The sequence below is a fragment of the Lepidochelys olivacea genome (assembly GCF_965140295.1).
Source record: "Lepidochelys olivacea isolate rLepOli2 genome assembly, chromosome: 15".
NCBI lineage: Eukaryota > Metazoa > Chordata > Testudines > Cheloniidae > Lepidochelys > Lepidochelys olivacea.
The window spans coordinates 8488374-8776731 of NC_140425.1; the positions used below are offsets into that span (position 1 = coordinate 8488374).

General features: G+C 47.3%; 1 protein-coding gene across 3 annotated transcripts; it reads right to left on the reverse strand.

Annotated features, from left to right (window-relative positions):
• Positions 1 to 50579: 50579 nt before the first annotated feature.
• Positions 50580 to 193949, reverse strand: RBM19 (RNA binding motif protein 19). 3 transcript variants are annotated; one of them, XR_014714219.1, is made up of 26 exons: positions 193341 to 193949; positions 181661 to 181843; positions 180468 to 180599; positions 180188 to 180226; positions 179350 to 179572; positions 175066 to 175352; positions 173019 to 173099; positions 172578 to 172656; positions 171618 to 171689; positions 169791 to 169991; positions 166947 to 167077; positions 166309 to 166430; positions 165648 to 165744; positions 163640 to 163750; positions 162010 to 162210; positions 161332 to 161449; positions 154184 to 154329; positions 151997 to 152057; positions 149773 to 149852; positions 149095 to 149150; positions 147044 to 147160; positions 111026 to 111131; positions 102241 to 102361; positions 84955 to 85075; positions 52623 to 52717; positions 50580 to 51113 (listed from the first exon to the last, which is right to left on the reverse strand). XR_014714219.1 is itself a non-coding variant. In XM_084648802.1 (25 exons), the coding sequence occupies exons 1-24, from the start codon at positions 193374 to 193376 to the stop codon at positions 84987 to 84989; spliced, it is 2889 nt and encodes a 962-aa protein (XP_084504928.1). In that variant the 5' UTR covers positions 193377 to 193949; the 3' UTR covers positions 52586 to 52717; positions 84955 to 84986. The 3 variants fall into 3 exon arrangements, 2 of the variants coding, with proteins under 2 accessions (XP_084504928.1, XP_084504927.1); XM_084648802.1 differs by lacking the exon at positions 50580 to 51113 and having other exon boundaries at positions 52586 to 52717; XM_084648801.1 differs by lacking the exons at positions 50580 to 51113; positions 52623 to 52717 and adding an exon at positions 65933 to 66410 and having other exon boundaries at positions 193341 to 193948.
• Positions 193950 to 288358: the final 94409 nt, after the last annotated feature.

A 288358-nucleotide genomic window follows, 5' to 3' on the forward strand; every position in this document is an offset into this window, starting at 1 on the left:
TAATGAATGGATCAAACCACAGCAATATCAGAGACCAAATTTCAGTCTATGAACCCCTATGACAGCTGCGTTACTCTAGGGCTACCCTACACAGCAGCATTTACAGCTGTGTCTCTGTAGCACTTGCAATGGAGATGTTCTAAGCTGACGGGGAAGAGGTCTCCTCAGTTTAATGACTCCTGTCTCAGTAAGAGGCAATTGTCAGGAGTATTCCTGGCAACATAGCATGGTCTATACTGACGTTCAGGTCTGTGTAATTTACAGATTATTCACACCTGAGTGACATAAATTATACTGAAATAACCTGTAGTGTAGACAAGGTCTAGGACAACGCAACTCACAAAGCCCAAAGCACATGAGATTTGGGCGAAAAGCAGTCTCTGGCAAGGGGACCTGAAAGGGGGTTCCAAAGAGGATGGATCTAGACTGTTCTCAGTGGTAGCTGATGACAGAACAAGGAGTAATGGTCTCAAGTTACAGTGGGGAAGGTTTAGGTTGGATATGAGGAAAAACTTTTTCACTAGGAGGGTGGTGAAGCACTGGAATGCATTACCTAGGGAGGTGATGGAATCTCCTTCCTTTGAGGTTTTTAAGGTCAGGCTTGACAAAGCCCTGGCTGGGATGATTTAGTTGGGGATTGGTCCTGCTTTGAGCAGGGGGTTGGACTAGAGGACCTCCTGAGGTCCCTTCCAACCCTGATATTCTACGATTCTATGATCCACAGGTGGATCAATATTCTGGAGGAGATCAGACAAATCCAGATCTGACCATCTTTAGGAAATGTTGCAAAACCATCCTCCTTGAGAAAGTCTGTCCACCATAAGTGATGCTCACAATACCAACATCCCCTTCTATCCCCACTCCCAATGCCTTATTCCAATCAGAGTTTTGATCCCCAAACAGAAAAGTACTAGAGATTCCATGAAGTCTGATAGGGTCTTCACTATTGCTTTTTTATGTGGAAGGTGCTCAGATCCTGTGGTGATGGGTAGCAGGATAAAATCCTAAAATTGTTAGTCTGGGGGAGATCAGGGAATTGAACCCAGGTCCCAGGGTATCTCTAACCATTGGACAACCCTGCCTCTCTTCTAGGGATAAGGATTAGATGCTTCTTGTTCCTTCTCACCCACAGGTAAAGGAGGAGAAACCTTATTTTGTTATTCCCTTCTGTCCTTGCCCTGAGGGCATTTATGATGACCAAACAGGCTGTTTGGATGAACACGCTGATTAGATTTGAGTGACCCAGAGATTGAAGCCTGAGTCAAGTTTAAGGTTCAGGTTTGGATCCAATGACACCAGAATCTCGTTAGCTGGAAATCTGGGATCAACCATTCCAAGGAGATTTCAGCTGTATTTAAACCAGAACTGGGCAAGAGGTGCTTTCTAGGGTTGGCTCTCACCTGAAACCAACCTGGCAGAGATGAGTCAGGCACAGAGACTGAAATCTGACCTGCCACTGCCATCTCAAAAAATCAAAGGGTGAGATCCTCAGCTGGTGCAAATCAGCATTGCTCCAATGAAGGCAATAGAGCTAGGCCAGCTTACAGCAGCTAAGGATCTGGGCCCATGGGGATTTGGATTCATGGTCAGTTTTTGGCTTGTCCTCTGCAATGAGCCCCCAAAATGAACAATTTTAGGGAAGGTGGGTGGGGCTTAGACAAGGTTTATGCAGCCTCCCTCCTTTTGGTGTAAAGGAGATAAAGGGAAAGCAGGAGAGGGGAGCTATAGGAAAACCCCATAAAAAGAAAGGGCTGGCATTATACGTCACAGAGAGTGAAATTGTGGCCCCGGCCAGGATTTCACGCAGGGTCTATATGTTCAGAAAGGATCTGAATGGAAATGCTACTTAAGGTCAGATTCAACTCCTGTGAAAGTCCATGGAAAGTTGTCCATTGACTTTAATGGGCATTGGATCAGGGCCCCAGTGAGTACAGCATTTGCAGCAGAAAGACCAAGCAGGATTAAAATTAGCTCCACATTCCCTTGCAATACAAGACATTCTTCCCAACACTGGAATAAAACTAGACCCAAATCTGTTTTATTTGGGGGGCTCAGCTGCCGAAGAGCCAACGGCTAACCCTGAACGCAGCTCCTGGCATGGCCGAGGAATGGACTTGCATAGTTAGCTATTGTGCTTGTCACTTATTATTTTTGGAATGCTGGAGGTGTGCATGGCATGGTACGGCACAGACAGATCCTATGGGGTGACTGGTAATACACACCAGTGCCCAGATACCTCAGTGATGGACAACCTTATTAAAAGTCTAGATCGACAGGCAAGTGGGCATTTAGGAAGCCTGGGTTTCAGAATTAGACACAAATGATGTACCTGAATCCTATATACAATTGCCCGGAAACGGTAGCCCAAGTTTTCAAACCTGAATGTATAAAGTTAGTTATGGAATGGCCCAAGTTAGGCATGTAGGTGTCTAAATCAGCACTTCGATTCACAGATTTTTAAAGCCAAAAGGGAACACTAGATAACCTAGCCAGATCTATAGCACAGAGCATTCATTTTCACCCAGTTATCCCTGAACTGAGCCCAATAACTTGGATCTGACTAAACCATTTCAGTCTTCTTACTGAAGGTGCTTAAAATGTCTAAATATGGAGGTAGATGCCCAACATTAGGCATCCCTGTTTGAAAATTTGGCTTTTCACCAATTAAAATAGATACTTGTTCCCTAAAGTGTCCACTTGACTCCAAATTCAGCTGCCTGGTTCTGAAAATTGGACCCCCTGACACTGCTCTGGGCCATAAGCAGCTACAGTTCTCAATGATTAGAGATGGGCATCATTCTGTTTCCGTAGACAAAGGGCAACTTTCCTTTTGGAATAAGGGGCGGGGGAACAAACCCAGTGAGAGAGCATGGTGTGCGTGACTGCTCTCTAATAGGCTGCAGGGACTCTGAGACCAAAATGGCCACAACAGAGGGTGCCCAAAGTTTTGGAGTTTTAAAGGCACAGTTGGAGTGTTGTCTAGTGCAGTGCTACTCAAAGTGGCGGTCCACGGACCGGTGCCGGTCTGCGAGCCATCGGCTGCCAGTCTGTGCTTACATTGGAAAAAAAAATTTCTGGTCCACCACATCAGATAGCTTGAGAAGCACTGGTCTAGTGGACAGGGAGTCAGGAAACCTGGTTTATAAACTCAGCCACTGATCTGCTATAGGACCTAGGGCAAGTCATTCCACAATCTATGCTTCAATTTATCTCACCGACAGTCTTGTGTAGATTGTGAGCTATTCAGGGCAGAGACTGTCTCTCACTATGTGTTTATGCAGCCCCTTGCATAATGGGGCCCTGATCTTGGGTGGGGCCTGCAGGAGCGACAGTAACAAATAACAGAGAAGGAAAGCTTTGCAAGTGGGTCAGGCATTACATTTTCCAGCTCAGACCTCTCTGTTAGTACTTACAGATGCTGCCGCTCATTCAGCGAAGACTCCCTGAGAACAGAGGTCATTCCTACATTTGCTGTCATTGCCTGACAGTTAATTATAGTGAAACCTGGAACATTGTGGACGTGGGGATAGGATAAACCTGCAAAAAGTCGGGGGGGTGGGGAGAATTCTGAACTACTCAGGCCTCCTGAGGCAGCAAGGAGAGGCTGGAAATCTCAAGGGAACAGACTCTCGGAGGAGATTTTTGCTGCTTCCAGGCGGGTTGCAGAAAAATGTGACATCTCAGCGTGTCTTTTCCGATACGTGGTATTATGAAAATGAAAAGCAACAAAATAGCTACCTGCATTTAATTGAACTTCAAAACCAGCTTGGCTTGAATTCTGGATGAAGGGGATTCTTATTTTTTTATTATTAATGCAGCACCTAGTTGTCCCATAGACTGTCTGTGCAGTGCCTAGTACTGAATAGACAAGGAAGGGTGGGGGACAGATGGAGGTCACCTAGTAAGAGTGTGGCAGAGTAAGGATGGAACCTATGTCTCTGGCTAGCATGGCGGATGCACTAGGCCACACACCAGCCCTAGAGGGAGGGTCAGTGTTTTTGTTATACCCAAATGGGTTTGCTCATTGCTGTGGCATGGAGATGCTGCAGTGAATGGTGCCCCATAAACATCTTAAGTTAGATCAGAGGTAGGCAGAGGATACAGAACTGCTGCAGGTCCTCAGGACTTCAGTAAAAGCTGATGGAGCTGAGCACCTCCCATGATACATACAAATAAAGCCTAGCCTACAGGTGTCCAGACTGTCTGGTGATGGCCATAGATTCCAAGGCCAGAAGGCACCATTGTGACCATCTACTCTGACCTCCTGTGTAACAGACCAGAGAACTTCCACCATAATTCCTAAAGCAGATCTTTTAGAAAGGGATCCAGTCTTGATTTAAAAAATGGTCAAAGGTGGAGAATCTGCCACAACAGAGATGACCGAACCCTACTTGATTGGAGGGCTAGCTCTGTGACTGAACCCATATCCATGGGCTAGAGCTTGTCTGGCACAAGGAGAAGTTTTGCTGTGCAATTGGTACTCACATTAAAAGGTTTGAGAGCACATGCTGTCTCTCCACCCCACAATCTCCTGAAAGAAGGCAGTTTAGACTCAGACTTGATCCCTCCGCCTGGGGTATTATCCTTCCAATTTCTTCCTCAAAAATATCAGTGCCTCAGCTTGCACACCAGAGAGTTCACACCTATAGAACACAGCCTTATCTCCCAGGTTCTGTGCAAGACAAGCCTGTTTCACTCCTTCCTCCCTAACCCTCTTAGACATAATCCCGTCTTTAATGCCTCTTGGAACGTAGCTTTGAACGACTGTGCAACCTAACTGGCTGACCTCTCTGGCTACTCTCTCATGCCCATTTGGAGAGCTCCGACTTGCAGAGAGATAACAGAAGCCTGGTAAATCCTCGCTGGGAAGCTAAAGCGATTGTCACACTTAGAGAAGTTTACTCAGGAAGCAAACTTATAGCAGCTTCCTGGCTGTGGCTAAACTCTAGCAGGGGAATGGGAGAACAGCTGGGTTTTGTGACTCGGACCTGCATCAAGTTCTCCTAGCGGCTTTCAGCGCTTACGGTTTCTGCTTTGGAAAATGAAGAGTGGTTTTAGGTTGGTGAATCTGGATTTAGTACAAAACGCTTATAGGAATAATATTAGTCGCTCAGGCCGCTCAGTTACTGAACCTTCCAGCTCCTCTTAAGCTGTATGCATGTAACAATCAGATCAGATTGGTCCACCAGGAGTGGTGTGTGTAGCATCTGACAGACTGGTCCAAAGGGAATGCCAATGACTGAATTTCATGGAGTGTACAGCCAGGACGGATCATTAGATAATCTAGTCTGACCTGTATATAACAGCCCATTACATTTCACCAGGATATCTTTACCTTGAGCCCAATGACTTTAGTCTAGCAAAAGCACTTCGATCCCTTCCATTATTGTGTGGGGGGTAGCTGTAGTCGCATCGGTCCCAGCTTGGTCCAATAACAGATATTACCTCACCCACCTTGCCTCCTTAAGGCATTTCAGTCCTCGGGAGACTCAACTGTTGTGTGCCACAGGTGGAGAACAGGAAGGACTGATGCCACCACTGTCTGAGGGAACTCATTGGGTGGGACAGCCCCAAATAATCCCAGGTGGTGATCCCTGCCCCATACTGCAGAGAAAGCTGAACCGCCACCCCATCTGACCTGGGGGGAAATTCCTTCCCAATGCTAGTTCTGGTGATCAGCGTGATCCCGAGCATGTGAACAAGACACACCAGCCCAGCATCTAGAAAAAGGATTCTCTGGACCTCCTCACGGCACTGAGCCAGCCCATCTCCAGCTATGGCTGGTCTCTGAATACATCTTGACAATGGTGGGGGAGCTTCTTTAGTTTGAGAGCAAGATAAATGACATTTTTAATGCTGGGTGCTTAGCAATCACAGTTGCTATTAGGCAGAATTCTGAAGCCCCTACTCACTTCTGTCTCAGCTAGAGGTTAGCACTAACATCAGTGGAAGTCACCTCCCCACCGCCAGAGTAGAAAGCAGCAGGTATTTCAGGATTTGGCTCAGAGAAAACTGGAATAAGTATGGAAAAACCTCAATAATTTAAACATCACCCCTTCCCCTTATCCCACTACTGGGTCTTTTCTCAAGCTTAGTATTCAGCCTGGCTCAAAGAAGAACCATTGGACTCTGCCTATCAGCCCTGTCCTCCTTATTGCCGATGGGGGGAGTGGGGAAGTCAGCCTCCAGTATAAAGGCAGAGCACACATCTGCACCAGAATCAGTATGGCCCAGCATGTAAGGCAGTGGCCTGAGAGTCAGGAGATGGGGGTTCTAGTCCTTGCTGGGCCCTCTTTGGAGTGTTGTTTCCTCTCGGTATGTCCCTGCTCATTTCAATGAGAACTTGGCACCTATTGGTTCCTTAGACCATCTGCTCTTTAATTGTAAACTCTTTGAGGCAGGGGTTCTCTGGCTAGGTGTACAATGCCTCACACAATTGGAGCTTGGAGCTCCAACTGTGACCATAATACCAGCAATCAATTTGGAGTCAGCACAGGGCTACATGGAAAAATAATTAAGGGAGTTCACTGATTAACCCTATGGCTTCAGACTCTGAATCATCCTGTCCCATGATCTGTTCACACTAAGCTGAGTACACAATGAGCTTGGTGATATATTTGGTAAATCTCAGAAACAAAGAAGACTTGAGCAGTTTACCATTAGGGCCTCAGAGGGTTAACCTGCATTGTTGCACATGGCTACCAGCAAGCTTCCCACTTCTCCAGGCCCATTCCTCTGCCCAGGGAAATAGCATGAGAGCTATAGACACCTGAAAGTTCCCAGACAGTCCCCTTAATTGGCACCTTTCCGTTCTGCTTTAAATTAATCAAACCCAGAGTCCCTATATTAATAGTGTAGTGGGAATTAAAATCATGCAATGCATTAAAGATGTAATTTAAAATTAATAACTCATAATTATTTATCATGGTGTATCAGCAGAGCTATGAATTTCCCCTCCTCACCTAACATTCATTTCCTTTCCTTCTTCCCTTTTTGCTTCTAATAGCATCTTAGACCATTCTGAAGATCTGCAAGCAATTCCTGGAAATGCCAAGCCTACGATGTAATACATTTAATTTAATTTTTTTTTGGGCGGGGGGACTTAATTGTGGTAAATCAGTACTTAAGAAAAGACATCCATTTAAAAAAGGACAAATTGAGATAATTTAATCAGAGTGCTGCCCAACTGAGGGAGAGCAATAGGAGCCGGAGTCTAGCCCCAGGGGGCACTGTTGCTGTCTCCCTGTTGCCACAGAAAGGACAGAAAACATAACATCCACCTAATGCCCCTGCCTTCCAGGAACACCCCCCACCCACCCATCATGCTCAAATGTAAATAGTGCCTTTTCTTTCTTGCTATATGGGTTAGTCCTGAGTGAGGTCTCAGCCATCCAAGATGGAAATGCATCTATCCTAAGTACTTCTATGACCCCAGTACTGTAGTATCTGAGGCACTTCACAATTGGTAACGCGCTTCGCCTCACAACACCCCTGAGAGATATGGCTAATAGGGAAGGGCTATTTTACAGATGGGGAACTGAGGCACAGAGGAACTTGCCTGTGGTCCCACAAGAGGTGTGCAACAGAGCAGGGACTCACACCCTGGTCTCCCGAGTCCCAGGCTAGCACCTCCGGCACTGGACTGCCCTTCCTCTCACACATGGAACTTTAAACATTAGCAACCACGGTGAGTTCCATAAACAGGTTTCAGGGCCTCAAATAGGACATCAGTTCCAGGAAGGAAGCAGGTAAGTGACTGAGGAGGCTCAGAGACAGGGCTCCTTTCTTATTCCTGGAGATGATCCCTCAAAACCAAAAAATGAAGCACATTAGTGGAGCAAAGTCGGGATGCTTGTGGTGCTGTCCCTCTTCTGGGAATGACTGACCAGCTGTTAGAATGCCATCATAGAAGATTAGGGTTGGAAGAGACCTCATCCTTTCACCGGCATGAGATTCACAGAGAGACTTCAGCAAAGCAAACTTATTCCACAGCTACAAAGGATCAGATCCTCAAAATATTTCGGGACTGAGCTGCCATTTAAATCAATGAGAGGTAGGCACCGAAATACCTTTGAGGATCTGGACCCGAATCAAAAACCTAACCTTCTATGCTGTTCACAACGACAGACAGATCCTAGAAATCAGGCCGTTCTTGCCAGCTCTGAATTCAGCTAGAGGGTTTTATTCCAATCCTCCAAACAAGCAAAGATGGGTCTGAGCTGTTTGGGGTGTAAGGTTTTGCTTCTCTGGGAGAGCGCTAGGGAGGAGTTTGGGATTTTAACACAGAGCAGGGGCTGTGAATGTTAGCTAAGATTCACTTGGACATGCCAAAAAAAGTCACTGAAATTGAGAGAGAAAAATATGGAAATTATGTTTGTGAACATGGCCCTGATAGTGGGTCCATTTTAATTTGGCTGTGTGTGTTTTGCCTTAACAGCAGTGTCATTTTTAAGGAGCATCATGTAAAGAGAACTTTTCTCTGTGGGTAGCCATCCTACAGTCTGGCTCTTCCGCATTGGATTCTATGTTTGTATTAGCTGAGGCTCACTTTTTCTTTAACCCCCCCCCCTCATCTTTGCATTGATTTCCTGTCCTGAATCTCAACCCCCCCCCGCCCCCTTCCACATCAATAAATACACCACAGAGTCTAAACATGCTAGTTTTGTTTAGTAACTCAGTCCTCAATAGGGGCTCAACCAGATGCAGCACCAGTTGTTGATGTAAGAGGGAAGCTATTTTAGGGGAGAGGCATTTACATTGACTCCAGCATTACTAAGGCTGGATAGGACGTGCTCAGACCGCCAGCTCTATGGCTTTTGTTTTCCAAGCAAGGAGGAATTTAACAAAGTAACTGATTTTTTCTGCCAAAGACAACCTTGTCATCAAGGTTTTAACAACAACAAAGATGCAGTGAAAAGGGCCTCAGAATGACACATGTTAAGAAATAAGCTTTTTGTACATGGATAATTCCAGCCATTCTGGAAAACAAAAAAACCTTGCACCGCATTTCTAATGAGCTTGGTGTCTCCTGGAAACCCGCACCCCATTATTTTGCTCTCCCATAGTCATCAGAACTGTGGTGGGCTCCTCTGGTCCAGGAAAGAGAAGCACAGGAGTTTTGTGCTAGCTGGTTGAGCCTGTCACGCTTCTTTGTACAGGGCCCGAATAAAGTAATTTCCAGAGATTCTGTAGTTACCCTGCAATCCCTGATCATGTCAGTGTCACATTACAATGGACGCCCCAGAGAAATAAAAGGGAAGTGTCCCATTGTTTTGCAAGCAGCTGCCACCATGTGCACCATCTTTCTGAAACGAGCAGGAGTCCAATCTAAATTAACACCTGCAATGTCTCAGGGGAATTTCTTGCATCAAGGCACTGAGACCCCATAATGAGGTGCACAACTTTACTGACCATGCCCCTACTGAACAGGTACAGGTAGTCACCAGACCTCCTGAAGTCCTGCACCAGCATGCCCTTGGCTTCATGGAAAGCCTGGGATGGATTCTCAGGGCAGTCTCTTGGGTTATTCTTAAATCCTGGTCAGAAATCTAGTGGGGATACCCCCAGGATCTAAGTCACGCCGCTACTCGACCTGTCCACTCATACCTGCCCTGCTCCCAGCACAGCTAACAGGGACCCAGGCAAGAAAGCTGGGGTATGAAGTTTACACATGAAGAGCTATAGCTAAAAGCATCTCTCTAGAGCAGTGGTTTCCTTCCATGGGGATAGATTCTGTCTCCTGTCTTGGTGCCCCTTTACACACTACTCCAGGGGCACATGGAGCCAGAAGTGTGACTTAAAAGACCCGGGGGAAATCCCCCTGTGCAGGCAGTGTCAGCCGACCATAAATGGCCCTATGCTGCCAGCCCTGCAAGCATCAATTCACGGGGTGTTCTGGGGAGAGAGGAGGCTGAGGACAGACCCGGGAGGGGAAACATGGTGGGACCTGTCAGGGAACCTCTGTTGCACACACTGCCACAAAGTTTCTGGGCTGCTCGACACCACAGAGAAGCCAAACCACAGCCCTCAGGAGGGCTGGCATAAATCAGAGCAAACCCGAGGCACCTCCACCAAGGTGGGGAAGCCAACAAATGGTCCCGATTCCCAGCATGTCTGAACATAAACAGGTACAAAATAAAGGGAGAAACTGTACAATTTAAAGTGAAAGCAATTCCCACTTCTGGGGAAGTAGGCAGATCCATTCAGGCCAGATTTTTCCAAGATAAATTCAAGCTTCATTCTCAAAGTCCTTCTCTGCACCACCCCTCTCTAATTAGCTGCTCTCATTGCACTGACCCGGCTTCCTCCATGCACTCACTGATACCAGCCTGATCACCCATGTGCCTGCCCCCAGTCTTTGCACTTTCTTCCCCATCCTTCTTGACCTTTACACTCAATTTCTCAGCTTCCCTTGTCTGGAAGATGATAGACACTGAGCACTGCAGCTGATCAATCCCAGCATTTCAGGGTATGTTCTAGGCATTAATGGGCAGAACTTTTATTTGGTGAAAAGTCAGAACACTGGAAGGGGGGCATGGAGGGCACCCAGAGTCCCTAGCCTCTGGCTAGCAGCGTCACAGCTCCAGGTGCCTCTGTAATGGTCTATAGATCAAAGATTTGGATGATGTCAGATACTGACACCTCCCAGCATAACGCCACCCAATCTCAGCTCTGCCCAGACTGTTTAAAATATTGCCACCCTGAAGGCCTTGGCTCACAGGCAGAAAGAAATCACAGGCAGGGAGGGGGAAATGGGGAAGCACAAAGACACCTGACAAGGGAGAAAGTGGGGTGGGGGGGCACACACAGAGCCCCTGGCATGGGGTGAGGGAGAATGTAGGACACAGAGCCCCCAGCGTGGGTGGGAGGGGTAATGTGGAACACAGAGCCCCTGGCAATAGGGAGGGGTGGGGGGGGGGGGACTTGCAGCCTCCTTCCCCCCACTTTCAAGGACTCACTGCAAGGAGGCCTGGTGTGTGTGCTGCGCTCTGCCTACAGGAGCTACGAAGTGTGTGATCCCCCTACTTATTTATTTTTCAGGACTGCCTAGCAGCCTCTACTGAGATCAGGGCCCCATTGGGCTAGGTGCTGTAGATACCCAGAGAGAGAGACAGTCCTTGCCCCAGAGACCTTCCAGCTCAGGATGAAAATGCCATATTCTCACTTTGAGTAGTACCATAGTCCCCATGTTGTCTCCTTGTAACAACCTTTTATGTACTTGAAAACTGTTATTGTGTCCCCTCTCAGTCGTCTCTTCTCCAGCCTTGACAAATCCCATTTTATCCCCATCGTCCCTCATAGGTCATGTTTTCTAGACCTTGAATCATTTTTGTTGCTCTTCTTTGGACATTCTCCAATTTGCCCCCATCTTTCCTGAAATGTGACACCCAGAACTGGACACAATACTCCAGTTGAGGCCGTATCAGCGTGGAATAGAGCGGAAGAATTACTTCTCGTGTCTTGCTTACAACACTCCTGCGAATGCAGCCCAGAATAATGTTCTCTTTTTTTGCAACAGTGTTACACTGTTGACTTACATTTAGCTTGTGGTCCACCATGACCCCGATCCCTTTCCCCAGTTCTTCTTCCTAGGCAGTCATTTCCCATTGTGTATGTGTGCAACAGATTGGTCTTTCCTAAATGGAGTACTTTGCATTTGTCCTTATTGAATTTCATCCTATTTACTTCAGACTATTTCTTCAGTTTGGCCAGATCATTTTGAATGTTAATCCTATCCTCCAGAGCACTTGCAACCTCTCCCTGCTTGGTATCGTCCACAAAGTGTACTCGCTATGCCATTATCTAAATTATTGATGAAGATGTTGAACAGAAGTGGACCCAGAACTGATCCCTGTGGGACCCCACTCATTATGCCCTTCCAGCTTGACTGTGAACCATGGATAACTACTCTCTGGGAACGATTTTCCAACCAGTTATGCACCCACCTTAGAGTAGCTCCATCTAGGTTGTTTTTCCCTAGTTTGTTTGAGAAGGTCATGCAAGACAGTACCAAAACCCTTACTAAAGTCAATATATACCATGTCTACTGTTTCCTGCCCCCATCCACAAGGCTTGTTACCCTGGCAAGGAAAGCTATTAGGTTGGTTTGACACAATTTGCTCTTGACAAATCCATGCTGAGTGAATGAAACCTTTTGCTTCAGGTTGGATCAATGTTCAATTTTGCATCTGCCTGAGCTACCACGGTGTCTCATGGCAGTAGTTCTGGGTCCCCCATGTGCCCATTCCCTCCTATGGATCCTATGCTCTGGCCCGACTACACCTCCCATGATGCACTGCAGAGTCTCACTGTGGCTGAGTCACCACGGGAGCTTCTCCAGAGTAAAATCAAAGACTCTCTGTACATTAGCGATCTTGAACTACCACCCCCAAACTTTCAAAACCATGTCTGCCACCCTCCCCCAGTATCATGAGACTAGCTTAAATCAGGATTTTTTTTAAAGAAGTTATTGGTTTTATTCCCCCCTTTGCCTTTGGTTTCTGAGCTTTTAGAGCGCACTCAGGTAACACGTTCAAGCATTTCTCTGCAGCCCTGGGGGCTAGAAACTTACTTTTTCAAAAGTGAAAGTGGAGATTTTTCTCATATTCACATGACTCCAGAAGCTGGGGTTTTCTAGAACAGTGGTTCTCAACCCGGAGTCTAGGGCCCCCTTGGGGGCCACAAGCAAGTTTCGGGGGGCTGCCAAGCAGGGCCGGCATTAGACTTTTTGGGGCCCAGGGCAGAAAGCCAAAGCCCCACCACCTGGGGCTGAAGCCGAAACCTGAGCAGCTTAGCTTCACGGGGCCCCCTGTGGCATGGGGCCCAGGCAGTTGCACTATTTGCTAACCCCCAATGCTGGCCCTGGCTTTTATATGCAGAAAAAAACCAGTTCTTCTGGCACAAGTGGGCCATGTAATTTTTAAAGCATGCCTCAGAAAGAAAAAGGGTGAGAACCCCTGTTCTAGAAAACACTAGTATTCTCAAGAGTCCTGCTAAAACCAGAAGAGTTTGCAACACTATAAATTCTTTCATCATTAATGGTCTTATTGGCTCTATGGTATTTGTGCACACTCACCTCAACACAATCAAGGTGAAATACACAGGAAGAAAAAGTGAAACTGGGGGAAAATCAGGAAAAGAAGCTAACAAACATTCCCTTCCGTGCTCCACACATAACAAATGAAGGAGGGGGAAAACAACAAAGAAAGGCCCCAGGAAGAAGGCTTTTAACTACAAGCTGGAGGAAAATAATGAGACCCTGTCTCTTTAAAAAATAGATAAAGACTAAAATAAATGCAATAAGCGTATGCAAATGTGTTGAGCTGAACATCACTGTCTGTAAAACAGATGAGGGAGAAAGTGCTTGAAGCTAGAGAGAGGAATGAGGCAGGCAGAGCTGACCCTGGGGTTAATAATTTTTACTTCTCCATCTCATTCCCTCCATAAAAAAAAAAAAAAAAAAAGAGGGAGGGGGCAGGGAGAGAGGAGACAGGAATGTGTGTTTGGTTTGGAAGTAGCCATAGCAGCTCTGCTGAAGGTTATTTAACAGCATTGAAAGACGGGTCTGCAAAACACCTATTGTTTTATTCCACAGCTGTCTCTGTGTCAGCATCCCTACCCCTGCCTGGTACGTTCAGCCATTTGCCTCTCAGCTGAGAGATTGAGGACAGGTGCAACCTGCTAACCCTCAGGACCAGGTTGTGCAGGGAGTCCCAAAGGGCAGAAGTCAGGAGGATGCAAACCACAAAGGCGGAGGGGATGAAGGAAGGCAAAGGAGTCCCCTGCAGCCCAGGCACCACCTCACCACACAATTGACTTTCTCTGCAATGAAGAAAGGGCCCAGGCCTGTGCGGGGCTGCATCTCCTCTGCTGGCTTTGGTAGGGTGCTCAGGACCTCTGCAGGATGGAGAGCACCAAGAGGAAGCTGCCCCACAGCGGAGTCTGGCACTGGGACAGGATTGGGTTTGCATCATGGAGAAGCTTGTGTGCCGTAGCCCCTCCATGGAAGGGGCACACAGGCAAGGACTCAAACAGGAAAACCCTCCTTGCTCATCTAACCTCTTGAGAGCACAATGGGAACAGACCCCCCCTACCAGCCTCCACTCCCTTAAAGAGACCTGACACAGCGGAGAGTGTCCTGAAGACTAAATAGTAGGGGAGTCCAGAGCTTGCTGTCTATTGGATATCTGGATGAAGGGATGCATCTGGCCCCAGGCCAGGGGCTTAATCATAGTCCCTGAGGAATAGACGCCCAGGAGCAAGCAATATCTTGTTTTAAATATACCACAGCAGTATTTTTAATAGGGAGATTTTGGGGGCGGGGGGGAAAGGGTGTTAAGTTGTTAGGCAACTTTGTTGTAGGCAGTTAAACAGCTTTTCTGCTCCACCTCAGAAATAGCTGCACTTCACTGGCAGAATAAGAGAAGGGGTCTCCCTCTATATTGCATAGGCAGTGAGCAGAGACTGGAAATGCTGCGGGAATTCTTGGATAAAAGAAACCAAGATCACCTATTGTTTTGGACAGTGATTCTGAGACCAGACACGGGGCATCATAAAAGAGTGTGTTTAGTGCCCAACCTACACTGTTGTGTCATGTTGCTGTTCAGTGACTGCTGTGTTTCACCTCAGAGTGGGCTGCATTTCAGTGGTGGGTGGGGTAGTATCCATAAATCCTTTTCTACAACACAGGGATCTTTTAGGGTTTAAAATTAACTAATGTCATACAGCAATTTGTGATCCTGATTTGAAGGTTTCTCTGTCAAATACTAAATATCTCCACTATCCATAATAACATACAAGTGATCAATCCCGCTTTCTTTGGGAGATCCCTGAAGAAGAGTTGACTCAGCACTGGTGCGCCTCCTCATGGCAGGGCGTGACATAGCAGGTCTTTAGCAGCCCCTGCAGGTGGTCATGCCAATCCCATGGTGATCTGCTCCGGCAAGGTCATATCTTAGTTCTACCCCTTCCATGTGGACAGGGTCCAACAGAGAATCTGCAGTTCTTCCACCTAGCCTCAGCCCTTCCACCCTGCTCTCAGGGTTTTAAATCAACCCTGTCCCCTGATGTCAAGGGGCTTCGTGATGTCTGCCCAGTGGCTGCCAGGAAATCCAGGCCCTCCTTCTACACCAGGCTAGAGACCACAGGATGAGCATCCAGGGCTGTTCCAGCAGATACTTCACTGCTGCCTCCCTAGACTCCTTCCTACCATTAACCTTTCTTCAGGCCTTATCCCCAGGCCTTTCCTCAGCACCCCCAAGGGCTCCTCCCCAGAGGCATGGGTCCTTCTCTTGTGTCAAGGTTCACCACAGGGCTTGCCCCTATCTTCCTGCCCCCCCACAGGCTTCCCCCTCACCCCACTAGAGTCTTCCTGCTCCCCACAGGTCTCTTCACTCTCTACCACCCAGGGAACCATTGCAGAGTTCATCCCTTTCTCCCTGCAACCACTCACAGTTGTTCAGTCCAAACACCCCTTCGGCTTTGCCACCACTGCTTGTGGCTCCCTCCTGCCCAGGACAACTCACCTCTGGCCCCAGGCTTCCCTGCCTGTAGGCTTCCTTCTGTCTTAGGATCCTCTGGTCCTGGCTTTAGCCCAAGAGAAAAAACTCCCAGCTACCCCTCTCCTGGGTGTCCTCCCTAGCCTTCTTCCCACTGCCCTGTGCTTCTTCCTTTACAAAGACCCAGCTCCTCCCAAGCTGGAGTGAACATCAATTATGCCTAACACCCTTCCAGCCAGTGCCCTAATTGGACTCAGGGTCCTGTTAACCCATGGTTAACCAGTGTGAAATTTCGACACCCCAGCATACCCCCCCAAACCTATTTTTTGCAGCAACCACTTTCCCTAGGGGCTGCTCTTTGTGGGCCAGCACATAGGGTACTGCACAAGGCACTGGAAAAGTGGAGTTCTAGTCCTGGCTCTGTTACTAACTTGGTATGTGAGTTTGGGCAAACCACTTTGTTTTGCTCTCACCCTTTGTCTATTTACACTGCAAGCTTTCTGTGGCAGGGACTGTAGCTTCCAGCACCTTGCATTGTGGGGTCTGACCTCAGCTGGGACATGTAGGGCTGTGATTTAATTCCTCACAGTCATCTTGCAAGAACATACTGTAGTTGCTGAAAAGGCCATTTGCCTTCTCTCCCCAGCCTCACCCCACCTCTGCTCTAAGGAATCAGTGAGCCTGATCTTTCTCTGAACTCCTGAAGAACTGATTCCTTTTCTGGGGTGGGGTGGCGTGGCATGGGGGGAGGAGTTGAGAGCCATTCGTACTGAGTAGAGTCAGTCGAAATTTGGAATTCCCCTCCTGCAGAAAATTCTGAGATTGCAAAATTTGATTTCAGCCGCATCGGGACAAAATGTTACCATCTCAGAATTTTTTGTGAAAGAACATATTCCCAAAATGTTTCATTTGGACCTTATTGAAATGGTTTGTTTTGTCTGGATCATTTAAACTTTTATATATTCTGTTATACACATTAAAGTCAAAACGAAATGTTTCAATCATTTTCTGCAAAAATTTTGATGAAATTGATACATTCCTGCGAAACTTTTCAGTGTTGTGGAATCAACGTTTTCCAGTGGAAATCTGTTGCTTTGGAAAACATATGATCTGCTCGAGTACTGCGTCTACTCTTATGCCACATTTTATGCAGTCTGGCAGGGTATTTTAGTTGTCAGCTGGGTCCTTTGACCATAATATTTTTAAAGTTTTGTCTCTGTTTGTATGTTGCATTCAGACACATGACAATAGGTGCCTTCTGAATAGATTACATGAATGAAATTGGGGCTTCTGGGTCCTTTTCCCAGCTCTGCCAGACTAATTCGCTGTAAGACTCCTTCACCTCCTTGTGTTCCGGTTTCCCAAACTGTACAATAGGGTGATAACGACACTGACCTATTTCACGCGGTGGTTGTGAGGTTTAATGATTGTACGTTCTTAAAGCAGTTAGCGATGGTCAGATAGTTGGGACTATACACGGGGAAAGTAAAATAACCAATGTCTGGGGATTCCCCAAATTACCCTTTTTTATAATTTCAGCCATTTTTGAGCTAGAGACGAGCAAACAAAGCATCTTCAAGTGGTATTGCAATAGGAAGGGGATACTGATTTGTTTTTCTCACTCTTGCATAGCTCAAAAATGGCTGAAGGAATCTTAATAATACTTTCACTGCCCCCTTCCCTCAAATTCCGCCTTCAGGCAAAGCCTGAGCAGGGGAAATTTCAGCAGCAGAGGAGAATTTTTCAGAACATTATAAAAAAGGGAAAAGCAAAGGATGAGTTTGTGGTTAAGAAGGCCTCAGTGTGAGATCCAGGAGATCAGGGCACAATGCCTGGCTCTGCCACAGAATTACTGCATAGCTTTAGGCAAGTCACTTAACCTCTATGCGCTTCAGTTTCCCACCTGTTCAAACATCTGTCTGTCATCTATTTAAAGTGGAAGCTCTTTGGGGCTGGACTCAAAGGTGCTTAACACCCATTGGAATGACTGGGAGTTAGGCTCTGAAGAACCTTTGAGGATCTGGGCCTAACATTTCTTCAGTGCCTGGCACAATAGGTCATTATTGTGGCATATAACAAAGTTTGGCTTGATGTCCGATTCCCCTCATTTTTAATGGGAATCGGGCACCCAAAATCTTAGCCATAGTAACAACTGTAATAATAAAAGGGGGGTCTGTTTATAATGAAAGTCCTAATGCAACCTTGATTATACCAGGTGCTACCAGGGATAAAGGGATAACACGGATAAAGGACTGGGAACACCACAAGGACTGGGAAATCTGCAGTTCGTTGGAGATAGATTCCCCACAGCTCCCTGAGTGATGACCTCACCCCCCACCTGCTAGGCACATCTGGGGAGGATTCTCCTGCCAGTTGGACCCTGAAGGAAGGGTGTCATATTGTTGATGCAAACCAAGGCAGAACAGGGAGGCTTGCGGAGGTGTAGCTGAAAGGCTATTGTGCTGGGAGGATGCTAGCAATAGAGCTTGTTATTTCTTCCAAGTGGCAAAGACTCTCCCTGTTGTCCTATTAATTCCCCCGGGGTCGGTTCTTTGCCAAGGCTCCTCTGACCCCCAGGTTGCCGCTCCCTGTGTGGTTCGGGTCCCGGAGCAGAGGATTAAGGGAGCAGAGGGAAGTGCTTTGCAGAACATAATGGCTGCCCCTTCAGCGTGCCCTTGGCAGGCGCCAGCAGGAGGGCAACCGGGGGCAGCGTTCCGCCCTCCCTGCCTGTGCAATTCCACACACTGCTGCGTGGGGAAATTGTAGGCCATCGCTGAGCCAGCTGCACTGTCTGGATTGTTCTCTTGGCAGCAGAGAGGCCGGTTGCAGGCAGCAGGCACCAGAGAAAACCAGCTCGTCACTTAACTCTTTCACAGCCTGTCCTGTGCCGAAGGCCCTGGCCCTGGCCTTTCACCAACAGAGCCACCAGCATCCGAAGTGACCACTCAGAGCCAGGGCAAGGAGGAACCCGGAGCTCCTGGCCACCTAAACTGCTCAGCAGGCCCCCGCATGTGCAAGGAGAGGCCTGGAAGACCGGACAGGGAGACAGCTAGAAAAAGTGGAGACTAGAACTTGCCCTCAGCGCCGTCTGCCCCATGCCCCACCCTGCTGGCATGCTTCGCTCCCACATACTGCCATCTTTCTCCCCACCACCTTACATGCTGTGCTTTCTGACCCCCCACATCCCATGGAGTTTGACCCCATCTTCCCTATACACAAGGCATTTCCCTGCCCCTGCACCTCAGGGGCTGTTCCCCTTCTCCTCCGAGCCCCACATGCTGCAATAACCCCATTTCCTCTCCCTTCAGCCCACACGCTGTGACCTCCCCTCCCATGTCCACTCCCCATTCCAATCTCACGCTACTCCCCCATTCCACCCCAACCCCCTGGGCCTCTGACTTCCCCGGCCTGGGAACTCACCCTGAGCGGCTGTGGGAGGGAGATGACCGTGCTGCTCCCCCCTCACCATGCATGTCCAGCCTCGGCTAGTTTATGACCCCCTCCAAATGATATAAAAGTGTCATGTCAGCGAAGCCCGGGGCTGGTGCTGTGGAAAAGCTGCCCCCCCCCCCCCACACATACTGGCTTCAGATGGAGCCAGCAGATCGATACCGAGTGTGCTAAGCTGACACTGAGTCTCATTAGAGGTTTAGTTTTCATCTTCCTGCTCCCTGGCAGCCTTCACATTATCCCATAAAATTTATTTACTATTTCATGAATACATAAGCAGCAGGCAAACGCCAGCTTTTTATATATTTACACTGTATATATTTCACGGGAGAGTTATGTATGTCTCTGAGGCAGAGCAGAGGGAGAGCGCGGGACGCGGGAGCAGAAGGAGAGCGCAGCTGCGAGGAAAGAAGGAACGAGAGGGAGAGAAAGAGAGAGAGAGAGGATGAGGAGATGGATAGATCACAGTGCCACGGTACCAGTTCAGTAGCTGTCTAGAGAGCTGCACCCACTGAAATGACACCCTGTGGACGGAACTCGGGGTAGGAAAGTCACAAGAAGAAAGCAAGGCAAGCCTTGTGTGTCTGGCAGATGTTGAGGCAAGTTACCGTATAGGTCAGAGGGTTATTCCAGGCAAATAAAAAGCTAGTCCTGAATCTGAGCTCCTCCAGCCACAGCATTCTGGCCTGGATTTTGAAGCTTCCTCCAAAGTTTGAGGATGGTCGGATCCAGATTAAAAAAATGTAAGGCCAGAAGCGATAACCATTTGATCACCCAGTCTGACTGCCTGTGTAGCACAAGCCAGTGCTTCTCACCAGTTACTCCTAGCCTGAGCCCAATAACTGGGAGTAGATAAAGCATTTCAGCGCTCAGGAGATTAATGTGGGAGAGGCTGAGGTGCCACCAATGCCTGAGGCCTCTGCAGTGGCAGGCAACTGATTAGATGAAATATTCCCCAATGACCCATGCACAGGAAGGCAGAAACCTCATGGTCCCTGCCAATCTGAGTTGGGGGGAAATTCCTTCCTGACCCCACGCCTGGTGATCAGGGTGACTCTGAGCATGGAGGCAAGATACATGAGCCAAGCGAGCTGGCTAGAACCTTTCAAGGGAATTTGGGCCCAGCTGCAAGCTGACTTGAGACCAGTTCATGGCTTCACATAGACACCAGACAAAGCCCCCAGTAGCAGAAGGTCTAACCACCAGAGAACAGGTATCGCTCTGTGGTTTGGACAGAGCTCCGGGTTTAATTTGAATTGGAAATGATTCTCTAGAGGTGTGTGAACTCATGCTCAGTGAACCCAATGGACATGTTTGCAGTGAACCCCATGCAGCAGAAGCATCAGGTTGCATGCAGCTCTGGCTAATCCAAAATGAAGGCTAGACTGTAACTCACCCACGCCAGGAAATCTCCAGTTGTGCTTCTTGAAGCAGCTGCAATGACCCCATTGGATGTGTAGATTGTAATAAATCCATGGCCACTTAGGAATCCATAGTTACCAAAGTGCTGCTCACCATAGCCACTGGGAACTTCACGCCAAGATGGGACTGGATCCCACCTGGGACTCTCACTGGGCTAGATCCGCCCGCTCCAAAACCACAAGCCCTACCTCTTGAACTATGGAAAAACCTCTGTTCGCAGTCTAGAGTTGATGACACGCAATAGAGGAGCTCCAATCCTGTCCAGCAGAGGGCAATGATGTGCATACACATCAGCCAAAAGAAAAGGAGTGCTTGTGGCACGTTAGAGACTAACCAATTTATTTGAGCATGAGCTTTCATGAGCTACAGCTCACTTCATCGGATGCATACTGTGGAAACTGCAGAAGACATTATATACACAGAGACCATGAAACAATATCTCCTCCCACCCCACTCTCCTGCTGGTAATAGCTTATCCAAAGTGACCACTCTCCCTACAATGTGTATGATAATCAAGGTGGGCCATTTCCAGCACAAATCCAGGTTTTCTCACCCCCCCCCAAACACACACACACAAACTCACTCTCCTGCTGGTAATAGCTTATCCAAAGTGACCACTCTCCCTACAATGTGCATGATAATTAAGGTGGGCCATTTCCAGCACAAATCTCACAAATCTTGGGAGACAGGCCAGTCCTTGCCTACAGACAGCCCCCCAACCTGAAGCAAATACTCACCAACAACCACATACCACACAACAAAACCACTAACCCAGGAACCTGTCCTTGCAACAAAGCCCGTTGCCAACTGTGACCACATATCTATTCAGGGGACACCATCACAGGGCCTAATAACATCAGCCACACTATCAGAGGCTCGTTCACCTGCACATCCACCAATGTGATATATACCATCATGTGTCAGCAATGCCCCTCTGCCATGTACATTGGTCAAACTGGACAGTCTCTACGTAAAAGAATAAATGGACACAAATCAGATGTCAAGAATTATAACATTCATAAACCACTCGGAGAACACTTCAATCTCTCTGGTCACGCAATTACAGACATGAAGGTCGCTATCTTAAAACAAAAAAACTTCAAATCCAGACTCCAGCGAGAAACTGCTGAATTGGAATTCATTTGCAAATTGGATGCTATTATTTTAGGCTTAAATAGAGACTGGGAGTGGCTAAGTCATTATGCAAGGTAGCCTATTTCCCCTTGTTTTTTCCTACACCCCCCCCCCCCCCCCCGATGTTCTGGTTAAACTTGGATTTGTGCTGGAAATGGCCCACCTTGATTATCATGCACATTGTAGGGAGAGTGGTCACTTTGGATGGGCTATTACCAGCAGGAGAGTGAGTTTGTGTGTGTGGGGGCGGAGGGTGAGAAAACTTGGATTTGTGCTGGAAATGGCCCAACTTGATTATCACACACATTGTAAAGAGAGTGATCACTTTAGATAAGCAAATACCAGCAGGAGAGTGGGGTGGGAGGAGGTATTGTTTCATGGTCTCTATGTATATAATGTCTTCTGCAGTTTCCACAGTATGCATCCGATGAAGTGAGCTGTAGCTCACGAAAGCTTATGCTCAGATAAATTGGTTAGTCTCTAAGGTGCCACAAGTACTCCTTTTCTTTTTGCGAATACAGACTAACACGGCTGTTACTCTGAAACCATACACATCAGCCAGTTTGTCACTACAGTAGCTAATCCCACAGACCATGAGATGTGTTGCTGACATAGCCACAGACCTTGGCAGAGGCAGGAAAGATGCCACTCTTGTTCAGCTCCATCATTTAGTCTTCAAGAGGACTCGGCGGGTAATGTGTTGGGTGACTGCCCCTCTGCCTGTGTCTGTGTGGGGTTTGCAGGGTTCTGCAGGGTTCTCCTCCTCTTCATCCTATAAATGAGGCCAATATGGGAAAGAGAGAGAGTTGGTACGTGGTCTGTGGTCCCTCCACTATGGAGAAGGCAGGGTGGCCTGGTGGTTAGCAAGTTAACCTAGGAATTTTGAGACCTGGGTTCAACTCCCTACAGTTCCACAGACTTCCTGTGCAATCTTGGGTAAGGCACTTAGGCCCAATTCCTGAAAAGTATTTGAGCACCATTGAATCAGTGGGAATTAAGAACCTACATACCTTTGAGGAGCTGCACTTTCACCTCTCTGGGGCACTGTTCCACCCCTGATGTCAAGTGGCACAATTCTGAAATCCTTGTCATGCTGGCAGACCAGATGTCAGCTCATGCCAGAGCCAATTCACCTCCATGTTAGTATAGATCAAAGTGATTGTTATAAGTATTTGGTGTTTGAACTTCCTGAAAACTAGTGGGATGTTACTGGCATTGTTTTCACTTAGCTGAATCCCGTTATAGTGGAGGAGCAAACATTTTAATTGTGTATGACCCTGTAACTAAATAACCCATCAAAGGAGAAAGAAGCCTTGTGGAATGCAAATGAATAACTTCAACAGAAAAGAGCTAATTCCAAAACACATGGTCATTGCGTGTGATGCTCAGAGGTTGAAGGCCCAAAATGCGTTCCTCACTCTCCGCCATCAAAGGAAAAGTGCTCATGATAGTGGCCCTGTCAGCTTCTTTTCTGGGAGAAGATGCTGTAAGTGTGGATTCAAGGAAGTGCCACCACACTGGAAATATTGGGTGGCCCCCATCCTTTACGTAAGCCTGAGTGCGCACAGGGGAGCAGAGACCAGAGAGGGACACATAGGGGCTGAAGCAACCGCTGCGGCATCCAGGATCTGGGCTCCCCCTTCCCAGCCTGGAGTTGGCTGCCTCCCCACCCTTGAATCTAAGTACCCCCCCATACCTCCATGCTCCCATTCACAGCAATCTTCCTGTCCCCCCTTCCTCCACTTGACACAAAGTTCTAAATAAGGAGTAGATCATAGGCACCGACTCCGTGGGTGCTCTGGGGCTGGAGCACGCACGGGCAAAAAATGGTGGGTGCTAAGAACCCACCAGCAGCCTCCCTATCAGCCCCTCCTCCCTCCCTCAGTGTTTCCTGTCTGCCAGTGGGCCACACCGATCAGTGCCTCCCCCTCTCTGCCACGATCAGCTGTTTCACGAAGTGCAGGAAGCTCTGGAGGGGAGGGGAGAGGAATGAGGATGCGGCGCTCAGGGGAGGGGACAGAATGGGGCGGGAAGTCAGCACCTGTGGAGTAGGTAAGGGCTGAAGCGCTAATGCCATAAATTCTGTCATGATATTTGGTGAGGCCCCAGCTCCTGGAGTTATGTGACCATGTGAAAATCTCAGCTTTCATTTTAAGAGTTTCTACCCCTTGTGGTTGTGGAGGAAAAGCTTGAAAACATGACCCAAATGCTCTGTAAAGACCCAGAAACAATGAGACTAATAAAACGTATATCAAATGGGTTATTTTTTAAAACTCCTGTGGTTTTTAAGCCAATCTGATGATTTTGGGGGCGTAACTCATTATTTTTGAATCACCGCAGCCTGGAGTTGGCAATACTTAAAAAAAATTCTTCTCTGTGCTATTATTGCTAACCAACAAATTATTAAAACAGGGAGAATTGTAATAATCTAATTTATTGTTTCCGTTTTTGGTACTTCATTGGGGTTGGTGAGCAGAAATGGATTGGTCCCTTTGCCTGTTTGTGAAGAGTCAAGTTCACACTGCGATTCTCACCTACTATTGTGTTTGGATTGCCAGCACAGCAGGAAAATAGTTGAACCCAGAGAAATAATCCAGTTTGTTTTCAAATGATATTTTTAAAAAATGGTACATTTCAAACCCTAGGTGCTGTAAAAAGCCGGGGGGGGGGGAGCATTATATAAATTTAAACTTCTGTAAAGGGACTGTTCAGTGTGTCAAAAATAAGTCTAGTCATAAGATTGCAGGCTGGGAACTTGCTGCTTTTCCTAAAAGCTCATGCTTCAGGGTTTCAACCAGCCATCTGCTGGGGTCAGGAAGGGTTTCCCAACCGCCTTGCAATGTATTCTGAGATTTTTTTTTAGGGGGGAAGAGTTTATCTCCTTCCTCTGAAGCATCAGGAATGGCCATGGCTGGAGATGAGAAAGTGAATGTGGGGGGCCAGAGCTCTGAGGTGACACTGAGTGTTTTCTCTCTCTCAGGTCCTTGGCTGTCTGGGTCTTACTCACATACTCAGGGTCTAACTGATTGCCCTGTTTGGGGCCAAGAAGGACTTTTCCTCCAGGTCAGATTGGCAGGAAGTTTGGGGTTTTTTTGCCTTTCACTGAAGCACATGGTTGCAGGTCACTTGCCAGGGTACATCTCACTTAATTTGTTTCCTGTCATTGCAGGGGCCTCGGGCACTGGTGCTCCTCAGTCCCTCCTGTTCTCTGCCTGTGGCACATATTAGTCTCGTCTCCTGTGGGCTGTGATACTTTGATGTCCTTTCGGTTGCTGGGCTTAGTGTGAGGGTGCTGGGTGGAGATGGTGGCCTGTGAGGTACAGGAGGTCAGACCTCTGCCTTAACATCTCTGACTCTATGCTTCACTTCATTGCCTCATAACAAAGTGGGGAGGAAGACTCCCACTGACTAAAATATGAGGTCCATGAGGTGTGGAGTGGGTCCAACCCATAATACTCTGAGCAACCCAGTTAACCCCTTGGTGACCACTTTACTAGATAAATATTGGCCCCATGTGAGTTGGTAACATGTCTTTGCACTGTCAGGCAAAATTAACTGGCCCAGCTTGTTTTCGTCCCCAGCACCCACCACCACTAGACTAATCAGGAGGGTACATTGTGTCATGCATAGGGGCTGGACTGACTGTGTTAGCCTAAGTCCCAAGGGAGGTCTAACTCAGAGGATTTTAAATCCAGTATGTTTTTCCCTCTAGTCTCAGGGTGCACCACACGCTAATGCCTAGAATGCCCTCTTGGAGTACTAAACACTAGTAGCCAAAACGGTTTGCCTAGACGCCTCTCCGGGCGCGTTCAGGCCCTGATTCAGCAGTCCATCCCTGTTCAGCAATGTGCTGAACTCGAGGCAAGTGCTCAAGTTCCATTGACTTCAATTGGCTTAAGAAGGGCTCCAGAGGTGATCCTGTCAATTACAGGCCGGTAATTCTAATGTCAGTACCGGGCAAATTAGTTGAAACAATAGTAAAGAATAAAATTGTCAGACACATAGAAGAACATAAATTGTTGCACAAAAGTCAACATGGTTTCTGTAAAGGGAGATCATGTCTTACTAATCTATTAGAGTTCTTTGAGGGGGTCAACAAACATGTGGACAAGGGGGATCCAGTGGACATAGTGTACTTAGATTTCCAGAAAGCCTTTGACAAGGTCCCTCCCCAAAAGCTCTTATGTAAATTAAGTTGTCATGGGATAAGAGGGAAGATCTTTTCATGGATTGAGAACTGGTTAAAAGACAGGGAACAAAGGGTAGGAATAAATGGTATATTTTCAGAATGGAGAGGGGTAACTAGTGGTGTTCCCCAAGGGTCAGTCCTAGGACCAATCCTATTCAACTTATTCATAAGTGATCTGGAGAAAGGGGTAAACAGTGAGGTGGCAAAGTTTGCAGATGATACTAAACTGCTCAAGATAGTTAAGACCAAAGCAGACTGTGAAGAACTTCAAAAAGATCTCACAAAACTAAGTGATTGGGCCACAAAATGGCAAATGAAATTTAATGTGGATAAATGTAAAGTAATGCACATTGGAAAAAATAACCCCAACTATACATAAAATATGACAAGGGCTAATTTAGCTACAACTAATCAGGAGAAAGATCTTGGCATCATCGTGGATAGTTCTCTGAAGACATCCACGCAGTGTGCAGCAGCAGTCAAAAAAGCAAACGGGATGTTAGGAATCATTAAAAAAGGGATAGAGAATAAGATGGAGAATATCTTATTGCCCTTATATAAATCTATGGTACGCCCACATTTTGAATACTGCGTACAGATGTGGTCCCCTCATCTCAAAAAAGATATACTGGCATTAGAAAAGGTTCAGAAAAGGGCAACTAAAATTATTAGGGGTTTGGAACGGGTCCCATATGAGGAGAGATTAAAGAGGCTAGGACTTTTCAGTTTGGAAAATAGGAGACTAAGGGGGGATATGATAGAGGTATATAAAATCATGAGTGATGTGGAGAAAGTGAATAAGGAAAAGTTATTTACTTGTTCCCATAATATAAGAACTAGGGGGCCACCAAATGAAATTAATGGGTAGCAGGTTTAAAACAAATAAAAGGAAGTTCTTCACTCAGCGCACAGTCAACCTGTGGAACTCCTTGCCTGAGGAGGTTGTGAAGGCTAGGACTATAACAGGGTTAAAAAGAGAGCTGGATAAATTCATGGAAATTAAGTCCATTAATGGCTATTAGCCAGGATGGGTAAGGAATGGTGTCCCTAGCCTCTGTTTGTCAGAGGGTGGAGATGGATGGCAGGAGAGAGATCACTAGATCATTACCTGTTAGGTTCACTCCCTCTGGGGCACCTGGCATTGGCACTGTCAGAAGACCAGATACTGGGTTGGATGGACCTCTGGTCTGACCCAGTCTGGCTGTTCTTATGTTCTTAATGCAACTACACTCGTGCTTAAGTTAAGCATGGGCATAAGCGCTTTGCTCATAGGTGCCACTTCTACTTTTCCCCGGGAGTGCTCCACCCCCACTCTGCCCCCAGACTCCGCCCCCACTCCACTCCTTCCCCCAAGGCCTTGCCTTTGCTCCGCCTCTTCCTGCACCTGCTCCACCCCCTCCCCTGAGGTCCCGCCTTCACACCACCTCTTCCCGCCTCTGCTCTGCCCCCTCCCCGAGCCCCTGGTCGCTGGTCTCCGCTCTCCCCAAGCCTCTCCCCGAGCTGCCAAACAGCTGATTTGCATGGCCGCTGAACAGCTGGGGCTGATGGGTGCTGAGCACCCACTATTTTTTCCCGCGGGTGCTCCAGCGATGGAGCACCCACAGGGTCGGCACCCATGACTTTGCTAGAGTGGGGCCTCAGGGCAGTTGGATACCGCAGCAAGCACTAAGTCACGTGTTGCTGGTGTTGCTCTGCACACTTTGGCATTCTGGGAGAGGTGCTCGGATTTTCCCAGGATGCACTGATACAAACACGGCTAGGCAGTGCAGTAAGTGGGGATGTACAAACAGGGCTGATGCATAACGGTGACAAACACTGCTGTGTGGATGCAACTCAGCTGTGTCTGTTCAAACTGGGCCACATGAGTATCACAAATTGGTTACAACAGCAGAGTTATAAGGTGAGTAGGGATTTAGGCAGTGAAATAGATTCCTAAGGGAGATAAGTAAGAGCCCTGCATGCTTGCATTATTTAAAACTGAACTGAACAAAGCACCGGTGACCATATTGTAGACAATGTAGTCCCTGATTCCACACACATGGAATTCACCCCTTGCTGTAATTTCATTTTGAAAAATGTTCCTCGCCTTCCTGGCTGTGAACCCTGAAAACCTAGTGTCACAAATGCAGCATGTTGACTTCCAGAGTATGCAGAGAGGCTGAAACAAGAGCTCTAAGCAGCACAAACTGCCCTGCCCATTTCAATGGCCGCTGTTGACTCTGAAACATAATGATTACCTTGAAGACATTGCCGATGCAAAAGTGTGGAGCATACTGAAAATGCAGTAACAGCATAAATTAAATTGAATTTAGTATCTCAAGGAATGATCTGAGGGCTACTGTGCTGAATGCGTTAGTCATTTGCAGATTTAATTCAATAAAACCCTTCAATACTTCAAATGTACGTAAAGCTGGTTGCAAAATTTTCACCAGAGTGCCACAGAATTGGCACCAGAGTGCATAATTTAGGGTTTGCTCGCCACAGAGCCTGGACTATAGGGACCAGTCCTGCAGTGACAGAGAGAAAAAAATGCATGGTTTCTTCTTCCAATCTCTGATTTAATGGAAGAAAAAAGCATGAGGATTTTCATTTTGACTGCTCACCAACCACTTGTAAGCCTGATGCCATTAAATGAAATAAGCACATAAAAGCCACTTAGGGTGTATAATGTAAAGAGGCAGCAGGGAAAAAGACAAGGTGAGTGCTGTGACAGCAGAAAGAAGCACTACAGCTTTAAAAAACTATATAAATTTTTAGCCTTGCCACTTTTCCCTCTTCTGCCCTTTAGCATCTGTTCTGCTCCCCACCCCTGCCCTTTTCCTGTCTTTTTTCCCCGTGCAGGTGTGAGTTATCTGCAGCATAGGTAGCAGCCACTATACCATCTTTTTAAAAGGCTGTGTGTAATAAAACATCCCTTGTGGACATTAATAGCTCACCGTAAAGCAAAACCAACATATTAACTAGGGGGAAAATAATCAAATAATGCTTGGCAGAACCTAGCTAAGTAGCCTTCTGTCTATTGTAGGCACTTCCATGACCCTCATCATCATATCTGAGTGCCTCACAGTGCATAAGGTATTTATCCTTACAACGCCACAGGGAGGTAGGGCAGTGCGGTTGTCCCCATTTTATAGATGGGGACCTGCGGCCCAGTCAGGCTAAGTGACTTGCTCAAGGTCACACAGGAAGTCTCTGGCAGAACATGGAATTGAACCCAGGTTTCCCGAGTATTAGGATATTGGAGAACCCTTCCTTTGCATCCTTCCATATTGTATACTTGGCCCATTGGACACTATCATTCAAGACTCCTAGTCTCTGGACTTATCTTCCTCACCCAATCAAAAGCTAGAAAATAAAATTGTATGTAATGTACCTCCTATTAAAGACTGACCATAATCAAAAGCCCAGATCTGAACTCCAGCAGCCACCGGTAGATACAAAGTTTATGCCTGGTTTCTCCCTGCATAACAGGCCCAACCAAAAATCTCAGCACAGATTCAACTTGAACTTCAGAGGAGCTGGGATCCAAACTCTTGGGCCAATCCTGTTAGGGGTTGAGCACCCTCAGCTGCCACTGACTTCAGGGAGAGTGCTCAGCAGCACCCTGGGATCAGGCCCTTGAGGGATCAAGCCCATCTTTACCCAGTGTAAGCCATTACCTGGTGTAACATCAGGGATGACTTTTTGTAATCTCCAGTTTTCATTGTAACACGGCCAGGTGGCACTTTGTTATAAAGCATGATGTCCATGGTGACCTAACAAGAGCATCCCATTCTCTAGTATGGTAAGTGCACCCATCACATTGTCTTCATCAGGTATGAGAGCCTCAGGTCGGACTTTTCATCCATCAGTTTCAGACCTTCTCTATCACTATATTGCAATTTCTGAGAATTGCAGGGAGAGAGGAAGAGACGTCGGATTCACCCTGGGAAGCGTAGTCCACAAACAAGTCGATAGTGCAGGGAACGTAAAGGCTGCTGAACAAAGAACAGAGTTTAGGTACTTTGATTTTTCTTGAAGAAGTCAATGACAGCATGTCTCAGGAGTTGCTGAGACAGATTGAGGCATCCTTCCGCCTCTAGAAAACACCACTGCATGAATGTAACATTCAGCACCAAACAGTGCTTCTGTTTTAGGATCACCAGTCCTGGAGACTGACAACAAAGAGCACACATGGTATCGAGGCAACACATACAGTACACCAGCTGCCCCGGCCAAGATTTGAACCAGTGGCCAACAGGCAGTACATCCAATAGCCCATTACCAATCCCCTAAGCCAGTCAGTCTGTGTTTGTTACCTAGCTTCGGTTTGGCCTAATCCTGGCAATACCACTTCCGGCACAGTAATTGTGGGAATGGTGATGCAAAGAAAACCAGGTTTGCTACAGCAGAGGCAGTATCCACCTGCTCCCCCAGCAGGCTCACCAACCCTCTCCAGCGTCTCTCCACTGCCTGCCTCTCAGAGCCAGCCAGCTTCCCGCTGGCAGGGGTATGCTCTTCATTCTGTGCAGGTGGACGCGCTGCCCCAAAGTCTATACAGAAAATGACTAGTATTGGTTGGGGGAGGGGAATAGTTCTCCTACCCACCAGCACAGTTCTGTTGCCTACATCTACCCTTCTCTTCACAGTTCTATGTATTTCAGGGGGTCAGATTCTGATCTCAGCCACACCAGAGTCCATTGACTACAGCAGTTACTCCGGATGTGCAGCTATGTAACGGAGACTGCAGTCCAGTCCTGTAGCAGCAGCTCTGTCCAGCCCGCCCTACCAAGCCTATTTGTCCTCTTGTCCCTATCCTAGCACCTGCTTCTAGCTCTCCATACCATTTATCTACAGTAACTAGCAGCCAGTTCTCCTGTCAGTCTATGGAGCTACCCATACATCACTGCTGTCTCTCCATGTTCTCCATGTGTATGTCCACCTGGGCTTGTGGTTATCTGTCTTTGACTCATCCAGATCATATCTATCACAACTACTATCTACTGTACTTAACTATAGGTGTCTGTCTCAGCCTACCTGCCTATCCGTATCTTATCTATCAGACTTAAATATTTACCAGCCCTTCTTTTGTTGATCCCTCTTGAAGAGTTCAACAGTGGGGCACATCAGCAGCAGAGGTTACTGGCTTCAGTGGCTATTTTGCTTCAGATTGTAAGAACATGAATCCATACTATGGTACAGAAACAGCTGTGGGCCAAAACCAAGATCACAGGCCCATTGTGCCTGGTGCTGTACATACTTATAGAGACAGAGACAGCTGCTTCCACAAAGAGCTTAATGGACGAGACAGGGAGGGAAACAACTTGGCCGAGATCACTTGGCAAAGCCAGGACTAGAACTCTCCAGTCATTAGACATTGCTGGCTCACCACATGCTGCCTGTAGCAATCCTTGTGTAAGTCCGCAGGAACTCCATGGTCTGAACTGGACTTATTCCCACTTTACACCCATGTGACCGAGTGCAATTTCCATAAGCATGTGAACGACGCAGGCAGACACATGGTTGTACCAGCAAGGCGGAGGACCATTTGATTTAGAAGAGGAGGCCGGCCACCTGACTGACAAACCCGGCTTCTCTCCCTCTCCACGCAGCCCTGGTGAGGCCAGGTACCCCTGGCAGCATGATGAACGGGAGAGCACTGATACAGCCAGCACTGTCTCTCTACAAACACCGCTCGATACTTTGTAGAGCGCAGCCATTTATACACCGTGATATATAAGGCTATCAAGTCACAGCAGTAACGGCTCCTGCGAGGCTCCCATTGGCTTCCACTCCCCTCCCTTCCTTCAGTCAGAAGAACAGGCATAAATTTGGCAAAACAGCTTCACTAACCTTTGGCTGTCTATTACGCCCAGGCTTTCTGGGTCTGTCTGCAAATTCACCGGCGGTTGAACCTTCATACTGTGTCACACCACATTCAGCTTCACAGGGCCTGAAGTGGGGAAGCCTTGTTCTGAAAGGATTTGGTCATTAATATTTGCATATAAGAGAGAGCTGTGAGGGGTTTAGAGCAATGGCAAACTCACAGGACTATCTGAACCACCAGCCAGCCGTCATAAGCGGTATGCCCAGGGCTGCTGTCCTGTTGTGCCTGTCTGTGTCACAGGGCGTGAGCATGGAGTGGGCAGTTTAGTATCCCTGTGCCGTACGCAAGTTTTCTAATTTATGGTAAGAACAGTCATTGCTGACATATGAGGCCTGTTCCCTTGACAATTCCCCTTCCTCTCACACATCCTCAAGTTCCACCAGAACAGATTCCCTTTAATACAGCCCAAATGACAATTTTTCTGGGTGGCTCCTTAAACAGATTTGACTCCAAAACATGAGCCTGATCTGGATTCTGGATGCTTAAAATGGCCACCACTATGTGGCGGCCATTTTAAGATTGGCATGGCTCCCGGCTGCAGCCATCCAGGCATTCGCAGAGTTCCTCTTCCCTGACGCATCCCCCTTGGCTGTTCCTGATCCATGAGCCCCCTCACCTCCTGTGGTAGGCACTGTACAAACACAGAATAGACAGTCCCTCCCCCGCAGACGTAAGTAGGCAAGACGGATGCAGGGGAGGGAAAGGGGTGGAATGAACAAGCAGAGGGAACAACGTGACGGGGGCAAACACCATGTTAGTGCCTTGCTTTGATGTATCTGTTTGTTAAAGGTGACAAGGGCAGGTGTGGAGTGAGCCTGAGGCGAAAAGCCTGTAAGGGAGAGGGTGAGTTGGAGCAAACACCCAACCAGCACAAAGCAGAGAAAGTCAAGTCAAAATTAGCTAAGGGCTTGTCTACGCTTGAAAGCTATTTCAGAGTAAGGAACAGTGTGAATACAAAGCGCAGTAGTTATTCAGACACAGCTACTGGGCTTTAAATTCATACCCTGCCTTCACCGGTGTAAACTTTCAAGCATAGACAAGCCCTAGACAGCATGATCCTTGTTTTACTGGTGGGGAAGGTGATGCAGGGACAGGTTAAGTGGCTTGTAAAAGGTCACCCAGCAAGGCGGAAGCAATGTCACAGTGTGGGATGGCCCTTTAATGGAATTTGCCTTAGCTCCATCTGTGACTAATTAGCCACATCCCAGGTAATGGGTCTAAGACCAGGGACCAGGTGAGAGCCTTCCAGTCACCTGGCCTTTAGATGAAAGGCCACCAAGCAGATCAAGCTCTGCAGAAAAACTTGGGTCAGGATGCAGGGGCCTGGTTTATCTGATTAATTTACGCTGGACCCTTTTGGGTTTGAGACACAAATCCATCCCTGAAGAAAGTGATTGAAATTCTGCTGCTATTGGGAGCTTTATATGATGCCCTGGCTAGTGATTTGTCCCCACTGATTTACCCAGAGCTGAGATTAAAGCTCCAGAGCTTGTCTCTCGTCTCCTGTGCTCACACAACACTTTAGAGAGTGAAATTCAAGCTCTTTGACCATCTCTTCAACGTGCTGAATGCTCTGAGCGCAGGATATTGAGAAGACTGCAGCCTAAAGCTCCAGGATGAGTGTCCAAAATAGCTTTTCTCCTCAGGCACAATGGAGTCATCTAACTGCAAAGGCATAGCTGGTCTGTGCAGAAGACAGCCTTCTTGGGAGCCAGTCTAGGACCACGAAACAAACACCGTGTGATCAAAGAACCACCACGGATCTCGTCACTAGGGCAGGTCGGAACATGAGCGTTGCACTTCATGAAAAATGTTGAAATTTGTTTTTGTTCTGTACTGGAACAAAAATGTGACCAGTCAAACTTCTTTGTGGAGAGAGAGAGAGAGAGAGAGAGACCCCAGAATAACCCAGTGGTAAGGGCATTCATCTATGAGTCTCTGCCCTGCATTGGGCAGATCAGGGATTAAGCATGAGTCTCCCACATCCCAGGTAAGTGCCCTAGCACAGGGCTACTGGTTATAATAGGGTGGACAGTTCACACTTTGTCTCGTATTTTGTCCTGCACCTGAGGCACCTCCTCAATGAAATTCCTAACAAGTTCTACTTAGAGCTTCCATTCCAGGTGCCAGGCACACGCCTTCCACCTGTCTTCACGAATACCAACAGAGCACAGCAGAGACACTATCACAATAAAATAAACAAACTCTTAGATCATTTCCTCACCCCAGGAGACAGAGGGTGTGGAGATGGTCAACAAAGTTCAAACACTTTTGATGAAAAGAGGGCCACATTTTTCAAGAAACTTTGTGTGAAACGTGTCCCTTTTTGGACCACCTGCAGAAAAGGAGACAGACCCACCTATAACAAATGCTCATTGCATTACTTAAAGCACATCTGGAAGGTGCTCAGATGCCATGGTGATGGGCATAGTATAGAATAACCAGTTCAGGGCTCTCCATCACCGTAGAGGTTTGTTTTGTCCACATTCCCTATAAGCTGGTTTCATGGTAATCAACTCTCTTTTAGGAAGGAAGGGGTGCAGAAGAGAGAGCGAGAGAGATGCGGCAGGTGGGTTACTGATCTCCCTTCTCCAGAAGAGCGTCCCCCTGGTTTGGGTGCTGACCTTGAAATTAGGACGCCGAGTTCCAGCCCTGGATCAACCTCAAATGTCCCGTGTAACCTTGGGCTAGTCACTTAAGCCCAGCTCTTCACTTCCATGGATTGATTTACCTTTGAGGACCCGTGCCCTAGTCTTGCGTCAGTTCTCCATCTGTAAAATGGAGCTAACATCACTGCTTTACTTCACAGGGCTGTCACCTGGACAAAATCCTTGTATGGCTGTGAAGCACTCAGATACTCCAGTGGTGCAGGCTGTGGCTAGAGAGAGCTGCTGCTTGTCATTAGCTGGCAAGCCTTCGTGTTCAGCTACCTTTCCCCTTCATGGCAGAGCTGAGTCTGCTGCTCTCAATACGGACTCCGTGCCTAGGAGTTTAGAGAGCAACATTTTAGAGATGCAGCTTTTGAAAGTGGCTGTTTTTGGAGGTAGCCTGTAGGCCAGCCGAGCAGTGAGAGGATGTGTTAATTCTCCTCTGCTTACCCATCTCTCCTGCAACATTGCTCTGTGATAGCTGCTGCATAGAGGGTATCATCTTTTATCTTCCTTGACTGATGGCAGCCCCTCTGGGGCTAAGGGGTAGTCTGCTTATGCTCCCCTGGTATGGGGTAAGGCGGTTTTCCTTTGGATCCCAAGGGAAATGTAAGAATCAAAACTGCAGATTGTATTACTCACCAAGGGGGAAAAAAACCCCCACACAGGCAGCCACAAAAGAAAATCACCATAATGAGCAGCGCACATGGCAATGATTAAAATATTCCGATTAACTTTGGTCCCATCAGCTGCAGGGCAAGCTGCATGTGATTAACCCGTATTCACTAAGGAGGGAAATTGTTTGATTTGGGGGTGGGAAATCAAGGGGTTGTTTTCAAACACCATCCAGGGGAATCTTTACATCTTAGTGTCAAGCAAGTTCTCTGGGCGAATTGATCGGTGGCATTTCCCCGTACGCCACAGGAACAGAGTGGCTTTTAGTTCTACGTGCACATGCTGCCTTTGGGGCAGGTGCCAGCCGTGCAAGGCGCAGGAGCTGGCTGAGAGAGGAGGCTGGGATCTCCTGAGGCCCAGCTCGGTATTCCACCTGCTGGACCCTGCTGCCTCACCCTTAGCACTGATGTGTAAATCCACGGTAACGCCGTCCCATTGTTACAGCCGGTCTCTGGGCTAGGAGCGCTAACGCAGAACGCATCAGGAAACGGGGGGGTTAAAAAGTTACCAAAGGCTACAGTAAGAGAGAATGGGAGAGGTATGAGCTGAAAGAGTGGGTTGTGTATCGGTTGAGAGAGCAGGATGAGTACCATGCCAACAAAGCATTGGATGAGTACCAGCTGAGAGAATGGGACAGGACCATAATGATGGAGAGTGGGATGGGTACAGGCAATGTGAATTGTGTGGATGTCTTTCTAACAGAGAATGGGATGGATATCTTATTGGCTGAGAGTGCACTGGATGTTGGCAGAGTAGGTTGGTTAGTGGGTGGCAGAGAGAGGACATGGGAGTAACTTTTATTGTCCCTATAACCATGTGAATAAGAATCAAGCTGCAAGCAGGCATTAGATCATGGCTATGTGCACTAGCTTTTCCTCTTTGATGGATGAACTTGCTTTTACAACCCATTGCTGAAAGATTCAACCAGCATCACGTGTGTAGCAATGGATGGACTGGAAGGGCTCAGGGTTTGGTTTCAGATATGCACCCACCCAAAAGTTCAGATGCTTCTTTCCCAACACACTGAACCCCTAGGGCCCATAGAATGAGGCTGGAGATTGAGTGACAGTTTCTGGCCAAGTCTTGCTCCCAGTAACATGTGGGCAACATTCCCACCCTGGGCAGCTGAAACTGGGCAGTGCAGAGACTGCATGGAAATGAAAGAGAGAGGTAACTTAAATGCTTCTGAAACCATCAAGTTTCTGCTCAGTTCTGGATAAAAGTCTGGGGTAGGGTGAGGGCTCATTGTATCTGAAGTAGTGATAGGTCCAACTCATAAATCTACAGCTGCTCTGCACCCAGTTTAGAGAAAGGTCTGATCTGCTTCCAAATTTGGCAGCCTACCTTTTTGTCTCTCAGGGGCTAAACCAGAACGCTGGATTCAAGTATCGCCAAGCTTTGGGAAAGTTGGCTCTACAGGGAATAGTTTGGTCCCCTCTCTCATGTGAATGCTTTTTGTCTGTGGCAGGGTCACTATTCAGTGGCAAAGGCTGATTTACAAAGCCATTTAAGGATATTTGGATGTGTGAATCCCCATCAATTGAAACTGGACCTTTGAGTCCCAATGCCTTTGTAAATCTGAGCCTACCATTTTGCAAAACAAACAAACAAAATCAATTCAGTGTTAATTTAAAAAAAACACACGTGTAGGTCAGTTTCCTCCAAATTGCAACTTGTGAGACAAATTTACCTTGTTTGGCTAATCTAAGAGGCCGATTAACTGGCCAGGCCAACCAGCTATTAGAGCGGCAGGTTCAAACCAGGTGAGGGCTTAAGCACAACGCATTTGGGGCAATCTCGGCTCAGTCTTCCTACATCACATGTACCGGTAACTCACCTTTGCATTTACAACGTCCTATTATTACAGCAGATCTCTCCTGCTGGCAGGATTAGGAGAGCTAATGCAGAACACATCAGGAAACGCGGGTGTCAAAAAGTTACCAAAGGCCTTCCCTGGGCAACCCAGCAGGCACGTGGCTTGAACAGCAAGTCCATTCCTGTGACAGGTTTACACTTTCATCGAGTGCCCAGTTAGACAGATCTCACTCTGTCAACATTGCTGCATAATGCAGCTGTGTCCCCCGTGCTTAGAGAGTGCTGGGCAGTGCTTGGCCCCTCATGCTCTCCCCTCTCTGGGGCACCATCCCACCTCTCTGGGATTCATTGTTCGGCTGGAAGTTTTCCCCTCCTGGACCTTGCTTTGCCCCACAGGCAGCATTTTACTTTGCATACGGCCAGGAAAGATGGGGCTGTCGCCTCTATGCAGGCCGGTGGGCATTCAGTGCTTGGTCTAGGAGGATAGACTGGAGCATAAAATCCAACCCAGACCCAAATGTTACAGTGCGTTACCATCTCTTCTCACTGCAGATAATTCTCCAGGCATCTGGATAGCTCTCTGCTGCCATCCTCCCTGGTACGTTTCATTCTAGAAGTACAGGATAGTCACCTCAGGGAAAACACACAGAGAAACTGAAGAAGCTTTTTTAATTAAAATAATGCTTTAACCCTGTTCCGAGACTGATCTTTCAGAGCACTGGAGGGGAGACTGCAGTAGGAGACGGCTGGGGAAAAAGTCAGATCTCTGATAACAAAGGTACTTCCCACCCCATACATCATTCATATGCAATAACAGCAGAGCCTTCCGAAATCCAGATCTCACCCTGGTCGAAGGAAAGTGACCTCTTCAATTGGTGCAACAAAAGAATTTGCACCTGTTGCTCAGGTTTTCCACTAGACAATTTGGATTTGAATCTCTTGCTATATTCAGCCCTGTATTCGTTATGTTGGATCTGCAGAATACGTAATGTGGCATCAGGGATCCAACCCCAAAAAGTCCCTGAAGTTCACAGCCTACAAGCATGTGCATTTGATGAATGACTAACACTTTATTACATAGGCCACAAGTCCATGTTATAAATACTCTGTACTTCTGACATACAGTAACGGCAAAGCCTTTCCTAACTAACTATCTCCATGCAATGAGGCAGTGGTGACTTTATATATTACCTTGTAGTTCCTTAATAGGCTACTCAATGGAATGCTTAGTAGATTTACTTGGTAGTTACAATTAATCTTGTTTCTATGCATCAATGGAACCTCTATTCTTCTTGCATCCCTCCACCCAAATCCCCATTGACTTTAAGAAATACAGAATGAAGGCCTGACAAGTATGATGCTAAGTATGTTTGTCAACATGTACGTTATCTGTGCTTGTATACATATATGTGCTGTATATGTGAACGCATAAAATACAGTATTTATGTATGTTGCTTATGCAAATATATGCATGCATATATACAGTATATGCATAAATAAGGCATCTATATAGTAGCGTTTGCTACATATTCAAATGCAAAGAATACAATATTTATGTGCACGCCCCATATGTGAATGTAAAAAATAAACTATTTCAGTATGTGAAGGATAAGTGAATGTAAAGATTTCTGCATTTAGGGATCTGCTGCATAGACCACAATATTTACCAAAGAATCTGATGACCAAAAAGGATTCAGTTTGCTTCAGGTATCTCATAATAGCCACGTATCAGGAGCCATCTGCTACATTAGTCTCCACTTGCAGGCAGCCGCCTGTATGTTTTCTCTGTTTAAAAACAGTGAGATGCTAGTTTCACTCTGGTGACATGCCATTGACTTCAGTGGAGTCATTCTTGATTTATCAGTGAAATCAGTCAGTGAAATCAGAATCAGGCCTATCAAACTGGAATATGAAACTTCAAGAACATGATAGCATGACCTAGTTAGAGTCAGCAGCTCCACTCAGAGGCCTCAGCTTGAATACAGCCCCTGTAATGCATCTTTGAAAGCACTGACTGAACTGGACATTGACATGCTGGGTTTGGAGATTTGAAGTCTGTCTTATTTAATAAATGGATTCACTTCAGTTGCATTCATCTTCTCTCCATGTTCATTTTCTGGGCATATTCAGGGGGCTGAGTTTTGCTGGACAACACATTAGCAGAAAATGAACTTCAAAGTCATGTACATGAAGAATTTTAAATTTGCATGTATGAGTACTGGCCTCAGCAGTGATTGCATGCTTATCCAGTCAGGAGGCTGAGCTGTACCATGTGACTTACTGCCCAAATCACTATGAAGAAACACAATGTGGAATGCTAATATTCCTGTAGAGTATTAATATTCATCATCAAGCTATGTGGTTGAAAACAGTTTGGAAAGATCATTGTTGAATACATTCAAATTATGAATACTTTTGAGGACATTGTGAATCATTCATGGACATGCCACAAACCAGAAAGGAGGCTAAATTCATTAGATCACTATTTGTTGAGACTTATTAGTTTAGCTCTAATTTCATGATCAAGTTGCATTTTCAGTGGAATGAAAAGCAAGCTCTAAAAATCCACTGAACCTAAAAATGTTACATTAAAGACCCAAAGATTCTAAGAGACAGAAAATTCACAATTAAGGTTGGCACTTCACCTTTAATAACACCCTAGTTCTTGGGTGTCAAAAGGGGAGTGATCTTACATGTACAGCTCAGACCCTGCTTGGGAAACAGGCTATTTGTTATTACAGATTTTTGACATTTTTAAATGAAAGGTTGATCAGTTTAAATATTAACTCAAGACTGGGGGACGTGATGGCAATGGGGAATTGGAAAATGGTCCATATTCTGTTACCATCAGTCATGGATTTGGCCCAATGACCAAACATTGTTGCCATCTGATGGTTAAGATTGGTGGCCTGTATGAAACAAGTTGGGGCATGTGGTTCAGTACTCAGCAGACATCTGTCTACATCAAAGGTAGCACCATTGTTAGTAGCGTCAGCAGAGAGAGACCAAAGACTGAACAGGACAAGAGAATAAACTCTCAGCACCCTTCAGCTCTGGTCCCAGCACATCAGGGTTAGGCACACTGGCAGAAGAAGGTGTAGACAAAAGTCTCCAGGGGTCTCAATCTACCATGAAACTCACATTAAAAAGAGCATGTGAACCTAAGAAGTCATACGGACAAATTCTCCCCTCCTCATGGATCCTCACGGGAGCCAATGAGGTGACATGGGGCCTAAAGTCAGGACAGATGATTGGCCACAGAAATAAGCTGTCTTAATTTGGGTTGTGATCTGCCAATTTTCACAAGACAACCCAGGTTTGAGAGCACCATTTGCAGGTCATTGCGGGAGGCTCAGGTTGTCCCCATGGCTAAAGTGATGCCGTCACATTCTGATGTTGGGTAACCCACTGGTGAGTGCCTACTTGGGAACCAGCATGAGCTGCTACAGCTTGAGCTAAAGAGGCAAGACTCCCCAGCTGGGGCTGCAGCAGACTTCTCCTCTGTGGACTGGCACAGAAAGGGACCCATAACACACCTTTACCTGGGGGTTACAGTTGTACAAGGATGTTGTATCGGGTGGAGTCTGCAAAATCCCAACATCGCAGAGCGAAGATTTTATCCAATGGGTCAAAAGACACAGCAAATGGCAACTCTGTTCCCTAGCTTATTAGTTGCTCAAGTGGGTTCCCGAGACCTGAAGGTGTCTGACTTTGTGTCCTCCAAGTTCCTGCAGCCTTAAAGCATTACACTGCAAAGAAAAGTTCCCTTGGTAGTTCCATAGGAGCTGGGCTCTTTCAAGCTGTTAAGCTATAAGCCTGCAGCCAGGATGGGAGGGATCCCGGCCAAAGGATAGGCCTCCTACCGACCCCACCCCATTCCTATAAAACAGGATAGAAGTCTCATACAAACAGGATTCCTTGCAACATTTCTAATTTTTCCTGCTTTATTTCAGGCTACAGATCCTGCCAGAACAGCCTCCTGACCTCAGCACTTCTCTCTCTGGTTTCAGCCCGGGCCCCAAAACGGAGCAGGGAGCAGAAATAAAATAATATTTTTAAAGCAATTACACCACTTGTTTCAACCCTGCAAGATCGGGGGATGGAATACAGTTCCATTTTGGTTTTAGTTCAGGGCAAGAGTTCAGATGGTTTCTTATGTCATCTGCCTTGTGTTGCCCATCTCATTTCTCACATTCTCAGAGAATCTTCTGCCCGAGGGGCTGTATCGGAGATGGTAGGCGTTCCTGCTAAAATGATCAACAGTGCAATAGTAAGCAATGTTGGTGGGTAGGTTCATTAGATTTCAAGAGTTAATACCACATTGCCATGCACAGGGCCATTCACATCTCTGTTGGATGTACTGTTTGCGTCGGCCTGCACACTTAAGCAGACAGCACTGCGTCGGATCACATTCAGAAGTTGGTTGGTTTTTAAATGAAAGCTTAAAGTTTCCAGAAACTAGCAGGGCCACCAGGTCCATCTGCTCATCTACTGGTCCACCCCACTTTGTCTTCTGCTGATCACATAGTACTAAAAGATGCACCTGGGATCAGAGGAGTGCAAGCCCGCGAAGCAATCACAAATCCAGCCACTCCTTCTGTGACAAGGCCAGGACTCAGCAGCACAGGCTGAGAGCTGGAAAGGCAGAGAGAACCCCAGGTGCTTCTCTATGTCCAGTAACCTTAATGAAGAACCATCCACTTTATATCCAAAACAACCCCACCCTGTTTCTTCTCCTCCAGAAAGAACACTACACGTTTCAAGACAACACAGCAGGCTTTTGGCCAGGAAAACTTTAAAGAGGGAGACCGTTGACTTTTGAAATGTCCCTGTTCTCTTACACAAGAGGCACGATTGCAATCCTACACCAATGGAAGTAAAATAATGGGCCCAATCCTCAACCGATGAAAACTGGTGTGAAAATGGATCTTTGATTTATGGCAGCTGGAGCTCTGGCCCGATCTCTCCAAGTACATTGAGTTTGAGAAGCCAGTTACATTACCAAAGTGTGACTGCCCCCACACCCCCACTCTCTGCACAGTGTTTGCTTTGGCCTCCAGATCCAACTTTGGCCGGCTGGAAAGGTTACTGTAAACTCACAGGAAGGAGAGGGCAAAAGTAATCAACCCCCCGACTGACCTTTCACCCCAGCCCTGGCGAAACACGCGGCCAGGGCTAATACACTCGAGCCCAGCTGCTCGGCAGCTGACCCCCCAGAGGTCCCCTTCCTGACAAAAGGCCTATCTTCTCTCCTCCTAAATGATTTAAATTCTAATCAAACATCATTTATAGTACATCTCGGAGCCGTCTCCCGGGAACTGCTCCCACGTGAGCTGTTGCCAGGGCAACCAGGGGGGCTCATTTCAGAAATGTCAGATTGCATTATTGTCTTCACACTTCTCTGATAACCTAGTGTCTCTCTCTCTCTTTCTCCACCAGCCCCGCAGTTTTCGCTCACTCTCGCCTTCTCCCCCCATCCCAGTGCCATCCCCACTCCTGCCTCCCAAGAGAAAATGACTAGCTCTGTTTCATTACTTGCCCCCCACCCCCCCGGTCCCTGTTGGGGCTCGGCTGTGTGGTCTGGTGTCATTTTGGTGTGCTAGATATGAAAATGAGACATAGATTTCTGCCCGCGATGGGCTGGTACGGGAGGCTGCTTTTGCACACCCTCCTTTCGCCCCAGTGGGGCCATGTCAGACAACATCCCTGAGCAGCACAGGGCGGGGGGCTGCGGGATGCTGTCAAGCAAAGTGACATTTGGATCCTGACTCATGGGGCCCCTTGTACGACAAGGGGGAGCAATGAGAGTTCAGAAGCAGGTCCCCCTTTCTGGGTGGGGGAATGGCAACAGCAGCTATTGTGTGTGTCCACCACATAGCCACCCCCTTCTCATTCACACAGGGCACGTGGTCTGTCCTGGGGGCAATTTTAGGGTGTGCTTAGGCCTGGCACTCGAGGCCTCTGGCTCCTAGAATCTCTGTCCCTCTCCACATCCCTTTGCCTGGCTCTGGCTGTTAATTTAATGTAAATGTTGGTGCTTCAGAGTGACCAGGGAGCTGGAGACAGCCAATGAGCAATTAGCCCCTGGGTCTTTGGGGGAATAGGGAGCACGTGGAGTAGGGCAACAGCATCTAAAGGCTGCAGTCAGGGATCCCCCATTGTGGTAGGTGCCATACACGCACATAACAAAAGATGGCCGCTGCCCCAACAGGTTAAGTATAAATAGTCATGGGCCTAGTTGCTGACTGCACTGCAGGGACCACCCCTCTGTGTGCATGGATGCTGGAGGGCAAAGCTGATTACTGAAGGCACCTTCAGAGGTTCCAAGGACAGAAGGGACCATTGCGATTATCTAGTCTGACCTGTACAACACAGACCATTGGACTTCCCTGAATTAAAACTTGTTAGAACTAGAGTGTAAAAACAAATCTAGTAGAAGAACATAAGATTGGCCATACTGGGTCAGACCAATAGTCCATCTAGCCTAGTATCCTGTCTTCTGACAGTAACCTGTGACAGATGCCTCTGCGGGAATGAAGAGAACAGGGAAATTATTGAGTGATCCATCCCTGGTAGTCCAATCCCAGCTTCTGGAAGTCAGAGGGACACCCACAGCATGGGCAGCATCCTTGACCATCTTGGCTAATAGTCATTAATGGACCTCTCCTCCATGAACTTATCTAATTCTTTTATGAATTACGTTTCTGGTCTTCACAACATCCTCTGGCAATGAGCTCCACAGGTTGACTGTGCATCGTGTGAAGTTCTTCCTTGTGTTAGTTTTAAATCTGCTGCCTATTAATTTCATTGGGTGACTCCAGGTTCCTGTGTTATGTGAAAGGGTAAATAACACTGCCTTATTCATTTTCTCCACGCCAGTCATGATTTTATAGACTTCTACCATATCCCCCTCTTAGTCGTCTCTTTTCTACGTTGAACGCTCCCAGTCTTTGTAATCTCACCTCATATGACCCCAAATCATTTTTGTCACCAAAAAAATTGCTCATGATGGAGAATCCCCAACCCATGGTAAATTGCTCCAATGGTTAATGACGCTCACTGTTAAAAATGTACACCTTATTTCCAGTCTGAATTTGTCCAGTTTCAGCTTCCAGCCACTGGATCATGTTACACCTTTGTCTGCTAGCTGGAAGAGCCCATTATCAAATCTTTGTTCCACATGCAGATATTTATAGACTGGGATCAAGTCAAACCTTAACCTTGCTGCTGGGCTGCTTGTGACTACAAAAACTGCCTTGCAGCAAAGAGTACGAGGCCTAGTTAATCATAATCCACTGGGCATTTACATTTGGGGCCAAGGAACCATTGGAGTTAGCCAATAAGGAGCACGGGAAAAGCAGAACACTTATGACCATTGCTTCCCCCTCACTAGAAAAGCTGAAGCCTGTTGGTATGAATTAGGCAAAAGGCATTTACTAGCTTTGCCAGAATCAAGGCATTTTCCACAAAGGTCCTGTCTACACTGACCTTTGAACCACGTTTGAAAAATGACTTGGAATTTGGGTTTAAAGTACTTCCAGCTAACTCTGTTTCAGAATTTGTCTGGCTCTCAGTGCTGACTGGCTCTAACTCTATTTACCATGCAGGATCCTAAGTCCCTGCCTCTGTCAGAATATAAGACATGGACCCTGCAGCGTAGTCAGCAGCCAAGCACACAACTGTTTACACTTGGCCTGTAAGCTCTTGACAGCAAGGACCATCTTTTCATTATGTATGTGCAGCACCTTGCACAACAGAGCCCTGATGAGACAGAGCTCCTAGATGCTACTGCAATACCAATACAGTATGACAGTATTTAGTCCAAGCCAGGACTCGGGGAGACCCTGTGTGGGTGAAATGAGACAGCACAGACCAACATTAGTCTTTCAAGGACAACCACAGGCTCTGATAAAGAACCCCCTTTATTCTCATGACAGTTGAGTCCTGTCTCTTCTCAACTAGGAGAAATGTTACAGGCTAGAACCCAAATATCCATCCCAGAACACCCCCACACTTGGATCCAGGTGTTGGGCTTTCTCCACTGAATTCAAAATCGGTTTAACTGGAATTGTGCTTAAATTGAATTCAAACTTATTGTTAATTACAACGTGCAGTGTGCTAGCACCTAGAGGCCCCAACCAAACACAAGCCCCCCCCATGTACAAACACACCGAAAGAGACAGTCGTGGTCCTGAAGAGCTCAGGATCAAATAGCTAAGACAGACAAATGGTGTGAGAGAGAACAGAGAAGTGACTCACGCAAGAACTCACAGCAGATTAGTAGCAGAGACCGTGCTAGAACAAAGATCTCCTGATCAGAGCTGGACAGGAAATGGGAAAAACACCACCTCCCTTCCCCACCCCCCGCCCCCCCAAAAAACCCAAAAAAACTGTGTGGGTCCATCTAAATGGTTTGATAATTTTGAAACATTTCATTTCAATTTTGACTTTTATTACTATTATTATTTTTAACTATACATTAAATTTTGAAGCAAAAAGTCATTTCAAATCGAAACGCTGCACTTTTCATTTTGACACAGGCAAACCGGGCTATTTTGACAATTTTGGTTCCCGCCCCCCCCCTCACACTTTTTTTTTTTTTTTTTTTTGAAATGGGAAAGAACTGATGCTTTCCTGCCCCCCCCCCAAAAAAAAGTTTTTCATTTTTTATGAATTGGCATTTTTTGATGGAGAAATGCTTTGTTAAAAAAAATTCCAACCTGCTCTATGCCTGCGTTTTAGTTGAGTGCCCAACACACAAGACCGCTCTGTCTCTGGTTGTTTTTCAAACATGGTTCAACAGTATAGACAGGGGCCTGTTGCTTACCTTCATCTCACAGGTATGGAACGTGGCATGAGCCCACTGCTGATCACCTTTGTACAGATCTGGGCCTTCTTCCATGGAGTTTTAGAAACTCAGACATGGCCAGTTTTTCACATGCAAGGAACACTGGGGTGGGCATCTGAATTTGATCCTGGGCATGTACTCTTTTTGCCAACAAATGCAAGGTGTAGGGGTTGGCAAAAACGATGATTAAGTTTCAAAACCATCTGTGGCAATACTGAGACATTCATGAATTTCCCTCTCCCGGGTGAAAATTCTTTCTTTGTTTAGTGAAAAAGTCAGTGTCCTTGTTGCTGAAGTTGCAGAAAAAGGTGGTAGGGTAAAAAGAAAAAAAAGGGGGGGTTTTCTCCCATCACCCCAGACTTTGGAGCAGTGGCTTAAGAAAAATGACTATGGCCTAGAGCTCCTAACTAGACTAAAATTCCCTTAGTTCTAATCCCACTTTTACCACAGATTTGGTGTATGACCTTCAGCACATGGCTGAGAGGAATTGGTTTGGATTCAGGCCTTGTCTACACTAGAAAGGCTTTTCTGGTGCAGTTCTATGGGGAAATCCTCCTAGCAGTGATGCAGCTAGTCCATTGGAAGAGTCCTTTTGCCAGTGCAGTTCATACCAGTTCCCCAAATGAAATAAACCATTCTGGCAAAAGGACTGTTTTGCCGATATAGCTGCAGCTACACTAGGACTTTTGCCAGCACCACTATGCCTGTCAGGGGATGATTTTTTCGCTCCTAACTAACAAAACATTTAAGTGGGCCAGGCCTCAGCTTGGGACTTTGCTCCTGGTTCCATAGACCTCTTCCCTTCAAGCTTTGTTTGTCTCAGCCTTAGGTGGCCTGACCTGATGAAGCTGTGGGGACTGAACCCATAGCTTGGAGAGAAGGTTATTACAGTGACCCACCAGAGCATTGGTGGAGCAACCTGTAAGCTAAGCAGTGTCCTTCCTCAGCGCCATCCGGCACCGACTCAGTCCCATCACCCTCTCGTGGAATAGGCCCTTCACCCCAATGAGAGAGAAGCGCCCTGACGCCAAATGCAGGAGGCGGCAGCTGTCAAGCCACGGTGACAGGTTTAACCTCGGACCCATGGCTGAGGCCCGGGAAGCAACCAGAGCATGGTCAGCTCTGTGCTTTGAGCTAGTAGCCAGCTGGGATGGGTGTAGGCTGGTCACAATGGCCATGAGAGCCTGCGACATCATCCCTGGGGGCAATGTGTCACCCAGAGCAAACGAATGGCTGAGGGAGACAGCTGAGCTGCCGGTTCTGGCCTCCAGCACAGAGACCTGGACACCAGCTCCAACCCCATCCTGGGACTCTCACGTTAGGTGGTCAGGCCTCAGCCTGGGAGGCTTCCTGAATTTGAGGTCACAGGGAACCAGCTCAGCTGCCCCGACTGGAGACGTCTAGGCAAATAGCAGTTTGCTGACGAGGTCTCGAAGGGGTGCAGCTTCCGCAGGTAGGTATGGGACCGAAGCTCCCTCCAGGGCAGGGGGTCTGTGCTGTCTGTGTCGGGCTATCCACAGCCCAGTACGAAAACTCCCTTCCCAATACAATCCCCTGGGCCACCCCAAAGCATCGCGTTTCCACCCTCCATCATGACATGAAGTGAGACTGCACATCTCCTCCTCCCCCAGGGTTACAAGCCGGGGTCTAGGACCACCTTAGACCAACCTATTCCTGCTACTTCCTCCTTCCACGGGTCCCTCACCTCCCCTGCACATGGGATTGGGCAAACACCAGCTTTCCCCTTCCTCCTGCTCCTGTCTTCTTACCACACCCCAGGACCTGCGACCAACCCTCCCATGCCCCCCTGAAGCCCACCCAGCTCTTAAGAGCCGAGCTCTCTGCCCACCCCCTCCCCTCCTGCCTCGGCCTGCCCAGCAGTGTCGGCGTGTTTGTGGCGAGCACGGTTCCTCATTGATCCAGCTGTCTGGCAGCGAGGCTATCTGATAAATCCAGGCAGCAGTAATGAACCTCCCAACACGTCTCTTCCCAGAGAATAAACCAGCCCTGGCCCAGGCGGTTAATATTTAACTGAATAAGGGCCATAAATATGGAAAATGGGACTTTTAATTAAATAAGCAGCTTTTAAAAGGCCCCTTGGGCTAGAGAGGCTTTTGTTTAAATATGATTGATTTGACACGTCCTTTTCCTCACGCTATCTCGCTCTCGCCCACTCCTCGGAGTCGAACAAGCAGGGACACTCGGTCCCTGGGCTTGTTCCCAGGGGCTAGAGCCAGCCCCGGGAGGGGAGGAAGGGGAGCAGCCCCACAACTGGCTGGCTGCCTCAGGGCTTTCCCATTGGGGTTATCACCTTTTCACAGCACCCTGACGGGCATGATGGGGAGCTGAGTGTAAAAGACGCAAGAAACCAGCCGAGGAAATCTTTGGGTTTGGGACAGTGGGGAAGGTGATAGGGAATGGGCGGCAGGGCTGTGCACACTGCCCTCATGCCCCTGGCCTCAGTCTCGATCCTGCCACATCCCCTGCTATTTCAGTGCTGATATTTCTGCTGATGCACCCCAGTGCCACTCCATAGCCCCCTGCTACTCCTGTTCTGGCCTCCCACACACGACTCTGCCAGAGGACCTCAGGCCGGACCTCGCAGCACCGCTCTGACTCCAGGCCAGGGAGCTTTACCAATGCCCTGCCGCTCCCCATGCCATTCCAGCCCCAGTCTCCTGCTCTGCACTTCCCACTTGACTCCTGGCCTGAGACACTCTTGCAGTCCTGCTTTCCTTAGCAAACTCTGCCAATGTACGTTTGGCCTGCAGCCCGTCTTCCTGCTCCAGGACTGTTCCCATGCACTGTGCTGCGAGCGCTGGAGGAGAACACTTGCTTTTCCCATTTGCACTCCTCCAGGAGAAGGGAGTTTTGCAGTAAAGATAGAGGCTCCATTTCCAGTTAGATTCACTTACTGCTCAGGCATGTACTGTGTGGCAAAGCTTGGTTGCCCCAACCCTGCAGCACTCAGCCCTGGGTGGCACAAGTGGGCAACCATTTGCAGAGGTTCACAGGGAAAGGCCAGATACAGAGCCCATCAGATCCCTGGTGGAAGGGGCTATCATTCAGTGGTCTGACTGGGGAATCTTCCCTTTATTATCCATCAACTCCACACCCTTCAGGCTGGATTTCCCCACCCTCCTGCCCTCTCCTCCCTGGGTTGCCCAGCTACTGCAGGGACTTGGGTGCGCTAGGAACTGGACAGAAAGATACTTCCACCCCCTTTGCCTAATTGCTCTGAACTTTCCCGTACTTCACAACAGCATCTTGCTTCAGCCGCAAACGTGGAGGGGGCAAAAGGCTAAGGCTTAGGTCCACTGAGATATTTAGGAACCTAACTCCCATGGATCGCAGTGGGAATCAGGCTCCTAAATACCTTGGGGCATCTGGATCCATGTGTCTAGGAAGGTCTTTGCCATCAGGTCGTCCCCGTTGTCCATCAGAGCCCAGAGGTGCAATGTCAGCAATGACAGTTGCTTCTTCACCCTTTCCCCAGGAGGGAGGATTGAGCTGGTGAATTCGCTACAGACCACCAAGGCCTAGCACATGCTGCATCCACAGATCCACTCCTATGAGCTGCTGTATCAGTGTTATATTGCAGTAGAGTCCAGAGGCCCAGCTGAGATTGGGGTCCCATTGTGCTAGGTGCTAGAGACAGGCCGTGCCCTAACCAGCTCACAGTATAAATGGACAGGACACCGGGTGCATGAGCAAACTGAGCCATAGAGGGGAAATGACTTGCCCAAGGTCATTTCCTGACCCCCAGGCGAGTGCTCTAGCCACTAGACTACACTGCCAGATACAAAATTGCCCTGGGAAGGGATATTGGACCGAAACCATGGATTCCCTGCATTCCAGCAGCTCTCAGATCATTGCATCAAAGAAAGGAGGGAGGGCAGCCTTTCCTCTTCCCTGCATCCTCCCCAGAGCTTTTGTGTTGTGGCGACACCCCAGCAAACCTGGAGACAACTTCATATCCCAGACTATTCTGCAGCAATGGGCTAAACCATTCAAGACAACCATGACCACAAGACAGCAGCCAGGATGCCTCAGAGCCTTGCTCAAGTCATCAGAGAAGCAATAGGAACAGTGTACGCAAGCCAAGCTGAAACTGCACCTATCCTGGCTCCTTGGGGAGTGAGAGGCAAGGTCAAGACTTGAGCACTGCTCCCTCTAGTGGTAGGACATTTCCCACAGCGCCGTGGTTATGTTAAAATACATTAAACCACAGTTTCTTTAAAGTTGTTTAACATGGAGGCTCATTTAGGCTTCAGGGTGTTTTTATTTTAAAGCTATTTTGTAGATTCTAGGTTATTTCCTATTCTCCCAGTGCAACTGGATCAAATTTTGTGTATGAAACTTTTTTCGTTGAAAACTGCAGATGTGGCAGCACGGAAACCTTTCACAAGGTCAAGTCTGGTTCCCAGACCTGTGTCAGCTGGAAACCCTAAAAGTAGTTCTAAAAAAATCAAAGTGTTTCATTTGGATGTTTTCAAAACAAAATGTTTGATTTCTTAGAATAAAATGGTTTCATTTTAAAACTCTGTTAAATTTTTTAATAAAAACCATCAAACCTGGTTACAAATGCTCAACACCGAACTCACATGTTTTGTTTGACTTCAAGCAATTTTTCTTCCAGACTGTTTGATTCTCCAAAACTTTTGAAAAAAATAGTTTTTGGTTTAACCACAAATGATTTTTCTCTTCTGATTTTTCGGAATTGCCAGTGAATTGAGAATCTGTTATATGCGTCTTGTTCTATGTCACAGATACAGGGCTAGCTGCCCCTTGAACCCCTGCTTCCAATCTCACTGAACACACCCCACTCAGCTGTTAGGCCCTTTGCCTGTAACTATACAAGGGGCAAAACCATGATTACCCCATTCTCAGACCAGTCTCTGCTGTAATTCCCTGGGCATCAGCTGTGATTGCTCAGCAGGATCAACTGGGTCTAGTGACCTGCAGGCTTTCCCTTCAGGAGCTGGAGTGAGCACGGGGACCTCAAAGCAAACTTTTCAGAATAAAGTATTTTTAATTTCAAAAAGTAGGAACAAAGCATCAACAGAGCACAGGGTTCTTAACACAATGGAAGGTCTAAGCACATCTGTATCTTACCGAGATGCTTAGGGAGGCCTAGCTTATCCCAAACACCCCCACCTCCAGGGACTGGGGCTCAGACTGCTTCCCTGCAAGTATGTCTGCACTGCAAAACAAGGTGTGTTCCTAATTTGGGTTAAAACAGCAATGAAGACACAGCAACTTGGCTTGTAAATACATTAGGGCTCAACTCAACTCCTCCCATCCCCATTTTTCACTCTTCCTATCTGGTCATCCTAGTTTAAACCCAAATTGCTGTGTCTTGACTGCTATTTTAACCCAAACCAAGAACACATCTTCGGTTTTTTTTGCAGTGAAGACAGAACTTCAGTTGTTACCAACTCTCATGACCCTGTCATGGGTCTCAGGATAATCATTGTTTTCCTTAAAGCCCCAGCTCCTGGAGTCACGTGGAGATGTGATGATTTCAGCCTTGATTCTTAGAGAAACAGTAAGCTTCTGGCCCTCGGAGCTGTGGAGAAAGCATCAAAATGTGACCTCAGTGCACCCTAGAGGCTCAAAAAGCAGAAAGCAAATTAAAAAAAACCAACAAATCTAGTATTTTTACCTACTCTCACAATTTTAAAGCCAATCTTGTGATTGGTGGTGAGCCTGACTCATGATTTTGGAACATTTGGGGTTGGCAGTCCTGTAACTTGCCTGTCTCCCCCTGTGCTTCTCTTCCTTTCCAAAGTTCTGCAGTTGCCTGCCTGGAAGCCCCCCGAGATTACACCCCTGCTTGCCAGCCAGGTGGCCTCAGCATGGACCAAGGTAAACTCTAAGGGGAAAGACCCTTGCACTGTCCTTTAAGTATTGGTAAGCAGGGCACCGTGAAGCTAACTGTCTCCTGGACAGGAGGGCATTAACCCTTCGTAACCCTACGGCAAGTACTACCATAACAGTCAATCAGACAGATAGAACATATAAAATTCATGAAATATTACAGGCATCTCCCATGTCCATAGGTGCCAAGTCTGTGGGTGCTGCAGGGCTGGAGCACCCGTGGGGGAAAAAAGGTGGGTGCTCAACACCCACCAGCCACAACTGTTTGGCAGCACCCCCAATCAGCTGTTTGGCGGGGCCCCTGATTAGCTGATGGGAGATGCTGCCCAACAGCTGTGGGGGCTTGGGGGAGGGCAGAGAGCAGTGAGTGGGCAGGGGCCTCAAGGAGGAAGCGGAGCAGGAGTGGGAAGAGGTGGAGCACGGGCAGGGCCTTGACGGAGGGGGAGGAATGAGGGGGAATCTTGGGGAACAGGGTGGAGTGGGGATGGGGCCTAGGGGCATTTCTGCCTATAAGGTGCTCCCCCTATGCCCAGGCACGGGGGGGGGGGGGGAGAGGCGTGCAGCAGAATGAAAGCACAGATTTGGCAAATGATCACGTTTTTATATGCCATCCTACTGTGCTCCAACAGGGCTGAGGGAAGGCAATGCCCCCGTTAGGCCCTGATTCAGCAAAGCTCTTAAGTGCCTGCTTAACTCGACACACGTATTTAAGGCCTGCTGAAATCAACAGGATTTAGGCATACAGGCCGGAGATTTTCCAAGGGCCCGGAGGGAGTTTAGCTGCCCAAATCCCATTCAAAGCCAGTCAGAGTTGGGTGCCGAATGTGCACAGGCACCTTTGAAAATGCCATCCCCCTTAAAGATAAGCACATTTTCAAATGCTTTGCTGCACTGGGGCACAGTGGGGTGGGGCAAAGAGCTGAAGCTGCAGGACTATTCCTGAGCTGGCAAGTGCAGCAAGAGTTACGCAAGTGGGGACAAAACCTCTAGGGGTGTTTGTGCTCCCCCCCATGAACACCCTTTGTTTTAGGGGTTTGGATCTGCTAGAAGTCCTTAGGGTGCCTCCCCCTCTTTTTAAAGTTTTTAAAATGTGTGGAGTGGGGGAAGAAGAAAAATGATTTAAAAATATAATGGCTGCTACGCAGAAAGCCTCATTGAAGTGCCCGAGTGCCGTCCAACTGCACCAGCCAGAACGCACCTGCTGTATAGCAGGACAGCCCAGGCAGGAACAAGCATTGCAGGAACTTGGATTTACCGAGGGTCTTTCAGCCCCTGGAGCTCAGCAGACGGTTCCTGGAGAGGGAGCAGAAGAACAGAAATTAGGGCGCACTAAAGCTCATACAAGGAAGGAGTGGAGCCAACATGGCATGCCCGTGCCCCTGTCAGTTTTCTGGGTTGGGGGCCACAGCTGCTTTGGTCATTTGGGGCAATGCTTGGGGCACAGTAGACTGGAATGATGGGCCTAGTGATTCTACCCCAGGCCTTCTGGGTGACCGGAGGCAAGTCACTTACAGTCTTTTGGCCTCCACTCTGAACCTGTGAAATAGGGAGAATGATTCTTTCCTTTCTGCCCCTCTTTGGCTTGTCTCTTTAAACTGTCAGCTCTTTGGGGCAGGGCCTTAGTCTGGATGTTGCTGGGCTGACCACCGTGAAACTCTGAAGAATCTAGCCTGGGCCTTTGAAGTCAATGGGAGTCCCACTCCCTGACCCCAATGAAGCCACACTCCATCTTGCCAGTAACACTGTCTGGGTTCTATCAACCCTTCTCCCGCCTGTCACTCAGCCCCGGAGATCTTATACCACTGCTGGTGACCCACTTGATTCTACTCCTGCCGCTTTGCACTCACTTGGAGACCTGGGAGGGAGGGAGGGAGGGAGACATCTCCCTTGAGTCTGGGGACCAGTACGAGGGTGAGGCAAGAAATCAGAACCGAGAATGAAGCGTTGACTCAAAGAGCCTATGCATCAGGGAACTAATTGCCTTTTATGGCTACAGTCCGTTTCCAGCGTGCACTGAACAAAGGCCCGTTTCTGAATCATAAAGCATTTGACAGTAGTTCCACTTTGTTTAAACCTAGATGCATTCAGAAGGGTCCCTCTCAAGATCAAAATCCTTGATTTTGAGAAGTAATGTCCCTAGCTGAGGCCCTGACAACACTTGCCATTATTACAGTCCATATAATTTTTAAAATCTAAATTAGTGTGAAACTCTTCCATCAGCTACACACCAGTGTAGTTCAGAGTAACCCTGCTGCCTTCAATGGAGTTACACCAGCTTTCCACCAACATCCCCAAGGACAGAATTTGGTTGTTCACTTAACACATACATTTACTTTGTGCACTGAACTCAGCTTGAGCATTTAAACTGGCTGGTTTGGGTGCTGCTCATAAGGCACAGCACTCGATTCCTTCTCCTGTGTGCACTGATGTGAATCAGGAGCGGCGTCACTGAAATCAGGGGAGAAGTGCTGGCCTGAGAGGGGTGTAAGGGAGAAAAAAATCAGGCTCAGTGTCTAATCCAGCTTCTGACATGCAATCCGCACACCACAGGCTTTGGGGGGATGGAGGTGTGTGGTTCACTACCTTGTATCAGCCCACATCCGCCTCCCCTTTCAAAGACGTTAAAAATCCTGAAGGCACATTTTCATAACAGAGACTAGCACGGTTTATTTTATATACTTACAATAAAGCCTATTATTTGTATGTATTTATATTACAGTAGCATCTAGAAGCCTTATCTGAGATAGGGGCCCCATTGAAATAGGTGCTGTACAGACACAGAGTGCTATGAAAAGCACACAATCTAAGCAGACAAGACAAAGGGTGGTTGGGGAAACTGAGGCACAGAGAGGGGAAATGACTTGCCCAAGATCACCCAGAAAATCTGTGGCAGGGCTGGGCATAGAACCCAGTTCTCCTCCAACCCAGCCTAGCTGCCAAATGAAACTGCCTCTAAAAAACAACCTTCAAGCTGAAACTCCAGTCAACGAGCAGTGTCCCTTTGAGAGACAAAGCGTTTGTGGTTTATAGTCTGGAGACATTGAAAAACAAACAAAAGAGCCCAACAGAAGTGCATAAAATCCCCCCGAACAAAGAGACCAGATTTTGGCTTTGGAGAAGAGAAGGTTCCTAGAGCAACGCTCCAGGCAGATAAATGACTTTCTGTTACTCCTACAAGTTCGGCGGGAAGGGAGAGAGCCGGAGAAAAGCAGCGCGAGGGAAGGAGGGGAAACCGGAGAGCGGGTAAGCGTGGATAAAGGAGAGCAGCAGGGAATGCTGTGCAGCAGGCAGGCGCAGGTCCAAGGTCAGCGCTCCCGCTCTGCTCAGTATGCCGCGCTACCTGCCGACTCCACATGAGCACACCCAGGCAGCCTGAGGCTATGCAGAGCCGTGGCCTCTGTCAAGCACATGCCACTGGCAACACAGCCCCCCTCCTCCCCCAGCCGAGAGGCCAGAGCTGTGCTTCATCTCCGTGTGCCAGCTCCAAGGGCGATTTACGGCTGCCCTCGCTGCCCCGCTCCCGGATCCCATTTCACTGCAGGCCGGGCTTTACACAGAAAGCCTTGGGGCATATGCTGCTGCAGTAATTCATGCCGCCTGTGACACGCCACAGCCGCTGCCTTGGCAACGGACGAGGGTGTTACAAGGCACCGTCGCCTCCCTTCTGTGTACAGATGGGGGTGGGTTTGTCTCTGGAACGGGGGAACCGTGGCTCAGCTGCCCACTTAGATGGACCAGCCTGAGATGTGCTAGGCAGGGCCGCATTTGGCTCTTGTCCGGCTACGGTCATGTCAACAAAACAGAACATGACCAAGCCAGCCTATTCAAGCAGAGAGCTGCAATGTCTGAGCTGGATCCCAAGGATCTATAAGATCCCTGTCAGGATCCAGGAGGTCAAGGCACTCACTAGCCTTTTAGCCAAAGTCAAAACATTTTGCTGCAGGTCCCAGTGAAATTACCTGAGCTGAAATTTCATCCCTGTCACGCGTTTGTCCGTTTCACGAAAGCATGGAGTGATGGGACAGTTTGGCATCGCTGGGACTGCAGGCCCAAGGAGAGCACTAGCCCAGGACTGGAAAAGCAAGGGGGGTATTGTAGGCCAGGACTGAGCGACATTGGCAGACCTGGGCTAAGGGGGCAGGACTGGAATAGCAGGGGTGCTACAGGTCAGGATTGAGGGGCAGCTGCAGAGCTGATGTGAGAGAGCAGGGCTGGGGGTACTCTATAGTGCTCAGGACCAGGCTCCTCCCTTGCTCCAACCAGAGATCACAACCCCTGCGTTATACAATGTCTGGCTCTAGCCAGCATTATCAGCTACTTCCCTGAGTACTTACATTCACGTACACCCCCAAATAATTCAAAACTAGAGTCCGAATTAGAGGATAAGGTGCAGAGCTACAGTAATAGCTTGATAGGTGTCCCTTAAAGACTTGAGAGGTGCTGTGTCCTAATGATCAGTACCTGTGCCTGGGAGTCGGGACTTCCATGTCTGAACTTGGTAACTTTCACCCAGCATCATCAGGAGAGGGAAAGTGTCTTGGAGGCTATGGTCACAATTCCCATGTGGAAAGAACTGTTTCATGGCAGCCCCCTAGCCCCAATAATCCAACCAGTGCACTGCCAGGGCCCGGACTGCACGATCTCAGATGTTTTCTATCTCTAACTTCTATGATTCTCTGAGGTGTCAAGTTCAAGGTCTCAGTCCTTAGTTTCAAGACGCTCAGCGGCCTGGGCCCTGGACACCTCAAAAATAATCTAAAGCTCCGGGATGAAGATGGTGATCAGCAACTCCACTCCCCAGACACAATAGAACCTTCTACCACCAGGGTAAAGCTCGTTTTTAGACTGTTCAATGAACACAAGCACTGAGGACCATCTCAAACCTCCCCACCTTCTGATTCATGGTGGACTTCTCTGACCTGCCTTCTCTACATGCGGAGCAATGCGTCCATTTAAAAAATCAAAACCAAATGATCCACTGCACATCCGATTCTCCCCTCAGAAAAGGGCAAGAGAATGAATGTACCACAGGAAGTACTCAGAGACTGCTGTGATGGGGGTGTGTGATGGGGCGTTTGTCCCACACTAGCCCATAAAGGGTTAATAGGACCTTAGGGAGGCTGTGCAGGAGACAGCCAATTGGAGAGGGGCTGTGAGGAGCAGCCAATTATGTCTGGACGGGCCCATATAAGAAGAGCTGCAGGGCAGAGCAGGTCAGTCACTCCCTGGAGCTCAGGGAGGGAGGGAGAGAGAGAGAGAAAGAAAGAAAGAAAGAAAGAAAGAAAGAAAGAAAGAAAGAAAGAAAGAAAGACGACTGGCTGCCTTGCAGGCAGAGGTCAGCTAGCACCTTGGACAGAGCAGTGCTGGGCAGGATCAGGGGAGCAAGAGTGAGCTCCTAGCGGACTGCTGACAAGCTGGGGCCCTGAGACAGGAGCGGAGAAGGTGCTGGGGCTGCGGGGAAGTGGCCCAGGGAAGTAGGCTAAGGGGTTGGCGGGGACATCGCATGTGGCTGCCATCTACAGGGTCCCTGGGATGGGACCTGAAGTAGTGGCTGGGCCTGGGTCCCCGCCTTTCCCCTAACTGCTACCAAGGAAGTGGCTGGACAGTGGACAGCCGTTCCCCTGGAAGGGGGAAGAACTGAGTGTGACACAGCTGGAGGGCTATGTCTTGAAGAGGATGCCACAGTCCTTGGGGTGACACGGGTCCAGGAGTGGAGGTGATGGCAGGCGAGACACCGCCAGAAGAGGGCGCACTGACTAGCAGAGCTGATCCCTGGGACATCCAGCAGGAGGTGCCGCAGTGGTGAGCCGAGGCCCATCACAGGGTGGATAAGAACCTACGCAGAAGAACACAATAGAAGGGTGACCCTTTGCTGAGTAGGCCGATATAAGAAAGGACAGGGACGTTTCTGGTGAGCTGGGTGAAGTTACAATCCCAAAGCCATGGAGCAGCTGCTGCCTGGCCTTTGGGTGTTGGCAGAGCCCCACCAAAGAGTGTAAGCCACAGGATGATGCAAGTGCCAGTTGACTGGGCTTTGCTGAAGAAGCCACGGGGGAAAAAGCACCTCCTTAAGAATCTGCATTGGAATCTAGGCTGGGCCGAAGCACAAACCCAGCCAGCACCTCCTGTGCTTTGGGGGCGCATAGAGCTATGTCCCATGAAAGATCTGCGGCTCACAGGATGGCCCTGTCTCTGATGCCAGCAGGGTGAATAGAGGGGGAGGAAACACGACTGCCAGACCTTCATGTGCCCCCATTCAGCTATGGGATAGGGCGGCAAACTCATCTGATTTCCCCTTCACAATAACTTGAGATCCCACAGACCATGGGGCGGGGTCAAGTCAGAATCCAAGAGAGGGTTTTACCAAGGCAAGTTGCACGCAGACACTGATGCACACATGGGACACACGCAGATGGAGATGAACCATTGTATTGTGACTAGGGCTGGTTGACAATTTTCCAGAAAAACAGTTTTCCATCAGAAAACGCAGAGGCATCCAAACTGGAACCGTTCATGGAAAAGGGCTGGTTCTGACAATCTGTTCGACTCCAGATATTTTTGACACCAGTTTCTAAGTCGTCAGAATGTTTCATGTAGACATTTTCTCAACAAAAAATGCCCGTTCTCTGGTTCCAACAGACTTCGCACTTAAATTTCTAAGTGAAGAATTGTTACAAAAATTAAAAGTCTACTTGGAAACAAAAGGTTCTGATTGACCTGGACCAAAATTCTTCATGACTTTCAGTTTGCAAAACTTTTCAAGATTTTGACTTTTCAGCTGGGAAAATTTTTAGATCCCAAATTTTCGAGGGACAGGAAAACCAACCTCAAACAGAGAGGGACCAACAGGAGCTGTGTTCTGCCAAGAGAGAGACAAAGTGCCCTGTGTGGCGAGAGGACAGATGTCCCCTCTTAAGGAGGGTGAACTCTGTGTGTGATTAACATGGATCTGTACTGCTCAGTCACTTTAAAATCATGGACTCTTCCTGCAAATGAATCTAGCCAAAGGGAACGCCATTGCTCTGGCAGAAAGGAGACACACACACAGAGCCCGGCTTCAAATATGCAGTAAAAACGTGACTTAATAGCTTTGTTATTGTTTGACATTTGGGTTTTACTCGCTATAGAAAGTGGCACTAATTACTTCTTAGTTACACAGGAGCTGCAGTGTAACTGGAGCGCAGGGTTTTATGGAGTGCTGCCAACTGTAATTGCAAAGCCGTTTTGTGGGTGAGCCGCACAGTTCCCAGTTCTGCAATGCACTGCCCACCCCCAAAGTCAATGCAGTCCTAAGGGTAGCAGAGGCCTCACGGGGGCTGCATGTCTGGCATTCGCAGTGACCAGTGGACACAGGCGACCACACTCCATACAAAGTGCAATACTCTCTCCGGGCTACAGCTGCCTCTTACAAATATGAAAGTACTAAGGTGAACAGAGGAGGGAGACGGCTCACACCATCCCTCAAGCTCTCTCTGCGTGGCAGGCTGTTAGCTCATGTCCATGGCTGGCTTTGGCATTTTGCTGGGAAGCCACGGGAGTGAAATACAGGTGCGAGCCTGAACTGCTGAGCAAATCTGCCCAGCTCCTGAGATGTACCAATGCAGGGATGTCTGCTGTCTGGCCTGACCAGAGCTCTTCGGTGTTTGTTAGGCTGGAGGTCTAGGTTGGATATGAGGAAACACTATTTCACTAGGAGGGTGGTGAAGCACTGGAATGGGTTACCTAGGGAGGTGGTGGAATCTCCATCCTTAGAAGTTTTTAAGGCCCGGCTTGACAAAGACTTAGCTGGGATGATTTAGTTGGAATTGGTCCTGCTTTGAGCAGGGGGTTGGACTAGATGACCTCCCGAGGTCTCTTCCAATCCTGTGATTCTAAGATTCTATGAATTCTCCCATCGTCCTTTTATGACACCATTTACTTCCTGGGTACCCTGGTGATGGGGCATTAGAAATCTGTAGATAGCCCACAGGCAATTCACCTGAGCCTGTCAAACTCAATCATCCACCACCTTCCCAAGCACATGATCCTCCAGAAGGTCCCTCACCCACGAAGGAGCGAGGTGGCTCTTGACTTTTGCTCTTATTGTTACATTTCACACTAGATTGCTCCACCTCTCTCTCTCCCCGCTACTCCCACCTCCTCCAGCAGACAGATGACAAGTGAGAATGCATTGTCCCATAGAAATGATCTTCCCAGCATAACTCCCTGCCCTTGCATTGTCTGGACAAGCTTGGGTGATTTCTAGTGGCAAAAAAATTGGGGGAAAAGGGGGGAATGGTCATTCAGAAAAGCAGAAAGGAGGGGGAAAAAACCCATCTTCCCATACACTCCCCCTTCGACAGCCTGTCTGCTGGGTGAGAATGAGACACGCCTACCTTGTGAGATCCAGGGGGATTTTGAAAATTTCACACTCACTCCCAGTCTAATTCCACACACTCAGAAACTCTGCACAAAGGTCTCTCGACACTCCCAGCAGCACAATCTGAATTTTTCCCTATGAAAAGCCACCTTCTTGCTCGCCCACCCCGCTTTGCATTTGCTGCCCAGTCACTAGCATGCAGAGCAGGGCACGTTTATTCCGGGTCTGTTTGCCTTTTTGTTTTGCGGGGCTCTGCTCCTGCTCCTGGATGTAATAAACTGTGCTCCAGCTCTGCCTGCATGAAGGAGGTGCAATGGGCTGGCCAGAGGGCGCTTGGCAATGCCACATTCCCAAGGGAGTTGGAACCTCTTGCTCAATGGTTGGGCAGAAGATGGGAGCATCAAGGAGGACAACACACAAGGAGGGTGGCTGAGGTACTCACCTTGTGCTGGGCCAAGCAGACTCCACAAGCTAAGTGGGATCAGGTCTGCTCAGTGCAGCATTGGGAGACCTCCAAAGAACACAAAGGAGCTCAGGACGTGGAGCTGGTGGTTTTACAGACAGCACTATTTTCTTAGGTGATTTAAATACGATGGGACCCACTTAATCCAGTCCGTGGTTGCAGAAGTACTTTATCCTGCTGTTGGCAATGTAGTAAGAAAGATGGCCTAGTAAAGACAGCCCCCAGCTGGGACTCAAGAAACACAGGTTCAGTTCCTAGCTAGGCCACAGATTTCCCGTGTGTGACCTTGGGCAAATCACTTAATCTACATTGTGCATCCCGGGGAACAATACTGATGTACCTCACAGTAGGGTGATAAATCTGCTCAGATATTATGGTAACAAGGGCTGTAAAAGTACCTAGGATAGACCACAGCTGAAGGGGAGGCGGCCTTGTAGACTCCGCCAGTCACGATGGCACAGGCTCCTCTGCTCTATATGTCATGGTTACCTCCTGTCCCACTCTCTGTGGCAGCCCGTGGCAGCAGGTGGCAGGTCTCGGTAAACAAAGTAGGTCCAGCTGCTCCCTTTTGGCCAATTCTGAGGGAGGGGCAGCACCTGTCGCTAAAAAGGGCTAGGCCTTCCCCATGGCAAAGTTGTCAGTAACATTCACCATATTAATGGTGATTCCGTTTAATTTCCACCTTTTCACTACATTTCCTCCACCTATTTACATTTAAGGAGTCCTCGTAGAGGGAGCGTGCACATAACTATCTGCATGAACAAAGCGACACTAACTATCCCCCGGACCGTGACCTGTTCCCGAATGGAATTGTGTGTGTAAAGTTCCGAAGAAATGAGCGAGCACTAACTTGTTAACAGAGCAGGTTAGACTTAAGTTCCAAGCATTCTGTAGTTCAAAGCCTGGAATGGCGATCCTCTAACTACACTTCCCACAATGCCCCAGGAAGCTTGAGCACACCCTTAAAACCATTTATGAGCTTTTCATTGTGATGGCAGATTGTTACATTAATTTTTCTTTTTTTACTGTAGAAGTGAGGCCATGTGCTATTTTTATTAAATAAGGTGAGACGCATTAAAAAATCAACGTTTAAAAGTTACTGTTCCAGTAACTCCATACACACATAGTATCGGCTCCACTTCCCGGAAGTCCAGTCAGATGATGCCGCTGACACACAACAAACATAGCCCAGCATGAGGAAAAAGCCGGATATTATAAGAGCTTTACTTTTTTTTGACAAATGTCTGGTTAAATTAAACTGCTATAAAAGCATCAGGAGGCCTTACCTTACAATTTTTAATGTCACCCACCTCTCATTAATTCAAATGCTGTCTCAAATGACATCATCAGATAGCACTTCCTGCAGGGAGGATGGCTTCCTCTTGACTGTTTTTTTTTTTGTTTTGGGGTCTCTGAAGCTGTTTTTAGTGACATACTCTTTAAAATTCCTAAAATATATTGATAAAATGTATATTTCATACCACATTGAAGTTTTCCTTTAAATAGGGGTTGAAACCACCTATGCACATGTACATGCAATGACCAGTGCTTATATGCCATATACTCTCTACTGAATATAGAGTGGCCTAAATTTTCTAAACGGACTTTGGCTGCCACAATATTGGGGGGTGCAGATTGAGATCTGAACACCCGCACTCTGAAAACTAGGCCTCTTTAACACATCTCAAGTTGGGCACTTAATAGTGGAGACAACCCAAGTCTCCAGTTGCTTTTGAAAGTTGAAACCAATGTATGCCGTTGTAATTCCCAACGATTTCAACAAGCTCCTCAGACCAGTTGAAAAGCTCTGCTCCAGGATAGGATTATGAAGAGGTCACTGCAGAATCAAGTTCTTATCTGATTATGTATACGTTAGTAAGGACAGGCTGTGAAATGGGTATCATCTTTATGTACAACTGTCTATGACCCAAGGACCGCTTTCACTGACATACTAGTTCACCGAAGTGTGTCACGGAAGGTCTGTACTGAAAGCCTGTTTCACTCTGATCAGCATAATCATTGCAAAATATAAGTACAGAGAATACGTAAAGAGCTATGTTTTTATACACACACTGAAAACTGTTCTTAAGGTACGTAAAACAGGTCAGCAGAAGGCAGTAAACAGGTTCCATTCACACAATGGACAGGAGACACTTCTCTTCCTGGCTGACCATTGTGTAACGGGTAACAGGTATAACGGGTAAGCTGGGGTGTACCATTCCTTTGGGAACAGCAGGTCCGGTAATTCTGAGAATGTCCAGTGGAACAGGGGCTGAACACAGCGGAAGGATGCTCAGAGGGTTCGGGGGCCGTCGGGATCTGTCACTAACCTGCAGAGGGACAGCAGAGGCTGTGTAGGCTGGTGGGGGAGTGCTTGTGAGGTCTGTGGCTAGGGGTGTCGTAGAGCTGACAGGCACAGACAAGGCTTCTTCACGCTAAGCGCAGGTGGTAGCGAGGTGCCTTACAAGAGTGGGTATCCCTAGGAACCATAACGCTGCCCCTCACTGGGCTCCAGAGAGGGTTCATTAATGCTTTGAGATCACAGAACAGAGAGTAACAAGAAAGGTTTCTTCAGGTATGTTAGCAACAAGAAGAAAGTCAAGGAAAGTGTGGGCCCCTTACTGAATGAGGGAAGCAGCCTAGTGACAGAGGATGTGGAAAAAGCTAACATACTCAATGCTTTTTTTTTTTTCTCTGTGGAGAAAGAAGTGGTTCGGGACTATTTAGAAAAGCTGGATGAGCACAAGTCCATGGGGCCGGATGTGCTGCATCCGAGAGTGCTAAAGGAGTTGGCGGATGTGATTGCCGAGCCATTGGCCATTATCTTTGAAAACTCATGGCGATATGGGGAGGTCCCGGATGACTGGAAAAAGGCTAATGTAGTGCCCATCTTTAAAAAAGGGAAGGAGGAGGATCCTGGGAACTACAGGCCAGTCAGCCTCACCTCAGTCCCTGGAAAAATCATGAAGCAGGTCCTCAAGGAATCGATTCTGAAGCACTAAGAGGAAAGGAAAGTGATCAGGAACAGTCAGAATGGATTCACCAAGGGCAAGTCAGGCCTGACTAATCTAATTGCCTTCTATGATGAGATAACTGGCTCTGTGGATGAGGGGAAAGCAGCGGACATGTTGTTCCTTGACTTTAGCAAAGCTTTTGACACGGTTTCCCACACTTGCCAGCAAGTTAAAGAAGTATGGGATGGATGAATGGACTATAAGGTGAATAGTAAGTTGGCTAGATTGTCGGGCTCAACGGGCAGTGATCAATGGCTCCATGTCTAGTTGGCAGCCGGTATCAAGTGGAGTGCCCCAAGGGTCAGTCCTCGGGCCGGTTTTGTTCAATATCTTCATAAATGATCTGGAGGATGGTGTGGATTGCACCCTCAGCAAGTTTGCAGAGGACACTAAACTGGGAGGAGAGGTAGATACGCTGGAGGGTAGGGATAGGATACAGAGGGCCCTAGACAAATTAGAGGATTGGGCCAAAAGAAATCTGATGAGGTTCAACAGGGACAAGTGCAGAGTCCTGCACTTAGGAAGGAAGAATCCCATGCACTGCTACAGACTAGGGACCGAATGGCTCGGCAGCAGTTCTGTAGAAAAGGATCTAGGGGTTACAGTAGACGAGAAGCTGGATGTGAGTCAACAGTGTGCCCTTGTTGCCAAGAAGACCAATGGCATTTTGGGATGTAGAAGTAGGGGCATTGCCAGCAGATCGAGGGACGTGATCTTCCCCTCTATTCGACATTGGTGAGGCCTCATCTGGAGTACTGTGTCCAGTTTTGGGCCCCACACTACAAGAAGGATGTGGAAAAATTGGAAAACGTCCAGCGGAGGGCAACAAAAATGATTAGGGGACTGGAACACATGACTTATGAGGAGAGGCTGAGGGAAGTGGGATTGTTTAGTCTGCAGAAGAGAAGAATGAGGGGGGATTTGATAGCTGCTTTCAACTACCCGAAAGGGGGTTCCAAAGAGGATGGATCTAGACTGTTCTCAGTGGTAGCAGATGACAGAACAAGGAGTAATGGTCTCAAGTTGCAGTGGGAGAGGTTTAGGTTTGATATTAGGAAAAACTTTTTCACTCGGAGGGTGGTGAAACACTGGAATGCGTTACCGAGGGAGGTGGTGGAATCTCCTTCCTTAGAAGTTTTTAAGGTCAGGCTTGACAAAGCCCTGGCTGGGATGATTTAACTGGGGATCGGTCCTGCTTTGAGCAGGGGGTTAGACTAGATGACCTCCTGAGGTCCCTTCCAACCCTGATATTCTATGATTCTATGACGCTGGCGAAAAGCAAAGTAATTACCGGTACTATGGGAGAGATTATTACCCACGAGGCTTCAGAATTTGAGTGCTTTTGGTGCCTCTTTCTCTTGGACTCTATTGAAAAATCTCTGCCTACATTTATATCCGCCAAGTCTTCACCACCTCTAGATTTCCTGGGTGTGCATCTTTTAGACTGTGAGCTCTTTGGGGCTCGCACTGGGACTAGTTTTGTGCACTGGGCAGTGCCACACACATTGCCAATGGTAACCACACCACTATGCCCATCTCTAGTTTAACCATTTCATGCCAAGAGTAAATGACCTCTACAAAACGATGACTGATCCGCCAAGTCCAAGGAGTTACCTCTGAGATGACATGGTTCTTTCTCAGACGCCCAGTACCTCTGAGTAGAGACTTGGGGTAGGATTTTCAAAAAGCACTTGCTCAGCATTGGCCCAACTCATACCACTGATTTCAAAGTGAGCAAACCGCCATTTAAAATTCTCCTTTTAAAACCTGAGCCACCAGCTATAAGAGTCACTGACATCTCCCCAGTGCATCCCCATCTAAGAGGGCAGAAAACCACGCGTCCTGCGTTTGAGAAAGGGGCAGTGGTGGGACTCCCATCTCCTGAACTAGAGTCTGCCCCACTTGGCCCAGGTTTGCCCCTGTTCAAGGCTGGGCCATGCCTGGCATCCTGCAACCACTTCCCACTTGATGCTCAGAGCGGGATTTTCAAAAGCACCATGCATCCGCCTAATGCTGCTTCCCAGTGATCTCAATGACAAAACGCCCACAGCCTTCAATGGGAGCAGAGTTAGGCCAACGCTCAGTACATCTGAAACCCCTTCTTTACAGGTGGGAACGAATAGAGACCGCATCCCAAACTCCAGAATCATTTTAGGCAGCCGCAAGATGTAACCTTCCAGGGAAGCCTTAAGACACCTTCCCAGGGAGCAAGCTGACACTGTGACTGAAGGCAGTACTGGGCTCACATCCACTCCCTTGGGAAACCAGGCAAATCAGGCCAAGAGCAGAAAGAAGGGTTTTTTTTAAAGCTATGCAGTGATAAAACATATATATAAATAAATAGAAAATTTGCAGCAAACATGTGTGATCTGTTGCATCCTCTGTTAGCCAGAGCAGTTTTGATGTAAGACAGCAAATCCCAGGGGGAAGGGGGTGAAGTGAAATACTTTATCAGCTGGGTACATATGTAAACCAGTACCCCCGGCTGAAAAGCAAAAGCTTCTTTTCCTTTGAAACCGGGGAAGTGAAAGGCCACTGCTGGCTGCGAGCGTGGACAGAAATGACAGGCACAGAGATGAACACTAACATTTTCACCTTCCTCGTGGGCTCGGATAAACAACCAGTTGTGGTTAACAGAAATAAAAAGGAATTCACCTATTTTTAGTAACAGTTTTGAATTTTTTTTTTTAATGTACACGGATGTTTTTTAAATTATTCAAGCAATAGGAACAATCGGTTACGAAAACAAACGACTGATGTTCCCTTGGGGAGTAGCTTTCTCAGTCTGAAGGGCCAACTCCCCAGATTGCAATGCTGGTGGGTGTGCACCTCGCTGAGGTGAAGGAGTTAACGTTCTAGCCTGAAATCCTTCTCTGGTTTAACAGGGCCTTCCCCAGGCGCACGCTGACGGGCATGTGTTGCTTGCAGATGGAAAAGGCTCGTCTTCCACCTGTGGATTCAAGGGGCATTTCCCTTTTGGCTTTAAAGGGCCTGGCTACCAGATCTGTGTCTGAAGCAAGAATTGGTCCTCCGGTTTAAAGGCCTGGCATAGCAGGTTCAGATGGCAACAAATGTGCTTCATCTTCTTGGTTGCAGAATACAGAGGTGGATGGATGCCACTCACTCTCTCTGGGTCCATCAGCAGATGACCTGAAGGAACAGAAAAACCAAAAACAAAACACCATGTAGCATTGTTACCTTTCATCACTGTTTAGAAAGCAGGACAGAATCTTCTGCTACCAAATGTACACAGCAGAGGCCAATGTAGCAATAGCATGCAGCAGTGTGGAGGTGGGGGGAGGCTGAAAGTGACCAGACCAACGCACTTGAAAGCAGCCAGTCCTTGTGGTGGGGGTAAAGAAACACAGACCCCTAAGTGAAGTCCCCTAAGCCACAGCCCAAGTGAAATGCCCATTAAAAATGAACAGTGCTGCTCCCCAATTCCAGGGAAAAGTTTTAATGCACACAAAATAAAGGTAAGCAAAATGGATGGAGATGAAGGAGGAGGAGAAGAGAGAGAGAGAGAAAAAAGGAGAGAATGAGTAGAGGGACAGGGAGAGAGGGAGAATGAGAAAGAAGGGGGAGGGAGTGAAAGAGCACACACGCGCGTACCCATCTGGGCAATGCATCACATTGAAATTGCCCCGCATTAAAAATTCACCAGCCAGTGAATTTTCAAGGGATTTGTAGTAATTAGATGACAAAATGCTGGCAAATCTCAGGCTTGCCGAAGATGTTACTCAGGGGTCAAAGACTCGACACTTTTGGCTGGGTAATTTGTAAGTGTCAATCACACTCAGCCATCAGAGAGAAAGGAAAGATCTAACGGCTGAATTCTAACTAAGTCCACTGTTCTTGCCTTCAGCCACCCTGTCTGCTATCATCCCCCCTCGCTCCCGCCTTTATGTAATGCAAACGCAGCCGCTGCCTCTCGAGAGGGACTCAAGACTCGGCAGTTTAAACACAGATTTCTTTTTTTAAACTTCCTGTTTTTATTTTTAAAACCCAGATGCATGGAGAGAGTGAAACCTGTGTGGTTATTTTCACGTGGCTAGAAAGTCGACTGCATGGCAGTCCCTGTCACTACAGGTCTTTCCCTGGTCTCCCCAAATCCCAGTGCCATTTCACCTACTGGTGGAAGAATGCATTGGTCCACATCAAGGCTTTCTCTAGCTGACCCTCAGTGTGCCCTAGGCCCCGTCTCAGTGGCTGGCAAATCGGGATTTTCTCATTTAGTCCCTTGCTACGTTCTTAGAATCACTTTTAGACAATGGCCTCTTATCCCATCCCTCGTCATCCACCTGGCTCCCGGGAGAAAAGAACAAACCAAAATAAAGCATTTGCAGTTTCATTTGCCTCACATGATACAAAACCAAGATCTACTCAGGCTGTCACAGAAGACCCAGGCCCCGATCCTGCGATGCACTCCACATCGGAGTCCCTTATGCTTATATGCAGCCCCACTGCATCTGAAGGGGATGAGCATGGGTGCAGGGGTTTAGCTGCATAGAGCCCAAGGGGTCTCAGTGAGCAAACCCAGTAATAAATCACGAGTGCGGTAATCCAGGGAAAACGGCTGCATAAATGACACTGACCTGACCAAGCGAGTAGGAAAGAGAGGAGAGGATTTACTCCTTTTCTTTACTCATGAACCAGGATGCCCTCCACTGACACACTCCCTTGCAGGAGGCTTAGACAGAGGTCAGAAGTTTGGGAGTGCAACAGATATGGCAGTTCAGTGGCAAGCAAGATGAGACTTGTAATGCAGTCTTATGAAAGGGTCACCAACTTTCAGTCACCAAGTTACAGACCCGCAGCCAGAGGAAGGGTAAAGCACAGAACTGGGAACGAGGTTTACTGGGCTCAGTTCTTGGCTCTGTTATGACTTCCTGAGCCAAACTCTGCTCTCACTCACACCTGGCTCAATCCAAAGTAACTCCACTTCGTAGTGGCTTCCACTTTAGGGTCTTAACTCAAACTTTGACTAACTGGTGCTCTCCTGCAAGATGCAGCGAAGCACTTAAGCACGTGCTTATCCCCTTTGAAGTCGGTGGGATTCCTCATGTGCTTACATTTATGCACATGCTTTGGAGCTTGGCTGGATCTGGGCCAGACCTCAGCACCTTGCAGCCTTTGAGCCACACAACATTTCTGAGAGGAATAAGTTCCATTTTACGGATGGGGAAATGGAGACGCAGAAAGGTTTGAACATTTGACTTTAATGTGGATGCCTGAAGTTAAGCACCTAAATCTTTATTTTGGTGCCAAAATTAAGTGTCTTGATTGTCCACAGCACCCAGCGGCTTTGATGGGACCCGTGGAAGCTCAGCAGGCTCAACAATCAAGCTAAACTTATTCAGGTGCCTATCGTCAGGCATTCAGTTTTGAAAGTGTTGATTTAAGCGGCTTGGTCAAGGTCCCATCATCATCATCACCATGGCAAAGCCCTAAGGGGCATAGCTCCTTGCAGAATGAACACCACTTGGTCGATCTCTAGCTAGGTCCTTAAAGTGGTCTGGCTGGATATTCAACTTATGTCCATCACTGGCGATCTTAGTGCATCACTGAAGCTTTCAGCCAAGGTCCCCCATGGAGTCACATTCTATTCTCATCTACTACTAGTATAACCCCAGAAGCTGCCACTCTCGCCTTGGGAATCACTCCAGGCTCACACACGTTTAAGAGCAAAATTTGACCCAAGAAACCTGTAGCACAGCTGGGCATAGGACCCAGGACTCCTAACTGAAACATCATCCTCTCTCTACGGGTACCCTGGGATCAATGCGTTTCAGATCAGGGCTCTGCTGAACCAAACTTCACTCAAGTTTATGGCAATCACCCAATTCCCTTTGATGGCATAACAACCCTATAATTCATAGCTGCTTATTCAGGCCACGTTCGAGATACAACAAAAAACTAATTGATTCACAAGCGTCTGTGCAAGTTATTTTAGGTCACCAAAAATCACAGGGGCGTGTGTCTAGCTGCATTCACTTTACCTATGTTTTATGTGTTTAAACAATGTCATTGCCCACTCTCTAAACCCTGTGGCTCACATCTGTTTCTGGACTGCCAGCAAGGAAGAAGGAAAAGTGGGAGGAGAGGTAACGACTGAGGTAGTGAAGGTGTAGGACTGTCATGAAAAGCCAATGGCAAGTGGCTAAATCTATCCTTTTCATATAGCAGAGATTGGGCACTGCGGCAATGACGACACAATCTAGGGCAACTGGGATTATATAGAGGGGACAATTTGGGCATCAAAACACCAAGAATTTTAGTGTGGGTGCGGCTGACCCATCAGACAGATCCCAGGGCAAAGTAGTCCTACCGTATGTGATAAAGAATTCCCAAAATACTAAAAAATGTAAGTCTCAGAAAAACAGCCCTCTTCCTCAATTCCTCCTGTGGGCTAAATTTTGTAAGATTCTGTTTTATAGAAACACGGGAACAGAAGAAAATTACATTTGAAAAGAAGAAATACACTTTTGTGTAGCAATCTTGTCAAATCTCGCCATAGGGTGGTGTGACCGTTATATCAGTGGTAACTCAACCAAACAGCATTCTGTTGATCTTGACCCATAGAAATGCCCTATGTAAATCAGCTAAGGGGACTGTTAATGTTACTGTAGTTTCGCCTTAATTTAAAAAGTAATTTAACAGCTGTGAAATGCTGCCCAACAACAGAGCAGATTTGAGTTGGGGCTATTTTTGCTAGCCAACAGCAGGATTTTAGTTCTATTATAAACATTTAAATAGCATTAATTTTGTGTTATGGCACCTAGAACTTTACAAAGGTGTCTTTTTTATTGTTATTTACATTGAAAGACATATAACCAAACATGCAAAGTACACATGCTGGCAGGTAGATGCGGGCAGAGCTAAGGTTGTGTGGGGTATTTTATCTCTTCATTTTCCACAGTTCCCTCCTTTTTTTAGTGGAACTTTAACTTTGAACTTCTTGGCTTTCATCCATTTGTGTTTTTAAACTACAACATTCCACTAAAATTTTTTTTTTCCTCCCTGTAAGTTATTGATACATATTTACAACTTTAACTCAATGAATTTCTCCCTTGGGAATAGATAAACTATGGATCTGACCACATATACACACCCACATGTGCACAGCGAGTGAAAGAACCAAGCCACTGCTGTGATATCCCATTGATGATCTATTAGGTCAGACCCTGGTCCCAGGGAGATGCTCTCCAGAATTGCAAAGGAGCCAGCCAATGGAATATACTCTGCATTTAAAGTCTTTTAGGCTTCAGTTGAGCAAAACACTCAGGATAAAGTTTTCAAAAGGATGTAGGTGATTTAGCAGCTTAAGCTCTACTGAAAGATTCTTGGAATCTGAATAAGGCTCAGGTCTGGTCTACACTACAATGTTGCTCCCACCAATGTAAGCCCCTCACTAAACTGACTTAATTGCATGAGAGGCGTAACACTTAGGTCACTTGCAGCCAACAGAAGGAGCTAGTATGGCCATGCAAACAATTTTGTAGTGTAGACTTGCCCATTGGCTCGTAAGTACCTGCGTCACTTTTAAAAATAGGTCTTAAGCTCCTAAGTCACTTAGGTAGTGGCAGTGTGACTTGCAGCCACGGAATACGGGCTCAGGATGCGTGTTTAGGTGTGACTAAACAGGACTGATCCTCCGGCCTCTTCCTGCAATTCCAGGAACATACCGATTGCCAAATGGGATCAGCCCAGTGCAGTCTCCTGCCTGACAGTGGCCAGGACCAGCTCCTTCAGAGCACAGTCCCAGAAACCTTGCAGTAGACAACTGCAGAACATCCTGCCTATGGAGGAAGTTCTGCCCTAGTCCCTGCCAGTTAGAGGTCGTTGTATGTCCTGGAACAGGCTGATATCATAAAACCCATTGTTTTTTCAAGGACTCTGTTTAGTCATATTGTACATCATCCACTCCCCCCATCTTACAACCCTCCTCAAACGCTTCACTGCCTGCACCCTTTGGTTCTTGCCATCATGGCTTGACAAAAGATAATGCAGCAGAGCGTCAATCTAACATTGTGGTCCATCTAATCCAGGAGCCTGTCTCCAACAGCAGCCAATGCAAAATGCATCAGAGAAATTCCCCAACACCTCCTATAAATACACTCCTATGTGCCACAATGTACCAAGGGAGGAAGTTTCTTCCCAAGCTCAATCTGTTGATGGTTTTATAGTCTGGGATGAGGATGAAAGCTCATCTAATTGCTTTCCCCGGGGAAAGCCATATGCTAGTCTTAGTGACAGGTCTAACCGTTTATTAAAAATGTCACCAAGATGTTTGACTCAGCCATATCCTGCCTCAGTGAGTTCCACAAGTTAAAAAGGGAAATAGTTTGATATGCAATTATTAGTGTTATATTTATTGCCATTAAGTGCCCTCCTTTATTATAACAGAGTACACAGGCAACAAACAAGCCTTTCTGGGCACAATTCCCTGTATATATATAACTCAGCTCCTCTTGCTCATCTTTCCAATGACACATTTATGTTTATAAGCAGTGCTGTGTGCAATCATTGACACAGTACCTTTGTTCAACCTTGTGCCCCGGCCTTAGAGCATTATAACAATCCGATGGGGACTGCTCCATCACTTGCAACACATGCAGTATACCTGCAGAACAACAGGAGGGTACTGAGGGGCAGCCATACGCGCTCTCATTCTGCTGCTGCTACGCACCATCGGCTCAAGCTGCACGGCCAGGGTTTGACATGCTCACAGCCTCTCATGTGAATTATAGCCTTGTGCTCCCAACTCCTTTATTCTCTCTCTGGCTGGTGAAGGTAATGGCAAGAAGAAAGGAGAATTCACAGCTTAGGGGAAAGTGGAGGTCAAAGGTTCTGGAGTTCCAATATTTCTTTATCTTCTCGAGTGACATGGGAAGATGCTCAATCCCACAGACAGTCAAAGAATTACAGCTCTGTATGTCTCTCTTCAGTTTAAACACACAAGGAAACCAGTGTGGAGGAGTTAACCAATTAGTTTGGGGGCCTTTCCAACCTTTTACTCCACAGTTCATAGTTCAGATCATTCTGGCCTAGCCTAGAAGGACTGTAAAGTGGTTTGAGGCGAGACGGAGGTTCCTAGATTACTGGACATCTTCTGTACCTACTCGGAGGTCCGCAGGCCCAACAGATCAGTGTTTCTCTGGGCGCTAGACAACTCAAGGCGAATTGTAACAACTGTACCACACAGGGATAAGAGTCTGGTCGCCATTCCTTCCCTCTGGATCAACTGGGTGTGTACAGGGCCTCAACTCTAGCTGGAGAGTGAGCATCACTACCAAGGGCAACCCAGCGCAGAGTACAGGATGTGTATGCTACTCCCTGAACAGATTGCTGAGACACTCACCCTGAAGTTGGGCTTTTTAAAGTGCCTGGCAGATTCTACTGGTCAGGCTAGAACACCTTCCTCCCTTCCCCAAAAACACATGCTCACTGAAGTCAGCAAAAACATCACTTCATAGATGTTAAGGCCAGAAGGGACCATTCTGATCTTTTAGCCTGACCTCCCACATAATGCTGGATCATTTAAAGACCTAGAGAACTCTTGCTCCATTTTGTTTGGGGTATTCATTAGAATCATAGAATATCAGGGTTGGAAGGGACCTCAGGAAGTCATCTAGTCCAACCCCCTGCTCAAAGCAGGACCAATCCCCAATTTTTGCCCCAGATCCCTAAATGGCCCCCTCAAGGATTGAACTCACAACCCTGGGTTTAGCAGGCCAATGCTCAAACCACTGAGCTATCCCTCCCCCCATTCATCCCTGATGAACAACACTGGCTGGCTCAAATACACTGAGAGCGCCACAGGTCCATTTCCTACTTCTCCTGCCCCTCCACCGAGGCTCCTAACCTCACCACAGAGAACGGCAACCCAAGTCTAGATCTCACTCTAGCACGCAAAGGGCCATTACATGGAGCTACTGCACCAGCTATAGTGCCGATGCTGAAGTCAAATATGGAAGGCACTTGTTGCCAATGCCCTCAGAGGGGATGTCAAGATGTCTGCCTTCCAAACTCGCCCCTTCCGTTGCCATGCCTTGCGGACAGATTTTTATGCTATTTCGTCCACGTACGGCACTGGTTTGCATATTTCACCGATTCCGGTCACATCGTGTACGCATATGCCTGAGCCAACGTTTGTTGATATTCTCTCTCCTAGTTCCAGTTTGGGGTGAAAGCCTTCCATATTAGCCAATTTGGATACCCATTTACTGTGAATTACTGAGCCTGATTATTATTCATGAATGGATAAATCTGAAATCTCAGTCTCTGCCATGCGATTTTTCTCCCTCTTGAATGCATATATTTAGGGAAAATAGGAGGCAGTGTGTATCACACAGTCTCTCTCTCTCTCACTCACACACACCATAGAAGGAAAATCTGGACAGTGGCTTTTCACAGCCCTAGTTTACTTTTTAACCAGTGTACATGGATCTGCCACAATCAGCACTGATGTTCACTGAGATGGGACACAGTAATGCAGGTGGATGCTAGCACTGTGTTACCTGAGGTGAGGGACGCTTTAAACTGGAGCAGGAATGGAAACTGGAAGTTACGGGACAGAGAGCCAACACCAGCCAGGAGCTCAGAAAATTGGAGCATTTTGACTGCTGGGTGCAGGAGGCTTAAGAACACATTCCAGCCCAATGCACACAACACTGGCTTACGACGCTGAGAGTTAAAGTCTGACGAGGCAGGAGTAGTTTCGGGCTGCCATGCAATCTTCTATAATTGATTCCAGGTTCTCCAGCAGGGTAGGCAGAGGGTTTTTAAAATTTAAAGGGCATAAATAACGATGAAAGAACGTAATTACTAGCTAAGGAAAGAGTCCAAAAGGCTACATTAAAAAAACAAAACCAAAAAACCCCCAAAGAAATCACAGCGCACCTGCACAAACAGCGGGGACTTGTACTGTGGACTCCACAATAATAATCACTGGCACTTATTGCATGCAGCCGTTTCCAGCCGGAGAGATACAAGGTATTTTACAGATGGGGAAACTGAGACAACGAGGTTAAGCAACGTGACTACCATATTTCCTATCTGCCCTTGCAGTCAAAGGGAATGAGGGAGGCAGTGTGGCCTAATGGAGAGAGCACTGGACTAGACTTAGGAGACCTGCGCTCTAGTCCTAGCTCTTCCACCAGCCTGCCGAGTGACCCTGGGCAAGTCACTTCACTTCCCTGTGCCTCAGTTTCCTCATCTGTAAAAATGGGGATGACAATCCAGACCTCGTCTGTAAAGTGCTTTGAGATCTACTGGTGAAGGCAGGCATTATTAGTATTATTCTAAACTAGAGCTCGCTCATGGGTGGGGAATACTGCAGGCTCTTCCATAGCTGACCTTTGAGAGACTTTGGTAACTTCAGCCGAAACGCCAAGTTGCCTGCTTCAACCTGCAATTATTGTGCAGCTACAGGGAACCTGACAGGCTGGGGACCTGGGCTGAACCCCTACATCTTCACACACAGATTGGAGTATTCGCACACACTCCAACTGGAGGCATCCTCTGCGGAAAATCTGGAGCATGGTTTGCAATTGCTTTGATAATCCAGTGATACCCAAAATGGAACAGAGAGTGCATTGGATGTGCATGCCGCTCAGAGAAGTGCAAAAGGGGCTAAGCCACAGGGAGTGACGCGACCACCTTTTCCTTTGTTGGTCGAGGAGAGCAGGCAAGGTTACAGAGGAGAATGACCATCGGCACAAAACCACAGGAATACAGAGTTTACACACACCCTTGCAAGGATCCAGCAGCTGGCTGGAGCTCAGATGTGGAAAGGATTGAGTATGCCGCAACAACCTGGCAAGATGTGAGTTCTTCTTTCATCTCCACCAAAGGGCTGGGAAACAACGTTCACCATGCTGGTTTCTTCTTTGAATTCAGCCTCGAGATGTAGGTAGGGTCTTGTGACAGAATCTTTGTACAAGGTATGTCTTGTAAGGTTTCATTTGAAAACTCATAATTTGCTGCTCAGTATTGTCCTGATCAAATATGTGTGGCAACACTATGTGAAGTTATAAGATTCCCCAGTATGATGCTAAGAGTGCGTGTTCAAGCTCCACATAGCACCAAACTGGTCCAAAAGGCCTGTCTTGAACAAAAGAGTGCACGTTTGCCTTAATTTGCATTTAAGCAGTAAACAGAGTCATCAAGCAGGAAGGCAAAACAAAGGAAGCTCAGACAGGGGAAAAAAAAAACCAGCAGGGAACATCCTTCCACTAAGACTCTGTCTCCTAGTTCCCAGATGGAAATGTTTTTCAAAAGGGGGATGGAAACTATAAAAAGAAGAGGCAAACACACCAAGCCACCCCTCTTTCTCTCCCTGCCCACCTCATTCTCTGCATCTAAGACGACAAAAGGAAATGGCCCCGGGACTCTGGGAGAGGAGTCCTGACCTGTAAATTTGGTCAGTAATCTGCTGGAGCCTGCAGTGAGACAGTTTGCTTTGGAAATGAGATAGTTTTTTAAGTAGATACTAAAAAGCCTTTTATCTTTATTTTTCTTGTAACCATTTCTGACTTTTATGCCTCATGACTTGTACTCACTTAAAATCTTTGTGTGTAGTTAATAAACTTCTTTTGCTGTTTTATCTAATCCCGTGGTTTTAAGTTGAACTGTCTGGGTAACTCTCTTTAAGATAATAAGCTGGTATATGATTGTCTTAAAGGAAAAACAGACTTAAAATATTTGCACTGTCCAGGAGAGGACTGGGTAGTCCAGGGCATACATTTCTGGGAGAAGATCCGGGACTAGGGTTGTGCTGGTATAACCAAGGCTGGTAAGAGGCAGGGTATAACTGGCAAAGCTGCAATTACACATAGACACTCAGGGGGTGGCTTGCATGCTGGAAGGCTGTTTGTAAGCGGCCCAGGTGGGAGTTACTACAGCAAGGCAGGGATGAGACAGTCCTCCACTGGTGTGGATTTTGCCCCGGTAGGTCAAAGGCCTTTATTCAATTAGCCAAACAGATGCTGGGTTATCAGGTTCTCCCTTCTGTAACGGTACAGCTGGAATAGAGCCCAGAGCAGCCAAAACCCACAATGTATTCACCAGCCAGGGCAAATCCAGTAGAGACAGGAAGAAATCACCTGGACCTAGGTACCAGAGTGATGCAAAGGGACACAAACACACACAGAGATCATCAAGCTTTCCTGAGTAGGCAGCAATACAAGGTGTCACAGAGTCACCGGGTGAAGCTCTGGAACTACTCCATATGAAGTCAGTCAGGACTCTGGGGGAGCCTCCTCTCTCTGAGCAGACTGTCGCCAGGGCAAGAAGCTTACACAGCTTTGACCCTTCCTGGGTCTGACCTCGGAGCATTCAGCATCCCCTTCCTCACTGTGTGTTTCCCGCAGCGAGTCCGCCTGGGCAGGGCTCCTGGGGAAGCCAAAGGGCCATGCACCCCAACTCTGCAGTGACGCTCAGCCAGCCAGTGAAACAGGTTTATAAGCTGACAGGAACACAGTGTAGAACAGAACTAGTTAGCACAGAAATCAATTACTTTCAGCCAAGTCCAACTTGGGGAGTCCTGTGCCCTGGACTCCCCCTCTTCCCGTCCCCCCCAAGCAGACTGCTCCGTTTCCAGCCACCCGACCTCTGACATGCCCATTGCCCCCCCTCCTTGTCTTTGTCCTGCTTCCCGGGCAAAAGGTGTCACCTGGTCGCATCCCCCTCCCTGGTCTCAGGTTATGAAGGGCACTGGCATAGCCTATGTGCAGACAGCTGGACAGCCTCACCTGCCCCGAGGGCCTCAGCAAAAATCACACACCCAGTTCCCACCACCAAAATATTGGTGCAATACATAGGGAAACTGAGGTACCCACAGGATTAGTATAGGACAGTAAGACTCGCTTGCAACATAACAAGATGAATAAAACCCCACTTCGGCACACAAGGATGCAATGTGTGAAACAACACCACAGCAGGCCTGGATGCTGGTTTAACATCTGCAAGCAGATTGGAGGCTATACCCTGTGGTTTCATTTCTGTCTGGGGTATGGGATGGATCAGAGAAACGCCACAGACCCCGGCCAAGATTTTCCAAAAGTGGCTAGTGATTTTGGATGCCCAATGTATGTTGATTTTCAGGAAGTGCTGAGCACCTGCCCTCTAAAATTCCTAATCCTTTAAGATGTCCCAAAAATAGGGGCACTCAAAATCACTGTTGAACATTTCGCCTGATATGTTTATTACTGTCTGTATTACACTGGTATTGTTGTTGTCCCTTAGTAGGTACTGCTGCCACTGAGGCCTTTGGCAATGGACAGCTATGCGTTAAAGTTACGCTAAACCATATTACTTTATCTAACCCAGTAAAAAGGCTACATTCTAATACAGCCCTGTCCCTGTTCTCTCCGCCCTCCCTGTGGTCTTTGGTCTATAGTTCTCTTCTTCCCAACACACAACTGAGCTGGATTCTTAGCTGGTGTAAATCAGCAGAATTCAATGGACCTATGGCAACTGACACCAATGGAGCATCTCATAGACAACGCTTCATTTAAATATATATTTATTTGTTTTGTGATCCATGACGGGGGCTACTAGTTACTACCATAAAACAAAGAATAAATAATACTAATAATTCCCAGCCAAAATAAACACATTAAGATGGAGGTCATGTTGAGAATGCATGTAAGGCTAAAAATCGATATTGGGTGAATTAACTATAAGGAAAGTGAAGAGTTTGTATTATTCCATCATTAGGTTCATCTGAGACCAAAAGAGGTCTTACGATGGGTGCTACATTTCTTAAAGGACCCATTTACAATTTCATTTCAATTCAAACTAATTAATGGATATACTTGTATGTTGTCAGAAAATCCCTTTTGAGTAAGTGCTGTAATTTCAGGGACAGGCTTCATGGTGTTCTTTGTACATAACAAAGAAGTTGAATCCTTGCTCGAAGAGTAAAAATCAACTCAAATTGTACCATGGAGCTGTGATTAGCTCATATATATTCTCATAATATTCTCTCTCACACACACACACACACAAAACTGTGTAGCTGTGATCAGCACCTCCATAACAATGCACACATACATATATTATATATGTACATACATGTAAAAGCTTCCCCCACCAACATTAAAGAGATTTATTTGAAACTAAATTGTCTGAAAAATTGGCCAATGCCAACTGCTGAATGAGATAAGTATCATTAAGGGAAAAGAAAGTCTTCATTACTTTCAAAGAGGAAAAGCCTGTACACCAATGGGGAATAACATGTTTTAAAACATATCAAAGGGTTAAATTAATTTTCATTAAAATTTAAATGCGGGAAGGCTCCCTTCCCCCCGTCCCCTGCGCCTTTGAATGTTTGACTGGCAACCATTTCATATTTCAATCTCGGCAGAACAAATTGAATTAGATGTTGAAACCAAACTCTGCTCTGTTCTCTAAAGCCTACATGCTCTGCTTGCGCTAATCCTTTTCGTTGCTGCTACAGAGCACAGAGACGCTCAGTAAGAAATCTGCCCTGCCATAAAAGACAATAAGAAAAGAAGGGGGGGAAGGAAACCCAACAAACCCACAACCCCATCAAGCCTTGCTTAAGTTGTCTTCCACATGTGCTTTAAAAAGACTGGAGTCAGAATCCCCATTCTGACCCCTCACCAGTTGTCATCAGGGTAGAATGGATATCAAGTATTTGTCGTCTTTCCACTCCTCTACTCGCTCCCTCATCATTTTCTACATACCTTTTAAAAATAGTTTAAAATGAACCAGAATTTCGACTTATCTTTTACATGATTTCCACCCACCCACACCCAGCCTTCTGGTTCTCAATTCCAAATATGCAAATTCCATCCACACAAGCCAACTGGAAACTTCCCCATCAAAAGATGCATCTCTACCCAGCCTGTCTTCTCAATTTCATGCCATGAAATCATCATAATCTCAATGACCTCACAGCTACTGGAGATCAATAATAGGCCTTACTGTTTGGTTTTCCCTCCCCAAAGCATAGTTGATAAAGGTACCACAGACTGAGCACAAGACAGGAATGCCACAATGATATCTTTGTAGCTCTTAGGAGTCCTGTCATGGTCCAGATCCCATTGTGCCAGGAGCCTGTACAAATCCAGAGCAAGAAAACGGTGCCCCTGCCTCAAAGAGCTTCCGATCAGTCTAACCCCATCCCTTTTACTGACAAGCTGACACACCACTTTAACCTTTCTGTGCCTCAGTTTACCAACCTGCAACATGAGGACAATGTCCATCCTGCCTCTTAAGAGGGTTGGGAGAATCCATGTTTGCACAGTGCAAAACACCATAAGGGCTGAAGTGCCATTTAGTGGACTAGTCTTTCTCCACTGCAGAGACGAACCTAAATCTTGGGCTTGGGTGTCAAGCAAACGTGAGTTTGCCTGTTACCAAATGGTGAAGTAACAAAACTACCAATGCAGTTAAGAGATTCATAGATTCCAAGGCCAGAAGGGACCACTGTGATCATCTAGTCTGACTTCCTTTGTAACACTGGCCAGAGAACTGCCCCATGATAATTCCTAGAGTAGAGCTTTTAGAAGAACATCCCATCTTGATTGTAAAAATTGCCAGTGATGGAGAATCCACCACGACCCTTGGTAAAATTACTCCAGTGGTTAATTACCCTCATCGTTAAAAGTTGACCCCTTATTTCCAGTCTGAATTTGTCAAGCTTCCATTTCCAACCCCTGGATCATATTTGACTTTTCGCTGCTATTTGAAGAGCCCATTATTAAATACTTGTTCCCCATGTAGGTACTTCAAGGTCCAGTTCAGCATGACTGGAACAGCAGGGAGCTGCAGACAACATTAAAGGGATGATGGTAGAACCTTTGTTCCCTGTGCCCACAAAGGACTGGAACGGCAGAATGCTATGGATCAGGCCAGAGGTACATGGGGAGAGCTCTGTGTCTATTGTTGTCAGGCTCTATTCCCAGCTGTAACCAATGCTCACCATCCTTTCCCCTCACGCTGCTCCCTCCCCACCCCCACGTCTCTCCTCTTGCTCCCTTCTCAAGAGGGAGGTGTTAACAACAGATGCATCTGGAGGCATCCTTATATTAGAGCCATTCCAAAAGGACAAATGGTATCTCAAGGCCCTGTACTTATTCCAGACGCACGGCATGGAGCAGACAGTTATTTAACCCAGCTTGGATTATTCCTGTGGTCATGTAGCCACCTTTCCTTTCATCAGCAGAGCCCTGATGCTGTGTGTGCTTCCGTCACAAACGGGAGCCTGGGAAGGCAGATATATTAGAAAGGTTATTGGTCAGCTGTAGGCCCAGATGTGTTTTGAGTCACTATTCAGGAGGCCACCGGTGTTGTGGGTTTAACAAAAGTCCAATAATAAGTAAGGTTATGAGCATCCCACTGCTAGGCGTATTGGTAAACGTCTCGCAACAATAGACAGCTATCACAGAGAAAAACAGCCTCTTGCACACTAATATACATCGCACACAAAACACATGCCACTGAGAGCTGGCTGACTATCTGCGCACACAAGGGCCTAGTTCTGAGGACACAGCTAAGACTGAAAGAGGGTATGTGTGTGTGTGTGTGGGGGGGGACGGGACGATGACCCTTTCCTTAGACATACTAAAACTAGACAAGGAAAAGCAACTGAAAACTAGGGAGCATCCCAGGATTGGCAAGGAGAGTAGATGCCCTAATTGGCCTTCGTCATCCCGTGACCCCTGGGTAACCTCAAGAAGTTTATGAGCAGATGCCTTTCCTGACCTGTTCTACACACACAGTAAACAGGGCAGGTAACATTTTCAAAAGCACACAGATGACTTAGGAGCCTAATTTTCAACTTAAGTTAATGGAACTTCAGCCATTTTGAAAATTGTACCCAGTCCGAGCTCACTTCTTTGTTGGGTTTTGCTTTACCATCAGAGAAAACAACTCAGGGTCATGGCTTTGCCTCTTTTGATTCTGGAAGTCACTCTGGGAATCAGGGGAATTGGAAGACAGACACTCTTGGTTCCACTGCAGGAGGAAGAAATTCGGAATAACTCAGGCCTCTTTCGGAGCCAAAGTTCAGACAATGTGTGTTGCTCTTGGTGGCGAACAAGTCTGTCTCAGGGGGTCTCCACTGTTGGAAGTCAATTTGTGATGGATCTGTGCAATGACAATGTGCAATATGTGTTGGTCACTAACTGCCTGCTCACAAGTCTGATTCCTGGGAGGTGATGGGCCACTGGTGTTACCCTGTTCTGATGGCACCTGTTCCACAAATAGATGGCTTTGAGGCAGAGGGATGAGGAGTGGGCACCCCCTTGCTTGTTTATCTAGCACATGGTCATCAGGCTGTTTGCGAAGATCACCACGACGGAGTTCTGGAGAAGAGGCAGGAACGGCACACGGGCCACTCTGATGGCTGGGTTCTGGGACGTACACATGCAGCCCCCTGTTGCTTGGGAACCAAGCGACTCAGAGCTACAGGTGATGCAAGTGAGCTCTCCATCCTGTCCCTGACACATCTGTGATCAAGATCCTTGCTGGGGAGAGGACTGAGAAGGGGAACCCTTTTCAAGCGTTTGAGGGTGTCAGGCAGCTCCAAGTGACATGATACACTACTATTGCCTTCTCGTCTATCAGGTGTTTCACCGGAGAATAGACTGCCCTGAACCAGTGCTGGAGGGCATGTAGGTAAAGCCTGGCAAGTGGCATCATGTACATGCTGAGGTGGCTGCCGGACTCAGCTGCATCGATGGCCCCAGTGCCGGGTGATCAGCGTCGATGTCATCAGTGCTGATTTTGATGGGGTTTTCTTCCTGCCCTTCTCACTGCTAGACCCCAGGATGCGGTGTCTGCTCAGAGAAGAACTTGCCGAGCGTCACCCCATGGGTTCCTCGGAGGCGGATGTCTCCTCCGGGGTGAGGTGACATGCATCAACTGCTTGAGCAGGTGAAGTCTGAGCCATGTGTCCCTGGGCACACGAATCCTTTACAAGAATGATTTGCACACCAAGCACCTACCAAGGATCTGACCCTCCCCCAGACAGACAGGGGCATCAGCTGTGCCCATTGACGAGAGGGATGAGTCCATTGTAGGTCGGGTAGGGCCCAAACCCTGAAGGCTTGGAGTCCATCATGGCAGTTAGCATGAAGCACCCTGCCCTGCTGTGCACGAGTAGCTGTCTCCTGATCTTTTTAGTTTTGGAACGTCCCGTTTCAAAGAATTAACAACAGAGGAAAGTGATGAAAGACTCTTCACAAAACTAATGAGTTTGAAGCTCACGAAAGAGCAGTGGGTCGGACAGTCGCCAGGATCCATGTCGCTGTCGAGGGCAGTCAGAGAACAGAGGGACCATGAGCTCTCAGCTCTTCACGCCCTCACATGGGAGCATGAGGTGGCATAGGGCACGTGTGCAGCCCTGATGGACGCTGCTCCTCCACAACATCCGATCAAGTGCCTGAGGGGCCAGTGCACCTACAGTGGGAGCCCTGCTGACACATCATTAAGGAAGAAATGAAAGTTATTGCATTAAATACACACACAAATTTCTGATTGGTGCAACAATTTAAAACGCTGCCTCGCGCATGTCTGCACACGTAGGTGGTGAAAATGCAGCCACGTCTAGCCACCTGTCCTGAAGAGGAGTTTACGAGAAATCCACCCAATTAAAAAAATATCCAAAAATACATTTACTCCTGGAAACTCAGTAACCAAAAAAACAACTCTGTGTATAGAATATTAAGTTAAACCCGAAGATGTGCAGGGGAAGGCTGGAATTCACCCTAAGGGTGAAATGTGCCAGCTGAAGCTGTCCCCCACACCACAAGCAAATGCACTAAAAAATCTGTATCAGCCACTCTCCTGCAGCCACTCTCCTTGCACGAGAGCCACTGGTTGCGGGCACTAGCGCTGGGTGAGCAGGATTCGCTGCGGGGGCTCAGGAATGAGGTGGAAAGGGAGCTATAACCTGCGATCACAGGCACAGAAGGGTGCAGCAGGCCTGGCTTCTTATTTATTCGCCTGCAACAGTTTCCACAGAAGCTGTTCCATCCTCCCTAGAGCCTTCGAGACTGTGTCCCCTCCTGGCGCCCCACGCCATGGAACTGTAAGGAGAAGACATGAGCTGCACAGCACAAGAGGGAGCAGTGCCAATTACCACTCAAGGCAGCATGAACAAGACACTCTAAGTAGCTTACCAGTCAAAGGAAGAAGGCAGTGCAAAATCTTGAATCCTATTACATGCCACTTTGGGGCTAGGTGGCTTTTGTTTTGTGTCACAGCATTTCACTTCCATCATATTTTGCCAGCAAATTTAGCCCTGTTGAGAAGCATCAGACTGACAAGACCACAGAGCAGGCCTATCTGGGCATGGTACCCACACACTGGCCCACCAACATAGACAGCGTGCTCAGACCTCTGGGTCAGAGGAGCTCACTATGTCCCACTCCATCTCTGGCCTCTCCACTGAGATGGCTAGAGGTCCCAATTGGATTTCACTGCAACAGTTCTGTGGCTACCTGCCCCACTGGAAATGGGACTAAGATCTCAGTCTCATTTCATACCTGCCGGCTAACGGCGATGCCTTTGCTCACTGCAAACCCGAGACTCTGGAGTGGACTGGCTGCATGCGGCAAGGCCTGAGCTAGCCAATCCCCTCCAATACGACAGCTGTCTCCATCAGTTTGTAGCAGGTGACTATAGAATGTCACAGCGGTGTCTGAACAGCACAGCTGTCATCCAGCCCCATGGTAGCATCTCCGTGACCTTGAGGTGCCTGGTCCCTACAGATGGAGCGAGGCAACACAAGTCAGCAGTGGTGGCAGGAGAAAGGAGATTGCCAAGCTACCCATTTTGCGGCAACAGCTGCTGGCTGCTCTCTAGACAGGCTCTTTGGCAGCCCATCTGTTTCCTCGAATGGAGCAGGGGCAGGTGAGGAACAATTCGGTATTCTCCAGCTCCACTGCCTTTCCTCTCAAAGCCCCATGAAAGTGTATAAAGCGAGCAGGCTGCTGACTGATTTCACCCCAAAGCCCAAACGTGGCACCAGTACTGGACCCAGTTCTGATCCGCCACCCCAGTATTGTGACAAAAAAACTGGTGAGGGGGTGACAGATTGCACACAGGGACATTGCAAACCGGTTGAGAACTGCTTCCAGCTAATGGAATAACCAGCCTTTGAGGCAGTGCCACCTGGTAAGTGGGAGTTGGGACTGCTAGGGTCTTCTCTGAGCTCTGCAACTGACCTGCGGTGAGACCTCAGTCATGACACTTAATACCTGCTGTGGGACTTAATGTTTCTAAAGTGCTTTGGGAAGTTTGGATGAGAGGGGCTAGATAACCAGGGAAGAGCAGGGGCTGTTTCCACACTGAAAGGAAACCTGCCCTTTGCTTCTGTAAGAGCCGCGACCCGCTGCAGCAAAAAGGCACATGCACCTCACAAAAGACCAGGCAAGCGGTGGGCTGCGACCTCTGAGTCTCTGCTAAGCTGCTTATTTTACGATTACCCTGCCTCCTCCCCTGCCTCCACCCCCATTTGTCTTTTTGGACCAGCTGTTGCATCCAGTCCGACACAAGGACTGTAACTCTGAGGCAGGGTCTGTCTTCTTTGTACAGCACCTAGCGCAATGGGACCCTGATCCTTGACTGGAGCTCCTAGGCGCTACCATAATTGAAACAATAATAAAACAACTGAAAGTTGAGAGGACTTGCCCCCGCCCCTGCATGGAACACATACCCTCAGACACCAAACAGCAGCTGATGAGTCTGCTAGTCGCCCGCATCGTCATCCCTGTCCTCCTCCAGCTGCTCGAGGATTTCGTCCAAAGCCACAGTACGCTGCTTCTTCTTCGGGGAATCTGTGCAGGCCCAGATGGCAGAGGAGCGGGCGGGGTGAGAGAACACAGACAATTAAAAGACATGCATCTGTACCTCACTGCAGCCAGCTTCTGAGGAGCTTTCCCAACCCCTGCCCATGCTGAGCGGTGCACGGGGCTGGCAACAACCGCATTCAAACGCTTCAGAGCCCGGTGCTGTCACAGCTGGGATTAGAAGCCAGGCATTCCTGGCTCCCAGGCCTGAGCTCTGATCACGTCTCTCCACCCCAGACAAGCCGAAAGGGCCTCCTCACCTTTAGAGAAGCAGAAGGCCAAGTGAGCCTGCATCCCGGTATCTGCGCCACAGGGCCTGGGGCAGGTTGTGGGGAGGAAGAGGATGGGCTGTGGAAGCTTCCACAATGCTCTGACTCTTGTGGGCTTGTCTTTGTAACAGTGGGGAGGGCAGGACAGGAGAGGGCTCCTGGGGAGTCTCTCTCCTTCCACTTGCTGTTCTGCAGGATGAGTATGTGTGATGGGGGGGATGGGACGGGATTGCAGATCATCCCCCTTTCTCACCTCTGACCAGGGAGGACACTTGCACCCTATGGGGGGCAGCCAGATGTCACGTGTGTGTGCGGCGCCTATCAGAGGGGCTAATCACAGGAAGCAAAGGGGTGAAGAGCAGGAGAGAGAGGCAGCACACCTGGTCTCAGCGAGATGAGAGCACATGGATGGGGATACTGACTATGAGGTTGGGGGGGGCGGGGGGGGAGGAGAGCAAGGCAACTGGCAGCTTCCCCACCAGGATCATGTCCCCTGGACGGTGTGCACAGGAGGGAAGCTGGCTGCCCCAATCCCCCCTGCAGCAACCCCGGGCTGCATACGCCATCCTCGTTAGCTTCCTCTCCCCCACTCTAGCTCTCCTGAGCAGCTCGTCTTTAAAGCCCTCAACTATCATTTGCTTCTTCGTAATAATCAGGCTCTGGCAGTGCACAATGGCCTCTGGAAATTGAATTTGCAGGGAGGTAATGGGAGCTGTGGCAGCGGCGGCAGCCGAAAACAGAAGGGCAGGTGCGGCAAAGCATGAACTAAATGCCTGTCACTCTCTTGGCTGATGTTAACAATGCTGGGGCTGTGCCATGCAGACTCAGCCTGATGTAGACCCGCTCCCCAATAAGGGGCACTCCCTGGGGCCGGGTGTTCCGGGGGGTGGCGAGCGACAGCTACGACTCACTGCCTCCAAAGCTGGCGGGAGATTTAACCCCTCTCCTGCTGCAGCTCCTGCGGTGACAGGGCTTTGTTTGGAGGCAAACCCGCACATTGCTTTAAAGAAATATGCAGTGGGATTCCTTGCAGTGCCCACTCCTTTGATGTACCCTGATCTATTGAATCCATTTATACAGGAGCACATCTCATGGTCATCTAAGCCCCCGTGAGGCATTCAAGTCAGGACTGAAGGTCCCACTGCTATTTGTCAGGGAGGAGGTGGATGATCCACCCAGGACAGGGCTACATGCTACATCTGGGGTACGATCCCGCGTCTCCATGGGCCAGTAATGTCCACTCTGGATTGATTGATAGGGGTTATAGTGGACGAGAAGTGGATATGAGTCAACAGTGTGCTCTTGTAGCCAAGAAGGCCAATGGCATTTTGGGATGTATAAGTAGGGGCATTGCCAGCAGATCGAGGGACGTGATCTTCCCCTCTATTCGACATTGGTGAGGCTTCATCTGGAGTACTGTGTCCAGTTTTGGGCCCCACACTACAAGAAGGATGTGGAAAAATTGGAGAGAGTCCAGCGGAGGGCAACAAAAATGATTAGGGGACTGGAACACATGACTTTCGAGGAGAGGCTGAGGGAAGTGGGATTGTTTAGTCTGCAGAAGAGAAGAATGAGGGGGGATTTGATAGCTGCTTTCAACTACCTGAAAGGTGGTTCCAAAGAGGATGGATCTAGACTATTCTCAGTGGTAGCGGATGACAGGACAAGGAGTAATGGTCTCAAGTTGCAGTGGGGGAGATTTAGGTTGGATATTAGGAAGAACTTTTTCACTAGGAGGGTGGTGAAACACTGGAATGCGTTACCTAGGGAAGTGGTGGAATCTCCTTCCTTAGAAGTTTTTAAGGTCAGGCTTGACAAAGCCCTGGCTGGGATGATTTAGTTGGGGATTGGTCCTGCTTTGAGCAGTGGGTTGGACTAGATGACCTCCTGAGGTCCCTTCCAACCCTGATAGTCTATGATTCTATGATCACGAACATTACACGTGGTTCAAGCTGTACTGGTTAGAAGCGATTTGACATGTAAATCACATGGGGCCTTTCTGTCCCCATGTTGGATTACAGCACCAGCACGTGATGTGAGCCCTCATGTACACCTTTGACGGTGGCTTTCTGAGAAGGTGCGACATTAGGGATAACCTGCCTGGGTGAACACTTGCCAAGAGTGAACCCAGAGGAGAGCAAGCGTGGCCAGAGTGAATTCATTTCAAGCTCCAGGCGAGCATCCATGGAAAAATTATCACCCAGCTTAGCGACACCAGTCAAGGGAGACCTTTAGCTCTGCTTGCTGAGGATGGCGTCTCTAGGAAAGACAGACAAGCTACCCCCACATTCTCCTCCCATGAGGAAGCACACCTCCACATGGAGAACAGCTGTTTAAATCCTGCTCTCAGACATCAAAAGCCTCACTGGGTTTCTCAAACAAACAAACATACCGTAGGACTGAAGAAAGGTGTAAAATAAATAAATGGAACAAGCTGTGCATTTTCTTTTAGTATTACAGCTGCTGCCGAAGATAAACAACAAGGAAATGTCACAAAGCATCAATACAGAAGAAATTAACCTGACAAAAGCGCACACCCCCTCTTTCCCCCTTAAACAATTTTGCATTTCTGGAGTTCCCATCTAATGATTTTATTTTTCAATTAATTCCTTGACAGAATGCCAGAATTGGTCTCCCTTGACTTCTAGACTTTAGGAATGCTGTGGGAGACAGGCGAGGGGCAAGGGAGATTGGGGGGGTGGGGGGGAGAGAATATTGTCCTGCCATGGCTTCCGCTCAGTGTCAGACCCCCAGAGACAGGAGGAAGGCTAGAATGATCTATTCAGAGAGCAACCCTCCCATTGTTAAAGTGAGACATAAGGCTGCAGGTGTCTCTTGCTTAAACATGACAAGGAAAATTGGGACAAACTGAAACAGTTGAAAGTCTGGAACCTCACAGCCACCAGTAACCTTAACTCTGCCCTAGGATCCTTACCCGATCGCCATCTACAGCCCCTGTAATGTTACCCAATACCCCAGTCATCTTTGACTCAACCCAGATCACCTTTCTCCTAACTTTCAGGGACGTCAGAATTAGCCCAGCCTCCTTCCTGGATGTTTCCCCAATCTCCCTCCCCTGCACACACAAAACCCTCTCACTCAAGTGTGGTGGTGGTTTCAACCTAGGCTAGCTGGGGCAGCAGGGCTTTCACTGGGGCTGTAACCCACCTGTTTTTCAATGAGGACACAGGCTAAGCCACTCAAGTGCTGAAAGTCCTCTAATGCCTTCCCTCAATTCACCCTGCTCAGAAGGACAGACAAGTTCTCTTACAATTCACTGGGGGGAAAAAGCCATACAGCGGCTCAGCTCACTGAAGTGCGAAGCACCCTGGGATGTGCCCCCAGAAGTCCTAGTGACACACATGCAGCACCAGTGAGGACACTAACTCGACGTCACACTTCACTCTGTTATTGAGAAACAGGGATAACATACTCCCCATATACGTGCACCAAGTCCAAGTGGTACTTTGCGCTACACACTGCACGAAGTGGGAACAGGTACGGTTACTGTCCGACCATAATCATCAACGTTAACTCACATGTGATAGTGTGCACACAGGGCTGGGTTCAGATTTCAGGGGTGACTCAGGAGTAGCTTTGCTGATGGCAGTGGAGTTATACCAGTGTAAAGGAGATCAGAAGCAAGTGGCATCTGTCTAGGGGAACCAAGAACTGGAGACAGACGCCATCAATCAGAAGGCTGCTGATGGAACCTTAACTATAAACATTAACTCCAAATTTTCAAAATTTAGAGAAGCCCTAATCATCCTTGTGTTGCTTTTTGGTGTCTAAATGGGTTATACCTTATATGACGGTTACATTCATAGCTGTAAAGGGTTAGCAATTGATAGGCAGCTGTTTTAATAAACAGTAAATTGTCAAAAATTAAACATGTCATTAGGTTGCTTATAACCACGGCTCGTCAATTACACCTTCCACCGATACACTTATCTAATACTTACCAGCCTTATCTGCATATCACTATCACTTATTAACCCTTTATAAGCTACTTATTACAGACAAAAAATGTGTTCAAAGAACATTGCAAAGTCAAACGCTCAAAAAATAGGAGCTGTCGGAATTAAGGTTCCACGGGTCAACCCTAATGTGGCCTTGGGCATGTTATAATAGCATAGGGAGCCTGAGGGTCTCATCTTGCTCTCCCTCAAAAGATCAATATCAACGCGTACCCCTCAAAAACGACAGCCCAGATTGGGGGTTATTGCTTAGCTTGAATAGTTCCGCAGGAGCACAGGATGTTGACAGAGGGCACCGCATCAGGCAGCGTTCAAGTATTTGCCTAGGCACTTCACAGTCACCCCGGGTCACTCCTCAGCTTCCAATGCTCTGCAGTGTGCCTGTACGCTCACCAAACCTGGGACCTGACGCCCCACGCGGGAGAAGGTAGTTCCACCACTTCATGGTAATACCACGCCAGTTGCTTGCCTACCTAGGCTTGTGCGAGAGGTGCGTACTTCTCACTGTAATGGTGGCGGTATAAAAGAGGGAGACAGGCAGTCCTCAGCCTTCCATTTGTCTGAGGAATTTACATGACCTTCAGCCCTATGGCATCTGAGCACCTCACAGTCTTTACACACACCCCTGTGCGGTAGGGCAGGGCTAATGTCCCCATTGTACAGAGGGGAAACTGAGGTACAGACACACTATAACCTGCTCAAGGTTACACAAGAAGTGTGTGGGGGAGCAAGGAATTGAATCTGGGTCTCCCAAGTCCCACTGGACCTTCCACCCTTCTGCACTGTCATCCTAACCTGCTAAGGTGCCTATAAACAGCGGCTGAAACACCCCGGGTCTCAGTGGCAAGCCTGTGGGCTTTGTAAAATCTGTCCTTCAAAATCCAAAGTTACTGCCAATGCTTTGCATCCTTTCTGCTGCCTAGACTTGCATGGCTTCTGACAGTTTGAATTTTAATTCTGAATAATTAAAATCACAGCTGAAAGCAGAAACTCACTGAAACGCCACTCTGCACGAACGCCCAGCATAGAAACTGTCCGATCCTTTGCTGTTTTGCAGACAGAACTGGGATTTGGCCAACATCACATGGGAAGCTGGTGGCAGAGTCAGGAATAGAACCCAAGAGTCCTGACTCCCCTGTGGTAGAGACTGCTGCTATGGCTCCCCAGAAACGAGTACGTCCCAAGATGCACATAGCTGTAGCAGGGAGATTTCAGCAGCTGGGCATAGTCAGCTGAAGGGTCTTGAGAGGGGCGGCACAGAGCACTGTGAATGGGACCCTATCTGGGAGAAAGCTTCTCCACCTCCTGGCAGGGGGACTGGCCAGCTAAGGGGATGAGGGATGGAAATGCAGAGCCTTCCACCTCTAGGTCGTCAGCTGCAATCTAGCTCAGATCACTGTGAATGAGCATTACCATTGCCCGACGGCGATGTGGTGGCCTCTGACAAATCAGTTGCCACAGCCCATGCCCTAGTAGGCGAGTGTGTATGTCATCATGTCCCCTGCAACTGGTCACAGCAGGCGACGTCTGGAGACATGACCAGGAACAAAAGGGCCACAGGGAGTCAGCGGCCGTCAAACCATCGGCAAGCTCTACTGTACTGTGCAGGGTGGAGACATCACACCTTGATGGGGCTGCAGGTGGGGAGGTGGGTGTGGGAAGCTTTCTTTCCCAGGCCATACTGCTCTGGGGGTGGAGGAGTTCAATCTGCAGCGCTGCCAAGACAGCACCTTGGATCAGCATCAAATGAAAATAACAATATAAAATACAAGCTGCCAGTGAGGATATGCCTCCCCCTCCCCGCCACTTGCCAATGCAGAAGAGATCTGGGTTCGAGGCCTGGCTCTGCCACAGACTTCCTGAGTGACTGTGGGCGAGTGTCAACCTGTCAGTGCCCAGAATTGTCAGGCTTGCCTATTTAGAATGTAAGCTCTACAGGGCAGGGACTGCTTCTTCCTCTGTGTTTGTACAGCACCAAGCACAATGGGGCTCTGATCTCAGTGCGGTTGCATACATTAGAGGTGGGCGCTCACTCTCCACATAAGCAGGCCCTTGCTCTCCAGACTAGGAACTCCCAGAGACGACACAGGCAGGCAGCTGCTGGGAATGCACATAACCGTTTGCGCACCTTCTAAAAAAGGGAAGCAAATTGGTTTGACTTTGGTGCATGCATTGTGGTTCTGCTGCTCCAAGCTGGTTAAGGTTTGCCTGCTAACTATGCTATTTGCTTTCTTTAGACAATAGCAAAAGCCAATGAGGGCGGGGGCTAACGGGGAATTACCATGGGATTATCACATGGCAGGGTTGTGGCTGTCACACTAATCCGGCAGGGTTTTACTCTCTGGCTACGGCATGTGTTTGCATTAGTTACAGATGCTCTGAAAAACAAAACAAAAACAGAGGCACAAAGCAGAGGGGAAGGGAGATACATACTGGTGAAAGGAGCGCGTCTCAAATGAAAACAAACACGGGCTCTGAGGAGCTCTTCAAACACGATTACAGGTGGGGTCTCTACAATGCACCTAGCAAAAGTGGCCACCAAAAAGCCTCTAAAAAACTTTCCAAAGGACTCAAGGATAGCAACACTGGGTTTGATAGTGATAGGAAGTATTACTGGGCCAGATCCTTAGCTGGTGTAAATTGGTGCAGCTCCATCAATGCAGACTGTAAATAGTGGGCCAGATCCTCAGCATCAGTGGAGCTACACTGATTTACACCATCTCAGAATCTGACCCATTATTTACAAACGCAGTGCATGCACCAAAGTCAAACCAATTTGCTTCCCACAGCCTTCTGCAGAGCATCTGGCTGGTCATGTCTGTTCACCACACAGCCTCCTGGAGAACGAGAGGAACTGGTTATAAAATGTTGCTGCCTTGTTTTTTCTGTGCCTCTTTAGCACTGAAACATGAAACAAGTCCCTTGTCATGCCACCCCCCTGCCCCACATGCTTTCCATTTGGAAGCACCCCTATGCACACCCACACTTGCCGCCCCCATCTTGCCCATGAAAAGTCACTTTCCCCCTCCTAAGCCTAGTGCGAAATTCCCCCTCTGTCAGTTTAATTCTTTGATCGATGGGGAAGAGAAGGAAAAACGGCCCTGCTCAGCTGGCCTCCCAAGTTACCCCTGGCAGGAGATCGCCGGCCCCGCTGGTGACGGCTGAGTGAAATGTTTGCGGAGCACAGAGAACACAAGTCAATAGTAATTTAACTGGATTGGGAGCAAGTACCTTCCCTGCACGGATTGCAGCTCCCGGGAGAGAGGGAGTGTGTGCAGGATATTACTGGCTCGCTCGGAAATAGTTCCAAAACACCACTTGCCAGAGTGAGGGAGGCAGAGGGAGGCTTGCAGGCTGACACTGCTGTCTGGAATTGCAAGGGCTAGAGAAAGCAAGAGGGGGTTGTGTCTGTTCATAGAGGTGTGCCCCTCTCTGAGGCATCACCTCCCCTGGGAACTGACTGGACAGACCAGACTCCAGGTTGGAAAGCATCCACAACCTCCATTTTCCAAAGGCCACAGGAGGATTGGAGTGGTGACAGCGGGGTGCATCCCAAAACGAGCAGGGCTCAGCCCCCAGTTTAATCGTGCACTGGTTTGTGTGCAAAGCAGCCTCAATTGTAAAAGTAACTCCCCCACACTGGAAAAGTATTCTAGGAAAATTCTTCCCATCACCCAACTCCTTCCCTGCAGGAATCCAGAGCCCTACGTAAGTTCTCGGAGCAGGGTCCGATGGAGCCTCGAGTGGCTGAATGCAGATCAGCTGCCATACAGGCTCATAGGAAAGGCCATAAGAGAGAACCCCAGTGGGCCGCCCAGCCCAGAATGTGTCTGACAGTGGACAGCACGAGATGCCTTAGAGGAAAATGGAAGGAACCCCATTAATAACCTACCTACAGGGGAAAGCTTCTTCCCGACACCCCCCCAGTTAGGGCTTGTCTATACAGTGACACTCAGGAGAGCTAATCCAAATGAATTTTTCAAGGGGATTAATTAAGCCACATTAAATCCCTGTGTGGATGCACTTAGTCAGAATTAAAGTGGCCTTAATTCAGTCTAGTTTAATTCACTTCAGAAATGAATTAAGTGTTCACGCAGGGGTTTAATGTGGTTTAACTAATCCACTTTACATACATCTTTAGAACATTCGAATTAACTCTCCTATCTCTCCGTAGATAAGCCCTTAGTGTTTGCTTTATAGCCCTGCAATCTAACCCAAACCCAATGGGGACTCAAGTACAAGTTCCTGGGTGGGATAGCTCAGTGGTTTCAGCATTGGCCTGTTAAACCCAGGGTTGTGAGTTCAATCCTTGAGGGGGCCATTTAGGGATCTGGGGCAAAAATTGGGGATTGGTCCTGGTTTGAGCAGGGGGTTGGACTAGATGACCTCCTGAGGTTCCTTCCAACCCGGATAGTCTATGATTCCTCTTGGGCCGTGGCTGGGTCAGCTCAACTCCTGCCCTGTGATCAGGCCGGTGGCAGCTGCGTGTCCCACTCCTGCAAGCTGACACCTCCCTGCACCGTGCGCTCTGTGGAGCGAACGTGCTGAGGAATTGCAGCATCTCTCACTGCATGGTGCACACAGCGCAGCAGGGGGCGGTGGACAGCAGGAGCAGGGCACGCAGCTGCCGGCGCCAGCTCCATGGGTAGGAGGCATCAGTGTCACTGAATCGGGTTCCGGGGGAAGGGTTGGGAAAGGTGAGCTTGGGTTTGGTTCCAGCTTAAAAATCAGACCTGAGCAGAGCTCTAGCTCGTTTTATGTCCTTAAGCAGAAGAGTTTCTATCCGTTACATTTGTTTTTTCTTCCCAATGTTACAGTGGATGTTCTCTTTGAACATAAAAGCATCTAATATTTTCTGGAATTCTGCTAAGCTCCTGCCTCAATATCATCTCATAGCACTGAGTTCCACGGACTAACGGTGTGGTGTATAAAAAAAGTATTTAAAATCTTGGGTTGTGTAATGCATAATGTATACAAACCGAGAGCACTAAAAAGAGGCTATACTAATATATGATAAGAGGGCAAACAAACTCCTTGGATGCATATGCAGGGGAATATCAGTTAGGAGTAGGGAGGTGTTACTGCCACTCTAGAATGCCGTAGGGAGACCATTCTGGAATACTGCGTCCAGTTCTGGTACCCACATTTCAAAAAGGAAGTTGGAAAAAACATGGAAAGGTTTCAAAAGAAGCTACAAGATGATCCGAGGTCTGAAAAACAAGCGAGAGTCTGAAGACACTATCTATTTAGTTTGCTGAAGAGAAGGCTAAGGGGTGACTTGATGACAATTGCAAAAACCTACATGGGGAAGAGATTTCTGACAGCTGATGGCTCTTTAGTCGAGCAAAAAACAAAAACCAAGATCCAATGATTGGAAGATGAACCTAGACGAATGCAGATTAGAAATAAGTTGCATACTTTTAACAGTGAGAGAAATTAATTCTCTAGCTGGGCCAAATTCTCTAGCAATGGTGGATCCTCCATCACTTGCAGTCTAGAAGTCAAAACTGTATATCTTTCTAAAAGGTACCTACAGAAGTCATAGGCTAGATGCAGGAATCAGTTGGTGAGATTCTCTGGCCTGTGCTATTTGGTAGGTCAGACTAGATGAGGATTATGATCCCTTCTTTCCTTAAAATCTATTACTCTATACTTTGATGTATAGAAATGCTAAAAAGGGCACCCATCCATATGGTCTAAGACAGTAGTTCTCAACCTTTTTGATACCAGAGACCGGCTTGCTGCGTCCTAAACTGTGTCAGGGAGATCACAGGTCTAGAGACTGCTCGTGGAGAACCACTGTCTAAGAGAATCACTATGAAGAGGATGGAGTTTATTGTTGGTGCAAGTCAAACATTTAGTGAAAGTGTGGCCGCAGTAGTCTTGGAGCGTGCACCGTGTCATCCAATGTTAAAAAAAAATGGATAAGTTGTTACAAACCCATCTCCCTCCTTGTTGGCACTGTGAAGCCTGTCCTACACGTGGACACATGAGGCCACATAATGTTGGCAACACCTGTACAACCCTGTTGCGGCCACAAAGAAGAAGAAACTGAAAAAGGGCTTTTTTAATAACAACCCCCCTCCCCCAAGTGTTTCAAAATACTTTTTAAGTTTTACTATCAATTAGCATGAAACATGGAATGACACGACTACAAAAGGGGTACATTCTGAAACCTACGAGGGATATGGAATATTCATCACATTTGTCCTGCCCAGACATTTGCCTTATTCTAGTATGTGCAGAAACTTCCATGACACTTTAATTGTTTGCTCACATTTCTGTGCAAGTTTTACTAATAACTAGGAAGAGAGCCAGGTGTACTGTAGTCCAGGCTTATGTTCTGCAGCTCTGCCAGCATAACACCACCAGTGCAGCGTGATATAAACGGGCACCACCTCATTATACAAGTCCTGAGCCTGACGTGACCAGAGTCTACAGATTTATTCAGTGAATACAAATCACTTGCATTTCTGGGGCACTTTTGATTCTAAAGGACCCCAAAGCGCTTTGTAAACTATACAGGCATCACTTCACTGCCCACAGAACAGCAGCCCCTCTGGTGTGGCAGGACGCAGCTGTTGAACAATGCACAGTAACACCGCACAGTTTAGGGCAGGAAGCAAAGAATGCTCCATCAGCCCAAGGAAGGGACTGCTGTGCCGTCAGTACGCTGAGGACACCGAGCTCCGATTGTCCTTCTCAGCTGGGATAGTAGAGCAGAAGTGGGGACCGGCATGAAAAGTCGTTCACTCCTGGCAATACAGAAGTGGGAGCTTTTTGGTGGAAGGGAGCACTTGGAAGAACTGGTAACAATAGTGACCTCACCCTTAATGTAGGATGTCTGCTCTCCATGTCTCAGGGTCCTGCTGGGCTCATCTCTGCTCCTGGGCACTCAGAGCCTGGGTGGGCAGAAATGCCTTTTCCTCCTCCTCCTCCCTTTCCTCTTGGATGCTGCCCTGGTCATGGTACATGCCTTGGTGCCCTCAAGGCTAGGTTACTGCCACAGGAGGACTCTGAAAGCCACCTGGAAACCACAGCCAGTTAGGCAGATAGCAGCCCTCCTCATAAGCAGTGCTCATGTTGGTCCACCCAGGGCTGCACGTGCTAGACGAGTAGTTTTCAAACTGTGGGTCGTGACCCAGAACTGGGTTGCGGAATGTCAGGCACTGGGTGGCGGCGGCTCCGATCAGCACTGCTGACCAGGCTGTTAAAAGTCCTGTCGGCGGTGCTGCCCAGCTAAGGCAGGCTAGTTCCTACCTGTTCTGACACTGCGCTGCGCCCCGGAAGTGACCAGCAGCAGGTTCAGCTCCTAGGCAGGGGGGCCACAGGGCTCCACACGCTGTTTCTGCCCTGAGCACCGGCTCCACACACCCATTGGCTGGGAACCAGCCAATGGGAGCTGGAGGGGTGGTGCCTTTGGGTGAGAGCCGCGTGGAGACGCTTGCGCACCTCCACCTAGGAGCTGGACCTGCTGCTGGCTGCTTCCGGGGCGCAACGTGGTCTGCAGTGTCAGGACAGGCAGGAAGCCTGCCTTAGCACCCGCGCTGCAACGCTGTCCGGGAGCCGCCCGAGGTAAGCTCGCACCCCAATCCCCTGCCCCAGCCTTGAGAGCCCCCAAACCCGGAGCCCCTTCCTGCATCCCATACCCCTCATCCCCAGCTCCACCCCAGAGCCTGCACCCTCAGCCCAGAACCCTGACTCCCTCCTGCACCCCCAACCCCCTCCCACACCCTGAACGCCTCATTCCCGGCCCCACCCCACAGCCCTCACCCTGCACCCCAACCCTGAGACCCTCCCACACACCAAACCCCTCATCCCCAGCTCCGTTGGGTCATGGGCATCAACAATTTTCTTCAACTGGGTCGCCAGAAAATAAGTTTGAAAACCACTGTGCTAGACTGTCTGCCAGTCTAACTCTGGGTCCGTTTCAAGAACACAGCCTCCATTCTTTAAATCCCCAAACTTGGATTTGAATCTGGCTCTCCTTAAGATCATCTCTCACCTGCACCCTGCCCATGCCTACCCTATACCTCTGAGGCTGGCAGAGCCCGCTTTCAAACTAAGAGCCAGGAAGCAGAATGCTACCTGGGAGAAGGCACCAGGTAAGATCTCTCCTGCTGGATTTCCCCTACCAGGTAAATGAGGCGCAATCATGGCTGTGCACATTGGATACCACACCCGGATTCCTTCTGGTCAGTGAGCAGCTTTGTTACAGGGACATGTAATCTGCTGAGGGATGTAATCAGTTCAGGTCCTGTTGCCTAGGTACTACGGGGAAGGGACCTTAGAAATCCATGCAGTGGAATAACATTGGGAAGACCGAATGACTGCTACTGGAGACTGGCCAGGGTAACACAGCTGTCACCCCTCTTCTTGTGCCGTGGGATCTCCAGTGACCACACATGGTCAGGACCTTACTTGGACGTGAAACCACCAGTACAGCACCCCCAGTACATTAGGCGTTATGTCAGTGTCTACTCAAAGCACCAATTACTGTCTCACCAGCACCACGTCCTGCAGCAACTTTGAATCTTTGGCGGGGTCTCTCAATCCAAGCAACCACCAGCTCTGACCCTATTTTGCTTAAGACTGGACAAGCTCACAGCCCGAGTGAGCCTGGGGAGAAGTGGTGGTGGGGTGCTGGCATGGCTACTGGCTGCTAGTGATGCAAGTCGTATTTGAACCCAGTTCTCCAGGCAAGAGCATTAACCCACAGCACTGCCCTACCTGCTATTAACAAAAGAACAGGAAGGGGGGCATTTTTAAAAAAAAAACAACAACCTGAGAGTGTAGCCAAACAAAGCCATTTCCCTTCTGCCTGAGAGGCCAGCAAACAAAGACTTCTGCATCAGATTCTTTTGGCACTATTATATGCGCTCTGCTGAATTCACAGGCACTGCGGCCTGCAAAAGGACTGAAAGCTTCTCTCAGCCACGAGCCTGCTGTTTGAACCGCACTCTGGATGAATGAGACACAGCCGGCAGCTTACTTACTTTCCTCTGCTGTGTTCACTTCTCTTCCTCTCCCGAGCTCCCTCCCACGCACATGTCTGCCAGAGCATCCCCCTCTTTGCTTGCTATGTGGGTTCGCTTTCAAAATCCAATTCAGGGGAGGGGGAGGGACAGAAGATGCTGTACCCAGACAAGCAGAGCTTTCCGCCTTCCCTGCTGACGCTTTCTGCCCTCTAAGGCTGCTGATCTTTTGAGCGACTTATGCTCCTCTTTGAAACGTCTACTGCATTGTAAGACGCCATGTTCTCTGTCTCTTGGGAGACACAGGAGAAAGAAAACAAGGCTGTGTCCTACATGGCCAAGGGCCCAACCCCCGTGGCTAAAAGCACGATATAAGCTACCCTCAAATTCAAGGTAAAGCGTACACACTGGGTTGCACATAAAAAACCTGGCTGTCCCATGCATGATCTGGAAGAACCCGAGGTGCACTAAATGCAGGGGAAACCATGTGCTTCAATGGAAATGGCTTGCTGGGAAGCAGAAAGAAGAGAGAAAAATGGAGCGTGCTCTCCGCAAAGGAGGCAGCGCGGGGCCTCAGCAGAGCGGAGCGGGTTCAGGTGGTGTTTGTATGTTCACAGTACGTGTGCCCCCAGCAGGAATGCTCATGGCTGGCAACAAATGAAGAACGTTCTGCTCCATGACTCACTCTCACTCTGCTAATCTAAACTGCGGCATTGCTCGATGGGTGCTTGTGGTCTGAACAGCTCCCTTATCAGCCGGCGCGGAGCAGGAAGCACGGCTGGAGAGACGAGCACATGGGTGGTTATAACAATCTGTGCCATAGTAACAACTAGCTGCGTGGCAAGATGGGATGGAGGAGGTCAGGGGAGTAAATGGTGAAGCAGCTTTTGATTACAATCACCAATGACAAGAGTTTGGGGCTCTCAGACCCAGACATGTAGACTTTTTATTCCAACAATCACTCAGAGGACAGTATTAGAGAGTCCCAGTACTGGGCTAGACGGGAAGGGTCAAAGAGGTTTCAGAGCAGAACCGCAGTGCATTGGCACAAAGCTGGGTATTGCACAGCGCATTGGCACAAAACTGGGTATTGTACAGCGTAGACCCACAATATGCCTGGCTCCACCAACGGAAAAAATCAGCCTCTCCCCACCCCCAGCTAAGGTGCTATACTGACCAAAACAATGGTGAAGGTGTATCAGAGAGGCTGCTGATGGAAGGGAGAGATGCAGCTGCAGTTTACCTATGCTTATTTCTAGCCCTTCCATTTTCTGCAATATTACAGCAATGGTATGTGTCTCCCACACGTTCCAACATGGCAAACCGAAGCCACACAGAGCCTGGTGGAACACATTTCCCGTTCAGCTCCCTGTAACGCTGTCAGGTTCCTTTTGGGGGTGGCTTTGAAGGACCATATGCTGGAATAGAACGCTCCAGGCAACTAGGAGATGAGCTAAGTCCTAGATATAGTCACACTGGGCTCTCAGGCAACCACTGAACCCAGGGTCCAGAAGGGGCATTGCTATTAAATACGTATATTTCAGAAGCGCCTCTAGGGCTGAATTTGGATCAGGGCATTGTACAAACGCAAGAGGCTTACAATCCAAGTAAAGAAACAAAATCAGCATCACTGGAGGGACTGAATCCACCAACCTTTCAGTTAACAGCTGCATGCACTTGCTCACTGTCCCACAGAGATGTTTGGTCAAGAACATTCCTTTTAAGTAGATGCCCTCACAGTGGACTCCAGGTTCAAGCCCTGAGTCCAGTCCATTAGGTCTGGCCTCTTATGTATTTCCCTGAAAACAGGGCTAAGCACAAAGTAACTGAATGCCAACTAGAAGTAACAATTAGTGAGGGGCAGTTGCCAGTGCGCATGTAGGGAGGGCAGGGGTTGAAGTCCAATCGGTCTGTTTCCCTATCTCCCAGCACTCTCAAACCAAGAACAATTCAAAGCGAGAGACTGCTCTTATTTTCAGTTCCAAACAGATGTGGCTTACTGAACTGTCTCTTGGTCCACAGCTAAGATCCTGGGGACATGGTGCCAGTTTGGCTTCCAACTTCTATCCAGAGCAGATAATACAAATGCTAGGACATTAAGATCCCAAGGACTCAGGGAAAACAAAACCAGACAGAGAACAAGCGCAGAGAAATCAGTGCACCTGTTTGAGCCCAGTGTGACCTGTTGGCAGAGCTGGCTGATGGGGAGGTTGACAAAGCAGGGGGAGCAGTCTGCATTTTTATTAGATCTGCAGTCACCAGGGAAAGTCAAGATCCGTTTTTTAAATGACTCCTCGAGGTGGCACAGGGGCTCTGGAGACTATGAAAACAGAGGGGGAGGCAATTCTAAGTATATTAGGGACAAATAAATCACCTTCCTTGCAGCTCCCTTCTCCTCTAGGGTCACCTTGAGGAAACCTCTTTCCCCACCTTACATCTCCAACTCCACGTGCCGTGTCTGGAGCTATTTACGTGCACAATTCCTCCCCCTCGGTGCACTGACGCCCCCTGATGGTTCAATTTTATTGGCAGACATTTGCACATGCCAGGCCTCCCTTGTGGTATCTAGGTCACACCAGTGGCTCGCCTATTATTTCCAGTGCTCACTTGCTTTTCTGCCTTTCACCAACAGCTGACTGTCACCCCTTCACGTTCAACAGCTGGTCTATCTGGTGGGATCCAGCCACACCCCTTTCACTGGAGACTGTCTTCCTAACCTGAATGTCTGTCAAGAACCACTGCCCATGCAGTCCTCTATTCCAGGGTGGGGGAGACGTGAGGTTTGCTTCTCATCGCCATGTACATAAACTGATGCTTTCAATGCTTCCCTGGAATTACCTATCTCAACCCTTTTTTCTGGAGGAAGCTGGCGTGTGTATGATGGGGGCAGATTGCGTTGAAAGGCTGAAGGAGGAGCATTGATCTCCACTATAGTCCTGGAACCCAGGGGAGAACTTCTTACACAAATATTTGCCAATCAACGCATTGGCCCTTGTCAATGGCTGTCAATAGAAGTCTGCAGTAGGGTTATCCATGGAAATGTCGGCTTCTGGAATCTGATCCAAACAACACTGTTCAACTCTCAACTTCTTATCTGTTCCATTTTTACCTGGACTTCATTCTCCTCCTTCTGGAGGCCTGTATTTCTTGTAAATTAGCCATTCCAGGCACTAAACATGCTACCTTAACACACAGCATATGGGGATGTAGCATTTCAGTGTGCCAAAGCACATAATATCATGCTCTAATGTAGAACTCTTCATCAGTAGATCTCAACGTGCTTTACAAAGGTGGTCAGTAGCACTACCCCCATTTTACAGATGGGGAAACTGAGGCTCATCAGACCACTGGCTGGGCCAGGAATAGAACACAGTGTCTCCTAAGTTCCAGCCCAATGCTCTACTCACTAGGCCATACTGCACAGTTCCACTGCCTTATTATTCAGAGCCATGGGTATCAAAACAGCTTCCTGACCATTACCATCTCACCTCCTATTTGGGATGCCTGAATATTTGGAATTACCCACAGCACTGCCAGACTAGTGAACCCATATGGACTGCAGAAAATCATTTCATGGATTGACTGCTCCAGCGAGCGCATAAAGGGTCAACATACAGATGCATACAGGCAGGCATGAGCAAAGGAGTAGTCAGGATGTTTCATGACCCCTTTCCTTGGCACAACCTTCATTACCAGGGTATGGCTTCCCGCCAGTGCTCCTCGGTGCGGTTTACTCTAAAAGCACAGGAGACATCCTTGGTTTCCACATCCACCATGCAATACACCTTGCAGTTATGTTCTCGGGTTCCACCATCCATTTGCCAACCCATGAGAACAGACAGCTCCTGGGAAAGAACTGGTCTGACCCATGCCAGATAGGGACTCACTTATCTCAGTTGTATTCACCATCTGGTTGGATGCTACTACATTACCGTGAAAATGCTCGGCTGTTTTCCGTCTCAGGGCCTCCACTGTTTCCTCCGTGTCAGCCCACTCCAAGACCAGCCTTCTGCCGTACAAGTGTGTGCTGTGGCACAGGGCGCTGAAGGCTTTCTGAAGGTTTAAAGGGGGGTGGGGAAAAAGAAATCACATGTAAGGAAACAAACTTAATATCTGTACGGGTTAAGTAATAGACATTGCCCTCCCTCTACCTCAAAAAAACCCAAAACCAAATCTATACGGACTCCTGGAACCCCAAGGCATCCAATTGTGGGGGGAGGGGGCATTACATAAGAATGGACATCCTAGGTCAGACCAAAGGTCCATCTAGGCCAGTATCCTGTCTTCCAACAATGGCCATTGCCAGGTGCTTCAGAGGGAGTGAACAGAACAGGTAATCATCAAGTGATCCATCTCCTGTTGTCCATTCCCACCTCTTGATCCAGACAGGGTGCTGATGTTCTTAAACACCTGCATTATGGAGTCTTCCCCTTGAAATCCAGCTACTCAAGGGGTACATCTACTCTGGAATAAAAGACCTGCGGCACAGCCACAACTGGCCTGGGTCAGCTGACTCGGGTTAACCGGGCTCAGGCTGCGGGGCTAAAAATTGCAGTGTGGACATTTGGGCTCGGGCTGCAGCCTGACCTTTGCAGGGTCCTCAACCTCAGGCTCCAGGACAAGTGTGAACATCTACACAGCAATTTTACAGCCCCTCAGCCAGAGCCCCACAAGCCTGAGCCAGCTGACCGGGTCAGCCACAGGTGTTTAATTGCTGTGTACACATACCCTAGAAGACAGCTCTCTCTGGGGAAGAGCAGTCTTCTGCAGCACGGTATCTTACAAATGCATTTGGTAGGGGCGATGGGAGGAGACATAAAACCAGGTGCAGCTGAGAAACACTGGCACAGGTTGGATGTGCCATTCCGCACTGCCTCCAGGCATACGTTTAGTGCAACACAACAGCTGTACAACCTGGAGTGTGGTCTTCTGCTTAGAATGGGAGCAGTCATCTAAGTCTCTCACACCAGGAAAGGTCAGACTAGATAACCACAGTGGTCCGTTCTGGCCGTGGAATCTGACAACACCGCAGACCATGTCACTCTCCTGTACGTCACAGTGAGTGTGTGAAACACAAGCATGATTCCAGAGCTCAGCTTTATGATTAAGTAGGTCCACTGAGGCAATGCATTTTGAGAACTCCAGCTACTGGGGGTAAGAAGTTTTCCCTTCCATTAAATTCTGGTGATAGCATAAGTCACGGGAGCAAATCCAGATGCATCAGAACCCCAAAATGGAATTGCCTCCTATTTCATTGTTGTGGTTTTGTTTCTCATATAGTAAAAAGGTTCGAATGTTTCCCTATTTGCTATTGCTAAAGAACGTGAGGAAGGACATGACCTCACACTGACACTGAAGGCACAAGTGCTGGCAGTACCATTAACACAACAGACTTTCTAGATCCTCAGCTGATCAATGGGAATGCTCAGGAAACACTGGCTTTTTCCTTGGAGCTCTGCTCGGGACATTGCAGGAGTGCGCCCCGTTATGCAAACACACAGTCAGCATTTCTATAGCTCCATTCATTCCAAGGGACTGCAAAGTGCTTCAGAACAAGCCCAGACACATTTAGGAAGACTAAAATGTTCTCATAAATGTGTCAGATAAGACTGAAATAAAACATGTTTATAAGGTTTGTAAACTGACTTCTATGGGACACCTACAGTGACTTAAATGTATGTAGAGTGAGAAACTAATCAATTCACCAGGAAGTGAAATTGCAGCCATGTCTGGGGTGGAACACAAGAGCTTTTTAACAGCATACAGTAACACTACACAACTACTCAGGACAGGATTTGAACAGCATATGCAATTAAAACAGGGACAATTTAGACAGACAGTATTGTAGGTAGTTACTCAGACTGGCACTGGGTCAGGATACCAGAATTAACCTAGTCTGACTCCTGTCTCCTACAGTGACCAGTCTTAGAAACTTTAGAAGAAGTTGCAAGAATCTTCATAATGTCTCACGTTTGAACCCAAGCCCCTTTCCACCCTCTCATAAATCAGCCTGACTCGGCTCAGCAAACACTCAGGAACCAGATCTTAAGACCCTGCTGAGGGATGGGTCACAGCCTGAGTCTCACTAGGACTCAGGTCCAAGTCCTGTCATTTTGCAGTAGAGATAAAAGGTCTGCATAGTGCAGTGTGAATGTGTGAGCATGGCTGCGGGACCTGGGTCCAGCAATCGTAAATCCAGGTTTATCATGTAGCTTGGACGTTCAAGCGCAGGTATGGAAATACCGAGTCCGCAAGTCCGGGTCCCGCAGATGCGGGTTTACAATGCAGTGTAGACATACCCTTAGGGACTAACCTGCCAAACGGGGGAGGAAAGTGGGAGTATTATTTTTCTTATTGGCCCTACTCTGTTGATGGCTGGTTCCTACTTTGAAGCAGGCAATTTTATAACCAGCATATATGTTTATCCAGACATAACCATGCATGTTCTTATCCATATAAATGTCTAATCCTTTTATGTGACTCCTACAAAGCTCCTGAAGCAATGAATTCCACGGGTTAATTATCTGTTGCATAAAAAAAAATTGCCATTTCAATATATTGCCTGTTTCAGTGAATGTCTCCCGCATTTTAACATTAAAAAAAAAAGTGTGAACAGGAGCTCCTGATTTGCCTGCCCTCCCCCATTCATTATTTTATTGACCTCTCATCTCTCTCTTCTTCTTCTCCTCTGTAAACTATATGATCCTAAACTGGAAAAGGACGGATACATTAATTTTCGGTTGGGTGTATTTTCTCCTCCCAGTACTTTTGCAGCTACAGCTGTTTTTATTTGCCACCGCTGTTGTTTTAAAGGCCTATTTTCACATGGAATGTTAGCCAATTAGCAGAGCAATGTGTTGGCTTAAACAAATAGTCGAGGGGTAGGAGGAGGCCTCGGGAGCAGAGAATTGTGATGGCTGTTTACTTTGGCACAAAGAACAATTCCACCCCTGGCAAACAACTGCAGCTCTAATCACTAGGCCTCATTTGTTAATTTATACTTTTTAATTTCTCACTTCCCACAACCCGAAGAAGAGAAAGGCTGTATTGAGAACAGTCAGGAATGAGCACGTATTGCCAGGGCAGCCATATTTTGCCCTACTGGGGGGTCCAGCTGGTAACCTGCCAGGCAACTGGGCACCTCATCTATATCAAATGAAGCTGCTGCAGCCACCTGTATTGTTAACGCAGGGTGCTGCCCGTGGAGACCACAGGTCCCAGCATGCTGGGATGTTCCATCCAGTCTGCTTGAATATGTTAACCCAATTAGTGTTCTTTATTTCTGTGCTCAAATATATTGACTTAATTTGTATTGCCAGTTTACAGGTTTGTTAATAAATCTGAGCATTATTGATCCTTTGGAAAAAAAACAAAAAACATTGCATGCTGGGAACTATAGTGTCTGTGGGACCACCTTCAAGATGACCTCCAAAAGAAGGTGCAGGGGAAAGGAAGATATGTTTGTGCCATTTTTTTATTTCTTTAGGAGATATGAAGAAGGCCTACAAGGATTTTTTTCTTCTTTATTTTTAATCCTCCCCCTTCCTTTTTTTTAAACATTAGAAATTCAGGTCATGTCTGCATTGGAAGAATCTATGGACAACCAGTGAACAAGAAAGATATTGCGAAGTCACCAGAGAAACTATACGTGTTATAGACGGACAGTGATTTTTTTCTATTCAAACTGTTTACATCTCAAGGACTGAGAAGGCTCCTCCCAAGCCCTCACCTCTGGAATTTCTCCAAAAGAAAACAGGCAAGATGAGACTTGACATTCATGTTATCATTAATATAATATAATGAGAAAAAAATTCTGATGTTCTTTATACATCATAAAGGAAATGAGCAGAAACCTAACTCTCTCTCTCTCCCCGTTTCAGGTCACCTTTTAAGAGGAGGTTGGGTGAATTCAATCCTCAGGATCACACTTTATCCCCATCCGACCTACTGGCTGATAACCAGAGCTGTAGCCAGCTGTTCATCCAAGACTGACACTCATTGGAAGAGACTTCTAACCCTCCACTTACGAGTATCTCTTTACATCGATGTAAAGGAGGGTGGTGAAACACTGGAATGTGTTACCTAGGGACGTGGTGGAATCTCCTTCCTTTGACCTTTTTAAGGTCAGGCTTGACAAAGCCCTGGCTGGGATGATTTAGTTGAGGACTGGTCCTGCTTTGAGCAGGGGGTTGGACTAGATGACCTCCTGAGGTCCCTTCCAACCCTGATATTCTATGATTCTATGATTTAAAAGCTCTAGGTGCCCTTGATTGTTGAAAAATGCAAATCAAAAAGGAACTCCACCACAACCAAGCAGCAGCAACCTCTGCTAGTACAACCCAAGCTAGGTAAATGAAAATACAAAGCATCCTTCCCCCTCCAACTCTCCACCACCCTTACGATTCTCCCTGGCTTTCAAAATGCCTCAGGGCTTGAATGAAAACTACAGGCCTAGTGTTTAAGGAAAAAAGGACATGCTCATGTTTAAAACCTTGCTTCTGAACCCTTGTGGATCTGATTTTACATTGTTTGGTTTAGCTTAATGTAACAGCTCGCTATGGCAGGAATTCTTTGCTAGCTAAGTGCCACTTACAGAGTCCTAAAATTACAATATGGCTTTGGGAGAGTCAGCCAGCTGAGTTAGAGTTGGCTGCTCCATGTGCTGTGAATAGACTAAATCAGCCTAATGCAGTTTTCATTTGCAAATTTAAACAAACTGCACCCCAAAATGCTTTGTAAAGTTCAGTAATAAATTAAATGTTGCTTATTTGTAATCCACTTCCAGGGTGCTGATTAAAAGGCATCTAGAGCCCATGCAGATGTGAACCAACAGCATACAAAACATTTCCAAAAAAGCCTAAAGAAAACCAGCTAGCTAAATCCAGAACATAGCCAGGAAGCATCACACACATGCCCAAAATGTGTTTTCTGATGAGCTATTGAACTGTGGTGCTGCTGGAAGTACTGGTAGCCAGGTCCTGGAAAGGGTTAGAGAGGAGGTAGGTGTTGGGTAAGCCAAAATGAACAGGGAAAGATAGAGAGAGGAAAAGGTGGCCAAGAAGGTGGGGTGGAACAAGCTGATGGAAGGTGTTTTGAAAGCCAGAAGGGCAATTCTGCGATGGATTCCAAAGCCAAGGGGCAGCTAGTCAAGCTGTTTGGGGACTGGGCTGTGCAGATGGAAGAGACAGTCTGCTTGTAATGGTGTCTGATGGCCTGGGGATTTGGAAAGTCATAGATCAAGAGACTGGACCGCTCAGTTAATCTCCCTTGGGTGCTATTCCTCACCATCTCTAAACACTGTTTTAATTTTGGGGACACTGCTTCTTTGCCTCTTCATTCCCCATTGCCCTATTAAACACTCAAGCGTAAGAGCCTTAGGGCCAGAATCATTAGAGGGACAAAGGGTTGATAACATTAGACTGCTGATAAATTTTCTTTCCTTCCTAAAAAGGAAACAGTCCCAGTTAAGGACATTCCCTACAATGCCAGCTGAGCTCAAGTTTGTTTTGAAGGGTTGAACATCTTTCCTGAATGGGCAATTTCTATTTGGAGACCAGATGTATTTTTATATCAGCAGGGGGGAAGGAAAGCAGAAACTCTGCCTGCAGTATTAGCTAAAAACAACCCAACTCTCTGCAGTGAGTACTCCAGGAAACATACAAATAAGCCAGTGCTGCTTTAATCAGAATCAATGTGCTTAGCAACACTGATCTGTGCAAAACAAATTCCTCCATGCAGCCACAAAACTAGATACCTTTAAACTTGACATCCATCTTTCAGAAGAGATGTAAACCAATGACCTGGCCTGCGGTTGTTAAAAATCCCAGGGTGCTTTTTAACCAGAGTTAGGATGTTAAAAACGGCTGCCCTGGCTACATTCCAATTCTGATCATTCCTCACTTTCAGTTATTAGAGGTGATAGCCTTCAGTTCCTGTTCTAACGTGTCTAGGGCTGCTGTGTTCTGCCATACACCAGAGGTGGTTGCATTTCAATAGTGGATTGTTAATCTTACTATAGGAGCATCTTGAGGTGATCATGGCCCCATTGGACCAGGAGCCGTATTAACAAAGTGAGAGACAGTCCCTGCTTTGAAGACTTTACAATTTAAAAGTCAGATGGGAGGTTCAGCTTCAGTAACTCAATTAGAATAGCACCTTACAACAAGAGCTGGCTATCACAGGCTACTTGTGGAATAACAAACATCCTACTCATCATGAGCAAGGGGATCAGAATCTGGTTCTAAAAGACCCATTTGAAACACAATGGATTCTGAGAGAGAGTTAGGTGCCCAGTTCCTTTAGGCTGTTATGAAAATTCCAGTTCACTCACTCAGAGTCATTGTAATTGCCTTGCGAAACAGGTGGACAAGGCAGTTCACAGGAACTAAGAGCACTTTTATCACACAACAAACATTTTAAGTTTGCAATAGGTTCTTCTTTCACAGTCCGCAACAGTTCAGCTCAGAGGTCTCTCAGCCTGCCTCCCCCCTCTCTCGTTCACATAGCATTGAACCAGGAGCCAGTTATGCAAGGGTTTACAAAATTCAGAATCCTACTCATCGATACATGGTTCATTCTTTTCTTGACGGCCAACAGAATGAACCTGCTGTGCACTTTCTTAACACAATTAAATCCCCCAAAGAAACAGAAAACAAAGCTACTTTCCTCAAAAGGAAGAAAAGCACAAAGCTCTCTCTCGATGCAGGGCAATGCCCCAGCACAACAGGATCTGTGCCCTCGAGAGTTACTGCTAGGTCGGTGTCTAGGGACGAAATGAAATCACACACTGGACTACAGATCTGAGGGATGTTGCCCAGGTGAAACCTGTAACAGGGAAGTCTGCCCCTTTAGGGGCAGGGGGTCTGGGGACAGCCAGCCCTGTTTTGAGCCAGGGCCTCTTTAAGAGCAGATGCTCGGGCCTGGGAGAGGAAGTAGGGTGGTTCTGGTGGCAGGCCGTGGAAAAGAGGGACTCCCAAGCGGACAGTCTGTGGGAAGACTGGGGATGAACTGCCAGGGACAGGGAGTTGGATTTACATTGAACTGTTTTCATGTTAAGTATCATAGGGGTAGCCGTGTTAGTCTGGATCTGTAAAAGCGGCAAGGAGTCTGGTGGCACCTTATAGACTAACAAACGTATTGGAGCATACGCTTTCGTGGGTGAATACCCGCTTCGTCAGATGCGTGTAGTGAAAATTTCCAGAGGCAGGTATAAATATGCAAGCAACAATCAGGGTACGGATAACAAGGTTAGTTCAATCAGGAAGGATGAGGCCCTCTTCTAGCAGTTGAGGTGTGAACACCAAGGGAGGAGAAACTGCTTTTGTAGTTGACGAGTCATTCACAGTCTTTGTTTAATCCTAAAACGATGGTGTCAAATTTGCAAATGAACTGAAGCTCAGCAGTTTCTCTTTGAAGTCTGGTCCTGAAGTTTTTTTGCTGCAGGATGGCTACCTTTAAATCTGCTATTATGTGTCCAGGGAGGTTGAAGTGTTCTCCTACAGGTTTTTGAATATTGCCATTCCTAATATCTCATTTGTGTCCATGTTTTCATGGTGGGGCTTACTAAAGATTGTAGTGCAGCCAGTAAATGGTGCCAGGGCGAAAGGGCCTGAACAGACTCTGGGGGTGGCATTTACTCTTTCCTGGGCCATGGAGACAAGCTGACAGCTTAGGAAGCCTCTCTGATGCATCTGTCCCCCTTACAGGCACAGGTGGCAGGAAGAGGAGCAGCATAGCATGAAAAGCCAAAACCTTCATTTTGAGGCTTGCTGCTTTTTTTTCCTGCCACGAGTCCCAGCCCCTCTGCCTCAGGGTATGGGATACAGCAACTCATTCGAGACAAGGTATAAACACATACAACAGCCAGTAGAGGGTGCTGAGGTGGACAGGCTCAGCACATCAATCTCCAGCCCCAATCAGGACCCCTTTGATTGGAGCCAGGCTGACATCTGCCATCTACCTGACAATTGGGATCCAGGAACTCCTTGGATTATTCTTATATGTATAAGAATAGTATCTGCTGAGATTGGGGCTCCATTGTGCTAGCCACTGTACATACACATAGCGGGAAACAATCCCTGACCTAAAGAACTTAAATTAAATAGACCAGACAGACAAAGGGTAGGACTAGGGAAGTATCTTTAGACCCATTTTACGAATGGGAAACGGAGGCTCAAAGATGGGAATAACTTGTCCAGCCAGAGTCAACCAGTGACAAAACCAGGACTTGGCCGAGGAATCTTCCTAACTTCCAAACCTGTGTTCGTTCCTCCTGTGATGCTATTCAACGGTGAGCCACACAATACCATTTGGTGGACTTTTACATGACAGCAGAGCTGTCATGACAGCTTCTCTGGCCAGTCAAAAACTCTACTAGATTCATAGATTCCAAGGCCAAAAGGAATTGAGATCATCCAATCGGATCCCCCTGTATCTGAAGGCCTCAGATGGTAACTCCATAGTTTAGGCCTTGCCTACATTGGGAATTAGCAAACATTCCAACCATTGCTGGCCAAGCACCGAGGAAGATGCACCACTGCAAAATCCAAGTGCAGACAAGGAAAGCCACAATAAAGTAAGCTACTGATTGCTGAAATCTGGCCTGAATCCTACCCTAGACAAGGCCATTGTTCTTTAAGTGAAAGGCCAGAAAGCAGACATAATTTGAGGGCTGGAAGGAGGAGGGATAGGGAGAGAGGACTGTGCCACTAAGCTCACCTTGGCATCCTGTTTGGTGAGGAAATCCACAAATCCAAAGCCACGGTGAGATCCTGTCCCGGCCATTTTCTTTGGCAGGCGGACGGTCTTCAGCTCTCCAAAGGTGCTGTGAATAAGAGACAGGGAAACAATACTTAGATAAAAACCCACCTCATTTATGAGCCAAGGCAGTGCCATTACAGAGATGTCCCCTTTCATGTAAGCCTTGCAGGCATTACAGCTACAAAATGATCACTGCAGGCAAATGCTGTACCATTTCTCTAGGCCACATTTAGTGACAGATCTTGGCTACTAAAGGTCTTCCAATTGGATACTCCCCAACACAGCAGAAGACATCTTTGCAGTATTTGGCATGTTTCTTCTCTCCTGGGAAGAAAGTGAGGATTTGTGCTGTACCGCCGTACACAGTGTTGAACACACAAGTACATCTCCTCCTCGTTAACAGTTTAATATTAGGCAGCAGCACACTCGGCCTCAATTTATGGTGAACTCCCCATTCCTTTCAGGTGGTATTTAAAATCAGCCGCTGTACACAGGGCACTGATGTGAACCAGGAAAGGACAGGAGCCCATGGGGATAGAAAGCCATGCCAGGCAGGCTCACAGTGCTAGCATGGTCTTTCCAGGAACAGCTCCCCTATCTCCCACAGGTTCCACTCCTCACTCCCTGCGGACGTGAGTATCCTCTGAGCAGCGTCATAACTTGTAAAGCATTAAAGAATCAGGCAGCTGACTCTAGTTACCTCCCAATCCTGTCCGATGGGCTTCTCTTTTCAAGCTATTCTCTTACTTCAGACCCCTTGATGGGCTGGGTTAGAGGGAAACGTAGCTTGTGAGAGCTGAAGGCTGATTCTGAATACTTTACCTTCTCCCCACCCCTCCCCGGAGAGAGAGAGACACTGCCATTTTAGAAATTCCACAAGAGGCCACCTTTCTCTGCAGCTGAGCTCTAGCTCCCTTTCTTTTCTTTTTAATGTCCAGTTATCATACACATATGCACAAACTGCAGACAATAAATATTTAATGTGGACTGGGTCTGAATAGATTTGTTATTTTATTTGAAAATCTACACACACACAAAGAGGTTCGAAATACAACAATGCCAAAGAGCGACCGGGACTAAACACAGTAAAGGCCGTAAATGCTCTCGTGAAATGATATAAGCTAAATCCAGAGAGTTAACCCGCTGCACTGGCAGCATGACCAGGCATTCATCTATCCAATTTCCTCAGGCAGTGCGGTGTGTAAATGTAGCATTATGAATCCTCAAAATGAATCTGCACGTCTGCTCCTCGTAGCTCTCCCCCCCACCCCCCGCAACCCCCCCTTTGAGATGGTGCTAAGGAAACAAACAAACAGAATAAAACAGAAGAGACGCAACAGCCTTGGAGAGCAGGAGTGCTCAAGTCTAAATGCGGCAGAAACATTACATTGTTTTTGGTGATGAACCAGTCTCCCACAAGGTGGCTGGTGGGGAATTGAGACTACAAGAACTCCATGTACTTCTCCATTATTATTTGTATTAGAGTGGTGGCTGGGTGAGCCAAACAAGATTGGGGCCCTGCTGGTCTATGCACACCTAGTAAGAGATAGCCCCTGCCCCAAAGAGATTACAGTCTGAAGGGACAAGACAAAGGGTGGGAGGGGAAAAAGAAGCAGACAGACAGAGGGGAAGTGACATGCCTAAGCCACACCAGGTCAGTGATCACATTAAAATGCAGGTCTTCTGGCTCCCAGACCAGTGCCCAAATGACTAGACAACATCAGGTCACGCTTCCAACAGGGGAATGTTGCAGGGCGGATACAAATCAATGATTTAAAAAAAAAAATTAAAAGAATCGGATTTTTTTATTTAAATCAGATTTTTTTTGATAAAATGCTTTTTGAGGAAGAAACTTATCAAAAGACAGTTTTAACTGAGATACATTATAGCTCAAAGATATCTCATCATGGAATAGGGATATAAATTCTAATTCTATAGTGTGAGACAATATATTCATGTAATGTTTAAGAAAAGTTTCGTAAACGAGTTCTAATACTTCATGGATTAGGGACCCAATCTTATGGGGTTCCACAGGCTTCTGTACAGGTTATTTAGGTTAATCTTTCTATCTACCCAATGGGACTCAGTGCTCAGCCTAGAAGACACCATCAGAGATGCTTAGTTTTGCAGCTCTCAAACTGTGGATTTGAATTTCTGTCTCCAGCGGTAACATGCTTGTTAACAGCAAAAATGTTTTTAAAATAAATAAATAAATATATAGAGGTAAGAAATAACAGACCTCAACTCTACTGTCCCTCTGCAAATTTGTGTACACAGAGTCAATCCCTTACCTCTCTTTAAAGTAAAAAGTTTCAAAAAATTCAATGAATAGAAGATTGTTGGGGGCTGAATAGATCTGGACAAGGAGAAGAAGTCTGGAGATAAATGTGAGAAGCGAGGGACATATGTTTTTTGTTAAAATATTTATGTTTGCTGCTGAAGAAAAAAATCCAGAATACTTAATGTTGTTTTAGTTAAATAAAACAATTTAAATGCCTGTCTGGTGATGTTCTCCTCCTAATACAGCCTGGCAAGAAAATCCTCCAAATATTAATGATTAACCTGTTGAATTGGATATAGTTCACCTCCCAATTTACCTTTGGTAAATGAAATAACCGAACAATCATTCATTTTCTGATATAGCTGTAAAACTAACCTGAAAAGTTTTCAAAATAAATCACTTAAAAATGCATAGTGTGTACCTTCTAAAAATGAAACATACGTCTCTCTCTGAGTTGCGAAGAATATGTATTAAGGTGATAACAACCAACAAGAATGCACTTTTATGTAGAAAACCATGATTAAATCGAGTCTTCCTAACTAGTGATTTAAATCAAATCCACCCTGGAATGTTGATTCTTTTGCGGCACTACCTGGTGGCGAGTGCATGAAGAAGGGCCTTTGACAGGGGACATGCACACAAAAGAATATGAATTATACCTTGACCTTATATGATATGCCTCCCACAGGAAGAAATCTCTCAAAGCTACATACAACCATGATGTGAAATCCCACTACCCTGATGTGAGATAGGTGGGCATCACCCCGTTTTAACAAAGGGCAAACTGAGGCACAAAGGCCCAGATTTTTAAATGTATTTCGGTACACTACCATTGATTTTCAATGAGAGTAAGACTCCTAAGTCAGGTGTTAGAATGATGATCAGAAGAACACTTACATATCTGTGAAAATTGGGTCAAAAAGCTTAAGTGACTTGACCCAGGTCACAGACGCAGGCTGTGACAGAGTTGGGAAAAGTACCCTGTTCTTCCGCCTCCCAGGCCTGTGCCTTGCCCATCAGAAGCCCAGGTAAGAGGTCAGTGAGGGAAACATGCTGAACTCTGCCCATAGCTCTCGTGCGTTATAACCACCACATTATTATAATAATTAGTACTAACCCCTGGGGATTGTTTGTTTGGGGAGATGACCTGAAAAAACATTGACATTCAGACTCACCCGAAGAGCAGGAAATCAACAAGAGCGTAAGGTGGGCATACCCACAACCTGGGCGGCGGGACAGATTTAACACACCTGTAGGGACTCCACAAGAGCAAGCAACACCATCATGGGAGCGGAGCATGTTTGAGTCCCTTGGGCCTAGGGGAGAGGGTTGGATGGGATAGACACCAGCTCCACCAGACTTGAGCTACTTACTTGACAGTGGTATCCATGGAGCAGCCGCTGAGGGGCTCAGAAGGGAACGCCCAGAGACCGTGGCCTGGGCAGAAGGGGATACACTAGGACTCCCAACAGAAGCACAGATGACCCCGCTAGGGATAGGCAGAAAAGCCACCCCACTGTGTTGATAATTAGAAACCATAACACAGCAATTACCATACGAGCAGCTGTGAATGAAGTGGAGAGATTGGGCCTTTAATGTTCCCCTTGCCACCTCGGTGGAGAAACTCACACCTCACGTAACCAATTATTCCTTCATCTAGCTATTTTTTAAAGGGAGGGGGGGAAGGGTACAATTACCCTCTCCTGAATGGGATATCCCTTATCCGGGGAAGACAGTTTATGCTTTGAACAAAGGGAGGCGTTCTCACATTTCTAATTTGTTTTAAGGGGTGTCCTATGCATGCATACGTACAAAGAGGGAGGTGTGCTTTATGGCAGCTCAGATCAATGACATCTCCCTCCCTTCCCTATAACCAACTTTGATGCACACAAATCCCACTTGCCCATAGGTGTAAGTGTGACAATGGGAGGGGTGGGGATGGTTCCCTGATCTGTGTGTCGCAAATTGGACTCATCAGAGAGGGTTGCCGAGGAACCTGGCTGTCGGAGCTAACAACACAAAGCGACGCACTGTGCGGCCCACACCCTCTCCACGTATGAAGGGAAAAACCGTGAGACTCAGAAGTGGCAACTGACCCTTTATTCATGGGACACCCATGACCAGGACCAGAGCTCAAACTCTCTGAAGTAACTAGTAACTGAGGTGAGATGTTGGGAAGGGAATTTGAAATCCCTCATTTGTACTGTGCTACTTACTGCCAATGGAGGAGAGTTTAAAAAAAAAAAAGCAGTGATTATGGTATTAAAATTCAGTGAGAGCCAAGGCAGAAGGATCCTCACATACTGAACACCAACATTCCTTCCCTAGTGTGTCTGCCAGGGTTCATACACTGCCTCAGAGTGCGACAGGACTCACAGGGCCATGGGTGCATCACCCTCTCACTCCGTAAAAGATGAGGTGGTGACTTTGCTTCATACCAATCAACATTCATGCAAAGACAACAGCATGTTGGCACTACTGGGGTGAATCATCTATATGGATTCAGGAAAAGAGGGTCACATACTTCTCCTCAATTGTGCACAAGCCCCGATCTGCACCTCTACAACCCACAAATTGCAGGAACTCAATAGAGAGGCGAGACCTGGAGGATTCACCGAGGCAAGCCAAAAGTCACAGGTGGCAAATGAGCAGACTTCCTGTGCAAGACCTCAGCCAGTGGGGCACATCAGTGCTCCCACTGAAACATACAGAGCAGCACAAGGGTTTGCAGATTGTCTGCATGGAGTTCCTGGAAGTCAGTAACATTCCCACCACACTGCTAACTCTTCCAGCAATTGAGTGGATTTCCTCTTAACCAGCTGGGCGAACAGAGAGAGAAGCAGACGGAAGCTGCTAGACTCGTCTTCAGCTGGGAGCAGGCGAGTTGGAAGAACGAGCCCATGGCCTGCTGACCGTGAGGATGGTATGTTACTATCAAATGGACTGAGATCCTTGGTTTAGTTTGGTGGATAACAAAAAAGCCTATTTGGCACCTCTCAGCACAGGAAGGTCCCAGATATCTGGTGTTGGCACTTGTGCTCCTTTAATGGTGAATATGAAGGAGAATACAAATGAACATGGCCACACATGCGCCTCCTCAACACACACATTCCCCTGTGCTGCCTGCTGCCGTTGCCAATAAGCACCATCCTCCCTGTCACTGAGGCCTGTAACCTAGGGACCATCACTGACCCCTCCCCTTTCTTTTGCCTTACACAACCAGGCCATGTCTAAATCCTTCCTCCATAACATCTCAAGGTCCATCACCATCTTGCTGTGCACGCCCACAAAAGTCCTTTCCAGGCCCTCATCTCAATTACTGTACCCTCCTCCTCGCCGACACCCCTTGCCCCTCCCTCTCCCCCCTACCCCCATTCATACTCTTCACTCCGGCTCCATCACTCCATACCTGGATACCTCCACTGTGCCCTCGCTTTCCACCATGTTTAGTTCAAGCTTTTTGTCCTCACCATCAAACCCCTTTATAGTCCTCCTGCATTTATTTACCTGTTCTTTTCTATTATTGTGTTGCCCCTGTGACCTGCAGTCACTGCTGAACCAACCTCAGCCTCGATGACCTGTCTGTCCATGTTTCCCACAACTATCTCTGTGCTTTCTTCCACAGCAGCCCCATGGCCCCTACCCTTTCCTCTTTCAAATTTCCTTCAAGACCTACCTCTGCTGTGATGCCTACAAGAAAATCAGCCAAGAAATGCTGGTTCAGCAAAGCATGTTCTAACCCCAACTGCTCTGCATCTTTGCTGTGTCCTTTCATCCCATTCTCCACCTGAATAATATCTATTTCGACTGTAAGTTCTTCAGGGCAGGGAGCTTTTCTTCCTCTTTGCAAAGTATCTAGCATGCCTTTGGCACTACATAAATAACAGCGATTGTACTAGATGCTTCCATAATTTAGCCCTTTCACATTATACACTTCTGAAATGGTGTCATTATTCTTAGACCCTAGACACTGAGCAAAGATCAATCAGAATTAGTGCGATAAGCTGTTAGTCACTATCTAATGAAAGGAAACTCAGCTGAAAGACTCCAAAAAGGAAAGGGAGAGCATAATTTCACCACTGATCTATACAAATGGTTGCACAAGAGACTACATACAGTGCATCCCAAAAACAAGATGGTTAAAATAATGGTTGCAAGGAAGCACCCCGAGACCCCCCACCCCACCCAAATATAGATGCTAGAAAGCTCATCTCCCATTCCAAGTGAATCCAGTGCCGATTACATTGCAAAGTCTAGTCAAGAAAAGATTTAACGGTTTGCCAGTAACACGGGGCGTTCTGGGCAATGAATGCAAAGTTCCCAAGGAGGCACAAGCACTGTGTAGCTTCTCCCTTCACTGACCTGCAAAATGCTGTCTACAGCATCAGGCCTAAATTCTGCATCATCTGAGCAAAATTTAGTCTTCACTTGGCAATGATTTTCTTTCTTTCTTTTCTTTTTCTTTTTTTTTTTTTTTAATAAATCACCCCCAAATAGCAATTTGCCAACAAACTATTCCTCGCCAGTCTCTGCTCCTGCACCGATTTACTGATTACAGAGGAATAATGGCCTCTTTTCTTTTTCCTCCTCCTTTTGGAACGAAGGACCCTGCCAAATAGTTTTGCCCCTGGGCTGAGTCGTGGTCAGTTCCACCCCCTACATGAGAGAGTTAATGAAATACACAGCAGAATGTTCCTCCCCCTCAGGTCTTCAGCTGACTCCAGTACAGCTAATCCCATTACAAGAAAATAACGTGGATAATTCAAGCTAATGAAATCGTTACAAGAATGTGGACAGCCAGAGGTGGACATTCAGAACCAATTTAACAGTCTTTGGTGTTGTTATCCCCAGCACAGGAAATATCTGAAAGGAGGAGGAAGAAAAAAGCCCTCCTCTCTTGTTAGCTTAAATCCTGTTCGAGAGTTCAGGAATTAATCTGCCACATATCTTCCCTATTACTATTATCATCATCATCATCATCGTCTCCTTGGTAACCTCAGAAAATTAATGAATGAATGCAGGGGAAGGAGGGCAGGAATGGAGTAAAGCCTGCTGACATGCTGAAACAAGTCTGCCGCTCTTATGGCCAGTAGCCCTGGCTGAGCAATAAGGCAGGAGAAGGTTGTTGGAGGGACTTTCCAGCAGAAGAGGCATGGGTCTGCACAGCTAAAGCAATCTTAAGAAGGGGCTACTCCCACAATAACCTCCCCAGGGGCGAATTTGAACACAAAGTTAATGTAATAGCTTCTCACCAGCTGACTTTGCCTACACTAGGCAATCCTGTTGGACAGGACACTGAATACTGACCACCACCTTTCACCCCCCAAACCAGTGTTACAAGCAGGTGTCCTCTTAGCATGGATGAGGAAGAGAACCCAGATGAGTGTGCTTCCCATGCATTATTAGATAGCACTTTTGTCTTCAAACTTGTTCGGCTTTTTGCTCACCCTACACCACAAGGCTTGTTTGGAGGCTTCTCCAACTAGTGCTGTGGAAAGGATTGTGTCAGGAGGCCAGAAACTGGGGGCATGCCTTGTGGAAGAGGGAAACTCATCTACCTCATTCCAGGGGGATGAGGTAGATGAGGCTTTCTTCCGGCAGCTCACAGAAGCTACTAGATCGCATGCCCTGATTCTCATGGGTGACTTTAATTTTCCTGATATCTGCTGGGAGAGCAATACAGCGGTGCATAGACAATCCAGGAAGTTTTTGGAAAGCGTGGGGGACAATTTCCTGGCGCAAGTGCTAGAGGAGCCAACTAAGGGGGGCGCTTTTCTTGACCTGCTGCTCACAAACCGAGTAGAATTAGTGGGGGAAGCAAAAGTGGATGGGAATCTGGGAGGCAGCGACCATGAGTTGGTTGAGTTCAGGATCCTGACGCAGGGAAGAAAGGTAAGCAGCAGGATACGGACCCTGGACTTCAGGAAAGCAGACTTCGACTCCCTCAGGGAACGGATGGCCAGGATCCCCTGGGGGACGAACTTGAAGGGGAAAGGAGTCCAGAAGAGCTGGCTGTATTTCAAGGAATCCCTGTTGAGGTTACAGGGACAAACCATCCCAATGAGTCGAAAGAATAGTAAATATGGCAGGCGACCAGCTTGGCTTAATGGTGAAATCCTAGCGGATCTTAAACACAAAAAAGAAGCTTACAAGAAGTGGAAGGTTGGACATATGACCAGGGAAGAGTATAAAAATATTGCTCGGGCATGTAGGAATGAAATCAGGAGGGCCAAATAGCACCTGGAGCTGCAGCTAGCAAGAGATGTTAAGAGTAACAAGAAGGGTTTCTTCAGGTATGTTGGCAACAAGAAGAAAGCCAAGGAATGTGTGGGCCCCTTACTGAATGAGGGAGGCAACCTAGTGACAGAGGATGTGGAAAAAGCTAATGTACTCAATGCTTTTTTTGCCTCTGTTTTCACTAACAAGGTCAGCTCCCAGACTGCTGCGCTGGGCATCACAAAATGGGGAAGAGATGGCCAGCCCTCTGTGGAGATAGAGGTGGTTAGGGACTACTTAGAAAAGCTGGACGTGCACAAGTCCATGGGGCCGGACGAGTTGCATCCGAGCGTGCTGAAGGAATTGGCGGCTGTGATTGCAGAGCCATTGGCCATTATCTTTGAAAACTCGTGGCGAACCGGGGAAGTCCCGGATGACTGGAAAAAGGCTAATGTAGTGCCAACCTTTAAAAAAGGGAAGAAGGAGGATCCTGGGAACTACAGGCCAGTCAGCCTCACTTCAGTCCCTGGAAAAATCATGGAGCAGGTCCTCAAAGAGTCAATCCTGAAGCACTTGCATGAGAGGAAAGTGATCAGGAACAGCCAGCATGGATTCACCAAGGGAAGGTCATGCCTGACTAATCTAATCGCCTTTTATGATGAGATTACTGGTTCTGTGGATGAAGGGAAAGCAGTGGATGTATTGTTTCTTGACTTTAGCAAAGCTTTTGACACGGTCTCCCACAGTATTCTTGTCAGCAAGTTAAGGAAGTATGGGCTGGATGAATGCACTACAAGGTGGGTAGAAAGCTGGCTAGATTGTCGGGCTCAACGGGTAGTGATCAATGGCTCCATATCTAGTTGGCAGCCGGTATCAAGTGGAGTACCCCAAGGGTCGGTCCTGGGGCCGGTTTTGTTCAATATCTTCATAAATGATCTGGAGGATGGTGTGGATTGCACTCTCAGCAAATTTGCGGATGATACTAAACTGGGAGGAGTGGTAGATACGCTGGAGGGCAGGGATAGGATACAGAAAGACCTAGACAAATTGGAGGATTGGGCCAAAAGAAATCTGATGAGGTTCAATAAGGATAAGTGCAGGGTCCTGCACTTAGGACAGAAGAACCCAATGCACAGCTACAGACTAGGGACCGAATGGCTAGGCAGCAGTTCTGCGGAAAAGGACCTAGGGGTGACAGTGGACGAGAAGCTGGATATGAGTCAGCAGTGTGCCCTTGTTGCCAAGAAGGCCAATGGCATTTTGGGATGTATAAGTAGGGGCATAGCGAGCAGATCGAGAGACGTGATCGTTCCCCTCTATTCGACATTGGTGAGGCCTCATCTGGAGTACTGTGTCCAGTTTTGGGCCCCACACTTCAAGAAGGATGTGGATAAATTGGAGAGAGTCCAGCGAAGGGCAACAAAAATGATTAGGGGACTGGAACACATGAGTTATGAGGAGAGGCTGAGGGAGCTGGGATTGTTTAGCCTGCAGAAGAGAAGAATGAGGGGGGATTTGATAGTTGCTTTCAACTACCTGAAAGGGGGTTCCAAAGAGGATGGCTCTAGACTGTTCTCAATGGTAGCAGATGACAGAATGAGGAGTAATGGTCTCAAGTTGCAGTGGGGGAGGTTTAGGTTGGATATTAGGAAAAACTTTTTCACTAAGAGGGTGGTGAAACACTGGAATGCGTTACCTAGGGAGGTGGTAGAATCTCCTTCCTTAGAGGTTTTTAAGGTCAGGCTTGACAAAGCCCTGGCTGGGATGATTTAACTGGGAATTGGTCCTGCTTTGAGCAGGGGGTTGGACTAGATGACCTTCTGGGGTCCCTTCCAACCCTGATATTCTATGATTCTATTCTATGAAACGCTGGAGACAAAGCAAACAGATACTCCCCCCCTCCTTTATACAGAAGCGTCTTTACTAACGAAGGAAGAGGTAAGAGAAGTCTAGAACGACTGCACATGCCGTCTCAAACTGTGATCTTGCATGCTAAGCAGGCTGAACAGGGCCAGTATGGGATGGGAGACGGTTCTGCAAGAAATGGTGATGCTGATTCTGCATGGGGCACTCTTTCTTCTGAGTCAGCACTAAGTGAATGCCCTACTACAGTTTAGGGTGGCACTCTATCCTGGGGGTTCCATATTGTGTGTGTCATGGAAAATAGATGGCCCCACCTACTTATGGTCATTTATAGCCCATGGCACTTTTAACAGGAGTAGAATTGTTAGTCTTGGTGTCCAGGCCAAATTCCATCTTGCATAATAATTCTCTGCCTATTTAATCCCTTTGTAGTTTCAAATAGAAATGATACTTAACTTTTCTCCATTTCCAGACCTGCACTGTTGGATAGTGTTGGTATGCCCTACTGGACAACTGCCGTGTTCCAGACCAGAAGGTGGAACTTCAGCAGTGAGTTAAATGATCCTGACTTATGCTGTATGTGCTTTGCAATCCCATTCAATGTATATAGTTCATTTCCCTGAAGATTCTAAGACTAGATTCAGTGAGACAGAGAAGTAGAGTTAGAAAACAAAAGTATTTTAGCTCGCAAGGCGACACCAAGCTTTCCAGGGAAGCAGACTACTCCACGAAATAATGGTAGCAGCTTGGAATGCCGTTTGGCTGGACCCTGTTTAAACATCCCATGGAAATGAAGAGTAGCTATCTTTAAAAGCCAGAGTTAATCTTTAGGGGTAGAGCTCAAGCAGATGCCAGTTTAGAGCTGTGCTAGCCCTTAATCAGCTGCAAAGTTTGATCTGTTAAATAATCCAATAGTTATAACATGAGAATGGACTTGTGGGTTCTATTCTAGACTCAGCCGCAGATTTGCTGTATGACCTTGGGAAAGTCACAACAGCCCTGTTGTTGGTGTTTGCCACCTGCAAAATAGGGATAATATTTACCAACCTCATGGAGCGGTGTGAGGCTTAATTCCTTAATTAATTAGTGCTAGCAGAGTGCATTGAGATAAAAAAAAAGGTGCAATGCAAATGCAAACATTTTCAAGGGGTAAAGAAAAATAATGACACACTCCAAATGGCCTGATGAGTTTTAAGACACAAGAGAGTGATTTTGGTTTGCAAACAAGGCAAACAGCCTCAAGCCCTGTGTGATTGAGAGAGAGAAAGGCTTCAAAATCAGCTGGTCAATTGGGGTTTTGCAGCCAAAGGGCACCTAACAGTTATTCTGTGGCACACACGTGGTCCAAACTAACACAGAAGGGAGTCAGCAGGAGGACTTTCCTTTCTATGCTAAAAGGAGAAGTGCCAGAGAGGGAGAGGGATAGGGGGTGGGTGGCGGGGCCCATGGGAAGTGCCCAGAATGAATGCCATGGTTAGATTTCTCAGGGTGCTCTCTTGCAAACGTGTCTAATTACAGCCAGACGGCGCTTTCGGCGCACCTGCCACAGCAACTGTTTATCTCGCCGACGAGTTAAAGAGCATCATTTGCAAAGTTCGCTAGGAAGGAAAGCCAATTATCATGTCGCCGGCTAGGCACAAAGCACGCTCGCGCTTTATCTCCCCGCTCGCGCTCCACAGCGCGGCAGAGGAGCCTTTCATGCTAATTTCTGCTGACTTCCCCCACCCCCCTGCTTCGCTCCTCCGTTTGGAAAACGATTCTACAGCTTCTCCGAGAACTGGCCCACCAGCGAACCTGTGAGACAGCAGAAGAGGGAGCAGGAGGTGGAAACAAACAAGCATTGCTGCCAAAAACCAGACCTGTTCTCACGAGGTCGCTCTTCCACCGTGGACCCACTCCCTTTTCATCGCAAAAATTTTCAAACTTCCCCTGATGCAATGAGATGTCAAAAGGCAGCTGGATTAGGCCACCCCTGAATAAGGAGACTATGCGATATCATAATTAGAGTGGTCATTAGTGACACACGCAGCAGAAGGACTTGCAAATGAAGTGTGGCTTTCTCTCTCTCTTTTGAGCTTACTATGAATATAGGGAGAGGTGGGGATTTGTCAATGGGACCAGCTTGAAGTGGTAAAATAAAACGACATGCTGTGAACAGGTACAAAAAGAAAAAAAAGCTGCTGGTGAAGCGAGTAGGATGCAGGGAGTAAAGCTCCTGAGTGGGTGCTCTTTGCAGCTCTTCCAAAATCCTCTCTTCAGCCACTGCATAGGGTGGCACATTTCTTTCTGTTTAGCCTTGCTAGTCACATCTATCCCTGCGCACCCCTCTCACTGCCACTTTGCTGAGCTCATACCAGCCAGCAACTATTGTCTTGTCTTATTCTCACTTCTTTCCTTTTAAGGTACTGTCCCAAACCTACCTTTTCCCCCTCCTCACTCCCCCACCATCGTGCTCACATCCTTTCAGGCACTGGGGGGAGGGACAGCTCAGTGGTTTGAACATTGGCCTGCTTAAACCCAGGGTTGTGAGTTCAAACCTTGAGGGGGCCATTTGGGATCTGGGGCAAAAACTGGGGATTCGTCCTGCTTTGAGCAGGGGGTTGGACTAGATGACCTCCTGAGGTCCCTTCCAACCGTGGTATTCTATGATTCTCTCCCTGTGATTCAGGATTCTAGCACCATGGCTAAGAACCTTGGCTTTGTTCTTCTAGCACTAACTCTTTGCGTGTCTTGCCCTCTTGTCTTTTGACTGTCATGTCAAATCCCTTCTTTTCTTAATGCTCCTGCTAATGGGTTGATGTCTCTCCCCTTCCTCTGCTTGTCAGCCAATACTCTCCTCTCACATGGGACCACCAGTTGACTTATTTGTTTTCATTGTTGATTGAAGTTTTATTTCTGTGTCCTGCTACACCTTCCCACGCACTTGGGATTAAAGGCATCTGTATAGATCACGTGATGTCATGGCTGCCGGAGGGATGGAGCAAGCCCAGAGCTCAGCTTCAGGGTACAGGCAGAGCTAGGAAACATGGTATACAACAGAAGAAATGCATACTGCATCTACAGCTAACAGAGGCGAAGTAGCTGCTTAGAGGATTAAGCACCAGCTTTTGTAGACCTGGATCCCCCCAAACCACAAGCAAAATCCCAGCAGGATAACTCAGTGTTTCCCAAGGGAGATAAGCCCGAGGTGGCTTTCAGTATTTGTTTAACACATTCATTATCATTAAGGCCCCACTTGAATCACAGGATGATTGTCAAATAATTGCATCTGAGTTGTGGACAAGCCACCGAAAATCGTTGAAAGTAATAATGGACAGATATTATTTGCAGTAATTCGGAAAAGCTGACAACTGCAGGAGCCCCGCCATGTGTGGGGTTGACAATGGGAGCTCCTGCTGTCAGCCACCTGGGGCAGAGAGTGGGAGCCCGGGGCTGAGAGTGGGGTCACCTGCTGTCGGCTGCCCGGGGCTGACAGCGGAATCCCAGGGCTGAGAGTAGGAGCCCCGCTGTGTGCAGGGCTGAGAAAAGGGGCTCCCGTTGTCAGCCGCCCAGGGCAGCAAGGGCTTCTGCTGTCAGCCCCCTCACACGGCTAGGTTCCCACTGTCAAAATTGCGAGGTGAGGTGGCTACAATGTAATTTGATGATAACTCACAAAGTGTCCCCTCTGCTTTTCAATAACATGTGATGCATACGGGATAGAAAGCTGTGGGTGGTTCTGCCTAATATACGACTCCACGGAAGTCAGTTTGACCCAATTCCTAAGTCTCTTCTCCCTTCACAGGATCCTACAAGTTCAGGGCCCATCCGTATCTGAGAGACTTTTTTGGGGAGGAAAACTGTAACATACATTTCCAGTATATTAATCCATATATATCACCTCTCCTCCTCCTCCTCTGTTCTCCCATAGAGATTTAAATCCATCTGGGCACGGGCTCTGTTGTTGTTTTGCTCTGTGATCTAAACTTGGCATCTCTCCACCACCACCTCACTCTAGCATCACCTTCCAAATCATTAGCATAGAGAAACCCTGCTGTCCCAATACCCACCCACAGGTCTTATCCATGTGAACTGCATTTTCTGTGGTGCTCAAGGGCCACCATATGTGCTTCTTCTGAGTACTTATTGATCTGCTCTCAACACCCATATGAAATAGGTAACAATTACCCCCTTTTATAGAGGGGGAAACAGAGGCAGACATTTACCAAAGGCCACACTGGGATTTTGAAGCAAAGCCAGGATCAGAATCAGGACCCTGGTCTCCTTAGTACTAGTCCAGAACCCTCCCCACAAACCCATCCTTCCTCTCTCAAGAGCCCTCTAAGAAGCTAATCACTAGCATCGCTTCCCCTTGCTTAGACTGTTTTTAGAAATGTAACAAGCTTTTGCCCCTTACTCAGTTTATTTTCCTTAATGGTTGCTTATGAGGGATCTTATCAAAAGCTTTCCGAAATTCCCAGTAAATTAGTAATTAGGCAGGTTTTCAGAATGATAATTATGCCCTTCCATACCCCCGATGTATTATTTACCTGAGATGATGTACATAATTAGGGCTCTTCTTTGTAACTGGTATTACGGACACTAAATTCTCCTCCAGTCTATCGTGTAATTACACAGTTAGGCTGCTTGCTAAACAGAATAAGCATAATTCCGAAAACTGGGCAAAAAAAATCCTCTTTCAGCCACACAGGGAAGGGGTTTAAAATGTCAATATCCCTCCATTTAACTCATTTTAAACAGGTGTTAGTATCAGGTTTGGCTTCTTAATTTTGTTTCATTTAATCCCACTTTGCGAGGTTTAATGTTAGTGCAAGATACTAAATTCCGTAAAGAGATTTACTTAAAGCTAGTTTTAAAGGGGCATTTCCTTTCTCAGGTCTGTACAGATTTGCAATGATTGTGGAAGAAGAATTGTATTGTCTTAAATTCTCTCTCTCTTCTCCCTCCCCACACACTCTTTCTACCTTCCAAATAATGATTATTTTTCGACAGCTTCTCAGCTGCAGCTAGAGGAGAATGACAGACATAGACAGGTACAGTTGCCATGGTACAACTGTCACAGTACTTCAGCTCTACAGTGCTGGCTCCTACAGAATAATTTAACCAGCCATAGTGGCAGTAGGGAAGGTGGGAAATGATGGGTGGCTGAGGCCAAATAATCTAACTTTGCCTGCAGGAGAATCTAGTTCAAACCCCACCTTGGAAGATGCATGTTGGTGATCTCTGCTAGGTCCACAGAGGTAATGACTAAGAGATCCCCAGTGGAATGTCTTTGGAATTAGAGAAGTACAGAAATGGATTAAATTGGAAGAGCTATAAAGCCTAGTTTGCCAGTATCACCACTTCTAAAAAAATATGCCACACAGCAAACTCCAAAGGTGTCTCTACACTGCAATTAAATACCTGTGGTTTTCCCGTGTCAGCTGACCTGAGCTGTAAAATTGCAGTATAGACACTCAGGCTGAAGTCCAAGCTCTGGGACCCTATGAGGGAGGAGGGTCCCAAAGCCCGAGCATCTACACTACAATTTTACAGCTCCGCAGCTGACAAGGACCAGTCACAGGTGTTTAACTACAGTGCAGACATACCCCAAGGTGCCAAGTTCTGCCCTCCGATACACAGATACAACTCCATCTTGGGTCACTAGGTGGTACCTACATGTGTGAACAGGAAGATCTATGATCTACTGCCCCAAACCATGTGAGACACTGTGTGTGGCTGAAGCCAAGTGAGAGCTCCACCCAGGCAGAGCATCCCACATGAGCTGGGGCTCTAGATTGTAATTCTACTTGTGCAGATCAACTTGCAGAAGCAGGGCCTCAGAGTTCAAAAGCACCAAGTCACCATGATAGTGGCACAAAGGCTCGACCACGCCTGAGATCTGAGTGCCCAACTCCCTTAGAAAACCCTCCGCTTGAAAATCCCACTCTAAATGTTTAAATTGCAGCCATGGTCAAAAATAATTTAAACTAAAAAAATAGCCGCCCCAGGAGAGCCCACTACAAATCTACTCTCCCATAGCCTTCTTCTGAATCCGTTTCAAAGGCAGACATTTAAATTCTCGGCTCCATGGAGGACATTAACTGAGAACACATTCTATTGTGCCTTGAGTGTCACCAAGAAAAGCCCCAACTATTTAGCCCGTGTGCTATATGAGTAAACAGAGTATCTGTTAGATACCAGGCTGAGATTATGGTGCTAGCAGCTGAAAGACATTCATTTCAGGTTCAGTTTTAGCAGACTGCATCTGATCTGATGGAGAATAAATACAGAGGCACCAGATATTATTTTTAGGCAGACACCTATCTGAACATAGCTACAATTTGCAAGAGAATTTCCATTCCTGTAAAGCTGCAAAATAACTTTAAAATAAATAATCTGGTTACTTTTGATCAGAACAGAGCAGCACACACAGATTAAGAAATGCAAATATATTAAAAATGAAGTTCAAACTAAGTGTCCCTGTTTTCATTATTTGAGTAAAATAACAATCATGAGATCCGAGTGTGGGGCATGGTCTCCAAAGAGAAGAAACTTCCACACCCACCTCTCAGGTCTTTTTAAAATTGGGACTGGACATAGTAGAACATGGAGTTAACATACCCTTTCAGAGTCTGATGAAATGAAAAAAACAAAATAACCGTTCAGACACAGAGTATTTTTCGTATTTGAATCTTGAATTTGGGTGTCCGTTTCCATCAAACACCACAAATAAAGCCTCGTGTCCAAGTATCTATTGGCTGTAGGTTGTCTCTCTTTATAAGCACCTTATTAAACATAAAACTGCAGTATACAAGAAAATGTTTACCTCCTTATTTGCGTATCAGCCTGTGGGATAATGATAGCAGAAGCGTGTACAGCCTTGGAAATAGCGGCACTACGCACAACGGAGTAGCTCAGCCTTCTTTTGCCAAATGGACACTGCAAATCTAGTAGTTCTCTCTTACGCTCCTGTAGATTTGCTTTGCAATCTCTGTAGTGATTCTCAAACTTTTGTACTGGTGACCCCTTTCACACAGCAAGCCTCTGAGTGCAACCCCCCATTATAAATTACAAACACTTTTTTTTAATATTTAACATTATTATAAATGCTGGAGGCGAAGTGGGTTTGGGGTTGGAGGTTGACAGCTTACGACCCCCCCACGCATAGGTTCACACTGGTTCGCTAGAACCGGCCGTCCAATTTAGAAGCCCTTTTAGAACCGGCTGTCCCATGAGGGACAACCGGTTCTAAAAGGGCTTCTAAATTAAACAACCAGCCAAAAGTGGCACATTAGGCACTGACTCCATGGGTGCTCCGGGGCTGGAGCACCCACAGGGAAAATTTGATGGGTATGTATTCAGAATTTAAACATGCCATACCAACTTAAATCAGTTTTAAAGTAGAGTGAATAAATACTTTTGCCCATGTTACATGACAGAACCTAGTTTTAAGAGTCTGTGTTTGCATTTGTAACAATCAGTTGATGTTGTGTTACTATAATAGAGCTAGTTAATTCTTTTAAGTGGGCTCTCGTCTATATTATGCACATGTACATATCTCACCCTGGTACAAGCCTATACAGACAAATCGACAGGAAAAATCCTGCAGAAATATTTATTACCAGGCGAGGAAATATGGATGGTCTTTGTGGTTTTGGCACTAGACGGGGACTCAGAAGATGTTGTTTCAGTTTCCACCCTTGCCACGGACTTCCTGTGTGACTTTGGGCAAACCACGTCTGTACCTCCGTTTCCCACCTGTAGACTAGGAACAGCATTTGCTTTCTCCACACTTTGTGCACTCTTCAGAGGGGGGACTGTGTCACTGTATGTACGTACAGTGGCAAGCACCATGGAGTCCTGATTTTTACGTGGAACAATACAGTAATTCAAAGGAATAACAAACAATGGTTACTAGCATGAGCGGTTCCATTCATGAGCCTTATCCTCATTTACGCTACACTGCTGTGCAGGCGTAAAAGGGTCTTACATATAATTTATGCGAATGTTAAGGGCCCTTTATACTACCAGAGCAGAGTAAATGGGCCGTTATGTACAGGAGAATAAGGCCCAGTGTTTGAAGGAGAGTATCCTACATTTTAAACTCAGATTAGTCTAATAAACTGTTGCAAATTGACATCGCCATTTAATGTTTAGAGTAATCACATGATAAAAGCATAGCTTAATTGCACCACCAAAATTGTGTTCTTTGCACTTGTGTGTTTACTAGAATTCCTGCGTGCTTTGAATTTGGTGCATAGGAAGTCCATCCACTTTGATTATGTAACACTAGATTCTTTTAGTGTAGTGTAGTGTAAATTCTTTTAGATTCTTCATGCTGTCTGGAGGGGAAGAGGAAAAATGGTTTATTCCTTGATCAGGTATTAATTTAGTACAATTCCACAGTAGTTCAGTATAGATTTCAAGAATGTACAAATGGGATTTACTCAAGCAAAGCTGTACCTATCCACAGCTCTCTTAAATATGGTCCCATTGTATTGGCATGCAATATATTGTAAGCAGAGCAAGCCCGTGTAATAGCAGCTGTGAACCCTGGCCACGTAACCTCACTAATTTAATAAATAGACATTGACGAGACTAAGTGGCTGTTTAGATGGCTTTACCACCCTCTTCCATTTCTTCCCCTCCCAACTAAAAGCCTCTTAAATAAAACAAATTAAACCACACACACAAAAAAACCCACCACACTGCCTGAGCATTTTATGGCTCCATTCTTCAGCAGGAGCCAGAAAAATGCAAATGAATCCAGAGACCACAGAACAGCTCACTGAAGACTCAGAACGTTGTACGGGGACATGTGTGTTTTGGTTCCCTTTCTCTCTCCCCCCCCCCCCACTAAAACATCTGTAATAATATTCAGCACAATGCCATAGGTGTCTGCAACCAATCAGAGGCGATGGCAGACGCTTGCACCTTGCTGACAGGTACTGTCAAAATAGCCTTGCAGTCACAGGCTGGATGATAATGTGAAAATGAGATACAAATGAGGGGCTATCAGAGAGGGGTGGGATCAGTGTTCTACTCAGTCCAGTAGCACTGCACACTCTGACAAATTCAAGAGAGAGATGTAACACACCCAAGTCCTATAAGAAGGGAGGAAAGAAAAGGATACCCCAAAATAAACTGCAATGTTTTAAAGAGACATGCCTATAAAGGGAGAGTGGAATTCACCTTTTCTAAGCGGCAAACACTTCTATTAAACACCACCTTGTGTTTATAAGCTGCATTTTCAGACCCAAAAGCACTTAAAGCTAGTGTACGCTACAGAGATCTTTTCCCTTGCTGAAATGCAGCCACTTCTGGGGTGGGACAAAACAGCTGTTTTGTGCCAGGAATGTATCTATATTATTTTGAGAGTTAGGAAGGAGAATAACTTCTCCCAACTGAAATTGCAGGGAAAATGTAGGGATATAGGATGCAATTATCCAAAGCTATAAGTGGGCTAAGTCAACATGGGGCTCCCATTCCTACAGCTGTGAAAGGGTGAAGAAGTCTTCAGGCTTACAGTTCCAAATATAGGCACCTACACTGATTCTCACAAAATATGCATACACCTAGATAAGTACCTGTCTGTGCACCCAGTTGCCAGGGTTGCAGGCAAAAGAGTTACATTTTAGATTTTAAAGATCACAAGCAGTCGTGGTCTGGGTTTTATGTTTCACCTGAAACACAGACTTTGAATAACGTGTCAGAAATAGGTTGACTCAGAGCAGAATAGATTCACAGATTACAGGGACAGAAGGGACCATTGTGATCATCTAGTCTGACCTCCTGTTACTCCTGGGAGAATTCGCACGCACAGAATTTTTTCTTCTCTGCAGGAAATACATTCTGCTGGAGAGGTGCTACAGTTACACCTTTTACCCAGCAGGGGCTGCTGTGGCATCAGGACAAAGGGCAGCTGGTCCAGGGCAGGAGCAGCCCCAGATTCAGCTAGGGAAGAGAAGAAGCTGCATTCTTCACAGCGCCCTGCCTGTGGGGCCAAGTTAGGAGGCATGGCACATGTGACGATGGCCATCGTGGGGCATATGGCTTTCGGGGGGGTCACAGACTGTGGTCCAGAAGGGCTAGTGAGGGGGTTGAATAGGAGTCGGGATGCAGGGACAAATGGGAGTGGGTGGCTGAGTGGGGATGCAGGGCCACATGGGGTCTGAGGGTGGCTGAGTAGGGGGTATGGAAAATACATTTCTGTATTGTAGTTGAAATGAACTATTACTCCAAGTTCTGTATTAATATGCCTAGTAAGGAATCTCTCTGTCAAAAAACATTTCCTGAATCTTTTTTATTGTCTGTATTGTTACAGACATACTTGCTGACAGGTATTTTGAAATAAAGTACCAAAATAATTGAAACTGTTGTGATTATACTGCGTTATTTTGACAAATAAAATACGCAGAATTTTAAAATATTGTGCACAGAATTTTTAATTTTTTGGCACAGAACTCCCACAGGAATATCCTGTGTAACAGCCCCAGGACTTCCCTGAACTAATTCCTCTTTGAACTGGAGCATCTCTTTCAGGAGAACATTCAGTCTTGATTTTAAAATTGCCAGTGATGATGAATCCATAAGAAGATTAAGTTGTTCCAATGCTTAATTAACCACCTCTGTTAAAAATCTGCATCTTACTTCCACTCCGAGTACATGAAGTTTCCCCAAGAAGACTGGTTTTAGGTTTGAACAAGTGTGGTTGCCCCATTAAAATAAATTAAGAGTATTGCGCTAACAAAGCGATCCTTAAGCAAACAATCTGCAGCCTTCTGAACTTCAGCTGGAGAAGACCTAGATCAGGGATGACTTCAGGAAGCAGTGTATGGTCTGGTTAATTCAGTTCTAAATCTATGTGCTGCAGATGACAAACTGGGTCACAACTAGGGGTCCCCACAGCTATTTGGATTATGGTAGTGCCCACAATGTACAACACACTGTACACAGATGAAGAGCTTGCAATCTAAAGAAAGTGGGCAAGTCTTCTTGGAGCAGCCTAAGTCATAGGAGAGAAGTGTTTGGGGGGGGGAACCCTTAATCCTAGATGCTTGGAGCAACAAGGTAGTAGTGTTTGTCACTTATGTAGGGCTTTTTCCACAGACTTCAAAGCATTTTACAGAAGTGCATATTCTTATGTAACAAATGGGGAAACTGAGGCATGGGGCTGTGATGTGACTTGTTCAGTCAAGTGGAAAGTCAGTCAGAAGACGAGGAAGAGAACTTGGGTCTCCCAACACCTAGTTTGGTGCTCTATCAACTGGACAATGCTACCTCCCTAATATACATAACATCTGCTCACGATGTCTAGGGAAAGAGGGACTGAAGACAGTAACTTGTCTTTTAAGAAGAGGCTTTCTAGAGGAACTGGCATGTGCACGGAGGAGCAATGAGTCAGAAAAGTTGACTCTCTTCAAGCAGAGTATCTTTTAAGGTTGGACAGTTCCTTTAATCTTCATCTGGAAACAGTCCTACAGAATTGTTCACACAATAAGAGAAGGAAGCTGGTAAGAGCTGGCAGCCTCACACAGTTCAAATGTAACCCTGCAAACCTTGCTGATGAGTTTTTATATAGTATTCCTGCAAATAGTCACTGCTTGAAAAGCTAACAATAAGCACAGTGTACCAACAAAAGTCTCTTCCTAGGGTATTATTTGGAGCAACTGTACCTACACTGGGCCCAACTTTCACTGTACCCATGAAAATGCAGATTCAGAGTCAGGGAGCTCAACAAGGGATTAAAAAGGAACAGAAGGCAAAAGGCTCCTGGTCTCCATTTTCAAAGAAACTGAGCACTTGCAGCTCCAACTCGAGTTTTGGGAGCTCCACACCTCTAAAAAAATATCTGGCCGGTGAGTCTATATGCAGCTCCTCTAAGCTCTCAAAGCTGAGTGTTTTACATTACACATCTTTACTGCGCAGAACCTCAGACACAAGCTGCATCCCAATGAACTTTACAGTGGGGTTTTTTAAACACAGGATAAAAACAAAAGGGAGAGGAACATTAAGCAGCATTGGCGAGAGAGGAGAAGGTTCGCAGATGAGGCCAAGGGGATAGCTGAGTGGTCTAAGCTCCAGCTCTGAAGTCCCTAGAGCCACAACCCTTTCTTCTTCTGAGATGGGTAAATTAAAGTTTCCCAGGAAAGGCTCTTTTCAGACAGTAAAAGGCCAAGGCCATGATCTTTGCTTTGATGGACATGGAGATGCCACGAACTTGAGAATTTTGGACTTAAATTTTCAGCTCCTCCACTGTTGTACAACACGCTGCAAGCTTGGCTGATGCCCTCTGCTCCAGACGTGGCTGTACCCCCTCACTGCTGTTAAATATACAGTTAGGAAAATGCTGTGGGATCCCTTCAGGATGAAAAGGTATTACATAAAATACAAGACAGTGTATTAGGAGAGGGGATGAAGACTCAAAGGCAGAGATCCAGCTCCAGATGACTGGAAGTTGAAAGCTCTTGCACCAACAGAGCCGGAGTAGGTGAAGGGACTGAAAGGAGGTAAGCAGGGGACGGGCCCATGGAAGATTTTTAAAATGGGAGAGTAATTTATAGACACAGCCTGACTGTCTGCCCCCTGCCATTGCAAGAATCCTCCCAGTCACAGATGGCAATTGCATGTAAAGAAGGCTTTTACCAAAGTCCAACATGTAACAACTTCCTCATTCCTTACAGGTAGTACAGTTTCCTCTCACCCTTCTCCCGTGCCGCGGTTTGCAGAGTAGACCTGCCTGCTGCAGCAGACCTAATTTCATGAGGTTTTTGTGCAAGCAGCAGGGTGGAAAATGATCATCAGGGGCCATCATGTGGAGACGTGCCCCTCCCGTTTCCTAGATCCAGCCTCCCTCCCCCAGAACCCAGGCAGCCTGAACATGCTGGGCCAGTGCTGTAGCAGAGAGAGGCTACCAATGATCATTCCAAATACCAGCCGTTCTGAAGCGAGAGCGCTCTCTGTTCCCATCCCATCACAGCTCCTGCCTTCCCAGACACTGATGAGCAAGACAGCGCAGTCCTGCGTGACAGCGTGAAATTAATATGATTTTGGGGAAAGTTGGCAATGAATAATGAGCATCTGAAATACCTTAATTCCACCCCTTGCTTCCACTTTAACCCCTTTGCTGCTGGCTTGCCACTCTGGCATGTATGTGGGCTTAAGGTGCAAACAGTGGCAATTCTGTAGGGAAGCAGCTCTGAAGATGCAGTTGGCTCCATGTAAGCAATTGTATTGCAGAGTATGTTTTTTTCAAAGGCCAGATTACACTAGAAGCAGTTGGGCCTGGTATGAGGAGGTGCTCTGATCGCACCCTGGGCTTTGGAGTACAGGAGTCCCTGGACTGACCTCTTCTTCCAGCCTAAGTGGTGGAGCTCAGATGAATCACACAAAGGAATGAATCCCCACGCAAGGGAACTAGAAACCATGAGGCATTTGCCCCTTCCTCTAACCCCCGGGTCAAGTCAGAAAATGCCCCTGCTAGACTGTCCAGAATAAAGGGTTAGATCATTGCCTCATATCATAAAGGGTAGCAGAAAAGACCTCACAGCTGGGACACAGGGATGAAGCAATTGTGCAAAAGCCAAGAAGGGCCCCAACCCAAGGGGAGTGGAGAGGATATTCTAAAAGACACTCCACTCTTATCTAGAGCTTTTCATCACTAGATCTCAAAGCACTTTACAAAGGAGGTCAGTATCTTTATCCCCATTTTACAGAGGTGAAAACTGAGGCAAAAAGAGGGGAAAGTGACTTGCCCAAAGTCACCCAGCGGCACGGCCAGGAATAGGTCTCTCAAGACCCAGTGCAGTTCTCTATCCACTAGACCCTGTCTCACTCCTTCCTCTAAGCAGTATACTTGTACTGTTCCACTGGCAGGCACTGGCTGTTACATACCCTTATCCACTGTGACAGGGTCGGGCCAGATGGCTTCAGGAGAGTAATAGAAGGCAGATATATTAGCCCCAGGTTAAGTAGGTCTCTTTTCCCTGGGTAAGGTAACAGGAAAGGTTCTAGAACAATCAGGAACCTTCTGGAGACAATTAAGACAGACAGGCTGATTAGAACACCTGCTAGAATCAATTAAGGCAGGCTAATCAGGGCACATGGGTTTAAAAAGGAGCTCACTTCAATTTGTGGTGTGCGTGTGATGAGCTGGGAGCAAGAGGTGCTAGGAGCTGAGAGGGAGAACGTGGACTGTTGGAGGACTGAGGAGTACAAGCATTATCAGACACCAGGAGGAAGGTCCTATGGTGAGGATAAAGAAGGTGTGGAGAGGAGGCCATGGGGAAGTAGCCCAGGGAGTTGTAGCTGTCGCACAGCTGTTCCAGGAGGCACTCTAGATAGCTGAATTCCACACGGCCCTGGGCTGGAACCCGGAGTAGAGGGTGGGCCCGGGTTCCCCCCAAACCTCCCAACTCCTGGTCAGACACAGGAGAAGTTGACCTAAACTGTGGGTTCATGAAAACGGCCAAACTGAGGGCTACTGTGAAGCTCCAAGGCGAGCAAATCCGTCAATAAACGGAAGACCCACCAAGATAGAGGAGGAACTTTGTCACACACACTCTTTTATCTTTCTTGCCTGAAGTATTTAGCTTATAAATTGAAGCAGTTGGTGACTTGCCATCTGATGTCCAGAGAGCCAGCCCTAAGAGGCTACCACAGAACCAGCTTAACGTGACCTTTTCCAGCCTAGCCAAAGACAGAAATGGATGCTGCAGCTTCCTTTTAGTTCACAACTTCCAATCTGGTGAGGCAACCCCTAATCTCAGCACTCTCAGAAAGGTCTCTCCTAGTGCAAGAGTCAGGCTGGCTTCTAATTTCGTCCATGCTTTGGTCATGTGACATAAGGATGGGTCTCAATTCCAATCTGACTTGTCTTTTTCACCAGGAGGGCTTTGGGCAGGGGGCAGGGGAGAGTTTCTGCTGCCCGATTCCCTCTCAAACCAAATCAAACACTGAACATTCCAACTGCTCTTCCTGTTTTTTCAAGGGCTCTATTCCCCAAACCACTCTCGTAAGAGGCAAAAATAAGTAAAAGCTAGATGTCCGTTTACCTGCAAGGCTGAGGTTCCTGGGAGGAAAGGACAACTTACAAGAGGTTTATAAAACTGTACTGTGCCTTTACATAAGCACGGAGAGTGAAGACTTGCTAAAAGTATCTGAATTTTAAAATCCACTGGATTGAAAGGAACACCAATAACATCAGTCCAATGTTGCAGCTTGTTAAAACAATGCAAAGAATGGATTTTGCAAATGTCAACATGAATGGAAAGCATTAGGGTGTCTTTAACAGAATGTGATTATATTAAGACATTCCCATGAAGGGAGGAAGACTGAAAAATAAAATACACTATGTACTACTGAAAAAAAAGATAGGTCAATTTCATTATCTTCATGGTGAAATGCAAAAAATTAAAGTGCTTTTCATTCTCAACATTTCAAGAAATCTAAAAATAGAAAAGGGTTTTTTTTTTTTTTTTAATACTGGTTTTCAATCTTGATTGTTCCTTGAATTACAAACTTAGAGGTGATCAGCTTTAGATGCCAGGCAACTACAATTTCTATAAAGCAGCTTCTAAAAACCCTTATGGCCAACTTAAAAGCCATCTTAATAGTCAAGCATGCATCTTGGAAACACGCATGCTTTGCCTCTGCCCAACGACAAAAATATTCTTTTTAACAGGTCAGGCAAAAGAATAATACCTTGTAATATGAATAGCATTGAATAGGTATCCAAAGGAGATGCTGAACAAGATTACTGGGACTCAGCAAGTTACTTCCTATGAAGAAGAAACTTAAAAAGCACCCATTCACACACATGCGAACCTTAGAGTCACCGATCAGAACAAACAGATACGGGGTGGGGGGGGAGGATTGCCAGAGGGTAACCCGTTTGAACATGGTATTTCAAACAAAAAACAGAAAAGCATTGATGAAAAACAAGGAACGGGGTGTAGGAAACTAATTAAGCCCCATCACTAGGTTCAGCTTAGTGCATCGGTGAGAGCTACATCAGCAAAAATCATAGTGAGGGACCCTGGAAATTCTTAGTTTGCATTAGACAATCAGCCAGAGTAAGAACAGGCAGTTGAAAATGGCTCAGTGGAGAGGTTTAGGGGAGCAATGAGGAGGCTTGCGGTCTGGAATGTTAGCAATTCACTAAAATCAACTACTGTGATTAATATTCAGACCTCAGAAAGGAAACATACACTGAAGTAACGCTGTCAAGACAGAGCTAAAAATATTATTCTGTTAAACACTTTTCAGTTTCAATTTTTAAAAAGAACACTGAAAACCCATTTAACTTATTATTTCATGGCTCATCTTGGACAGTGAAACTAGACTGGTTAGTTTTGTTTGCTTGTTCCCATGCACTAGTTCAATACTGCTCTGTTGGGGTTTCCAGCACTGCATGAGCAGACTTCAAGAAAGAAAATAAATCTTCATTTAAAAAAAAAAAAACAACCATGAACACTTTTATAATGTGGTGACAGACAAAGACATGCACAATCCCTGCATTTGCATCTGAAAGTAGGCACTAGTATCTCTCAAAGCTGCATCTGCAATTTGATTTCAATAAAAGCAATTTTATGGAAAGCACATTTTCACATTGTCAGAGGTAACTTGGTGTTTTGAATCCGGTGTGTGGAACTATTAGTAAATCCTCTGGGTCAGGCCTTGTTGTAAGCATGCACCAGGGGTAGATTGTAAGGCCCTGACAACAGCAACACAAACACAAAGTTACAACAGTGTTCTATTATTCTTTATATTTCAATAGCCTCAACAGGCCTTAGTCAGAGATGGACACCCTATTGTGCTCGGCGCTGTACAAGCATAAGATATTCCCTGCCCCACCAAATAGTGCAGATTGGGTGTCCCTGAAATGTGCAAAAGCCTTAGATGTGTGCAAGGGCTGAATGCTGTTAAAAATGCTGTCTACACTATAGAATGGAACCAGACATGACCAGAACTGTAGCGTACACAGGCCCCCAAAACAGGCTAAAACCAGCGCTTAATCTTTAGTCATTTCCATCAGGGAGCAAAAAAAACAGGCATAAAAGAAAAGACTTCGAAGACAAAAGGGACAAAGATCACACAGATGTACAACAGGTGAGGCCACTGCAGCCCAACCCACACACTGTTAATGAATGCTTCTTCCCACCTGTTGTGAAGGCTGCCATTCACTCTCCTAGCAGGAGGCTCACACCTACAGGAAGGAACAGGTCCCAGAGATGCTCTGGAGGAGGGGGAAGTGCAGCCAAGCAGAGAAACTCCATCCCTTTAGGATTGTGAGGCAATGTGGAAAGACACCTACAGCACAGAGGTTCTCAGTCAGGAAGGGTGAGGGCAAGTTGCTGGGACAAATGCACTGATGAAAAAGCATCAATCAGTTTGGTTTTTTTAAAGCACTTAAAGTGTTCCCCAGCTTGCCCCCCACAAACCCCACCTAATCAGAGATTGGATGCATGGGCCGGAACACAAGCATAAGGGCTAGAAATGTAATATTTCACAGATAAAATTCCAGTTTAAATTCTACATCGCAATTCTGCAACCTGTGGAATTGCAGAGCACATAGGGCTTGTTCACAGTTACAGTGTGTGTGTTCATACGTGAGGATCCCAGCTGTCAGACACAGGATCCTAAATAGGAAGCTGAAATCCAGAATTAAACACTAAAGGGTATATCCTCAGCTGGCATAAACTGAAACTACTCTGAGTGATGCCAGTTTAGGATATGGCCCTAAATGATGCATCAAAGATTGCTTTAATTCACCTATAATAAATGTCCAGGTATAGGATCTGCACATCGTATTTAGGTACCACCTTTGAAACTGGGCCTCCAGCATAGAGGTTTTTCACTAGTGAATGTACAGATTGAGCAACACAAACCCGTACAAACGATTACAAACACATGAATCCATCTGTAGTGTAGACACACACCATACACATGCATCTCAGGTGTATTTTAGTCTAGCTCTACCATCTACAGATAGGCCCAATGAAATCAGCTATACAGTCAGTTAAGTAGAGGATATCAGTTCTTCCTCAGCATCTTTAAACCCATCCTTACCTCTTCATTCCTATTCCTAAAATCCATGTGTCCTCATCTCACTTGCCTTGATTACTGCAAGCTCCTCCCTTCTTTGCTTCTCACCTTGCTCCTGGTCCCCTCCATCTAACAAGCACTGCCGTTTGGCCTTTATGACTCCATTTCAAATCCTCTCACCAGCTTCCTCTTCTCTTCCTGAGGAAGTTCAAGCTCCTGATTCACCTTCACAGTCCTGCACAACCCTACTGCTCATGCCCTTCTTGCACCAACCAAGCCTTCCTCCCCAATGACCTTTTTGTCTTCTGTGCTTGGCCCACTCTGGTCCTTCTGCTTACAGACCCTGCTTTACAAAGAACCACCGTTTCCTTTGTTCTTCAACCACCTTCTAACAATAAACCCACTGACAAAAATATGGGTAGGAAAGAGGACTTCTGCTCCACTTCGAAATTAGACGTTTGCCTGGTTATCAGGCATATCATCTGAACTGCATTATCCATGTGCCTTCTCTAAGTAGGCACGGCACCTAGCTGCTCTAAGATAAACCAATGCCCATGTTAATCATCCACTCTAGCACAAGCAGGTCATTCCAGCTAGCTTCAGCACTGTGATCATAACAGGAAATCCACCAACGATATAGCGATAGTACCATTATCCACCTCGTAAGAGGCCGTCATTCAGATGAGCATTCAGTACATGGGTCTCTTCGGAAAATCCAAGAGGCAAATCTGTTGCATATTCAACCACCTAATTATTTCCCTCCTCAGTCTGAACATGCTCTAACAAAAATGTATGAGACAATTCTGTAGCTTTCAGCACCAGGAGAAACAGCAGCATCTTTCATTTTAATTTACTCCCTGGGCAGTCCAATGTTCCCCAAGAGACAAAGGGTACTTGTGTGTCTTCGTACATAAATATGATTCCTCAAACAATTCTAGCCAAAAGCTGATATTAAATATAGATCTAATGACAAGTGGCAGTAGCATTTGGTCATTCCAGGATTACCAGGTTTTCCTGTGCTATTTTTGCTCATGCATACTAATTTTTTTTTTATTGGTACATTGCTAATCCTGACTTGCTGCACCAACAAGGTTACAGACAGAGCTAGTTGAAATCTGACAGAACAGCTTTCTGCCAAGAAATGCAGTTTCCCTGAAACCTAAACATCTCATGGCAACATGTCAAATTCAACAAAGTTTTCGATAGGGGAAATGTCTAAACAATTTGTTTAGACTTTCATTTCAACAAGGTAAAAACATTTCATTGTGACTGTTTGATTCAGTTTGTTTTAACTTTTACACTAAAATATTTTATTATATGTATATATTACCTAGGTTTACTATGTTAACATAATATAAAAGCTAAACAAAATTCATCAAAACATTTTGACATTACCAAAGTATTTTGAAAGTCCCAAATTGAAGTGCCCCGAAATTTTCATTTTGTGGGAAATTTCAGCTTTTCAATCAGATTCAGAATAAAATATTTCAGAATTTCCCCACAAAATGGAAATTCCAGTTCCCAACTAGCGCTAATTATGGATCTTCAGTGTCACAGACACCAAGTATTTGACAAATTTCATTAACATTTTACTGTCCTGAAAAAATGTGATAATGCAGTCTGGTCCTTAGGTGAAATTCTGAGGACCTGATCTACATTAGAAAATTAAGTCAGCTTAATTACATCACTAAGAGGTGTAAAAAATCCACACCCGAGTGGCATAGTTAAACCAACCTAATTCCCCCTGTAGACACTGCTAGGTTAATGGAACGATTCTTTCATAGACTTAGCTACCATTTCTTGGGGAGGCGGATCAGCTACGCTAACAGGAGAATCCCTCCCATTGGCTTAGGTAGCGTCTACAATGAAGAACTACAGCGGCGCAGCTACAGCAGTGTAGCTGTGCCACTATAGTGTTTTTAATGTAGACGAGCACTAATACAGACGAGTTGATTATCTGTGTTATGTCCTTCCACTGATTTTGTATTTTAGTACACTCAAACTTTACACATCCCACAATTCGTTTATTCAGCATTATATCCCCATATGTGCTGATCTGTTTTTGCTTCCGTTTTATAGGGGTAATAAATAGAAAGCATTATATTAGCATTAATAGCAATCCTTTTTGTTAATGCACATACGTCTGCCTAGTCTTTGTTTCCAGAGGTTGTATGGAGGATTCTTCTAGGGCTCAATATTTTGAACTGTTGAATAGACACAATAATTTGACTGGAAAGATCTGTACTGGGTTTTAAGCTGCTAGAAGGATTTAGCGAGTCATTTGAAAATAAAAATATCTAAAATAACCATTCCCACTTTTAAAATTGCAGCCACAGTACAATAATCAGTGTCAGGTGCTTAGCTATCTAAGCATTTTTAGTGTGTCATATACCCGAGCATATAGGAGCTGAATGTACCAATTAATACCACCTAGCTCTTATATGGGTAAAACCTCACTGTCCATTAATGGACAATTTTCTCTCTTCTGCCTTTGGTTAGTGAAAATTTCTATGGGTTCAAGTGCAGGAAGATATCTTGGGGAAGAGAAAATTTTTTACCAGTCTCTTTACTTGGAGAAAGGTGTGAACATGGAATGTGTCTTGCACTAGACTTCATTATATCTCCGTGTTCCTTCATAATGAGGAATGAAGAGCTCATTCTGGTAACAACTCTTATTTTAATAGGTCATTCCAAGCTTTGAAGAAGTGGATAATGACATAAGAATAACTTTATAAAGATTTAGTTAAAAAAATAAAAAAACTCGACCTATTTTATCAACTGTATCCTTCACCCATACTTTTTTTCTTCCAGAAGAACAGATCCAATTTCCAACTCTTACCCCTTGTAATACAGTTTTAGATTCATGACTGCTTCTACTTCGTCGGTCAGAGGGAACTTACTTCTGTCCTGGCTAGTCTGGCTAGATTGCTCTTCTAAAAGCACTACATCGTGAATTGTGGTTATTTTTTGGGACGGAGGAGGGGTTGTTTTTAAGAAAATAAGCAACAACAAAGCCTTTGAAAAAGAATAAAATAGATAGACCGTTTATTTTTAGTACATTAAACCTGACCAGTATCATATTCCAATCTTTAATCCATTGGCTTCTCTACAACACAATGTTACTTTCACATAGCAATGTGATAGGCTATATTTATTCCTAGGAACCATAACCTGGTACCATGTTCTGGTATTATTTTCAGCTGTGTTTTTTTCCCCCAATAGCTGTAAACTTATTTCTGTTAAGGGTGAGGTCCATATAAATTTTGTAACCAGGAAGTCTTACTAAATTTGAATGAATTAGACTCCTACAGGTAGGATACAGAGGTGATCAGATGTACAATAATGTATCTACATATAAAGCTATATAACTTAGTGTTTAGACTGGAAGTAAACCTTGAATTTTGGGATTTTCTCTCTCTTTTTTTTAATATGTTCTGAAGGCAAATAACGGGGCTAGTGGGCAGCCTGGTTTTCTTCCTCTGCTCATCTGGAAGCATGAGGCAGTGACAGATAGTTCTAATTTTAGAAAAGGGTTTACACATCTTACCCAATTTATATGCAAGTTCCCCAAAACCATACATTTTCAAAAGAAGCCCCACTCGACCCCATCACAAGCTTTTTCTGAATTTGATTTTATGACAGCTCTTATTCCCTTATTTGGTGGAGTGTGCACCATGTGCATTTATAATTCTACGAAAGTAGCCTACAGTGTTTGCCCCTCAACAAGTCCTATTTGATCTAGAGAAAATGTAAAGGACCTTTTACCATTTTAGTTGCTCCTATTTTAGGAGGGGAAAAAGATCTTTGTAACTTCATATTCAGTGATGCGAGTCTGTACAATAATGCCTCCATCTTTTATGCTCTCTAAGTTGGTGTATGAAGTGCTATGGCTATGAAACAAAGCATTAAGATCAAGACTTCTGACGGGAAGTGGTGATTATGTGGGACCAGCATGACATGTTTGAAAGGAACCTAATTTTCAGAAATTGCTCAGGAGCTGCCCTCTGAAAAATAAGGCCTTTTCACAGGTCTCAAATTAGACACCCAAAATCATTACTCATTTTTGAAAAGATTAGCTTAAGAGACTCTCTCAATATAGTATCAAAGAATTAAAAGTCTTCATCTGAGAAATTTTTTTCGTCTCCCCTCCCCCATTTTGGAAATGGACAGTTATAAATTGATAAACTACATAACTAGCAGCCTCAGCAAAGAGAGCAGACAGACTGAAATATCCTCATTATTAGGGATAGTCCCTCCAGGCCAGGATTCAAGTATGGCGACAGATACAGTATGAGGAAAAGCTTATTTTAGTGTTGTCCATGCTTAGGCAAAGGATTCAGACTCCAGGACTGCCAATGTTCACCATCCAGTGTTCACCATCACCAAATGCACATGAAGAAAATGGAGTACCTTCACTCTCCAACACACTCCCAATGGATTAAAACCTTATCCCTAAACCTCTGAAACCAAAGATATGCACCTTGAATCCCCTGCAAGCTACAGTTTTGGGAAAGCAACACTAATTTAACACCCATGCATGGATTTTCCAAAAGTGTTTGTCTTCATCCTCCTTCTTCCTCTGAAAGTTTTGTTAAAGTGATCCAAAACCCACCACTACCACGACCAGGGTGCAGGTCTTCAAGGTTAGTTTGAATTGGCTAGAGGAGAGTAACAACATAGGACTGCAAGGACAAGGCAGCCTTTTATATGTATCTTAGCTTGTTAGTATTGCATCCTAAACTATAATCATCATTCCACAGAGAGGCTAAGCACTGTGATGATGGATCTTTGAATCAACAAAATACTAGAGGAGAAAGATGAACAGGGTAAGCTGCAATTCTGAACAATCCATGAACTGAAGACTCCAAAAGTCTGCACTGTTTAAACAAATCAATCATTGTCCATTTCAAACAGCTAGCATTGCTAACACCTATTCTTGGGTACATTTAAAAGGGAGAGTTCATGTGACAAAGCTTGAAAGGTGAAGACATTTTTATAGAATAAAAAGGATTTTAACCTTCTGTGTTTCATATCCTGCCCAGACAATAATTCAGAAGTGGAGTAAAGGAACTGGGTTATGGGACAACATCACTTGGGTGGCTAGAAAGTGGCTTTTAAACATGTGAAACAATAAAGAAGAGGTTTGTCCCTCAAAGCCTTTAACCTCCACAGGCAGAGCTACCACTGGCCTGCAGCGTCATTGTCTGCGAGCAACAAGTTCCCCTCTTGTCCTTTATTTCCTGAGAAGACTAAGAGTGCCCCCTGCTGCCTTGATGAGGGAAATGCCTCTGGTTCCAAAGAATTGTTTTAAACTAAAAAATTATTATTAAAAAGAAACCCACCAAAGGACCTAAATCTATGGCAAAGACTTACAATTTTAAACAAAACCCCAAAAGAATGCCTGGCATTTAATAATGTTCAATGTGTGCACATTTTTAGCTCTTCTGAAAAAAATAAGTAGAGACATTATTAAATCAGCTCAGTTCTCTCATTGCTGGCTTTTGTTCTGAAGATAAACAATGTGTTCCTAAATATATTGTGTAACTAAGTGAAACTGACATTTTGGTGGAACATTGCTTCCTGATTAACATGCATTGTTCTTAACACGCTTTTGATAATGGGCTATAGAAGCCTCGTGTTCCTTAAAACAGACACTATCAGACTGGTCCCATACCCCCATCTTCTCAACCATGCATTGTTTTTCAAAGCCCTTTTAATAACGTGAAACAAAACATCTCTCTGTACTGATCTTTTATCTTTTGGACAAGTACAGATTCCTCCTGTCCCCTGAATATATTACAGAACCGAAAGCCAGCCCGGCTTTGTTTATTATTTGGTCTGTTGGCTGGTAAACTGTGAATATCAGTTGAGCACTGGCAATTTGACGCATCAAGTTGGTTGCTCTACAACTGGCAGGAAGAGTTAAGTTTGGGGCTTGAAGGGTCTCCTATGATTAGAAATCCAGCGGCAATTTTCCTCCCCATCCTAAGAAATTTGAATAGCTAAGATCCAAATTTTGGGTCTAGACCAATTCTGGGGGCTCTATCACTATTCTGTCAAAGAACAAGCATACAAGATATAAGCGCCTTTAAATAGACAAAGACTTCTGGCTAGAAGAGCCCTCTCTAGTCTATATACGTTCTTTTACTGTGCTCATTACAATAGCATCTGAGCAGCTTCCAGCCATAAGCAATGTGACTAACATACTTCTAACACATGGTTACCTCAGCCTGGTTCCAATTAAATACATACAACATCCCTAGCCCACCGCCATCCCTTGCACAGAAGAATTGGCCAACGAGCAGCGAGGACACAGGATCACACTTTCCTCCTACGGAGGCCTAAGTATTTTGTCTCTTATGCCTTGGCAACACTTCTACATGATTTCATGCTAATACAGTATTTAGAAACCCATGAATAAAAGCTCTCCAGGGACCTCTGGTTTTGCTCACCCCAACATGTCATTGGAGGATTGTTCCCTACACTGTTTTTCAGTGCACAATATTGGTTTTCTTTGAGTGGGTTAAGCATCTGGATTTCCCCCCATGTCCCTTAGGGAATAAACCTACAGTCTAACAGGGTTCATTGTTAGGAAAGCTAGAACACATTCAACCTAACCCCGCAAGACCTGAAGAAGTCCTCTCTATACTCTTTCCAAACACTGACACCGTGAACTCACATCCTAAAAGACTTTGTTTTTATATAGCTGTTTGCATCAATATACCTCAAGGCAGGTCAGCATCATTATTCTCCAAGACACAGAGAGGGGAAGTGACCTGCCCACGGTCACCCAGCAGGTCAGGGCAGAGCTGGAAATAGAACCTAGGGGGTCAACTGGATTATTTGATATTCCCTTCTGTCCGTAAACTCTATGACTCCCCCAGTTTACTCTAGTATCCGAGCAGATACTCACATCTAGTGAGGAATTTGTTTAGTCATATGTAAAACAATTCTATCTGCTGTCTGGACAATTTCTTGGTGCTCCTCACCCCTCACTTTCTTGGGAAAGCCACGGAACACATTCTGGACAAGGAGACATTTGAGGTCAGATTCTCAGCTTAAGGGACGCAAAGGAGCCAGTTTCTGTCTGTTACCCACCAGCTGAGACCTGCCCCAGTTAAGAAGAGTTGGGGTACAGAACTCAGCTCCTGCACCAACTGTACCAATGCAGCACAGGGAACATGTCAGAAGAGACAGGGATGTATTGGGGCATCTCAGTGTGGATCCTTAGTGGGCATATGATCCCTAGGGGGCCAGACACTGCTGGTGTACATTAGTGCAGCCCCAGGTTGCTCTAATTCAGACAGAGGCTGGAGCAGTTTGGCCCTCAGGATGAAGACACTATCACCCACTCGCTAATGCGCCTCCCCTCCCGCCCCGCATGCTCCTGCTCAAAGCGGAGCTCAGACACAGAAGTAATCTGCTTATTTCATGTGTCCATATCTGCACTAAACAAAAGTCTCACTTAATCCGTAAGACAACAGTTCTGTCATATTTATGATCACACAGCAAGGTCACCTGCCAAAAGCAGCCACCGATGCCCCAGTGAGTAACGTCCCACTGAGCAGATGAGCAGCAGCAGATTTCTTTACCTGAACAGCTCTCTGATTTCCCTCACGGTTGCCTGGAATGGGATATTTCGGACCAAAATCTTGGAGCTCTTTTGCTTCTTGAGTGTTTGTTTTTTGCGGGATGGTGTCACAGTGGGCCTGGTAAATCAACGGAGACATGGTAAGTTACACTGTAGAGAACAGAACACAGACCTCGCTCTTTCTGGTTCCTTCCAGCTTACGAATCTAGACATTCTGGAGTCCAGTTTCCTGATCGATATGCTCAATGGCTTCTTATTTGAATCAATGGATGCTTCATAGACCAGGTGGGAGAACAGAACAGTTTGATTACAGTTATACTTGGAATATATAAAAATCTGCCTCATTATTTTAAAAAGGTCATAGTCTTCCTACGTGTTTGTGCATTATCTTGCAGACAGGACCCCAATCGTAACAGGGGCTTCTGGGCTGGGTGCTATTTCAAGACAAGTAAATAAAGCACTACCTAGGGATTACCATTCTGGAACAGACCAATCCTTCCGCTGATTTGCTGACCTGCTCTGGTACAGCAGGGAGAAGAAGTTTGCAACACTGGCTAAAGTAGTGTAAGTGAAGCATAGCTTGTGCCTTTAGTTTCACTTTTAACTGTTCTCTGACAGGCTGTAAATAGCATGAACAGTTCATACTACTGTGTAAAGCCACCAGGTTTAATTTCAAGACATGGATTCTGGCTGTCCAAGCCAGCAGGAGGTGGAGGCAATTCTTGGGTCTCAATGTACAGAGTGGTGCATTACCCCACAGCAGCCGAAGAGCTGTACAGATGGGCCATTAAGGGAAGTCCGATGCAGCTCCTCTTGGTCTAACAAAGATGCCTTTAGCATGAAGGAAGGGGCACAGAACAATATCATCTACAGGACAGAGGAGGATGACAGTGGAAAGATGCTTTTCTTTAAGAAGCTGGGAGGAGAATAGCAAATTACCCCAGGGAGACCCTTATGACAACTTTTCTAGTATAGTTCACCTTTAGTCTAGCGTCTCTCACTTAAGTGATGAAATCATTTAGTGTTGCTTTGCTTTCTTCCTTCCGATTCCCAGAAGCTCAGTGCTTCCTTTTTAATTTTCTACTTAGTCTAATAAAAACAGATCGCCACCTAAAATTTCAGTTATTCCTATCCACTTGTTGGTCAATGCATATATGTTAGGTGTAGTATACACCATATTAATAGGTATTATGCACACAGTATTAATATAATACACATCGGAGATGGGAAATTATGTTAACTGAATGTATTATGCTCTTCCCACAATTCTGTTCACCTGCATCATACATCCCACAACACTTTGTGAAGCTGAAGTCAGCTTTGGCATTAGAAAATAGGAAACTTTTCAAAGCAAGGATGCAGGAACCCTTTGTACCAAGTACACTTTGGGAGTATTTTCATGGCTCATCAACACTTGGAATGCAGCAATTCAACCCAAGATATGGGAAAATATAGGGAGGTACTAAGGACAAAGCTGGCATAAACCAGTGGGTTAAACTTACTTTAAGTAATGTGAAAAGCATTCTGTAACTTGTAAAAAAATCATACTATAAACACTACTAGTTGCAACGTGTATCTTTGAAGCACAACTTGTGCGTACGGTGAACATGCTGTGAGATAAGGATTGCTTCCCAGAGGGAGGGTATGTATGTTTCCTTTTCATATTGTCCTACTTTGCCTTTAGACAATAAAATTGGTTAAGATTAGTTATTTGGTCTCTCTAACATTTTTAAGAATGAACAGCGAGTGTAGTCAAACAACTGGCTATACCTTGGAGTTAATATACTGGACTAACACCATTACGACTGCTATTTTTGAAGACTTACACCTGATCATCTGAAAGAGCCCAGGAAAAACATTTGTTCCATAGGATTGTTCCAGCATATCAGGTAAATGTGTATTTAAGACTGGCACTATTCACCAACTGAATTATGAAGTGACACCAGCAACCATACTGTAAAGAAATTAAAGAGCCATTCTGGGCAATCAAGGGCTGCTGCTGCTTAAGTGTATTTGGTGCAGAGAAGTCAGACAGGAATCAGATAGACTTACTTTATGGCCCTTTCAGAGATCTTCACATCCAGCTGATGGCCATCTACTGAGCAACCCTAAAAAAGCAAGTTACAAAGTTTGCTAAAAGAGACAGACCTTAAGAACAGAGAAGAAGTTTTACATCTCAATTCTACTTCCTCCCACCTCTCCTTCACCCAAAGCTCTTCTCTTTCCAAGCGCAGTTAATACAGGTGAAGAGTATAAATACAGATGGGGAAGCAGTGTGGTCTAGTAGCCAAGGCATTGGCATGGGAGTCAAGATACCTGAGTTAATCCCAATTGTGCCAGAGATGTGATGCTGAGCGAGTCACTTTCCCTCCCTGAGCCACTACTTCCACTCCCAGCCTGTGTCTTTAGATTTTGGGCCCTTTTGGGCAGGGACCGTCTTACTAGGGGTATGTTCAGCACTCAGCACAATGGGGTTCTGACCTCAGTCGCAGCCTGCAGGGAACTACTGAAAAACAAATATTAGAAGGGTTCTCGGTGCCTCATGACCAATGTTCCCTCTAATTTCTGACAGGCCGTGTGCGCAAAAAATTTCTTCTGTGCAAATTTTTGTACACGCAATGTTTCGCCGTGTGTGCAGGGTTTAGGATCTGTGTGCACACGCACAGCTTAGAGGGAACAGTGCTCATGACCCACCCACTCCTCCCCTTTGGCTGCGTTTCCCACGGTTACCTGGAGCTGTCGGAGGGCTTTCTGAGCATGCTCTGGTTTCTTATACTCCACAAATCCAAAGCCCATAGGAAGTAAAGTGCCTGCCAGAAAGGGAAGGAAAGAGCCCCGTAAATGCTTTGGCGAAAAGCATTCGATAGTGGCCCGCACAATGGATAGGCCCTTGTGACTGGTTAATGACCGACAACGAAAAAGTGAATCAACACTGCTAGATATGGGGTGAGCTTTGCTGGACTAAACCTGCCCCAGAGGAGCCATGGGTAATTAAAACAACTGAAATTGTGACACTTCAGGATAAAGTCACCCTGGAGATGATGCAAAGAAAGTTGTATGACAGCTGTGTACAGTGGAAATCCATTTCATATGTAACTTCTTTGAATGCAACTAAACAAAAACCTAACTATCGGTCCTACAGAAATGATAGCTATGCACATAAAAGGTCAGTGACCATACTGCTTACATACAAATTTGTCCATGCACAGGGTTTCCTGCACTGCTGCAGTTGCAAACTTTTGGAATGAAATTTTCACCATAATCCAGACACAGGCACTCTCTGGGCATTCCTACCATGCCCTATTCGGACAAAGATACCCCCTAATAATTTACGCTTCCTTTTAGACGGATGTAAAACCTGCGGCTGGAGTTTTGACTGTATTTTTATCTGAAACCCATCAAAGAGTTCACTCTGGCCATCAAGGAGGAAATACCTTGCACATGCCAATTAAAAACAATTGTAAATGGAGCCTTAAAAAGGTTTGTCATCTAGGTACATCCCTCATCAGAAAGGATGGGCTTTTGGCTAGAGCCCTGGTCTAAGACTCAGGAAAGAATTGGCTCTGCCACAAAAATCCCATGTATCCATAGGCAGCTCATTTCAACTGCATGTGCCCACTGCCAATTGTGAAGTGGAGACAATATGTCCGTTGTCATATTTATAGGGTAAGCTCTTTGGGGTGAGAGACTGTCTCTGCGTACATTCAGTGCCCAGCATATGGGAGCCTGAACACTCTTCCTAGATATGTGAATGGAAACTGCTTGTTAAATAATTCCAGACCAGGAGTTCAATTAATTTGGGAACCAACGATTTCATGCTCTCCACTCTCCCATTGGTTAATGTAAAAATAGCGTCTGCCCTTTAGGGTGGCCCTATTCCCACTTGCCAGACACAGACTTCTCCCTTTATTTCCAAAAGCTTCGGCAGCTGACAGAATGACTATTCACCCCTTCCTGGTTATTCAGACCACTGGGGATGTCAGCAGTACAGCAAGTGCACAGATACAGAAGCAGCTAACTAACTACTGCTACCGAGCCAGGAGCATAGGGCTTATACATATTAGGTCTTCTCCAAACCACCGTGCAAATGTCTTGGCAAGGGAATAAAGGATTGAGATCTATTTACAAGCCAGAGAACATTATCTGATGTCTTTCACTTTATCACCTAGGTTGTGCCCTAAATTTCACTTGTGTGCCAGAGTCCCTCTGAGCGCCACAGAATAGATGCAAACTAAGCATAGTCCCTGTATGGTCACTCTTATCAGTTCTAGGTTATGTACTGAAGAATGAGACATTCGCTAGAGACGACAATGAAAAGATAATTAAAGGGCTGTAGATCAAGTTATTTCCTTATTCAGCAAAAGTTTGCAACACCCAAGGCCATGCAACGCTTTTAGGGAACAGGGTCATAGTATCGTAACTTCAGGGATCCATAAGTAAGGCCCTGAGCAGAAAACACAATGGCAAGTTTCCGAACTTTGATGGCACTAAGCTACAGAAGTCATTCTTCAGTGACAGAAATTGATTGTCCTGGAAGGTAGAGTGAAGCTAGACACGGTTCTCTCCTAAAACCAGATCATGTGTGTATCACAGATCATGAGCAAACATGGGGCTGGGTAGGCAGATGTGCCTGTGAGGTTTCTTTTTAAAATTGACTGAACTCTTCACAAGACCTTGGTGTGAAGTAGAGCTTATGACACTTTCACGGAGCCTTCAGCTGAACAACTACGAGTCCCACCATGGTTTAATACTTACCTTTGGGGCATGACCTTCCTGGTTTAGTCAGCACTTAATTTTTGAGGCTTATGTTTTCAGTCATTTCAACATATGTATTTCTGGGCACATAAGGAAGATTTTTAACATCAACTATCCAATTGCCCACACAAATGAACGCAGAAGGCATCACCACCACCAACCCAAGCAGAAGGAAATGCACAACGATTCATAGGAGTACCTGCTTTGTCTTTCTTCTTTGAGATCGTGCAGCTCTTCACAGCTCCCACTTTGGAAAACGTCTGCAAAGAATTTTACATGGTCCTTAGTTCTCTTTGTAATTAAAGTGTAACCCTTTGACAACGTTCCCCTTTTGTAGCAACTGAAATAGACAAAGTCAACCCACAGCGAGAGAGAGAGATGCACACCGAACAAGGAAAAGACACACATCATGCATTCTGTTGTGACAGCCTTTATTTAAAACACTCTCTCAGTAATTATCCATCACACTGCACTATAGCTATGGAAAGATGCAGTAGTTTAGATCACTGCTACAGAATACTGAAGTACTTAAAAGAATGCTTCCACCCAGACACTGGCTCCTTCAAAGCTGATCTAACCATTGCCAGTTCATTACAATATCCTTAGAACATTTCTCTTTCCAGTACCGCATGGGAGGTACCAAGAAGTGCCTGTGGCAGCTCTCCTATGTAATATGTAGGCTCGGAAGGATTCGATTTTTATTGACAAATGTTGGTGAACGTTGATTTCACCGTATACACATGCACACACAAAAAAATATTTCTATCCATGATAATCAAACCTGAAACAGATAGGCAATAAAAAATGCTGCTTGAGAACTACAGTTTAAGGATTTTTACTTTGTATATTTTGATGTGTGATGTTGACAATTTATGTTTTAATGGTTAGAAAGTTTTAACTTTTTGAATCTCAACATCTACTGTCATTAAATAACTGTCTGTCTGACACCCTTCCCCCCGTGTGTCCAACCCCTCCTATAATTTCCCACAACTGTGAAAGTTTACAACAAAAAAATGCTAGCAATAAACATTGCTATTAGCCATCATTTTATAAAAAATAAAAACTGAATTCTGCCAGGCTTAATTATATGTTGCATAGCCCCAATGTAAGTATAAGGTATGGTGAACGGATTGGACCTAATTAGGTACTAGTGAATCTACAGGAGTTTGTGGTTCCCTTAAACCATAGAGTGAGGGGGGATTTGATAGCTGCTTTCAACTACCTGAAAGGGGGTTCCAAAGAGGATGGACCTAGACTGTTCTCAGTGGTAGCAGATGACAGAACGAGGAGTAATGGTCTCAAGTTGCAGTGCGGGAGGTTTAGGTTGGATATTAGGAAAATCTTTTTCACTAGGAGGGTGGTGAAACGCTGGAATGCATTACCTAGGGAGGTGGTGGAATCTCCTTCCTTAGATATTTTTAAGGTCAGGCTTGACAAAGCCTTGGCTGGGATGATTTAGTTGGGGATTGGACTAGATGACCTCCTGAGGTCTCTTCCAACCCTGATATTCTATGATTCTATGAACACATCAATTCTACAAATTCAAGGCCTTTGGATCCATATGTATAGGAAGGAAACAAAGAGGAGGATGGATAAGTTTCCTCCAATTTTGACTACCTGTATGGGAGATTATTGAAACATTTGGTGTTTCAACAGTGAGCTAGGCATGAAAGGTAAGGGAAATGGGGGTACCTCTACTGGGATACAGGATGGGATAACACACTCCAGTCTGGAGATGGATCGCTAGGGATGTCTGAGCAATTAAGTTAGCCTTTGAAAACTGCCTGGGCTGGTAAAGTTTCCAGGTAGACAGTCTACTTGACTGCCCTCTAACATGACAATTGATGTGAATGAAAAAACCCAAGTGCAAGATTCTCTGAGCATTCAAAGCCACCACTAGCCTCAATCTGTGCAGCATAATATTTTCACAACCAAGCTGGAGAACAGCTCTAGCGTGGTCTATAGCTAGATCTATTGTCTCCTACCAGCAAAATGGAGAGTTGTTTAGTGGCTGGAAAAGGAAACAGAAAGAACTTCAGGTTACTCTTCCTGACTCTGCCACTGACTTACTGTATGACCTTAGGAAAGCTACCTCACCTCTCTACTACTCTTTACCCTAGCAAAATGGCTATGAGACTTTTCTCACAAGGGCCAGGGGGGGCTCAATGTTTGTAGAGGCTTGGATGAAAGATATGTACTGATGAATGCTTTATCGATAGCTTTAAAATACCAAACAGTAGAGCAGCTGAAGGACTTTTAAATCTAGGTTGAGCAACAAACTCACTGTTTGACCCTGACCAAGCCACTCAAACCGAGCTGCTCCATCTAAACAGAACATTGCTGGACACATGCAACACCCAGTCCCACCACCTCTCCCTTTGTTCACCTCCTTCAGCATATCTTCTGTGGTGGCAAAGTTGAGGTTTTTGATGAACAGTGTACATCCTGGAACACTCTCCTCCTCCTCCTCCTCCTCCTCATCTACAGCTATTTCTTCTGAGCCCTTTTTAGCTTCCTCAGTTTCATCACTAGCTGTAAAGCAAAGAACAAACCATAAACACCATAAAATGTAACTCCAGGCAGTTCTGGAGACTGAAGAGATTTATTGTATTTTGACCCTACCGTCGGAGTCATCAACACACAGACTATAATGACTCATCTCTCTAGCTGCATTTAGTAAGTTCTGTGGGTGAACTTGATACTCTTGGACACGCAGCCACAACATGTATAGCTAGCGTAAGCCATGTATTGTTCTTCTAACACCCCTGAATTCCGACGTACAGCATACTACTTTCCAGGAGGCCAGACGCTCTGGTGACAAGCCTAGGTAGATACTTGCTCCAACCCTGGGATCTTGCACAGCTCTACAAGTATCCCTCAACCTTGGCCTGAAATACCCACTGCTACTCCAGTATAGCCCTCTCTTGACAGAGGCTGCTAATCAAGTATTTGATGTACAAGGTCTACTCCTGCATCGGTGCATAAAATACCTCAAAATACTCAACTCACTGACTGGATAAAAGGACAACTGAGGACCAGGTTCAAGATGGCAGCCATGCTCCTAAAGCACCCAGCCAATACAGTAGTGCCTCTGCTCTGCTAGTTTATTTTCCATGATCTATGGACCTTACTCAGCTGAACTGCAACACAGATCGTAGCATTTGGTAATCAACACACAACTGTACTGCTCTTCTGAAATACCACAAGTAATGACGACTCTGCTGTAGTGTTCCCTGGCACTCACCATATTACCTGGGAACTGCCACCACAAACGCAACTGTATCACCTCGGATACAGTCCAGTGTACCACAAAGGAACCTCCAGCACTGAGAGACAACAGCACCCCTTCTGCTATACCACAGAACGACACCTGGGAACCTCCAGCACTGAGACACAACTGCATCCCCTCTGCACAACAGCCAGGAATCAACAGGGTAGCAAATGCTGCATCTCACTTGGCTTACTTAATTTTTAAAAGAGTTTATGGGCCAATCTTCAGTCACCTTCGCTGCGCCAACCCGTTCGCTGCGCCAACCCATCCTCTTCGTGAACAGCTTCTGCTTCAGCCCATTTTGATGGAGGCTGTAGCAAGGTTTGAAAGACTTGTGTACATGAAAGGGAACTTTACGGGTTTTTGTCCATAATCATTTGACTCACCACAGCAAGTACCACGAAGACTCCACCAGCCTTTTTCCACGTTCAAGAAACAAACCAAATGTATTAAACTTCTAATTAATCTTCAAGGGCTCTGGCATGAAATGGCCCTTTTATGCTTTAATGAAAACAGCAACAATGATAACGTTGTCCTTTTAACATCAGTGGAACATGCAGCCATCCTATCTCTGCCGCAAAGAGAAAAGAAAAAGGAAAGGAAAGGGGAAAAGAACTTCACATTTTTCTGAGGCCCATTGTTTAACAACTGAGGAAGTTGGAGAGGCTGTCCAGAAAGGAGGTGGAGAGGAGTGAGAAAGGGAAAGGCAGGCTCAGGAGGGATGCACAACCCAGAGCATGAGGCTAATATCAGAATCTAAACTGGAAATTTGCCTTGTGCTCCAAACTTCCCAGAAAATGATCCACATACAAAGTAGGGAATTCCAACATCTCTATTCACCACCTTCTCCCATCTCCATTCCAAATGTTGGCATTAGGAAACAACCCATGGCTGGCTTCCAGCATTATCAGCAATTCAAACCCACATGCTGTCCTCCTTCCACCTGGCTCCAAGGCAAGGTAGAAGAGTGACAAACACTCTTCCTCCTCACCCAGAGAGGAAGATATCACCAACACAACCTCGCTCTTGGGCTCTCTCCTCCGCAGAAAAGCTGGGCTGCAAAACCAAAGGCAGCTGTCTGGAAGGTCTTCCAGAAATGACAGAGACCCAAGAAGCATGTCTTACAACTATCACTATACCCCCAATCTCTCTAAATGCTCACCTAGCCCTCCACTACCATCGTATCCGAGCACCAAATGTGGTGCTTTCCCTAAGTAACCAGCCTAATTCCTTAGCTTTAGGGCCTGCCCTGAGCACCTCCACTGCTGACTGCAATTCCCCTCTCTCACCCCAGCATGGTATGCGCCAGCACTGGGCACCAACAGCTCTCTCCAGGGCTCACCACATACACACGAGTTGCCAAACCACATCCAGCCAGCCTGGCCTCCCACCTCAGTGATCAGCATAAGATGCTTCAGAGGAAGGTGTGAGAGATCCCTTGTAGCCTTTGGGCCTCATCCAAAGCACACTGAACTTAACAGGGATCTTGACACTGACTGCAAAGGGCTTAGGATCAGGCTTATTAGCTCGCCCCACTACAGTTCATGGGAGGTGGTTGGAGTTTTTTATTGTCTCCAAGAGGAGCAGGATCTGACCCAATCCACTGGAGAGGTGTCGGAAGGCGTAATTGGTGCCAAAGACGTACGACTAGCTTGGCCTTCCTATTGCATCTACCCTTCGTACTGAGTATTGTGCTGATCATCTGCTATTCTGTTGAATAGGCATGTTCTGCTGAGACAACAGTGCCATGAGCTGGGTTGGTTCCGAAGTGTACCCAGATCCCTGCTTTGGTTAAAAAGCTTTTCAGAACCAGACACAAGTCACAGAAACAAGTGATCAACTGTAAATTTCTTCTGCCCTGAAAAAAATGTTTCAAGTTTTTTTTCTTTTGGCCAAGCACTTTCACCCTTAATTGCAAGAGAACCTTTTAGCAATTGCTGGAAATCAGCAAACTTCCGTAGAAAATTCACTGGTTTTGAAGACAAATGGGTTGGAAGAGGGGAAAGATGCCTCCATCTGCAGTTAGCACAACAGTCACATGGGGCTCTGTTGTAATCAGACTAAGGAATTTACTGCTGCCTCCCTCCCACACCTTTCCCCAGGCGTATGGTGCCAAAGGCTGACAGCAAAGACCATTATCAAACTGAAGCAGCTTTCCAGGAGCTCCTGTGCTTAAAGCCCTTTATCTGGAGGTGAGGGTCTCGGTTATGGGGAGATAAAACAGCTGCCCCTATCTTTGTCCCTCCCCCAGTACCTGGAATGGGAAAAGCTTTTCATCGGCTCCCTCCACCTCCCTGATCGTCTTGAAAAGGCTTCCAGGGGGAAAAAAAATTACAAATAATAAAACCTCAGCTATCCAACCTCCTTCCGTACTGGTTTTAAAAGTGTTTAAGGCCCCAAATATGCAAGAGCAATGCTAAAAAGCCCCAGGGATGGAGAGGGGAAAGACATAAAAAAGGTCATGTCCTTACCATAAGAGCAGTGGGAATTCACCCACACAAGGCGTGCAGTGGGGCTTGAAATTAACACAGGCAAGCACACAAATGCACACGCTGCTCCACGACCTGCCAGCCAGGCAATCAGCTGGTCTGGGCCCTGCTGCCTGGTGCTACCTTCCTTTGTTCAATTAGAGCTGGGATCCTCAGGCCTGGCCCTTCAATTAGGCTCTTTAGACCCTTACAGGAGGGCACCATGTAACACATGTGGACAGGCAGCTGTGTCACTCCCCTCCCTCTGATGGGGAAATTCTGTCAATAACTGGCTTTGTTATAAAGTTTGGGGGAGGGGTCAATCTGCTTCCATGTCATGTTGTCGATACTAAAGTACCCCATCACAGCTACTGTTGGTGTTACTTCATCCTTCCTATCTCAGTACTGATAGGGCCCTCATCACCATGGTATCCAATCACCCCGAACTCACTGAAGGATTTTTTCCTCAACATCTCTGTGGGGTAGGAAAGCACTGCCCCCAATTTACGATGGGGAAACTGAGGCACCGGGTGGATTCAGTGACTCATCCAGGCAGGCTGTGGCAGAGTCAGGAATTGAACTCAGCTCTCCCAAGTCCTAGTCAGATGCTGTAACCACGATCTCATCCTTCCCCCCACCCCCAAACCATTCCTCTCATCCACCTCATCGGTCTTGCCTTTCAGACTAAGCTCTCTGGGGCAGGGACTGTAATTGCTGTGTGTTCACACAGCACCTGGCACAATGGGGACCTGACCTGGTTGAGACCTACTGGCACTGCTGCATGTTAAGTAACAGCAGCAGATTGGCCTTGCTCGTCCTTTTGTTCTGGGACTGCTTCTCCTACCCTCTTTATAGAGCTCAGTCTCCATTTATACCAATTATGCACATGGAGAGAACTCTCTAGTCGGGGTGGTGGCTTGTACAGTCCCTGTAAGCTATTTATGCTGCCTCTTGGAATAACTGAGACATGAGATGGCTGAGATAACATCTTTTACTGGACCAACTTCTGCTGGTGAGAGAGATGAGCTTCTGAGCTACACAGAGCTCTTCTTCAGGTCTGGGCTATAATAATGTTCATCATAATACCCTTTCTAAAGCAGAAATATTACCCATCAGCTGTCACTTCAGTATCTAAGCGCCAGTGAGGCCAACTCTCAAGTCACCAGATTTGACAATCTCAGGAGTGCGTCTCCTAATGGCAAGATCTTAGACGGTGTGATCATCTCCACTAGAAGTGGAGTTAGTCCCATCCACCAAGACTTTTAAAAATGGACTACACTGAGCACCAGAAACTACTGTATCAGGAACAATCCTGAGCGTCTCAAGGCACTGAATGTGCCCTGCGTTCCCCCTGACGTCCTAACTCCAACGTGTTGAAAGTGAGGAGTTGCTACAGTTCTCTCTTTTGGGGCAGTGGAGCTGCTGAAGGCTCAAGATCAGAAGCTCCAACAGAAGCCACCATAGATCCTCGCACAAAGCCATAAACATTCACTGGTTTCAAAGTTCTCCCACTGGCTGGGCTTCATGGACACAAAGCTGAGAGTGGCAATGAGACTAGCACAATTGCTACCTTGTTCGGCCCTGGTCATGAGTGCCATCTTCTAGCCATGTGTGTGTTTCAGGGGCAGGAAAAAAGGCCTTCAGCCGGACACTTCCTGCCTTTTTTGGCCTGGCTTTAATCTCATCTGCCTAGTTTTCCTGAAACTCCTCAAATCACCCTCCTTCAACAAAGGAATCTGCATATTTTTGGAACCAGTACTGATACTAAAGCACATGAAGCATAAAAACTATTGCACCCAAGAAAGATGCATATTTTCTTGGTCCACACTGCATTTGCATTAAGGGCGAATAAGGGGAAAGTCTAAGCAAACAATTTTCTTTGCATCTCTTCTTTAGTTCCCCCTTCTCTATTCTATCAAATATTCCATCCTCATCCTTCTTGACCTGTTGGCCATCTCTGATACAGTCATCTGTGCTCTTCTTCAAGTCCTGTCCTCCCTTGGCTTCCGTGACTCTGTCCGCTCCTACATCTCTAATTGCTCCTTCAGTGTGTTCCTCGGGGGATCCTCCTCATCCACCCTTCAACTCCCTGTGGAGGTTCTTTAGGGCTCTGTCTTTGGTCCTCTTCTCCTCTCTCTCTGCACCTCATCTCTGGGTAACGTCACTGACAAACACAAATTCAATGACTACCTCTGTGCTGACAACTCAGATTCACCTCTTCACTCCAGACCTGTCTCCTGTCCAGACTAAAAACTCAGCCTGTCATTGACGCTGCCTCATGGTGGGATAGCTCAGTGGTTTGAGCATTGGCCTGCTAAACCCAGGGTTGTGAGTTCAATCCTTGAGGGGACCATTTAGGGATCTGGGGCAAAAACTGGGGATTGGTCCTGCTTTGAGCAGGGGGTTGGACTAGATGACCTCCCTTCCAACCTGATATTCTATGATTCTATGAATCTCTAGACACCAGCTCAAACTAAACATGGCTAAACCCGAGCTCCTAATCTTCCCCTGCAAGCCCTCCCCATTACCTCCTTTGTTAACGACTGGATACCACCATTCAGACCTGCAACCTGAGTGTCATCTTTGACTCGGACCTCTCTCTAAGTCCTCGCATCCAGGCTGCATCTAAATCTTGCCAATTCTTTGGGCATAACACCTCTACGATACAGCCCCTCTTATCCATGCACACAGCAACAAAATTCTCATCACTTCACGGCTCGATTCCTAGAACATCCTTCTCTGGCCTTGACAAATCCCTGCTCGCGGCCATTCAGAATGCGGCTGCAAAGATCATTTCCCTACCCCATCACTTTGACTGTGTCAGCCCTCTTTGCACCCTTCCACTGGCTCCCCCTTCTCCGTTGCATCAAAGATAAGCCAATTGTACTCACTTTCAAGGCCCGTCATAGGGTCTCATTTGCTGTTGAGATGGCGACATTCAGCCCATGAGGTCATCCTCCACTGCCCACTTTTTAAATTTTCAACCCCCTCCGTGCTTTCTCCTGCATTATTCCATACGCTTGGGAGGCGCTGCCCATAAACATTGGCACACCTACCTCATTACCCTCCTCCAGACCCCTCCTCTGTCAGGATGCCTACGCAAAATATGGCAACGGGCAGGCTGTTGGTGTGCACAGATCTCTACCTCTCACGCAGCCCAATACTGTCTCATCGTTCACTTGTACTCCTCGGCATGTCAATAGCCATCCGTTGCCTCTTATGATGTACTTCAATTGTAAGCCGCTTATGTAAGGAACTGTATTTTTGTTGTGCGCTTCTACAGCGCCTAGCACAATGGGGTCTTGGTCTATATTGAGGGCCCCTGGGTACTATAGTAATACAAATGAATAACGCTGCCCCTGCATTTCTGAGCCACAATCATTCTCCCACACTGCTTAATATCTTAGCTCTATTCACCCCACTGACCTCACATATGCTACCAATTGAACCCCGATACCGCACCAAATCTTAGCCCCATTTCTAACACCAGCACTGGCTTCCAAAAACCCAAAGGGAGAGAATGGCAACAGCAAGCAAGTGCACTGCTGTACCGCTTAGGTCTAGAGACATCTGCTTTCCCAGGTCAGCAGTCAAGTGCTCTGCAGAATGATGGGGGAAGAGAAACTCTGCTCATCTCTAGACACACGATCCTCAAAGCAACTTCAAGAGGGGACTTCAAGTAAGGCAGAGGTTCTCATCCATTTAGGACAAGAACAGCATGGTCACTGCTCTACAGGAAAAACAGGGTCACACACACTACAGTAAATACCTCCTCCCCCAAATAAAAATTCTTACCAGTTCCCAGCCTTGCTTCTCCTTCCTCTTCTGGAATCTCAGCCTGCTTCTTCTCAGGGGGTCGGCAGGAAAAGACACCCATGGGAGCCCACTCGAGATACAGAGGGACGTGCTGAAACTGCAAGGGTGACAGATACAAGGGATGGCTACAAGGCAGGGGAGAAGTGACTTTGCAGATGCGAGGGGGTGGAGGAGAACATAGGTTCAAATCTCAGCTCTACCTTCTCAAGGGACATATTACAGGAGATGGGAGCTGTCTGGAGGTTAAAAGCCACAGCTGCATGCTCTCCCTTCAGGGCGTGTTCTCACTGGGGGTTCAGGAGCATTCTCTAGGGCTGAGTTTGAATGACACTGAAGGACCAGGAAATAGCAACATGGGGGGATTTTATTCTCCTAAAAATGCCCTGACCTTCTCCCCACTTCTAGAGATTGCTTCTTTCAGCCCCTCCACATTAAGCAAGAACTTGCACCCTTTTGAATTTGAATTTGATTACTAATGATTACATCTGAGGTTTTAAGATATTGATACCTGATCAAATTATTCCTACCTGGCTTCTCAAAGTGCCAACACTGGGACAGAGAAGAGGGCAGATTTGCATTAGCCTGCCTAGCCTGGATCTCCTCTCCCGAAGTGAGATTTCCACATTAGACGACACATGTTGCCATCCTCATGCTTACCTTGGAGTAGGCCAGCTTGGTGAAGGCTCGCTTGGCCTCCGTGGGCTCCAAGAATTCCACAATGGCTGTGATCCCTCCTTCCGGGAGCAGCACTCGCCCGAGGCTGCCATATGGGCCAAAGACCTCCTCCAGCTCCACCACTTTAGTGCCGGCAGGGAGATTCTTAACTAGGATCACAGTTTTACTCCGCTCTCCAGCAGCCTGAAAAGGTGTGTGTGTGTGGGGAGAAAAATACAGAGGAGGATTCTTATAAGGGGTCTGAGACTTTGGGGGTCCCCCTGCTCCATTTTATATGCTTCCAGGATACACTGCAAACCCACAAAGAGCTGTGTAAAATTCCCTTCCTGCCATTTGAAATGCAGCCCCAGTGGACAAACTCCATTCACTCACGGGGCCAGGCATCAGTTCCCAACATACAATACATCCACACACACTGCTGTTCTCCATTTTCAGTTCAGCTAGCTTCGTATTGCTGCGTGCATTCAAACAGCTGCCATGTCCCACTCCAGGCTGGGCACATTTCTGTGGTGGGTGAATCTACTCCTGCACATTTAGGGTTCAGTCCTGTAAGGTGCTGAGCAATCTCAGCAACTGACTTCAATGAGAGTTGAGGGGATCAGGATCAAACCCCCATCATTTGAGATACTTGGGTGGGGAGAAGATAAATAAGTCAATTTAGGGTTATGTATTAACACTTACACATGAATATTAAGGGCTGGGACGGAAGGATGAGAACTATTAATGAGCTGTGATCATTCAGCTGGTCCTGCATCAGCCGTCAGCCAGCAAATCCCATCCCCAGAGCTGTGCTGAGGAGGTCTGTGCACAGGGATGGTTAGCATGCAAAGATGCCGTGCAAGTTCTTCTAGCCTAGCACCGATTTCAGACATAGCTTTTACTACTCTACTCAAAACTGCCCCCCCCCCAAAAAAAAATAAAACAAAAAATCCATATTTGTGAAATGGAAAACCGGGGGGAAAAAATGGAGTAGGGACTTTGTAGTTCACATTTTTATACTCAAGCTTCTCAGAATCTCGTTGAGATTGACCTGAGGCTTCTGATGGATCTGCAGACCTCCAAGAGGAGAACACAAGCAGACTGAAAAGCCCTGAAGGGGGATTTCTAGAGACAGATGGCTGCAAATAAGTAAGAGGGTGAAAGGAGCCAGGTCAAATGTGTTCACCTTCCCTGGCAGCTGGAGAAGAAACATCCCAAATCCTAATGCCACCGACTCCAAGGTTTAAGGTTTTCCTCTGCATCCAGCCATGGCACTGTAAGGACTAAGCACCAGGAACCAATGGGATGACAAGCGTGAAAAGAGCCTCAAGTTTCGTGTGTGTTGCGCACCACGTGATCAAGAGAGCTGAAAGGCCAATGTTCCCAATCCTCATAGCACCCAACTTGCCCACTAAGCCAGGAGCAGACTGCTAACTTACAGACCATTCTCTCTGCTGTTCACCGTTCAAGTATTTATAGATGAGTGACCCACCCTGACATAGAGAGCACCCCCACACTATCAGCCTGCATCACTCTCTCCTGAACACCCAGACACTAAGGTGAGAAGAAATAAGCCATCTGCTGCTGCAGCGAGCAGGGTTTCTGCTGAGCCGGAGCTACTGAAGTGCCTCACCTGACTGAAGGAATCCAGGCTGACTCCATTGTCGATCAGGAACTGGCGGACGTCCTGGACTAGCTGGGTTTCGCCCAGAGCTACCCTCACGGCCACGCTGCCTTTGCCTTCCTGCAAATGAGAGCAACAGTGGTTAAATCCAAAGAGTGACAAAGTCAGGAGCATAAACTACGCTGGTAACAACAGGCCTAAACCAGAGTAACACCCACACCACTCAGACTCTGGCCTAACTGGAGGTTTGCATACAGACAGAGGGTGAGATCTTGGCTCCGTTGACTTCAGTCAAGCCAGAACGTCACCCTGAGGTTAGCTGATGACTCGTAGGCCATATCTAAGCTTTTAGGTCCAAATTCCAGCTGTTATGCATATGTAACTCCCATGGGAACTCCACCCCTTGTAACTGAGGGCATGACTGAATCTTCAGCTAGTGAAAAGAATGGTGCTGAATGCAGCAGTGAAGTGTTATGCAGGGTAGTTTTAGGACCACAGCTATTTCAGCTGGTGTCTACTTGACCAGTTGTGTGTAGTTTTGAGCACACAACTGCAGTAATTGTGAAGCAAATTAGGCACAGACAGTACAGCGTGGATTTTATGAACACCAGTGTTACGAATGACCAGTTGTAGGAACCATGTTCTCCCCACAAGGGAAACAAAAAACAAACAAAAAAATTATCACACAACAAAAGTGATGTTAATGAAGAACAAGTCGACATCCCCTCACATTCTGATGCCTTCAGTGCACTGAAAATTGCTTTGAAGTGCTTTGAACAAGTGATGCAGTGTGCCACACCACAACCTATGTACTGTACGAACTGTAACTGAGAGCTTCAGTTTTATGAATTCCTCAACCCTCAATTAGTTCAAACATAGATTCTACTATACTTGTGCACTTAAATTATCTGAATATCTGCCCTTTGATCTCTCGTTAGGTTTCAGAGTTAACACGTGACTATAGTGACTTGAGCAAGGCACACCTTCAAATCTGTGCCATGCTGCCTAAACCAACATTACATCAATCACATCCAACAGGCTTTCTTCACACAAGAGCTAGGAGCTACTTGTGTATTAAATAAAAGCAGTCAGATTCTCCAGAATGCAAGTCACGTGGTTTGGACAATGTGCATACAGGGATCAGACCCAGCCCAGCCACTGGGTGTTTGGTACCACTGGTCCATAGTAATGAGGTGGATACTTCACACGCATGTCACTGCTGATCTCAGTGGACTATAATAATGCAGCTCTTCCGAGGTGAAAGGCTGGCACATGTGAATACTGCTCCAATTATGCAGGCAGAGCCAGGAATGATTTTTGTGAAACATACTTGCTCCTTTTAAAGCCTGAGACACCCAATGTAAGACTCATTAACTCCTCCCCAATATGTCCTCATTTAGCCTAGAGATGAGGGTAGAAACCACATGCTACCTGCTTGAGAGAGGGGGCTCCTGCTTCCTGAACCAGAGTCTGATCCACCTGGCCCAAGTTTGCCTGTTACCCCTGTTCACCAATGGGACCCGCCTGGCGCCCTGCTGCAGCCTCCCGCTTATCACTCACAGCGGGATTTTCAAAAGCACCAAGCATCCCCCTAACTTGGCTTCCCATCGACCTCAATGAAAACTCCCATTGGCTTCAATGGGAGCAGCGTTAGGCCAATGCTGAGCGCTACTGAAACCCCCGCGCCAGAGAACAGGAAGGAACATCAGGAACTGCTAAGTAAAAAGAGCTGCCTTGGATGACCCAGGTGCCTGGATATACCTTGTATTTCATTTAGCACTCTGCAAGTGACCCCCCATTCAGATGAACTCCCAGATACCGCCCACATCTAGCTGTTAGTGCTGAGTTAAGAGCCATTCCATGCACACATGTACTAAGGGAAACTTAGTTCATGGTACCAAGAAGCGTGCTAAGAGCCTTCTAAGAAAGACACCCAAAGCAGCAGCCTTTAAGCTGCAGGCCCACACGCTTCCATCCATGGACTGAAACGATGCTTCCCAGCTAGAATCCAACTCACATGATCAAGCACTTGGCTCTTGGTGGCATTGTACTTCTGTGCGATTGCATCCGCCACAGCATTCGTGCCCATGAACAGTGCGTTCCAGTTGTGAGAGCTAGAGGGGGAGGAAGAGAAAATAAAATGAGGCCTAAATCGTAAGATTGTTCACACCTTCCAACTGGCATCTGCCTCAGAGCGACACAGAAAAGATACACTCAGCGGGCCAACAAGGATCACAAACTGAATGGGAGGAAGGGTAGAGGAGGATGGGGGAGCAAGTGGGTTGTAAGTAGTGGGAGAGAAAACAGAGAGGCTGCATTTCAGTGGAATAGGACATTCTTCACTCCTAAACAGTTACAGAGCATTGGCTGGGCTCTGTTTAGCCTGCCACTGCTGAAGTTAGGATACTGGATTAGAAGGATTGATCTGGTAAGGCAACCTGGATGAGCCAAAAAAAGATCCCGGTTCTTTGGATGAGCCGAGGACAGAAAGAGAGAAGATGCCAGGACATTAGAGCCAAGGAAGGGGCAACGTAACAGTAATTTGACTGGCCCTGTTCCTTAATACACCCCCTAAAGAAGCCGCACACATTTCAAGTCTGGTCCCAAAGGGGAATTCTGCAGTTAGTGCCATATTAAAACAAAAGGATCCTGCTGTGTGACACTGCCCCCCTCTGTACCTGGCACTGTTTGCTTTGTCCTTGGACTCCTTCTGCTTCTTGTAGGAAGAGGATCCTTCAGCATCTAGGTTCTCCCCTTCTTCCTTCTTTATGGTGGAAGGTAACACATGCAGCATCCTGCCCTAGGAGACAGAGAGTATAGGACCTAATGCCTCTGAATCCACATTCACAAAAGAAAGTCTCGCTGCCTCAAGGTAAGATGAACTACCGTCAGTGCAGCACTGCCATGCAACTTCCTCCCACAATGGCCTTTCAACCTGACCTGAGAGGACCTCCTTCTCCTCTGCTGCTCCAGGCTGGCATCAAAGCAACTCACCAGAGCAGCCCAACAGGGAGTTTGAAAGATCAACAAACTCCAAACTCTTTCCCTTTGGTGATCTCTGCATGGCACCGTGCTAAGAGCAGCCTGGAGTTTTCTGAACCCACTGGCCCACGCAAACTGGTGCTGCTACACCGCTGGCCTAGCACTTCCCATCTTAACAGCACTCTATTCCTCAATGCACTGAGGACATCAGGCATCCCAATTAGTAGTGCACAGTGGGACCACCATAAGCATTTGACCTTCTGGCAATAATCCCTATGATCGAACATCCCCTCCCCCTCAACCTAACCATGCAGGCGAGTTAGAGTCACTGTACCTGAAACACCTGCCCATCCACTTCTGCGAAGGCCTTCACAGCATGCTCAGGGATCATGTAGGTGATGAAGGCAAATCCCTTGGGTTTCTTGGTCAGACTGTCTATGGGGAAATGGATCTCTGACAGGGGACCTGCAAAAGGCAAATCCTTTCCATGACATATACTCCCTTCTCAGGCACTGCAGAGCAGGGTTCTGAGCTGGTGTCTTCTGTAGGAGCCCAGCTGATGGAACGAAGCCATGAGCGTTGGGTCAGCTTAGCACATGCAAGGAGAGAATCTGGGCCTACTCAAGGGTTGTCCTCATGGATACCGAAACCTTTATTTACCAAGTTGGTACAGTAATACCAACCCTAATACCAACTTCCCCCACATCCTACTCCTGAGGGTATTCTGTGTCAAAAATTAAAAATTCTGCACACAATATTTTAAAATTCTGCAAATTATTTGTCAAATAAATGTGGAGGCTCCAGCATGGCATTGGGGAGCACAGGCCACCAGCTGCACAGAGGTGGGAGATCACTGTACATCTCCACCCCCACTCTCCCAAGACACGGACTCAGCAGTGAGGCTGCACCCAACCGACATAGTGCAAGGACCAGACCTGCCCCAGAAACACCCCAGGGCCCTGCCCCTCCTTGCGAGGCGCACCAGGCAGGCAGGCAGGATCCAAGTGTGGGCAGGCAGGCTCAGCAAGGCAGGATCCAAGTGTGGAGGGACTTAGTAGGGGGGGATCCAGGTGTAGGTTGAGATGGTTCTGTGTGGGGCAATCTGGGTACAGGCGGCTCAGTGGGGGATCCGAGTGTGGAGGTAGGGGGGGGACCTGGATACACAGGGGCTTGTTGTGTTTTTTTGGTTGCAATGGTAATGGGACTCTGCTGGAGGGTCCAGGTGAAGGACCTGGGAGGAGTGGTAGATACGCTGGAGGGGAGAGTACTAAACTGGGAGGAGTGGTAGATACGCTGGAGGGGAAGGATAGGATACAGAAGGACCTAGAAAAATTGGAGGATTGGGCCAAAAGAAATCTGATGAGGTTCAATAAGGATAAGTGCAGGGTCCTGCACTTAGGACGGAAGAACCCAATGCACAGCTACAGACTAGGGTCCGAATGGCTAGGCAGCAGTTCTGCGGAAAAGGACCTAGGGGTGACAGTGGACGAGAAGCTGGATATGAGTCAGCAGTGTGTCCTTGTTGCCAAGAAGGCCAATGGCATTTTGGGATGTATAAGTAGGGGCATAGCGAGCAGATCGAGGGACGTGATCGTTCTCCTCTATTCGACATTGGTGAGGCCTCATCTGGAGTACTGTGTCCAGTTTTGGGCCCCACACTTCAAGAAGGATGTGGATAAATTGGAGAGAGTCCAGCGAAGGGCAACAAAAATGATTAGGGGACTGGAACACATGAGCTATGAGGAGAGGCTGAGGGAGCTGGGATTGTTTAGCCTGCAGAAGAGAAGAATGAGGGGGGATTTGATAGCTGCTTTCAACTACCTGAAAGGGGGTTCCAAAGAGGATGGCTCTAGACTGTTCTCAATGGTAGCAGATGACAGAACGAGGAGTAATGGTCTCAAGTTGCAGTGGGGGAGGTTTAGATTGGATATTAGGAAAAACTTTTTCACTAAGAGGGTGGTGAAACACTGGAATGCGTTACCTAGGGAGGTGGTAGAATCTCCTTCCTTAGAGGTTTTTAAGGTCAGGCTTGACAAAGCCCTGGCTGGGATGATTTAACTGGGAATTGGTCCTGCTTCGAGCAGGGGGTTGGACTAGATGACCTTCTGGGGTCCCTTCCAACCCTGATATTCTATGATTCTAAGGTGTTTGGGAAGGGTGCTCTAGGTGTAGGGGGGATAGGGCTCGGCAGAGAGGTCTGGGTATGGGGGGCTCAGTGGGGGGTCCAGATGCTGGGGGAGTAGGATTCAGTGGGGTGCGGATCCAGGTGCAACTGGTTGGGGCTCAGTGGGGTAGGGGTGTGGGTGCAGGGGGAGTGGGGCTCAGGGGTGGTGAGGCTTAGCAGGAGGGTCTGGGTATGAAGGGGTCTGGATGCACAGGGGTTGGGCAGATGCGGGTGCAGCTCCCTGTACAGGGATCCTCCCCACTGCAGCTGAGGCGTGATGGGTGCAGGAAGGGGTGGGGGTGGGGGGAAGAGTTTGCAGAGCTTCCTGCAACCAGGGGAGAAATCTGGGGGTGGGTCTGACCCAGCCCCGGATGCCATGCAGGGGAAGAGGAAGTCCTGTCCTCCCCAGCCCAGTCTAGCAGCGGAGCCCAGCGCAGGGTTGGAGCCACCAGCCGGGTCTTCCCCAGTCCCGCCTCCTGCCCCACAGTGATTTACCTCTCTGTCGGCTGCCCTGGGCACCCAAAACATATGGCCGGAAAAAGTCGCATGACAGCTCTTGTGGCTTCCCTTTGTTTCCCCTTCAGAAAGTCATTTTTCTGCAGGGAAACAAGCCAGCCAGATCTATCTGGGGCCAGAAGGGGAGGCAGTTCACCACCCAGGCTTTTCTCTTCCAGTGGCACACTGGGGCTCCATAAATCCTACTCAGCCCTGAGCTAGGAGATGTCCTGGAGGTGGAAGGGAATTCAGCCAAGCTGGCCTCCTCTATAGCTGGCCTCCATACAGAGATTGCAAACCAGGAGGTCAAACATGACCATGAGTTTTGAAATGGGTTCCAGTTGTAAAGATTTAGTTTTAAAATGGTGCCCATCCCTTTGTATCTGGGCATCTGCAGGCTAAGAGTGCCACAGCCTTCTCTTTCCCTGGCATCCAAATGAGCATTTACAGCCAGGCAAGGTAATTAACCCTCAGATTTCTGGGGGGAAACAGGAAGCTGATTGGAGCTCCATTCCCTACCATATTTGGAAAATATTTGCTCCAAGTCCTCCTCAGTGCTAGTGTAAGGGAGATTCCTGACAAAGAGCCTTCCTGACTCAGAGAGGTCCTCCTCTTCCTCATCGTCCTTCTTCCTCCTTTGCCAGGGCTGGTCTTCACCCTTCCGGGTGAGCTTCATCTTCAGCCCACGCTCCTCTCGGAACACCTCAATGTAGCGCCCACCTGCCACACACAACACAGGGGGAACCTTACATCTCAGGCACTTCCAAAGGCCTCAACCAGACCTGAGCCTAGATAATTAAAATATATGGTCATTTCTAAAGATACTGGGCCAAATTTACTGACAATGTAAGCTGGCAAAACTCCACTGACCTCCTGTGGAATACCACCCCCCACACGCCCATGAATGCAGCCCACCCCATCTCTGTGAGAAGAACGTTAATGATGTTTTGGGGAAAGCATGGTGCTCATCAAAATGAGAGCAACACCACTGGCTAGACACCTCACAGAGTCAGGGCAGCGCATTCCAGTTCTCACGACCCCTCCCCATTCCAGTCCTATTGCTTCCACACAATAATGGTTTTGCAATATAGGACCAGCTTTCATTGAGGACTGGGATAAGAGCAGGATTTGAACACAGGGCTCCAGCACTAACCCACTGTGCCATCCCAGCCACATTTAAATCATTGTTTTTAGGTTTAAGACAAATGGAAAGACCAAGACACTTCTCCCAAGTGCATAATGGAGCTTTGGCCTAACACCAGAAGCTACAAAAGAGCTGCATGTTAAAAGTCAGTTCTACTGTAGCTGCTTCTACGGTACCAATCTCAGTGTAATTTTGTATGAGAGACAGCATTCCTCATTTCTTGCCCACTGCTTCTGATCATAGAGCACTGAAGTTTTTGAAGATACCAGATAAGTGACTTTGAGAGCAAGCTTGTGGCATTTGGCCTATACAGCAGAGATCCCAAGATCACGACTGCTCCCCAGAAGGTTTCTTGCAGGAGGGTTAGTGCGGGTGAAAGGTGCTACACGGACAGGTCAGAGCTCGCCATACAGCCAGAAATACAGATACAGCATAGGCTGCCGCACAGCAAGCTTCATTCACATTGCCATGGTGGGACTTTTGGGGCAGGAACGGGAAGACTCCCCAAGACTCTGCCAATCCCTTGACCTCTCTGCTCAGACTCCCAACTGAGAGGGTGGGTTTTGTGATGTGGCTACTGGACTGAAATCCACCAACTTGGTTCACAGAGGCCAGCCAGTCAGCAGAGGACGACAGCTTTCAGCCAATACCAACCTGGGCCAGAGTCCAACAGCTTATTTATGACACGCCCTGCTCTCCCAACCCCATACTACTTGGTTAGGTTGCGACAGTTTAGCATTTGGTTCTTTAATGAATTTGAGTAACAGAGTCAGGGTTCAGAGCAGCAGCTGTGTTAGTCTGTATCTGCAAAAAAGAACAGGAATACTTGTGGCACCTTAGAGACTAACAAATGTATTTGAGCATAAGCTTTCGTGGGCTACAGACCGCTTCATTGGATGCCCTAAGAATGGAATGGAATTCCATTCCAAGAATAAGAATGGAAGCTTATGCTCAAATAAATTTGTTAGTCTCTAAGGTGCCACAAGTACTCCTGTTCTTTTTTGCAGAGTCAGGGTTGTAGATCATGCTGCTCTTTGTTTTTGGCCCACGACCATGATCAACATCATTTCCTGCCAGAGCAAAATTAAGAGACAGACCAGAATCCACTTGACACTTTAGCAGCAAACAGGGCCTATAGCAGAGCGTCACAACACCTACAGACCCATCAGGGTTGGTAACGAGGACCTACAAGCTGCCCTTACCCATGTATTCCTTGTTTTGTTTCAAGGCTTTCTGTACTTCTTCCTCGCCACTGAAATCAACGAAGACGTAACCTGGAAGGAAATCAGGTTCAACTGAGCATCACAAAGGTTATACGGATGCTTGTATGTACACGCACACTGGCACTAACTAGCCAGTTAAGCACAACCTAATGATGCCAGCTTTTTCTGTATTAGATCTCCATAGACACGTGTTTATCTCCCATTACAAATTGACTCTGGGCTGAAAACAACTATCAGATTTCAGACAGGAAGGGCTCTTTCATTGAAGAGAAATGATTGTTTAAGATGACTTTTGTTCTTGCTTGTGTGCACATAAATGGTCTAAAACTGATATGGCAGCTACACCCCATGGGTTCCATACACTTTAACATACCTCGAAATGACAGGATAGAAGATGCACCCCCCTAAGGTTATGAAAACAATGCACTGTGGAAATATACTACCACCCCTGGACTCATTTTGGGTCCCCTCTGGTCCACGCACCATCACCAATAACCATGACCCAACTCAGTTCCAGGTGTGGTTAAGAGCTGAACCTCAAGGTAAAGAACCTCTAACTGGAATTTGGTTAACAGTTCTATAGAAGATGCATGAAGCAGAACAGAAGCCATCTCCCATTTGACTCTACAGAGCTTGGAGTTGTAGAAAGCAGTAAATCCCACTGGTCAGCAAAGCAAGTCAAAGTGGCTCATTGCACACAGGGAACAGAGCTGTAGGGCAAGGGGCACCATTTTTACAGTGTCACGCCTCATAACTCCATTCTAAGGTAAGGCGATTGGAGCAAGTCAAAGGAACTTGATGTATGAGCAATGAGGCAATTCATAGTGATTTGGAATCACAGGTACAGGAGACAGCAAAGGCCGGCACAGGAAAGAGCATTCCTAGCTACATCTCTGCTATCTCCTGCACCCACAATGCACAAACCCCTGCAGCCAGTACCTGTCTTATTCCCATGTACGTTTCTTGCAATCCTGATTGCCACTGGCTTCAAGGGCAAGAAGAATTCTCGAACGTTTTGCTGCAAATAGAAAAGAGGAAAACAAGAATTTTAGCAAGTTGGGCAGATTTCAGAGGCCTACTTTTGTAAAGGTTATGAATGCTGAGTAGACACTACAAAAACCTTTCATAAACACAGTCAGGGACAGACAGAGTCCAAGGGACCCTCTACAGTATGAACATACCAAGCCAGATTCCATTCTCATAACTAACCCATTAGCCTGCAGATACCTAGAAGCCCCTGCAAAATACATGATGGTTTAAGTTGCTGGCTGCTGAATGCTAGACCTTGGGAATCCAAGGACCATCGTTCTCTTCCCTGTTACAAGCACGATTTAAGCCCTAAACGAGGGAGCAGTAAGGCTGCGATGGCAGGGCACATACCTCAGTAACACTGAAAGGGGCACCACGCAGTTTCACTGTATACGGTGTGGTAGCTGCATTAGGGTTGGCCCCATTCTTCAGCTGGACAGAGGAAAAAGTGAGAAACAACATTTGAAAAGTCATCCTTGGCAAGAGGTTTAATCTGGAACAGTTTCCAGACCAAGAGACAACCGTGGCCGGCAGCACAGAGGAAAGATGGGAGAGTTAGAGGCCTGATACCACAGAGCTAGTCTTACCAGCAAGCAGGAGGCTGTGGAAAGGACTGAGACACAGAGGACTCCCTCCCTCCCCTCACATACAGAGTCAGGAGACTTGGATAGAGCAGAAACAGAGAGGGGCAGCGCTTCAGCCCTTCCAACAGCCGGAGGTGGGGTAGAGGGTTCAGTTAGGCACTGAAATACTATAGTGATGGGCACACATGGGAAAAGAAAGACAAACACCCCTTCTACCCCTGGACAGCAATCAGGGAATCCCAGAAGCTTGGAGATGGGAGGGCTGGGATTCACATAAATGGGTTACCCCTGGATCTCCACCCCATCTTTTATATCAGCTTCTGACAAGAAGATGTGGCTAGTTGGCAGGCCAGTAGGTTATTCAAGCCCTGCCTTAGACAGCCTCGAGGTTTCAGCCCTCCAGTGGGTCTAACAGATCCCACATATAGCATCTGCCCTAGTTTGGCCTGCAGCTCTCAGTTACTCCATGAGATTCCTGCCTTATTTAAGGTCAAAGGGCTGAGCCTGCATGCGTATAACAAGTTCCCAGTTTCTGCCTGTTCCTTGCTCAGGTACGTAGAGACTGAGCCCCCACAGTCAGGGAAAGTCATAGGTGCCACAGTGTTCATAAAACAGCTGGTGATTCCGCGGGGCCAACCTGAGACATCTTAAAGGGCTCCAAATTTTGGAGGGCACCAAGCACCCATCCTCTAAAATTTAGGCCTCTTCAAGGTCTGTCAAGTTGGGCACCCAAAATCTCTAGTCACTTTTCAAAGTTTTGATTAGCATATCTAGTCAGTTACAGTGTAACCTGGGTGAGATAGTAAAACACAGGATTAATCAGTACTAAGGGCAGTAATCCTGTACATATTCCCATTTACTAGTACAATGCCCTGGGCATCCTGTGACTAACAAGGCATACTAGACAAGGGCAGCTGGTAAGATGGCTCCAACTACATCCACAAAGATTTCAGAGTATCTGACCCAGCCTAATGTGTGTCTAAGGATGTAACAGTAAGGGAACGTACCATTACAGTCCCTTCAATGGTCAAATAATTTAATCTGCTTTCACATTTCTCCATGTGGTGTCCCACAACTTGATCACCCAGGGGACTGATTTTGAGACAGCACTATGGAAAACTGCCCCTCTGAAACAAAACGCTAAACAAGGAGACATACAAAACAAAAGCCTAGGTATTTATATGGCCCCCACCACTGTACTGTCAGAGCACCTCATAATACCCCCGTGAGGTAGGCAACTATTATCCCCATTGTACAGCAGAGGAACTGAGCCAGACACACTAAGTGACTTGCCCAAGTTTGCACAGGAAGTTGGTGGCACAAAAGGGAACTGAACCCAAAACACAAACAGTCCATGCCCTGTGTTATATCCGGGTTTGCCTAAAATCAGGCGCAGGCCCAAAACTTTGCGTCTGCTGCATCTCGAATGGCTGCAACTCTGGTGCTTGCCTTTATGAGATTTCTCAAATGAACGGGGACCTTGCTCACCTCTCCCTGTGATGTCCCCGTTCATGCCTGTGTTTCCCGGCAGCATCCCATGTAGAGAAGGCACGTGAACCCATGTCTCCCAAGTCCCTAGTCACCGGGCCATCCTCCCTCTCTTACAAATATATCTATTTAGAATAGATATAGTGATTATTCATTGCAAACCCAGTGTTATGGGAGGGACAGGAGGACACAGACCTTTAGATTTGGAAATCTCTCCCCGTAGGAACGGAGATGGACTGCAGCTGCCAAGTTCATATCCAGACCCAAACTGCAGGGGAGCTGGCACCCACGGTTACAATTCAGGCCCATCTCTAATTAGGTTATACCTCCAATTTTGCTCCTTTCGTCTTCTTCCTCTCCACCACTGTCCCCTGCCCTTTGCTATGTCCTGCCAGCTCTGCCCCTTTTTGCACCTGGGCACCGATAGTTTCCAAGCTGCTGGGCTTCTCCTCATCCTCGCTTCCCCCTTCACGCTGCTCGCTGTCCAGCTGGTCCTCCTCACTCTCCTCCTCGGATGAGGAAGACGAGGAATCTTTCACCACTTTAGATTTCAGGTAGTCCATATCAGAGAGCTCTGGCCTGGCAGCTGCCTTTTCTCTGGGGCTCTTCTTTACTGCCAGAGAGGAGAGAGATGGGCATCAGATATTGCACATGCACACACCCCCCTTTTCCCCAGCAGGGCAAATGGCCCATAGCAGCACGAGCCCCCACATTCCTTTTGCCCAGCTGGGCTACTGCAAGAGCAGACACCCTTTACACACAGGAGGTACCAGAGGATGGCTCAGGTTTTCCATCCCAGTACCATCCCCTTTCCTCTTCTCGGGTCAGATAATCAAATCCAGCCACGGCTGGTAAGGATGAGAGGCTGTTACTATCTGATCGGCTGCTGGGTGATACTGATTAGACGGTCTGGTGATTCCCAGCAGAGAGGGGTCCCATCACAAAAATCACCAGTGCTATTGGCATTACACTGTCTCAGCAGATGGGACTAAACAGGCCATGGATCTGAATGTCTCCCTCCTACCATTGAGGGTTTTCCATACAAAGTCACTGTCGGGGAGAATCCTACTCTGCTAACGCTCACCCTACAGGACTCAACAGAAGGTTTTGGCTTTCCAGGCTGTCGGCCTTTCTCTGGCACTAAAAACACTCTGCTATTTAAAAAGTTGGATCAGCAATACACAAGGACAGGGAAACACACGCTACGCTGGAGACCCACACTCTGCATGTTATTGCGTTCTTCATTACTAGTTATCCATATCACAACTGCACCCAAGGCACTGACATGCTAGGCATTATACAGGCATAATACAGGCCCTGCTCCAGAAAACTTCGTCTTAGCTTAGGACAAGGTGTGACAGGTGAACAAAGGTGGAATTGGATGGCAGGGAAGGAGCCATAACTACAGTAATACAAGTGTGGTTTTGCATGAACTAGCCGTGAGCACAACTATAGAGGAGCTGACTTTGGGGTTTGGTTTACAAATGGAGACCAATAGGCAGACAAGTACGAGACTCTCAGCTGAAATCTGAAGCACGGTACACAGCCAGGATATATGTGCATTTGTTCATTGATTCACTGGAGACTTACATTTCTCCAGTTTCCCCATCTGTAAAATGGGGCTAACAATATTAGCCTCCTTTGTAAAGTGCTTTGAGATCTCCTGATGAAAAGCGTTAGATAAGAGCTAGGGGTTATTATTCTTGTCCTCTCTTGATATTTGAAATGTTAACCACCTCTGAGTTTGCCAAGATTCAAAGAGAAATCTTTAAAAAATAGAAGGGACACAGGTATTTGTAAAATGCGCATAAGAACGGCCAGACCAGTCCACCTAGCCAAGTATCCTATCTTCCAACAGTGGCCAGTGCCAGATGCTTCAGAGGGAACAGAACTGAGAAATCCATCCCCTGTTGTCCAGTTCTGGCCGTCAGAGGCTTAGAGACCCTCAGGGAATGGGACTGCATGCCTGACCATCCTGGCTAATAGCCATCGATAGCCCTATCCTCCAAGAACTTATCTACTGTATATACTCGTTCATCAGCCCGTTCGTTTATAAGCCAACCCCCCCCAAGATGGATAGGTAAAAATAGTAAAAACTGTATGACCCTTTCATAAGCCAACCCTATATTTCAGCGGTTGGCAAACTTTGGCTCCCAGCCCGACAGTGTAAGCCGCTGGCGGGTTGGGAGGTTTTGTTTACCTGGAGCGTTCACAGGCACAGAGTCCCTCAGCTCTCTGTGGCCGTGGTTCGCCGTTCCCAGCCAATGGGAGCAGCGAACCACAGCCACAGGGAACTGAGGGCTCCATGCTTGCAGATGCTCCAGGTAAACAAAACGACAATGCATTAGATATTCAATTCAACTATTTCATAGGGTTTAAAATCATCAAATTTTGGTGTAGACCTGTTTATAAGCCGACCCCTGCTCTTTGATGTGTCACTTTTTTACCAAAACTATTTGGCTTATGAACAAGTATATACAGTAATTCTTTTTTGAACCCAGTTCTATTTTTGGCCTTCACAACATCCCAATAACAAGTTTCACAGGTTGACTTTGCGTTGTGTGAAGAAGTATTTCCTTGTTTGTTTTGAACCCACTGCCTATTAATATCACTGGGTGATCCCCAGTTCTTGTGTTATGTGAAGAGGTAAATAACTCTTCCTTATTCACTTTCACCACTCCATTTATGTCTGTGAAGACCTCGATCATATCCCTCCTTAGCTGTCTCTTTTCTAAGATGAACAGTCCCAGTCTTTAATCTCGCCTCATATGGAAGCTGTTCCACACCCCCAAATAATTTTTGTTGCCCTTCTCTGTACTTTTTTCCAATTCTAATATATCTTTTTTTGAGTTGGGGTGATCAGAATTGCAAACAGTATTCAAGGTGTGAGCATATCATGGCTTTATATAGTGGCATTAAGAAAAGAAGACAGAAAATATCAATCTTTTTCCTAACGGTTCCTAACATTCTGTTAGCCTTTTTGACACCACGATCTCTTTCTTGAGTGTTAACAGCTAATTTAGGCCTCATCATTTTGTGTATATAGTTAGGATTATATTTTACAATGTGCATTATTTTGCATTTATCAACATCTAATTTCATTTGCCATTTTCTTGTCCAATCACCCGGTTTTGTGAGGTCACTTTGTAACTGTTCTCAGTCAGCTTTTGCCTTAACTATTTTGAGTAATTTTGTATTGTCTACAAATTTTGCCATCTGTTTATCCTTTTTTCCAGATCTATGAATATGCTGAACAGCACTGGTCTCAATACAGATCCTTGGGAAACCCTGCTACCTACATCTCTCCACCGCGAAAACTGAGCATTTATTCCTAGACTTTGTTATCTATCTTTTAACCAGTTACTGATCCATGAGAGGACCTTCCCTCTTATCCTAGGGCTGCTTATTTTGCTTAAGAGCCTTTGGTGAGAAACCTTGTCAAAGGCTTTCTAAAAGCCCAAGCTCACTGGATTACCCTTGTCCATATGTTTGTTGACATCCTCAAAGAATTCTAACAGATTGGTGAGGCATGATTTCCCTGTACAAAAGCTGTGTTGACTCTTCCCCAACACAATGTGTTCATCTATGTGTCTGATCATTCTGTTCTTTTCTATAGTTTCAACCAATTTGCCTGGTACTAAAGTTAGGTTTACCAGCCTATAATGGCCATGATTGCTTCGGGAGCTTTTTTTAAAAATAGGGATCACATTAGATATCCTCCAGTCCTCTGGCAGAGACTGATTTAAGTGATAGGTTACATACCACAGTTAGTAGTTCTGCAATTTCATATTTGAGTTTCTTCAGAACTCTGGTGACTAATTACTGTTTAATGTATAGGTTTGTTCCAAAACCCTCTCTACTGACACCGCAATCGGTAATAGTTACTTAAACATGTCCCCTAAAAAGAGTTCAGTTCAGTCAATTATATGATTTCCAGTAGCACCTAGAGGCTCTGACCAAAATTCCAGCCATATTGTGTTAGGTACTGAATGCATGCACAATCCCTGACCCAAAGAGCTCACAATTTAAATAGACAACATGGACAAAGGGGAGGAGAAAATGAAGCACAGGGAAGTGACTTGTCCCAGGACACCCTGCAGGTCACTGGCAGAGCCAGAGATGGAAACTTACATCTTCCAGCTCAGTGCCTTATCCAAACTTTCTGAAAAGCCTTTGGGTCTGAGACAAAGCAGGAAAAATGTCACTCCTTCAGAAAGAATGTTAGGGAGAACATAGCAAGAGGGTTAATTAAAGGGTTGAGAACAGAGTGGCTGCAGAATCCCAGGTGGATGGGGAATGGGAGAGATTCACTTGGGCAGACAAACCAGGGAGTCTGCAGTTCAGATTGTTCAGGCTCCCTGGAGAGGGACTGAGGGTCTCAGCCTTTGTTACCCACACTGAAACGATAGTTACGGCACAGTTTGTATCTCCTCTTTTGGGATATAGGGCTTGATCCTGTGAGGTGCTGAACTACTGCAATTCCCACCACTTCCAATGGGATGTGAGGGCACACAGCATTTTCCAGGAGCTGCTCAGCACACCGCAGGATCAGGCCCCACATCAGTACACCACTGAAGAGAAGGATGAACAGAGCAGAGGGAAAAATTTACTTTTGGTGCCTGTGGTTTCTTGCTCCTCGTGGCATTTGCTCCTGCCCTCCTCCTCTTCGCTGAGCTCCTCTGACTCATCCGAATCGAAGTTCAGATAGTCATCCGCCGGCTTTGATTTCCCTGTCTTGGGCTCCTCCACCAACGTGTCATTAGCCCATGTGGCCACTTGCGTCCGTTTTTGATGAACCACCAAAAATTCTCTGAATGCCTCATCTCCTTCCAGCTGTTGGAAAAAAACACACACATGAGCAGTGAAGACAGACACAGGGGCAAGTAGCCAAGTTTAGATCAGGGTCACTGTGTAATTCCTCGCAGGTAAGATCTCAGGGGAGGGCGTCAGCTTTTCGCCTGCCAGGGCTGATTTCCCCTCCATGAGATGTGGACAATTACGCTCCATTCACGAATTTACATCCAGTATTATAGGATACGATATAGTTAAACCATCTGTCTCACCTGAATCAACAGCTCTGGAAGAAGCACTCCTTCCTAATTAAAATACTACCAATTAAACACAAGTGCAGACAGTAACTCTGAGGCAGCAAGTGAAATTCTTAATGATATAAAGTATTTTGCCCTTCTATGAAGCACCTTTAACCTGAGGATGTCAAAGCACTTTAAGCACACAACACAGACAACCTACAAAGTTCACTATTTTACAGATGAGGAAACGGAGACACAGAAAGGTCAAGTGACTTGCTCAAGTTGGGAATAGAACCCAGAAGTCTTGGCTCCGAGAACAGAATCAATGCAGAGAGTTCTCAGCAATTTCTACCCCATCCTTTCTATATCAAACCCTTCTCAAATGGACAATTCTCACACACTGCTCTTCTCAACTCACCTCTTTTAAGTTTCCTGTTGTATTTTTCTTCTTTTTATCCTGAAAGAAGAAAACATACACGGTTCAGAAAAGCCTGTCTAAGATATAGCCATGAACCCCATTATACAGATCGGGAAAAAGGCAGAAAGTGCTCACTAAGATCACAAGCGAATGGTAAACCAGGAATAGGACACAGGAGCCCCGAATTCCAGACCCCCTGCTGCAGCCATCAGAGTGCACTTCCACAGACAAAGTTACTGATGTACATGTTGCATACCTGAGGAAAGTGAGTATGACTTACTTTCTTTGTCTCTGTGGGAGCTGAACTTGTTTTGGGCTTATCGGTGGGTTTCTCTGGTGCAGAAGGCTTCTGGGAGTATTTGCTCCAAGCTCTGGGTTTCGATGGGTCACCGAATGATTTACAGAACTCTACCTGAAAAGAGACACCAACAAGGAGGCCCCTTATAACAGGTCCTACGTTTTATTATTTCAGTTGCATTTAAAGCAGAAAGGCTTAGAAACTACCATGCTAAGGGCCCATTCAGAACCATCTGTTTATGGCCCTTCAGTGGAGGGAAGTCTGTAATTATATTAATTATTTCCGGACATACTCAAACAAGCTGTTCTGTTCCACTGTCATCCAGTGCATTGTCTCCGTAGAACAAGAGAAAATGTAAATTTCTTAAATAACTTTAAGAAGCATGTACACAACTTCAGCCCAGAGATCTGAGACTTTAAATCAGCCTAGCACTGGAACAGCACTGCTGGAGCAAAGGATAGAGCAGACTAACAACCAATTCGATTTGTATTGCACACCTGAATCTGACTGCTCCTCTTACCATCAACCTGACCAAAACTAAGAAGATCAAATGCTGCAGATCGTGCCCTACCTCTGCAGTGGCTCCCTTCGCAGAAGAACTGGTATGGTCCCACTGAGTGCATGGAAATAGGATGCTGGGGGAATGCCATATTGATCATGTTGCAGTACCCACACGGCAGATCCTCCTGTTCCTAACCCCTGTATGGACCCTGAGAACATATTCCAGCCACTGGGCCCAAGTGGCCAACAGCTCCATAGCTGCTCTGCAGCTCATGGGGACAGAGGAAGGGGAGGATTTTATCTCCCAAATATTTGCCCAGCACATGGCATGCTTATTCAGGCTGGACACTGGGCAAAGGACTCTTTCCTTAGTGTGTAGCTTCCACAGTACTCCTAGCCCTTGCCAGTGGGGGAGCAAGAGACTAGGACTCAAACCCGGCTCCATGAACAGCAGCAGGGATAATTACTAACACAAGTCACTGGAATGCCTGATAATCACCCCACAAACGAGGCTCCACCACTGAAGTATATATACCCAGCTGGGTTTAGTGAATCTCCTCTCCTCCTCTGCACAGACACAAATACAATTAGTTCATCCTAAAGAGTAAAATAATATCAAGTGGCAAACTTCTCCCAGAGAGAGAAACAAACATTTCATTTTAAGACCAACTCACCGTTATTCTGGCCATGTCTATGAAACTCTTGTTGAAATGATTCATTGCCATTTTGGCTTCATCTTCGGACTTAAAGCCGATAAATCCAAACTTGCGGAACTTGCCATCCTTGGTGAATTTCAGGCTGCAATCAGTCAGCGTGCCAAAGGCTGCAAACAGCTTCCGGAAGCGATCCTCCTTCATCTGTAAAAAGAGGACAGGCACCAGGGAGGCAAATTATTTATAGCACATCAAAAGGGTGGTAGGTGGTTTATAGACAAGTCTTTGCACTGAAAAGCTCACAGTTGAATTACACAAGGACTTCATCTTTATGGTGCCTCAGAAACACAATGTTTAGGGCACCACTGCTGTAGCCCTTATCGCCCTAATACTGAAGCACAGGTTATGTTGATAACAGTCAAATTCCCTCTCAGTTTGCAAGCCAGTCCTGTTGTCTCTATATCTGTCTGTCAGCCTGCAAGATCTTCAGAGCAGGGGCTCGGTATCTGGTGCCTTGTAAAGCACAAGTATGTCACTGATTCAGAACAAACAGCAACCCCTACATGACTTCCATAACTCAGCCTAAGAAGTAAGCTCCCCCTTGACCAGGGTTAGGTTCCTAGCATAATGGTCAGTGAGAGTGAGACCCTTCATAACAAAAAAGCAGAGCAATCCCCAAATTGTGCCCCCTAGTCCTGCAACTTAGGGGCACCCCCTAGCCTTTGTCCCTCCAGCCCTACTCCCAAAGAACTCACCTTAAACCTGGCCCCAAACCCTCCTTGCCCTTCTCCAATATGGGATATCTCCCCACACTGGCCTCTCCCTCCCCGCCCCACCGCCAAGGCTTTAGCCCACGCCGCACCACATGGGACCCCTCCGACTGTAATCTTCCCTCCTCCTCCTCGCCAAGTGCACCCCCCAGTTTACCTCTACTCCCCCCTGGACCCTAACCATCCCTCCCCATGTTGAACCCTTCCCTCGCTTCACCTCTCGTCCCCAGGGCTACATCCTACCCTCCTCTGCACATAGGGCCACCACGCAAGGCTATGCTCACCCAGTTGTTGGTGACACTGGGCACTACTCTAGGTAACTCGGGAGGGTGGAAGACCACGAGTGTCAGTGAAGCCCCCTTGCTCTAGGCCCAGGCAAACTGAAGCCCCTCCGCTCCTTAAACTTTCTGTGACCCTGCAAAACCATGAGGAAGCTAGCACACAGACAGGTTTGCACATGGCTTGCTAGCCAAGGCCAGCTTCGGCCTGGAAAACGTATAAATAAGGCAGGAATGTTTAGCAAAAAATAGTAACAAATAGAACCAAATAAGGCAAGGCTCGGGCAACGCTACTGAGGAAAAACACAACTGGCTGCTTTAGCTAATTGGCTACAGTACTGTACAGGGCAACAGGTAATTGGTTGCATAAGCTTGTGTAGTAAAGTAGGCAAAGATATAAAATGTATACTGAAATCTGCATGCGGGGCTGCAGGACTTGAAACAGTTCAGTCTCCCTGCGCCCTATCTAAAGCTTCAGATAAATCTCTCCGCTTCTCCACCCCATTGTGGTCATTGGTGCGACGCACACCGGGCAACGAACCCAACTGTTGCTTGCCTCGGGCACCCTGTGCTGGCAACAGTTCTTGGAGCCCAACGTGGGGCTCGAGGCTGCTATTCAGCCTTGCCTGGACCCCTCCTGGTGGTCGACGGACTGCGGCGACAACCGACGCCCAGCACGCACCGGTGTGTTCATCGGGAGGCCTCAGAGGAGACGCGATTTGCTCGACCTCGGAGGGCACAACGGTGCAATGCGCCCCTATAGTGGAGAAGCAACTGCAGGCAACGGTGGGAAACCAGTCCCTTGAAAAAGGTAGGAACAGTCCAGTGGTCTGGACTTTCTCTGTTAAGACCTGGGGACGCCCAGTGTCGTCCGGGAATATGGGACAGGGACAGAGTACTACAGGCAGGGCACAGTGCACGCCCCTAGAATGCATTCTAGCAAACTGAAAAGTGTTTGGATCGAATCCAATAACAAAAAGCAAATTAAAAAGGTTTTGTACAGTAGCCTGTCCTCAATTTCGGCTAGAGGACCAGGAACGGTGGCCACCGGGAGGATCAGTCAATTATAATACGATCCTCCAATTAGTTCTGTTTTGTCAGCAAATGGGTAAATGGAATAAACATCTGTATGCGCAGGCGTTTATGGCTTTAAGAGATAGAACAGATGTTCTACAGAGATGTAATTTGACTCCAACAGGACCGGTAGTAGCTAATGTTAGCCCCCAGAACCCCCCCAATGTTGTAATGGCAGATTCAGTATCCCCTTCGGCCCCCACACCCCCACCTTATAAGGGTAGAATGCCTTGGGTTACAGAGATTGCCCCCTCGGTGGGACTCTATCCTTTGATTACCGAGACCGTTGTGGCTCACCCAGGGGCAGACGGACGCCAGGCCACCACCATGCAAGTTGACACCCATGTGCCATTCAATCCAGTAGACGTAGCAGCTTTTAAAACACAGGCTGGGGAATTCTCAACGAACCCAAGCTGGTTTATTTCAGTTTTCGAGGGGTGCCTCAATAGTCACAAGCCGGATTGGGACAACTTTAATACCCTCCTGAAAACCTTGTTGTCTAAGGTAGAGCAAGATCAAGTTACAGCTAAGGCAAGGGAGGAGGCATGGCAGAGACACAAAAGGGAACCAAATAATGTCCCCACTGCCGAGGACGCGGTCCCCCAGCAGATCCCAGGTGAAACCCGAATGACCCCATACTCATGACCCATCTCACCTCCTATAAGGAGTTACTTTTGCATGGACTCCGACACTCGGCTGTCCGACACAACAATTGGGCAAAACCGTATAAAATAACACAGGAACCAAAGGGAAGTCCGGTTGCCCTTTTACAGCGCATTCGGGATGCCATTCGGCAGAATACTAACACAAACCCCAATGGGCCTGACTATGGCACAGATTTTAAAAACTGCAAACCAAGCTTACAGTCTAAAAAAGAAAAAAAAAAAGGCAATGTAAAATACTGGTAGCAGCAGTGCAGGCTGGCACAAAGGGAAGACCCCGGGATGTTAAGAGTGGACGGGGAGGAAGGAACAGAGGACGAGAACGTCCGGGCCCGCAGGAGAGACTTCTGGGTCGCAACCAGTGAGCCTTATGCCGGAAAAAGAAACACTGAAAAAATGAGTGCCCTGAAAGGGAGCGTGCCCCCATGATGGCGGCAGGGGAGCAGAAATAGGGGTGTCAGGGGAGACGCACCGCCCTGCCCCCAGAACCCCGAGTAAAAATGCGGGTGGAAAGCTCGAATATTGATTTTTTAGTGGACTCTGAAGCGGCATGGACTGCCGTGAACCGACCCCTTCAGTTGCCTGTGGCAGATTCCCTTACCGTGGTGGGCGCCACGGGCAGAGGCACCACGTGCCCAGTGTATGCCCCAGCGAAATGCGCTTTGGGAAACAGAACTCTCTCTCACAAGCTGGTATACCTCCCTGACTGCCCAACGCCTCTGCTGGGACGGGATCTGCTCTGTCGCCTACGCGCCACCCTGCATTTTACTGAGGACGAAATAACCCTTACCTTACCCCCCGAGAATGCATGAATCATGTCCCTTGCAGTTGAATCCTCAGCTCTACAAGCCCCAAAATGAAGCCAGTGGGAAGACCACGTGTACCCCTTAGTGTGGGCAGCAGGGGTCCCAGGAAAGGCCACCCACCGAACCCCCGTCAATGTTCAGCTCATGCGAGGGAAGGGCCCAGTGCAAATCAAGCAGTATCCAATCAAAAGGAAAGCCAGAAAAGGTCTGCAGAAGACTATAAATCGGTTCCTAACGTACGGCATCCTGCAAAAATGCCAGTCAGCCTGGAACACTCCCATTCTGCCCGTACAAAAGCCTAATGGCACATATCAATTGGTACAGGACCTAAGGGCGGTAAATAAACGGGTTAAAACTCTGCACCCCCTTGTCCCGAAGCTGTATACACTACTGGCTTCTACAGGGGGACCGTATACCCATATTTTGGTCCTCAATCTAAAAGACGCTTTCTTTACCATTCCAGTTGACACCCCCTCTCAGGAAATCTTCTCCTTCAAGTGGAAGGACCAAAAAAGGGTTAAAAAGCAACTTTGCTGGACAGTGTTGGCCCAGGGATTTAAAAATTCCCCCACCCTCTTCGGCCAGGCTTTGGCCAGGGACCTAAAGAAGTGGGACAATAAGGGAAAGGCCCTCCTTCTGCAATATGTAGACAATTTGTTACTTGCCACTGTGGGCCTCTCTCCCTGCCTTGAAGCCACCATAAGCCTCCTGAACCATATTGGGCTCCAAGGATATAGGGTTGCATGGAGTAAGGCTCAAATCGTCCTCCCAAAAGTACGGTACCTAGGGTTTCACAAACGGCAAGGGGAGCGCCAGCTTTCAAACAAAAAAAGAAAGCTATATGTCAAATCCCTACCCCAAGCACTCGTAAACGGCTCAGGGCTTTTCTGGGTATGGAGGGCTTTTGCAGGATCTGGATCCCAGAGTTTAAACTATGGGCTAAACCATTATATAACTGTGTCAAGGGAACGGATCATGATCCCTTTCACTGGTCCCCAAAAGCCAACAAGGCATTTAGAATCTTTAAAAAAAAAAGGTAATGAAAGCTCCAGACCTGGGTCTGCCGGATCTCTCTAAGCCATTTCAATTGTATATACGTAAACAAAAAGGGGTGGCCCTGGGAGTCCTAACCCAGTTGTTGGGGACCTAAAAACGTTCCGTGGCTTATTTTTCTAAACAACTGAATCAGGTTGCAAAGGGTTGGCCGGCATGTTTACGGGCAGTCGCGGCTACTGCCCTAGTACTCGAGAAAGCCAAAAAGCTAACACTGGAAGGGGTTATGCAAATATATACTCCCCATATAGAATCATAGAATATCAGGGTTGGAAGGGACCTCAGGAGGTCATCTAGTCCAACCCCCTGCTCAAAAGCAGGACCCATCCCCAATTAAATCATCCCAGCCAGGGCTTTGTCAAGCCTGACCTTAAAAACTTCTAAGGAAGGAGATTCCACCACCTCCCTAGGCAACGCATTCCAGTGTTTCACCACCCTCCTAGTGAAAAAGTTTTTCCTAATATCCAACCTAAACCTCCCCCACTGCAACTTGAGACCATTACTCCTTGTCCTGTCCTCTTCCACCACTGAGAATAGTCTAGAACCATCCTCTCTGGAACCACCTCTCAGGTAGTTGAAAGCAGCTATCAAATCCCCCCTCATTCTTCTCTTCCGCAGACTAAACAATCCCAGTTCCCTCAGCCTCTCCTCATAAGTCATGTGTTCCAGACCCCTAATCATTTTTGTTGCCCTTCGCTGGACTCTTTCCAATTTAACCAGATCCTTCTTGTAGTGTGGGGCCCAAAACTGGACACAGTACTCCAGATGAGGCCTCACCAATGTCGAATAGAGGGGGACGATCATGTCCCTCAATCTGTTTGCTATGCCCCTACTTATACATCCCAAAATGCCATTGGCCTTCTTGGCAACAAGGGCACACTGCTGACTCATATCCAGCTTCTCGTCCACTGTCACCCCTAGGTCCTTTTCCACAGAACTGCTGCCTAGCCATTCGGTCCCTAGTCTGTAGCTGTGCATTGGGTTCTTCCGTCCTAAGTGCAGGACCCTGCACTTATCCTTATTGAACCTCATCAGATTTCTTTTGGCCCAATCCTCCGATTTGTCTAGGTCCCTCTGTATCCTATCCCTCCCCTCCAGCATATCTACCACTCCTCCTAGTTTAGTATCATCCGCAAATTTGCTGAGAGTGCAATCCACACCATCCTCCAGATCATTTATGAAGATATTGAACAAAACCGGCCCCAGGACCGACCCCTGGGGCACTCCACTTGACACCGGTTGCCAACTAGACATGGAGCCATTGATCACTACCCGTTGAGCCCGACAATCTAGCCAACTTTCTACCCACCTTATAGTGCATTCATCCAGCCCGTACTTCTTTAACTTGCTGACAAGAATACTGTGGGAGACCGTGTCAAAAGCTTTGCTAAAGTCAAGATACAATACATCCACTGCTTTCCCTTCATCCACAGAACCAGTAATCTCATCATAAAAGGCGATTAGATTAGTCAGGCATGACCTTCCTTTGGTGAATCCATGCTGGCTGTTCCTGATCACTTTCCTCTCATGTAAGTGCTTCAGGATTGATTCTTTGAGGACCTGCTCCATGATTTTTCCAGGGACTGAAGTGAGGCTGACTGGCCTGTAGTTCCCAGGATCCTCCTTCTTCCCTTTTTTAAAGATTGGCACTACATTAGCCTTTTTCCAGTCATCCGGGACTTCCCCCGTTTGCCACGAGTTTTCAAAGATAATGGCCAATGGCTCTGCAATCACAGCCGCCAGTTCCTTTAGCACTCTCGGATGCAACTCGTCCGGCCCCATGGACTTGTGCACGTCCAGCTTTTCTAAATAGTCCCTAACCACCTCTTTCTCCACAGAGGGCTGGCCATCTATTCCCCATGTTGTGATGCCCAGCGCAGCAGTCTGGGAGCTGACCTTGTTCGTGAAGACAGAGTCAAAAAAAGCATTGAGTACATTCGCTTTTTCCACATCCTCTGTCACTAGGTTGCCTCCCTCATTAATTAAGGGACCCACACTTTCCTTGGCTTTCTTCTTGTTGCCAACATACCTGAAGAAACCCTTCTTGTTACTCTTAACATCTCTCACTGGCCTCAGCTCCAGGTGCGATTTGGCCCTCCTAATTTCATTCCTACATGCCCGAGCAATATTTTTATACTCTTCCCTGGTCATATGTCCAACCTTCCACTTCTTGTAAGCTTCTTTTTTATGCTTAAGATCCGCTAGGATTTCACTGTTAAGCCAAGCTGGTCGCCTGCCATATTACTATATGGTCCAAGCCCTGCTGAATACCAAGGGTGGTCTCTGGCTCACCCAGGCTCGGATAGCTCGGTATCAGGCTAAGCTGTTAAAGAACCCTGAGGTCACCCTGCAGCCTTGCCCCACCCTCAACCCAGCCACCCTCTTGCCAGAAACAGAGAAACAGAAACACAACTGTTTAGAAATCATAAATGCCCAATACTCCAGCCGCCAGGACTTAAAAAATCAGCTGCTCCCAAATGCGGATTTTAAGTGGTACACAAATGGTAGCAGCATTGTCATAAATGGGCAAAGGAGGGCGTGTTAGGCTGTCGTAACCCTCCATGATACCGTAGAGGCCAAGGGGTTGTCCACCGGGACCTCTGCCCAGCTGGCTGAGCTGGTAGCCCTAACCCATGCGCTCAAACTGTCAAAGAGAAAGCGGGTCAACATTTTTACCGACTTAAAGTGTGCCTTTGGGGTGCTACATGCCGATTCTGGCCTGTGGAAGCAAAGGGGAATGCTAACGGCCCACGGCTCCCCAGTAAAGTACAGGCCCCAAATTCTCCAGCTCCTAAAAGCCATACAACTCCCCTCAAAAGTAGCGGTGGTACACTGTAAAGCTCATCAAAGGAAAAATCAAGACGTGGCCAGGGGCAATGCCAGGGAGAACAGAGAAGCCAAGCATGCCACCACCTTGACTCCACCGGAAGCTAAGAATGCCCACATGCATACCCTTATCCCATCAGTGGGGAAGCTTCCAACCCCTCAGTACTCTGGGGAAGAGAGAAAACTAGCTAACAAACTCGGACTTCAGAAAAAAGAGGGATAGCTTCATTCCCCGGAAGGAAAAATCCTCCTACCGAAGGGTCTAATCCGGCCAGTACTGCAGCAGCTACACCAAACCACTCATGCTGGCAGGGAGGCCCTTATCCAGCTAATGGAAAAATACTTCTTGACTTCAGGACTCCGACCCCTGGCTACCCAGATACAAGCTGACTGTTTAGTCTGCCAAAAAATAACCCTCGGCCAGGACATCCAGTAACACCAGCTACCTTGGAATCCAGGCCCCGAACTGGAGTGGCAAATAGATTTTACTGAGTTTCCCCAAACTCAAGGGTTCAAATATCTCCTCGTCTCGGTGAATCAATTCAGCGGATGGCCTAAAGCCTTCCCATGCCGTAATTGCACCGCCAAAACAGTGGCCCTCAAGTTTGTTCGGAAAATTATTCCCCGCTTCGGACTCCCCCAACGGAAAAAAATCTAACAATGGAACGCACTTCACATCAAAAATCGTTCAAAACATCTCAGATGCCTTACAGATCCCCTGGAAACTCCACACGCCATGGAAACCGCAGGCCAGTGGTGTAGTGAAGCGTACCAATCAAACCCTTAAGCAACACCTCTCAAAAGTGTGCCAAAAAGCCTCCCTGCGATGGCCCGATGCTCTGCCCCTTGTCCTGCTCCACGTCTGCGCTCTCCCAAAGGGTAAATTAGGGCTTAGTCCCTTTAAAATTATGTTTAAAAGGGCATGGCCTATAAATGGAGAACCAGTTCTGGCAGGAAAGTGGAAAATGGGGTGTGGTTTTTTGTCTCAGCATATGTGCTCTCTGTCTGCTGTTCTCTCTTCTCTCCACAGGTATACCAAAGACTCCCAGCCTCTTCCATTAAATGCCCCCGTCCACTCCTTGCAGCCAGGTAACTCTGTGCTTGTTCGTACCTGAAAGGACAAGCCTCTCCAAAAAAAGTGAAAGGGACCCCACACCGTCCTGCTGGTTTCCCACACGGCGGCAAAGGGACACAAAAACTGAATCCATCACTCTCGCCTGAAGGCAGTGCCTACTCCTCCCCCAGCGGAACGGTGAACCATCCAGCCCATCACCACATCACCCTCCAACAATCTTGAACTCAAATTATTGTTTAAAAAAACATAAGCACGGGGAGGGGGTGGGGGGGCTACAAGGGCATATACACCATGAGGTCTCTCATAGTGGGTGTCATTTGCCTAGTATTCCCCATATCTCTCGCTCTAAAAAAAAGATAAATAAAAAACGTTAATTTCAATGTAAATACCTATAAGGCCTCAAAATCGCCTTTGCCCGTAAATTTAATCTATCCAACTGCTGGATATGTTCCCAGATTCCCCTACCATGTGGCCAGCTTCCCTTGGAGGGCAACTGCCCCCAACCGGTCAGACCTCTGTGATGGGTGGATAAAAGCAAACGCCACTCGGTTGCAAACGCGGCCCACCTTAACAGAAAACTGTACTAAAGAGGCCAAGTTTAGCAGCAACACTAATCCCTGGAAACCCTACTGAAATGCGACCCATGCCCCCAAACCCATCCAGCTACGCTCCGTCCCCATGGGCCTCCTTTGTTATCGCCAGGAAGCCACTGTTAACCATACCTGGTTTGCTAGTAATAGTACCTGTCAGTATTATTTGTCCCCGTCCACGAATACCACTATTCCTCTATGTAATAGTGCTGGCCAAGACAAGGCGAAGGGCTTCAATATTATACCCCCTTAAAAGCCGCAGCCGACAAATGGGGCCACAATGGCAAGGCAGCCAATGAACAGTCTTTTTATGTCTGTGGTAACTCAGCCTATAAATGGCTACCCCACCGTTGGCACAAAAACTGTTATTTGGGACACCTTACCCCTCCCCTTCGGGTCATGGCCCACCTCCCATCGGGCTGTCCCCGGCATCAGCGGTCCCTGTATGCCACCTTTGAACCCATTAGTAAAAAAAATAAATTCGGTATAATCCTTCTCCCAGCATATGGGGTGGGTAAATTGGCCAAGCTCTATTGCCAGCTCTCTCTATTCCTCACCAAGTTAGCCAATAATACCTTGGCCATAACGAAAAGCCTCAACACGAAACTTTATCAACTCCGGTTGTTGTCCCTGCAAAACCGCCAGGCCCTAAATTACCTTTTGGCTGCACAGGGCGGGGTGTGTGCCCTAATTGGAAATAAATGCTGTACATATGTCCCAAAAAAGTCACAGGATATTAACAAGCACATCCTGTCAGCCAAACAGGCTCTTAACCAGTAAAAAGCCCTAAAAAAAAAGCCCACTATTTTTGACTCACTCTGGGAATGGCTGCCCAACCTGGGGGAAGGCATTATTCGTCTCCTGGTCACAGGTGCCGTGTTGTGTATTATCATTCTCCTCTTGCTTGTTGTAAAACACACATATACAAAATATGTGCCTCCCGCGCCACAAAAACCCCATTATATCCTCTTGTTAAGAATTCTAACTCCTCAGCACTTAATCACTTATTGTCCTTAAAATATAAAAAAACTTCAGTTGTTGAGTTGAGTTGTTGCAAGCTTGTTAAGTGTTCTCAAAGAAGGGAGTTGTTGGTGACATTGGGCACTACTCTAGGTAACTCGGGAGGGTGGAAGACCACGAGTGTCAATGAAGCCCCCTTGCTCTAGGCCCAGGCAAACTGAAGCCCCTCCGCTCCTTAAACTTTCTGTGACCCTGCAAAACCATGAGGAAGCTAGCACACAAACAGACAGGTTTGCACATGGCTTGCTAGCCAAGGCCAGCTTCCGCCTGGAAAACGTATAAATAAGGCAGAAATGTTTAGCAAAAGACAGTAACAAATAGAACCAAATAAGGCAAGGCTCGGGCAACGCTACTGAGGAAAAACACAACTGGCTGCTTTAGCTAATTGGCTATGGTATTGTACAGGGCAACAGGTAATTGGTTGCATAAGCTTGTGTAGTAAAGTAGGCAAAGATATAAAATGTATACTGAAATCTGCATGCAGGGCTGCAGAATTTAAAACAGTTCAGTCTCCCTGTGCCCTATCTAAAACTTCAAATAAATCTCTCTGCTTCTCCACCCCGTTGTGGTCATTGACGCGACGCAGTTGGGCAACAAACCCAACTATTGCTTGCCACAGGCACTCTGTGCCGGCAACACCTTTCCCCCCAGTTCACCTCCTCCTTGGTCTATAGCCATCCTTCCTCCTCCCCCAGTCCCTCCTCCCAGATTTACCTTTGCCCCCGACTCTCCACCCCCAGGCTATGCCCATTCCCCCACCTACCCCAAGAGGGGACTTCCCACCAGAGCTCAGGTTTCAGAGTAACAGCCGTGTTAGTCTGTATTCACAAAAAGAAAAGGGGTACTTGTAGCACCTTAGAGACTAACACATTTATTTGAGCATGAGCTTTCGTGAGCTACAGCTCACTTCATCGGATGCATACTGTGGATACTGCAGCAGACTTTATATACACGCAGAGATCATGAGACAATACCTCCTCACACCCCACTGTCCTGCTGGTAATAGCTTATCTAAAGTGATCATCAAGTTGGGCCATTTCCAGCACAAATCCAGGTTTTCTCACCCTCCACCCCCCCACACAAATTCACTCTCCTGCTGGTGATAGCCCATCCAAAGTGACCACTCTCTTCACAATGTGCATGATATTCAAGGTGGGCCATTTCCTGCACAAATCCAGGTTCTCTCACCCTCCACCCCCCCACACACAAACACACTCTCCTGCTGGTGATAGCCCATCCAAAGTGACCACTCTCTACACAATGTGCATGATATTCAAGTTGGGCCATTTCCTGCACAAATCCAGGTTCTCTCACCCCCTCACCCCCCTCCAAAAACCACACACACAAACTCACTCTCCTGCTGGTAATAGCTCATCCAAAGTGACCACTCTCCCTACAATGTGCATGGTAATCAAGGTGTGCGCATTCCCCCGCCTCCCCCCCCCCAAGTGGGGAACCCCCCCAGGACTATACCCATCCCCCCAAGTGGGGACCCCACGGCGGGACCCCCCAGGCGGATCACCCCCATTCCCCCGGCCCGGACTCACCCCGCTCGGCAGGTTCTTCACGATGAGACGCGACATGGCGGGGAGGGGCCCTGGGCCCGCCTGTTCCCCACTCAGAGACGGAGCCCCCCGCGCTCAGAACTGCTCACGCCGCCCGCTGGCCGCCGCCATCTTGCCCGCAGCGAGTCACGTGATTTCCCCAACGGCAGCACGGCACGCACGTGCGAGGAGGCCAAAGGACGGAGAAACTTTACGGGAAGGGGCGGGGGAGGGTCGGTCCCCCCCTTCGTGTAGCTAATGCGCATGCGCGAAGCTGGGACCTTCTCCTCCTGTGGGCGCAGTGCCGAGGTGCGGTCAGCAGCGGGCGCTGGCGGACGGGGGAGATTGCAGCCCCGAGCTACGGGGCGGGAGCGGGCTCAGTCCGGGCCTGCTCACACCGGCTTGGAGTCTCCGCCCAGGCTTGGGGCCCGCGGGCAGCGGCGCATGCGTCACCGCCGTGACTCGCCGTGCTGCGCTTGGGTGTGTCTCTGCTCAGGTCCCTCCCCAGAAACGCCCCTTGGCCCGTCCAGCGCCTGGAGCCGCGGGCAGCCGCCGTGGCCGGAGTCAGCCCCGCGCACGCGGGGGCATTTCCGGGGAAACCCAGCGAAGGCGTGTCTCCTCTTCCCAGCCGGCCTTTGGTGCCCTCCTCCTCTGCCCGCCCGGCCCCGGCCCCTTCTCGCCCGGCCCCCGCCCCTTCCCCGGCCCCGGCCCCTTCTCGCCCGGCCCCCGCCCCCGCCCCGGCCCCTTCTCGCCCGGCCCCTTCCCCGGCCCCGCCCCTTCCCCTGCCCCTTCTCGCCCGGCTTTGGTTCTCATCTCCCAAGGGTGAAGAGCTTTTGCCTAACCCCGGTTGCTGGGCTCCACACGGGGGCCCGGGTGAGACGGAACCGCCCGCAGCACGCCGGAGCTCAGACTGGATGCTCGAATGGTCCCTATGGGCCCGAGACGCTGTGAAACTCTTTGGCCCAGGTTGGTGGGGACCAAGTCACGCCCCATCCTGCCTGCTCAGGGGCTACGCGACAGGCGCTGAGCTGGCGGCATCGGTCCAGCTCCTGGTAGGAGGGAGGGTGAGCTAGTGGTCAGGGCGGGGACCTGGGAGTCCGAGCTGGTTTCTAGTCCTGATTCTGTGACCTCGGGCAAGGCACTTTGGGAGCTGTGCCTTGGTTTCCCCAGCTGTACGCTGGGGTTCGTGATGCTTGGTCACCTTTGTGATGCGCTTTGAGATCCTCAAAGGGTCTGTACATCCACACCTGAAGTGTGAGTTGTAGTATTCAGAGTAGCAGCCGTGTTAGTCTGTATTCGCAAAAAGAAAAGGAGGACTTGTGGCACCTTAGAGACTAACCAATTTATTTGCATCACAGACCCACCACAGAGTGGGCATTCACTGTGAGTCCCAGCAGAGAGGCTAAGAAATAAATGAGCCTAAAGCCTGAATTGTCTTATTACTCCTGCATTTCCAGGGCAGGTTTGAGGCACTTTCCAGGGGCAGAATGAGGGAAGCACTGCATCTGTAGCTGCTCTGAGTGCAAGCAGAGAACTTCAGTGTGCCGGGCTACCAGCATGAAACCCCTCCTCTCAGGAGTCTGTGGACTGGCTCTCCCCACCCCTAACGAACAGTGGCCAAAGGGAGGTCCCACCCTCACTTATTCGACACTTGCTCATCTGCAAGGCCTTGCCCTGTCCATAGCCAAGGCCCTCATAAAGACACAGAGGTAGCTCCTCAGCTGGTGTAAATCGGCATAACTCCACTGACTGCCAAGCTACCTCCACCTAGTCTGACCCCAGCCTCTGCCTGCACTGGCTTGTGGATACATTGCCTGGTTGGTGGTCCCCTTCCCCGGACTTCTAGCGCCATTATTCTGTGATTCTATGATCCTTGGGTTGGGAGCTCTCAGGCACGGCCCGCCTGTCCTGGAACGTCGGGAAAGCACCGAGTTCATTGTGGGCGCTCCCGTAAATAGTATGTCTTGGGAACGAGGACGCGTGGCTTAGCTGCTGGGAGGGGGAGGCCCAGCCGACAAGCATGGTTAATTCTGCCCAACCTAGAACTCTTTCCTCTCCAGCTCCTCACATCTCTTCCCTCATCCCGTTCACAGCCAGACCAGAACCAGCGGTGGCCTCCAGTTTCTGAGCTGGATGCTGCTGGGCCATGGGACTGGTACCAAATGAGAAGGCGGCTGTAAAGGGGAGAAATATCTTGTACCTGTGCTCTCAGCTTTCCTGGCTCTGTGGCCTTATCACCGGTCCAGCCATACTACCTGAAACAGTGTGCGTTCTTGGACAGCAAGTTCTCGGGAGACTGTTAAGCAGAGTGTCCTTTATGCCCATGCATGGCTTGGGTTACATACGGCTAGGCTGAGCAGCCATAATCCATTAGCGCTCATGATAATTGCTCACAGCGGCACCCTGACTTGTGGAAAGCAAGGGCCGAACATCCAGAGAGAATGAACCTCTGGCGGCAAGAGGAGGCTGCAGAGGGATGGAATGGAATCAGAGATGAGCGAGTCAAACCATGGAAACAATCAGGGCGAGGAAGATAGCGTTCTCAACTGCTGCAGGAGTGTTGTTCTGTCCTGCTACTTCCTGCTGTCCCCCCCACACTCAGCAGCCAGAGCATGGCTTGCATGTCTGTCATTCTCCCTCTGCCCGCTCTCTTTTGCCCCACAGCAGCTAGCAGGGAGGGGTTCAATTCCCAGCTCTGCCACAGATGTGGGGGCCTGCTAATGGCCTACGGCAGCTCGGAGAGGATGGTGGGTGTGGGCCGGGGGGTTGTTGGTTGGTTGCTCATGGGGGGCTGGAAAGAGCCCAGCCTGGCAAGCAGAGCCCACCTCATGGGGAGGGGTCTGGCTCTTTTCAATCCATGGCCTACATGCAGGGGCTGTGCTGCTAGGGATTGGGCTTGGATGGCTAGATGGATGAGCACTTTCCCTCCAAGGGGCCTGAGAACAGCTGCTGGTTGCACAGAGGAGCTGCTGGAGTGGGCTCAGCCCTGCTGGCAGCTGGTAATGGCTGGGGTGGCCGGAGAAGAAGACAGAGCTGCGGGTGGATGGCTGCGGGGGCAGAGAGCGGTGGGGCTGGAGGGGAATAGGAAGCCTTGTGTGAGGTTAGATGTAGCTTCTCTTTGGGAGGGGGGCAGGAGGAAGAACCCAGCTGTCTTTTGAACGCTGCAGTTCAAACACCACCAGTGCACCTGATTCAGCAGGTCCTGCTGTGGCCTGTCTGTGTTCCCAGCTCTCCCAGCAGTGGGACATACAAATGCTGCTGCCCTCCCGGGTGTAATGCAGGGGCCCATCTGCTGCCCTATTTCCACACAGGCAGGACCTCAGAGTCCTGTCTCCATTTCCAATCCAGCCCCAGCTAAGGGCATGAATAAATTCACAGCCATCGGTTTCTCCTCTGCAGAGCAGGGTGGGGGGGTCAGCGCTAGGCACAGCAAATAGTGACTCAGGACTGAAACACGTGCTTGGAGATCAGCGGATTGCCTGGAACAGGTGGCCACTGGGCTGTAAATGAGCCTGTAGCTCCAGGTGCAGAGAGGCATGACTGCTGTGCATGTGCCCAGAGCCGTCCCTTGGGTACGGCGAATTGGGGCAACCGCCCTGGGCCCCGCACTTTGGGGGACCTCAAGCTTCCATAAAATCATGAGGCGGGAAACAAGGAGGTGAGCGGCAGGCGGGTGGGCAGGCAATGAGGAGCCCCCCTATCAGAACCTGCCCCTCCCCACAGCGCCTCCTGCCCACCAGTGGGCCCTGCTGATTAACACCTCCCCCTCCCTCTCAGCGCCTACTGCCTGCCACAGATCAGATGTTTCGCGGTGTCGGGGAGAGGGCTGAGGGCGCAGTGCACTTGGGGGAGGGGGCAGAACTGGGCGGGGAAGAGACGGGGTGGGAAGAAGCAGGGTTGGGGTGGGGCCTTGGGGGAAATGGTGGAGTGGGGGCGGGCCTGGGCAGAGCTGGGGGGGCTCGGTGCCTATGTCCTGGGTCCTGCTAGGGATGGTCCTGTATGTGCCCCCACAGTTTAAAAACCTCTGTGCTAAATGGAAGGCAGAAATCTGGGGATGGGGGCAAAGAGCCCGCTGGGATCATTGGTATTTTGAATTTTCTGGCCAGATAAAGTGTATGTTGCAGAATTCCCATAGTATTAGAGCAGGTGGAGAGGTAAAATAATAATAATACCTCCCTCTTATACAGCACTTTGCATCAGTAGACGTCAAAGTGCTTTACTATGAAGGTCAGCATCATTATCCGTATTTTATGGATGGGGAAACTGAGGGGAAGTGACTTGCCCAAGGTCACCCAGCTTGCCAGTGGCAGAGCCAGGAATTGAACACAAGTCTCCTGAGTCTCAGTCCGGTGCTCTGTCCACTAGGCAATGAGCCTGAGAATGACTTGAGGAATTCCCATACCAGGCACACAAAGCCATACTGTGGCATCTTTGGTGAGATTTAGCAAATTCCCATCCTGAACGGTGATGAAAAGCCAAAATCTTGAAAATTTTCACCAATCAAAAAAAATAAACAAAAACCAGCGCAGATCAATTGAAATGTTTTGTCAATTTCAAGAGGTTTTAAAAACACATCTATGTACTAAAAATTAACTTTAATTTCTAAACAAAAAGTTCATTTGAATCCAGATTTTTCCTTTTGAAAATGTCAAAACAAGAAGTTTTGACAATTTCTAAATTCCCAACTCCAAACATTTTTAAAGTAGAATTTCAGCACTGACCCTTTCCCACAAAGAGTTTTGGTTTCAATGAACTGGCATTTAAAAAAAAAAATTATGGAAAGATTCCCAACCAGCATTCCTGCTCAGCACTGAGATATGCAGGAGATACACTTCCTTCTATTCCGAGGTAAAATCCATTAGCATTCTAAAACCATGTAATGCTATTCTTCATGCAGTTAGAGCCAGGAGTTCACCAGGAGTTAGGCTGGATATTAAGAAAAACTTTTTCACTGGAATGCGTTACCTAGGGAGGTGGTGGAATCTCCTTCCTTTGTGGTTTTTAAGGTCAGGCTTGACAAAGCCCTAACTGGGATGATTTAATTGGGGATTGGTCCTGCTTTGAGCAGGGGGTTGGACTAGATGACCTCCTGAGGTCCCTTCCAACCCTGATATTCTGTGATTCTAAGGCTGAACCATGGCAGCCCACAATACAGAGAAAATGAATTTAAAGGGCTTGCATACACAAAGAATTAGTTCAAAGCAAGCTGGGGTGTGACTCTACACTGCACTAGCCTGCCACAGACCAACTGTCCATGTGGATCCTGCTGCTGCTCATTACCCGCTTGTCAGTGCATTTAGATCTAGACCTGTTTCAAAAGACTAGATGGAAGCACAGTAAGGACCTGTTGTCTGGATAGTGATTTGGACGGCCCAAAGAGTTAAAGGTGTTTATAAACTTTTTGACTTTCCACCATTAAATAGTAATAGGCAGGTTTGTGTTTATTTTAAACAGGGCTCTGGTTTTATTTGGTTACTTATTAAACAGCCGAAAGCATTTGTTCAAATTGAAAGTATATTGATTGAACACAAGAAAGAGTAATACATTCAAAACAAGCTTGTATATTGAAATTATGATGGAGTGATTATGCAAAACAAACTTAGACCTGATCAAAGTCTCCCTCCTTTTGTAGTCAAAATATTAGAGTTTATGTTTAGAGCAACCTTTGATGGAAAGGAGAACGTTAATTTTACTCTCACTTCCTTATCCAGTTTTTACCAGACAAGGTGGAGGAGAGACAGAATAGAAAAGATGGGTGAAATGCGGCTTTTGTTGAAGTTTTTGGAACACTGAACTGCTGGTTAGTTACAAGTGGATGCTTTGGCTGGCAAGTGGACCAAGACACCTGATGCTTGGACCCTGGTTAGTTACGATCTGTTCAGGGCTGTCATCTGGTTGGAGCATTTCTCCTTACACAAGGCAGGTTTGGATGGATGCAATATAATTGACTTCATGATTTGATGAAAAGTCAAGAGAAAGAGAACTTACACTACGTTACAGCATCCGGGAACCCCCAGCACTGAGACACGCCTGCATCCCCTCTGCAAGATCACAGCACCTGGGAACTTTCAGCACTGAAACATCCCTATATCCCCTCTGCTAGATCACAGCACCTGGGACTTTGCCACTTTGTCACCTCAAATCAATGTCCACTGATTTTGGGCATCCACCTTGAGACACCTTGATCTGATCGTCAGAGAACCCTAGGGTTAGAAGTAGGGTGACTATACATCCCGTTTTGGCCGGAACAGTCCTTTTTTTAAGCCCTGTCCTGGCTGTCCTGCCTTTTTTGGCAAAAGTGGGCATTTGTCCCATTTACTCTTGCCAACTTAATCAGGAAGTTTTTTTGCTGTGGCTCTGGTCTGCTTCAGCTGGAGTTGTGGGTGCTCAGCTCCTCTGAAAATCACTATTTAAGGCCAGATTTTGAAATATCTTTAGACTTCTAATGATGCAGATAGGTGCCTAGTGGGAATCTCAAAAGCACCTGGGCCCTAGCTGCATTTTAGGCACCTAAATACCTTTAAAAATCTGGTCCTTCTCAGGTGGGACACTCAGAACTATGGGACACTTTTGAAAACATTGGTCTTAACCTCCTATGCCTCAGTAGCCACCCACCAGGTTAGCCCTTCACCTCCTCCCAGGGCAGTGAGTGTCATTATTCTCAGTAGCCTAGGATCCTGCAGGGAGGTTGGCCTGTGAGTTCATTACTAAATATTCCAAAGATGTCATGAGATCTTTTTAAATGCAAGGCAAATGCAGCGGGTCTGAATGGAGGGCACACAATCCGGAGAGGGGAAGAGAAAGGAAGGCATCCTGCCCTAGCACGTCATGGTTAACTCATGTACCAGGTCCCCCCCATAACATTCCTAGCAGAACTTCATCCCCCAGATACAAAGCACAGCCGTGGTTTATGGTAGCAAGCAAACACCATGGGCATGATTCTCCAGTGCCTTGCATCTTGTGCAGTCATTTACACCAGTGGGTGCAAAACACCACCTTATCAGAGCAGTAGCATTTTATATCCACTTTGCACTTGCCTTGCACGGGTGAAAGTGACCGCATGAGGTGCGGGACAGCGATGAGTTAGGTCCTGTAGCTTTCAGTGCCGCAACAGCTTTTGAGGATAGCACAGTAGAAACTGACGTGATAGATGACCAGAGTCCAGTGCGTGATCTTCTAGCTCTTTGGGAAACTTGCCTTTTTTTGCTGTAAATCACACATCTTTTCTTTGCCCTATTATATTACAAATATGCTGGAAATCTTTGTTTGTGCCAGGTTATTACTGTAAGCAGTTTGACTGAGCTCTCCCCTGACATCTAGTGGTGAGCTGATGTCAGAGGAGGGCCCTGAAGACATTGAGTGGCCAGCAGGGAGGCTGGAGGAGAGGCGCGGGGAGTGGCCAGCAGGGAGGCTGGAGGAGAGGCGCGGGGAGTGGCCAGCAGGGAGGCTGGAGGAGAGGCGCGGGGAGTGGCCAGCAGGGAGGCTGGCGGAGAGGCGCGGCGAGTGGCCAGCAGGGAGGCTGGAGGAGAGGCGCGGGGAGTGGCCAGCAGGGAGGCTGGAGGAGAGGCGCGGGGAGTGGCCAGCAGGGAGGCTGGCGGAGAGGCGCGGCGAGTGGCCAGCAGGGAGGCTGGCGGAGAGGCGCGGCGAGTGGCCAGCAGGGAGGCTGGCGGAGAGGCGCGGCGAGTGGCCAGCAGGGAGGCTGGCGGAGAGGCGCGGCGAGTGGCCAGCAGGGAGGCTGGCGGAGAGGCGCGGCGAGTGGCCAGCAGGGAGGCTGGCGGAGAGGCGCGGCGAGTGGCCAGCAGGGAGGCTGGCGGAGAGGCGCGGCGAGTGGCCAGCAGGGAGGCTGGCGGAGAGGCGCGGCGAGAGGCCAGCAGGGCGGCTGGTGGAGAGGGCCAGAGCAGAGCCCCGCAGAGAGGCAAGGCTATGGGCTGTTGGGGCGACGAGCGAGTGCCCGAGCAGCGGAGGGTGTAAGGTGCCTCCTTACCCGTCCCCTTCCACGCAGGGTGGGAGGTGAACTCTGTGGCTGAAACTCTGAACTCTGGGGCTGCACTGGCCAAGGACAGCAACTGTGAGTGGGGTACAGAGAAGGGACAGGCATGTTAAAGGGACTTTTGGGTTGCTGGACTTATGACTGTGAGGGGAAAAGGACACTGCCCAACTTACTTGGGGATGGGTCTTTTGCTCCTGGTTTGTTCATGAGCCCGAGCTGCAGTGTCTTCCCAAGTTAATGCTGAGTTAATTCCCTCCTTTTATTAAAAGGTTTTGCTACACTGAGACTCTGTGCTTGCAAGAGGGGAAGTATTGCCTCTTAGAGGCACCCAGGGGGTAGTGTGTAATTGTCCCAGGTCACTGGGTGGGGGCTCAAGCCGGTTTTGTGTGGTATTATTGAAAAGGAACCCCTAGACCAGTGTTCTTCATTGCAAGGCTCGTGAGCCAGTGGCGGCTCTCATCGACCTGAAGCGCAGCTCCCTAAGTTCCCTCTGAGCCGCTTGGCCCTGCAGCAGGCTATAAATAGCCATGCAGCAGCTCTAAAGGGCCACACAGCAGGGACCTGGAGAGGAGAGAGGTAGGGGTGGGCAGGAACTGGGGAGGGGAGCAAGTTGGGTCTTGCAGGGCTGCTGTGGGCCTCTCCCCTGTCCCCGGAGCTCCCGTGCCGCCTGCCGGCAGGGGGGCAGAAAAGAGCCCCTTCCCCTGGAGCTAGCTGCTGCAGGGAGGAAGGGCTGGGAGGAGTCCTCTAGCCCCAGCCCCAGAGCAGCCTGCCTGCACCCCAAACTCATCCCTGGCCCCACCCCAGAGTCCACACCCCCAGCCAGAGCCCTCCCCTTCCCCCTGCATCCCAACCTTCTGCCCCAGCCCTGAGCCCCATCCTGCACACCAAACCCCTCATCCCCAGCTCCCCCCTAGAGCCCTCACTCCCAGCCAGAGCCCTCACCCCCGCATCCTACCCTCTGCCCTACCCTGGGCTACCTCCCACACTCCGAACCCCTTGGCCCCACCCCATGTGGCTCTCACATTGAAGGTTTTTTGCCAAAGTGGCCCCCACTTCAAGAATAGCGAAGAGCACTGCCCTAGATAGTGAACCTGGCCCTTGTTGCTGCTGGTTCCACCTTGCCGAAGGTTTACTTTACCATCTAGGTGTCCTGGTGATTTTACTTCCCCAGGATTGCTTCCATCTACCTGTTTTTGTAGTGCCCATTACTGTAGTCCCTACACACTTTCATTCCACTGAAGAAAACCAAAGGAGGACTTGTGGCACCTTAGAGACTAACCAATTTATTTGAGCATGAGCATTTATTTGAGCATGAAGAAAACCAGTGTCTACCCCAATAAACACTTTAAATAAAAGTGGAGACCTCCAGCAGCGATGCCACTCGTGACCCGAAGAGGGAGCTCTTTGCTTGTCTAATGCCCTAAGATTCAAAATTAGATGCACAGCAGGGAGTCTTGAAATTCAGGAGTGACTGAGCCAGAGGCAGGGAGGAAGAGAGTCCCCAGGTGTGGTTTGTTCTGATGTTAGTCTGATGGGTGTACATGGGCCTGGCTGTGTTGTGGGATGTTTAAACCCGTGGTGGGACCATTGCTGGTAGTTCTGCACCCAAAGAATGTTGCACAATTTGCCCTTACACACGCTGGGGACATTTGCCAAGCTCTTCTGGCCAGTTCACTGGCTCTGTGCCACCTCTACTCTCCCCTATACCTTACGGCTTACAGCTTACAGCTGCTTCGTGCTACTGGAACTGCACCAGGGAAACCCCCAACCTAACAAAAGAGCCACATGACTCCCCCCAGCCCCATCCAGAAAAGACCTAGGGTCTGATTCTGATCTCAGAACTCCACTCCTGACTCCTAACCTTAAAGACCAGTTGGGCTTGTGTTCTCCATCAGATAGGCATAGGGTCCAGAGGGTGGGGGGAGGGTGGCAGGTGACCAGTTTTCTGCAGGGAAGTCCGGTCAAAAAGGGGACCTGACAGTGTCCAGTCAGATCTACTGACCCAATGTCCAGTTGCTGCGGGCCGAGGAGGTGGGGAGGCACCGGGTCATCACCCGCACCAGCCCCTACTCAGCTGGGGCCACATCCTATCTGCACTGGGCAGCTGCAGCTCCCAGCCCTGGTTCTGCAGGTGAGGCCCTCCCGACCCAGGCACAGAGGGGTGAGAGGAGAAAAGCAGCGAGCGGCCGGTGGAGGGGGAAGAGAAGCAAACAGTGGGGCAGGGCTTTGGGAGAAGAGGCGGGGCAGGGCCTCAGAGAAAGGGGCAGGGGAGGTTCTGGCGCTCCTGCTGGAGTGTCTGGTTTTTAAATATTTCAAAGTTGGCAACGCTAGGTGGGGTATACCTAGGCATAGTGGGGTGAAGCTGAGCAACAGGGAAGTTAGACGGACTCCCTCCAAAGGAAGGATGGCACAGTGGTTTGGGCCCCTAACCTGGGATTTGGGATATCTGGGTTCATTTCCCTGCTCCTCTACGACTTCTTGTGTGACCTGAGGCAAGTCACTTAGCTTTTCTGTGCCTCAGTTTCTGCATCTGTACACTGGGGAGAATAGCCCTGTTCTGTCCCACAAAGCATCTGAGCACCTCACCATGCCTATCGTTTTACGGGGACCAGAGAAGTATCGTAGACAGGCTGGCGTGCTGACGGTGAGGTCTATGAGATGTTGGAACAATCTTCCTAGTTTCAGTTGCTGGGGCTGGAGAAAGAACTGGGAGACATCCAGCAAGGACCAGTCCTGCCCTGGCTGGCTAGACCTTCTCCACAACTGACAGCTCTGACGTTGCTGGGCTCGCTAGCATCCTACATGTATCCAGACCCTGTTCCTTTAGAAGAGTTGATTGGCAGAAAGGATATTTGTTTGCTACATGTCAGCAACCAGCACCCCATTTTGTTCCCTTCCGAGCTGGTGATGGGGGATCCCATCTATGGGATAATGCTCAGCCAGTTCCTCCATGGCTGCAGGTGAGTGTAGCTCCATTGACTCTGTGGATTGACATCACCCGAGAAGCCAGCCCCAGCTCCGGATCAGTCCTTTAAGGCCAAATTTTGGGATTGGGAGATGAGTCTCTCCATGTTTTGGTGCCCAGTTTGACACCCCCTTTTCAGAAGGTGCTGAGCACCCGCCCCCTGAGAATCAGACTCTGTGCAGGTGTTTCAAGGGTGGTGCCCAAAACCCTGAGTCACTGTAGGGGGCAACAGGGTCTGCACACCCTGCAGCAAGCGACGTCTGGCAAAGCAAGGAAGTCCTCTATGCCCAGAGGGCATGCAGCATGGGCAGAGGCCGTGCCTGCTTCCTCTCGGGGACAATCCAGCCTTCCTAGCACCCAGATAGTACTGCCAAATGCTGATGAATCAGGTAATCTCTCCCTTTATCTGTTTGGGGCCTGGTACAGATCCACCCCCTGCCACTCCCCATTTAACAGTGATCCCAGCAAAAAAACCTCCCTCCAGGGAGGCACTTCTCACCACTGGCCCCATGACCTTTCCCCACCTTTCCAGCTTAGGAGGTTGGGGCAGGCAGAAGGATGTACCTGGCATGATGCCCTGTCGCTCGGTGACAGCTTTCCAAGGGGGCCTGAGATCTGCGGGAACCCTATGGGGCTGCAACTGCAGGCACAGGTGAGGGAAGGCAGCAGCCCTGCATGCTTCTTTCCACTTCTTAGAGCCCCCTTGCTCATCCCCTGGCTGGCAGCATAGTCATCTGTGTCTTGGGGGGGTTGCGGGCTACAAGGAAAGGAAGATACCCATGCGCCAATAACTATACTGGCAAACAGAACCCAGCCTTCCTCACGGAGCAGTCTCTGGGCAGTGTCACGGTGCCAGCCAGCCGGTCTCCCTCCCTCCCCGCACCTCGCCTCCTGTCCCTTCACAGGGCTGTCGTACCCGTCACTCGGAGTGAGGGCCGGCACTGACAGAACCGTGCTCACACTGATGCTGGCATGTCCAGACCGTGTCCTTGCCTCCCCTGTCCTCTCCAAGACGCTGTGGGTCCCTGGAGGCCCAGGGCAACCCCTGCCATCTCTGTATGGAGAGACAACTCAGCCCAACCACCAGGGGTAGGATTCAGGGATGGATTCAGGAAGGCATCTCGATATTAGACAGTAATTCCGTGGCCTTTAATCTGACTAAGGCCCAGCTCCTCAGCTGGTGGAAATCGGCATCGCTCCGCTGACTCGGAGACTTGGTGTGGTGGTCACAATGACTGCAGTGGAGTGTTGCCGATTTACACTACAGGGATGCAAATTACCAGCAACTTCTCTCCATTCGCAGCTCCCCAGGGGACATGCAGGGAGATGGAGTGTACTTACCCAACCTGGAATGTGGCCCAGACACTTGGGCTGACCCCAACTCCCGTGAAAATTACCAGTGGATCTTTAACATCTGCAAGGGGGCCCCAGCCTTCATTTTCTCTCTCTGGTCCAAAAGACCATGATGGCACCCAACATTGCTAACTCCAAGCCTTTCAAAAAATGGGGGGCCTCAAATATCAGGAGATGGTTTTTAATTGGCTTTCTGGCCCTTGAGGTTACACTTAGATTATGTTTTCAAAGCTTTTCTCTACAATCACACGGGCTAGAAGCTGCATTCATTTTAAAAAGTTAGAGTTCCCCACTGATTCCCCTGACTCTGGGAGCTGGGGCTTTAAGACAGACAACTCACATGAGCGAATAGCCACTGATGGACCGATTCGCCAGCATCCTAGCTAGTTATTTTTTTAACCCAGTTATACTTTTGGTCTTCACAACATCCCCAGCAACAAATGCCACAGCCTGACTGTGCGTGGTGCGAAGAAATATTTCCTTATGTTTGTTTTAAGCCTGCTGCCTGTTAATTTCATTGGGTAACTCCCAGTTCTTGTGTTATGTGAAGGGGTAAATAACACTTCCCTGATCACATTGTCCCCAGCGTTCATGATTTTATAGACTTCTGACATATTCCCCGCCGTTGCCTCTTCTAAACTGAAGAGTCCCGTCTTTTTAATCTCTCCTCCTGTGGAAAGTGTTCCATACCCTAATCATTTTTGTAACTCCTCCCTGTACCTTTTCCAATTATAATATACATTTTTTTTAGATGGGGCAGCCAGAACTGCCCCCCATATTCAAGGTGTGAGCATACCATGGATTTATATAGTGCCATGATCATATTTTCTGTCTTCTCTCTTTCCTAGTAGTTCTTAGCAATCATTGTTCGCTGCTCTGACGGCCGCTGCCCACTGAGCAGATGTTTTCAGAGAACTCTCCACAATGACTCCAACATCTGTCTTGAGTGGTAACAGCTAGTTTAGAGCCCTCACTTTGTATGCATAGTTAGGGTTATATTTTCCAAGGTGCATAACTTTGCATTTATCAACATTGAATTTCATCTGACTTTTTGTTGCCCAGTCACCCAGTTTCGTAAGGTCTCTGAATAACTAGGGTGTCAGCCACAACTCCCACCTACGGTAGGAGCTCAGATACCATGGTGATGGGTTAGGCTGGCACAAAGGGGATCTAGGGCAGTATGATGGGGTGCTCTGCTCACCGCAGGTATGGCGCCTCCTCCTGGCTGTTCTGCGGAATAACTTACCAGGTTGACACCTCTCCCCACGACTCTAAATTGTCCCTCCACCTCTGTCTGCAGCCCCTCTCTCACTCCAGAAGCTGCTGTGGCCTCTTCCTGACTCAGCCCCCCAGCCAGGTCGCTCAGCGTTCCCCCTTTGTGGGTTTAGTCCTTCAAAGTCCCTGTCACTCACACAGCGACCCAGGCAGACTTCCAGTTCACTGCCCCCACCGGTGCCACTTCCCCAGGTCCCACCCTCTACTCCTGGTTCCAGGTCAGGGACCCTCTCGCCAGCAGCCAAAGTCTGTTCCCTTCTTGACCTCACTGCCTTTCCCTGAGCCCCCTCCTATCTTCCTGCCCCCCCCCTGTGGGTTGGCCACCTCCTTTCTCCCAGGGAGTGGCAGCAGACTGCATCCCTTCAGCCCCCTGTCCTGCTACAGAAGGCCCATCTGTTCCCACACAGGTGAGCTTCCCCTAATTAGGGCTTTCCACTGAGCCTGCCTAACAGGTTAATTGGCCCATCTGGCCTCCATGAACCCCTTCAGGGTGAGTGTGGGGTGGACACCCCATCCCAGGCAGGCCTAATACCTTCCCCTCTGGGCAATCCCCCCAGCACAGCACGGGCCTCCACCAGACCCAGAGCCTCTGCAGGAGACCCCTCCCTTACAGCACATGGCACATTCCAGGGCAGGCCAGAGAGGGGAGGGGCATATTGGGGGCAGGAGAAGGCAAACCCTGGTGGGTTTTTCCCCCTGTAGCATCCCCAAAAGGACATGGTTTTGGCTGAAAAAGCTGAGGCAACCAAATCCACAAGGGGTTAAATCAGGGATGCTCCACTGAAGCCAATGGGCATTGAAATGAGGGGGGGGGAGCTAATGAGGGGCAGCCTGCAGAGGGGACTGAACCAAGCCCCAGCTGCTCCTGAACTGGGAAAGCACAAGCTGCCTCTGCACCCATGCAGGAATGGATCTGGCCTTCAGGGAGCAGGGTTTCACCTAGCTGCCATGAGGCTGACCGTGAATCAGCCTTGCCTCCTCTGTTGGGCCAGTGAATGCCAGCCTCCCCGACACTGCGCAGCCAGGACAAGCCCCCAAAGTCTCCCAGGGAGTTAACTTGTCAGCAGGAGGTTCTGTAATGTATCACAAGCCAACAAAGAGCCGCTCCGCCCAGCCCAGCAAAGGCAGGGCACATGCTGATACCACGCCCTGCCAAGTTCTTTGCTTCTCAGAGCTCTTGGCAAAGGCGGGTGGGGAGCACAAGCTCCATTTTACAGCTGGGGAAACTGAGGCACTGCAAGGGGCAGTGAGTTGCTTGAGAGCCTACAGCAGGCCAGTGGCAGAGCTGGGATGAGAACTCACCTCTCTGAAGGATCACCACACAGATGTCCTCGGGGGGCGGGGAAGATTATCAAAAGGGCTCAGCTCTATAAAGAAATGAGCAGATTTTCAAGAGAAGCGAGGAGCTGAACGCTCCAGGCATGGATACCAAGCACTTGGAAGTCTGTGCCCTCTGTCACCCAGAAAGGTTGTTCTTTAACCCTTTCCTTGTTGCAGGACACGCTCAGGTAGATCCTGGAAGTGTGCCAGGTGCACCATGGTTAGGCCAGGCACCCACCATCCTGCGAACGGAAGTGGAATGAACTCTGCTCTTGGGATCAAACCTAGCATCTAGGAAGGGGTTACACCGATTGTTTTTTGAAGCAGGCATTTACTGTAGAGATGTGTGTCTTTTAGTGGGTCTGTTCCAGTCCTTTAAATAGGCTCCATCGAGGACCCTTGGGATTCCCAGAAACTGCACAAGCAGCTGGGTCTTTGCTCTCCCACTCCCCCCCATCATCTCCGTGATGGTGACCATCAGATCAGAACATTCAGGGCCCCTAATGGACTGGGCAGCCATAGCTCTGGCTGTCATTCTCCTGCCTTCTTGATTCCCTGGACCTCTCTCCATCAAGGCCATCAAGAAGCTGGGGGCTGGGAAGGGGGGGGAATGGTGACACTGAATTGTGCTTCCAACAGGAGAGGGGGAAAGAGGGCTATTAACAAGATGGTCCTTCTGTACGTTCAACTCGAACTGTCACAAAGCATTAGGTGACCTGCTCATCGGAGGAGCTGGACAGGGAATGGCACCGCGCAAAAGAGCAGGGGTCACCTTGCAGTTAAATAGTATTATGGGCTGCCTGCAGCCAAGCGGCTGAACTTTCCAAACCACCTTCAGATATGGGAGCCTGAGAGTCTTGGGGCCATTGCACAGCAGGGGGATGGAGGGGCTGCGATTCTCCCCCAGGTGGCTAACACGCCCGGAGAAAAAAGGACGTATGCTTTTTGATTTGGTCCTTGAAGTTTAGCCAGCAGGAATCAGGGCAAAAGAAAGGTCGACCCTTCAATAAGACAGGCAGATACTGCAGCTCCTATGTACAACTAGGTAGGGACATATAGGGAAGTTACAGCCTGATTCAAAGCCCATTGACATCCGTGGAAAGACTCTTCTATGCGCTTTTTGACTCTTAGTACATAGCAGCTAGGAGATGGAATCCTGTAACCAGCTGGTAGATCCCATCAGAGGCCATGAATCCCAGCCCATCTGGCAAGGTTGGGGAGCCAGAATGGCTAAGGTCAGCAGACTCCTGCAGAAGCTGTGATCCTGGAGGTAGGAGGGACACTGGCTGCAACTCTGGCACTGAGACAACTCGTAGAACTTTACTCATCAGAGAGGCAGGGTTTTCCAGGCTTGTAACTGCTAGTCCACGACTGGAAGGACGGACACAGCCCCGGGGGAACCTTCATGCTTGTCTGATCAGGAGCAACTTGTCTGGAGCTGGACGCTGGTGAAGGTGAACGGGGAAGGTAAGACCCCAAGGGGGAAGCTCCTGTGAGTGCCCCTGCTGTTCTTGCCAGGCAGTCTCATGCCACTCCTTTCCCTGGCAACAAGTAGATGGCCAGAGCTCTGAGAGGCACCCTAAGAGCAGCTTCATGCCAGGAGTAGAGATGCAGAAGCAGCAAGTGGATCAGTACCACTTGCTGCAGGGGCTGGAGATGTGTTAGCTGCATCAGTAGGGAGTTAATACTAGAGCTTAACTGTCATCCCTTTCTGTCCCCCAAGGACCCACAACCAGGAGACCATTTGACAAGGTGATGGGAGCAGATCAAGAACAAGTCAATTTCCCTCCCCAAGTGACCAGAGCTGGTTTCTTCCAGACAGGATGAAGCTTTAATGAATTCACTTGCATTCGCACATACATCACAGCCCCATGTCAAGCCTGCTGGAGTGGACAGCACTTCCTCTTAGCGGATGAGTTAATGAAGCTCCTTCCTAGCTCATTGAGGAGAGCCCTGTATTTCTGGGGGCCAATGGCTGTGTGGGATCTGTATGTGATGCCCCCTCGCTGTGGTTAATTCATCTCCCTAGCATTAGTGCATGTTCACAGGCAAGAGCTGCTTCAGTGGCAGTGACAATCTCCTCTCTGCAAAGGCAAGGGGCTGAGTATATTCCAGAGTCCATGCCAGAGTGAGCCTGGGTATCTGTATTCTAGTTCCTCCTCTGCCTTTTCCCAGCAGGTTGGCCTCTTGTCTGGGCCTCTCTTTTCTGGTAGTGAGCGACACCCTTTGCTCACACAGATGCACCTGACAATCAGCTAGTCTGGAAGATGGTTCACTGATTCAGCATTGCTTAATATGCTAGGCACACAGAGCATGTGTGTGTGGGCGGGGGAGTTGCCCTCCCAGTGCCACATTATATCCCCCTGACATGATGGCATGCCAATGGAATTCCAGCACTTCAGAGAACACCCCCACTTTGTGCATTAGTGAAGCCATGCACAAGGTCTCCATGTTTAACAAACCCTGGCTACCTCCATACAAACACCGTGGAAGGATCAAAGTTGGGGCCTTCAGCACCAAGAGCACAGGTCCTTAACACCGAAACTAAAGGTCAAGTCAGGTCTCCATCAGGTCTGACTAAGTAGCAGGCTGTTACAGTTACTAGGCCAAGCCACTAGAGGGAGACATGATCGCACACACTAAGCGTCTTGTGCATGGATCCATCCCCTTCATTTTTTCCCCAACAGTTTTACAGTTGTGTTATATAGTCATAATCAAAGCCAGGGGGTGGTGGCTGGTCTAAATTCTGCTGCTGTTGAACATGGTTAAACTATTCATATTCTTACAGTAGTAACTAGAAGCCAGGCCCCTACTTTGCTAGACACTGTACACATTACAGGAGGTTGTCCTGGCCTTGAAAAGCTTACAGGTAAGGCTGGTAGAAATTTTTTTGTAAAAACTGTTTATTGGTGGAAAGTTGGGTTTTGCTTAAGTGATTTTTTTTTTTGGCTAAAATTTCAATTTTTCGGTGAAAAACTGAACACCTGAAAAACCAAAATATTTCAGTCTGGAAATGATCATAGAATCATAGAATATCAGGGTTGGAAGGGACCTCAGGAGGTCATCTAGTCCAACCCTCTGCTCAAAGCAGGACCAATCCCCAACTAAATCATCCCAGCCAGGGCTTTGTCAAGCCTGACCTTAAAAACTTCTAAGGAAGGAGATTCTACCACCTCCCTAGGTAACGCATTCCAGTGTTTCACCACCCTCCTAGTGAAAACGTTTTTCCTAATATCCAACCTAAACCTCCCCCACTGCAACTTGAGACCATTACTCCTTGTTCTGTTATCTGCTACCACTGAGAACAGTCTAGATCCGTCCTCTTTGGAACCCCCTTTCAGGTAGTTGAAAGCAGCTATCAAATCCCACCTCATTCTTCTCTTCCGCAGACTAAACAATCCCACTTCCCTCAGCCTCTCCTCATAAGACATGTGTTCCAGTCCCCTAATCATTTTTGTTGCCCTCCACTGGACGTTTTCCAATTTTTCCACATCCTTCTTGTAGTGTGGGGCCCAAAACTGGACACAGTACTTCAGATGAGGCCTCACCAATGTCGAATAGAGGGGAACGATCACGTCCCTCGATCTGCTGGCAATGCCCCTACTTATACAACCCAAAATGCCATTGGCCTTCTTGGCAACAACGGCACACTGTTGACTAATATCCAGCTTCTCGTCCACTGTAACCCCTAGGTCCTTTTCTGCAGAACTGCTGCCTAGCCATTCAGTCCCTAGTCTGTAGCGGTGCATGGGATTCTTCTGTCCTAAGTGCAGGGCTCTGCACTTGTCCTTGTTGAACCTCATCAGATTTCTTTTGGCCCAATCCTCTAATTTGTCTAGGTCCCTCTGTATCCTATCCCTACCCTCCAACGTATCTACCTCTCCTCCCAGTTTAGTGTCATCTGCAAACTTGCTGAGAGTGCGATCCACACCATCCTCCAGATCATTTATGAAGATATTGAACAAAACTGGCCCGAGGACCGATCCTTGGGGCACTCCACTGGATACCGGCTGCCAACTAGACATGGAGCCATTGATCACTACCGTTGAGTCCGACAATCTAGCCAACTTTCTATCCACCTTATAGTCCATTCATACAGCCTGTTTAAGTTGCTGGCAAGAATACTGTGGGAGACCGTGTCAAAAGCTTTGCTAAAGTCACGGAACAACACGTCCACCACTTTCCCGTCATCCACAGAGCCAGTTATCTCGTCATAGAAGGCAATTAGATTAGTCAGGCATGACTTGCCCTTGGTGAATCCATGCTGACTGTTCCTGATCACTTTCCTCTCCCCTAAGTGCTTCAGAATTGATCCCTTGAGGACCTGCTCCATGATTTTTCCGGGGACTGAGGTGAGGCTGACTGGCCTGTAGTTCCCCAGATCTTTCTTCTTCCCTTTTTTAAAGATGGGCACTACATTAGCCTTTTTCCAGTCGTCCAGGACTTCCCCCGATCGCCATGAGTTTTCAAAGATAATGGCCAATGGCTCTGCAATCACATCTGCCAACTCCTTTAGCACTCTGGGATGCAGCGCATCCGGCCCCATGGACTTGTGCTCGTCCAGCTTTTCTAAATAGTCCAGAACCACTTCTTTCTCCACAGAGGGCTGGTCACCTCCTTCCAATGCTGTGCTGCCCAGTGCAGCAGTCTGGGAGCTGACCTTGTTAGTGAAGACAGAGGCAAAAAAAAAGCATTGAGTACATTAGCTTTTTCCACATCCTCTGTCACTAGGTTGCCTCCCTCATTCAGTAAGGGGCCCACACTTTCCTTGACTTTCTTCTTGTTGCTAACATACCTGAATAAACCCTTCTTGTTATTCTTTACGTCTCTTGCTAGCTGCAACTCCAGGTATGATTTGGCCTTCCTGATTTCACTCCTGCATGTCTGAGCAATATTTTTATACTCCTCCCTGGTCATTTGTCCAATCTTCCACTTCTTGTAAGCTTCTTTTTTGTGTTTAAGATCAGCAAGGATTTCACTGTGAAGCCAAGCTGGTCGCCTGCCATATTTACTATTCTTTCTACACATCGGGATGATTTGTCCCTGTAACCTCAATAAGGATTCTTTAAAATACAGCCAGCTCTCCTGGACTCCTTTCCCCCTCATGTTATTCTCCCAGGGGATCCTGCCCATCAGATCCCTGAGGGAGTCAAAGTCTGCTTTTCTGAAGTCCAGGGTCCGTATTCTGCTGCTCTCCTTTCTTCCCTGTGTCAGGATCCTGAACTTGACCATCTTATGGTCACTGCCTCCCAGGTTCCCATCCACTTTTGCTTCCCCTACTAATTCTTCCCGATTTGTGAGCAGTAGGTCAAGAAGAACTCTGCCCCTAGTTGGATCCTCCAGCACTTGCACCAGGAACTTGTCCCCTACGCTTTCCAAAAACTTCCTGGATTGTCTGTGCACCGCTGTAGTGCTCTCCCAGCAGCTCTCAGGGTGATTGAAGTCTCCCATGAGAACCAGGGCCTGCGATCTAGTAACTTCTGTGAGTTGCTGGAAGAAAGCCTCGTCCACCTCATCCCCCTGGTCCGGTGGTCTAGAGCAGACTCCACAGCATCACCCTTGTTGCTCACACTTCTAAACTTAAGCCAGAGACTCTCAGGTTTTTCTGCAGTTTCATACTTGAGCTCTGAGCAGTCATACTGCTCTCTTACATACAATGCAGCTTCCCCACCTTTTCTGCCCTGCCTGTCCTTCCTGAACAGGACTCATGGTAATTGCAGCTGGGTGGCCTCATGTATCTGTTGCCTCTATGGGCTGGTCTCTTTGGTAGTCTGACCAGATTACATCTCCCAGTATGCACCATGGCCTCCCATGATGCACTGCCTCCCTTCTCCAAGAGCTGGAACCGCGGTACATCATGGGAGATGGAGTGAGACCAGTGAGCCTGGCCTACAGTGGAGAATGTGAGCATGAAGACCCCAAAATTCAACTCCTGTGAGGCACCCCGGCAGCACTTTCAAATTGAAATCTAGGGGGTTGACTAAAATTCTTGGATTTTGAATTTTTCTCCCCAAAATTGAAATTTTGCGTGGAACCCTCATCTCCCATTTTCCAAACAGCTCCACTTACAAAATAAGCCAACAGACAGCAGGTAAAACAAAGACGGAGGCACACAAGGAAAGAAGTGGTCTTGTGGTAGCGTGGCCGGAGCCTATGAGATGAAAGCCCAGCCAAATAACCCAGACACAGAACCAGACACAGAACACCCGCCTGACTCCCCTCACTGGGGCATGGTGGCAGCAGAAGGGTCTCTGTTGTGTTGTCATTTCCTCTCAAACAGCATTTCTAAACTGCTCGTTACCGTTCAAAACCGGTTGCTTTCGGGCCCTGCTGTGATTAACATGGACATGCTCGGAGGCTGTGTTGTCTAGTGGTTTGAGAAACAAGTAGTTTTCATCTACACGACGCGCCCCCTGGTGGCGGCATGTAGTGTATATATAGCTACATGCCACAGTGAAAAATGAGCTGTGCGCGCCCTGTGGGGCATAGCTACACATGGCAGTGAAAGGCTCTGGTAGCAGGGAATGCTTCAGCCTTTCCCCACTGCCTTCCCCTGCCAGACCCTTTCCCCATGGCAGGGAAAGACTCTAACAGTGGGGAAGCAGCAAACGCTACACTGCTAAAATAGCAGTGCCGACAGGGAGGCACTGTTTGGGAGAGTAGGGGCATGGACTAGATACCCACATCCTCCAGGCATGTCTTTATTCCCCTAAGCCGTGCCTCATGGTCTACGCTGCTTTTATACCCCTGCTGGGGGGCCACATGCGGACGTGGTCTATATGCTGCTGAAAGAAGCATGCCGTGGAGAGGTGCCCTTAGGGCAGATTTCTGAAGGCTCAGAATCCAGCCTCCTAAGCACTGTTGAAAAACTGTCCCTTAGTCTGGTGCCTAAATGGGACGTGAGCTCTTTCGAAAGCCTGAGCCTTCACAGCTCTGATTCGTTAGAGGTACGAAACATTCCTAGCTCCCAGTGACTTCAGTGGGGGATGCTCAAGAAAATCAGACCCTTACCTTCTCCCTGCGCTTGTTTCCCTCTGTTAAATGCGGATAATGGGCTAAATTCATCCTTGGTGTAACACCATTTACTGGGGTCAAATCCATCCCTGACGTCACTTTTACCCAGTTTTAGAAGGTGCTTTGAGATCCGCAGCTGGCGGACACTCTACCCCCGTGAAGCGTTAGTAGTCAGTATCACTCTGTGGAAGAGAGTTGGTAAACGTTGCTGTTTCCTTTCTTTCACCATGTGCGGCTGCAGGCTGAATGCGAACTGGCTGCTGGGTAGCAAAGAAGGCCAGGAAGCCTGCATTGTACATGAGCAGCAACAGGAGTGTGGGGTTGGCAACGCTCCCCTGAGATGCCTTCTGAAGGGGCACACGCAGCTGACACTGATCAACGTCATTCCCACCGTGGGGCTGCTGCGATTCATAAACAACTGGGGGTTACATTGGAGTGGGGAAAGAAAATTACAGGCCCTGTGGAGTGACAGGGAAGCCTTTGAAATACAGTGATTTATAGGCCTGCCCTCTCCCCGCCCCTCCTGCGGAGGGGTACTCCAGCACAAGGATCTGAACAGAGATGCAGAAGAACTAGGAGCCTTCTTGAAGGGCCTCCATCACCTCTCTTGTTTCTTGAGCAGGGCTCCCTGATGAACATCCATTCTTTGGTCCATGCACCGAGAGCAAAGCTGGGCAAGAGGGGATCCCCTGTACTGTGTATCTTTTGGACTGCTGGGACTCGGACCAGCCTCCTCTGCTGTTGCCTGTCCCAGCCTGATCAGGAAGCAGATAATACTTGTGCCAGTGATCAGGTGATTAACCAGCCACACAGAATAACTCTGCTGCGCTGGCAGCTGGGAGGATGAACTGCTGTAAGGTTCCAGAGGGCAGTAATGCCGCCCGTGCTGGTCTCTGCTGGAAGAGTGCGAGTGTGTTCCTGTTTGATACAAACACACTCCTCTCGGGAAGAGTATTCTGGGAAAGGGCAGCAAATAGAAATACTTGTGTGTCGGATCCCCATCCCCTCCCTGTGCTGGGTTGTGTGTCTTCCAGATGTAAACTCTTTGGGGCCAAGATTCTCTCTCTGTCTGTTTGTATAGTGCCTAGTACAATCGGGGTCCCCTTCCTAACTGGAGCCATGGGGTGCTATCATAATACTGTGATAATCCCATAATCAACAACAACAGTAAATAGGTGAGTTGGGATGTGGAGCTCCCCCGCCCCCAACTAGGTCACTTATTTGAATTAGCCTGTGGAACTCATTGCCACAAGTTATGATTGAGAGCAAAAGCTTAAAGGGATTCAGAAAGGGACTGGACATTGATATGGATAATAAGAAAAATGACAAAGTTAGTGTGGTATGGATTAAAGAAATGAACAAGAGTTTTGGAAAGGACACAAACCCACCTGTGCTTCTGCAATACTTTTAGTACTAATAATTATGATGGGCATAACCCAGACTGTAACTAACAGGGGTTAAGAAGAAACTTTCCCTGGAGGCAGGTTACTCCATCATTGTCTGCTGGGTGGGGGAGTGGGGGCTCTTGCACCTTTCTCTGATGCTTCTAGCCTTGCTAGTGGCAGCAAGGTCTAGGTGCTCTGATCCACTCTGGCAATTCCTATGTTCCTAAGGATCCAGAAATCATTATTATCTGATGACTGTTCACCAGCCTCTGGGAAATGAGCTGATGAGTCTCACTTCGTGCCTGGTGGACAGATCTGTCTACCTATCTAATGTCACCAGGGACAGCAGGGACTGAACAAATGTGGCGATTGGCTGCTCAGACATCGGAGCAGGAAGGTAAAACATGGATAAGACTGACCTCTCCCTCTGGATGGTTCTTCCAAGACAGAGGGAGGCATATTGGTGGGATGTTTGCCCTGCACAAGATACTTAAATTCATAGTACCCAAGCACCTCACAATCTTCACCATACTGATGCTCCAGACTGTGAGGCAGGGCACCCCATTTTACAGACGGGTAAGTGAGACAGAGAGAGGCTAACTGATTTTCCCAAGCTCTCACTTGCAGTCTGTGACAGAGCAGGGAATCGAACCTGTGTCCCCTAATCTGCAGGCTAGCAGACGAGCCCCTGGACCACCCTGCCTCCATTCCCTAGCTCTCAGTTCCTAAGGTTGCAAAGCCAGCCTCTTTCACTAGAACTGGTCAACCTAGTGGCTGTGGTTGGGACCCTCCATTTGTGTGTGTGAGGTGGGTCAGGAGAAGGGAAGCCACCCAACAGTGCCCCCCAGTCCCTCTTCCCAACCCTCTTCTACCCTCAGCTTCCTTCTCTGGGTGGTGTGTGTGTAAACGGGCTTGGGGAAGGTCCACGCAGCAGCTGCCTTTGATCAGCCTAACATGTGGGAGACAGGAATGCCGCCTCATGATCAAAGGTGGGAACTCGGTGACAGCCAGGACTTGGCAAAACCTCATCCATATTAATAAACAGGGGTGGGGTTACCAACCCACCCACGCAGCCCAGTCTGCGGCCAATCAAGACTCCAGGGGAGGAATCTCGGCCCACAAGGTTGGGGGAGGGAGAGGAGAGATGCCCCTGAACTGTTTCACAATCAGTGCACTTACAGATAGAAGAAATACACAAGCAGCCTAGTCCGTTCTGTCTGCCCAGCCAGGGCAGCAGTGCTCCTTGCATTGGATGATAACACCGAACACTGGGAGTATGGTGAGCAGGGGGCACAGACTCGCATCCATCTGATCACTCCCTGCTCCTTTTCCTTCTGCGTAGCCAGTGACGCACATTCTTCTTTCCCTTTCAAGATTTCTAGAAAGAACAAAGCATCTGGGAAATAAACAGCAAGCAGGTTAGCTGGGGAGACACGTTCTGGTGGCAAAGAGCACAGATAGCACATAAAACACCTTGGAAGGATTCGATTTTAGCGGTAAATGTCGATTGCACTGCGCATGAACAGACAGAGGAAAAAATATTTCCACTGATAATCATCCAAATTTACCGATCGGCAGAGTAAGAAAAATGCTGCTTGAAAACGTATTTGAGTTTGATTTAAGGATATTTACTTTGTGCGTTTGCCGTGGGATGTTGGGAATGGGTGTTTTAGCCATTCTGAAGCTTTAACGCTTTGAATCTCAACATCAACGGTCATTAAATGATTATTGGCTGACCTCCTATAATTTCCCATAAGTAAGAAAGTTTAAAGTGATAACAATGGGGGGGGGGGAATGCTAAACCCCTATAATCTTGCACAACGGCGAAACTTTAAGAGATAAAAATTTAAAAATGCTTGAAAACAAAGATTGATATTATCCATCAACATTATTTTTTAAAAATATATCAAACATTGCGGAGCCTGCACACGCACCTAGTGCATCGCTCCCAGGTTATCGTTATCCACGTTCCTCCCCAGCCCCCCGTCGCCCCCCAACACACAGCAGATCCTTTAGTTGTCTCCCAAGCAGGCGGGACATACAAAAGAGCCAGGGAGCTAGATGCTGGCCTCCAAATCTCCGATCAGTTGAGACCCTAGGGCACATGCCATCCAGCCTACACAGGGCTCCGCTCCCAGCTACAGGACACACAGCCTGCAGAGCGGCACTTGCCCTGGGAGATACAGGCACCATTCAGGCCCACCCAACCCTAGGATCACATACTGCTAAAAAACAGAGACTGACGCCCTCCTCCCATGTTCACAAAGGGCTTGGGACACTGTCTGCTTTTAAGCTCTCAGAGACTTTCCCAGTCAGTCAAATTCCCAGCCTCCTGCCCTGGCTAGCCTCCCTCAATTAATCCCTTCTTGACAATACTGCCCCCACCTTGTAAGAAGAGGGAAAGAAAGAGGACCCAGAGCTTAGGGGCAAAGGACCATTCCAATGGTTGCTCTGTCTCCTCTGTACAAGACAGCCTGTCCCCTGTCACTTTGCGCCTGAGATGGCAGAGGGAGGGCTGTCCTAACACTTTTATCATCCCCATAAAGATGAGGAGAGGGTTAAAAGGTCACTGACTATAAAAACAACTCAGAGGAAAAGGGGAAGTGGCCAAGATGAGTTATTCTTCTCTTGAGAGACAGCTGGGTTCTAGAAAAGGGGAAATCCAGGTCCACGCTCTTCCCTCCATTACAGACTCAAGAGTCCCACTAGGTCATGTGGCCTAGGTGCCTGTATAAGGGTGCAGGATTTGTGGGTCTGCCTTCAGCCCGTGAACCTATCTGATGTCACCTTCTCTCTCTTTTCCCCACTAACCCACTGTGCAGCTAGATCCTTGCTGTTAGTCTGGGAAACTCCTCTGGGGGAATTGGCTTGACCGAGCTGTAACGAGCTGAGGCCCATCTCAAAGGGGTGAGGACACTTAAAGGCAGGATTCTCAGCCAGGGAACTGCCCGCTGATGGAGAGAAGAGCGATCTGCTGCATCGGCACAACCCGGGCACACTGAAAACCCTTCGCTTCACCCACAGTGCAGCAGAAGCAGAGTCTAGCAGAATTTGCCTAGAGGGGGAGGACTTCCCTGCAGCGTTAACACAGGGGATCAGCCCCGGGGTAGCCTAGCCTGGGTGTGAGCAGCCACAGTGCAACACCCAACCCAGGTTGTGTCCTTACAGGCGCTGTGCTTCACCGTGTGTGGCAGTTGGACTGCTGGGGGCACATCCCAGGATTTGTTGTGCTGCAATAAAATGAGCTGCTCTTTGATTCTTTCCCAGGGAATTGCAGGAGAACTGGTCTGTCTTTGATTGTGCCTCATACTACAGAAGCAGAGTGGGCCAGACCCTGGACTGGGATCAGGTTCTACTTCCTCGTCTATCAGGGGACTGTTGCCTCTTGTCTTAGACTTAGATTGTAAGATATCAGGGACCGTCTTCCTGTTGGTGCAGCGCTTAGCACAATGGGGTTCTGGTGGGGTTTTGCAAGTAGTACAAATAATGGTATCTACAACACAATAACTTTGCCTTTAAGGCACAACTTAGGCCCTGCTAGAAACACGTAGTGACATATGAAGCATGAGAAGAAATCTGGAGCTATGTCAATATGACCACCTAGCTCTTAGACAACACTTCTCATCAGTCAAACCCAAAGAAAATGAGTATCCTTATCTCCATTTTACAGAGGGGGAAACTGAGGCACAAAGAGGGACTTGCCCAAGGACACTAGGCAGGTCAGAGCCAGGATTAGGAACTGGGTCTCCTAAATTCCAGTTTGGAGACCTAGCCACTAAGTCACTCTGCCCCTTACACTACGGTAACAGAATCACACCAAAGGATCTAAGAGCAGAAGGGCTCCTTGAGGGAGAAAGACATGGTTTTATATTAGGCTCATCACCGAGTTCCGGCCCATGCTGACCTTTCCTGTCTGTGCTCACTCTTAGCAAATTCAGCCATGCTCAGCAAGCAGCTTTGCGAAGGAGAATGAAGATGCTGCTACCATTATAGTGCCTACAACGCCCAGGTGCTACACTTCTACCAAAGCTCCATCCAGCCCTGAGCTTTTCCATTTCCTTTCATATACATTGGGGGGGGGGGGGGAGGTCACATTACTTATGTATTTATTTATTTTTGTTGAACAAGGCGCCGCTGTCACTGTAAAGAAAGAACCATTTAAAGGCCTGATAAGCATTAATCATGGAGGACCACTCTCTCTACCCGGCTGCCTGATAATGAGTCAGTCAGAGCTGGAGTTTTGAGACAGAATTTATCAGCAGGCTCTGGGAAAGTAAAGAGATGAAGGTGGCTGCTAATCCCAAAGCCAAGTGATAAAGGAGGGACCATGCCAGGGGCTGTAGCAGAGACTGAGCCTACGTGCTCTGGGTATCTTGGCTTTAGAAGGTGTCGTGGACCATGCACAAGAAGCACAGTGTGCATGTGAGAGAGATTAGGGGAGGTAAATAGCAGTAGAAAATAGAACCCCAGAGAGAACTTGTCTTTCTACAAGAATCTACTCAAGGATTGGGTCTGTTGTACAAACCCTATTTTAAAAAGCACCAGTATTTTGCATAGGAATGATCCCAAAACACAACAGCTTCCAACTCTGCAGCTAGCAGCACCGGAGCCATCCAGCTAGAGGACTGCTGCAGCATTTGGAGCTGCTAGGTGGTGGACAACTGGAGTAGTCATGGCTCCGGAAGGGGCTCTGCTTCTCCCTGTCTCAATTCCACAGAAGGGCAGGTAGAACCAGGAAGTTCTGGGGGCATCCTATCCGGATTGTGGAATAGTCAGAAAAAAGACCCACCCAAAAATCCACACTGGGTTTTGCACTGAGCTCAGTGCATGCCAGGTCAGGACTATGGTGCAGGCTGGGAAGTGTGGACACGCGTACCGTATAAGCTTGTTCTCATCTGACTGCACCAAAGTAAACCAGGGCCCTGGGTTTCTGATGGACGAAGGATGGAGTTGGAGGGTGCAAGGAGCAGTGGTGCAAGGAGCTCCCAAATCCCACTCCGCATGGGCCCCAGAGCCTGGCAGTGCATCCCCAGCATTTGGCCCTCTCACAGTTCTTTTACTTCCGGATGTTTTGCAGACATTAGTGAAGCACCAATGGAGGGAACGTCTACACTGCGACCCAACTGAGCTTGTGCCCTAAAAATAGCAGCAGAGCCGCAGCAGGTCAGGCTACCTTCCCAAGGGGAATGCCGGCTGAGACATGAGGTTTATGCTGGGATGGCTGGCCTCTGCCAGCATCCATGTCACTGTGGCTATGCTGCTATTTTTAGCATACTAGCTCAATCAGGGCTAGTGCGGGTACATAACTCCCCGCTCGGGCAGACACCTCCAGCTGCAATGGTACCTTAATTGCCCACTCTATAATAAACACCAGGCAGTGCATTCCCTGCGCTCAGCTGCACCAGGAATCGAAGACTTGCCAAACCTACGTCCTTCAAGCCATTCTCTCCCTATGCAGCATGCCAAAGGATGGCTTTGCTTTGGCGGGCCTGGTGCCCTGAAGAACACATAGTACTGGAGGGAAAGGTTTGTACAACTTCCCTATTACACCTCAGCTGAGCTCGGGGCTCCACTATGGTAGGCATGAACACACGCACTAAGAGACAGTCCCGGTCCTGCAGATTCTACAGTTTAAATACACAAGACAGACAAAATCAAACCAACCGGATAGCTTTCTTGCCAGGGTAACAAGCCTTGTGGATGGGGGGGAAGTGGTAGACATATAACTTGATTTTAGTAAAGCTTTTGATACTGTCTCAAATGACCTTCTCAAACAAACTCGGGAAACACAACCTAGATGGAGCAACTATAAGGTGGGTGAAAAACTGGTTGTAGTTATCAGTGGTTCACAGTCATGCTGGAAGGGCATAACCAGTGGGGTCCTACAGGGATCAGTTCTGGGTCTGGTTCTGTTCAATATCTTCAGCAATGATTTAGATAATGGCATAGAGAGTACACTTACAAAGTTTGCGGACAATACCAAGCTGGGAGGGGTTGCAAGTGCTTTGGAGGATAGGATTAAAATTCAAAATGATCTGGACAAACTGGAGAAATGGTCTGAAGTAAACAGGATGAAATTCAATAAATACACATGCAAAGTACTCCACTTAGGGAGGAACAATCAGTTGCACACGTACAAAATGGGAAATGACTGCCTAGGAAGGAGTACTGCGGAAAGGGATCTGGGAGGTCATAGTGGACCACAAGCTAAATATGAGTCAATGCTGTTGCAAAAAAAAAAAAAAAAAAAAAAGCAAACATTATTCTGGGATGTATTAGCAGGAGTGTTGTAAGCAAGACATGAGAAGTAATTATTCCGCTCTACTCCACCCTGATTAGGCCTCAACTGGAGTATTGTGTCCAGTTCTGGGACCACATTTCAGGAAAGACGTGGACAAATTGAGAAAGTCCAGAGAAGAGCAACAAAAATGATTACAGGTCTAGAAAACGTGACCTATGAGGGATGAGTGAAAAAACTGGGTTTGTTTAGTCTAAGAGGGGACATGATAACAATTTTCAAGTACATACAAGGTTGTTACAAGGAGGAGGGAGAAAAATTGTTCTTCTTAACCTCTGAGGATAGGACAAGACACAATGGGCTTAAATTGCAGTAATGGAGGTTTAGGTTGGACCTTAGGAAAAACTTCCTGTCAGGGTGGTTAAGCACAGGGGTAAGTTGCCTCGGGAGGTTGTGGAATCTCCATCATTGGACATTTTTAAGAGCAGGTTAGACAAACACCCGTCAGGGATGGTCTAGATAATACTTAGTCCTGCCATAAGTGCAGGGAACTGGACTAGATGATCTCGCAAGGTCCCATCCAGTCCTATGATTCTATGAAAGTGTGGGAGGGGAAACTGAGGCCAAGAGCAGGGAAGGCCCAGACTTGCCCATGGGCACCCAGCAGGTCAGTGGCTCAGTAAAGAGTGGGACCTAGATTCCCTAATCCCAGTCCAGTTACTGGCATACTTTGCTTCTGTAAGTATCAGGAGCAATCAAGGGTCCAAGCCAATATTTACTTGCTGAAGGGTTTGCAGGGGACACGGAAGATACAGGAAGCCGCATGGCTGGAGGTGAAGGGTGGAACTCAGACCTGCTAGCACTGCTGGTACTGGGCAAACAGCCCAGGACATCCGTTCACATCCACCCCTTGAACAAAGAAAAGGCAGGAGCCTGTGGTCACTCCCAGAGGTAGCCACCTCTGTTTTATCTTCCCAGGTGCTAGAAACCAAAGTAGGATCCTTCTGGCTGGGTTCAGGGCAGCAATTTGTTACCAACAGGTACAGTAAGAATGAGGTGGGTGTGGGGGACAGGAGAGGGAGAGGGGAAAGAAGGAGAAACGGATCAAAGAAGGGTAAGAAAGGAAAACCTAACAGCAACTCTAAAAGCCAGGAGGAGTTTGAGCGAAAGGAGAGGTGCAGGCACAGGGGAGCGAAACAGACAGGAAAGAGAGAGAGGAGCGCATTGCATTGGCACAGCCTGTCAACACATGACAGAGCAGGGAACGGCTCCGAGGCAGCGTTAGGGACAGGTCATTGCTGACACTTCGACATGGCAGGAGACCAGCTAACTGAGCAGACAAGCCCCGTGCATGAGAGAGAGTGGGAGGAGGATGCAGGCCGAGATCAGAGCCCCTCAAAACAGAACCAGCTTGGCATCACCTTGGCAAGGACACAGGCCCCCCTCATGCCCTGGGCAGCCAAGGCGCTGTCAGGGGGGTAGGTGTGTCAGAGCAACTGCTCCTTTCTCTCTCACCAGAGGACAGGCCGTGCGCCTTGGCAGCAGCAGGAAGGACTCAGTGTCAGCTCTGGGGGAAGGTTTGGATCTCGCCCCCCGCCCCACCGACATGCATCTTGCAAACACTTTCCCTATCAGAGAGGCTTTACATGACGAATATTGAAAGCACCTGCCTGGCCTGGAATGGAATCAAAGGCCCTGGCGTGCCATTTGAAGGGAACAATTATCCCCGGCCAAATGCTGTGCAAAAGAATGTAGGGCATCGTCTCATTTGGGAGCCCCCAAATAGAAGCAGAGCGCAATTAAAATAAGCAATGCCAGATGGTTTATTAGCAAATACAGAGCTGGGGGCCGAGACTTGTTTACACATTCCAGTCAGTGGCTTAGGAGCTAGTATATCACATGCACGCTCCCCTGCGCGCGCACACACCAGATGATGGAGCAGGGCGGTATTTCATTTGTTGAGAAACGTGGCATGCAGATACTGCAGTAGTGAGCTCATCAGTCCAGTAGATGGGATTAGATTAGATTATTGCATTACCACAAAGGATAAGCCCTTAGGAACTGTAGTATTAGATTAACAGAATGTAAGGCCAGAAGGGATCTAGTCTGACTTCCTGAACATCACAGGCCATGACATTTGAGCCAGTGAGTTACAGCCATGTTGAGCTCAAGACCCTGCATTCAGCTAAAGCATCACCAGCGCTTCCAGAAAGGCATCGTCCAGTCCAGATCTGAAGCTATAAGAGCGGGAAAATCCAATACTTCCTATGGTTGTTGGTCCCATTGGCTACCCACTCCCACTGGCCTTATCTCTAATAGGAATTAGTCTGGTTTTAACTGCCAGTCATCGGTTCTTGTGCTGCCTTTCTCCACTAAGTCAAAGAGCCCCTAAGGAGCCAGTGTTTTCTGCATGGGAAGATCCGTATACACTGCAATCAGGGTACCTCTCAGTCTTCTTTTGAGAAACTAAACCGATTCACCTCTTTAAGTCTCTCATACTAAGGCATTTCATCCACCCCTCAACTCATTTTTGTGGCTATTTTCTGCCCCTTGGCTGCAATTTAAGGATGTTGAAAAGCTGGAGACCAGCTCTGTTCACAATATCCCATTATTTTTCTCACCAATGCCGCACACAGAGGTAAAAAACACCTCCTTGCTCCTGCTCCCGTTTTCACGTCCAAGGATCGCATTAACCCTTCATGCCACAGAACTGCACTGGGAGCTCATGTTGAGCTCTTTGTCCTCTGTGACCCCTAAATCCTGTTTGGAGTCACTGCTCTCCAGGTTACCGCCCCCCATTCTGCAGGGGTGGCCTGCATTCTTTGTTCCGGGATATGTGATATAGCATTTGGCTATATTAACCCACGTTTTGTTTGAATGGGCCCAACTTCCCAAGCAATCCAGATCACTCCGTATGAGTGCCCCATACTCATCATTATTTACCACTTCACCAACCTGTGTGTCATCTGAAAATTTTAATGAACAGTGATTTGATATTTCCTTCCAGATCATTGATGAAAACGGTAATAGTGTTGGGCCTACTGCAGACTCCTGTGCAGCCCCACCAGAAATACCCCCATTCAAATACAATTCTCCACTGACAATGACTTCTTGTGATTAGCCAGTTCTCACTTCATTTAACATGTGCTTCATTGATATTGTCTAGGGCTATTTTTTAAATTAGAAATAGGATGGATCACTTCATGATTCCCTCTTCTGCTCATTCCCTCTGAAGCACCTGGCATTGGCCACTGTTGGAAGACAGGATCCTGGGCTAGATGAACCTTTGGTCTGACCCAGTATGGCCGTTCTTATGTTCTAATGTCCTGCAACACGAAGTTAAACACCTTACAAAAGTCTAACAATTGCATCTATGCAATTACCTTTATCAGCCAAACTTGTCATCTCAAAGAAAGAAGTCAGGTTGGTTAGACAAGATCTAGTTTCCATCAAACCATGTTGAATGTCATTAATTCTAATCCTGTGGACACAGCAGATTCCTCACAGAGTTCCCCTTGCTGCCCCACTCTTATCAGATGTTTGATCCTGCATCTTAACTAGTGCTGATTTATTGGGGCAGATGTGACTCAGACTCCAGCCTTCACAAAAGGGAAGGGAGAATCGCCCTTGTCGGTGGCACTGCTTGTATGCGTAAAGTTCAGCAGATGTAAGTGTTTGCAGGATCAGAACCTTAGTGGATGAACTTTTGGGCCAGAACCTTGTCTCCGAAAGATGCGCCCCTATGGCATATATCCGCTAAGGGTAATTAGCCACAGGAACAAACAAGCAGGGATAGAGAAAGAGGAATTTCTTTCTCTTGCCATCTTCAAATCAAAACAGGATGCCTTTCATGAAGACATGCTGAAGTCAAACACAAGTTATTGAGCTCAGCGCAGGAATAACTGGGTGAAATTCAATTGTCTGTGCTATACAGGAGGGCAGAGCAGATAATCTAATGGTCCCTCCTGGCCTCTTGAAGTCTATAAAATGTTAAAGATGTTGAAATCTTGCAAGCAGAGGGAGACTGCAGCCCCAGCTGGGGAATCACGTGGGAGCTCTTGTGAGTTCTCGGACCTCCTGAATTGTCAAACTCTCTCCAATCCTGCTTTGCTGACAAGATTTCTGCGGCCTCGGCCTTTGGTGTAGTACCAGCTCTTGCCATTTGAATCCCAAGTCTCCAGATATCGGGTGTTTCTTAAAGCTCCAGCTCCTGGAGTTGCGAGAAGCTCTGCTTTCACTGAAATACATTAAAGCTTCCAGCGCTCACGGTGGGGGAGAAAAGCTGGAAACGTGACCCAAGTGTAGGGTGAAGGCTCAGAAACCAGAAGCCAAGAAGTACGTACCCAAAATGTTGGTGTGGTTTTTTTTTAAATCGTGATTTTTTAACATGTGATATTGGCAGTAATGGCTTCCTCCAATATGGACACAGAAAAGACATATTTTATTATCATTATTTGTGATTTGTATTATGGTAACGCCTAAGAGCCGCAGTCTCAGACCCAGACTGCATTGGCTAGGTGCTGTAAACACAGAACAGAAAGGTGATCTCTGCCCCAGATAATTTACAATCTAAGGGCTAGTCTAGACTAGAAAGGCTTTGTCCATACTGGCAGAGCCCCTCACTGAAGATGTAGCTTCTACCAGAATAAGGACTTCTTGTGGTGGTATAGTTAAACCACATCCTTGAACAACATAAGCTATCCTGAAAAGAGATCTCTTTTGCTGGTATAGCTGCATCTACACAGGGGTTTTTGCCAGCATAGCCATGTCCGTTGGGGCGTGTTTTTTACCACACCCCAGGGCCCAGACTTGTATAGCTAGGTAAATGGTGGCAGAAATCTTGCTGGTGATAATTTGTCCTTTAGCTCAAATGACACAGCTGTGTGCTTTCAGAACTGTGGGATGAGGTACTAATCCTGCCTCCCTGAGAGTCTGTGATTTATATCTCACGAATCAGTTTATTTAATTTTCCTCCTGCCATTCCAGTGGTTATTGTCAAACTGGTTGCATAAACTAAAAAAGTCTTTTTAAAGCAATGTTGTGCATAGTTATTTTGATGATAGGGCATGCTCTGGAAAACAAAAAGCCACCAAAAATTCAACCTTATTGCTACTGACTTTGCATCAGCAAAATCGTGTAAGTGAATGCATTTTATGAATCAGCTTTCATAATCATCTTGGAAAGCTACTAAAAATATTCAATGTTCCTTAAAGGATTGTTTTTACAAGTTGGAAGTTAGTAGTGCCTTACTCTTATGTAGCACATTTCATCTGTGGACCTCAACGCGCTTTACAAAGGAGATAAGACATCACCTTATTTTACACATGGGGAAACTGAGCAATACAGAAGAGAAGTGACTTACTCAAGGTCACATATTACTAGTAGAAGCACGAATAGAGCTCATGCTTCCTGAGTCCACTCTCATCTGCTAGCCATTGGCCCAACACAGTCACACAATGTAAGAAAGTACCTGTCCCATAAGTCAAATGTTTTATATTTTTCCCTAGTATTTCAATTCAAACTGTTTCAGCTTAGGCCCGGATTCTGTAAGTGAGCAGTTCCTGGCACCATGCAGGCCCAACTGTGTTGATCTTCTCAGCACTTTACTGTGTTCCGTAGTCAAAACTAGAGTTTGCCAGGAACAGGCTTTTCTATACTGACGTAAATTCCACGTTTTCAATTTTTTTTTCCTGTTCCAAAACAGACCACAACCAAAAATGTGGAAATTTCCTGAGAAATGAAATTCGGAAGAAATTTTGTTTGGATTGATCAAAATGTTTCCTTCCGATTCAATCTTTAAAATGTTTTTAAATATAAAAACCAACAAATTTCATGTTGAAAAGCCATTCTGAAAATGTCAAAGTGGGGCATCTCCATGTTACCAAAATGCCTTGCTTCATTTAAGTTTCCTAAAACAAAATTTTGTTGAAACGGACACTTTTTCAAAAAATTTCAATTTCTACCAAAAAAAAAAAAAAGACTTTTTTCATCACCCCACCCTTCTGATCAGCTGTAGTCAAAATGTGTTCATTGATCCATCCTGGCTTCCCAGGAAAAACTGGTGTAATTATTGGGAGTGATTTACAAATCGATGGTTCTCGATGTAGAGCCTCTGGGGGGAGATCTGTGTTCTCCAGAGCATATTCATCCTGGAGCCATTTCTACACAGGCCTGCTGCCAGACATAGCTGAGAGCAGCCCTGCAAATGCCATAACCTGCTCTGGCTGCCCTCACAAAAGGCCTTTATGCCGGCTGGGTACTGCTGGGCTGCTGCTTGCCCATGCCTTGGGCACTGGGGAATCTCTGGCTGGCTTTGCATGGCTGGAGTGGTGGCAGGGTTAAGAATCTGTCGCATTGATTTCAGTAGATTTTGGCGGGTGTACATGAGATCAGAATATGGCCTGTAGAACCATATCAGCTAGAGATGGACAAGTGTGCCTCAAGCTCATCTGTGCTAGGCAAGGCCTGTTTCCTATTGTCCAGTCTAACTTAAAAGGAGTTAAGCAATGGGGCTTCCACTGGCTACATGGGAGACTATGTCACAGCTGAGCCCATCTGTCAGGACAGGTTCGTCCCAAATATCAGCATTTTTTGTTGTTCATGTTTCTGCTCTTCCTGTACCCTAAGCCGTCCTTCTCCCGTCTGTGTTTACAGCCCTGTAAGCCAGGGCCTGAACCGCTCACTGGACACCTCTGACAGTTTATATACTGCTGCGAGGTTCCCTCCAACAGTAGTAAGAGATTTTAGTGCCCCTTTAAGTGTTGTTAAGTATTACAGCAGATCTTCCCAGGGGAGGAATGAGAACAGGCTGTTCCATCTGGGAAACACTCCGCAGCCTTCCTGTTACACAAGGGCTTGGCAGCGCCAGCCTGCAGAGCACCGGCTCCATCCCGAGCGGCTAACAAAAGGCAATGGATCCCCAAAAGCAGCCACGGACCCTCAATAGCTCTAGCCGGAGAGCTGCAAGCCACACAACAGCTCAAAGGCCACAGCAAAGAGCCACCGCCGGAGCCCGGCATGCCATGCAGCCGCAGCCAGGGGCCAGAACTCTGTACACATGCTGGGGGTGGGAGACCCTCTTCTCCCTGCCTTGCACACACTGCTTCTGCTGTTTGTTTTTGTGTCCAGAGCCAGAGGAGGTACAGTTGCCAAGCAGAGGGGGCTGACACCTCTAACGAATTACAGTCATCCCAGCTCGAGGTGAACTCCAAAGCGCCTGTTTACACAATCGCTGAACTCCCTTCAGCCGCTCTTTGGTGCCACGAGTCCCTCCAGCCTTGATGGATCCCAGCCGAGTGGGCGCAGAGGCTCGTGTTTATCATGTCAGAGTGACAGGCTTTGGATGGGGGAACAAGTTGCTCTATTTCCTGGCGTATTGGCCACAGGCGTGATAAGATGCCCACCCAATGCTTGTTCCAGAAAACAACCTTTCCTGCCTTTTCCCCCAGTCACTGCACAGAAGCCTATGGTTAGAGAACACCTCACACCAAAGCACTTTAGAAACGACAGCTGCTGGGGATGGCTATGATGCTCTGATGGGAGTTCAAGGAGCCCAAGACCATACAGGATTGGGCCCTAGTGGGTAAACTAGAGCAAATATTGGTGGGAACGCATTTGTGCAGTTTAGAAGTGAATTCCCCGTTCCTGGGGAAGAGTCACCCCTGTGCAAAAGGCCAGCCCAAGGCCTATCCACCACATAACTACCGTAGGGCTTTATTCGGCTGTCCATCTCCGTACTGCCTGAACAACTTAGGTCTCACTTAAGCCCATGCGGATTAAGCCAGTGCCTGAACTTCTGGCTTAAGTTGTGCTCACAGTCAAGGACTTCAAGCAGCCAATATGGAAGCCATGGATCAGCAGGGCTGAGGGAAGCCCCAGTGACCCCATGTATCCCCTAGCCATGTCCTCCCATACACCAGCAGCAGATAGAAGCTACAGTACAGCTCTCCAGTCACTGGAAGTACCCCATACACTGGGGAGATACTCCCGTGGCTAGTTATGTGGGCTCGGTGGCCACTTTCTGCCAGTTCAAAGCAGCCAGGCTGCACCCAGGTCTGACAAGAGGGGGAGAAAATGGGGGGACAATCGTACGGGACCCTGAGCTCAGGGGGAGCCCAAAATGAAGTGTAAATGAAGTGAAATGGGAGGGCGAGCCCAAGCGAATGTGATACACCGGGGCACAGTTCTTTAATGAGCCTGCCCTAGCACTAATAGCAAAAAGGAAACGGGACAGAAACCTAGGTTTGCCTCAGGCCAGCCAGTAGGTGGAGACATCACAAACTGTAGCTGGCTGTTGATACACGGAAGGGAAGGGACAGTATTCGGATGCTAGACTTCTCTGTGAAGTGGCTTGTGCTCCGGTTTTATTTCAGCCTAGAATGACCCAAATTGTACCATGACACGCTCTGCCATCTGTATGATCTCCTCTAGTCCATGCTGATTTCCCTGCTGCAGGCCTCTGGGCAGCAAACCCTCACGGGTGGTGAAAGATGGAAAGCACAGAATTGACACCGTGGCCATCAGAGGAAGCGTTCCAGTCCCTGCTGCTGGGGCTGACCAGCTGAAGGACCACAGAGTTCAATCGGGTTAGACAAGGGACTGGAGGAGCCGCACTGCAAATAGCGAGGAGGGAGCCAAAACCATAGGCTACACGCACATGCGTGCATGCACTCAGCCGCGTTGCTTGCTTTAGCCTTGTCAGCATATTATTATAGCCCAGCCTCCCTTCTCCAGGACTTGGAGGAATAAGACCTCAGGGCTAGCCCTTGGGGGAAGAGGCTTCTCCTTCCCCGCTCATCTCCTGACCTCCTCATTTTGTTCCAGAGTTATTTTTGGAAATAAAAGCTTTTCTTCCTCCCCGAGCCCTTGCATCTATCATGCAAAGTGCCATTTTAAGCATCCTGCCCACCCAACCAGAAAAATGGCAGTGAAGCCAGGGTAGAATTAACCTTTAGAGCCACTAGAGGAAAGGAGAGGCCTTCTCGACTGATTAACCCTCCACTAGCACGGCCACCTGCATGGAAAGACCTCATCGGCATGACAATGCAGGGAGGGGCGGCCACAAGTGAGCCAAGCTGCGAGGTCTCAGCATTCTTCTTGCCATTTGGTTCATTGGATGAGAGCTCTGAGAAAGGAAGAGATGAAAGAACAAAAGGGCGGATAGAGAGAGGAGAAAAACAGAGGGATGAAAGGGAAAGGAGCATGGCAGGGATTCTGCAAAGGATGGAACCTGCAGAAGAAAGGGGCTTGGAGGGCAGGGAGTGCCAGGAGGTGGGTGGATTGCTGGGTGACTCACCAAGACAGGGGGTGGAGCTGGCACGGACAGGAGCAGGTGGATACCAGGATGGGGCCAGCTGGTGAGAGCAGCCTGGAATCCTCAGCAGCCTGCAAGACCACAAGGCACAGGACAAGAAGAGTTCCCAGCTGACTGGTGACAAGTTGCACAGACGGGCTGGCTGCTCTTTCTGTGGGATTAAATAGTTGTCTCTGGGGGTCATCTGACCTGGTCCTTACTCATGGATTGGCTGCTGCAACATGCTTGAAGGATGAGTCATTGCGGGCTCTGGCTGAGGGTTTAGCTCACAGTGACGTGCCCATGCCTCTATGCATCAAATCTCTGCTCTCAGTAGTCACTGGCCCAAGCCCCTGTGTGCTTATTACTAATATCACAGCACCACCTTAGGCCCCCAGTTATGATTTATTGTGTTGTGGTAGCACCTAGGAGCCCCAGTCCAGACCTGGACCCCGTTGTGCTAGGCGCTGTACAAAGACAGTCCCTGCCCTGGAGAACTTATAGTCTATGTAAATGAGATCAGGGCCCCATGGTTCTGTGCACACTGTATACACACACTGGGAGATGGACCCTGCCCTTGCAGTCTAGACAAGACAGATAAAGAGAAACTGAGGCACAGAGAGGTGAAGTGGCTTGTCCAAGGACACACAGCAGGTCAGCGGCAAAGCTCGGAATAAAATGGTCACATATAACAACAGGGTAGTAGCCAATAAATAGTCTGCAAGCCCTCTAGCAGCAAGCTCTGTGTTCTTATGTTTAGAAAGGTTCCAGAAGAGCCATGCAAATATGTAGCTAGGCCTTGCACATAGTTAGTAAATCCTGTTATCTGGACCCCAGCATGCTCATGTGGCTCCTTCAGATAGCATTTGGTGTGTAGAGGGCACAAGGCTCAACAAAAACCCAGGTTTCTGGATCCCCATCCCCTGCCCTATCTGCAAGGCCCCACTGCTGGCCTGGTCTGGGGCCTGAAAACACCACTGGTAACAGGAGGGGTGTATTGGCTGTACGGGTCCTTCCCACAGATGAAAGCAGCTCCAGGTGTGTAGCTGAGCAGTTTGAAACTCGCACACCTTAGACCTCAGGCAGCCCTTACTCTGGTGAGCGCCCCCTGCTGCCATGAATCCTATAAATCTGTAGTGCAGTGACGGGGCAATGCTTCCCAGCTGCATGTCTGCAGGGGTATTTGCGCTTTCGCTGTCCACCCGCGTCACTGTGCACTGACGCAGAGTTACAGTGGGAAGCCATTGAGAAGGCTCAGGCCCAGCGTGCTGACCCCACCTGAGCTCCAGCCTCTTTCCCAGGATATGCTGATGGCAGCCCTCGCTGCAGGCAGGTGCCTGCCCTGTGTGCTCCATGCAAAGACATTGCACGTCTCTGCAGCTCACTTGTGGCTTCTTTCCAGACATGGCCCCTGTCACTCTCCACGGGAGTGTTTTTCTTTGGCTCCTTTTGCCTTTGTTTTCATCTTTTCTTCGAATGGCTGGAGCCCTACCCACAAGGGGGAGGAATGAGGGACGAGGGCTCCAGGATCTGACGACCTCTTCAGCGCCCCCAGGGCCCAAACGCTGTCAAGTCAAGGACATGCTTGGCATCTGTAGACATTGAAGTCGACAGGGTTTCTATGCCGACGCCAAGGAAACAAATCCCCATCATTCATGGTGATGGAGATGATGGCAGGAGACTGGACAGGCGCCAGATCCCAAACAAAGTCAGAGGGAACGGGAAAAGGCACACGTGCTGCTTGGTGCCAGCGTGGCTGCTACAAACATGTCAGGGCAACAGGGCTCCAAGGCAAAGGTACTTCCTAGAACGTTAACTGCTCCATTGCCACATGGATGAAGTCCACTAAGAGACCTGGGCACCAATCCCCAAAGGTATTTCGGCACCTAACTCATTCATTTCATTGGGAATTAGACTCTAAATCACTGTGTTGTGTAGGGACTCGGAGCCTTTAAATTCCACCTGCCCTCTAGGAAGGGAGTGGGGTGGGTTTTTTTTAAACAGCAATTCAATGGACGTATGATGACCAGCATCTTGGCAGGGAGGAGCATGGGATTGAACCGGAGACCTCCAGAGCTTTAAATTAAACAAACAACCCAGCACCTAGACTTGTGCTACAGGCCCAGTTCTTGTAAATAGTAGCTGGAATAGACACCTAGCCTCTGGGGATTGGGCACCAAGAGGGACATGAAACACACACAGACCAGTGGATTGTAGATACGCCATGTAACGCCAAAAATCCCGTGGGATTTTAACACTCCAAGACCGCAGATTACGTAGTGAGAAGTTGGATGGCATCACAGGCACCAACTTTCCAAAGTGCCTGGGGTGCTTGACCCACATCTCTGCCCCAAACCCCACTCCCACTCCACCCCTTCCCCCAAGGCCCCACCCCCTCCCTGCCTCTTCCTGCCCTGATCCACCCCCTCCCCTGAGTGCGCTGCGTCCTCGCTTCTCCCCCTTCCCCTCCAGCCTCCTGCACACAGCGAAACAGCTGATTGCGGTGGATGGGCAGCGCAGGGAGAGAGAGGGAGGCGCTGATCGGCAGGGCCTGTTGGTGGGCAGGAGGCGCTGTGGGAAGGGGTTGGTGCTGATAGGGGGGCTGCCGTGCGTGCTCGAGCCCCAGGGCACCCACGGAGTCAGCACCTAGGGACAGCATATTTGGGTACACTAGAATGTGCAAAGTGATTTCTGAGTCAGGGCACTAACTTTTCTAAACTTGTTAGAATAATGACCCTGGGCAGTGGCTGCAAAGGGAAAGATCTTTTGTTTTCATTTTTCCCATTTGGAATCTCTCCTGCTCTTCCTCTTTTCCTTTGGTTTGCATCCTGCTGTGCGTTATTGCCAGAGGTTTCGGCATATCTCCACAGTAGCCTCATCATTTACTTTGCTGCTCAAGTGCTTTATGGTTTAAAGACAGCCCGGAGGATGCACGCTCTCTGTAGGTGGAGACCCCCTGCCTCGGCATTGAGTCAGAAGAAGCTGTTGCAGCATAGCTCCATCTGCTGTTGCAGAATGGGCCACGTAGGTCAGCAGAATACAAGTTGCAAAGATGGTACAGAAGCTGGTGCATCAAGGAGCTATGAGACATGGACCCCTTGGTGTGTCCTTCCTACTGCCAACCCCAGATATGTGCCCCTTGCAAGAAGTGATGCAGCCTTATAAAAGAGGCAGGATGGAAGAGGGGTGGCCCAGAGCGAGGATTCATTTGTCTTGTTGCCATATGTTCCTGGATCCCCTTCCAAAGTCCTGGCTGACTCCTGGGTTTTTCCTGGGTCTGAAGATCCAATTCAAGTATAATCCCTCTGAATGCGACAAATGTAGGATTCCTGGCTTCCTCTTTGTACAGGCTGACCTGGCCAGAAGTTGGTCTTGGTCACCTGTGTCCCTAGCTGCAGACAGCCATCAAATCCCGCTCACTGACACAGCAATGCTAGAGATAAATACAGTAATACCGAGAGATACAATGGCCACTCCGGGGTAGCATGAGAAGGGGATGTGGTGAGTGCAGGGACTGTTGCTGGAGGCGCCAAGACAAACTGCAGACCATAGAAGCTGTGTGGCCTAGTGGATAGTGCACTGGACTGGGACTCAGGGGAAGGGGAAATATATGCTCAATGTCATGAAGGAATAACAGTGAGGTCTACTATGGGGAAATTCACTCCTGTCAGTGGGATCTGGCTTGTGGATTTGGTGTTTCCAAGACCACACTGCATTGTAAACCTGGGCTTACAATTGCCGGACCTGGCTCTGACTCAGCCCCCGACAGAGGCCCAGGCCCTAGGTCCTGAGGGCTTGCTGCCCTGAATCAGACTGATTTGTGCATGGATGGAAGAGGGCCTTGGGCTTAGTGTGCCGCACAGACGTACCCCACGAGGTCTGGCACCACTTAACTTACATCTGCCTCCTAGAGCTGAATTGGTGCCCAGGCCTTGTGCTGGCTCCCTCAGGCCGTGGAACAGTCTGAGCAGCAGGGGAAGCCTCTTTGTCAGGGGCATTTGAAATAAGGCTGGTTACAAAGATTTACAAAATGGATGGCAGGGAGCAATCGGCTGGGGGCAGGGAGAGAAGCAGAGGGGGAATAGACTGGGTGACCCTGAGGGGGCTTTTCTACCTCAGCCTGAGCTGAAAACAGGAAGGGAAATGGGTAAGCGTCCTCTGCTATTTGAAGGGTACAGCTGCACATGCCTCTAGCAAGGAAAGACATCACCACAAGATGTCACCAGAACCCTTTGAGCAAAAAGAAGAGAACCCAGTGTGTTGTTGAATGTGCTTATCTGCACCATGGACAGGAATTCCCGGGCCTTTCCTTGTGTCCCTATCGCCTGTCACCGTCTGCTGCAACAGGCGAGGGATGGCAAGGGAATATTACCAGACAGCTGTTCTACCACCAGGCCATCACTATGGTGACTGCCTGGATACATCACTCAGGGAGTAAGCTGGATAGCAGCAAAGGTGAATGATACTGGGGTGTAGGCATGGGCTGGCTGTTTGCTGTCAGTATGTAATGAGAAAAGGAGTACTAGTGGCACCTTAGAGACTAACCAATTTATTTAAGCATAAGCTTTCATGAGCTACAGCTCACTTCATCACGAAAGCTTATGCTTAAATAAATTGATTAGTCTCTAGGGTGCCACAAGTACTCCTTTTCTTTTTGCGAATACAGACTAACACGGCTGCTACTCTGAAACCTGAAGTATGTAATGAGCTGAATCCATACTCTGCATCCAACATATGATAACAAGGGAAGGCATGTGGCCTCCTTTAATGAGAGGACCAATTTCTCCATATCCGTCTCTGAAGTTTACCTTTTCTGGGGAATCCCCTAGAGTTATTTCACTGCAGCCTTTCACCCCTCCAGAGACCGGGGGTCGGAAATCCTAGATCACAAATTAATTAAATTAGCTGCTCTCAGTCACGTCTTTAGAAAACGTCCATTGTTGGGCATCTGCTGTGATGGGCAGTGTCTGCTCAGGCTAGGGCTGAAATGACATGGACTGTTTTAGGTAGGTAGGCAGAGCTGTGTAGTCTAGGACTGGAAGAGAAGGGCTGCTGCTTGGCATTGGAAGAACAGTGTGGAGTTCCACAGCAATAGCAGGGAATGCTGCAGGTCAGATATAATTTGCAATGGCTGAGCTGAAAAAACCAATAACTTAGTAACACTGTATGGAATAATTGATTATACACAGTGTAATTAGTTATTACCTGAAAGCAGCCCCTGGCCTCATGAGGGTATCACTTTTAGGGACACTATCCTTCACCCCAAAGTAAAATAAAAAAAAAAGTAAATAAAGCAAGCTAAGAAAAAGAAAGCCAAAGGTGGCAGCCAGCTCTTTCCTAGTCAATGGGATGATGGACATGGGCCAAGTTGCACATGGATATTAAGTGTTTGTGGACTCCAGCCTTGCGTTGAATGAATAATAATTAAGCAGCTGCAAATCTGGATTCTCAATGAGCAAAGGTGCAGAGTTTTTGTCCTTGTCAAACAACCTTTCTCCCACACGGCCCCCGTTCCCTCTTTATCCACAGCCCACGGGAGTCAATGGAAAGACTCTCCCACTGATTTCAGTGGGCTCAGGGTCAGCCACAGAATAGCAGATATTCTATATGGGGCAGAAGCTGGCAGGGTCAGTGACATCAGACTCATGCAACTCCTCTGAAAGAGCTGGACGGAGCAACACGGAAGTTGAGGCCATGCAGATGTTGTCCTTTCTGGAGCTGAGGAGAGTTCTCAGCGCACGGACAATGCTTGGTGTGCTGCTCAGGCCTGGCAAATAAAGAAGGCTGATGTCAATAGGGATAGTCCCCCAAAGGCTGAGCGACTGGAGTGGTGGAAAGGGACTGCACATACCCTCCCACTGGAAACCAGACGGACAGATGGGGGCGAGGGAGGTGGCATGAAGGACTAGCCCAGCCCCAAAAGTGAGAGGTGTCAGTCACAAGAGGAACACGGGGGCAGGGACTGTCTTTTTGCTCTGAGTTTGTACAGCACAATGGGATTCTGGCCCATGAGTGGGGATCCTAGGGGCTACCGTAATACACCTAATAGATAAAGATAGTAATTCCCCTATGGAGAGCCAGGAACTAAAGCTGGAAAATGCCAGGACACCAGCAGGGAGCCATGGTGGCACAAGGGATGTGTGTGGAAAGTGGTGTCACTGCACCTCCTTTTGGCAGCTTTGGTGCATCTGACCCCAAATCCGTATTTAAAACTAGGTTTTTCTGAGCTTCCCTGGGGTGACCATTCCCGAAAAGCAGCATTAAGGGGAAAGGCTTTGACTTCCAGGAAGGGCACTGGGCTAGGAGACCTGGTGTCTATTCATGGCTTTGCCATTGCCTGCAGACAAGTGACTGAAACTCTCTGTGCCTTGGTTTCCCCATCTGTCCAATGAGGTGAGTGGTGATGGCCCCTGGTGGAGCTCTATGGATACAGAGTGCTCCTTATGGGCTAACTAGTACATATCATTCTGTGACCCCAGCCATGTGCAGAGAAGGTGGGGCCAACTCCATGCCAGAAACCCAGCCCTGCCATCCAGAAGGGAGAGTTCCTGGGGAAGGAAGAGTGATATTCAGGGGAAACATTAAACAACAGTTTCCTTTCGATTGATAAGACAGGAGCCTCTGCCCAGTTTATGGCCAGATCCTCAACTGATGCAAACCAGCATAGCTTCACTCAAGTCAATGGAATTACTCCCGTTTACATTAGCTGGGGATCTGACCCGTCCACACCATGCTCCTGGTGTCACTGCTGGAGGACACCAGCAGGGGGGTCAGAGAGGCTGAATTTAATGCCAAGCTTGCTTTTTCCAGGGTAATTCCTAGCTGAAATTTACTCATGGGCAGATGCCTCTCAGTCAGCCAGGTGAACCCTCAGAGCCCTGCACTTAGCAGTCAGGACTAGGTGCAGCTTTCTTTGCAGCTACCTGGAGGGGGCCAGTGCTGAAGAGGGAGGGGGCTGGTTTGCTAAGTGCTTTAGAGGTCTGCTTTCTTCTGGGAAGCGCTGATAGCTTCTGAAGGGAAATAGGCTGGTGCGTGACTTTACTCTTCACATGCAGCTTTTTCAGCAGAGCCCCAGCTTGCCTGCGCGTGCTGACACCTCCTCCTGCTTCCCACCTGCCTGCTGCTAAAAGCGGACAGAAAAACCCAATCCCTGCCTCACGAGTGTGGTGACCACGGGAAGGGCAAGGGAGGCAAGGGACAGGACAGGACAATTAAACTAAGTGTCCGTTTCCCATCCGATGGGCCTCCCGCTCCCCCTTGTCGGTCTTGTGCCCTGGGAGATAAGTGGCCGGGGCGGGGGCAGAGGGGGGGCGCTGTGGAGATATGGAGGAGGGAGTGGCTGCCTCAGGGAGCCCTCTCCCTGGTGAAGGGGCAGCGTTGAAGCCACACTCAGATCTGGCCTTGGATTTCAACCAGGCCCAAAGCTGGATCCCCGTTTGGATCAGGGCTTTCAAGCACATCTCTAGCAAACCCCTGGTACAGACAGGGCCAGCCCCTCTGCAGAGCAGGATGGAGTCCCCAGATCAGAAACTACAGGATGCTTGAGCTTAGCCTACAGGCTGCAAACCCTTGGCTCCAGTCTGAGAATGGGCAGATTCCTCATACAGCCTGTTATCCAGCGCAGGAGTCATGTCCTTCTGAGGGGGCAAGCTATGTACAGTCTCTTCTCCTCTCAGAAAACCTCCTCTGGGTTTTCCCCACAAAGGGGGGTCCACAGCCCAGGACCCCTGACTTCAGTCCTTCTGCTCACTTACCCTATGGCTCTCCTTGGCCCCTCTGCCTCTTCTCTCCTATCCCAGCTCACAATCACTCACCCACACAGCTATCAAGAGAGCGTAAAAGCTTTATTCTGGGGAGCCACATTTTGCCAACAATGGCTGTTGCTCTTTCATAAAGATCCAGTGATTTCCAGCTGGCCAGGTGCTAGTATAACCATGCGCAGAGAGCTTGCACAGGATCCATGGGCTTAAATAAGATCATAGAATCATAGAATATCAGGGTTGGAAGGGACCTCAGGAGGTCATCTAGTCCAACCCCCTGCTCAAAAGCAGGACCCATCCCCAATTAAATCATCCCAGCCAGGGCTTTGTCAACCTGACCTTAAAAACTTCTAAGGAAGGAGATTCCACCACCTCCCTAGGCAACGCATTCCAGTGTTTCACCACCCTCCTAGTGAAAAAGTTTTTCCTAATACCCAACCTAAACCTCCCCCACTGCAACTTGAGACCATTACTCCTTGTCCTGTCCTCTTCCACCACTGAGAATAGTCTAGAACCATCCTCTCTGGAACCACCTCTCAGGTAGTTGAAAGTAGCTATCAAATCCCCCCTCATTCTTCTCTTCCGCAGACTAAACAATCCCACTTCCCTCAGCCTCTCCTCATAAGTCATGTGTTCCAGACCCCTAATCATTTTTGTTGCCCTTCGCTGGACTCTTTCCAATTTATCCACATCCTTCTTATAGTGTGGGGCCCAAAACTGGACACAGTACTCCAGATGAGGCCTCACCAATGTTGAATAGAGGGGGACGATCACGTCCCTCGATCTGCTCGCTGTGCCCCTACTTATACATCCCAAAATGCCATTGGCCTTCTTGGCAACAATGGCACACTGCTGACTCATATCCAGCTTCTCGTCCACTGTCACCCCTAGGTCCTTTTCTGCAGAACTGCTGCCTAGCCATTCGGTCCCTAGTCTGTAGCTGTTCATTGGGTTCTTCCGTCCTAAGTGCAGGACCCTGCACTTATCCTTATTGAACCTCATCAGATTTCTTTTGGCCCAATCCTCCGATTTGTCTAGGTCCCTCTGTATCCTATCCCTGCCCTCCAGCGTATCTACCTCTCCTCCCAGTTTAGTGTCATCCGCAAATTTGCTGAGAGTGCAATCCACACCATCCTCCAGATCATTTATGAAGATATTGAACAAAACCGGCCCCAGGACCGACCCCTGGGGCACTCCACTTGACACCGGCTCCCAACTAGACTAGATCAAAGTGGTACCTAGGCTTTCTGCTGGTACATGGGTGAATTTCACCAACTGCAATTGTGATTGAATGCCTGGAATAGGGGGCAGAGTAGTTCTCTAACCAGGTTGCGGGAAATTCACAGATTCTTAATTCTTATTAATTAATTCAGAGTGGCCAACCTTTGAAAGCTGCTTGCCAGACAGTACTGTAAATCAGCTGGGAGGTTGGCGGCCTGTGGGCAGCTATGGGTACATTCTGAGGCATGCTAGTTTATTATTATGACAGTAGCCCATGGAGACTGCAACCGAGATCAGGGCCCCATTGTGCAAGGCACTGTACAAATACATAGAGAGAGACAGCCCCTGCCCCAGGAAGCTTATGCTATCATTAGACAAGGCAGACAAAGTACCCAAGGAAAACAGAGAGAAGTGACTTGCCAAAGATCACGCAGCACATTAAAGCAATAAATAGAATCCAGATGTCCCAGGTAGTGCGCTACCCACTAGACAACATTGCCTTTCCACTTTAAAATACGAATTTTAAGCCTCAGGTTATCAAAACTGATCTCCTCCTATTCAAGCCCTGGTATGATTTTGTACAAATCGGAATGCTAGCACTGGGAAGTTGCACACCACTGGCTGGGCATCTAAAAATCATGCCACTGATTTGAGACAACAGAGATGTTCCACTATTGCCATGTATACATGTCTATTTAGTCCGCCGGCTTTCATATGTCACCAGCCTCCACCACAACCTTATAAAAGAAGCCTGCAAGGGGATTTGAGTGCAGCGTTTAACATAAAAAAAAAGACCTCTGTTAAGGTTACAGGCTGATAGCCAAACAAGAGGTCATGATCTAAAGCTGGTTCTGGGCCAGTTTGGAGCTGATACCAGGAGCAATTTCTTCTCCAAGAGAGTTTTGCAGAATATGGAATAGACACTGGGGCCTGAATTCAAATTCTCTTGAACTCATTGGCAAAACTCCCACTGACCTCACTGGAACAGGGGCAGGGCCCAGGACAGGCAAGCTGCTAATGTTCAGCAATAAGGAACCACCTGTTGCAAAACAGGGCTTTTCACCCAGAGGCTGATGGAGAATAGATCAAAGGAATCAGAATGGTGTGATTTTCGGAGTACTACCAAGCCTAGATGTTCAAAATGAGGAAGCAGGCCCCCTAAATATCATGAGATTTAAAAAAAAAAAAAGATAATTTGGGTTTTCTTTTTATTTGTTTTCTGATTTTTGAGACTTTAGAGGTCACATTTTCCAACTTCTCTCCGCAGCCATGAAGGCTTTTTCCAGTAAGAATCCCCATCCACTTTTCAAAGGTGGGAAGCATCATCATTCCCTTTTATAGATAGGGAAACTGAGGCACAGAGCGGTAACATGACTTGCCCAAGGTCAGCCAGCAGCTTTGTAGCAGAACTGAGACTAGAATCCAGGCTTCTGATAGCCCAATTAGCCACTAGACCAGGGGTTCTCAAACTGGGGGTCAGGATCCCTCAGGGGGTTGTGAGGTTATTATGTGGGGGGTCGTGAGCTGTCAGCCTCCACCCCAAACCCTGCTTTGCCTCCAGCATTTATAATGGTGTTAAATATACAAAAAAGTGTTTTTAATTTATAAGGGGGGGTCGCACTCAGAAGCTTGCTATGTGAAAGGGGTCAGCAGTACAAAAGTTTGAGACTCACTGCACTAGGCCACACTGACTTGCCATTAAAAGGAAAGCTGAGAAGCCTAGATAATCACATGACTCCAGGAGCTGGGGCTTTAAGAAACTCTCCCTCCTCCCTCACCGGGAAATATCACAGGAGTTGGCAACACTGTTCTCCATGGACTTCAAGGCCAGTGCTGAGCACTCTGGAAAATCCCATCCCAGTTATTCTTAATCTTTGACCTTCTCTGCGGAGATGCATTAGCCTCTCTGTACAGCCTCCCCGATGCCTGAGCCATAAGTGGGATCCTGCTGAGTTTATTATGGAGGCAGAGGTGCTGACTCAGCAAGGTTTCGCAAAGCTAGGTTCCCTCTCCCCTCCCCCCCATTTAGATCAGGTTGCGTTGTTTAATGGACTGGTTTAAAAAAGGCATGTCTGTTGCAAGCCCCCACTGTGTCTTATAAAAGTCAGTGCTGCCAACAAGCTGTGAGCTAGGCTGTATGGACTCGCTGCTGTGCTTAGAGGCAGGTTATTGCCTTGTAAAAGCCCCGAGCTGGAATGAGCAGCACTCTATATGGGCAAATCAATGCTGCCCTTTGATTTGCTAAATAAAAAAAAACAAAACAAATTAGATGTCAAGGAATATTCAATATGTTTTGCTCTTTGGTGTCCAGAAGGAAAGGAAATTATTAGCCCATTAACAACTGCCCCTTGGTCTGTTTTTCCTGATTCAAAACAAAGCGCTTGGAAATTTGCAACTGGGTCAGCTTGAAACATTTGTTTTGCCTCTGATCACTTGCAACACCCTGTAAACTTGGTGGCTTTTCGCTCCCTCACTAAGGGGATTTCTCCTGTTAGTTTTTTTCTATTTGTCTCCAACATATGGAGCAATAAAAAACAAGCTCATAGCTGGTGTTGTGAAATCGTTGTGGGGAAAACAAAATTCAGATCTGCGTGACCTGGCAGAGACCCGGGCCTGAAGGAAGCTCATGTTTTTATTAGCCAGGAAATTGCAGGCTCAGCTCAGGTTGTGCTGGGTATCCACATTTGTCCAAGTTTCACATCATAACCTGCATCTCGGTAGAGTCATTAATATGGAAGGAGAAATCTGCATGGATGGGATGGTAGCTTGATGAGAGGGATGAATCGGTGAAGGAGTGAAAGATGGATTGTTATGTAGATGGCCAGGCGGGTGGGTGGGTGGCTGGCCGGGCAACGGATGAAAACCTGAGTGAAGAGTTGAACAGATGGAGGATAATAATGGAGAAAGAATTTGGGGAAGGATTATTGTATGTCTGGGTAGATAGAAGAAAATGAAAGAAAGGAAAGGGGCATGAGGCAAAATGTAGGGATGGTTTATAGCAAAGTGGCAGAGTCTTCTATGGCCCTGACTGTTCGCAGGCATTAGAACCTTGCATATAAATGCTGATTGATCCCTGCTGACTCATCGTGCCATGTGAGATCACTGGGGATTTGGGAGGAATGGATCTCTGGGCAAAGGGAACTAGATATGGGACAGAGAGATTATCCACTACAGGAAGAGCCCTACAAGCAGCCTCGCGTGGAAAAAGGCTTGGGCTGGGATTTATGTTGACGTCTGGTTGTTTCAACTGCCTATAAATGATCCATCCCAGGAAAATGGGGTGAGTTTGGGGACTGGGCTAAGAGTCAGGACGCAGCCCATTCACAGGGTTGGATAGATGATCATGAGAAATTATACTACTGTTAGCATTAAAGTAGATATCAAAGGCCCCAGTCAGGACCTGGGTCCTATTGCACTTGAAGCTGCAGAAACATAGAGGAAAAGACAGTCACTGAAGAGCTCAGCGTCTGAAACGGAGCATGTCGGACAAAAGAAGTCTAGGATATATTAATTAGCTCCATCCACTCTGTTGAATTAGTACTTGTACCTTTTAACAATGGGCCATTTCCTCATCTGGTATAAATCACTGTACAGTAGCTTCACTGAGGTCAATGGAGCTGTACTGATTTACGCCTGTGGAGAAGTTCATCCAATGTATATTTTTTGTCTAACTTCTTTTTAACAAACCATCCATACTAATTGCTTTTACTCAGCCCACGGTCATGTGTGCTATGCATTATCTGTGCATACACATTTTACCTGGTTTCCTAGCCTCTCATTCAGCTTATGACCTCTGGTTCTTGCCCCAGGCAATAGTTCATATGGACTTGTCACAAAACTGCTATTTGCTGTGAGAACCAAACAGGAGATTAACAGGGGACCTCGCACCACCTCTAACTGCAAACCATGGCGAGGTTCCCTGTTACTCTCCTGTTTGTTTTCCAAAGAATAATTACCCCAGGGCATTCCCCAAAACAAAGACTCTGTATTATACTGGTTCCCTGTTACAAGTTGGCTTGCCCCATGGGCTGGAGAGCCTGGGCCAAAGCTAAACCTGCCTATGATGGCCCCCACCTGAGAGGAATCGGGTGACTCTAGTAGACAAGGAGCAGGAAGCAACAGGGAAGAGCCAAGCCAGTGGCAGAGGCAATTGCAATCTCTGTCTCTCTCTCTGGGCAGGGAGGTGGATGAGAAATCTTGGGTTGGGAGAACTTAGGAGTGGACTTTGTTTTGGGGTTTGAGCTACTGAGTTTATTTTATATTAATAAACCCAATCCCCAGCGAGGGGCATTGTGACCAAGAAAAAGCCTGAAGTGGAGTTTCTTTGAGCAGTCCAAGAGGGGAGACAGGGTGTATATGAATACAGGTGTGCATGCCGCTTTGATTATGGGCATGAGGGCATGTGTTTGTGTGCTCTGTGCATGTGCAATTTGGATTATTAATTGAGCACATCTGTAGCATGTGGCTGCGTGAACTTATCTGAATGCTATACCTATGTGTATAGCGCACGCGCGTGTGTGAAAGGTCGGAATGACTATTTCTGCCCGCTGCCTTGAGCTCAGGGAGGGGGATGCTATGGGCTGAATTCCTTGATAAGGACTATGTGAACACCATGCTTTGTGCTATTCTTTCCTTCTTTGCTTTGCTTCCATCCAGGGGCTCGTGAGCAGGGCCGGAGCTGGGGGAGGCGAGCAAAAGGCTGGCATTTGTAAAATTGTGTCCAGCTGTCATCACTGGCATTTGTCAAATGAAGTGACCACTCTCAGGACAGGTACTATTTCAAAAGTGGACATCACTTTAAAAAAGTGCTAATGTACGAGGCTGTCAGGTCCCGGCCTCAGGAGCAAGATCAGTTCTCTGATGTTTGGGGGAAAGATAAGGAAGCAGCATAATCGCTGGCTGTGGTCTGTCTCTCTAACGTACCCTGGGGAAGGGACCTAGTCTGGGCTGTTTCTACAAGTCACTCAGCAGAGTGCAACCAAACCTCATCTTCCAGAAACTCTCACTCATTGAGCATCCTCCCAAGCATTACAGTCATCCCTATGTTACTCCAGGCTGGGAAGGAGGTTGTTTCGCAATAGGTTATTCCTGATTAAGCTCACAGTGCTATTTAATGTATCAGGGACCAATCATGTGTTTGCAGAAGTAACAATATTCCACACACCAAACAGACTTGCATAGTGTACTGCCATAGCACCTTCAGGCTCCTACTGAGAGATGGGCCCCCACGGGAGCCAGTGTGGCCTAGTAGATAGCATAAGGGACTGTGTAGCAGGGCACAACTCACCCAGAGGTGCCTCCTGCTGGCTGTCCAGAAAATTAGCATTCCAGCCTCTGGAGCGCCGTCTGCAGGCCAGTGTCCCGCTTGCCGCTGGCCCTCCCGTGTATCTCTTGGACCCCGGTGCCCCTTTCCCTTGGGTCCTGCCCCTGGCAGAACCCCCACAGTCTCTGGATCTTCCCGGGGACCCCCCAACCCCCTATTCCCACCTCGCCTCAGTATATGGCTACTGCCAGTCACCACCTAGCCCTGTTCACTGGGGCGGACTGCAGTGTAAAGGCCACTCATCACAGGCAAGCGGGGTTTGGACCTGCTGCCGCCGCCTACCCTTGGACTGCCCTGTTGCCTGGGGCTTTTGCAGCCTGGAGCCTCCCACCTCCTCTGGCCTTCCCCAGCCCTGCTTCACCTCAGGTACCCTGATACACTCCCCAGCAGCCAGGCCCATCTCTCTCCATAGCTAGAGGAGACACTGTCTGAGCATCTGGCTCACAGCCCTTTTATAAGGGCCAGCTGTGGTCTGTTTGGGGCATGGCCCCAGCTGTGCCTACTTCCCCAATCAGCCTGGGAGCTACCTGCCCCCAGCCACAGCCCTCTCCTCGGCTGTTTTAAGCCTCTCTGGGCAGGAGCGGGTGACCATCCTGCTACAGACTGGGACTCACAAAACCTGACTTCTGTTCCTGGCTCTGCCACTGATCTGCTGGGTGACCTTGGGCAAGTCATGTTACCTCTTTGTGCCTCAGTTTCCCCATCTGTAAAATAGAGATAATGATACTGACCTTCTTTGTAAAGTGCTGTGAGATCTACAGCTGGAAAGTGCTTGAGAAGGGTAGTATTATTATTGTGCTAGGCACTGTACAAACACACAGTACGAGACAGTTCTTGCTCTGAAGGGCTTAGTAGTTTAAATAGACAAGACAGAGAAAGGCAGCTTGATTATAAATGGGAAGGTAAAATATAAAGGGATTTCATGACTTGTCCAAGGCCACTGGGGGAGTCTCTGGCAGAGCTGTGAGTCACCTCAGATCTCCCATGTCCCACTCCAGGCCCTGAACCAGGAGCCCATCCCCCAGCTCAAAGCTGAATTAATAACGTATATTTAATAGAAACAAAAAATTATTTCAAACTGAAAAATAAAAACTTTTCATTTAAAAAATGTCAAGATGGGTCATTTCAATTGTTTTGGAATCTTTTTAGAGGTTTTTTTTCCCCTACAATGAAAAATGTGGCAAAACTGACACGTTTTTGAGAAATGTTTTGGTGTTGCCAAATCTGCATTTTTTGCGGAAAAAAAGTTTGGCTTGAAAATTTTGCCCAGCTCCAATTGCAAACTCCTCAGGCCAGGGACTGTCTCTTACTATGTGTGTTCCCAGTGCATAACGCAAAGGAAATCCTGATCTCCCATAGCTGCTAGTGTAATATGAAGAGCAGTGACAGGACAGCAATACCATCTGTGAGCTAAAAGGGGACCATACATCTTCTTATTTCCTCTCCATTTTCACCGAGCTGCTTGGCTCCTGCCCTTAATAATGGACCTTGGTGGATTTTGTTCTAAACCTCATCCCATTAGCTCTGCACTCTTTCACAATCAGAGCTGCCAGCTCTACACAGTGACCTTTTAATGCCACCTAACTTGGTTTAATTTTAAAAGTTCCCCTCCCTTTTCATCCTCCTTATCTAACCCTCTGTAATTCCAGACAGGGAACATGATTTGGAGAGTTTTTTGCTATCTCCCCCAGGTACTGAGACAGATGGGTAGGGCCATCTGAAAGCTGTTCCTTTAGTCTCATCTCCTCAGGAATGAAAGAAACATTATTTGTTCATTTCCCTTCTTTGTTCTTTACCTGGTTAGCACAGAAGTGATCAAACCCTAAACTGGAAGGGTCTGGTCTGATTTTAAGAGGTCAGCAATGGACTGTTAAGCGGGCCACCTAGTTATATTGTTCTGGCCATTCAGGGTACAGGTATGCTGCAGTAAAAAACCCAAACATGACACCAAGTCTCAGAGCTGGAGTCAGTTGGTTCAGACTGGCAGGGCTTGGGCTGGAGCCTGGGCTCTGAGACCCCCCCCCTCATAGGGTCTCAGAGCTTGGGCTACAGCCCAAGCCCAAATGTCTATTCTGCAGTTTTACAGACCCACAGCCCGAGCTCCTTGAGCCTGAGTCAGCTGACAGGCCAGCTGTGGCCACGCCAAAGGTCTTTTATTACAGTGTAGATGTGCTGTGCGAAGCTGACCATCTGGGGTATACTGTTCTGGTCATTCAGAGTCAGCTCCAATGCCCACTGAAATCAATGGGAGCCTTTCCATTAACTTCACTGGCATTAGATTGGGTGTTTAGTCCATCTGGGCTTCCCCATTCTGTTCATCTGACAATGTCCACTTCTTTTAAGATTAAGAAGGGGAAGTTAATCTTTATATTCAACTCAGGTGAGATTTACAACCGTGTGCAGTAGGCCAGCACACTATTTTGAGTTTCTGGATAAAAATGTTTTCTGGCGAATTTGCTGAAAAATGCACCAAAACTATTTAGAAATTTGGGTCACATTTGGGGAATAGTTTTGATATAGAAAACTTGAAAAAAATTGGGAAATATTGAAATGTTTTGTTCTGACATTTTCAAAATGAACCATTTCAACATTTGGTTTGAATCCACATTTTCAAAATGACATGTCATTTAATAGAGTCCAAGGCCAGAAAAAACATTTTGAATTGGCATTTTATTTAGAAAATGTCACTTTAAATCAACATTCAAAACATTTTGTTTGACCTGAATAATTTTTTTTTTTTTTTAGTTTGGTGAGGTAAAAAACAAAACAAAACAGTTTAAGTTCAAAACTAACCATTTTTTAAAAATGTGTTTTATCAGAAAAATCAATTATTTGCTCAGCTCTAACTTTGAAGACCTACATGGCCTGACTCTCTGCAAAAGGATGAATTTCTTAGAATTGCTACATCAACAGATCACAATGTTGACAAAGAAGATCCATCGTCACTTGGGATCAGAAGGGAGTTTTGTCCCATGGGTCTTTCCTTCCAGTGCTGCCCTCATAATGGACTCCAGCCATGAATAGGTGATTCCTATTCTTCTCACACTTTTTCTCTCTTGGGGTGAGAGGGGTCTTTGGTCTTCACCAGACTCTAACAAGTCTAACTCTGCTATGCTGATACCACCATGACACCTTCTGTTGTGACGCTGTTCGTATTCACAAGCTGAACTAGCTCAATACCAGGATGGGAGACCTCTGAGGAACGTCTAGATGCTACATAAAATGGTTTTGGTGGCTTAACTGAGAGGAAACTTTCCACAACTTTGCAGCAGTGTAGACACAGACTATGTTTAGCATGATTAAACACTAGTCCCAGAAGGGTTTATCCAGAACTAGCTGACATGCTGCTGAACATGATTTGTCCATCTCTACACTGACTGTGTGGCCGGCATCTCGTTGATTAGTTTGACTCTTCAAAGTCATGTTCCAACATGATAACAGTTTGGAGTGAAGACAAGCCCTTTGTCAATAATGATTGCAGCTGGTTGAGAAAAGCATTGTATTTTGATGAAAATATTTGATGAAAATGAAAACAATTCATTTTTGCCAACGTATTTTGGGTTTTCAATGAAAACCTGAAAATCCCAAAAAGGAAAATGTTTCAGCCTTTGACAACCAAAATATTTATATGAAAAAAGAAAAGGAGTACTTGTGGCACCTTAGAGACGAACCAATTTATTTGAGCATAAGCTTTCGTGAGCTACAGCTCACCAATGAGCTGTAGCTCACGAAAGCTTATGCTCAAATAAATTGGTTCGTCTCTAAGGTGCCACAAGTACTCCTTTTCTTTTTGCGAATACAGACTAACACGGCTGTTACTCTGAAATCTGTCATTATATGAAAAAGGGAATTTTCCATTTGATCAAAAAGTCATTAATCACTGAAAAAAAGTTTAGATGAAAATGTTTCAACAAGTCTCATACTGAACAATGCCCCTGTTTGGTGGTGTTGGTAGAGCTGGTCAGTTTTCTTGTAGGAAAAATTTCAAATTAAAAAATGAAAGTTAGTCAAAATTAATGTTTTTCATGGGAATGTGTTGATTTTATGGGAAAAAAGTAAAAATATTTTGTTTTGAGAGCGTCAAAACCTTTCATTTCAATAGGGCCATATTGATTTTTTTGCTTGTATAGTATTGTAATTATTTGATTGTATTTTATTATTGTATAAATTTTTACTTGTATATTATATTACAATATTAACTGTAATATTTATGTACATATATTTAAAATTTTGTTCTAAAATTCAAAACTAAATGAATGGAAACAACACTATTGAAATGAAACATTTTGATGGTCCTGAACTGAATGTTTGTTTCACTGTATATTTTAAAAATTCCTGAACCAGAATTTTTTTTTCCTGAAATGTCAGAATTTCTCATCGAACAGAAATTCTTGTTCCTGATCAGCTCTGTTTACAGGACACTGTTCTTTGGGAGATGCCATCTTTCCATAACTCACACAAAGACACCCTGTGATCCTTACCACTTATGATAATAAAATATCCCATAGCACATTTCTTTCTTCCTTTGTCACTAACATATTTTGTTTTCTGTTTTCCATACAAACAAGACAAACACAGGAAAACAAATACTAATCGAATATTTTTAAAATTAAATAAAATTATGGTTAAATGCAATATACAATTCTAGATACATGGAGGCTTAACTGAAAAATCTCACTGAATGTCTTGACTAAACTATATTTCTGAAAAAATGTAAATGTCTCTGAATTATTCGCTGCTAACCACAGTAGCAAACTGTTTTGTTTGAGTAGGCTGGGAAATCCAATGGGAGTGGGGTGCTTAGCTTCCTCAGGGTCGATTGAAAATTTCAGTCTGAATTTATTGTTGTTTCTTTAAAAGGTAAATAAATGTAAACGATAAAAAAGAAATACTTTTATGCACAATGCCGAATTAGCATGTGGCACTCACTGTCACTACATATCACCAAAGCTAAGACCTTAGTAAGATTTTAAAAGCGGATTAGACATTTATATGACTAATGAGATGTCCACAGTTACAGGATAGATAGGATAAATAGGTCTTAATAGGGAATGTAGGTTCTCATGCTTCAGGGCATAAGCCAATCTTTAATTGTTGGGGCTTAGGAAAAGAATTCACTTATAGGCTGTTTGTTCCTGAGTTGTCTACTGGGAGATTTTCTGTACCTTTCTTCTGAATCATCTGGTGTTGGCTACCAGGATACTGGAGCAGATGGGCCATTTTTTGATTTGTTATGACAATTTGTGTGCGACTGTCAAGAAGCTGTAGACACAGATGAGTATCCAGGTGTAAATACTGAGGCAGGAAAAAAACAAATTACTAAAGTTGTTCAGATACCCCAAAATAGAAGCATCAATTAGACTCTTCAGCAGCTTTCAGCCTTGACCAGCTCTTCCCCAGCCACCAAACCTCACAACAACTAGTGGTAGGTTTCTTATCATGGGCATCTTACCAGTAGGGATAGGGAAGGCATCATCGTCCCATGTCTAGGGCAACTATCTGAGAGGAGACCTGATTCCATTGCTTGGTTGCCACTGACCTGTTCTGTGACCCCCTTTGTGCCTGTTACGCCTTCCAGGCTTTGTCCAGCTTGTCTATTTAGACTGCAAGCTCTTTGGGGCAGGGATTGTCTCTCACTATATGTTCGTATAGTGTCTAGCATAGTGGGAATCCACTGTCACTCAGGACCTCAAGGCATTACTTTAAGACAAACACATAATAACAACAACAATAATATGGGCTTTCATGGGGTTAATGAACTCTTGTGAGGCAAAAAGTCAGTACAGTTTTACTATCCGACATCTTCTACCAGAAAATCTCATATATAGTGAATCTCTTAAAACGTTTCTTCGTAAAACATGATTTTACTATGGAACAAAAAAAAAATAAGAAATTACTTAGAAAAAAAACTAAAAAGAGCTGGGAGTTGGAGGATGGATTCATGAATAATGTGTGAAATAAAGTATCCCTACGTCTAAAATGCCTAAGCAGCTCCAAGATTATATAAAAACAAGGAGTCCAGTGGCACCTTAAAGACTAACAGATTGGTTTTTTACCCATGAAAGTTTATGCCCAAATAAATCTGTTAGTCTTTAAGGTGCCACCAGACTCCTCGTTGTTTTTATGGATACAGACTAACATGGCTACCCCCTGATACAAGATTATATAATGACTGGAGGTACAGACTGAATTTTTGAGAGCAAGTTTCCTTGAGGATATTTACTACTTCTGTCCCGGTGCCTTCTGGGAAAAGGGAAAGTTCAATCTGGGACAAGGAAGCCAGAGGATGAGGATGTCATTCCTGCGAGTTCCTCAGGGGATAAAAAATCAAGAGCCAACAATGAGAAAGATGGTGAAGATCACACACAAAATACAGGGAAAATCAGAGCAAAGAACTGTGCTGTGAATGGGCTGAGCCAGAGAGAGTCCAAGTACCCATAATTCTCAGTGGTGTCTGTTGGAATTGCTGGTCCTCAGCACCACCCAGAATCAGGTGCTCCGTGACCCACAACAACAGAGTAAAGCCTCTGCACCAGAACTGGGACAATCTCTTTTCATGAAGTTTTGATGGTCCAATGACCCATCTGCCATCTGGGCAGCAACTAGAGCTGTGAGCAACTCAGCTGTTTTGGCTGGCAAAGGTCTGTGGTTGGTTTAAAGTCATCAGAACATGGGGCTTACCAGCTGTATCAGACCAATGGTCCATCTATCTGCATCCTGTCTCTGCAGGAGCTTCAGAAGAAGATGCAAGAAACCTCCAGTAGGCAGTTACAGAATAACATGCCCACAGAAAAAGGTCCTACCTAAACCCATTAGAATCATAGAATCATAGAATATCAGGGTTGGAAGGGACCCCAGAAGGTCATCTAGTCCAACCCCCTGCTCAAAGCAGGACCAATTCCCAGTTAAATCATCCCAGCCAGGGCTTTAATTAATTAGAGCTGGCTTAGGCCCCGAAACATCATTTGCTTCCTGGGGTTGAATCCACCAGGAGACTCACTAGCTGATTCAAGTTCAAGTGCATCCAAAAATCATAGCTGAGTTGCCACATTATGTCTAGTTTTGCATGCTATAACCTACACCTGGCTCAGGCATTTGAGGCTTACGGTGTCGAATCCTTTGGGTCCCAGTTCAGTCCCTACTTCTGACAACTTGCGCAGGAGTATGGTTTAACACTGACAATCATAAACTGATCCATATGTACCAGAAATTCCAGGCTCTACTCCTGACTGGGACTCCAGGTCCAGATTCTCCCCAGTCTCAAAGCACCGAGTGCAATGGGAGGGAACACAATGTGCTACACCATGCTTACAGGTTCAGGAACTTCAGTGACCTTAGTTCATTGAATGTAGACTAAGTTATACAACCCAAAGCCAGCCAAGTGGGGCCTCATTTCAGGCTTCCTCAGTCAAGTTTTCTACACTTTGCTGGGGGCGGGATATGCAAAGGCACACTGGGCAGTTAAGTGCTCGACTCCCTGCTTTTCAGAAAGGGCCGAGGACCCATCCTGTGAGAAACCAGGCTCCTCTAAGGCATCTCAAGTTGAACACAGATAACTGACTCTCTAAATAATGAGACAGTTTTGAAAATCTTGGCTATGCCCAAGGACATTTCTAGGCCAGGAGTTTCATGCTTATTTGTGCGGCCAACTATGAGATCATCCTTAGAGAGAGGCTAATCATTTTAGTGTTAATCCCTATTTCCCCTTCTTTGAAATGTTAATGGAGATCCTTCTCTAAGGACCTCCAACGAGAAAGCCCCCTCTCTCTCGCTGTCCTCTGTAAGGACCTCCAAAGAGAAAGCCCTCTCGCTTGCTGTCCTCCATTGAAGTTACTAGTTTAAAATCCCTTTGAGGCTGTTCCCCTCATCCACGTCAATATGAAATAAGCCACTTGACTGTATTAGCCCTGATGACCACTTCCATTTAACCCTACTGTTCTGTCTCCAAGGCCCATCTCCTTGCAGCAGGGCAGGGAAATATCAGAGGCACCCATGTGACCTTTACTGGCTCAAAAGGTAGAGACTGGCTGTGGGAGAAACACCCAATTATTTAGCAGCTGTCAGGGTTAAGCTAAGTAACCCTAGGATGGGGCAGGTTGAGCCATGTGTGTGAGAGAGCAATCTTCCTAATGCAGAATGAGGAAGAGAGCAACGTATGAATTAAATACATTGCGCAACGCCAACGAGATGGATGCCTGGTTTTCGAAGAATGAAAAAAAGCTGGGGATGTCCCTCCAGACGCGGGAGCAATGGGCTCTGAGCAGACAAGCCCCACCAATTCATCAGAGGACGTCAAGCTCTCAGAGCTGGCGATGGGATAAATCAAACTGCAAGAGGGGATGAAAAAAAAAGTGTCGGAGGGGGAGTTGGGGGGGGAAGAGGGACGGAAAGGCAGTGAGAGGGAGAAAAAAAACTAGATCAAAGGCAGAAATTCATCAGAGATAACGGAATTATTTATTTTTCCTGCTGCTAGTGGGGATTTTTTCCCCCTTTGAGGCCCCCCAGATCCTCTGGGTTCCTACGTCTCCAGCCAGTCTGTTATTCTCAGGCATCCCACCCCATCCACAAAGCAACATGTTCATTTCATCACACTGCTCTACTTTGCACAGCAAGACCTTTTGATCTTCGTCTTTTCCCGTGTTTACGCGGGACAGTGCAAGAAATATATTTACAGTACATGAGGCTCTGGCTGATGCTGTCTGTACTCATTTGCACATTAATATTGGGAGCGGGGAGGAGGAAAGAGCGCTCCTTTAATTCCCCCATCATTTGTTAAAATGTTTATTTATAAATCCACAGGGCCATTTGTCTGGTTATTACTCACGGCCTGATCAAATAATAACTCAGATTCTCTGGGTCACACAAGACAAACCAAATATACTGTAGATGGGGGTCTTTGTATAGCCTGTAGGTCCATCTTCTTGCTTTGCATTTTGTGTGTCAGGGACTTGGGTGGGCTCAGGGGACCTGTACTGACACATGGCACTCTTCATCTCTAGGGGTGTCAGTTCAACCCTTGCCTAGGTCAATAACAACTGAAAATTGTTACTGCAGGAGAGCTTGTCCTGGGCTGGCTGGTGGGCTTAGGCTAGTTCCAGGGCCAGCTTACAAGAAACCACTAACTGGCCCCCTTCTTGGCAGTCTCAAGTATTATATGGATTCCACAGTTGCCATCTAGCCCCTTCAGTTTGGGAGGCACATTGTAGGTTGGGGGGAGAGTGAGAAGGGAGCGCTCTTTACTGCACTTGCAGTGAAGCTAAACAGAAGGCTTCCCAGTCCCCTCTAACTGAGGGCTGGGCTTTCTATACCTCTTTGGGGCTTTTTCTATTCCTTTAGCTTTGGGTTGAATAGATTGGCACCATTGGTGAGCTCTAATCTCTCTTTTCAAATGCTTTGCTTTGGTCTTCATTGCTTTTCCTAACTCTTGGAACAGGACTACTCCACAATATCACCCCATAGGCCATTGCGAGTCAGTAGCTGCCATTGTGTTCCGGAGACATCACAACGCTCCTACTAGCAGCACCGGAGAATGGAACGCATGTCCTAGCATGATGCTTTCTGGGAAATATAAGCTGTATAACACAGGATCTTCTTACATTGACCCGGGAAATTGTGTCTTAGTATGTTGTGGTCAACAATGTAATATGGGGAATACTGAGCTAGATTCTCTGCTGGCATAAATCCACTGAAGTTAATGGAGTTATTGTGCCACTAGAGAATTTGGCCCAGTTTGTCTTGGCACATGAAGAGCTGGGATCTGATGCTGTAGTACATTGGGTTCTGGAAATGGCACCATGAATGTCCGTTGAAAATGATAATTACGCTAAACTTCGCAGCCTTGGGTGGTATTAAAAAAACCGAACCAACCTCCTCAGTTCATTAGAGAGTTTCATATTTTATACATGTGGATTTAAAATGCATATAAGGTGTAATAAAAAACTCACAGTGGAAGAAATGTTAAGTTTGCTATGTATATATTCTTTACGGTCACTATTGATAGAGGTGTCTTTGATAACTGCTGTTAGTCTAGGGGTTTGTAATAAAAACAACTGGAGTCAGTGAATGCAGATACCTGCCCTGGGACAGGTGTGTGTAATCTTTTATAACCTTGATCTATGTCATATGACCAAGGCCAGGAAATAAAGAGCAATCTTTCCCTCCAGCATGCTTGTGTGCTCCAGTACGGTTATAAATACCTCCAGAACAAATGCATGTAGCATACACACACATGATCTGTGTGGAGGGGTAACCACCACTCATACCCCACCCAGATGGAAGGATATTTTATTACCTGTGTAAATCTCTTGTTGGCCCTGCCTAACTGGGTGCTTTCCTTTAACACTATCTAAGACAGTGGTGGGTGTCCTGGCCTACAGGATCCTAGAGTGTGTGCAGGGGAAAAACCATCTGGAGGGTTATAGCTGGTTATATAGAGAGCTGTTGGGGAGATGGTTGTTGCTCTCTGTGCACCATCCTCCTGTCTGAACTGTAGCTTCCAGCTAAGGAATCTCAGGAGGAAAAAGTCTCATGTACCTCCCCTGTCCACCAGAGAAGAGCAGGCCACATGCATATACATTCTTACAAAGTTCAAAGGGCCCTTTGGAGGATAAAGCCATAGATCAGCCAAGCTGTTCAAACCAGTTGAGAGGAGAGATGGTCTTGTGTTAAAAGCATTAGACTGGGGGTCTACAGCTTTGGGTTAAGTCCCGGCTCTGCAAATTGCTTAATCTGTGTCCATCAGCTATGAAATTGGAGGGGGGGAGGAAATGCTTCTCAGAGGTATAGGGTAATTTGTTTGTTAACAGAGCTGGTTCAAACCTGGAAATTCCATACCACAGGACATTCCAAATTCCCCTTTATCTCAAATCAGAACAAAAAATCCAAAATTTCAAAGTTTCCCACTAAGTAAAAATGCCCCCAAATTGTTTCAGAAATATTAAAATGATGGTTTTTAACTTTTTCTTTGCAATAATGTTGACACACTTTGTTTCTGCTTTTTCATGTTGACCTATTGAAACAAAAAACATTTTAATAATTTTTCATTGAACATTTTGATGAGATCAGTATGTTCCCATGAAAGGTTTCAATTTAGTCCAATCAGCATTTTCTGACACGTGCTCAGTCAGAACATTTTTGACCAGCTCTGTTCACTAATGTTTTGAGGTGCTCAGATACTGTGGTGATGAGGGCCATATAAGGCAATAGATCCAGTCAGATTCCTCCTCCATTTGTCTGTGGAATGCGGACATTTGAAATGGATTTTTTTTTAAAAAAACCTTATTCCAATATGGCACCTTTCTTGGATTAGTTCAATAACATTTTCAAATATAATAGTAATAACGAGATCTCTAGATCTCAAAGTGGTAGAAACTCTAAGTATTAAGGTTGCAAACCATTTCCATTTTTAACCCTCTTGTTTTCTGGAGCTCACAACTTTGCGAAATTATGTATATAGGAAAAGGATATTTTAGGAATGGCTAATATCAGGTTTTGGTAGTCTTAGTTTAAGACTTCTTGCAGTTACTTTAATCCCCCTTCTCTCACACCACACACACACGTACACGCACAGCTAGCTGTAGTCTCCCTCGCAGTGGTGTAGGGGGAAGCGCACAAAGCAGAACTCTCAGCAATTAACAGCTCAGAGTGGATTCTCCCCCCCCCTCCAGTCCTAAGTTGGTGAGTCACAGCTTTGAAATCTGCGCTGGATGCCAGCTGAAAACAGAGGCTTTACATGATCAAATTGACAGATGATGCAAGGGCTGCCCTGCTAGGCACAGACTCATCCATATTCCGAGTTAAAAGAAATATTGCATTTTTAAGGGTAAAGAAACATATTTAAAAGATAAAGGAAGAGAAAAGCTTGCTGGTCATTAATTATAATAATAAAACAGAGGAGGGGGGAAAATTCACTTTAAAGACACGTTAAAGCCCCCTAATCTTCAAAGAGATAAAGGAAGGCCAGCTGCCCCCAAGTGAAAGAGACTCCACCAGGAGGCAGCCGTGATTCCTAAGCTGAGGAGCACTGGAAAAGTTACTCCCACATCCGGCGTGAAAATAGGCCAGAGAATAAACTTGAACTGAGCTTGACTGAGTTTAGATGCTAAAAGGGAGGGGAAGAAGGAGAAGAAAAGCTGGACTGAGGGATGCTGTACATAGGGGGCAAATGGCTGATGCCAGCTCAATGGATTCACGGGCCTGGGGGAAAGCGCTACTCACTGGCCTCACGAGTCATGAAGTTAAAGGGAGAGTGGAGTGCTCTCCTTTGAATTAGTCATGTCCTCCTCCCACCCCAAGAATATGCTTTAAATGCCTACTGAATACTGTGCTTTCCCCAGACTGTGCAGATCAATGACTGTAGCGAACACTGGTGTGGTAGGTTGGTTTGACTAATGTTATTATTATCAGTGTCTGGGTTTTGACTATGGTTGGACCAGGACTGGTGGGTATTTAGGCCCAGATCCTCAAAAAACATTTATGCTCCTATCTCCCACTGAAATCAGTGGAAGTTAGAAGCCTAAATACGAATGAGGATCTGGGCCTTTAGAGCCTGATTCAAAGCCTTTTGAAGTCAATGGGAATCTTTCCCTTGACTTCAATGGGCTTTTGTCCAGGCTAAAGGTCCATAGAACATTTCCCGTGTTGGGTATGGCATTGGACAGATGGATGTGAATTAGGTGGAAGATAATGTAGAGGGCATGGTTCTCCACTGCCTCACACTTCATGCAATGATTTACACACACTAGTAAAAAGTGGGTGTTGAAAACTACCAGACCTGAACGGTTATCATCCTCAATCATCATCATCTCGTATTTTTATTGCAGAAGGGCCTAGGAGAGCTCTCGTCATGAACGAGAATCCCATTGTGCTAGACACTATACCAACACAGAACAAAGACCTTTGATTGCAGTAAATGCCTACACAAGAGATGGAAGAGCAGAGAATCTGGTCTAGTTCTCCACTTTTCTAATTTGAGGCCCACTTAAACTTCTTGAACTCACACGTAAAACTTGTTGAAATCAATATTATGCTTAGGATTCACTTAAAATTTGGCATTGAACTCAGTGAAAGCAAATGAAAAAATAATTTTAAAAAATAGAGAATAGAAGATTATTTTTATGCTCAGGCTTTGTATGACACAATCTGTCCAGGGAAGAGTGGTTTTGTTGAATTCCAAGTAATTCCCCATTCTGTTATATGATAAAAAGAATTCTTATGTGTATGCATACAAGCTTTTAAAGGTTCTAGAACAGCCACATCTTTAAGATCAAAGGCCTAGTAGAAAGGACAGTCAAAAAACCATGGAACAAATGGCTAGTTTTATACTGGCTGGGCCAGCAAGGTCACTGTAAAGGAGAAATTGGAGAATTCTCAATCCTACATGCAATGTATAAAGGACCCTGTTTGAAGTGGATTGGGAATGGATGCAGAACAGCAGCCAAAACCATCAGTGACAAGAAATGTTTGAACCAAAGCAATCCGCATAGGTAGGTCCGGAACCGGGGATGTATATTTGCTGCCAGTACTCCTCTCCAGTCTTCACTTCTTCCTTCAAGAAAATATTGTCTGCCCTCTAGCAGTCTTGGCTGAGAGCAATTGGGAAAACGTCATTTGAAATAGGGGCAGAAGTTAGCCGATGTAGCAGGGGTATGAGTCACTGAGGGAAGGTTCTCCAGCACTGCCATGATAGCAAGACAGCCTGTAGGTAAGAGATGGTAATTAAGCGTGGGTGTGGTTGTGTGTGTGTGGGGGGGGGGTGGGGAGAAGGGGAAGATGTCAGTCATTTGGAGGTGTAAGTTACAGTCCAAAATGCAGAGCTTTCTAGAGGGAGTTAAACACCATTATCCACTTAAAACGTTCCTCACTGAACATTTGAAAGGCGTTTCCTAGCAATGCAGAAGCTACAGACATGCTGAGGAAATTAGAGTTTGCTGCCTCATGCCTAGATTGTCGCTAGTGCTTTGTAAATGCAATTTATTGGATTATTAATAATATTCTGTTATACTTCTTTTAACAAGAACCGAATCCAACTTGGGATCTGCCATCTGGATGTAAATCATTTCAAACAAACAATATAACTCCACAGAGTCCAAACTAACTAGCTTCCAGGAGGGCTTCTGGAGTTGTAGCCATGTGCCACAGCAGATTAATTCACTAACCTGTCTGTGAGAAGGTGCCTTTCCTGATCTGCTCTACAAACACAGTGAATTTACTGTGTGGAATCCAAATTCATCCCCTTCCCTGGGGTTTAGCTTTATGACAACAATGAAAAACCAACATGGTACCTTAAAAATCACCTCAAACCTTCTCCCCAGGTTTTGCTGCTCTCAGGGTTCCTCCTTAGGGCTGCTTAGACCACAGATCCTGTCCTCTCTGAGAAACAATCCCACTTCCTCTGTATCTGGATGGAGTTAATGGGTCATCTGCCTCAGTGAGCCAATAGAACCCACCCATACCTTTCCCACCAGAATCAGAACTTACTAACAGATCGGGGTTGCTTTGGCCAAACACAACCAGCCAATTACACTTTCTGTCCGGGCTACTAGAACAGAATGAGAACAATTAACAGTCAATTAGAATGGAGTTTATTGAAAACAAAAAAACAAACAAACAATATAAAGGTCAAGATCCGAAGAAAACCAGTCTCAAGTATCCTGCTCCCACTTTACATAAAAGGAAACAAACAAAAAAAAATAATTGAATCTTCACCAGAAGGATTCCCACCAGATAAACCTTCACCTTAGTGCATTTTCTAGTCTCCATTGTACACATCACAAACCCAATAATCTGTCGCTTGGTCAAAGTGCAGGACTGGAATAGCAGAGGTGAGAGTTTCAAGGACACTGGCAGAGCAATGAGTGAGTCTGGGCTGCTCTACACCCACAAGGCCTGCTTTTCCTCATGGCAACTCTGGCAGATCAGGAGTAACTCCACTGAAGTACATGGAGATGCACCAGAGTAGAACTGGCCCAAGTGAGAAGAGAATCAGGTCCACAGTTTTGTTTAAAAGGGAGTGGGGAGATAAATAGAGTAAGTACGTATGTCACCATCAACACTATGCTTGGCTTGGGATCAAATTGTAAAAACACCTTTTAATTAGAGCTGGGTGTAATATGGATTTTTCATTTGATTGGACATTTCAAAACATTGGGGGAAATTGTTTTGGGTTGGACCAGCCTCCTGAATTTTGAAAAAAATTTGGCAAATCAAAGAGTCAGAAGAATGTTCATATTGAGTCACACACTTCATTCTGATTGGCCCTTTTTAGGTTTTTTTAAAATAAGAAAATTTTGAAAGAGTCTTTTCAAACAGCTTGAACAGTTTAGCAAAGTCAGCATGAATTCGTGAAACGTTTCAGTGTTGCCAGATCTGTATCCCCCCCACCCCCAAAAGCTGTACTTTTAATGTAGCTCAGAGCACCCCCCATGGACCCCAATGCTACTGCTTGGTAGATGTTACTATTCCCTTTTTCTACAGATGCCTTTAATACCCACCTAGCCAGAAATTGGGTTGTTCCTGATCCATCCTTTACTCTCTTGCTGAGCAGTTCCTTTTACACCCATTCCTGGGATTACTTGTCTGGCTTTATAGAGTCCCTTTCTGTATGCGCCCAATCTGGGCCGCACATATAGTGAGCCATCCAGACACACATTAGATCTTGGAGGAACTGATGGTGGAATGAAGCCCGATTCTCACAGCTTTGGCAGGCTCAGAGCCCCAAACCTATTTCACTCAGGTGAGGTAGGTTAGAAATAGCATATCCATTTTGTGGATGAGTTCAGTTGAGTTACAAAGCAAGCAAGTAACCTGCCAAAGGTCAGATAGTGACTAAGCGGCAGAATAACTCAGGAGTCCTGACATCCAGCCCCTGCCCTAACACACTGCTTGTCTCAAAGGTCTGAGCCAGGGAGTGCCATCATTGATGGACCAGCATCTCTCTAGCCTCAAAGGGCCCTAGAGGCTCTTAAAAGTTGTTTCCAGTCTAAGAGCTGAGCTAGCACTGAGAGTATATCATGACGATCAACACCACACTTTCTCTTCACCTTGCCCGCCAAAACTAACAAACACCCAGCTCCTCATTCATTATTCTAATTCCATTGTAAAACATGCCAAAGCTGGCTCTGTCTGAGGTTTTACTTGATTTACTGCCTTTGCAAAAGAGGCAGGGTCTAATGAATTGGGTAAGCTTGCAGGTCAAGTTATATAGGAGCTGCAAAGGACGTCACAGCTATTCCAACCTCTCCCAGCAGGGGTCACACTAGAGGGAGTTGGATGGAGTGCACAGGTAATTCAGATTCCCTCAACAAGAGTCATTCTAGAGCATGGTGCAGGAGCATTGGCTGTATAGTACGTCACAGCTACTCCTGCCATAATCTCCACCAGCAGGAGTCGCTGCAGGGAATGGAGTAAGCGTGTTGGCTGTGGAAGCTCCCAGACACCTTACTAGGATGCCTGTTTTTTTTTTTAAAGGTTACTTTCTCCTGTATCTATCTGGACCATTATTTCTGCAAGTAGACTGTCACTTTGATGGTTTAGACGCTCAACAGGGCTTTAACCCTTCACTGTCCCTACTGCTTGGTTGCCACTGAGAATGTTTAGAATGGATCTCCTCTGACTTTTTCCTCGAGGAGGCATCAGTTCTAACTGAAGCCAAGTCTGCATGCAGGTTCCTGAGAGATATTATGCCAAGTGACATGCTATGTGGGTAACGAGACCGATTCCTTAGCCATCTCGCAGCATGTTGGTCAAAGGACATTGTCAGTTAGTCTGCCTCCTAAGTGGGAAGGTGGGGGGGAACTGCCCTCATCAGTTACAAACATCTGTTTCTCCCTGATCAGGGCAGACCAAAGCCCAGTAGCTGTTATCTCTGCCAGAGTGAGACTCAGAGTTGGAGGGTCTTTGAGTTACCCAGGGCTATTACAATAGGGCTTTATTTGGCATGACATCTTCCATGCAATCTCTGCGCCCAGTTGCCAAACATGGGTGTCTAAACTTAAGTGCCTAAAGACACAGTCACCTAACTGGATACTTTGACACTTGAATGTTAGGGTTAGGCTTGCACCAGCCCCTGAGGTCTGAGCACACTTGAACTTGGTACGAGTCCAGATCAGAATGCTGTGACTGGTCCTAAGATCTATAATGAACCTAGCCCCCAAGCCTGCATTAGAGGGACCTTTGGATCTGGATCAGAACTTTGTATCTCAGTCCTATCCCTACAGAACATGGATTTAGGTGCCTACATTTAGGGGGTCCCCAATATATCCATTGCTGGGATGGGGAAGGGTGTGTGCATAGGACCCCTTCAGTGCCACCAAACCCTGTTGGAAAAAAAAATTAGACAGTTAGCCCTGGTCTGCACTTTAAATGTAGATGGACTTAGCGATGTCACTCACACCCCTGAGCGCTGTAGATGCAGGTAGGTCAATGGAAGAATTCTTCCATCAACCTAGCGACCACCGCTCTGGGTGGTGGGTTATCTACGTCAATGACAAAACTCCTTCTGTCAATGTAGGAAGTGTCTTGTAGCGTAGACCTGCCCTTAACATAGCCTGGAGTGGCACTGAACTTTTCTATGCCCCCCACCCCCTCTCCCAGCTAGGTAGAGGGAGCGATGGTTGAGGGAAGCCTTGGCAATGTAGCACCATTAGCTCTATGTTGCTGGGGAGCTGAATAATGATGGGGGCCTCAGAGGCAGCATGAAGATACCAGGCATTGGTATGGAGGGCCAAAACCTCCTGCAGTTCTCCCAGGATCAGCAGCTCTTAAGGGGTAAACATGTGGTAGATCAGCAGGGAAGCAAACCCCACCCCCAGGGAGACAGATCCCAGGGATACTGCATGAGGAACGGTGACAGAATGTACCCCAGTGTCCACACCCTACACACGACTGTAAAAGTCTTTGTACAAATTGTGCCTTGTGAGATGTCACTTAAAAAAAACCAAACTCATAATTTGCTGATCAATACTGTCCTGATAAAATGTGTGAGGCAACACTGTATGTGAAGTTACACAATCCCACTGTATCTTAACTCATGTTCCAAACTGGAGTTGGCAAACAGGCCTGTCTCGAACAAAAGAAGGTGTGCCCTGCTTAATATGCAGTTCAGCTGTAAAGAGCAGGAAGGGAATCAAAAAAGCTCCAAGAGGTGAGGAAAAGCAGCAGGGAACATCTTTCCCTATAGGCTCTGGGTGTCCTGAATCTCAACTGGAAATGTTTTCCAAAAAGGGGATAGACATCATAAAAATGAGGGACATACACCTCAAGGCACCTCTTCCCTCGGTCCATCAATTCACTACACCAGAAGAGCGAAAGGAAGGAGCCATTAAACTAGACAAGGGGTCCTGACCTAAGAATTTTGTTCAGTAGGACTGTTGAGCGCATGTGGTGAGAAAACTTTGCTTTGAATTTAACATAGTTGGTTACATCAGGCACCCGTTGCATTTTATCTAGGAATGGGGGTGTGTTGTGGTCACTCTGCAATATAACCCAGGCTAGTAGGAGCTCAGGTATGTCTGACTGGCTACAGCACTCACACAGGCACAGCTGGGAATGACTTGCATGCTGGAGGCTGTTTGTGAGCAGTCCAGGCTGGAGGCTAGAGCATCCAAGCCGTGTAAGGGGCACCCCGCATTAGAAAGGGGGGTGCAGCTACTCATTAGTCCGGATTGTACCCAGGGACCCTCCCAGCTGCTTCTGCCCTCCAAGAGCATTGGATCAGGTGAGCTAGGTCTCTGGAGAGCAGCGTAAGGGAGAAGCTGGCACTGATGCTGCCTGTGATGGGGCTATCCAGGGGATGCTGCTGGTCTGACACCCTGGTGCCTTTCTCCATTCACTCTACCACAAAGAATCCACCTCCCAAACAAACCCAGGAAGCTGGAGTCAGACACTCACACCACCAGCCCTCACCATGGACACGGTCAGCAGCTCTCTCCCCCCACAGTGCCCTGAGCATGACTCCGGCTACAAGTCTCTGTGTGTAACAAGAGCCCTCCTCTTGACTATATACTTTCAGCAACGGCTCCAGTCAGATTGTATTTTAACAGTCAGAAAAACAACAGGGACATGGGTGTTGGGAAATGATGAGAGGGAGGCCAGGCAACCTGGATTTTCCTATGGTGGGTGAGAGGGGAGGGGTCCAGTTCCCAAACTTAGTAAGCCTAAATGGGATTGACTCCATGTTGCTCCTACTCTGTTGTTTTCTCTCCAGATCTTTTAGTCTGGAAGCTGGCAACAGGCCCCTCAGTGTCTTAACGGCACATCCATTTCCCTATTTTGTTCCTACTCTTGCTCACGTCTGCTGTCCGAAGTTTTTAAGGTCAGGCTTGACAAAGCCCTGGCTGGGATGATTTAGTTGGGGATTGGTCCTGCTTTGAGCAGGGGGTTGGACTAGATGGCCTCCTGAGGTCCCTTCCAACCCTGATATTCTATATTCTATAATCTCCAACAGCTGGAGATGGGACACTAGATGGAGAGGGCTCTGAGTTACTACAGATAATTCTTTCCCATTTGTCTGTCTGAGGGTCTTGCCCGCATGCTCAGGGTCTAACTAATTGCCAGATTTGGGGTTGGGAAGGAATTTTTCCACAGGTCAGATTGCCAGACACCCTGGGATTTTTTCCACTTTCTCACCATGAGGCATGGGCCATTTGCTGGTTTGAACTAGAGTAAACGGTCAATTCTCTGTAACCTGAAGTCTTTAAATTAAGATTTGAGGACTTCAGGAAATCGGTCAAAGGTAATGGGGTGGATAAGGGATGGGTAGACGAGGTTCTGTGCCCTGCAATGTGTAGGAGGTCAGACTAGATGACACAGGCCCTGACTTTCCAAAATGCCAGGGGGTGCTCAACCCCCAGCACTGCCTCAGGCGTCGCCCCCACTCCTCCCCTTCCCCAAGGCCCCACCCCTGCCCTGCTTCTTCCTGCCCCACCTCTTCCTGCCCATTTCTGCCTCCTCCCCCAAGCATGTTGCATCCTCGCTCCTCCCCCCTCCATCCCAGCCTCCTGTACACCATGGAACAGCTGATTGTGTTGGGATGGAGGCACTGCGGGTGAGGGGGAGCTGATAGGGGGGCTGCCAGTGGGTGCTCAGCACCCACCATTTTTTCCCCGTGGGTGCTCCAGCCCCAGAGAACCCACGGAGTCGGCGCCTATGCTCGATGATCAAGATGGTTCCTTCTGCCATTTAAGTCTATAAGTTGCTCCATATTAAGTGGCAGGACAAGATCAGCAATAATGATACTCACAGCTGAACCTACCAACCACCTCTCTCAGCACAGGTTTAGTTTTAGCAGCTTTCTTGGTCTGAACATATTAGGATGGAAGACCAGCAAGTTATGAAGCACATTTTCCAAGGGATGCCACTACATTGGCAATGATCACATAGGCACCAAACCCTTCAGTAGTGCAATAAGACCACCAATGATATAGACTGAACATCCAGCCAGACAGCCAACGACAGAGAGAGATCAATCCAGGGGGTGCTTAATCTGCCAGGAGGCTATGTCCTTTTGGCATCAGCCATGACGACAATGAGAAATACTGCAAGCAAAGCAGCAGCTTCATATAGAAACGCAGAGGAGTGGGGAAATGAAAATAAGGCCTTGTCTATACAAAAGGGTTGCACTGGTTTAATTCAAATACGTTTTTAAATCCATCTAAACACTCTTTAAACCAGTTGGCAGCTGGTTCACACTGAAACCAAATTAAGCAGACCTGATTTAAGGGTGTCCACAAGGAACCACACTAGTTTAAGTAAGTCCATTTAAATGACAATTTTAGTTAAACCAGTGCAACTTGTGCATGTAACAAAGCCCTAGGAGATGCTTCAGATGCATGGGGGCAAGATAGAGAAGGAAATAGTTCCTGTAGCTTCAGCCAGTGAGGGGCCCAAACCCAGACTGGTTCCAGATGCCCCAGATTTGATCCAGATAAAGATCCAAAAACTCTGTGCCTTGGAGCCCTCTGCAGTCTGGGCTGTTTAGGTAGGAGCATGCAAATTAGGGTGACCAGATGTCCCGATTTTATAGGGACAGTCCTGATTTTGGGGGCTTTTTCTTATAGAGGCACCTATTCCCTCCCACTCCCTGTCCTGACTTTTTACACTTGCTATCTGGTCACCCGAATGCAAATCGGCTGCATGGTGCCCAGGAGACATGAACACATTTGGGGAGCTCACACAACCATGATTTAAATAGCACATGGCCTGTTTGTAACGTGTTAAGAGTCATACCCCCTCCTTTCCCACCCTGCTTCATCTTGAGCCTTGCCATGGAGCAGCAGATAGAGCCCTGTAAATAAACAACAATGGGAAGGATACCGTAGGTTCTCCAGGAAAGCTCTTGGAAGCTGAGCTGGAGACGAAGAGGGAGAGGGAGGGGGAGAAAGGTGTGTGTGTGTGGGAGGGGGGGAAGCTGACTGATGGTGATTTAGAACCTGTCTGAAAAGCAAACAAAAGCAATTGAAAACGGCATCATCTAGGAGAACTTGGTAGGCTGTATTTTCACAAGTGAGGACTGATGGTAAGGCTAGTCTAATCCCCCAGCGGACTTTCCACACCTCCACACAGAGTCTGACAAAGCCAGCTGTTTTGTCTTGCAGCTGATTGTTGAAATAACATTGCTAGACCCTCACACTATTGAAACGTGTGTGTGTGAGAGAGAGAGAGAGAACTGAAAGAGAATATTAGAAGAAATCTGTTAGGCTTTCTAAACCCCACAATATTCCCCAATTTCAAATCTTCCTGTAATAGCCAGGTTGGCATCTCACGTCCTGGTAGTAATGGACAGTGACCCTCAAATTGTTCAGGCAGGATCAGCATCTTTGATCTAGAAAAAGGACTTGAAGTCTCTTGAGAACAGACTCTGGCTCTTTGCTGGGACTCCAGCTGATTTTGGGCACATCAAAACCCCACAGGGATTGCATTCTGTTGGCTTTCAGTCCCAGTTCGAAGCACAAGTTCATCAGAACATGGCAAGAACAAATTCACAGAGGTGCAATGGTAGCCTGCTGCCTTACATGACAGTTCCCGTCCTGGCTGACACACCAGGATTGAATCATAAACCTCCACAAAGAACACAGATGGGTTATGCCTAGCTGGGGCTGTGACAGATGCCCAACCTCTGTGGATTGGACACAGAGCGTGATCTGTAACACACACTCACGAATGGGGGAGGGGGAAATGAAGGAGATGGGCTCCCCTCAAGCTTTTCACTGCCTTCTTACTATCCATGTAGTTGCAGAATTCATGCAACCTCTGCCGATCCCCACAGCTTTTTAATTGTTAGTTGCATAACCCATCCCTAGTGGCTCAAAAAAAAATAAACCCACCACATTTATTATTTTTAAATCTCATGTCTTAACTTTTAAGTTAATCCTGTATTGGGGGGGTGAGCAGGGATCTGGTGCATGATTTTTGAACACGTAGGGTTGGCAATACTGCAGGACAACAACTTAAGCCAGACATCTGGGAACTTAGCTGACTACACAATAGGCAGATTCCAGTTTATGTATGTGGTGGCAGGCTGGTATGTACGTAGCTCTCTGCATGCAGGTCTACGTGCATCCATGCTCACATGAAGCTTCCTTCCACCCTTCATGAGCTTCCTAAAGTGTGCCATTATTGCATCTCCGGTTTTATTATTCCCATAGGAGCACCTGAGAACATCTGGAATCCAGATCGGATTTGATTTGCTCTTTTCCTCTTCTTGAAAGAGGGTATGGGAGGGAAATGATTGACACTTGGCAGTAATACACGGGGACATTAAAGTGGAATACTGGGTGTCAGTGGGTCGTACTGAAAGATAGAGCTGTCTGAAAAAAAACTTCAACAGAATACTTTTCTATCGGAAATCACCAAAGTGATTTAGCTTCACCAAAGTCTAAATGCTTCATGGGAACAGGTCAATTTTCATGGGAGGACTTCCTTGTTTCATATTGATAACGTTGGAGTGTTTGGTTTTGATAATTGTTTCACCTTTTATGTTTGAATAAACTATTAATAGCATCTGATATTTAATATTGTATATATTTTATGTGATAATGCTTTGAAATTCTCAAAACAAAATGTTTCTGAATCAAAAGCTTTCAGAATTTCCATTCCATGGTAAATTTCAAAATTTTGACTTCATTTCAATTTGGGATGAGAGCAAAATTTCAGTGTCTGAATTTCCCATGGAACAAAAATTCCATTTTCCAACCCTCTCTGCTGGAAACCAAATCAAAGCAGTTTTGACCCTGTCTAGCCTGGCTGACTGTCTCCTTCCCTGCACCCCCATCTTCTGGTTCTTAATGGGTATGTCTACATAAATACCCACGGCTAGTCCATGTCAGCTGACTTGGGCTCAGGCTATGGGGTCGTTTAATTGTAGTGTAGACAGTTGGGCTCAGGCTGGAGTCCGGGCTCTCGGACCCTCCCTGCTTACAGGATCTAAGAGCCCAGACTCCAGCCTGAGCTTCTACACTGCAATTTTACAGCCTGTTTCAGCTGATGGAGGCCAGGCGTGGGTGTTCAATTGCTGTGTAGATATACTCTGAGAGGGGACAGAGAGGAGGGTGCAGGAACAGTTGGGGTCAATGAGAAAGGAGAGAAATAAGGCACACCACAAGAGATTTTGCTGTGATGCCTGTAAAGTGCTGAGAAAGCAGACTGGAATAAAGTTCTCCCTGCACACAGTCATTTACAAAGCAAGTTATAATGTTCATGAAAACTCAAAGGCTAATAGCATGGGCTACAGGCTGGCACCACGCAGACTGTGACAGTGTACCTCAATCCTGGCCCCCGGTGCTGGATGCAATAGTCCTGCCACTAAACACACTCAGACTGCCCCCAAAAGCAACCCAGTCCTCCACCTGCGGCAATCCCTGCTGTTCCAGTTCTGGGACATCTGTATCATCCTAGAAATACCCATTCCATAATCCTAATCCATTTTTTGGAATAACCAAAGCAAGGCCTATCCCCAGGAATCCATCTCAGCTTTTGCACTAGTCCCACTGTATGCTGGGACAAGTTAAACTCCAATTATGTCATGTGATCCTTCAAGAAAGCAAAGTGTGCTCAAGAGAATGTGTCATGCTACTTTTTAAAGTATATTTATTAATTAGAGTCAGTTAGGGCACAACAGAATGTCCTCAGGGTATGTCAAGCTCTTTGTCTAGAACAGCAAAAAGTGTTTCGGGTGCAAAACAAAGTAGAACATTTTAGCTTTTTGAGTTAATTGCTCCCCCTCAAAAAAAATCCTTCTTTATCAGACAATTTTTGCACATTTTGATCAATAGATATAGAAAAAAAAAGACTGAGCACGTATTGCTTTTGAGTGGCTTCCTCCCCACCGACCAGGGGAGCAAGAACACTGCAGGAGGTGGCCATCCTGTAAAATCCATTGACTACTTTTTTATTCCACTACTATTCTAGCTAATATTACAGCAGCCCCGCTAACGTTCAGAATTACCCGAGGGGAACGGTACTTTAACAGGAAGTGTAATAAAGCAATGCACTAATTCTAGTGTGTGAGTGCCTTGCAGTCATGACAGTATTACTCTAGTGTTTGAGTCCCAGAACAATTATTTAAAAATTTTGAACTTGTGTTTAGCTGGAGCCGATCAGACACATTCTTACTCAAAGTTAAGGGACCGGGGGAAGGCCTAATCCCTGAGCCATCCAATAGCCCAGGACTTGAGAGCCCTCAGTTCAAGTCCCTGTGTCCCTACATGCTTCCTGTGTGACCTTTGGCAAGTCACTTAACCTCTTTGTGACTTGGTTCCTCATTTGTAAAATGAGAACAATAGAACTTCCTCACCTCAGAGGAGTGTTATAAATATGTACTCCCAGATACTAGGTTATTGGGGACTGTATAAATATCCAAGGATGGGTCTTCATTTAAAAAAAAAAAAAAGTGTTGCTGATTAAGTTTAACATAGCAGCTCAGGCTCCTCTTTAGGAGGAATTGCTGGGTCCTCCCTGCTACTTTAAACCAAGCCTGCCTTTTTGTAAGGAGGACAGATCCTATGATAGAAAGAAAGCAACAAAGAGTTAGAGCTCGGGGGTTCATGGCACCCAGGCCTATACTCAGACTACTAGATCGCCTCCCCCCCTTTCTTGTCCAAAGATAGCCTTGAGTTACCTACAGAGGTGCCCTCAAAATGTTCTTAGCTATAGAATCATAGAATCTCAGGGTTAGAAGGGACCTCAGGAGGTCATCTAGTCCAACTCCCTGCTCAAAGCAGGACCAATCTCCAATTTTTGCCCCAGATCCCTAAATGGCCCCCTCAAGGATTGAACTCACAACCCTGGGTTTAGCAGGCCAATGCTAAAGGCTATAACACAGATCTAGAGAGTGGAGCCGTCTGGAAACGTTTGGATACTGCAGTGATGAGCATTGGACAGACAGAAAGGGTTAGGACAGGGGATATTTATGGAGCCCCCACTCAAACGCAGAGGCAGCATTTAATACATTCTGCAAAAAGAACCCATCCTGGGTTTATAGGACACTCCCCTCTCAACTTGAAGGCTCCTGAGGTCAGACTATTTCCCTTGTATGAGAGACTGAGTGGTGGTGCCTTTTAGTTAACATGCTGTCGAGTGACTGAAAATGCCAGCATGATAATACATGTGCTGAAGTGCGGATTAGTGCAGTGGAGCCAGGAGTGGAATATGAAACCACCACAAGGCAGCTTCTGAACAGAAAGAACATTGCAGAAGAGTGACTCACCCCTCGCATACCCCCTCATGGCTGGGCATAACATTGCAGGCACTTGCTCCTCAGTCACCTCCACCAAACCCCATTCAGGTCTGCTGAGGATCCCCTTCTTGTGATGTGGCCCTTCAGCTGGGTTATGTTCTGTCCCACCCTTCCCAGGGTATCAATGTCCCAAACAAGTCAATGTCCTGACTCATTCACAGGACATGTGTCCAATAACTAAATTAAGCCAGACCATCAGGATCACCTGGACTGGCCAGGACAGGGGGAGAAATGGATAGCTCAGTGGTTTGAGCATTGGCCTGCTAAACCCAGAGGCGTGAGTTCAATCCTTGAGAGGGCCATTTAGGGATCTGGGGAAAATATTGGGGATTGGTCCTGCTTTGAGCAGGGGGTTGGACTAGATGACCTCCTGAGGTCCCTTCCAATCCTGATATTCTAAGAATAGTTGCTGCATCACAGGTGAAGCTAGGCCTGATTTCCCCAGCCTGTGACAGATGACATAACATGCCTGACCCTGCTCTTAGCCCCTTATTGTCCAGCTTAAACTATTCAATTTTCCATTTAATAGCGATGGATTCCCAGGACTATTTTCTTCCTACCCCATTGTTAACTTTTGCCTTAACTATAGATGGATCCAACCCCCTGATCCACCTCCCACCCCAATGCCATCTCTGAGGTTTGGGGGGTGTTCAAAACTGAATCGGAGCAAAAATGCTGCAGCTGGTGGTTATTTAGATACAGGGGGCCAACCTCCCAGATCCTAAGCTTTAAGGGATTAAAATTTAACTCTGAATTTTACAACTTGGGGCCTATTTCCAATCATGACCCATCTCCGGGCTGTGCGTATTTCAGATGTGGGACCCCAATGACCTCTCCGAATCCAGACTCGGTGTTTAACCCGGAAAAGGAGGGGGGGGGGAAAGGCAAAGAAACATAAAGGCCCCGAGTGAGTGAGCTCTGATGCACTTTAGCTGTGAATGCAGGTAACGGGCAGACGCTGCCTCAAGAAGAAAACAATTCCATAACCCTAACCTTAGACATTTTCCTGAACAATTGAAGGAAAGGAGGGGGAAAAAAGCAAACCGAAGGCCCCACATCTAATTGATTTCCTGATGCAGACTCCTGTTTTATCACTTGCTATTTATTGAGTACCTGCACTGGAGAGCTGTAGGGTTTCTGTACCCCTGGGATTTCTCTCCTCCTCCCTTCCAGACCTCAGTGAGGATGATGGACTCATTCGCTTCCATTCACCCTGTCAACAGCCCCCAGCCTTGATGGAGATGGATTACAAGCAGTGCAGGCAATCAGGTACACTTCATTAATACTGCATTCCCCTGGTTAGCAAGCGACCGCGTGCAGCATATGCTCGGTGAGTCCCGCATGTGTGGTGCCGGCCCGTTTACCGCAGGTTGCCGTTGTGTCTGTGGGGGTGGGACTGAGGGAAATGCAAAAGGATCTCTCACATCTGATATGATCCCTACGTTTCTGGGCTGTTCCTAAGAATGGGCTGAACCAGCTTTGATAAGAATCCTGTAGTGTATTTAACTATGCAATTGTCTCTTGGTTTCTAGGTCCTGTGATCGTATATCTCTAAGGACTCTGTCATCTACAGAAAAAGCCAGCCATTTTGTATTCATTTCAGTACAGACTGTTAGAGGAAGCAAACATACACTCTGTGCTTGCCTGGAAATTTTACTTTCATTCTTTCTTGTTCTTATTGTAAAGCAAACGACATTTTGACAAAGTATGTTTGCTTTTTGTATAGAAAAGTATAACAGGTCAGACCCCTCCTGTATATTGATCCTGAATCAATACTTTGTAAGGTTTAGTTCTTTCTTTTTCCATGTTTACTCTCCTCTGTATTTCTGTCTTCCATCAGGGGCCAAACACAGAATCAAACTACCATGAGAGAAACTTTGCAAGAATCTTGCAGGAGGAAGCCTCTTCTTTTGAGACTTACTTCTGGGAGATATCCCCTCATTACTCCAGACCAGGACTTTGCAACAACCAAAGAAACACCTGTACCCCTCCCCTCAGCAAATGCACCAGAGATTCCACCCTGGGTTTTACATTGAACTTGGTGGACAGGACTTTGGGAGGTTAGCTTGTGTTGGGTAGATACTCATGAAACACAGATCAGAAAACCTCAGAGTTATGTACTGTTACAGAGATTCAGCGGCTTGAGTTTAGGAGCCCTCGCTGGGTTCAGTGGGAGTTATACCACAAATTAATTTGGTCCTGTGGCCCCAGTTCAGGGATGAAATTACACTAGTTTAAACCCACCACGTGTGCAGGGCTATTGAAAAGGAAGTGTAAAGCTAAGCGTAATGGTATCTCAAAATGAAGCAGAGAGGCACAAAATGGTGGCCTAACAAAAGTCAGTTTGAGTTGTTCAAGAGAAGGAGTACAGAAAATACCTGAAATAACCTGAAAAGCCAACAGTGGAGCTTATTTCCTAGACTCCTGAAATAGCAGCATGAGGTCAGCAGCTGAGACCAGAGCTCTCAGGACAGTTGGGGTCAATTAGAGGGGCTGGTGTTTCTGGGAGCAGGGAGAGACGCCCGGTTGAAGGGCTAGTTTTGGAAGGATTCTGAGTAGGGCTAGTTGAAATTTTTTTGAACTCTTTTTCTGATGGAAAACAGGGATTTTGACAAAATGAAATTTTTCATGGGAAGCATCTGCTTTCCCAGAAAATTTTGAATTTTTGTTAGAAAGCAAAAACCTTTTTGTTCAAAAACCTAAATACTTTGGCTTTTGAGTTTCCAATTTAAGCAAAATCAAGTTTTCCTCAAACCCTCTCACCTTTTCCAACCAGCTGTAATTGTGACACTTGTCAGAGGGGAAACCAGGTGTTTCAGGTTCTCCTGATACAACAGATGCCACAGAGAAGTCATCTGCTTTCCATTACCACCCAGTGACCTCATAGGGTCCCTCTGTTCTACATAGGCAGTAAATCAATGGTCAGAGCTGAGCAAGGGGTGGAAAAAATGGTCCATGAGTAAACTAAATTAGAAAGAGAATTTCTACTTGACTGTAATTGACTATTGTAGTAAGTTATACCTCTTTGGAGCCCCTTTGGGAAGAAAGTGGGCACTCCTGTTGTCTCCACAGATCCTGGTGGGGTTGCCCCAGGGTCTTCCATAGCAGGGACCAAGTAGTCTAAATGATGCTGCCACAGCCCACAAAAGGTGGAATCCAGAGCCTTCAGGAGAGAGAGAAACCAGCCACTCTCCTTTCTGAGGCCCTAGGCAGCCAAGGGTCATGAGCTTTTTCTCCAAGACAGCAACCCTTGCTTCCAGGAGCTGAGGAGCTCTGGGTGATAGCCCCACCTTTCAGACCACCACCCCAAACATCGTCTTTTGTAAGGACCTGCACCGCTCCAGACTTGACAAGCATCACAGATGCTCCCATTTGGCTGACTGTGCCCACAGGAGCTCTTTAATGCCTTCTCTGTAGGGGTGGGGATCTGCCCCACCACAGCTACCCTCTCATGTTTGTTTCCTGCCAGCATCTGAACCTTCCAAGCCTACCTGGGCCAAAAATGGTGAAAAGTGAATTCTGGTCATGAGTAGTCACGGAGGATGAAATTCACACTTGTGCACTGTTTAAGTTTCATGAAGGCCACAGAGGATTGTGCTGGCAGGGGCGTATTTTCCCCAGTATGTGCTGGCAGTTAATCATCTAAGTCATCCAATCATGGAAGAGAAATATGAGGCCATGCCTCGTATTGCTAACTAGCATAGCACACGTTGAGGATATGTACCCAAACTGTTCCAAAATGATCTGCACCCCAAGAATTATTCACCAATCCTTTGCCATTACAAGCCCTTTGGAGAATTTCACCAGCTGTTCACACTCCAGAACAGAAAAGGGAAAAAACCCACATTCAATAAATATTAGTGGCCAGTTATGCAGTCAGTTCAAGATGTAGGAATCTTAGATACCACTGTGTGGTGGCAGTTAGGACATGCTAACTTTGCCGCAGTGACCACTGTACCAGGGCGTCATGTCAGAAAAATGTTACAGGGGCAGTTGTGTTACTATCCCAGCTTCTGCCTCCTTGCTGAGGCTGTAGCCACTCATAGGGGAGGTGTTAGTGTTTTGGTCTCATCCTCGAGCGGGGCGGTGAGGTGGGAGGCCAGTCCAATTCTGGGGAGTGAGGAGGATGGTGGGCTGGGAGAGAGGTGTCTCACCAACAGCCAGCCCTGTGTGGAATTGGGGCCTGGCTATCTCCACATTCAGCTCTGACCTAGGCCACCACTGCTGTCTGGCTGGTGGGGAGGGTGTGTGCGCCAGAGTCTGCTTGAGACAATCTGCTCCCCCCCCCCACCCACCAATAGACCTAGGGTGGTAGAATAAGGCTGGTTGCCTCTCCATCATGATGGATGGGTGGACAGGCCAAATTTGAGTGAGTGGCATGGTGATCTGGTGGATGGGGTTGCAACATCAACTCAGATTTGGCCTGCCTGCCTGCTCCTCCCTCAGGACAGAAGGGCAGCTGGGCCAAATCTGTTGCTTTAGGCAGCTGCCCAGAAATTTGCCACCTAAAATCAGGGGAGGGAAGGGTGGGGAGCAGGGCTCTGTCCCATAGCAAATGGTGCCCCTGCCCTGTACTCTCCAACATATCAAAAGCACTCTAGATTTCTGTATTACTGTTTCACTTACTTATTGCATGGGAAGATGGGTATTACCAGACTGGATTAGACAAATCGTCCATCTACTCAAGAAGGCAGTACCAGCAGCTTAAGAGGAAGATGCAAGAAACCAAGCAGTAGGCAGTTAGGGGTAGCCTGCCTTTAGGGAAAGTTTGTGCTTCACATCCATTAGTAATGCTGCCTGAAATGAAAATTTTGTCCATTGAAAAAGGGACTAAAAAAGGAAAAAATTTTAGCAAAACCAATACTGAAATCCTTATAAAAACCTGGTTTTTGGTTAAAAAAAAATGATAACTGCTTGATAAAGATTTGAGACTCCCTCCTTCTCTCTCAAAACAAACAAAGCAGTACACAAAAAAACTGCAAAAATAAAAAAGGTTCATTTTGAAGCTTTTGCTATGAAAACACCTTTGAAATTTAGTATTTTTTCCACAAAATGTTTTTCATTTTAACCAGTTTTGTTAGCAGCAGACTTATGTCCCTAGCTTGACGGTTTAAATCCCACCCCACTCTCTTGCTTTTAAATCTAGACTAAAACACCTCAGAATATTCTTCATTATCAGACGCGAGCAGGTGTCTTTGTGACGGGACGGTAAAGTTTCTTCATAGCTTTGTCATCTCTTGGCCCCTCACGTCCCTTGAAAATAAATGCCTGCGTTGTGCTTCAAAGGATTCATTTTCCAATACATTGCAGGAATAGAGGGGAAGGCAAGTAGATTTTTTCACTGGGGCGGGGGGAGGGAGAAAGAGGGGAAGAGATTGGGTAGTTTGTATTCAGCAGCAGGTAGATGGCCTTTTGATCCCATGGGAAGCCTAGGGCACAAGGGCCTATGGATAAGACTGAGGAGACTGGCTCCACAGCAACTCCTCTTTCTCTAATTCCCTTCTGAAGTGCTGGAGCCACTGTCACTTCTCATTAAAAGAGGCAAATGCCCTTGTTTTAATTTCCAACCAGAGCAGACTGGATAATAGTATTAACCCCAGCAGGGGGTTGCAATAGACGGCACCTCCTTGCTTCAAATGTTTGGACAAAAAAAATTGCTCTCATTAGGGCAGAAATCCAGAAGATGTCGCTTTTATACCCTTGTCTCAAATGGTATCGAGTGGCTTTGTTCTGTCTGAAGTCCTCCTCATCTCATCAGAGTAAAACCAGAAAATATAATTGGTCGCAGGCCACAGCTTGTTGTCAAGGAGCCAGAGAGTGAGACACATATACACAAGGGAAGGGAAGGTCAGTGGCATCAGACTCGTGATTCCCAATTTTCTCTTGAGAAAAAACTAGGTCATCCTCAACACCACCAGCCACAACCATTTTGCCCCTTCCTGCCCATTACCAGACTGAAGTGGCAGCCGCTAAGGTAAAAGGGTCTCTGCAAAGCCTCTGACTTGGCTGTAAAAATTGGCTCGGGATGGAGAACTAATCACTGACAAAGAACCATAGCTCGGGGGTGGGGAATGAATGATTTGTTTACAGCATTAGCCCTTTGATTTTAATAGGATCCCCAAACCCAACGCAAATTGTCTGGGAGATTCTGAGTCAGATTGACATGTGGCATAGGTAGCCATGGAGAGGCATAACAGATGGTAATCTCCACCCCCAGAGGGCCCTCCCAGCCCTTGGGTGCTGAAGGGTAAAAATGCAGCATATCTTTCTACTTTGACCCCTCCCTCCCAAGCAAATTGGTAGGGAGTGACGGTACCTCGGCTCCATCCCCCATTCGGCAGTACACATGAACTGGTGCAGGATGGAGGAGTAGTAATCTGCTAGGTCACTGGTTAGGGCCAGTATCTAATTACAACCCTCTTAGTGGGAGGGGGCATCAGAGAGGGGATTGTGCTTCTACATCCTTTGCGCCTATAGCAGCCCTGTGCTCTGGTCTGCTTGTATAGGCTCCATCTCACCTTGCAGACTCTCAATTTTGAAACGGTTTCTGCAATATCTCATTTTTTGCAGGGGTTGTTACTCCACAATAATGTTACCAAAATGTAACTACATGACAGAAGGCTGCAGACATGCAGAGACTGGTCCTAATGGGGTTGGCCAAGGAAGTGGTGTTCAGCTTAGAATTAAGGTTAAATTGGGTTCAAGGGTGAATCAGGAGTAAGGGTCAGATGTGACAAGGCCTTGAAAAGGAAAAATGGCAGGACTGGAAACTGGCCCTTCCCAGTTTTGGATCCAATCCAGAACCAAAATAGTAGAAGTAGATAGCTGGTTTAGTATCCAATTCTCCCATAGCCCAGCAGGGCTTGGATTTGAGGTGATAGTCCAAATCTATCTGTGGGTTTATAGACATGAGGTCTGATTCTCTACTGTGTTCCAACAGTTTTTAAACGGTGGGACTCCAGTGATCTAAGTAGACCTATTCTGGTAACGCTGGTTGGGAAATGATTATTCTCCCCCCCATGAAAAATTGTTTTGACGAAGAAAAAGATCCACCATTTTCTGTTTCTGGGGGAAATGTAGTTTTCCATTGCCAAAAAAAGCCAACCAGCTACAAAACCCCAAAAACTAGAGAGGAAAATGGAATTTTTTCCATGAAAATTCCAGTTTTGCTGGGGAAAAAAAAACAAAAAATACACTCCTCCTCACACAAACATTTTGATGGAAAATTGTCAACTAGTTATTAACCTTAACTGAAGGAGGGCACTGGAACCCAATGGTTGACCTCCATTGTTGGCAATAGGTCATTCATTCTCCTAGTGAACAAGCATGTCCTGAATGTCCTTCCACCATCACAAGCTGGGAATGCTTGTGTATGGTGCCAGTATATGCCACATCTCCCTGAACCCTGCTCCATGTGCAGGAACAGAGTAACTGAGATTCAGACCCCAAATAATTATCTCCCTCTGTCTTAATGCCCTGATTTATTTAGGTTGCCAGGAGCAGATACTGGGGTCTGACAGGCAGGCAAAGATTTATTTTTCCATAATAGCTTGTTCTTGTCTGTAACTGATAACATAGCCTGGAGAATTCAGAAGCTTTTCAGGACAAACACTGGAGAGCAGCTGATGGGCCACCATCTTGTCTGACACAGGGACTGAACTGGAGACCTCTAGAGCTAAAAGGGGTGATACTAACAACTCTCCTCTAACCACTGAGCAGTTTTTCTGAAATGATGCCCTGGTACAGTGGTCATTGTGGCACTGCACATGGGTATCTGGATTGTACAGAGGGGGACCTGTAACCCACACGCACCAGGTGTTTACAGCAACAGCTGGCATTAATCAGATATTTTCCTATGGACACCACTAGTACCACAGAGTCCGATTTCAGTGTGTCTCTGCAGAGCAGCTGTCTACTGTGGGATCTGCAGACAGGTTACATACACCCCACGTGAGTAGGGCTGGTGGGATTTGGCCCATGACAAGCAGCCCGGGCGACCCAGACCCAAACGGATGTCATGAGCAGGCAGTACTTGACTCTACTGAGACGCTAAGGGGATATCACAGCAGACCCTGCCTCTCTAGGCAAGAACTGGTGTGGAAGTTGGGGGCGGGGGTAAGGCAGTGGAAAGGAAGGTGCTTCAGAAGACAAATGCAGCAGTGCAGCCAGGAGCTGAGCAATAACCAAGAAGGAGGAAGGTTCGGCCTTAGAGAGAAATGGCTGTAATCAGAACCACACCCGTCTCCTCTGCTCAGAAGTGTATTGTCAGCTGAAAAGCAGCAAGTCTGGTTTGGAGGGAGGTTGTGGGGGGAAAATTACAAGAAAGTGTTCAATTAATTCCTCATTTACAACACAGCATTGGGCATATTGCTGGTCTCAGTCTCTGCCTCTCCCCCTCCAGCTGAGCCGAATCACCTACTGTCAGTACGTTTAGAAACAGGCTGGAAATGAATGTTTCTTTCCTGTGGGGTAACTGTCACAAAGGATAAGAGTTTTCTTTAGATTGTTTGTTATGATTCTATGAAAGGTACAGAGCCACGTTTTAGAGAGACCCAGCTGATAGAGGCCTGGGAATAGGGCGAATAAAGATTAAGTGCTCAGACTCTCCCACCAAATGCCTGAAGAGGCAATATTGCCCATTAGGTAAGATACTGAATTGGGAGTCTAGATTTTCTTGCCAATAAAATGAGAATAATGATTAACATTTACCTTCCTTTATAAGGTGCTGTGAGATCTCAGATGAAAAGTGCTTTATAGGAGTTGGTTATTAACTGCTTAGCTATTGGGTGGAGGTTGAAAGACACAGAATGAAAATAGAGCTGGTCAAAAAAATGTGACCCTGCCTTGAAAAAATGTGGTTTGTCAAAAATGAAAAGTTGTCTGAGAACATGTGGATGTCCATGAACTTCAACAGGAAAAAGTCAAAACAGTTTGTTTTGACTTCTCATTTTGTTAAGGTCGAAACCTTTCATTTCAATAAGCTACAAAATTGTAAAGCCAAAATGAAATGTTTTATGTTTATATTTTAAAACAGTATATATTTAATATTATGCACAATATTGTGATATATTAAAATATTAATTGTAATATAGGACAAGAGTCAAATTAAAACTTTACCTTCTCAAAAGGACACATTTTTCTCAAACTGAAACTGTTCATTATCTAAATGAAACATTGATAGTCCTGAATCAATTTTTTAAAAATTTTCATTTCACAGGAAATGTCAAAATTTCAGCTTTTTGTTCCAAGTTAGAACAATTTTTCTCCCCCAAAATGTTGGAATTTTCCATGGAATAGAAATTCTGGTTCATGAGGACTTTGGACTCTAGGTGGTCAATGAAGTTAGTCAAGAAATACCTTATTTCCCCCCCCCCCCAAATGTGCATGGAAATTAAACTTGTTTTCATCAATTTTGGGGGGGTGGGGTTCACTGAAAAAGCACAATTATTTTAACTGCCAAAAAACTAAACATTTTAAATGAAAAGGGAATTTTTTCATGAAAATGTCTGCTCTCCCATAAAAAAAGTTTTAATAGACAAATGATTGTCCAGTTCTAGTCATTAACGTAATGATTTTTACAGAAACGTAACAGCAAATAGTATGGATAGTTAAAGGCCTTAAATTGTGTGCCTCAGTTCACTGAAGGCATGTTGGGCTCCAGTAGAATGACACACCTTGTTGGGTAGGATTGCAGGTGTTTGTTCTAGGACAGCAATGATTTAACTGTGGTCGCTGGAGCTTTGCTGGTGACCCATGGAGACCTGGCTGGGCAGATGGTGCTGTCTACTCTGCCAAATATCTAGCCTATTAGTTGCATTAAAAGAAACTAAAAATGCTTTAAATCCTGTCTTAATGTTGCTTGTCATAGAATATCAGGGTTGGAAGGGACCCCAGAAGGTCATCTAGTCCAACCCCCTGCTCGAAGCAGGACCAATTACCAGTTAAATCATCCCAGCCAGGGCTTTGTCAAGCCTGACCTTAAAAACCTCTAAGGAAGGAGATTCTACCACCTCCCTAGGTAACACATTCCAGTGTTTCACCACCCTCCTAGTGAAAAAGTTTTTCCTAATATCCAATCTAAACCTCCCCCACTGCAACTTGAGACCATTACTCCTCGTTCTGTCATCTGCTACCATTGAGAACAGTCTAGAGCCATCCTCTTTGGAACCCCCTTTCAGGTAGTTGAAAGCAGCTATCAAATCCCCCCTCATTCTTCTCTTCTGCAGGCTAAACAATCCCAGCTCCCTCAGCCTCTCCTCATAACTCATGTGTTCCAGTCCCCTAATCATTTTTGTTGCCCTTCGCTGGACTCTCTCCAATTTATCCACATCCTTCTTGAAGTGTGGGGCCCAAAACTGGACACAGTACTCCAGATGAGGCCTCACCAATGTCGAATAGAGGGGAACGATCACATCCCTCGATCTGCTTGCTATGCCCCTACTTATACATCCCAAAATGCCATTGGCCTTCTTGGCAACAAGGGCACACTGCTGACTCATATCCAGCTTCTCGTCCACTGTCACCCCTAGGTCCTTTTCCGCAGAACTGCTGCCTAGCCATTCGGTCCCTAGTTTGTAGCTGTGCATTGGGTTCTTCCGTCCTAAGTGCAGGACCCTGCACTTATCCTTATTGAACCTCATCAGATTTCTTTTGGCCCAATCTTCCAATTTGTCTAGGTCCTTCTTTATCCTATCCCTCCCCTCCCCTTGTCTGTGTAAGTTAACCCACTGCTCATTGTGTGCCCCCACCCATAGCTGCTGAGTGTTACAGCTGCTGGCTAGACAGCCCAGTGTTGTGTGCTTTTCCATACTGGAGGGCCTGAGTTCATTCCCTGCTTTGTCAGCCAAGATGGAAGCTGGTAGAGAAGCAATTACTGTAGTTGCCAGTGCTGCTAGGTTATTGTGACTGAGGGAAGTGGCCAGTGGGAGAGGAGGTGGTAGCCATGAGACATATCTACTGACCCATACCATGAAGAAGTTAGAATATTCCTCCTCTGGCATATATCCCCGCTGGAAGGGATTGTGCCTCAGGGATGGTAGTCTGAGCCTGGCCAGCTTTAGTGGTGGGTGCAAGAGGGGATGCTAGAGCCCATTGGTTCACCTTCACTGCTAACTATTCCACCCTTTGGGGGAAGGGGAGTTGTGCCCCTCCTTCAGGAGGATGCAAGGCCTATATTTGGAGATGCAAAGGATCCTTGCACCCGCTACCCTCCCTCCTTTGTGCATCTGGGCAGGTGCTGGGCCACAATATGGAGTGTTCTGATCCACCTGGGAATCTTGCAAGAGCCTGCTCTGCTGCAAAATTGGGCTGGAAATCTCAGACACCAGAGTTTGGCCAACCCTGGATCCCACTGAATAGCAAAAACATTGTACCTTAAATGGTCATTTGTCCAAGACTGAAGCCCATGACTGTACTTTGCAATGCCTGCCTTAGTTGTGGGAAGGGAGAAGACAGACATTCTCTTAATTCTTCATTTAAAAAACTGCTATCCCCTAAACATGGCTCTGTCCTTTGGAAGGACAGACAGGCCTACAGGAATTAAGGGTCAGAGTGACGGTGAAGGAATTAAAGGCTTGGAATAGATGGTTTGTTCCATAATTGGACAGTTTATCCACAGGTTGGGGAAGGATGGGATTACATTATATCCCATGTGGGAAAAGTTTGTGGGATTAGATAGAAATACACAAAGTCTTACAGCTGCACAGCTAGAGTAGCCATTTCAAAACATTACAGAAAGCAGAAGGAGAAAAGAGGACAAAAAAACCAAAGTAATTTTATTTTCATATAGATACATCAATACTAGTATGCAGCCACCTCTGCTCTGGAGGAGACTGCCGTTGTCAGGGTCTATGGGTTTGAATTCCCTCACCCGAGACTGGGGCTAGCTGGTTTGGCCCTCAGTCTGGTAAACGAGTCCAGCTGGTCTGTGACAGAATCACCTGATTGGCGGCCTGCCTGATTGGCTGCAAAGAGCCATTCAGTCTGCATTTAAGCTCAATAGCTGTGGCAGGTTGCTGGCTTATCAATTTGTGCAGCAAATTCAGTTAAAAGCTTCATATTTTTAGGTGTGATATTTGACAGCACTTGGCAGAATCAATTGACTAACAGTATTTTTGGAACTTCCTGGGGTGTGGATAAGAAAAAGTGGCAGTAATGCTGTACAGAGAGCTAACACCACCAATTATTGATGCCAAAGTGAAGACCTGGCATAGCCAAAGCCGATTTTGAGAAAGCTTGATTCAATCCAAACTCAGGTGTTGTAAATTCCCTGTGACGCCTTCATCACAATGCTGATGTACTGCAGATAGCTGTGGATGAAATGCCTGTTAATTCTCAAAGTTTTTAGATTTAACCTTTTGAGCTAAAGTCACTGAAAATAGTGAAGAGGCAAAAACTCAAAATGTCTCAAGTAAGTAGGAATAAAGCAGGGGTGGGCAAACTGTGGACTGAGGGCCACATCTGGGTATGGAAATTGTATGGTGGGCCATGAATGCTCTCAAAATTGGGGGTTGGGATGCAGGAGGGAGTGAGGGCTCTGGCTTGGGGTGCAGGCTCTGAGGTGGGGGTAAGGGGGTGGGTGTGCAAGAGGGTGCTCTGGGCTGGGACTGAGGGGTTCAACGGGCAGGAGGGGGAATCAGGGCTCGGGCAGGGCTTGGGAGGGGGTCAGGGGTGTAGGCTCTGAGTGATGCTTACCTCAAGCAACTCCCAGAACCAGCAGCATGTCCCCCCTCTGGCTCCTACATGTAGGGGCAGCCAGGCAGCTCTGCATGCTGCCCTGTCTGCAGGTGCTGCCCCTGCAGCTCCCATTGACCATGGTTCCCAGCCCATGGGAACTGTGGGGAGGCACTTGGGGCAGGGGCAGCATGCAGATGCCCCTACATGTAGGAGCTGGAAGGGGAGGGACATGATGCTGCTTCCAGGAGCCACACGGAGCGGGACAAGCCTTGGACCCTGCTCCCCAGTGGGAGCTTGAGGGCTGATTAAAACTTCTGGAGGGATGGCTGTGGCCCCCAGGCCATAGTTTGCCCACCCCTGGATTAGAGCATCAAAGGATCTTAGTGAAAAGAAAAAACTAAGAGGTTAAGATCTATAGCTTTGGAGGAATGCATTATAAGTGAAAAATTATACCAACTGAGGTAGATCTGGAATTATATAATGACATTAAAAGAGGAAAAGGAGTGGTAAATGTGCAAGATCTGCCAAATGTATACCAATGGCTTGAAAAGATTTAAGTACAGGCAGAGTGGGAACAACATTCTCTGTTTTTACTGGGAATCAAGAAAGCTGTAAGACTATCAAATTCTGTAGTTGTTCTGAAGCTGAATTGGCAGGGATAATGCTGGCATTAAGTGGAGTCACAGATGTGTGCCCAGCCACCATGGTCATCCTGTTTCAACTCCTTACTAGGACTATTGGTGATCAGAAATAGCACTTCAGGTATCAGAAACGATACACTTAATGAAATATTACTGGTAACCACAGAACAGATGCAGGTGGGTGTAAATCACAGTAATATCAGGGATTCCAGTGGATGTCAGAGTGGTGGGCAAAGACTTGAGACAAAGTGGCAAAAAAATGCTGTCAAACATGAGCAAGTTGCTTTAGAGATCCCTTTAGGTAAACTGGAGATTAAAAATCTCATTAAAAAGGAAATTGAGAGGAGTGGCAGGAACTATGGGCAAAGAAAATGAAGGAAAAAGATTCTGTGAAATAGGGTTAGGCGTCAAAAATTCTGATATACTCCAAGGGCCTGGTAGAGAGAGAGAGAAATGGCTATTTAGAATTTTAAGTGTCAACTTTCAGAGTAACAGCCGTGTTAGTCTGTATTCGCAAAAAGAAAAGGAGTACTTGTGGCACCTTAGAGACTAACCAATTTATTAGAGCATAAGCTTTCGTGAGCTACAGCTCACTTCATCAGATGCATATCGTGGAAACTGCTGCAGACTTTATATATACACAGAGAATATGAACCAATACCTCCTCCCACCCCACTGTCCTGCTGGTAATAGCTTATCTAAAGTGATCATCAGGTGGGCCATTTCCAGCACAAATCCAGGTTCTCTCACCCTCCACACAAATTCACTCTCCTGCTGGTGATAGCCCATCCAAAGTGACAACTCTTTACACAATGTGCATGACAATCAAATCCAGGATAGATTTGTGCAGGAAATAGCCCAACTTGATTGTCATGCACATTGTGTAGAGTTGTCACTTTGGATGGGCTATCACCAGCAGGAGAGTGAATTTGTGTGCGGGGGTGGAGGGTGAGAGAACCTGGATTTGTGCTGGAAATGGCCCACCTGATGATCACTTTAGATAAGCTATTACCAGCAGGACAGTGGGGTGGGAGGAGGTATTGGTTCATATTCTCTGTGTATATATAAAGTCTGCAGCAGTTTCCACGATATGCATCTGATGAAGTGAGCTGTAGCTCACGAAAGCTTATGCTCTAATAAATTGGTTTAGACTAAGGTGCCACAAGTACTCCTTTTCTTTAAGTGTCAACTGTGGCTCAAATAGTTATTTGTGTCTAAAAAAGAAGGTTTATGTGGAATGTACACAGTCTAGGAAACAGTTGATCTATGGAAATACAAAGGGGGTACCATCAAAAGGGGGTATTTATCTGAATAACAGAGGCCCTAAAGTATTCAAATTTTCATTGCAACACTTACAAAGAGCACCAGGAAAATTGGGTCCTATTAAAAAAGCAAGATTGCAATTCTTTAAAAATACTGGGAAAGGTGAAAGACCAATTCTTGAGTTACTGAGGTATCCGGTACTTGATGGTTACAGACTCAGCAAGAGAGTCTGCTTCACCATAAAACAGAAGGTGGTTGCTGGCTATGCCTGCAGTTGTAGTGTCTATGCCTCCCTTGTTCCCAGCCTTGCTCCCTTACCCAGCTTCTGACTCCAGCTCTGACCCTTGGCTCTAATTCCTGGCTCCTGTCTCTGGATGTAACCACTTGGCAGGGAGGTCTGGCTCTAATCACTAGGTATGACTACCCATGTCCCAGTCCCTCAGTTAACTGCTGTCAGGAGTGAGATTTTATACAGGACAATGGCAAACCCCTGCTCTCAGAGAGCTATGGGAGTTTTATATCTGTGCAGAATAGGTAGGAAAGACTCCTCAACAAGACTAGCTTAGAAATAAACTTTCCTCTGTTCATGTTAGGGCATAGTTTATCATTGCTGTTTAGTGTATTTCTCGGAGGTACTGGCCACTGTCAGAAACAGGATACTAGATGGGCCACTGGTCTGATTTGGTATGGCAGTTCCTGTGTTCTGAAAACCACCATGCTCTAAACTGCATGGGGCTCACTTTCTTCCTTAGAAAGAATGAAGGGCTGAGCCATAGTGATTTCAACCAGTGGCTCCAGGAAGCCTTGGATGCTTTGTCTTCCCAAGCACATACCAGCATGCCCATCAGTTTTGACTTACTCTGCCACTCACAGGTAGGATGACTAGATAGCAAATGTGAAAAATCTGGACAGGGAGGGAGGAGGGGGGGTAATAGACACCTATTAAATAGGGACAGCCACAAATATCAGGCCTGTCCTTATAAAATAGGGACATCTGGTCACCCTACTCATAAGGGGTGTGGTCACCTTAGGCTCCTGCCAACATAACTATAAAGTAAGTTCCATATGCTGGATGAGAGACCAAGCCATGCATCACATGGTGCTATGAGGGAGTTTGGGGTGCCTTCATTACTCACAGCAATGAAAGCCCTTACCTTAGGCAAGTCTTGTCAAGCAAGTGCCAAAAAACAAATACAAACCTGTTATACCACCACCAGCTGTTAGATTTGACACTTTAGAGAAAAGACACATTAGAAAGATGCATGAGTGAGTGTTTTATTTTTGTCAGGAGTAAGCATGATCTAGTGGATCAGGTCCTGGACCAAGTGCTGGGAGACATTGGCCGAACCCCTGGCTCAGTCACTGACCTGCTGGGTGACCGGGGGCCTCTGCCTCCCCTCACTTGGTCTGTCCTGCCTTTTTAGACTGTACACTCTTTGGGGTAGGGTCTGTGTCACTAGGTTTGTGCAGTGCCCCACACAACAATCAGATCCCTCCACCTGTGGGTAAATTCCTTTGAGGGTCTGGAACCCATGACTGCAGGCTCCTTAGTAGCAGCTGCAGCCACACTGCCA

Excerpts from the sequence above, each read along its gene's own strand:
- RBM19 (XM_084648802.1), bottom strand. The coding sequence starts at position 193,376 with ATGTCGCGTCTCATCGTGAAGAACCTGCCGAGCGGG. Across the intron at positions 171,690-172,577 it reads CGTACATGGGAATAAGACAG|GTTACGTCTTCGTTGATTTC; the intron begins GTACTGGCTGCA and ends ATTTCCTTCCAG. Across the intron at positions 165,745-166,308 it reads GACAAAGCAAACAGTGCCAG|CTCTCACAACTGGAACGCAC; the intron begins GTACAGAGGGGG and ends CTCCCCCTCTAG.